Source organism: Pipra filicauda, unplaced genomic scaffold (genome assembly GCF_003945595.2).
Source record: "Pipra filicauda isolate LSUMZ 115617 unplaced genomic scaffold, ASM394559v2 scaffold147_size4022426_pilon, whole genome shotgun sequence".
NCBI classification, from domain to species: Eukaryota; Metazoa; Chordata; class Aves; order Passeriformes; family Pipridae; genus Pipra; species Pipra filicauda.
In genome coordinates, this window is record NW_024103962.1 from 233,517 (window position 1) to 521,874 (window position 288,358).

Here is a 288,358-nt window from a genome sequence, read left to right on the forward strand (position 1 = left end):
GTCCTTCATTTGTCCTGAAAATGACTTCAAATACATGTAAACTCAGTAATAGTTTCAGCACATCACCCATCTTAAAATTTAAACCATGACATTTCCTATTATTGAATAATATTTTAAAAATACTGTTGTATGCAGAAGACATGGCTTAGGTCAAATTTTTAAGAGCCTGCCATTCGTCAGTGTGTATTTTAGTCACACTGTTTTCCAAGGATCGGGGTACTGTAATACAGCCCACATTAATAACGAGTCCGTTACGAATAATCTGCTGCTTTCCTAAACCACAGAGAAACATGCTAGAATTGCTATTACGATAAATCTACAGACAATTTTGGTTAAGGCTTTACAAGGGTTTAAGAAAGTTTGTTTAGGCCTCAAAGCAAAGCCATCCATCTGCCCTAAAGACTCACTGCTGGAAGAGTTCAACTTCTAACACTACCACCATTGTGGCCAGGCCACAGCAAGAGAGCAAGTGTTAGCCCTGCTGCTTTTAAGAAGATAGATCAGCATCAGTTTTAAATTAATGATTTGGGAACTAGACTCAACATACATTTTTAACTAACAGAATTTAAATAAAAGCAACAACCAGCTGCTGTTTACTTGGAATATATCTATCCATTTGCAGGTAAAGTGACATTGGTCAAAAACTAAAATAATGGAATCCAAACCCAAGCTGGACATATTACCTTTAATATATTTCAGGTACACCAAAAAATCCAAACTTATGTGTCTCCAGGAAACACCTGACTCCATGGAACTTTCTTAAGTGGAGACTTTAGGAAAAACACTTGGAATACAGGCTGCCATGCCAACTAAAAGCAAACAGTAAAGTCAAGAGTCCTTGGTGTGTAAGACTACTTAGTATTCAGACGTTATAGCACAGTAGTACCTAAAAACTGCAGCCTCTCTAAGCTGTGCATGATCTATGTTACAGGCTCTCCACACCTCAGAGGCCTTTTTCTGATAAAGTGAGTGAATAAATAGTCAAAGGATAACACCATTAAAGTGAGGGTAGTTCTGCCATAGTGACACTGGATCCAAATTCATGAGTCTGCAGAGATCTGTTACGAGGAGAAGCTATTGCCTTTCTTCCAGACTATAACTTCTACAGACTGAGCTTTTTATTGCTGAGGCAGGAGCTGTTTCGCGTTGTGGGAATATGCAACACTTAGTAGGATGGTGTCCCGGCTCACTATCATAAATCAAATGCTAGATGTACAGGCACTTCAGATGTTATTGGCAGAAATAAAATTTAATATAGCTTGCCAGCATGTGGAAAAAATTTAAGGTCCAATTCAATGAAGTCAGTGTGATTTTGGCCTGAATCACCCATCTGCTACCTATATTAAGTAGTATAACATTCTTTATATAAATAAAATATATTCAATTTTTATCATGTTTGACATTTCTTACAGTGCTAGAATTTTTGTCATTTGTCAACCTGTATTTTTAGAGCTCTCTTGGACTGACTGCCAGGACTCCATCTGGCAAAATGAGAGGTGTTCCTGATTCAAAGCACTTCAAAGGAATTCTCCCACATCAATTAAAAAAGATCAAGTTAAAGTGATTATGGGTGATTGCAGAAAGATGGATTTTAATTTTCTTTAAAAACACAAACAGTGGAACAGTAACTTAAAACTCCTTTATGTTACTTCATCAGCTACCTACCCACCTACCAATACTTGGTACAAGGTAACTGCATTCCAAGTGATTACTGAGCCTGATGTAATATTTTAGAGGACTTAATGTAAATTCTTGTATCATTTTTTTTAAAACTAATCAATGTATTACCCACAATCTAAATGTGATTATGACCTGAAAAACACAGACCCTAAGGACAATACAGATAACTAAGGTATCTAATACATTAAATATCTTTTTTTTTCCCCTAGGTGAAGTGAATTTGAAAGAATTGGTCTCAGATGTAAGCCCCACTTCCAGGAAGATTCTGGCTTGTATTTTTTATTCCTTAAGAAAGCATACTAGCAAACTTAAGACCTTCCTTGAATAATCAAAGAGATGTCACTTTAAAGACACTTTACATGTTCAAGTTGCTGTAACATCTTTCCTAGAAATCTCGCCTGTCATGTCTCAAGATACATGTCATCACTGACAGAACAATTCCCAAACACCCCACTGTGGATTATCCATAGAAATAAAGTTCTGCATCTTGTAAAGCCAGGCCCATGTTACTTCATGGAGTAAGCACCAGCCACTGCCAGTGGTAGGGCCCTTAGCCCACCTGGGCAGCCTACAAGAGAAGCACCACACTGAGCCACACTGTGTGGTGAGCACACACCCATATTCCCTATGCAATCCCAACGCACGGGAGGACCTCAGTGACAGCAAATCAGTTAATGAAAATTGGAGTATTTTAGGCTCATCAGCTATCCTTGGGACTTGGTTGTCATTGGCAAGTCTTTGAGAGATGTCTCAGTAGGATGTAATGGTTCTTGTTAAGATTTCATGGAGTGGAAAAGAATCCCACCTCTCCTTGCTTGCTCCTAGTAGCTGGTAAAAACTTAATTATTAGTATTTATTTATTTCTCTCCTGAATTTTCTGGGGATAGAGTAATGCATAGCTTCATCAGCCTTCACCTCTCACTGGAACCAACTCCTATTCTCTTCCACTCTCCACAGCTTGGATTTTAGAGTCCACACATGAACTGACATAGATGCAGTGCACACACACACAACACACACACACACACACACACACACACACGGTGCCACGTCCATAAGTATTAAACTTATCTAAGTCCACGATTGCTGCTTGTCCAGCTACTGATTTGGAAAGGATAAAGCAGTTAGCAGGGGGGCAATGGTAAAGTCACAAAAGGCAAATACAGCAGCGATCCTGTTCACTAGCCAAGTACATGAGTTCACTTCAAGCTTTTCTAAGAGCACATTACATCACAACTCCTTATCTGCCCCATTTTTTCACTGTATTAGCCTTTAAGAACATATAAATCATAACGGAAATATAACATTAATCCCTGTCGCTTACCTCACCATTATAAAACCAGTTATTAATATAAGCAGTCAAAAGTGGCTTCCTCACACAGGATGGAAACCTGGCTTAGGAAAAAAATTTCAGTTTTGAGCTCATCAGCTCAAAAAGTCCTCTGTTCTGTAGATGCATTAGCTGGGGACCTCCCCTAAGGCCACTAAGGTCTCAAAGGCACTGTTGTGAATGACAGCTGAGGTGACAGGCACTATGCAAGCATTACACATTGCTTTGGCAAGGTCAGACTCACACTGCACTTAAGCAGGTGCAGTGGGCAGGAAAATAGTTGGAAAATAGCAACAGCAATAGCCCAGTTTATTTCTTATCCCTTTTAATTTCTTCATATTGCTAGCACTGCAAGTCTTAGCTCTTTATAATTAATGGCCTCTGAGGTGCACAGAAAAGCCTTGGATTGCTCTCATTACAAATGTTTAGAAAGAATCGGGCTCTAAATTGAGAGACAAGTTTCCAGGCAGCTAAAACTGAGTTTTCTAACTAAGAAAAAATGATACGCTTCTTAAACCATATAAAATTATTTTAGCTTTTTCTGTAGATTTCAACCTCTTATTCTGTTTCAGTCACTGGGATATGTAAGCACCAACATCACTACTCCCAGAAAAACCAAAGTGGTTTGTTGTAAGATATGAATCTTCTGTATCCCTTCAACACGAACATGTGGACAGAAGAAGCCAGGCTTTTCCTCCAGGTATTCATTACAGACCAAGTACATGATATCACACCAACCTATGAAATCTATCTTCTGTGTCTAATAAGTCAACATAACCAGCATAACCAAATGATTGCAGGAAGAGAGATTTGTCATTAAGGTACATAGCAATTATGACACACTACACATTTCCAGCTTTCAAATCCACTCCCCCTGAATTATGAGACCCCACGACTATTCGCAGATATCATTTGGCTAAACCCTTACACTGATACAACATCTGAAGTCGAACATCTTGGTTACATGGTTTACTTCAGTATTTGTAACTTCATCTCGGAACTTCTCCCGGTAGGGACACTCAGAACACAACATTTTAATTTATGCATTTGAGCCTTTTGATTGACTTAATCTAATACTGTTGACAGTAAGTCTGCATTGACTACACCTTTCTCCACAGCAGATTAACTTTGTGGGAAAAAGTTCAGCATTGAAAGGCACTTCCTACCCAATTTTATAAGCCCTGATTTTACGTACATACATCTGTCATCCACAGAAACTGTATTTTTCTTGTCGTTACTGAGAAGTAAATAACGTTCACTTACTATTGTTTTCACCTGTATTCTCTGGTATTTAATGGTAAAGTCTTTATAGTAACTGCCAGAAAGGGCAGTTTAAAATGTTTTACTGCACTATATACACAGAAATGCAACAAGGGTAGTGCACATGCTGTTGGCTTCCAAGAGCCTTTCTTCAGATTTTTCAGGATGAATAGATAAAAAATATTCCAAAATAGCCTGCCCTGAAGAGCTGGTCTTTCAGACAAACTTGAATGAAAACAATTATAGTTCTGCCACTGTTTCAAGGTGTGCATAAGCCTGCCAATGCAGCAGTAGAATAAAGGTAAGTAATGTACTCAGGAAATGTGGCCATCTCAGTCTGACCCATATATTATCAATCTCACAAGCCCTGGCTTCAGAAAAAGGGATTTTCTTCGCAACACTTTGTTTCTTGAGATGGTTTATAAGGAGAAATCAAACCCTAATCCCTTGGAAAGAAACTAAATGAAGCATAATCCATCTTATGAGTTACGGCAAAAAAACATTCTGGACAACATCAGGTTTTACTACATGTCATGGCTTTATGAAATGTATAAATGTTACTGTTCTATAAAATACATTTTTCATTCCAAAAGGCAAATTATAATTCATATTTATTCAGAACTTTCCTTTTTTAGTGTTTTAAACTTAACTTTTAGAAGAAAGACACAGGATTGCCAAATTAAAGGTTTATTATAGTGTTTTTATTAACAAACTTTCACTGGAAAGTTCTGGGCGCATTAACATAGGAGGCACATTGGCTTCAATGTTTGGCATTTGACAGTCAACAGAATTGCACTTCACTGCGATAGCCTTGCTACAACAGTGTGAACTTTCACGGCAACCCTCGTGGTGAGCCTCTCTCACTGACCTACTCAGCAGGTGCTTTTTATCATTTTGGTCGGCCTTCAAAACCTGCTCATTCTGCAAAGAATGCTGATCTACCTTGCTCTCAGCTTTCTCTTTTTTCTGTTTGGACAGAGAGGCTTTCTTGCTTTCAACCCCATTCGCTTCTGTACCACCCTTTTCATCACACTTGTCTGTCTGCTGACACAATCCCTTTTGGTTATTTGAGATGCTGTTCTCACATTCAGAGCAACGTACTATTAGAGGTCCTGCGTTTCGGCAGAGAAACTGTGAGGAGCTCATCACCTTTGGAACAGTTCTTACATTTTCCTCTGGGTTTTGATGAGCGTGTGTATCTGTCCTGTTTATTCTTTGATGTGCCTGAAACTGTTGCATGGACTGGAGGAAAAAATTTTTAGGCAGAGAGTTCTGCGTCATCGTTCTTTTGAGCCTTCCTTGAAGGCAACTGCAGTGGAGGACATGCTGGACTGGATGTACATAACCTTCAGCAGCTTGCTGTAAAGCATTTATAGGAGCTACAGAACTCTGGATCTGTACAGTTCCCGAAGAAGGAGAACACTGGTAACAGAAGGTGTCACTTAACTGCTGACATGAGTGTGGACTCCACTTCACTGTCACTTGCTTATATGCATCAGGACAGCTGCACTGCCTGTTTTGAGAGAAAACTGGGCATATGGTGTGTTGGTCAATAGAAGTCTGCAGCACAGCTGAACCAGCAACATTTTTTATGCTTTTACTCACTTCACTATTATAGGCTGGATGCATTGGCACACACATGTTTTGGGGCCTGCTGCTGAAGAGCTCTGAGCAGATATGAGTTTCTTCGTACGTCACCTTCTCTGCAGGGTTGCAGAGACCGGTTTGTGACGCCAGGGGCTCAAGCTCGTAGTGCTCATGCTCCATTTCTGGTTTTTGTCTTCTGGAGTCCAGCTGATACTTGCTAACAGGATGTGATTTATTGTGACCTCTGCCTCCTTGGCCTCCTGAAAAGGTCTGAGAGAAGGTATTACACCACAACTTTTTTGGTAGTGGGATCTGGCCACAAGTGCCCTGGGGTCCAAGGCATCGGCACATGCACTGAAAGAAGAATGTTGCAAAAGCCCAGCTAATGCACATTATAAGCATCATAAAAGTGCCAAGCTGCGTGTACGCCAACACTGTTGAGGGCATCATCATTGCTCCAGCTACAAATGTAGTCAAGGCAGCCATTGCAATAGCAGAACCCATACGGCTTAGAGAAAAAATGACTTTTCCCTCTCGGTCAGGGTCAGGGGCTAAGCGATAAGCCACTCCATAATGAACAGCAAAGTCTACTGATAAGCCAACAGCCACTGAAATTGTGACAGATTCTAACACATTTAGCTCCCATCCCAGAAGAACCAGAGAACCTACAGTGACGAAAATAGTTCCGGCTATTGAAACTATTGCATAGAGGCTTATGATTATATTCCAAGTTGTAAGAAGCATTACACTAAATGCAACAGCAACTGAAAGACCCATGGCAATCAGAGTACCATCAGAAAGACTGTCCTGAAGATCATAAAATTCAAGGTTACTCACAAACCAACCATTGCTAAGACCTTCAGGAGCAGAACTAAGCTCATTTGAAATCCATGAGTCCACCTCTTTGTAGAACTGATGCATTTTCTCATAAGCCAGGGTGAAGAGGTAGGTGCTTTGGAACTCCAACACCACGGCCCTGATGGTGTCATTAAGGTCAAAGCGAGGCCCTGGGGTTTTGCTATCTAAATGGTACCCTGTGCTTCTTTCTAGCTCCATTATAGCTCTCTTGATACATAATTCAAAAACTTCTTGTTTGTATGGAAAGCTCCAGTGGCTGCAGCAGGGGTAAAGAGATGGCTCATCACAGTCTTGATTTTCCATCCACTGCTTAAATGTTTCAATGAAGCAGCTTGTGAAGTCTTGTTCTTCAGTCTGATAAAAAAAGGTTTGGTTTCTTAACTTCTGACAGAAACGTAAAATCCAGACCTGTGAAGCTGGGCTAGCAATATTAAAACTGGTATCTAGCTGCAGCTTTCCTTTGCTTTTAGGGTTTAAAGGGTCACCATTATCCTCAGGTGTCACACCCCAGATTACTGTAATGGGCATGTGGAGCTCCTCTCCATGGTGGACACGTTCAAACATAAAAAGTTTTTTGTATTCTGCATCGTATCGCTCAAATGGGTGGGAAGACCTAAATACCTGAAACTCAGAGAGCTCCAGCGACGGCAGTTTCATCTTTGGATTTACACACACAATATATGCTCCACCAATTGTTAAGGCAAGGAACCAGAAAAGCCAAATATATCGAAATTTGATAACAATGCATGGCAAAACTTTTTCAAAAAATATCCTGGATGCTTCTGAAACCGCAAAAATAATCTTGTGGAACATTTGGCACAACACCGTCCAGCAGCTTTTGTTGTTGTATACCCTCTGCTGAGGTTTCTTAAAGCAACTGAAAATATTGAGAAGGTATCGTTCATGTAATACAACTACAGCAGGCAGCCATGTAACCATCAAAACGTAATTCACCAAAATGGCAGTGCCAGCATAAACACCAAAACACCTGATTGCTGTGATATTGCTGACGTAATTCGCATAGAAGGCAGCAGCGGTTGTAAAACTCGTGACAAACATGGAAAGAGCAGCGTGCTGCAACGTGATGCTCACTGTCTCAGAGGTTCCAGCATGAGGTTTATCAAACTTCGTGTAGTTCCAAACGTCACATAAGACAAAAGCATCATCTGCTCCAATCCCAACAAGGATAATTAATGCCGTGAGATTCATGAATGGAAAGAACTCAAAATTAAATACTACCCGATAGAGAAAATAAGAAATAATCAAGGAACTAATTATTGCAAACATAGTCATCAGCGTGATAAACATGGACTTCGTGTACACACACATAACTAACAGAACAATTACAATGGCTATGGCAGGATACACAGTATCCATCAACAGGTAATCTTGAAACAACCTATGTTTTATTCCAAACTCAATCCCTGTGACGGTTGTTACACCATCAGAAGCGTTCCAGTTCTCAAAGTTATCTAGGTAAATACTCATCATGCTTTCCCCTTTCTCAGTCGGGGAGAAGAGCATGCTGTATTTTAAAGCTGGTAAGACATAGTCAGCTGTCTTTGGGCTTAGAAAATCCTTGTCCACTAGGTAGTGAAGGATCTGGTAAACAGCATTGTACTTGGTACATTTGCGAGGTACGTTTGTACACTTGAGTTGGTCCTTCCTTTTGGCATTCATATCCCAGCAGTCCGGCCCCAGGGTTCCATTGTAGTAGTATTTGGCACATGTGCGAAGCAGCTTTAGGGTGTGAGAGACGTCCCGTTCTACAATTTTTTGACACGATGACCTGTTGTTCAGAATAGCAATATAGTTGCCCAGTGTCCAGCTGGGACAGCATGAAGCAGCAGTGGCTCTCTGGCAAAGGTCACCAAACTGGGAATGGGATCTGATCTGTATAAAGACAGGCAGGGCAAACAGTCCAGTTTAAAGTAACAGTCCAAATTATTAGAAACGTTCACTCACAAAAAACCTCCGAACAAACAAAAAACCCAACCCAATCCAACCCCTACTTCTCCCCCAAAACCCCCACAAAACCAACCGAAAATTATGAAAATGCAGTTTACGGTCCTTCTGTGTTAACATTTTAAATTCTTATTTCCACACACACTGTTTTTGATACGTATCCTCTTACATGCAGCAGACTAAACCAGCAGTAACTCATCACAGTGGCATAGAATTGACACAAGCATTAAGAGTATTGTATTTCTATTGTCTGAAGATGCGCTGAGGTATTTTGTTTCTTTCCAGACTGAGGACAGTTAATTCTCTTCTGTTATCTCATGCTATATTCCTGAAAATAACCAATCAGCCATAAATCAGTGAAGTTTCATTCTGCTTGGAATAATATCCTGAAGTTCCTAGGAGACTTACCATCCAGAAAGAAAGGATGTGACAGACGACTTCCATCACCTGACCTCTCCTCTACAACCCTGACTTTATGACTCTCTTTTAGCTCTTGTGCTGCTGACAGACACTGCCCCCGACCTGCTTGGCCTGCCACCCAGGCACTGAACGTCCCTAAGTCATGCAGGATTTCCAAAGCACAAGATAATTCCACCGTCATGAAGCACCCCAAAATAAGCCCTGATGCGCAGAGACAGCAGTCATGCCTCTGCATGCTGCACCCGTGGTGGGACAAAGTCCAAAGAGTTGACTCAGGAGTGGAGTGGAGGAAGCTGCAGCAGCAGCAGCAAGGCCAGAGAAGTCATGGGGACAAGCAGACACCAGTGGCAAGTGCAGAGAGGGGAAAGCTGGGACATGGGGGAGGACTGCTGTTGGCAACTCAAGCGACTGCCCAAAGGTCAGGAACTCCTACCAGAGCTTTACAGAGATGATAGCAATTTTAACATCTTCGTTAAGGACTCTCCTGAACTGAACGAGTGTTAATCCCTTATGGGGATATTCTTCTTCTGCTTCAAGAATATTCCAGACTTAGCTGAAGTCAGTAAAAGCATGATTTAGCTAAATCACCGTAAGGCACTTCTATGCAAAACTGAATCAATAAAACAGAAGTGAAACTCTTAAGTAACAAGGTTAGATAAGGGAAATTTTCTCAAGTTGAAAAAACTCAATCTTGGTAGGGCACAAGGAACATAAACATTAAAAAACAGAACTTGCAGCCTGTTATATGTGACAAAGTAGAATTAGTCCTTATATAGCCTAATATGTATATAGACGTATTTAAAAGTTCAGCCTTCATCAAGTTACACAGAATTAGTTACACATATTAGTACAATCATGTTAATACAGCCATGTGCTTCAGTTTACAGGATTGGGCCCTGCAACCATTATCTATGTATGCCTTAAATTTAGGTGAACTGAAGTAAACCACAGTCTCTTTTTTTTTTTCCCTTCTTTTTTCTTCTGCAAAATTGCGCAGGTTTATTATTAGCAATCCTTTATAACGCACACGAAATGCACTTGGGGATTCTCACGGCAGTTATAAAAGCTTTAATATGGACTAAATTTTGTCAACCAGTTTCTGAACAATAACAAACTGGCATTCTCAAAAAACAGGATAATTCACATTTGATTGTTTCCAGATAAAAACACTCACACATGCAAACTCAGGAAAAACTGAACAACCTACTAAATAAAAGGAAGCACTGGAATAGCATATCTGTGTTTTTCATGGCACATCTCCAGGTTAGTCCTATGAGGATATAATAGGCAAATTGGGAGGAAAGGTTTGTATTGTCTTCTCTATGTATTCAAGTTCAAGATGGGACAATGAGGTATATATACTGTTCTTCAACACTCGCTGCAGGCCATAAACATCCACTGCTGAAGTAACTGCTGCCAAAGGTAAAGTAACATGAGCTGGCAGCTGGAAATTAGAAATTAAAATACAAAATTTAGCTCCTGATAGCTCATTAAAATACTACGTAAAAATGTTAATAGGTTGTAGCACTGAGCTTTGTTGGTGATCCAAAAGAACTGAAAAGGCCGTTTTTGCTGTTGCCAGGCCTGGTCTGCCACTGGCAACATTTTAATTTATTTTGGAACAAGTAAGGAAACCAAGCAGTGCAACCTGCACACATGCTGCATCTGTGGGCAGATCTGCCCAAATGGATCTCCGCAGTAACAGACACTCACGAATACACAGTTTTGGGGAAGCAGTCTGAAGAGATAACACACAGTCTTTGAAGCTTATAAAATAACAGTTTATGGTTTATAGGGAAAACATTCTGCAATTAACAGGTGAAAAAAAGAAAGGCTCTTCTTATTCAACTAGTAAAAAGTTAGAGCACCTCCTGTAACTATTTTGTATATAGAGTTTCCATAAAGATTATAGGACTACCATATGCTGAGCAGCTGCAGGATGGAGCCCCTAAGTGTCAGTAAAACATATAGTCAAAATAGCTACAAGCAGATGGGAATACAATTAACACATGAGGATATACTGTTAGTTCCATGCTAAAGCTTGGTGCTGAAGTCCTGCTTATCATCAGAAAAATATACAAATTCTAAGGTTTGGATTTGCAGAAAATAGTGTCTGATTTTCCCTTCTTTGGGTAGAGAAAGCTCTGCCACTTATTTCAACAGAACTGTGGCGCTAGGCAAGCTTGAATTCAACAGCAAAAATAACTACAGCCACAAGAGAGTTCATAAGACCAGAAGGTCACTGGAGTCATAGATTTCTTCCGATCACTGCAGTGCAAGTCAGCATCCTCCCTAGGGACTGGTTGCTACCAGAACTCAGCATTCACAAGTGGGGCATAGCACAGCACTTTGTGAGTTCTAAGAAATGTTAAAAGTCCTTGAAAACTGTTAGAAAGTGTTTAAATAATTTAAAAATGTTATTTTTAAGCAACAAGCATTTAAAAAAGAAATTATGAAAAAAGCCTCAACCCTTTCTGAGCCCTGAATATCTAATTTTTATTATAAATTTACATACGCAGACCAACAATGATTGCAAAACCTAACCATATCACTCTGTTTGGTAAACTAACTAGCTAAAAATCAATGTTGCTATCATGAGGCACTGTTATTCTGCTCAGCTGTGGTATTCAATTACTATATTCTGAAGTAAATTACAAGTAAATTACAAATAAAGATCCACAGAGACATTATTTGCAACAATTTCCTCTATAAATATCTACACAACTGTGGATGTAGATGAAATAGCCAAAATTTAATTTTCTGAAGTGTTCTTATTTCAAAGGAAGAGCTGGTTTTATGGATATAAGATGTGTGGTGCTTTCTTTTTGAAGCAAAGTAGTTTCATCCTTCCTCAGAAAGCAAAGCAGTGTTTGAAATAACACATTATTATCAAAGTGTGCATACAGGGAGGAACAAAAGAAAAATTCCTCAAGAGTAATGCAATCATTACAGAGATTATTCTTCAGATGTAATTAACCATCTTCTGTTAAATAGAATTATTATGGTTTTTTAATTCAGACTGCGTTGCTTTGCAATGACCTATACTACCTGGGATTTACCTGCATTAGCTGCCTATGTTACTAAACTTCAACAGTTTAGTATCTCATCCCTAACTCTCAGTTTTCACCCTTGTAAATTACTCCACTGAATCTCCTGATTGATTACTCCCTAACTCAGTTCATGCAAAACTGAGCTGGGTTAGTTTAAATACTGTACTTTGCTCTCACCTGGCTCATTCTGATCAAAAGAGACACAGAACAACCACATGAGCCATCCTGTCAGTGCAATAATCTTTGATGGGGAAATAAGGAACACTTCATGAGGACATGAGGACAAAAACGACTTCCACCAAGTGAGGCCAACCAGGACAAAATGCCTGTCAGCAGAGTGCAAGGGAGATTCATTACACAGTGTTTCATTACAGCTCAAGGTTTTAACAAAGCAAACGACAGCTGTTGTAGGGAAAATATTTGGAAATTTGCTAAATTAACACAGTTGTCTAAAAGGCAATGATAAACAAATTTAATAATGAAAATATCCTCATTAAATAAATGTGGTATAATATGGATTTGTTTATGATTACTTTTGTTCTGAAGGAGGAAAAAATGGAAATAAATAGATCAATATTAACAGAAGAAAACCTTATTGCTTTATTTCCATGCAAATTCACCAATGCAAAAGTTCATGGCTACTCAGCAGTTCAAAGGAGTTCACTCCAGCAAGTGACAAGCTTATATTTTACAAATGTACTATTTGGATGCTTGTTTTATTTTAGCCTTTGTCAGTTAACTTCCTTCAGTCAAAACTGGACATTGATTTCAATCAGAGTGCTAAATTACGTTGTAACACGTGTAAAAGAAGCTGGTTGTACAATAGCCTCTGAACCTGGCTATTCCAAAGGCTATTTTGACTATGCAGGGTACCGAGTACAAGGAAAGTCAAGTAAAAATACACGGGGCCAGACAGACAATGACAAAACGTTGTCTTTCACTTCCTCAGTTCTGAAGAGAAAACTAATATTTCTCTGTACGCATCATTATCCACATCTAATTAAGTGGGCTATATTTCTAGCTGCTGTATCTATGTTCTGTTGATATCCACATGATCTCCATTTAAACTAAGAGAAAAAAAAAATTGAGTGACCCCACTGGGAGTCAGAGAAAACTGCATATGCTATGAGGATGCAGCTAGTTCACCTGAAGGTGAAAAAGCAAGCAAAATTAATTTTTTGCTGGGAAACAATAACAAAACTCCATGGAATTATATTCTATGAGGAAACACATAGCGAATGTTAACAGTCCATACTCTGCAAAAAAACTCCTGAAGCAACCCTCCTCTACCCCATTCTGGATGTTATTAGCAGCAAAACCAAAGAAATCCCCCTATGTACTCTGATTTACAAACTGAAAATTGTTTTTTAACTTTGCCTGCATGCTGACTGACTGTTTGACAGGATGGGAACAATGTGAAGTCCTCTCATATGCTGGATGGCAACGGGCAGCAAAACAAAATTTCAAATACATGCTCCATATCTGCAAGTTAAACAAATTAAATGCCATATTTACTTACCCTCAAGTTATCTACATTGCACATTGACTTAATTGCATTCAAATTCCATAAATTCTCTCCTCCTGTTGATGTAAACACCACTCGGGAATAGCGATCACCTGAAATTACAACAGGGGGGGTTTATTGATTGTTTGGGTGTGCCCCGTATCAAAGGCTGAGGTAAAACCCCACTGTTCAAATGACACAGATGAAATCTTTGTCAGGTCATGGGAATTCACCTTCTTTTCAAGATGAGCTATTTATCTCTAAGATTCGCTCCACATGAAAGTTTCTATTTCCTTAAAGTGCTTATAGTAAATATGGCATCTTCAATACTATATACCACTTAGAAGCTCTACAGACTTCTATTCAAGCAAACTATCTTCTGAAATATGACAAACAAATAAAAATCAAAAGATCTAATCAGCAAACTATGAAATTCTTGGCACAGCATAATGGCAGTACGCTGATAATAGTAATCAAAGGCTGATTTAGTAAGTCATTTGGGAATATAAATAATAATTATAAAGCTGTTTCTGCAAGAATGTTTTTGCTTTAGAAGCAAATGACTGGAGTGGAAATTGTTGCGATATCCTTGAGGCCATTTTTAAAAATTCCACAGTTTAGACACACAGAGCTTAAATTACAAATTAAATCGCATTTATCAGAAGGGAAATAATTACTTAGTGGCAGTGAGATCTGAATGCATAGCTCACGAGGGAAACAGATACAAACAGAAATATATGGCACTGCATAACACAATATGGTACTTTGGGTTAAAAAACATTATCACATTAATTAAAATATTGCAAAAGAACAAAAGGCTGAATTTTTCCCACTGCTGTGAATCGGCAGAATTTTTGCCTTCCACAAGACTGTAATGAAAAGACTTGGGGGTTGTGCTTTATGATGTCAGACTATGCTTTAGGATCAAGGGAACTGAAATCTGCAGATCCTGGAGCAGACAAAGAAAGATACCAGGAATGACAAAAATGGGTCAAGAGGAAATCAACTGTTTTCTTTACATAATGGACTGGCAAATTTTCCCATAGAAGCACAATTCCTTCATGACTGTCACAACTGAGACTACACAGAAACAGCAGTGGAAAGAATGAGACTGAGACTGTGCAGAAACAGCAGGCAGGATAAGAGGAGTTAACTCTCCTTCAAGTTGCAGTTAATGCTCAGCAGAGTTTAGAGTACATTTCCTCTTCCTTACTCATGATATGCTCAGTCTAACTCGGTTCTGCTCACACGAGCAGAAATGACGACCTTGCTCACAGCCTCTCACTTATAAATATAAGACCATACTGTAATTGAAAAAAAAAAAATAAAATCTGTTCTTCACCCCAGTTTTCACTGCTCATCCCTCTCTTAGATCAAGTAATATAAACAAATAATTTCACAATTATGTTTTTGTGCTCTGTTATCAGTCCTCACATATGGAAGTTGCTGCAAAAGAGCTCAAGTCGTTATATGAACAAAGGCAAGATCTACATCTGCTAATGCACGCTCTCTGCCAGAACAGGACTTATCAAAGTTCTGCAGTATGCCCTGTAAAAGGTCAATAGATTTCTTTGTCTTTTTTTGTCCTCTAGTTTGACTTGGTCAGCTTCATAAGCCCCCAGTGTTTTAAGGCGGGGATTTTTTATCTTTGTTTCTTTTAGGGGTCTTTTTGGTGTGCATTTTTTTTTCCCTAAACAACCCCCTAAATTCTCTACAAGTTGACCAGTGGATGTCTTTTCAGATATACAGAGGAAAAGTATTTTGATTTAGGTTTTCTAGAACTAAGCTAATGGCACAGATAAACACAACTTCTTCCCTAAAGTGAATTAAGCTCTACCTCTATAGTCACACACAAAGCACTGCTTTTACAATGATTAGCATCACCAAGAACTAATAAAATTCTTTACAGGAAATGGAAACACTTAAAGGAAGCACTTTAAGTAAATACAATTGCTTCCGAGGAAGAACCAAGAGAACATTTCAGCCCAATTTTCTCAAGAGTTCCACACACAGAAAGAAAGTGCTTATTGTGCATATATGCTAAGCAAAAAATATTTTCCTACATGGCATAGAAAGCATAGAAGAGTTCAGAAAACATTCAACTGACAGAAGTTTTTAACGTTCCTTACATCATTTCTTCACTTACTTGGAATATCACAGAAAAAGGTATCCTTGTGGAAGTTCCACTCTGCTTGCCTCTTCTCTCTTTCATAGTGATCATCTGACCATCTGTCATCTTGATGACTAAACCAGAATAAATAGTTTTACCTTAACTTAGCAAAGAAATTGTTAAAAGAAGGAGCATCCAAACACATCACACACCCTAACAGCTCTTACATATGATAAAACATATTTTTACCAATGTGCCTTTGGTATACAAAAACTGAAACATTAATTTAATTTTTCCTTTAAATTAAGAGACTTCAAAGGAAATGACATCGAGTCTAGTTCTCAAAATATCCATAACTCTAAGAGAAAACTAAAATTAAACACCTTTTAAGAAATATCTAGCCTGATTTGAAAGGCCTTGAGAACTGCAGATGATCAGACTCAATATTTATTGAAATCAGTGGAAGTACATATATTAACTTCAGAGAGTACCAGTGCAAGTGCTACGCACAAACAAAAAACCCTAGTAAAATAAAATACATTTAAAATACAAATTCCTACCTTTTAGCTTGCTCATCTGCATATTTGAAAGGATAGTTTGCAAGTGTTGCTTTGTACCCTGTGTTTTTCACCATATTGTTCCATGTGACCAACCTCTGTCCTATGGCTGTCCCTCTTGGTTCAAAACCCTAAGAGGAGAAAATCACAAAATTCCATTAATAGTTTTCATTCTTTAGCTCAAACGGGAAAGCGGAAACACGATCAAAGTGATGGATAGTTTTCATTATGAAGCATAATTACTCCAGGCATCTACTTCTAAAGGTAAAATGCTTTATGACAGGTCAGACAAAATAATGACTGACTGTATAGAGTGACGAGGGATTAAGAATTCTCGCACGTACTACTTCTCTCCCCGAGAAGAGATGATTTAGTCTACCAAATGTTCAACACTTAGTTTTCAGAGTAAGGGCATTCTACAAAGTCCTCTTCATTATCTCAATTATCACTCTTTATTGATTAAATATGATTAAAGAACTCTAAAGTATATCTGCTCTATTCCTCCAAGAGTAAGTCAAATCTTTACCTAATTTTAAAAGTGACATTGAAACAATTTTAACAACTTGACTGTTTTCAAGAAATATCCATTACATATGGATATGTACAGATATACATACTATCCTATAAATAACAATAACTTATAGGAACAGTATATTTTTATTTGAAGTTAATAATTAAATGCAATATTTTCAATAAAAAGTCCCGAAAGTTACTCCTGGGTAAGACAGTTCAGGAAAAGTAAGAAATGAGCTCAGTATTTAATAGAATCTGATAAAAATTACGTTTAGTTTTCCAATACGGATATCATTTCATCCCCAGAAGGCCACTGGAATGTCCTTTCCTTAAATACTGGCCCTCACTCTTTGAAACCTGATTTAGAACGTATGGTCTGTGTTGTACTGTGCCGTACATCGAAAACTGGGATGCATTTACATTATCAATCTACAGCAGTTCTGCTAAAGGACATATGACCTTTCAATATCAAAATGCAGAGAGAATTTAAACTAGTGGATAACACTCTCTGATGGCCACTGCTGCTTTGTATCACCATTTGCTGTTCCAATGTCAAGATTTCATACTTTTTTCTTTATTAATTAGAGGAATTGCAAGGGTCTTTAACAACTAATTTTTTTCATGGATTCATTAGACAGGAATTGCTTCTGTAAGCTCGCTACCAAGTGAGTCTCCCCGTAAATTGTTTCCCAAACAGATTCACAGTACAAGGAACTTTTTCAGGCATACTAAGACTCAGTTTTTCTCTCTGGGCAGATCTCAATTCAAGAGGAATCCACCAATCGCTGTACTTGCATTTGCTGTTTCCTGGCGTCACTGAAAAAACGGCAAACAGAAAATACTTATTGATTAATATTTACTTACGAGCAGTGGATCAGAGAAATCTGGAAGATCTGGAACTAATATTCCAACCAGGGCACACACCACAATTAACACGGTGCACATGCCCAGGACCACCACAGGCCAGTCTGCGATCAGCGCGGCATAGCTACGGGAGAGGGGCAGAGAGAGATGTTACAGAAATGAAAGTTATACACAAAATTAACCCACACTTCTCCAAAGAGCTGTGTTGAAACACTGACCTGTGTTCTTTGTTACTCTTACAGGAAATTAAGCTGGCTATCACTAATGGACAGAAGCCATTTGGAAACATTTTTTCCACACATTTGTTGGGGTTTTTATCCTTTTTCTATAAAGTAAGAACCCCCCCTCCACCTTTCTATCAAATCTCCTTAAAACTTTCTATTCTTATATAGAAAGCTTTTCACACCAGACTATTATTTTTTCCCCTCAGGATTCTGACAAAAATGCAGGCTTTATCTTAGATCTTCTTCGTCCTGCTACAAAGATGATTAACTGTGGACTAAAATAGATATTTCTGTTGTTTAGTACACGTTCAGCATTTAAAACTGCCACAGCAATAATTCACATAAAATACTTTTACACAAAAAAATGCCCCCAAAAAAATGTGAATTGAAAACTGTTGCTTAAGATTAAATACAATTTTTTTCATATAAATACTTTTTCCTTAACTTTATGTTTGGCATGCATATTATCCATGATTGGGGATCACTAAAACTAGATAGTTTGTTAAAAATTTAATGATAGAAAGACATCACTATTTCTTTTTTGAAAACTTAAGCATTTTAAAGAAAAAAAAATCAAAGAGAGAAAAAAAATCACTTTTAAAGTAGAACCCAAAAGAAAACATTTCCCCTATTTTTACAACAGTCATTAAAAAATACTCAAGCCCTACATACTAATGATCCATGAAATCTCTTGTAAATTCAAAGATGCGAGGGAGCAGCAACACAATACATAAACTAATCAGCATTAGCTATCTAGTCTTCTAGCATAACATACATCCTTCCATTTTAACACCTAGTTCATTCTAAATTTTAAGAGTGCAAGAATTTTTATATGCAAATCTAACTTTCATTAATTTTGTAAAATATTTTTATTTTTGTTAAATTCACAGAAAAGTATCAGAAATTAGGTGATACCCAGAAATCTTAATTTCTAAATAATTTTTCTTACAGTAAAGACTTGAATTCGTAGAGTTTATGTTTCAAAAACAATATTGTCTAAAGTAAAGAGAGTACAGGAAGTCCCATAAAGTTTAAAAGACATTAGAAAAATAATTATAGGCTATGAATCATTCTATACGGATGGTCTCTGTACACACTAAATATTGATCAAGAAGATCTACACTCTTACTTCCTCCTCAACTTACAAGCAGTGTAACATGAAAGTTTATAGCTTTACTTATCCTTTAGCTATTTCTACTGTCTTAAAAGATCATGGTTCTTTTTCAGTTTTAAGACCAACTTATTAGCTAATCACACTACAACTACCAGCTCTACAGAATTTTTCTGTCCTGCTGCTAAGAGGGAGGGAATGGCCATCTCTTCACTCCAGCAATGTCTTCCCAACATTCTAACTGTAAAATCCACAGCAGTGAGGAAGTTTATGGTTGACTTTCCATAGCTTGTGGAAATAGGCACATATAGGGCTCTAAGTGCAGCTTTAAGGAGAAAGGAAGTCCAAAGCACTGGGTGTATCTCAATTTCCTATTAGGCAAAAATGAAATAACTCTTCCATTCTCACACAAGAGGTTAATTAGTAAAGGCTTGAAAAGCAATCTGAAGTTAAAGTTTTTATTAAAGTGAATCACAATGGGGCAGCTTTCCAAATGAGCAATTGTACAAAGTAGAAGTGAAGGGAAGTAAATGACCTAAGAGAGTTTTCCTATTTATAGGACAAAATGTTTTCATAAACACAAAGCTAGACTGACTAGCTATTACAGACATTTGCTCTGCAGTCATAAAAGTCATACCCAAAAGATTTATTTTCCTATTCGTCACTAGTGCCAGATTTACCACTTTGACATGTTGTCTCTACACTTCTACTCTCAGCTGAGCAGCTCTTAATTTGGTTAAATTCTTTCCGTCACTAGCTGTAAAAGAAACTATGTCCTAGGTAAAGTGTTTAATGTGATAATAAGCCACAAACTGGAAACAGTAAGTGCTTGTTTACTCCTGCAAATTTGTCCTATTTCTTGTATCACAAACTGAAATTCAGATAAGCAAAGCTAACCTGAGCTGACAAAAAGGATTAGCCACACTAAATTTTACCTGTCTGAGCATTGTTTGGTGCTGCTGAGGGCTCTGGTTCCAACGAAGTTGCCTATAACCAGCTTCAACCCCAACCCGCTGTACGTGGCTGAACAGATGGCACTTATTTTTCACCCATTAAAGAGCCATAAATGAGCTTAATTACTTTTTCTTTTCTCCATGAAAAGTAAGCCACTGCCCTGGTTCTGCGTAAATGACCACTTGCCTGAAAATGCCCGAGTCCAAGAGGAAAATGCTTACATCAATTCCTCTGTCGAGGAATCACATTCAGAAAGGATATCCTTAGTGCTAAGCACATCCTTTAGCACTTTTCTAAATCAAGATAACACCTACCGCTTTTTGATGCCTAATTAAAACTATTTTTTGGTTGTGTAATGACTCAGACATGTAGCCACAGTGATACCTTATTCTCTTTTTTTTCCCCCTCCAAACTACTCAAGCACTGAATGATGAATTCTCTTAAGCCTGACACTGACTGAAAGATCATTCTTTATGCCATTTTGCCCCTTCTTTCAGTCTAGCTGTTAGAATGATACTACAACTTTTAGCTATCATACCATTAAAATGCATATAGCTTTCATTGATTTATTGTCTCCTGATGTTTTCCACACACTTAAAAAAGGTTTGGTTTGGTTTTGTTTTTTTCTTAATGTTTTAATTAACTCAAAATGCTTAGGAGATACAGTAATTCAATCTGTATTTATCTCAGCTATTTAGCACCACTAAAAGCACCACTGGTTTCAAGCAATTTGCCCCAGGGTGATCCAAGACCTCAGACAGTTTCTTCAGAAGGAGAAGGCACAGAAGATATTGTTTAGTTTTCCTTCCCATTTTAAGCTACAGTATAATGCGTGGCTAATGTTCAACTTTTCAAATCAGCACCTGTATGCAGATGTACTCAACTTAAACCACTACCCACCCTCATAAAGAGACAGAAATGTACCATATAAAGTGTCTGTATTGTAAAATGGTCACTAGAGCAACAGATATTTGTGTGACTGAATTCATAGCAACACACAGATTTATGTAACCCAAAGCAGGTACTTAACAAACAGCCCTGTTCTTTACTGAAGGCAAATCTTAAAGAGGGATTATGTTTTTAATATATTTTCACTTGAGATGGTTTCCTGTTGCCATTATTGTTGCATTGACAGCTTTAGATACGTTGCTCTGTTATTTTCTATGACCCTGCCATTCTTCAGAGCATATACAATCCAAACCTAGTGCTCCTGATTGCATGGGGCTTCTGGCTTTAGAAGAAGAAAAAACCATTATGATGAAATTTTCTGAACTTGTCTGTCAGGTTGATTTATCATTACTGATGATACAGCCAAGCCACTTCTCAGAGTAGCCCTTAATCAAAAAAGTACCGAGGCATGGAGTTTTCATGCTCGTGTACATACACACAAAGAGAATGGTACAGATTGGAATAAAAATGCCATTAAATGGATGAAAACAAGAAGCATTGAAATCTGCACAGGTTTTTAAATTCTGGCCCAGTATTAATGAAGAGACTGCTTGTCTCTCCATAAATAGAGCACCTGAGTTTGGCCACCTTCTGCATTCTATCCCCTTCCTGCTCCTCCAGAATTCACAGATGTGTTACAATTAGGGAAGTTAAAGAACTTGTCCGTCTCTTTCTTCCAGTGTTTATTTAGGGACCCATTGTAGATCAATTCTCCTAAATGTTGTTTGGCCTTGCTGATGCTATCTGCCTCCACAGTCTCCCGTGGCAGTTTCAGAAATTCACTACCCACTGCATAAAGAAGTACCTTTTTCTTTTAAAATCTGTTTTAATTTGATTGTTTATTATTTTCTTTGAATATTCCTTATTCTTGCATTGTGTGGGGAATAACATTCTGCAAACCTCACGTGTGACAGCACTGGACCTTACCTTTTTGGTAACTTGAATGGTCTGGCTGGCCTAGAAGGAGGAAAAAAGAGAGTAATTGAAAATATATGAAATATGCATGCATCTACCAATTTGTTTAATTCTTCCCATACATGGATAAGCAAATAAATGCTAAATATCAGATATTTTGGAATACGAATTATTTTGAAAGGCCCACAATCATATTCAATTGAGTCTTTGCAAACAAGTAATTCAGAGAATAATTACTGCTACAGACAGCTGGGTTTTCAAAAGTGGAATTTTATGCAGCTGATTTTTGGCATTACTATTCCAGAGGCTTTTCCAGTTTTCAACAAGAGACCAAATAAAGTAACATGGTAAAAATTTAGTACCATTGAAAATCGTGACAAAGTTTGCACATGATGGGAACAGACAACCACAACACCCTGCTCTGACTTTGCAATCCACAAACCTTCTTAATTGACCTTTGTAATTCCATTATGAAAAATTATTTTGGCCATAAATTCTGTTTTGCCATAATACAGGAAATAGAATGACAAAGAGTACCTCTCTAAAATAATTTTTATGCATGTTTTTCTTATTTCTTAAAAATCTAACATTATTTTGATGAGGAGATAGCAAACCCAAGTGAAAGTTATTCTTATCTAGCAGTTCAGTGAGGACTTCATTTTGTTAGCTACTGGATCAGTAAGTTTCACATATATTTCACTTAAAATAAAAAACTTCCATGAAGAATTTGCAAGTCCTTTCAAGAACTTCCTGTCTACGACTGCAATGTACAACCACTCCAAAGATGTAACCATACTATGCCTTCAGTTAAGTTATGGACTTGTCTCACCACCAAAGACATATTTAATATTACTTCTTTAAAAAAGTACAGAAAGTAATGAATAAAGAAACAGCTATTGCATAAAACAGATCACTTAGTAATTTTACACTGAGGTTGCCAAAAGCACAAATTTGTATGCTTTCACACCACCAGAATAACAGTTCAAACCTCAGGCTCCTCAGAGATTTTCAGAAAAGCTTAATTTAGTACACAGAAAATAAATTTGCTGTCCTTCGAAGTACAAGATTCAACACATTGGGTTGAAATCCTCATCCAAGAGAACCAAAACACTCCGGTATAACCATCTCAAGGTAGCTGCAACCATGCCCACACCAGGTGTGAGGACTGCTCAGACTCTAACTCTGAGCAACTGTAAGGTGAAGGTGAAATAATCCACAGAAATCTGAACCTGTGAAACACAATACTGTTACACAAAACAAAAAGTACAATCCAATCCAAACCAGCTCTTTATGCAGCAACAGGCCACTTCAGATACAGATTCAAAGCACTGCTAAATAACAGGATAGCAAAAGTGTGATGGAAATGCAATTGAGAACCGTTGTACGAAATAAGAATTCTATAAAAGCAAATCTCTATCAGCTGTAATTCACTGTTGTTTGGAAATGCTCCAACCCTATGCAGCTGTTAACTGGGACATGCCTGTAGGTACTGCACAGTAGTAAGAGTTGCTCCTTGCAGCCACGTGGAAGCTGGAGAAAAGCAGCAGAAAAGCAGAATAACCAATCTGCAGATGCAGTAACTCGAGGATTAGGGAAAGGTATAGACAAAGATCCTTTGTTAAATCCAGCCACAAAAGTGAAGATTAAATTCATGAAGTGTCACCAACCCTCAGACTGCCAGTCCAAGATGCTCAAATCTGACCTTCAGAGGTACTGACCATACCCAATTTCTCACCTGATGCCAAAAACTTCTGGTACCACTACAAGAACAACAGACTCAGCAGCAGCCAAAATGTACAGAAACCCAAACAAACAGAGTTCTGAAACGGCTTTGCAACAGTAAGTTGCCTGAGCCTGAAAAGATGTTGTGGCAGGTTCAAGGGACTGTTTGCCATCTGACCTACAGCCTCAACCACAAAATCAGCTTTTCTCAACTAAGGCTAGACTAGACTGTAAGAAACTAGGTACTGAAGTCAGAACTCACTAAACTTGAATCTGACGTTATCAGTAACAGGATGTTGTATGAAGAGAAAAGCTTGAACAGACAAGCCCTTTCATGCAGTAATTCAGCACCAATGCAAAGCACAAACTGAACGTGTGCCTCCACATATCCATGGAAAAGGGGGTAAAGCTACAGAGTTGGGTATAACAGATTTTTGTAACTGCAGCACAGACTCTTGGGTTTACAGATGAGAGAGAAATATGAACAGACATATTTACTGTCGTTCAAACATGAATTTCTAGATTTTATTTGTAAAGATCTGAATTTCCAAATATGTTCAGTCACTTTTGACAGTGAGTCCTGCTTTCATCTGTGTCATAATGGGCCCTGCCATGAGCAACAACACCAGACAACAGTGTGGCACATGCAACAGCCACCCAAGGACAACACCTAGTACAAGCTTTGTAATTATGCTGACTTGTATAAAGGTTTCTGTGACAACTCAAGGCTTTTCTCAGACAGCGAGGTACAGAATCTCATCTGAGGTCCCCGCAAAGCTGGCAAGACAAAGTTATTGGAAAGGACCAACATGTAACTGATAACACTCCAGGGATGATGCTGACACCTTCTCAATGTATCTTCTTGTATATTCACTCTACACAGCCCTCCCAGCCCTTTCTGTATGCAAATTCTTAGTGGATAGGCATGTTTTAAATCTCTCTTTTCAAGCTTTACCCTGTCTTTCAAATACATCTCTGTAACTGAGATCTGGCAAAACAGATTTTCTAAGCAGAATGTAAAATTTGTTTTAGACAGAACTTTCAAAAAATAACTTTACCTAATTTGGTTTACACAAAAGGAGTAAAAATACCAACACAACCACTCCTTATCCTCCCCCTTTCCCATCAAAACCAAACTACATTCCCCTCTGTTTCCTCCACCTGCAAAATATATTCAGTGTTGAACAAATGATGATGATTAAGTTCTTCAAAGTTAGGGAGGGTTAAAGGTCACACCTGCTATCAAACTGTTTTGTTTCGAAAAGCATGCATTGAAAAAACCTGTGTACACCCGGGTGAATTCCAGCAGTGTAACCAATTCCTTGCAGCTGTTGTGATGACTCTATTATATTGGTCGATAGGAAAAGTTATCCCTGAAAACTATGCCCCAAAAATTCTTTAGTTATGCTCTAAAATACAGAAATGCATGGCAAAACCAGATCTTTCCCACTTAATTAATGCTGCCGTATCTAATTTCTGAAGTATTATACTTTCATTGAGCCAGTTTAAATAACACCACTAACCTCCAAAAACAAGTGCAGACAAAAACTAATTCTCATTGGTTTTCATGAGAAAGAAATGTTGAATTCCATTATTTTGCTGGGACAAAAGCCAAGTTGATCTGTGTATTAAATTACCTCTGAACCCAGTTCTCACAAGCCTGACAGCAGAAAGTGACAATCACAGTTGTTTGTGACCAGACCAGCACAACCAAGTTATTGACATAAACTGCAGTCACTGATTAAAACCTAATACACTGTGCACCGAGGGGGGCAAAGGGAATGGGGAAGAAAGGGACAGGCTCTATTCTACCATCATTTACTGTGACTGTCAGCCCCTGCCCAACAGATGCTTTGCTTCATCCTGTTCTTTCCCAATAGCAAGTTTTGTCTGAGCATCATACAACTAAGAAATACATAAAGAAAAGATACACAGATTGGTTAAAACCCCCAGGTGTTTCTCAATATGAAATGTATTTCGGTTGACCAGCATCCTTCTGTGCAACACGGTAAAAAGGACCAGTGGTGCCTTTAAAAAGGGTTGCTGTAATATAAACAAGTTTACTGTAGGAAATAACAGAGTATCGGGGGGATGGATCAGGGCACTGGTTTGGACTGGACTGCTACAGCTCTAATATTCACCTTTTCAGACTAAATTAGCACTTAGCCTCCGTGTTTCTACCAATATTTTGAACAGTGAAGTAACAGAAAACATTTGTACCTTTGTGTACATACCAAATTGAATAGGGTCACTTCACACATATAAAAAATATCATTGCCTTACATATTTTTCATTCTGAGAAAGATGATGACTAGTGCTACAGCTTCCTAGAGGGGATCACGCTGTGCCAGAGGGCAATATCCTGATTTCAGGTTCCCAATGAAGCCAATGTCTCCTTCTGGTTACAGCACTGAATCAGTTTTCATATGGAAGTTAATAGATTGGTAAATCAGACAGGGGAGTTTGGTCTTAATTTCAAGAATCACAATGGAAAATTGTGGAAATCCTATGTATTATTAAACCTAGTTCTATAACTTTCATGTCACCTGGACATTACATACCACAGAGCAATGTTTCATGAACATGTTCCTCAACACTGGACTGTTAAAAATGAATTTAACATTATGGATGATTTACTGCATTTGCAGTGTGCTTCATTAATCTAATGCATTTCAGGGAAATACAAGACTGAACACATCAGAGGACAATAAAAGTATCTAGGCATTCCAAGACATTCTTTTGCAGTTTCTTCACAAACTTCAGTCGTGAAACAGGTATCAATTTAAGTAAGCCCTTTGCCTCACACCACAAGGAATCAATGCCTCCTGCTTCCTTAGTGGGTGCAAGAAACCCTGCAGAAGGGTTTCTATTCATTTCCGTGAACAGAAAATTAGGAAAACAGGCATACTTTGAAGAGAGTTTTCTAGCTGTTGTGGAGCAACCGTAGTTTTTAAAAAGTGTTAGCAGCTATCAATAACCTAACAGGTTGAAAGAGATATAAATATGATTTTGAAAAGGAACATTGCTGCTTACACTGATAGTACCTTTTTTTTTTTTTTAAGAGTCAGTTAAAAGGCATCAACACATTCCAAATCATATCTTCATACTAACTTATCCAAACAACACCTTCCTGAAATTCCTATTACAATTCTGGATATTGACCTGGCTAAACATTTGATTTCTGATTTACTTCATGTCACTTAGATGTAATTAATTTCTCTTTCACAGTGGGTAGATGTAGAGTGGAGAGAGAATTTTTCCTCATTTTTCCTTGGAGGAACAACAAGACACTTAGACTTTAAGCTGAAATTAATGCCTGTGGGGTTACCACCCTGACACGGGGCAGCACAAAGGCATGGCCTGGGATTGCTGTGCCCTATTTTAAGGTGTGAGGAAAGAACTAACAGCATCAGATAAATCTAAAACACTCAGTACGGGTGCTTCTCCTCTGTTTCATTCCTGGAAGACGGCAGCTAAGGGAAGCAGAAAGCTGCTCTCCATATATAAAATATATAATATATATAATGTCCAGTTGACTCTGGTGCTTTGCTGCAGCTGACTCAGCTTCCAGCCCTGGTACCACCTCCCAGCTGGAACCAGCACTAATTGCACTGCCTGCCATCAAGAAGTTTATTAGAACCCCCCAGCTGGCTGGACTAGAAGCATCTCAAAAAGATACACACCTTTGCAAGGTACAAAGTCTTTTCCCATTTAATTGCAGGAACTGGTCTCTAATGGAGAAAGTACTGACTGCTGATAAATGCCATCCCTTAGCAAATCCAGCTGAGATCCATACTCACTGTTGTTTGTATATGAACAGTGACAGCCAACCATAATTTCAGGGCTCAAACCCAGGCTCAAGGGTAGTATGGAAATGGTTCCTGACAGCAACTTGACAGATTAGGAAAAGCCAAATTTTCCAAACAGTCATTCAAAGAAAACTGGTCAGGTGGCTGGTCTCCGTTTTGGTGCTGAGCTGCACAGAAGTTTGAAAATAAATGTATACATTAAAGCTATTTATCATAAAGGCGTCAGAGGCATGTAAAGCAATCACTGACAGTACTGCAGACACACAACAGCAGCAGAAGCAATCGTGTCAACTGCTCTAGCAAAACAGGATCCAGAGTAAATGAAAATTGTAGACATTGCAGTAAATGTGCAACACCTTCAGTTTCTGGCAATTCAGACAAACACTGAGAGTCTCACATAATTCTACTTTCCCTCCTGTAGGTATTTCTAAGAGGAATGTATTATTTCTCTTGATACAAATAATATCACACCCATAAAAACACATAGCATATTTGTGAAATAGTGTACTCTTTAGGATGAAAACTATATCTATCTTCTTTCTGAATCACCTTGTATATCACAGGTGCCTAAACATACTGATACAAAAAGAAAATCGTTAAAAAGCCAACAACAGATAAACCAATTTTGCACTCTTGCTTTTCATTTAAAGATTCACTTCAGTCAAAAATGCTAAGTTGCAATAAATAGCTGTATTTACTGAAGAAAAAACAACCAAAAAGAAATATAAAGACTCTCCTGTCCAAGGATTATGAGGTGTTTAACCTCAATGCTTTACTTTGCCAGAGGGAAATTATTCCCTTTGTTGGTAGATCTGGTTACCAGAAGTGATAAAAGGCAGGGTTTTGTCATTATTACACTCATGGATAAGTTAAATCCCTACAGGATAGAACAAGATATGCATCATATTGTACATTCTCCATTAGAACATACAATACAAACTAAATCCCTGCAGAGGAAGAAAATCCGCATGTTTTCAGAATGTCATTGACCCATGAGAACAATCTGAATTGCTCTTAAATATGAAGCTAGGTTTTCTTGCTATATCAGATATAACACCTATGTGCTTTATCATTTTAACAATCACTACAGTCACTCAGACAACAAATCCAAGGGATTAAGTTGCCAAAAAAGTTTTTTACAAGACTCCCAATTAAATTTCTTGCTCTGATGCGTAGTTTTCCTTGATTCTAACCATGAACTTTATCTAGCTGTTTTTTAAACATGCAGTGTTCATTTTATTTGCCTGCACTTAGCTTTACTTGTTTAGATTTTTAAAGAAAGAATAAGACAACCCATTGCAGAAGGATGTTGTAAAGATGACAGAAAATTTATTTTTCTGAAAGGTTGCTTTTTTAAGGTTTTACTGAAAGCAGGAGAAATGTAACGAATTTTCAGGGTTTTTTTTCTCCACATAAAATAATCCAAAAGGATTTCATTTTTTTAATCTCTAGATTATCTGGGTGAAATGATCTGAAACTAACTGCTATTTCATCCCATTAAAATGGATGAAATGTCAATGTTGCAGTTTTGCTTAATGTTGTACACATTAATTATTTCTGCTAAGACTATTCTTTTGCATAAAATTAAGCAAAATGAAACTATGCAGACCAAAAATCAATATGCTATTTGGGAACTGTATTACAGATGTGAATTCACATTTTTATAGTTGAGATATCAAGCTTTATAAATGTTCTTGTCTCCTTTTCTTGTGTTCTTACCTACCTCTTCAGTTCCAACTGAGCATCTGTTCTATGTTCACAGCAAGTATGAGCAAATAACATTGCCTTTCTGCAAGGAAAGCAGCTGTAAGGAAGATGTTAAAAACAATAAAATCATTGTCTGAGTGATCCTTGCTCTATTTCTGATTTAAATTTAAGCATAAACGTGTATGCTTTCTGACCTACAGCATGCACACTGGGTAAAACCCTACAGAGTGTGGCAGACCCTACATACTTAACTAAGCCAACATTTCACTAATTTCCTCTCTGCTATGAAATCAATATTAAACTTTATTAACCCACTCTGAAAAAGTAACAGGTAGTTTTGCTATCTCCCATTCACAAACTTCTCATGCCACATTACAACAGGAAAATACGTTTCCATCAAGTCATCAGAGATGGCAAAAGGTCAATGCAATCATACTGACATCCTGTATGTGTGTATTTTCATTTGGAAGTCAAGCAACAGGGCTGGGAGTGATGTCCTATGACGAGCGGTTGAGGACTTTGGGCTTGTCTAGTTTGGAGAAAAGGAGGCTGAGCAGCGACCTCACTGCTCTCTCCAGCTTCTTGAGGATCTCTTCTCCCTAGGATCTGGGATGGGATGTGTGGGAATGGTTCAAAGATGAGCCAGGGGAGGTTTAGATTGGACATTTCTTTACCGAGAAGGTGGACAAACACTGGAACAGACTTCCCAGAGAGGCGGTCGATGTCCCAGACCTGTCAGCGCTCAAGAGGCATTTGGACAATGGCCTCAATAACATGCTTTAACTCAGTGAGACCTGACTGGGTTAGGCAGCTGGCTTAGATGATCCCTGTAGGTCTCTTCCAAATGAAATAGTCTATTCTATTCTATTCTATCCCTGCATGATTTATTACATGCTAAAATTAAAACTGCTACAAATTTATATTATACAGGTGACTTGAAATTGAAGTGCTCCTATAATCATCTCCAAAGCTCGGGGGGGTTGTTGGTTTTTTTCCCCTCTCCCTTTCCTTGCTGCTCCATATGGAAGATACAGATGCAGGAACCCAGGATTTACTTACCAAGTCTTCAGTTCGAGATTCCTTAGAAACTCATGTTTGTAATACTGACTTTTAACATATTCCCTCTTTCATCTTCAAAAACCGAGTAAATATTATCAATTACTAGGAAAGCTGGCTCTTTTCCTTAATAGCATCTATTTGATCTTGAACAGGAATTAAACCATCTTCTCTGTAGGAAAATCTGACAGCATATCAAGGAGCCAAGTAATACAGATCCTATAAACCCTTTTCTTTTATTCTTCTTTCCCTAAACTTTTCTCCAATGAGTGTAGCCACTTTTAAGCACTTCTCCAAAACTGTCAATAAGAAAATTGCCATCAAACATACTTAAGCTGGATTGTCCCAGCTTCAAATGGCATAGTTTATACACAATTTAAAGTATATACTTCTTCAAAAGGTTTAATTGAAGCTATATATATATATTCCTTTAACTTCTGAAACACTAAGGGCAGAACCACATATAGCACTGCCTGGCAAATTAAACAAAAGTTCTGAACTATTTAAGACAATTAAAAAAAGCTTAGTAAAATACCACCATGAATCATTATTTGAAAACGAGCCAACAGCTAATTTGGAGCAGACTAATATTATTTCAAGATCCTTCACAACTATAAAATCATTAGTCTTTTTTCTTTTCTTGGTAATTACAGTGAAATAAATAGATATGTTCTGGGATTTAAACGATGACTAGAGTAGTTTTCAGCATTTTTACTGGCAAAAAGTTCCTTCCTTCGAAATATTTTATTTCAAAGCTGTTTTTATGACACTTCCCAGTTGAATGGAGCAACACGAGGTCATGGTCCCATCTTGTATTTCTCTGACAGACAGGAAATTAACGTGACCCAAGAAATCACAATATACACAGAAGAAAAACTCCATCCCATGATACCAAGAAGAATGAAAGAGATGTACAAGGGTGCCTATTTTTATCACAGTACTTCTCCACAAAGGCTGAAACGAATGCTCTTATAGGCAGTAATGACTGACATTAAGCATATGTAAGTTTGACTGTGGCGTAGGGAGACTTCAGACTGTCATAAATCACACCTCAACTGGTACATGCTTTAGTCTTCCTTCCTGTGCAGATGTAAGAATTTGTGCATGTAAGTCACCATGGGGTTCATTTTTGTTCTCAGAAAACCTCTTTTGACCAGAGAGCGTGCTTGAAGATAGACTGAAAGCACTTAAAATTTCTCCAAATTATTCAACTTACTATGGGTACAAACAATAGTTTTTATCTTTCTGCATATATCTCTTGAAGCAAATGAAAACACTGTTACTTAAGCATCTTTGTTCTAAATTTAGTAAAGTATTTCACCTCAAACATATATTTCAGTGTTGAACTGCTGTTCCAACATCTGTGAATTTAGTCACTTAGAGTGTCATAACTTCTAAGTGATATAAAACAAGTGTATATTCAACTCAATTAAAAGATTTAAAAGGTTTTAGTATGCAATTACACAAAGAAGGCTCTTCAGCTTACACTGGCACTGATGAAAACCTGTACATACATAATGAGACATTATCGTCTGTATCTCCTGACATTAAATTTGTTTTGTATGCTCAGTAAGAAGCAAGCAAAAAAAGGGAATATTCACTGAACATTTAAGGTTTCCAGTATTGCAGCTGAGACAACAAAAAAGCACTGCAAGATTAAACAGGCTATAGAAGAGATTTAATGTAATCAAAACTATTCAGCAAAAAGTTAGCAAAAGTTCATCCATTTGATGGAACAAACTAAACAGCCTACAAACTGGAAGTGTAAAGCACGAATTTTGTGGAAAGGTATCCCGTTAACATGACAGAAAATATGGGAGAAGTGGGAGAAGTGATGCATGTAAGCTCTTCTAGTCCAGTACATTCATCTATTTATGATTTTATTAGAAAAAAACCAAAACACATCCTAATTTGCAAATAGAACAGCCAAGCTCTCTGAAATATCATCAGGATTTCTATCTGTAACTTCCCTCACCTGCACTGATCTGTTAGTGGTACCATTGCATTTCTATTCTGCATTGATAGTCCAGGCTTTACAGATTCCTTTATTTAGCAGATATCCTGCAAAGAAATCTCACATCAATCTTAGTGTAGCAAAATTAATGCCAAATTGCTCAGGCACTCTCTGTATTTCCCTCTTGCATTGTGTTTGGGTTTTTATTTTGTTTTTGTTTTTGCTGTTCAAGCACCACTGACTAATTAAAAGCATTCACATCAATTATTATTATTTACTAGGAGATGAAGACAACACCGACATATCAGAGAGGAAAGACAAGTGATTTTGGAAGGAGTTAGAGACAGAGACAATTATGGCAACTCATAAAGAGCTTTTCAAAGTCAATGCTTCTCATTCTGTCCCTTCCCCCATCATAATGAAGATTGAAAACTTTTAAGTAGAAATACCCAAATCTTTCAAAACCCATCTCTTTAAGTGTTGAAAATCAGGTCACTGGCCAAACATAGTTTAGACTTTTGCTCTTTGTTGTCTACTGTTGTCTTCATTCACATCTGAACCTCACTACAACCTCCAACTGAATTAAAAGTATTTGAGAACAACTAAACATGGTCAAAACATTCCAACAAACTGCCATAATTTTGGTTGTTCTGCCATGGTTGTTTTTTTTTCTAAATAAATGTATGTAAATGCTCAGTTTTAAAAGTAATCTCAAAATTTCCACCTATTAGTTCTTTTCAAGAGTGAACACAACTGATGCTGGTTTTCCAGTCAATTTAGTACAAAAGAAAGGCCTCATGCTTTTTATGGTTTCCCTCATATTATCAGCTTTACATCTTCTGAAGACGAGTTCAAAGGCCCAGCAGATTGCTGGTTATGTGCGAGGTCTTCTTTTGTTCAAGGAAAGGTGAAGGATACAAGGCACAGGAAATTCATCTTCAACCACACATGGAACCTGGAACCTGTAAATAGCAGGGCCTGCAGAGCAAAACATGGCCAGGCTGGTACTCAGCTGCACTCAGACCAGAGCAGGAACCTTCTAAGTATCTTTTTCCTATGGCAAAAATACTTGATTCAAAGCAATCTGAAGTCTAGACAAATACTAATGCCTAATTAGTAAAACTAAAAGCCTGCAAAGATCCCTTGGACAGCCCAACGAATGAGGGTTGGTTTTTTTAAGTGCACTTAATATTTTTCTAGGCATGCTATTTTTAATTTGTTCAGCCACTGAATTACAAATGGTATTTTTATTTGTATTCTGGTCTCTGTGTCAGCCCTTTGCTTTCAGCACTACAAAGTGCAGCATGTTGTTTACACAGCCAGCAATGCACACTAGTTATCATGGGAAGAGTAAATGAATTAATAAAAACAGAATAAACCCCTTAATAATGATAATGGGATAATGAAAGACTAAAATAAAAATGTGTGAAAATGAGAAAGCACAGCTCAAATGGGATGGATATGAAAAATAATTTTCAAGAAAGAAAAAGAATCAGTTCATTTGGTCACAGGGAGAGCTCTTTCTCCACATGTGCACAACAAAGAATCCCACATTTGGACTCAGATGCATGAGATGGCTTCACATTCCCTTTCCTTTTTCTCAGCTACATCAAAATCCCTAAGTAAGCCACTGGGCTGTTAATGACAGAAAAGGAAGCATCCAGTTTGTGGTTCCCATATGCCTCCAGTCTCCTCATTATGGGAGACCCTCATTTGGGTATTTCTACTTAAAAGTTTTCAATCTTCATTATGATGGGGGAAGGGACAGAATGAGAAGCATTGACTTTGAAAAGCTCTTTATGAGTTGCCATAATTGTCTCTGTCTCTAACTCCTTCCAAAATCACTTCCAAAAAACTCCTATTTTGGCATAGAATAAATGGCTTAAATGAGAATAGAGCCAGAATTAGTATTGTTTCCGTACAAATTAGCAATATACAGGAACTCCAGATCTACAGCACGAACCAAGAGATTTGCAACATCCTGAACACCGAATGAAATGATGGTAACAGCTTGTGCCTTTTACTTGCTAAAGCTTGATAAAACGTTTCAGAAATCTGATCTTCAGAAACCTGACCTAAAGGGCTTTTTTAAAGATACCTATCTTTAATTTTCCTAAAGGAAGGTAGAAAGTCTCTTTTATTAACATTTTAACACAGTATATGCATACGTATTTTGTACAAATGACATTAGTACCAATTCCATATAACAAGTGAAAACAAAAATATCTTTCAATGCATCAAATAAAGCAGAAGCTAACAACTTTCAAAATGGAAAATATTAAGATAGGATAGGTTGTTTAAAAAACTCCATATAGGAGTTGTTGTGAACAGTTAATGTTGCTGAAATGAGAATATTTGAAAATATTTTGTACACACGTATACATATAATCAGCTCTGCAAGTCATGCAGAATGTACTAGATAACAATTATCGTTTTCCTGGAATCAAGCAGGGAACTGTTTCATAACAAAGTCTTGTTATTAAGATTAGTATTTGGAAAACATTCCCTTGCTTTTTGAAAAAACAAGACATTTTTTTTCTGGTCCTAATCTTTATGTGAAATAACTAGAAGGAAAATATAAAATGGGTAAGAGGGAGTTGTAGTGTTCTACCCTCACTTCATAGCTTTTTCATTTTTATAGATCTTCTTTTTAAAGTACTAAATGAAGTGTAAGTATTCAAGTATATCTGCAGTGCTGTTTAAACAGTGTGTGGCACAGAACTCTGAGACACACCAGAACCTAGAATCCCAGAACCATCACATAAATCCACAATGCCAAAACAGTTCAAAAGAAGGTTTAAATCTAACTGAAAGAAAGCCGTACTGTAAGTCTGGAGGTATGAATGCTTTACCAGTTTCCTGACGCTGGTTTCTGCCTTCTTTAGAATATAAATTAGTCTAGCAAGCGAAAACTAAACAGCAATTTAAACTAAATAAGCTTTGGGAGCTAAACACTCCAAACTAGGCTAGTGGGGGATGAGGAGCAATTTACATCTATCCCAGTGTCTTAAATTTTAGCCAAACTAATGACTCTGTGAGGCTTTAAACAGACTTTTTTTTTCCGTGTTCTCGCTAGAGATGACTGTATGATTGTGGAGAGATCATCCCATATGTCCTTTTATCCTGTCTTTTCTACCACAGATAATTCAGATGTTTTTCCGAACAGTTCTCTTTACTTATCTGCTTTAGTCAAAAGCATTAACAGTATAGTCTTGAAATGTAAATAACAGTAGGTGATACAAAGCAGATCTGCCCTGAGCAAAAAGTACTTGTATGAATTTATCGGTTTGATGCTGCAAAAGTGCAAGCACCACACACACTGGCAGTCTGGAGCATTTTCCTTATCAGCAGCACCAGCAGTTCTTTCACAGCTTCCCGACCTCTTCTCCCCTACCTTTTGTCTCCGAGTCCACAGACCTGAGCTTTCTAAATTTTATCATCAAAGAGAGATTCTAAAAGAATATCAAGATTAGGAAGGATACAGGTAGCTTTTAACTGGCATTTTCCTATTAAAAATTTCCCATAAAAGTCTGAGAGAAGCAACCCAATTTGGTACCAGAGACAACACCACTGTTATCCCATGCCTGCCACAATCCTGAGACAACTTACTGAACAATCTCTGCACATTCTTCCTCTTCCACTCCTATTTACACGCATACACTCCTATACAAAGAATAGATTTCAGAAAATACCAGGAAAGATTGTAAGAATTTTCTGGCTTTATTTTTTTTATTGTAGTGTTTAGTTCTCCTAAAGTGTGCAACCCTTCGTTATTTATTTTATCTTTCTTTTCATCCCACTAAACATGCTGCTGGGCTGCATAGTTTTACACTTCTCTGGTGGCTCCTAACTCGGTGCTTCCAGTTGTCATGAATCAGTCTTCATGCTTTATCCACTTCTTAAGATTGACAGCCTTACTTGGTTGTTTTCCTCATTTCTGCTCCACCTTGAAGGCTGCTGATGACTACAGAAGCAGGTGGCAGCAAAGGAGGGGAAATAACTACCCACCTTCCAGTGGCTCTAAGCTTCATAGGTTTCCTGAGACACACAAACGTGTTCTGGCAAAAAGGGTTACTTCAGCATGAGTCCTCCAAAGGAGCAGGGTAGAAAAAAAAATCTTCCAACAGTACTGAAAAGCACTAATCATACAATGCTCCAAACTGGTAAGTTTAGAAATTATTTGTTAGAAAGCAAACCAAATTCCCAGACAACTGCATTCTGTTAGGGAGAGACGGTGAGAACTTCCCAGAGAGTGTTTTTGTGGTCAAGATAACATGCCCACTAAAAAGAGAGGTATGAACATGTTTTCATGAACTACTACAAAATAACACAAAAAACTTTACTCAAGATCTTCTAACCTCAGAAAAATTTATAAAAATAATCAGAATCATTACAACTTAACAGTTGACCTATTTTACTTACTTTAACAGTAGAATTTTTTGCCACAATCATGTTGCAAACCAATAAAAATATTTTCTTTCATGCTGCAAGACTTTTTCACCAATCTAAAAAGATTACCAGCTGCCCAGACTTTCAAGTTAGGGTGTATAGATGAGGTTTCCATATAATTTAGTTTCAACTTCAAAGCTGAACCCAACTACAAAATTCCAGATCCAGCCAGCTTTAAGAGGATAGGACAATTGTGGCATTTTTTCAATCTGTCTTTACACACTCCAATCTGCAATGATATACAAGAGCCACATTCCTTTAATATTAGGTCACTGACAAATGTTAAGCCTTGGGCTTCAAAACCTGACAAAACCTGTCGTGCTGAAACAATTGGTTACCTGCCTGGAACCGTAAGTGTCAGAGACACAGTTTGCAAAGAGTGTTCATCCCCCTCTATCTAATCACATCTTTCCCCCGTTCTTAAAATTATAACGATATTTGAATGCATTTTTTAAAAATACAAAGAACCAAAATTAAATCTATTATTTTATTATTATATTATTAATTAAATTTGATGACACACTGAATTTAATTAAAGTATTGTATGAGAAAGTGTATTTTAAACAACCCTGCTAAAATGCGCACATGTTACAAAGCTGGATAATTTCCAGTGAGCCTTGAAATAAAAATATGTGGAGAATAAGCTGTTGTGCAGATTATAAGCTCAAACTGTAATAAAATTGGAGTGTGGAACAAAGATTACATAAAAATATCATACATCTAAGTGTTACTCTTCTGTGTACAGAAAGTTACCTGAGCATGTAAAAAATGAATACACATTTATCACCTATTCTTTTTAGTACTCCATTACCTCAGCTAGAAGCAAGTCCAGAAATGAAACAGCAATCATTTGATAGGGATATGCAGAGTATGTTAACACATACAGCTGGTTAAATAAGTATAGGTGCCTTAAAGGTCAGACAGCATCTTGTTTTGACTGCTAACAGTAAGACAAACCATTTACAACAACTCATCATCTATAATTTACGTACATTCATGTAGAAATGTGTACTATGGCAAGGAAGTGCAAGAAGAAAAAAAACAAAACATCTCAGCTCAAGAGCCCAATCAGAGACATTCAAGTAATCTTTGTATTTGTGAAATGTTACAGAAGATGTTATTTTACTATATCCAGAAGAAATTTTTACTGTCCTTATTTATAGGCTAAGAACAAACCCCTAGATTATGGATTGCACTTTTTCCCTTCCTCAAGACTGTGGAACATAGATGAAGTTTAACAGTCCTGCTGCACAGGGAGTAAAACAGTGAAATCAGTGCATCCATTCTGACAGTTTGAAAAGTATGACTGACTGATTCTGTAATGGCTCAACCTTCTGCATACCTTTGCATACAAAATTATATGAGAGTTTTCATCTTTACTTGACATTTAAACAAGCATGGGGTGGAAAAAACATGTCTGATTGCAAGCAGTTCCGACAACTAAGATTTTTTCCATTCATAAGTGGAATAACTGGCAGAAGAAAGCTGATTTGCACTTTGTATTATCATCCTTATTTTCATCTGCTTTCACCTTAAGGAAAAAAAGGTTTATTCACTTTGACTTTTTCCACATTACATATTTTTCCCCGTCTGATATTTTCAGAAGTTTAAAATTAGTTCATATATTTCATCAAGACAGAATCATTATAACTGACTGAGAAATACCTGTAGCTCAAAGTTTCAAACAAGGATGCAGATGTTGGAGAACAGGGAGAAGGTTAGCTTTTAGTACTCCAAGAAAAATTCACCCATTTTGGCCCAATTGCAACTCAGAAAAAAATAACCTTGCTTAAAAGCTTCTAAGTGTCTTTCTTCAAGAGGGAATTCGGTTTTCACAAACTGCCCCTTGGATTGACTGATTTTGCCCAGGACCAGGAGGCTGTAAAAGATTTTCCTTGTGTTTGTTGCTCCTTGTAGTTGGGACTACTGTCACTGGAACCCCACAGTTATCAAGTATAAAGAGGCAAGTTTGTATGAAGTGTAGAATAGAAAGGGGTAAAACCTGGAACAATCCAAAATTTCTCAATCCAAGAACAACTTCAAAGTTTAGCAGGTAACATACACTAAAAAAAGGCATGGGGGCAACACACTTAACCTGCTGACCTGACAAAGAAAAAACACCCAGTACAATTATGATTAGAATTGCTGAATGTGTTTTTACATGCATCTTTTTAAGGAAATGTGTGTTTTGATTAGACTATGCAAACATACCAGTTCTTCTGGTGTATTCTTAGCTATTCCTGTATTGGTTTGTTTCACACAATATAGGTGTACACTGTGTCTTGTAAAAGAGCTAATGAGCTTTCAAACAATCCCCAAGAAAAAGAAAAAACAGCCTTTTCCCCCCCCCAGAAAGAATTAATTCACTTCAGGAATATTCACGCAGCCCTGCAACACTAGTCTCCCAACTTGATTTCTTTGGGAAAAAAAAAGTTGGTAATGCATCAAAGACTAACCTGTAAAAACCACTGGGGAAGAAATTTGGTTCATCTTCCTTTTAGATCCTCTACTTTTGTAAGAAAATTAAACAATTATGGAAAAGGTTACCCATACTGAGAACTAAAAAATGCTGCAATCTGCTTACCTTATCCTGGCTATGTGCTGCTGCACAGGGTGATGCTGAAAATGGTCAGGCCACTGATGGTGAAGGCAGAAGGACGGGGAGGGCTGAAGACAACAGGCAGGCTGATACACGGGGGTGTGTTTTTGGCAAAGAGATGCTGAATACTCAGTGTGTGGCTGCATGCAGCACGAAGTCATGGGAGATGGTGCTGAGCTGCCAACCACTGAATTACATTCTTGCTTGCTAGTATGGCTACTTAAAGAATGATGGTACGGACAAGGGTGGCAGCATTGCGACAACATCTGCTGAGTTCTTTGGTTGTCTAAAGGCAGAAAGGACGGTTTGATTGTACCATTAAGCTGCAGGCAGCCATTTGGACTTGGTTTTGTTCTTGGTGTTTCCTTGGATGGGAGTTGTTGGACCGTGGCGTCTCCGTCATTGGCTGCAACAATACCTGTGCCAGTGGCATTTGACAAGATGCTGCCATTGCTCAGAACCACAGAGTCACTGACGTTGCTCATGGCCATGCTCCGAGTCCTCGATGGATCTGTGATGTTCCTGATGAAACAAAAAAAGTCAAGTTTACAGAGCTGCAGGGTTTTCAGATGCTCAGAAATAACTTTATAATAAAGTGAGTAAAGCTCTGCTCTCATCTTCGTCTTTCACAACACAGGGAAATAGAAAGGAGTCACACCCACATTGACAGAGATGTTTTGAAGGACCTAAATTTGTCCAACAAAATGTTAAGAGTGAGGTTCTGTAAATTTCTCAGTGCTTAAACCAAACTGTAAGTCAAATGAATAGACAGTCTATGAATTTGACAGTGTCACAGCTGTGACACAGCTAACAAGTAATGGTTGAGATGCACAGGAACAAGATCATTTTGCACAAGACTAAGTTATAGCCACTATTTATAAAAAGAGATGTTGGCATGAACTGTGTAATCACCCACACCTTGCACTGCAATTTGCCTGTGTGCTTTGAAAACCTGCAGGAGACAGGACCACACAGCAGAGATTGTTTAATAATCATTTATGTGCTGGCTTCAATAACCTTCTTTCCTATCTCCAATTTCTATTGAAAATGAGGTATATTCATGTTTTCAAAGACATTCTTTTGAAATACCTTATTTAAATAAATCAAGCCACTTCAGTAGACATACCAGAATTTCTGAATACTACACTAGGCCTTTAGCAGGAGCGTTATGAATACCAAAAAGATAGGATACAACCACATGTTTTTCCCAAGTTTACAAAAAAATAATCCCAAGATTGAATTACTGCTGATGGAGAAGCTCTTGCTTCCGAAAGACATGTATTCTAAAGGCAGCAAAGAAATGTACTGTGCTGTAAATAAAGGATATTAAAAGATTTTCTTCTAAAGTTTCATCTTTTTCAAGCAAAATGTAAATAAATGAGAACTATTAACACTGGAAAAGTGACCGTGGCTCAAGATGAAAACTTGTGTGAGGTCCTCACAGCAGCCAATTTCTCCCGTCTTAACTATAATCTTATTTTAGTAAAATATTAAAATAACTTGGAGATCATTATTTTGCTAAATAACATGAAAAGTCAAACATCACACTCAGATAGGAGTTTGTTACCCAAGTTAGATTTAGATGGGCTGGGTGAGGGAGGAGGAGAAAGAGGAAGAGGAAGAAAGAACACTAATTATGTACTACTTATAAGAATAAATCAACACTTCCTTAAAAATCAGAAACAGTTGATCACAACAGCTTTTTGGCTAACTTAATGTCACCTTTTTAATACCAAATTTAGTCAACAACATTCCAAGTCCAAATTGCAAGGTTTGCATTACAGACACTGAACTTTGCGGAAAGACACAACATACAGATTAAGGCAGATAAACAAGGAAGTTTCTAACCCATTTTCTTCCCTCATACCTTTGCTGAGTGCTTAAAGCTCTAAGCCTGCCCAGCCAGCTGAGCCATTTAATTGCCTGAATGCTAATTCTGAGCAGAAAGTGCTTTGATGACAGGAATGCTACCCCTGGCAGCCCCCCGCACAGCATCTCCCGTAGACAGAGCTAAATCCTTCACTTGTGAGATGAAAATTAATCCTCTGCTATTTGTTCTAGATCATGTGCCGAGCCAGATGCCCTGGGAAATCACTTTCATTTAGATAACCACTCAGAACAGGAGAATATGCTGCTTGACAAGCATATTTTTTCCAGCCTCCAATTCCATACATTCCTGATGGGTACCCCCTCCCCTGGCCCAGGCAAGTCAAGCCCATGGACTGACTTTCTGCTGAGCACAGAGAGTAAATTCAAGTGGCTGGCTGAATTTCATTTTGGTCTGAAGAGACATATTAGTTACACGAAATACCGCTGTGTTTGAACAGTCTGTTTTTTCCTTGCGCTGTAGGCAACTTCAGACCTCAGTGGACAGAGAGAGACCTGGACATCAGGGCAGAGAAAGCTCCTCTCGAGGTGTCTGGCAGCATTTTAGGAATTTTTGGCTGCTTATTTTCACGTTCACTCACGTAAGAGATAGGCTGCACGGCAATGCTGTTACATTTCTGTTTCTAAATTAGCTTCACACATCCAAATCACCACTTGAAATGCTGTACGCCGATCAAAGTTACTGTCTACTGGAATTACTGAAAATAAAGCATGGAGATACTGCAAACATCTAGCCCTTCAAGAAGACAGACCCACCATCCTTTGGCTTTAGGCCCATAACACCTGCAGCAATTGAGATACCAACACGTAATTTTTAGTAGCTGTTTCAAATCACTTTATAAAGGAAACCACACATTTATGCACAAGGCAGACACGTTCCAAACAGAGATGCGAGCTGACTTGTGCCCACAGCAGCTGGGCAATCCCAACACGGACACACAGGCTTGGGCCCTTTGGTGTATCTGTGCCCCTTGTGAACACTGACACGGGAATTAATAACTTTTGTTCCAGACAGTCCAGTAGCTTCCATTTAATATGATCAAAGATAAAATGCTTTATTTTCAACGGATGTAATATCTACCCACATACCTTTTGTTTTAAACACTGTCTTCAGAAAGACTTTTTAGAACCAGTAAATTCAAAGAAAAGATCGCCATCAGTACCACAACATATAATTCTACCTTTGTTCTCCTTTTGAACAAGCTATTCATGAACCATTTCAAGCTATAAAAATTTTAACAGATCAAGCTGATTCTTCCTTTATTCCTAAGCCCTGAGAAACTACTGAGTTCTGTCCACTTCCATGGAGTTTCTGAGCAAAGCAACGGAAGCACCTTTTTCAATATTAAAGTAAGACAGACTACTTTGCATGCTAAGGTAGCCATCTGATTAAGTATTTCATTCAGTCATAGCTAAGAAGAACTGGGACTCAATTCTCTAGAATGTGAGCTGGGCTGTACATTTTCATTTGGTTCTGCAGCTTTTCTTTTTTTAAAGAAATGCAAGACAGTCATGTAATTTGACAAGTCTAATGTCATCTGAGTTTGGTTTCATTTGTGTTTAAGGGTATTAAAAATTCTGTAGAGTGGTACTTCATTTGTGTCACGCTCTATAGAAGTGACTGCAAATCCACTGACAGCAAAACTTCACCTGCAGCTGTCACACTAAAATAGATTCTTAGATTACATTTTTATCTCTCTGTCGTATTTTGTCTCCTCTGCCACAACTGCAGTGACTGGGAACTTCCTGAGAGATTTAACAATGACCCAAGGAAACAGTTAACCGAGAATCTTTCCTTTAGAGGATGAGCAAATAAGCCAGTTAAAATGCAACAACTAAAAGCACAGTCAGATTTTAATAAGAAGTGGGCATGGGAAATCAAAGAACATGTTCATAATGAAAAAAAACTAAAAATAAGAATCTTTGATAATGCAGTCTTTGAGAAGTCTGTATTCTTTCAATGTTTATTTTTGCTGCATTCCTCAGACTGCTTTAGGATCTGGTATTCTCCAATAAGGTGGGGTTTTCACTTATAAGAATTTATACCTGAAAGCTCTGGAGCAGTTGGGCAGGTATTCTGAATAATGAGGCTGTAGAAAACACAGCTTTTAATGCAGGTAGCCCTACTTAATAGAAGACTAAATACAATCAGAAAAAGTGTTAACCTACGTGTTTAATACATCCCACTTAGGTACCCACCTCTCTAGATGGACACAAGGTATTTTAAACATGATCATCTCTTGAGAAATTATGCCAGCTGGACTGCTAAGGGAAGAAAACTAGAATCATCTTTAATTACTCTGTGCTTGAGAAGAGTAAGTGCTCAGAAAGCACTTTAGCCACGCAGTTCAAAACAACAGCTCGGAAGAGCGTTGTATCTGGAAAGTACCATGGTCTGCAAAGGCAACATTACTTCGTGACGGTTTTATGGAGTAATCCATCTATTATTTGTGGAGCTAACAATGAACGCAGTTTACCCAGCAGACATCTGCCAACTGCATTGCAAGCCCTTGAGGAAATAAAGTAATGCTGTGCCACACTGAAACTACGTAGGACTCGCTGCTGCCCAACTAGCATGTTCTTTTTAGAGTTGGATTAAGTTCACCTGTTCCTTTGGCTGCAACTGAAAGAATTTTTCTTTGATTTAGGTTTCTTAAAAAAAAACAAAACGCCAGACTTAAAACAACATTGGTTCAACAAATCCCATCTGGACTCATAATGCCTGCAATTGGGAATGATAGAAGTGCAAATCCAAGAGGGAATGACGTAATGGAAACCTAGTATACTAGTACGGATAATTTATAGATCTTTAGAAGATGACAAACAGCCAAGTGCTGAGGGTTGCTTTAACCATATAGGAAAAAAACCAAAAACCAAAATCTGTACCTTGCACAAAACCAAAAGTAACCTGTTATAAAATTTTAAATTTTTCATTTAAGGTAGGACAAAACTCAAATTTCATTTAAAAGTTATCTAAAGCCTTTCATCTGTAGTCAGCATTGCACTACTCAGCCAGCTGGACCAGTCCAAGTTTTATGGACTTTGCAGACCTGTCAGCTACAAAGCACCGTGGTTCTGAGATGAACATGATATGTGAAGTAACAAAAACATCTTTTTATTTTAGAATTTCATCTAAACCAGCCGGATTCTAGAAGCAGTGCATTTTTGAAATAAGAAACATTTAACAATCCCAGCACTACCTGTCAGTCTGATCCTAGATGAAATATTATAGTGGTCTTGTAGTCCCTTAAGACGCTAAAGTTTTTAAATGTGGGAAATGGGTTACATGGTCTCACAATCTGTAAATTCAGTTAAATCCTCTCCAGACTTTGCTTCCTGTGCCAGCCAGTGCACAGCAACTCTCAAGGAGGGTTTTCTCCTCCTTCACATAACCAAAATTCTTTGTATCTTTGCTTTTTCTCAGTGGTCTCAGGAGTAACAGGTGGTGCCTGGTGTTTGATACTGGGCTTTATGGGAGATGTCTAGTTATCTATCATGGCAATGGTCTTTAGCAAGTCAAACAGCTTTTTAATGTTTTATGGTTGTTGATCTCCATTTTGGCTCTCAGCTAGACATTTTTCAAATTCTCCAGCTCTTACTCTAGTGCTATCATATGCGGTGCTTGGTTTCTCTCAATACCCCAATTCTTGCTTTTCCATTTCAGCTGTTAACCACCAGGTCTTCTCTGAAAAGCTTTCACTGTACAAAATACTTCCCAGAACAAGCCAAGCCTGTCTTTTCCTTCCCCCCCCCAGGTATTTTAAGTATATTAAATATATGTATTTCAGCTTCTAGAAGAGTCCTGAATTCTTGTTAGCACACAAGTTTACCTGATACATTTATTAATGCAGACACTTCACTTTGAGGATTGATACAATGTAGCTCCTATTTTTGAGAAATTCCATTATGGTCAGTTTATTTTCTGCACAGTCTATAAATACCCACTTTATCAACTAATGTTGTCCTATTAACAAGCAGATTTTCAGCAATCTAAGTACTTGTACCATAAGGTTAGAAGACAATTACGAAGCAGAAGAGGGTTGTAGAAGGGGAATTTCCCCACCTCCAAGTGTTTTGAGAGCCAGCTATCCCTGCCATCTGCCTCCACAGCCTGTGAGGCTGAGAAGCTGTCCCTTCCCGAACCTGAGACACCATGAGCTCATTTCCTCTGTCGCAGGCTGGCTTGGGAACTGCAATTCCTGTGACAGGGAGTTTCCAGATGTCACCATGCCAGGACCACAGCTCATGTACAGTTGGGCACTGGCAAACCAGCACTGCCAAGCTGGCACATGAACTGACCCACCAGCGACAGCTGTGGGGTGAGAGAGCTGGGAGAGACTGCAAAGGGTGGGAAAACCAGTATTCTTCAGTCCTTCAGAAATAGATTTTGCTTTTCTTTTAAGCTAAAGTTACTTTTCCTGGCACAGGCAGCAAAACAACAGCAGACCATTTCTAAAAATCATTTGCAGGGCTTTGACTAAAGAAATCGACTGCAGTGCTTTACCTACAAAACCTTTCCAAAATCAAAATTTACAATAAATATAATTAAACTATAGGTAGATGCAACAACAAGAAGCCCTGAATTCTTTTCCAGAATTTCTGTATGATCTTAAGGTTTTATTAAAAAAAACCCAAACAAAAAAACCAAAAAGACCCCCGAAGCACATCTATGTAGGGAAAACGGAAAAAAAAAATGTATTAAGAAAATCCAAAAAAGCTTCAAATACTCTGAGTTTTGGAATGAGATACAGCTACAAGCAGAAATTATTGGAACCATACTACTTCAAGAAAAAATGTGCATAGTTCTGGAAAACAGGTATATCTCAGCACAGTTTAGGAGCACAGGAAGCTGTTAAAATAACACTGCTTATAACTGCCACACTGTCATCGCACCAAATCTTATTTACACAATTTACTGACTTTCCATTACCATATGAAAGACATTTAAATTTTTGTAATAGCAAATATTCTGATCAAAAATAGCTCTAATCCTGCTTACACAGAGGGGGAGGGAAACCAAAATATGTCTCCTTCTGGATGTAAGAAGAGTTACTTGCATTGAACGTTCCACAGGTTCTTACTTCATCAGGCTGTGGGATTAACATTTAAATTATTACAGCTGTAAAGGGACACAAAAGCAACAAACACTCTTTAGGATACAGCCCCAGCTCTACCTACCATCACCACGACTATATTAGCATTACATAAAAGGTTAAGAAACCTCTCGACCATCTGCTTAGAATCAGATTTTTTGTTTTCTATGCAAACTTAAAAGCTATGTTTGAACATCTTTAAAGAATTGTTACTAATAATAGCACTTTTCTTCACATTTTAACAGAAATACTAACATAATTTCACAATTACTGTATATTAAAGAAAGCAGAGACTCAGTGAGAATGTCAGGGCACATCAGGCAGGTACACATCAGCAGTCACACCTATTTGATAAATACAGGGCATTCTTTGCATTTAGCGACAGAAAACACAGCAAAGCAGTTTTACATTGGCAGTCCAGCAATAATTTTCTTCGAAAGCTAAACATGAGAACTTTTTTTTGTTTCCCGCTTCATTTCCCAAGCATGAGTTGGTTTTAAGTCTCCCATTTGCTGAGCCGCGCTCCGAAGGTCAAATGATAAACCTCATATACCACTTTTATCACGGCGCATCTGTTCAAAGAGCCGGATCTGGAGTCGGGGGGGCGCTTTACTTTTCCCACCGCGCTCTTCAGCGCTGGCACGGTCCTGTGCTAAGCTCTCCGGCACTTCTACCCGGCTGCAGTCTTTCACAAGCCCTACTAAGTAGCATTGGCAGCGTAAATAAACTGAAGGCACGCACTAAGTTCAACCTGCACCCACTAAGTTCAACCTACATCCTCACGCTCTCTGAGCGCACGGCCAGGTCCGAAGCGACCGGACGGGACGCACCTCTCGACACTCACCAGCCGCTCGCCGGAGCAGATCGGCAGGAAGGAGGTGGCAGCAGCCCCCTCTCGATCCAGGTATCCCCCGGCTACGCTCCCGCTCTTCCGCAGCCGGACCCGCTCCGCCGCTCGCCCCCACAGTGGCCGCGGGCGGGGAGCGCAGCTCGGGCAGAGCCGGTCGGGGCCGTGCCGGAGCCGGGCCGGGCCGCCCCTCCCCGCGGCAGGTCACGGCGCTGGCAGCGCCCGCCGGCTCCTCCCTGCGCCGCTCCCGCTGCCGCGGGAGCCCCGGGGCCGCTCCCGCCCTCGGTCCCAGCCCCCTCGGCTCTGGTTCGGCGGAGGCTGGTCTGGGGATCTGAGCCCAGCGCTGCAGCTTCACCTGCCGGCCCCTACCGCGGCGGCGCGACCCGCGGGCTCCTCGTCAGGCCTCCGAGCACACGCCTACGTGGAAAGCACAAGTGGCATCACTTTGCCACCAATATATTTGGAAGGGGAAAGCGCTGAGGAAAGCGGGAGACCGAAAACAGCACCGAGGGTCATTTGGAGTGCTTTTCAAACTCATTCCAGCACTCACTACCTCCCGGCAGTGGCTTGTCCCCCAGCCCCAAGCTCTTCTTACATCAGGCATTTCTTACAAAACGTTGCTCTGTGGCTACAAATCTCTAACAGATCTCCAACAATAAAAAAAAAAACCACGACAGGATAAAGGTGTTTTTACTCCACCAGATTGCATGGTATTTGTACCTAATAAAGCATCTTCCACATTTGAGCACTTGAAGACCTGGTAGTTCAAAAGTAACCATCTCCACATACTTCTCAGATACATTTTTTATAAGACTTAATAAATATAAACTTAATTATTAAAGACGATGCAAAACCCTGAAAACTCCATGGTCACAATTCAAAAAGCTGACAGGCTTTTAGAAATGCTCTCCTTCCCCTCTGCTGAAAGGAGCTCTGATTTCAGCATCAAGTTAAGTGGCTGGAGCAAAAGGAATTTCTCATCTATAAGCATCTTTACTCTTTGTAAAGCAAATAAATCTAACCAAAGGAAAACACTGAGGCTCAGTTTCCCTTAGTGTGACCTTAGAATTTTGCATCCCAATTCTGGTCCACGTTTTTACACATGGCAGCTCTTCCTGGTCATTGGATCTGGTCTTTAGCAGGTCGTGAGAAACTGTGCTGCTTCCCCTCTTTTAAGGGGAAACTTTTTTTTTTTTAAACCAGTCTTCCTTGACTTTCTCATTGAGCTTCAACTGGAAAATTTCACTGGCATCAGCTGCCTTGTCTCATCTCCCCCACACTCTCGATCCTATTTAAAACATCATTTTTCTAACATTAATGGATTCTTTAACAGAAAACTTGCTTTTATTCTAAGGTAGAGCCATTCAGTGCCAATGATCCAGGTCAGCTCCTATAAAAGAAACTCAAATGTATTTACTGAGCAAACCAGCACCACCACAAAGCAGGCAACTCTTAACCATAATTCAAAACGAACATAGCACTACAATACAGTGTTCACTTTCTGAATATGTGAAATGCATAATATATCCTGGGAGCATCAGAAGAATAATCTCAAAGTTACTTTTCCAAAGTGACACAATTCCACATATTTTTGAGAAACATATCTACTAATAAAAGTATTTCTTAAATGTGTAAATATTACTGTGCATCAGTTCACTGTAGATACTGTATCCCTTGTATTTGCTAACCACCTCAAAGAAGTGACAAGAGGCATATAATATTTGCTCACTGCTTTTATATCTATAAGGAAAAGTACTATAAAAATCTAAAGGATTAGTCTACTAAAACTCTTTGATTATATGCACTGCAGAAAATAATTTCTTATTACATAAATTTACTGCAGATACTTTGTTCCAAAGAACAACAGTAAAATGAATGTATAATGTATGTTCATAGGTTATGCTTAATAAAATTATTCCTGTCCAAATGGGATTTAAATAGTGTATCATATATTTGAATTACAGACTCATGGTTGATTATTGCCTCTACAGTATCTGAAAACCAAACTCAACACCAAGAGCTAAGAAACCTTTCCCCCATGCTACACTCTAGCCTTGCAGAGATGCAGTTGTGCAGTGTCCCACCAGCAAATTCCTAGTATGGACACTTCCATCATACATCCTTTAACATCCCCTTCTGCATCAAACTTAAATGCAATATCAGACAAATGGTGACTTCTTTATTTGCAAGTGATTAGGAAATAAATTGGGCTCTGCACCATATGGAGTGCAGGTACAGGAAAACCAGGGGAAGGTGGGAAAGGATGGAAGAATTTTGACTGATTCAAGGCAGACCAGGGATGTCAAATTTGATCATGGAAGCCTGTAGAAGAGAAATAACACTCTGCTCTATTCACTGGAAATGCATCTACACAGAGAATCTGCAGGATATCTGCATTACTAATTCAGCCCTGGTTTAAGTCAATATGATGCTCCACGCATCAGGAAGTTCCACCTACCTATAGATCTACCAAGACATTTTACAAGCGACAGAATTTCTATCATAAAACAAACTCTCAAACTTTCACTACCCAAAGTTTCACTACCCAGTAAAGAGAAAATTAGCAGAATAAAATTTTACTATTATGCCATCTTTAAAACTATTAGTTTTTAGATTTTGTGGATCACTTAAAAATTTGTGATTTTAACTTCAACCCCTTGAAGAAAGACACACTGCTCTGGGTAAACAAAAGTACTTTTCATGTTCTGATCAGAGAAAAATTCTTTAAAGTTAGTTATCATAAGAGATGGTTTGTCCATTTTTCTATCATAGTGTTTGGGGGTTTTTTAACTGAGATTTTAAAATAATATTTTTCATGGTATGCTTAACAAACAAAATCAAGTAGTAGTAAAAATACCAATAGAGTTCCCAGAACTCTTTATGCAATACTTAGGAAAACAGAAAACAGTGTTATGATGATAACCATGTTGGATATTCAAATGAACTGTAGCCTGTATAATATGTAAGAAGATGAGTCCAAAAAACCCCAAAGCTTGTATTTACAGAGCAGGGCTGACACACTGTGTTCTAATGCATCAAGTTTAACCACTCTCTTCCAACAAGACCCAAAGAGCTGCAATACTTGGCCATGACCCTTTCGCAGCCTCTCCTAAACTGAAGACACCAGGCAATGCCAGTGTCAGCCACTTCTTCTCCCACCTTTGGCTGCCCAGGATCAAGAGCTGCCACCCTTGCACCGCTGTAGGTGCAGCTGTGCCCTGTACTTTCTCTTAGCTGGATGCCTTCATCTGCCCTTCTGAGCTTAATATGACATTAACCACGGCTTCTTCTCATCACAGTGTCACTCTCTTAAAGATTAAAAGAGAGATTCAGAAGAAGCTGAAAGACTTTGACAGTGTTGGATGTTAATAAGAGCTGGAGGAAGTCTGGGGTTTTCTGGGGACAAATTCATGCTGAAGGACTAAGCGAATGCTCGGGGAAGAAGCCCAGAGGCTTCTGAAATCCTTGAAGGCCAGACAGAGGGGACCAGAGGTGCTGTAGGAATTCTGCTGAATTGCTAATGAACTGGGGAGAGTAAGGGAGTATGGAATAAAAGAGCCAATTAAAGGTTAAAATGACAAAATGAGTTCTTGCACGTGGCACATATACTCTGCACATATTTTATTATAGTTACACTGAATTTTTATTACAATTCCTATCCACCTACAGAATTTCCTGGCTGGTGTTTTTTTTCTTGGACGCAATATTCTCTGTTGCCTCTTACATGCTACAGCCCAGTACTTGCAGCAGGCAATTTACCAAATGCCATTTAAAATAAACAATGTAGCAGGAGAAATATGGTAGGGACCAACCATTCATTTACTACTTTTTATACTAAAGTATATTTTTGTGCAGCACTTGAAGTATTACTAAAGATAACAGCATCTATTTTAACTATTTAGAGGCACAGAGGGCACATGCTGTGATCTTCCAGATTCTAGCAGCACATGGGATGTGCCAGCACAGTATTGAGAAAGTGATTTGGGCTGAGTCAGTTTGATACATCAGAGATTATTAGGTCTATCATCAGAGATTATTAGACTGCCATAGATTGTCACACCTGACAATTTTGCAGAGGTATTCAAAAGAGCCTACATGGGGCTCCCACATGCTCTTCCATCCAGAAATATGAGGTGAAGACACCAACTAGCTTATCTGAGACTGCAGCCACACAGATTGGAGTTGTCTTCTCCCAGACATAAACTGAGCCTGAAAAGAGAACGGTTGTGTTTGTAAGGAAACGGAGTTGGAAACTTTCGAAATTGGCATCGGGGAGCCTCTGAGTATTGGAGTTAATTCACAATCTAAGTTACCCATCCAGAGATGAAAGAGAATATTGTAAAATATAAAACCAAAAGCACCCACCAATGAAAAACTGGTACTTAGATCTGTGGGTTTATTTATTTGAGATACAGGACAAAGAAAAGGAAGTGAATTAAATACAAGATATTTGCTATAAAAACTAGCATCCTCTTACATTGGCATTCTTCTACACTCTTTTTTCTTCCCCTTGAAGTGGAGAAGACAGACCTTCTTATAAACATGGGTTGTAATATGAGCAAAACTGATTCAGTATCATCATATGCCTAAGGCAGAAGCCTTAAGTATTGAGTCCTCCATTTTCAGACTCCACAAGGATGAAATACTGTCTGATCAATAGATGACGTGAAGTGAATTGACTGTCCTTCTCCAGCTTTCACTCATCCAGACTTCATCACAAAATCTTTCATAATTGATAACCTCGAGAAAGGCTGAGAATTAAGTGACTTTACAGGCTGAAAAATCTTTAAGCCTTGCAAAGCAGTTTTTTCTCCAGCACTAGCGACAGTGGAAATGTTAAGACATGCTCACTGATCATGCTCTATTCAGGTGGGGTTTTTCATTGTTGTTTTTGTTGTTTAGTTTCTTTGGCATTTTTGGGGGTAGTTTTTTTCTTTGCTTGTTTTTTTTTCTTTTTCTTTTTTTTTTTTTTTTTTTTTGGTGGTGGGGTTTTTTGGGGTTTTTTTTAAGATAAGCAAATGACTTCTGGCTTGGATTTGGAAAATTTAAACTCTACACATGACATTAAATAAAACAGATACCAACATATTCTTTTTAATATTCTGGAAACTGGACATTTAAAGTCATATCATCTTAGATATCACTAAAAGTTGAAGCACAGAAATAAATTTCTGGGGGTAAAAGAGGGTCTTCCATTGTTCATGAGGTGCCTAGAACAATGTGCTCTCAGTCCCTAGTGTAATTAAAGAGTCAGTTCAGTATGAATCTGCAAACAAATACAGCCTGATTCTAAACTATTTCCTTTATTGATTCCTTTAAAAAGCTCTCGAAGTATGATAATGACATTTTACAGCCTTCCCCCCACCTCCCCCAACTGCAACAAGGCACTAGCAGTATTTCTCTAACTTTTTTCGCTGAGATCCTGAGATTTTAAATCAGATTATGTGAAGGTTGAGTTTTACAACATATAAGACTGTCTTGTTTTACCTACTTACAGAGCATAAATACATAAATTTAATGATTTTTTGAGTGGAGATCTAATAGACATAAACCTTTTATCTTCCATGTTTCCAAACCACATGTACTCTGCATTGAAACGCATATCTGAGGCTCCACAGTAACTCAAGTCCCACATCACACAAAAGTCTTAAAAAGCTATTAAGTTTTAAAATTCCCCACATTGGATGAAATTATTTACATTACGAAAATAAAAACCAAAGTTGTGTATTAATCATGAAAAACAGAAGAAAACATCAGATTTAATAATCTGCAAAAATGCTTTAATAAGGAAAGTTTATAAGACAGTTTTATTAGCATCTCAAATAGTCTTCAAATACTAATATCAAGAAAACTTGTTAAACATACAAATAAATTTGGAAGCAGAACTGAATATCTATACTTGATTTATCTACAGCTTACAATGTTTTGAAGAAATTTTTAATAGCTTGTCTTCAGCTATAAAAGTTTCATTCTCTAAGCAGAGTGCTCCAATAATAAGTTACATTAAAATGCAGCTGCATAAACATGTTTACACACAGTTACATTTTCTCATTCACATTCCTTTCTCACAGGTGTACCTTTTCCACTATGAAGTAACTAAATGTGAGTGTATCTTATGTAAGTGCAAACATGTATAATGTCACTTGTAAAATAGTCCAGACTGACCAGAGGGAAAAACTAACAGAATGCTTTATCTGAACATAAAATAAACAAGTGACATAAAAAGCAGTAATTCTACCACTTCTACAACACCAGTACTTAAATTACAACCACCAGCCTGATGTTAGCGAAAGCAACTACTGCAGTATAATTTTTTTCCACTACAGGAGAAATGTGCCTTACTAATATTGTTACAGTTACCACATGAAGGTTAACTTGTCTATAATCAAAGAAAGAACAAAGAGCTGCCTTTCTCTCATCATTTGGAGAAATTCATATAGCAACAGATTAGCTATATGCAGCTATATTAGCAACATATAGTCCAGATACCACAAATACCACTATTTCTATATGAGTTAGGGAAGCAAAGGAAGGAAAAGTTGCTTTTGTCAAATTCATATTCTTAGCTCAGGAAACAGTCTTGCAATGCAAGGGATTCTTTTAGAACACTAAGGTATCAATTATTTTTAAGACAGGGGCTTGTTTTGAACTTAATTTAGGGGAACTGAAAGTGTAACACCAATATTTATTACAACTGCATAAGTATTGCCATATAATGTTTATGTAATATAAACAGCTATGTGTGAAATAAACTTTTATGTTGCAGGTATCAGAAAATTATTCATTTTGTTGTTCATTTCATTCACTTACACAGCTAAGTAGAAGGTTCTTGCTATTCATTTAAGAGCAAACTAGGTGACAACTGTAGTTCTGAAACACTCCTTCTACCTATTGCAAGTTCAACATTCAACCCACCATGCTGTTCCCTTGGCTTAGTAAAACAGAAGTGGAAACCCCTACCAACTTCTTACTTACTTTCTCTTCTAAAAGATTTTCAAAATTAACTGCCTAAACCTTCAAACAATGCATGAAAGAGCTCCCTCTCCTTTTGTGCATAACCAACATTGTACCTTCACCTTTCCTCATTAGGAAAGTGAAATAAGCATCAAAGCTAATCTCTTTCTTCAGGAAAAAAAAAAAAAAGATCTAAGTGTTTGGAGTAAACAAGCATTGCTAGAGCCCACAGAGGACCTCTTATTTGATGTGAGCTTTTCTGACACACTAACGAAGGCCTGACAGACAAGGCAAGAGAAAATGCTATTTGAGCACAGACTCAATGTTTGCTCACTAGGCTGCTTGCCTGCCACAGGCTTACTCAAACACAGCCCCTGAAATGGGAAGTCAGTCTTCTCTGGCTGTCTCTTAGCAAACAGATGTGAGCCTGGGAATTCCTCATGCATTCAGATAAATCAAGAACCAGACCTTTCAGAGCACCAACCTCCACAGCTTTAGAAGGAGATGTCAGATTTCTCTGGGACCCTCCGAGTTCACTGTTTAGACTAAAATACTGGTTATCATATGCAAGTCACATAATTTCCAAAGCTGTTCACTAAGTTTGATCCATGGTTGTTTCACCTGCTACTCTAAGGCAAAAACTTTGAGACAAGTCTAAACTATGAAACACCCACGTAACATTCCCCTACTTTGTTTTTATGCTATCTCTCTTTCTTTTGTACTAAGCCTGGGGGTAGGGAGGCATGTCTTCTCAAAAAACTGCTTTGGCATTTTCTGCAGTGCACAGGTTCCTTGGAGCCACACAGTTCTTGAGTGTACAGTACAAAACTTGTGTTGTCAGTACAAAATTGCAATTGTATACCTTCCTGATCAATTCTCAAATAAAAAAATCCTCTGGAAAAGCACAGGGCACACAAAAATTGCATTACTGTTGCATTACAAACCCAGATATATTACTTCTCTGCACAAAGTCCATTTAACAAACCAGGTTTTTATGTTGAAGATGTCCAGTATTGACCAAATGTCTAAGGTGATGTTCCTGAATGCTTTTCAAACCTGATGGTACCTCTTGAGATTTACAGTCAATAAATACAGTTGGATACCTACTTAAAGATGGAATTCAAGAACAGACTTCAATTAGATTACTTTTATTACAGTCTGATGTATGCAGAAATTCAGTTGGACAATAGTGGTTTTTTCCAATTACTACAGGTTAAACATGCTCAGTTTCCACCAGAATCACTGCAATAGGATTCGGTTCTCTACTGGTTACATGAACTCTAGTATCAGATTGTAAGAATTAAGGAATCTAAAGAGGATCAGGTGCTGAAATGTATTTAGGAGTACAGTTTCTTTCTGTACCCAGGCTCTGAGGATCAGGACTCTGAAGCAGCAGGACTGATACCAGTCTGCAGAAGAAACCAGGGTATGGGAATTGCGAGAACACTAGTCACTTCTGGTCATTAGAGACTAAAACTGGAGATTTTTTTTTTATATCCTGGCAAAGAAGAGTGACTGGGTACATGCTTGCAGTACCACAGCTGTACAAAGTCAACACCAGCAAACCACCTCCATACCGGACATGGAGACAAGGGAACAGCAGCTGCCCAAGCCTTCTGGCAGCCCTGGGGCAGCAGCAGCTGCACGGCCAGTCCATGGCTGGGAGAAAAGCTTGGCCCCCTTGCAGCTACCCTGCTTTCAGCTCACTTAATTGGGCCAGTACCTGTTCCAGGGCACAGGCACTGCTGATTTTAATAAAGCTAAGAAATCAGTTTACTACCAAGCCATTGAACCTTTATAACGAGTGTTCAGATATTAAAACCTGAATATTCTTTTTATAATTTTAAATCTTATTTTACAGAACAGCCTTGTTTAGTCTAGTGCTTAACAGTCACCAGCCAGATACCATTTTAGTATGAGCAATGCATGCATAAGATACTGACCTTCCCAGCAAGAACTCCCAGCCCAATCAGCTATTGAAAAAAGAGCAGCCGCAAAAAGATTGCTCTATTTGTCAGATGATATTAATCTTTACATATGCCCTTTCAAAAACAGCATATGCATAAATCTATCAGCAAAAAAAGGCTTTCCCAAAGAGTTTGCTTTAGGGGCAAAATAAAAAAATAATCTGACCTTGAGGGAAGCATCCCAATCAGTTTTGGATGACTTGTTCTTCATGCTTGCATAACATATCCACTACATTTTTTTTTCCTCATGGCGAACAAAAAAAGCATCACACGGATCTGGTCATATTACTCAAAGGCAAAGGCACACAAAGTTATTGCTAGGCATTAGAAGAGACTGTAATATCCATCAGTGTTCTTTCTGCCTTTCCAGTACAACTGAGTGTGAGATGCCAGGCAGGACCAACAGTATCTGTGCATAGCAAGCGGGAACAGGTGACCCTGAGCTCCTTGATTACTGGCATATTATAAACCAGGGGTAAGAGCAAGCTGCACATTTCAAGGGGAAGGGGGTTGGGAAAAAGGGAGAAAAAGGAACCTGGAATGCTTGGCCTGAGGTCAGAGGACAAGGAATTTCAAAGCTAAGTGGTAATTTTAAGAGGCAAGTGCCTTTCACACGAACATGTGCTCATCACGCTCATCCACACACTTCCTCTTCAGGGATTAGTTTTAATCCCAATAAATTTTCTAAATTCAACTCGCCACATACTTGCACACGTTTGTTTGTTGGTGTAAGGATGGTGACCATAACAGGTAAGGATAACCAGCTGGAGTGGGGAGATGCACTTCTTTCAGTGGCACTGATGATTTAGGTCTGCTTAGGAGAACATACACCTATAATGTGTATACAACAGTACATTCTGTAAAAGCAATAGGCTTCATAGTTGATACTAAGGATAAAGAGAAACTTTCAAAAATTGCTAAAGGAAAAGCATGCAGTACACAGAATGTAACTAAAAGGTAGAGCTGTAAATTGCAGTGATAAGCATGGCACAATTTCTGGCTGTAGGTTTTCTGTAAAACAAGTTATTTCTGAACTAGTTTTGAATTCTCACAAAATAACAAAGCAGAAACAAAGGGCTGTGTTTGAAACGCTTACAAACTGAAATTCTAGTCCCCTACATACAGGAATTTCTTTCATTAGGACAAGATGGAAAAGAACTCAGTGATTAGCATTCTAATTCAATACTAAAACATAGTGGGGTACAACTGGTAAAGCCACTGAAGGCATTTTCCCAGGTTTCTTCTTGAATGACTGCACTTTTTCTTTGGGAGAAAACAAGTCAACAGTTCAACGACATCATTATCTTCTGTGACTTTCTTCACAAGTGCTGCATTTCTAAGCTACTTGCATGGCTACTGTAAACACTGAGCAGGAGCATCCATACTCTTCAGATTATCAGCCAGAGGATGACTGAGAACAGTCAGCCTTCATGTGCACAGAACACATCTAAAACATACCAGCCACGATGAGCCACTTTGCAGGGCTGCAGGTAAACACATGAGTGACAGCAAATAAAGTTGTATTCCATTAAAATGGCATGGGTGAAACACATGTGTCTGCTTTCAGAGGGAGGTAAATTCAAGGAAAATTGTGCTGTGCATTACTGGATTCTGCATAGTACTTCACAAAAGCCTCACGACTTCAAAAAAAAAAAAAAAAAAGAACAGCCAGGTCCTGTTAAATTTACTGTGCTCACGCCTCCTTACATTTAAAGGTGGAAAGAAATACTTCCCTCAGGGAAGCGGGGCCCAGTTCATAATTTCTGGATTAAACCCATTACACTATTAGCTGCGGAATGAAATTATTAGTGACAGGTTCACTGAATTACCTCTTTACAGAGGTCACAGGAGCTTCCTAGAAACCTAAAACTGCCACTGTAAATTTAGCTAATAGCAATTGAGTTTTTTAAACCACCTAAATTAGAGGTAAACACAATAAATAAAGAACCTGTCTTAATACCCTAATTTAATCATGCATAATACATTTTCATTGTTTTCACTTTGAAGTTATAAACTGAGGAATATACGAGTTCTGGCATGCACCACTATTACATCAACATTTTATATCCACAGATGTGGATGTACAATTTCTATTGATTTTAAATATGCTCATTTCTCTTAAAACTATAACACAAATCAAGAATAATTTTTTGGCAAGTATACAAACTGTAGCTTGATCAGCACATTTAAAGTAAGATTAGACAGAGATTTACAATAAGATCAAACAAAAGCTTTCACCGTGCAAAATTCTGTTATGAAATGAATCAGTTTTTCAATATCTGAAAAAAAAAAAAAAAAAAGAAAACAAAAAAAACCCCATATGTACAAAAATCTTACTTTCATTCTGTGTTTATTACTGCCACTTTAAAGTTTCACTCAAGGACCTTAGACAGAAATTGTTCAATCTACCACTTTATTGGCTATGCTTAGTTCTGCTTAAGCTTCCAAGACAGTTAATAAACTCTGTGTACTGTTTGCTGTAAAATACACACACAGTCCTTGAAGTACAGCCTGTGTTTCCCCCTCCCAGGGAAGTGACCTCATCACTGGATTATAAAGTCCTGTTTCTCCTACTTGCACTCTCCCTTGCTCTGGTCCTGTAAATTTTGCATTCCTAGTCGTACGAAGGATGTCCTTGATCCCAATCTAATAAACAGCTGAGTAGTTAAGAGTCCACTACTCAGTGAGAAAGCTCAGCTTGAAATCCTTCAGATGGATTTTGGCGTTAAATCCAAGTCTTCCTTTTCGCAAAGCTCTGATACAGCTGCCCGGCAACTATATCCAAACTTTGCAAGGCATTTGGAGACACTTGTGTCCTACTGTCCCAGTGCAACTTGGACACTGGGGCACTGGTAGAAGCAGCACTGGGCACAGCCTCTGCTCCCCAGCACACCAGTGTCCCTTGCTGTTGGGACCTCAAGGGACTGGAGCGTTACATTTGCTTAGACCAAGCTCTCAGCTCCTCCCATGCACAAGGAGAACCTTCTTCCCTGCTGTCCCTCCTAAGTGCTGATCTGCTTTGTCAGAGGTTACTTCAAGAACTCCTAGCAGTAATGAGATTCCATTCTAACCAAAACCATTTTGAAATCCCTATTTCTACACAGGATAAAATAAACAACTTGAATTCTGATGGTTCATAAGGAAAGATGGTGCTATAGGTGAATTACTGGGGAAGAAATGGAACACCCCATGAACGGTCACGGTAAATCTTACGCTAAAATGAGGGTCATCTGTCACAACTGAGGCATGTTCACTAGTATTGAAGAGGAACCTAATAAAGTTCTCATAGTCTCACAAGCCTTAAATAGATTTAAAACATGCTCTGTTATGATTTATTTTACCAGTTGAATGTTATTGTGCAAAGATCATAGAATCCCACTGACCCTGGTCACAAGTTCCCTGGAACTATGAGCAAAATTCCACAGTTGCCAAAGACCCTGAATCTGAAGTAGATTGACACTAATTTGCAATTAAGACACTAAACTACCATAAAGTGCAGGTTTCATGGTCTAAATTCAGTTTACTATAAATTCAGTTCCTTTTGTAATTTCTTTTTTCTGCTTAATCTTTTAAGGGGTTTTGTTTTACTAACTAATGTATCTCATGCAACAACCAGACATACCCATAACAGACAATGATGCAAAAGGCTGAAAAAGTGATTGATTAATCAGCTGTGAGATTCAGTATCACCTTTTGCCCAGGGCACATCTGATTTTGAACAAGGCAGGCAAACGTCATTTGTGCTGTACTAGTTTATGTAACTTTGTGGTAGAGAGAAAGACCTCATTGCTCAATTACCTCTTGGCACTGGGTGTCAAGGCTGAAAAAATGACCACACTCTTTAGGTTGTCTAGGTTGAACAAATGACCTTACTGAAATAACAATTTCTTTGAATTGTTCCGCTTCACAGAATTTTGCAAGCACCCTCAGTAAGATTAAGACACGAAAGGACAGGCACTTAAATACTGAAGTGTTTGTCATCCTGCAAATGAAACTCTGCATAACAAATATCCATATAAGTAAGTAACCAAAATGCTGAGAAATTTATACGGAAACTCAGACACTGAAGTCCTTGAAGTGGTCTGAACAACTCTGTCTCCAAATACTATGACACTGTATTTCAGGGATCTAGCTCCTCTTGCAGAGCAACTTCTGCCAGCCTTCAAGACACGAGGTGATCTGAAATTCAACAAACTCTATCAGGGGCTGTGTTGAATTATCTACCATCTGGAAACCGTAAAAACCAAAATTATATGAAGGGGAACAAAAAATAACATGACGGTGATGGTGAAGTTTGATGACTTTCCAACAGGACTAACTGGAAACCTGCTTTTTCTGAAGACCTACAGAACTTAGAGCAAGCTGAGTGAGAGTTAAGAGCCCTAAGATATCAGATATGGCTACCCAGCAGGGTCTCCTACCTGTGGAGATCAAACTCTATTTTCTTCTACAATGAAATGCAAAATTTTTTTTGGTTTATTTTTTTAATTGGATTAAAAGGGAAAAAAAAATCACATATCAAAACACTAAAGTTCTTTGCAAAAGTACAGCTTCCTTTTTGCAGCCAACTCTACATGGTCTCATTCTGAAAAACATAGCACTGTTCAAAATAAAGTTAAAGGATTATTTGGAGTTGTCTTGTATAAACACAAGCCAAGTATCAGCTTAAGTTACTATAATGATCTTTATGAAGGCTCATAAGTCACACAGCAAATTTTGGCAGAAACAGACTTCAATCTTTAGACACGTTTAGGAATTTGAATATAGTGCCAAAAATCTCCCAAAGATAAGTGAAATGCACCAAGAAAACTGGTTTTAATATCCGAAGAGTTATTCAAGCTGAACTGAATTTATCAAGATAAGGAATACATTTTTCTTGCTATTCCGAGGACAGATGAACCTTTCTGCTCAATATTGAACAGCTGTTGAAAACAACGGATGCTGAAAATTATCTCAGAGATTCTACAAAAAAATCTTTCATAGAGCAAAACACTTTGCAACCCAAACACCAGAGTTCCTGTAATGAAACCAATTTCTATGCCATGGTCTTAATTTCAGTCTACTTCATATATTCACTCAACCTACAGCCTCTAAGCTTTACACTCAAGAAGTTCTCATGGCAGCTGCAGTCTTCCACAAAAAGTTCTGTTCACTTAACAGTGCTGGTATTTGCTCAGTGAAATATTAGTTCCAGCAACCCGTCAGAAAGGAACTGAACAACAACATACTCTGGTCCAACAGAAAAAGCAAAAAATCCTACACAAGAACTAAAAAGGCCACCTTTTCAAAACTGGGTAGTTTATTCTACATAAAACAGTTCTGCTTTTCCCTTAATCTAAAAATGAAAACTATAAACTTTCAGCAATTTACCAAAAAGCTTTTCTTTTTTTCACCCACGGTTTAAGCCAAATGTGTCTCAGCACTGGATCCCAAACTTTAATTTTCTTCTACTTCTGCTATTGTTATGCCAGCACTTCTAAATATTTACACTTCCCAGATTCCTAAAATGGAAGAAGCCGGGGCTCTTTTGTAGTGCAGATGATTTGCACAGACCCCAAGCAGTGGAGAAATTCTCACGCTTTCATGGGAGGGAACTGGATTTAGGGGACACTTTGCTCCTGACAGGGTAAAGTAATCTTTAATAAATTTAAATTGAAGGGTCTTTCTAACACAGAGGGATTGTGTATACCTTCCTCATGCACAATGATAAACACTAAAGGTATTAATAAACATTCCTTAGAGAACTGCAGATTTACATTTTTCATAAAGCACAGATGCGATTAAACTGCACCCAATGCTGGAAACATTTAGCACTAAGCTGTAGAAAAGTTATTTTACTGTATACGCCACTTCAATTATCTTCTGAAAAATCAAACTGTCATTATAGATAAGGATTCAAGAAAAGCTTAATAAAAAATTCTAAGGCAACACAAACAAAATGCAAGCATAAACAGCATGAAAAAGAAAACTAAGTGCCATTTTTATGCCTATTGAATCTTTTGGAGTCTCTGCAGGGACATCTTAGTCATTGCTATTGAACGAGGAAGTCAGCCTGGTCTTTGCTGGCATCATGCATTCAGCATAATGATTTAAAAGATAAATACTCCATAACCTATTTATTCATTAAATCAAACCCGTAATCTATTAAGATACAGTAAATGTAAAGGAGATGTAAACATACAAGATACTATTGAGTAATCTGAGACAAAAACAGTTTTCCTTTTCTTATTTTTGTAAGCACACACTGAGTTAAATTCTGCTACTTAACAGAAATCTGTCACTAAGGACATACAGGAGACTACTTAAAACTTACTAAAGCCATTGATTGTGCAATCTTAGCTGAAGCAGTGAATAAAACTATCAAATATATTATAGTATTATTTTGAAGTTGTCAAATTATGCACTCTAACTGGAAGAAAATCCTTTCAGAAAAGTCTTTTTGAGCACTGAGTCTCTTTTGTTATCAAAGCAAACATTTCTTTGTGTGTCTATTCCATCTGATAAAGTTGGATTTTCCCCCCTTATGGATGCTGAAAACTCGGTGGATAAGAATCTAAATGAGATCATCAGTCCTATATATTAAAGAATTCCTTAAGAATCTGTACAAGTATGTAGTAATCCACAGAAGAACATAAAGAAACTTAAAACTGCTTTTCTGCACAGTGGGGAGCTACAGTTTCTCAATATCCAACTCAGAACACTACATGTGCAAATCAGGAAAGAGGGAAGAAAACAGAGGCTGTCAAACTCTGCTTTTCAGTCTAAGGCAGCAAAACAATTATGGACAAGACATAACTTTTATAAAACAAGGACAAAAATACTTCAAAGCTATGGTTGTTAGTACCAAACCCATTTCACACAGTTCTGCCAGTCTATCAATGACCATCTCTCCTTATACTCCAGGCACAGCACCATTTCTCTTATTTATTACTTTTCTTCCCTCCTTCCTTCTCATCTCCTCCTTCTATCTCCTCTTTTCCTGAATTTTCCTAATAACAAAATCATCTAAATCAGCAGAGCCAGAAACTTGGAAGACTACTTTCTAGAAGCAACAGTCTAGATAAGGCAGGGCAAATGTCTGCACCTGTCCTGTGGGCAGCCTCAGCGTGTAGAATACCTGCCTGCACAAACACTGCTTATCATGGCAAGAAGTTCAGATGTGCAGGACAGGTTCAACATATAACCAAGAAGTTGCTGTGGGATGAACAGTTAGAAGCCTGTACCTATATGCTTACTGAAGGGATAAAGACACATTATTCAACCCCATCTGCAATGGGATCTGAGATCAGTTGTGAGTACCAGAAATCAAAATGCCTGAAACACTTTAAATGCTGTATCTCCTCTGACTATCTAAACTCACCAAGTATCACAAGTCTGCTTTACAAAGCAGGGAAGCCAAGGCGTGTTGTATGTCACTAACTACAATTTGGAAATATTTGCCACATAGGTCAATATGTCTCTAACAGTATTTAAGAAACTGTTTTACAAGATTGACCTTATAGACTTTAACCAGAAAAAGTGAGAAGCAAAAAGGAGAACATGCTTAAATGCCACCAACAGCCACATATATAATACCTAACAGGGAGACAGATGTTTCTATGGCCTGGTCCTGGGATGTAAATATTTCTCAAATCAGAAATTAAGACACTTTTGCTGTCTCTGAAGAACAATGACAGATAAGCATAAAAAGAAATACGAACTCTCATTTTATCTAGTTCACGAGCAAGCTACAGAAGGTAGGTTTTCTTATCAAAACTATATGGAGGAAAAAAAGCACATTTCCAAATAGCATTACTGGATTTTGTGACTTTTCTAAGCTAATAATGGAAATAATACTAACCAGTTAAACTGAATATTATAACTTTTCAGGATTATAATGTGACTTCAGGCTTAACAGCTATCAAAAAATGGAAAATATTTCCAAAGATAAGTGTAATCACAATAAAATTATCTACTTGTTTGGTGCATTGAGCAACACATCTGCTGGCTTCAAAACCAGTAATTATAATAAAATTTTAAAAAGCTGAAAAAAAGTCTGAACTTTTCATAGTCTCCTAACTGCGGTAACCAAAGGTTAAACACTCCTGAGGACAGGACCAAACTCTTTAAAACTCTTTATTCCATCCAATTATGTGCTTTCCCACTTATGTGTTTTAAAAGGTATGCTTTCACCAAATCTGAATTAAAAGCAGAGAGATAAGGCAGCTAGCCAAACTGAAAACCTGTAACAGCCCCAAAATTATGTGGGTATACAGCAAAGAAATACGTTGCTAAGACTGACTAGCAAGGTAAGCATCCCCACCTTCAGCTGGAAAAGCAGTTTTAAAGAACGAGCTGAGGTTAATTTGCATAGTAATAAACAGTCTTAAAAAGGGGAAATATTTAAAGAGAGACATAACAGTCATGTATATATGGTAAGTAACGTCCAGACAACAGGTCACAGAACAGTTAGTGTCTGATACTCTCAGGAATGCAAGATACTCTCCAATGCAAGAATATATGATGTCAACTCCGGAAAGCAAAGGCAAAATGAAACAGAATGAGAAAAGGCACCTGGAAAGAAGTAGTCCAGTTCTAGGTGGGATGATACCACTCTGAAAGGTGCTGCATAAGGAGAATGGCAATTTAAAATAGCTCTTTGTGTTACTCTTCAATAGAAGATTTTAATGATAATGAAAACAATTCTGAAAGGGAAACTGAAAAAAAATCCCACTTCAAGCTAGGTAAAAAAGAGAACGTGTTCACAAGAAGAGATGCAAATACTTTTTGCACTTTCTTCCATCCATCAGTGCAGAACACAATCTAAATTTTAATTGATGCTCCTCACTAAAAGCTAGAAAAGATATCACTTCCTGGTTCTGGGTTAGTTACCTTGAACACAAATGAGCTGACAACTGTTAACAGCAGTCTTCCCAGTATAGAAGAATTAAAACCTCCCAGAGCCTGCACAAAGCAACCCTTTCCTTCCTTACCCAGCCGACAGTGTGACTCTTGAGGAACAGCTGACTGCACGCACAATGAAGTCTCTGCTGGAAACCAGGCTCATGTGTTACATTTGATGTACTTCAGGCAAGTGAAAGTCTTCATTAGAACATTCCAAACGGGTTTCCAGGAACAGCAGCACACTGAACCAGGGGCTAAAGGAAGAGGAGTTGTCAGCTGTAACTGCATCGGAAAGAAAAACAGGAACACACTTCCCGGGGTTTTTTAAATTACACTTCAAGAGCTATTGTTACTAATAGCTGCTCCAAGCTGTAAAAACCGCAGCCTTGGAGGGCAAAAGTCAAAGAAACCCTACTGGTTTTCCCCGGATTACTCACAGAATTAATAAGATCATTTGGGAGGCAGCCTTGAGGTTATCAGGAATCTCTTGTCACATGCCTACAGCAAACTTTTCCCAGCATTTCTGCTTACAGCTCTTTAATGAACTGCAGCACTGGGGTAGAAATCCTCTTGCCTGCTAGAAGGTTGTGCTGGAAAGTAATTTGGCTACCTATGTATTTCGTGTTTCCAATAGCCAAAAAAAATGAAATGATAGGTCTTTAGAAGTTTTCCATTAAATGGTTCTAAAATATCTTTTTTAGAATGTATTCACCCCTGAAAAATAAATGTCAAAGCTTATATACCAATATTATTACTGCCAATAAAAGCAAATTATCTTACTTATTCAGTACATAATCAAACAGCACATTGCCTTAAAGTACCATACAATGTGTTCCTTTTTGAAATATTTTTTAAAGCAACAGGCCTCAGGCAGGTAGAAACAATAAAAACAGTGAGAGTTCTGTAGCTGAATTGAGCACTGCTGTTTTGACACACAAAAAATCCTAAATATAAACGGAACTAAATGGAGAATATGCTACCAACAGATTCTTTTAGGGTTTTAGGGACAGGCATGTCTTTACTACACCCTGTTTAGGCACTTTGAGGATTTTAGCCCAACCACTGCCAGCCACCGTTTGTGCACAACTATCTCATATGCTGAGCACCTGGCTCAATGAAGTTCCACACAAAACAGATGCCAAGGTGAATATCACAGCATCAAGAACATGGCTTGACAGACAGAAGCTCAGACATCCACTGTGAATTTGTGATGGGAGGTCAGCAGGAGAACAACCAAAACTGGTATCCCCACTAACAGGACACCTTCTCAATATGGCCACAAGAATAAGATGAACCAGGCAGAGATGAGACAAATAAAAATGACAATACACATGGTAAAGTAGGACTTCAACTTGCCCTAAATGTGAAGTCAAATACCCAGTACTGCTGGAAGTCTGCATTTGAAAGTGCTACACATCTGAAAGTAAATCCTATCTTTTGGACAAACTTTCTGAGAAGAAAATGAAAGGACTAGAAGAGGGTGAATCAGTCTGGGAGCCAGAATAACATTACAGAAGAGCAAATACTGAATGTATGTCATCATCAGGTTAGAACCCAAGGATCTGCCTTAGATAAGAGTTGGGTATAATAATAAAACCCTTAAAACCTACTTCCCTCCCTAAAAGTCAAAAAGAGGCAAAAATTCCTGAAGCAGCTTGTCACAGGTAAGAAGATGACTTAAGGTTTTATCAGTTTGAGAGAAACCAGTATTTGTGGAAGGATTGTGCTGGTTCAATCAGCACACTCTTTAGAGACTTAAGATAATCAGGCATTCACTGTCACAGCTTAGAACAATGTTTTGCAATATTTGACTTCCCCTCTTACATCCCAGGCAATCTAAAATAGATTCCAAGCAAGAGGAAAAAATAAGGTTCTTTAGCCAGTTACATCTGTTTTACTTGAAAAAAGTTATAAGCAGCACAAATCCAACACATCACGAGGCAGAGGGAGCACAGACATACATGCAAAGACACATACACTTAGTTTCCAGAACAAAAAGTTAAGTCGGGATATGGAGTGAGGTTGTGTCTCAGCTGCTGTACGTGGAAGTTCACTGTCCTGAGAAGGGTTAACAGGGCAAACTTACTGACCACTTCAACACGCAAACCTATGCATGGGTTTTTTTGCACATTAGAAATAGCCTTAATGCACTGTCTGTGATATTCTAAGTCAGAAATCTTATTGTGTGCTGTTTTAAGAAACCCCATGACCCCACTGTTGTCTGCTATCTGGGCACTGCTGATTCACTATTTGCATTCACATGCTGCAAAAACTGCTGTCCCATGCAACCTTCTGCATCTGAATGCAGCATCTTGTTTGTCCTGGCATGAACTTTTGCCCACTCTGGACTGACAATGCGTTTTGCACAGTAAAAGCTTAAGATGAGGTTTAGAAATTCCTTTGTCAGGGCAGATTCTCTCTCTTCCTCATACAATCTGTGTTGGGGGACAGAAAGGAAGGAAGAGAAGACTCTTAGAACAGAAAAACATTAGTACATATAATTTTGATACATCAAATTACCAGTTAGCTAGACATTTTGTCAAAAAAAAAAAAAAGAACAAAGGGTATCTGTTGCTTCCTCAGTACTGCTACACCACCCAACTAGGAGAGGTGCATGTCCTGCCTTGGACTCACTGACTTCAGTCCAATCCCAACAGCAGCTCTTGGCCTCACTCTTCCATTTGTAACACCTTCTCTCCATCAGCAGTAACATGAACCAAATTTGTCATCTGAACAGGCTGGAAACAGCAGCTCACCTGCCTGCAGAGCTGTGCTGCCTTCAGCTACCTTCAACTTCTGGCAGCTGCTCAGTACAGACATCCTTATATCTGAAGGATGCTTTGTGAGTTTGAGCAGCACAGTGTCAGCAGGAACACCTCACAAATGGGACACACATACACTGGCTGGTGACACCCATGGCATAGGGATGAAGCAGACAAAGAATTGCTTGTAAATCTCGTAGGCTATGAAAGAAAACTGCCCTGGAGAAGTCACAGCGACAAGATGCAAAGATAATTTCCATTACTTGAAAATGACAGTCACATCAATTTCCTCATCTCTCAACCTTAAAAAAAAGACAGAAAGTTTTAAACTATGAAAAATATGTGTCTGTCTTGGAGCTACTGGGACTGGCATCACAGAAGTTTAAGTTAGAAATGGACGTTTTCCTTTCCCAAAAGCCTCATGGCTGGTAGTATCTGGAGGCATCCCTTAGCCTTCTTACACTTTTTTTTGTAGACTTGAATTGTTTTTGAGCAGTGGCTCCTGGGTGCCTAGAATTGGCACAACTTTTCTCTTAAAGGAGAGTTTAGGGTTGTAGTCATTCTCTTCCCATACTTTGCTGATTATTCACCCAAACCAGTCATACCAATGGAGTTTCAACAGGGACCTCCCATCCTCTTGCTGTTTTTGAGCCAATTAGAGTTATAGCCATAACTGCACCCTACCATTATCCAGAGAGCCCAGCAACTACTAGCCCAACTCCTAGTACAACTCCTTAAAATTCCCCTGCAAATCCCTCTATCAAATAGGTTAATATTGATTTCCCCCCTTTCACATCGCTTGACCAGCAGCCCCCTCTTTTAGTTTGTCTAATACAATTAAAATCTAACTTCTACACTTTGTGTAAGATGACTTCTTGTCAGAACTATGTTTAACTTGGCACTTTTAGACCAAGACGCAATTTTTACCTAACAAAATTATTAGGAATTATCATCGCGTTTCCATTTTCTCTGGAATGGATTTATTATTTCATCTGCAGTGTCTTTGAGCAAAAATTTTCAAGTCTGAAACAACACAGCAGAAGAGAACAACATCTACCCTCTGTATTTAAGTTTAGATATTACCAACAGAACAAGGCAATTATCAACAAGTAGCTTTTTAAATATTTATAAAACTGAGTATTAAAAACCAAGGAAATTTTAAATGGCTTCTTAACCTCAAACCAAGGCACTTGCAAAGATACCAAAACACTAAACATATGCACGCAAAATAGTTTGGAAAGTAACTATAAAGCTTAGATATTAGGAATAAGAAATGAAGATCTCCAACATGCTAGTTGATAATCAGCTTCAGGCAGTATCCAATAAAAAAAGTTATCAGGCAACTTTTTCACTGCTCATGTAAATTGAATGGATGGCTTGATTTCAGTACTAACAGTCTCAATGAGCCAAGAATTTCTAGGCACAGAGATACCTGTTTCCATTGCATTAAACCACCAAGATGACTTTTTTTTTTTTAAATAGAAAGCTCATTTCTCCCCAGCAAAAAGCTTTACTCATTAGAAAACTCGGGACTGATGAGAGGGGAGCAGACTTGCCTTCAAAAATGGCCTGAAGTTATCTCAGCATACCTCAGAGATTACCACCAGGCCAGAAGACTCCCAAGGATATTCCAATCAAGGCCTTTATGATGCAGTTTGAGCTGGGTGCAGAAAGCTACATGAATTATCAGTCCAAGAAATTGTAAGCATCATGCTGATCTTGCCTGTTACATGAATATAAAGTACCTTACTCAGTACCCAAAATGTAATCAAACCTGTATAATTCAAATAATCCAAAGGTAAATATTTTTGTGCAAATGACGGGAGATTTCTAATACTCTTAACACTTGATTTACATCAGGCATATGATCTCATGTTTCTATATTCTTTATTTGAGGTGGAAAATAAACTAGTACAAACTACTTGTACTCATTTATGAAGATCACATCTCTGCAAAGGATAATCAGGAGAGAGAGATCAGAACAAAGTTTCTCATTATCAGTATCAGAATACCATACCACTTCACATTTTCTATATAGGTTTTTTCCATGAAATCTAATTTTTCTTAAAGTTTAGAAGAGTTAAAAAGTACTTATACCTGGACAGAAAAGAAACAGAGTTTGAACTGATCATTCTCACAAGGGAATCTCAATGTAAATGTCTTAAGTGGAGTTCTGCTTGGAATTTCAACAAGGTAATTAAGTACAGACCACTTCAAAGTGGGACATGTCTATACTGATCACTGGTAGATACAGTATTGCAGAATGGGAGTCAGTATTTCCAACAACATTTGAAAAAAATATAGATTTTTTTTTAAAAAAACATTGTACTCCACAAGAAGCATAAGAATAGATTGACAGAGTACTTGAGCAGCTCTGCTTCTCATTTTTTTAGCTAACGTTATTTATGCCCATATACAAAAGTTTCTGTGGAAGCACCAGAACTTAGCTGTTGGCTCCAAATACCTTAAAGTAATTAGATGGTTTTAAACACTAGTTATGCCATGGTTTCTAACCTTTCTGTGCAGATTGCAGGGCACTACAAATCCAGCTTGTTTTCTCTCCAGCTGACCTTCAGTAGCACCACACCTGAACTTGTCCTGTTTGAACTCACAGGTATGTGTCAGAAGTCCCTCTTCCATGTCACACATGATACTACCTTTTTAAGATATGTGTGCCAATATATCAGCTTCCGTAGTCTGTCTGCTCATTTTCTGCTCTCAAACTCCAAGCTTTTGTGGCAATTAAGTGAAAACACTGTTCTGTGCCATACATACATTGCTATATATTGCCTAGATTCTGCCACACATTGTCCAAATTGCCCTGAAGGTTTATTGTTTCTAATAAACTCTTCCTTCATATTCACTGACTCCCTCATAAGATTTTCAAGCCACAATTCCTCTTCAGAAAAGCTAAGATGTCAATATATTAATCTGTCTGTCGCAGAAGTGGGACTTAGACCATTCCTTCCTTTCAGTCTGCAAGCACAAGTGAAACAAGTGTTTAATCACAGTATCAGAGAAAATAATTGGCTGCTGAGCTTCAATAACACAAGCAGTAGGGCAAGTGGCCACTATTTTGGCAAAAAAGAGTTACATGTGTTATATCAAATCCCGATTATTTTAGAAGGAAAAGGGAAAATTCAGTTGTCTTTATCCTAAAATAGAATTTATGCTTTTGAGTTTGCTGTTCTCAGGGAGTTTTTTTACAAATAAATCTGAGATTCTTCATTTATAACAACTAATATCACAATGCCCAAACAGATGTATTTGCATCGAGAATATATTTTGTGGACTGAGGTTCACAGACCAAGTGAACTGAAACTTTGCTTGAGATTATGTCAGCCAGTTGCAAATAGATTCTAGGTGCACTGTCAGAACTGGGAGTACAGGCCAAAAGCCCTGGCTCACTCTCTGAAGACTCAGACAGAAAGCAATATTTCACTTGTAGGATGGAATACACAAAGCAAAATAATATACCTGTCTTTTACAACAGAAAATAATTTTGATAGATGACCAAACAGGCTACGCCTTCAAATTACCACAACAAGATTCAGAGTGGGTTTTGGAGGTTGTTTGTTTGTTTTTAAAATATAAACATATACACTGCTTTTCAGCCATATTTTGCTCAATGAGTTTCATAAAAAAATGCCATATTCTGCAGATTTGCAAACTGAGACCATATGTGAGCATTATGCACACCACAACAAAAAGCACAGCCGCCTGCTCAGCTGAACATCTCTTCCTGCACATGTACACAGATGGAAGCAGCTGCTGCCACTAAATAACTCACAGAGCTAAAATGTGTCTGAGAAACTCTGCTCCATTCCCCAGCCAGGACGTGCTCTTGTGAACTGCTGTATGGGATAGAGAGTAAATGTAAGTAGTGAGGTGGTTTGTCATTCCCTCCCCAGGTCATGAAATAATCTATGAAAAGATACTCATCTAGCTTTGAGAAATGAAAAGAGTAATACAAATGCTATTCTCTCCTGTAATTGCTAAGCTAAGCAGAAACACAGTATGTACATGCTTCCATTTTACAGCCCAGCACAACCAAAAGCTAGAGTTTTTTGCACCAAACCATTAAAACATGCAATTTGCCCATCAGGTCAGTGTAAGAGGAGGAAAAAAAAAAAGTAGTGTCTGCAACACCGGCTTATACTGAAAAAACAAGGAGGTGGAAGGATGAGGTAATGGAAAGAGAAAAAGCAGTTTATCACTCCTCTCACTCTCTCCTCGCAGAGGACTTCGAGCACTCAGGAACAGCAGAGGACTATATTCCTACTCATGACCTTTCTTTGAAAAAGTGCAGTACAAAGTCTCAAAAAGTAGAAGCCAGGGAGGGGGCAGAAATCTGGCATTCCAGCACTCCCACTCCCAGCTTAAAACTTCAAGGCAGACTGATAGCTATTTCACAGTCTGCTGATTTGCTCTACTTTTCATGAACCAAGAATGCTTAAGAAATTCTAAAGTAATCTCTGCTTAATGTCTCAGGTTAATCATGTTAAAATTTTGCTTCTAGAATCTCTAATGTCATCAATGGCAGTAGTGGAACATTGAAAGTGAAAGTTCAGTAAGAAAAAGAAAGCTAGGATTCTTCTTCTGGATGAAAGTGAGCCAGAAGTCCCTTTTCTTGATTACTTTAGAGGCAGGTTGGTTTCATACAGTAGCAGAAACTACATGTAAATCAGTACAGAAATTACACAGTTCTCTCCAACATTTACCAAGTTATGAGAAACCATTAGCAGTGGTGCTGAAGCATATGTATTTATGCATTAGCAAAGGCATTACTGCTTTCTGCAGCTCATGAAATCATGTCTCCTGTAGAAAGTAGCTATAATGCTACACACGGCTGCCTCTATAACTGCAGGTACTTACATTTCTGTGATTGAAATAGAGGAATGATTGTGCTGAATCAATTCACAAGATAAGAATTTCTCAAGCCTCAAAACCAACAAAATACGATTCTTCAGAGAAAAGTATGACTGTCACAAGATGGACAACGCTTTCCCTGGAAGTTATTTAAGCCATAAGTTCGTAACTATGAAAGGTTTTTTTTACTCTTTGTATAATGGAGTCCATTATTTTCAGGTGAGTTTCAGATATGGCAGAGGCCCTATCTCTATAACATCAATTCTGCAAAAATATGGTCAAATTTTCTATGCTTCTTATAATCCAAGAATTGCAATTTTTGCATTTCTATAAGTTTATTTGCTTTGTAAAAGTAGTTAGTGCTGGACGCTGCTTTTTCATAACTACTTTGCAATTAAATGATTAGAACTTCCATGGCTCACAGGAAGAACACACAGTATATCTCTGATCTTTAGGTACTACTGTGTAGTTCTACTCGGAAATGTAGAAGGTAAATATTTCCAGCCTGCTATTCAGCCACTGTCCCTTTAGAGATGTTGATGGGGTAATGTGAACATGGGAACAGGAAAGCACACACACGCAAGCTTCAATTTGCAAGTTTCTCTCCATGTTCTATCACCTAAAAACCCCATACATTTTCCATTTCTAGAAAGAAACTGTGCCAGTATCTTCACCCAGACGGTTGTACTTTTTCTTTCATCAAATGGAAAAGGGTTAATTCTAAATTTCAAGTAAGTGTTCCTAGAGTCATCTCCAGACTTCACTACTTATCCAAGCAATGAAGCAAACAGGAGGAAAAAACCCAACCAAATCAGCAATTCCATGAATCACATAGAAATTGTTTTGCTTCCACTGACATGATCAACGTTTAAGTTAAGCATTGATGTAATCTTAAGGCACACCCTCCTCTACTGCAAGACCTCGCCCTCCACAGTTTGTGCCTAACTTCCATCCCACCCAAGGACAGCCATTAGGGTGCAAATATAAATATATTTGCACTATATTTTAAACCATTTAATTGTTTTACCTGCTTTGTAACAGAGTCAAATCAGATATAACAATAATTAAAAGAACAATGAAAATAATAAAAAGATTCAGTAAAAAGAATCCTCATTTACTTAATTGCCTTTTAAATCTGATAAATTCAACTTTTCTGCTTCCAGTTCTTTAGAGGTAGTAATGGCTCATTTGATCAGCTCTTATTTAGAGAGTCAATTACTTTACTAGTAAAATTTACCTTTAATGCAACTGCCATCCAAGTCCTCTTCACTGTTGTTCTTCATTGATTCCTCAGGTCCTTCTCTCAAAAGTGCTTGTCCGTGCTGCAGCATCTTTCTCTAAGTCCCCGCTTTTCTTCTTCTCTACCAGTATCCAGAAACCAATTCCCAACCACAGAATTTCCATCTAACCTCCATCTTAACTCTCTCTAGCATAATAACACACTTGTCATTCTGACTGTAACACTTTCCCAGAAGGTGAGGGAAAACCTGCCCATCTATACGAAAAGGCACTGAAGTTACACAAGGTATTCCCCTTGCAAGGAAAAGGAGTACACTATACTGAAAATTCTGTGGGGAATAACTGCACAGAGAAGTCAGCCAGAATTGGGAAATTCTGTCCTCATTGCCTCAAAGACTTAGGGAGTCACACATTCATGAGACTTGCATGTTATAGTCCCACCTCATGTTGTTTCCCCCCCAGCTGCCTCCTTCTCATGCATTTGCGTACAGCACCTTCATTTTCTTCCCTGCACCTCCTGTGCTTTGAGCAAGATTGAGCTGGAGGAAGCCACCAAGCATTTGCCATATGGAAATAACAAAGCAGGAGAAAGAGCAAAGCCTTATTACAGACAGATGTTGTTGCTCTTACTGGAGCTCCATGCTCAGGAGTCTCATTAGAAGGAATATTGTTCCCAGTTGCAGCCTAACAGTGGAGAGAAATACAACAGAAACAAAGCAAGTTCTCTGCTCCTGAACAAGAGAACATTCAATAAAAATCTAAATTTGGCATCTTGATGTCTTTGAAATCAATCAGCCTTTAGAATTCACTGCCACATGATGCTATCCGTGGAATACAGCAAGGTTTAGTGCACTGTAAATTTTTATGGACAAGAACTTCTAGCTGCTCATACTATTAATGCCAACAGAAAGACTACTGGAAGAGAGGTAAACATCCTCTGTGTAAGCTGTTAAGCTTTTCACGCCTCTGGCTCAAATCACAGCAAATAGCTTGACACTCTCTGAGGTAAGATTCCTTATGATAGGATTCCAGTCCCATCCCTGCCCCCAGACCTGATTGGTGTTCTTCAGCCCCCAAACCGAGCTCCTTCTGTTGGCAAAGATCACAGAAAACCATTCTCCCTCAGAGCCCCTCATACTGAGTTATATTCCCCCCCTTCCCAGCAAGCCAAGCTGTCTCAAAGGTGGACTTGACACAGGCCAGAGCTGGTGCAAAGACAAGGCCACTGCACTGGCTCAGCTGCAATGTGCAACTTCACCCCCAGGACTGGAAGTGATTACCTGCTTGCTGAAACATTTGTCTTAATATTCTCTTTGAAAATGACATTTGAAAGGTGTGAGTCTCTCTCTGTTTATTCTAAAGGGAGCCTGAGTGACTGCCATTGGTTAGTCCTTAACCATTTGAACTTATCCATGATAAGCTCTCTCCTAAACAATTAGACCAAGATTCCCCCAGCAAACAGATTCTTTCAACTACCTATGACAGCACTTTCTGCACGTTCTTCCTAAGCTTGCCTTTTCTCCAGCTTAATAAAGGTGCACTCTCTTTTCTTCCTGCTTACTCTGTTCCTGTTCCTCTGTGCTTGCAAAAGCATCGTTCCCCCTGTACATACCCAGCATTCTGACAGGCCTTGTACAAGTAAGGACTTGGCTTCTTTCGGCCTTCTCGCTGCTATTCAGTCCTCTGCCATCTCTATCTCACCTCTACCAGAGTATTAAAACAAAGTAGTGAATAAATTGGTACAAAAACGGGGTACTGAACAGCTCTCCCCTTACTAATAAGCTTTTCCTTGCCCTAGGCTAGATCAGATGTTTCTTTCCATGTTTGCACTAGCACCAAGTTAATATTTAGTATTCAGTATCAAGATTATGGTGCTACCACATAGTGGTAGCACCATAATCTTGATACTGAATACTAAATATTAACTAAATGCTCTCAAGAAATTTAAGTCCTAAAATTAGACAAAAATAACATTTTTTAAAATCTCTAATGTCTATTAGAATGGGAGAAAATATAAAAAAAAAATATGACTGAAGCAGTTTCAAAGCACAGTATAATTATATATGAGTTTGTAGCATTTCATGATCATGAAATGAAGTTCTTCCTTACGCTGAATTGTGATGAACTGTTTCTTCTCACAGTTGAAAAATACACAACCAGTACTACCAAAAAATCTTCAGCTGAGGCAAGGTATCTTGAGTTTAACCATAAGAGAGGGCAAAAATCTTTTTCCCTATTACAATCTTGTGGTCAGGTAACTATTACATGGCCTAGCAAAAAAAGCTTAAATAAATATGAATGTATTTCTAACGTGTAGCTAAAGGTACCAAAGCAAACATGCATCTGCATCTGTTGCATTATTTCCATTTGCAGAACGTGAAGGTATAAGTACACTATGTTTTCTTCACCTGCATGCATGTGAGAAATAAGCCATTCCTTTAATTCAGTCTCAGAATTGCAGCTATTCTCCATATGCTTTAGTACATGAGACAAATCAGCTAAAACATCCCAGTAATGAAACCACAAAAGAAATATTCCAGAGACAGAATATGGGAGAAGAGGAGAGGCAGACTGCCTTTCAAACCCTTCCCAGAAGGGCAGCTTCATTATCATATCTCAACTTTTCATGATCTGACATTTGTAAAAACCTTTAATTCAAGCATTCAAATAAAAATTTCATTGCATGCCAAACTGATGTTGTAAAACGTTATATTTCTGTTCAAAGCTTAAAGAAAGTTACGGAATCCTTATAAAGTCAGTGAAAAGGGTATATATTGTACATGAGATACCATACATTGAAATAATAGGACAGATACACAGCAACATAATACTTGCAAAAGATAAAACAATTTACTTAAGTTCAGCTTGGCTATACGCCTTCTACATAACAACATTATTCCTAAAAGGTGAATATATAAAATCAAGTATTGGGATGAAACCCTGAGAAGTTACCCAGACCTTTAGCCACTCTCAGATCACTGTTTCCTGCTTATGATAGAGGGATTTTTTTAGGAACACCTGATTTTTGTCAATTAAACTTCTAAACTAAATCACTTCACTAAGGTTACAACTGTGAAGCTGAACCCATCAAAATTCAAACTTATTCAGATAAACAGTTCAGTAATTTCATCTGAGCAGGGGTTTATTGGGTTGGTTTGTTTTTGTTGGTAGTTTTGTTGTTTTTTCTTTGGTTTTTTTTTTCTCCTAGAAGTGCTGGTTTTCCCTAGCTGAAATAACTGTGCATTTCTATAGCCTAAATGAAGTAATCTGGTCTTTTCCTAATTGCCACTTAAACCCAAATCACCCATCAGGACCAAAAAAAAAAAATAAAATACAAACACCAAGACCTAAGATTACTCTGGTAAACACCACTACTGGGACTCTGCATACCCAGGCCAAGCAACAACCACAAGAATGCAGTTTGGACACAATGAAGCTCTTGATATCCAGCCCCCCTGGCTCCCCAGCTGACCCCTGATCACCCAGAAGGTTTCAACAACTTCAGCAAGTTTTCCATGAGACATTATTGTGACTACAGCATGACTCAGAATAAGGAATCTTCCTCTTACTGCACTTTAATTATCTCCATGAATGTAGAGCTACAGATTATTTTATTTGTCAAAGACCAAGTCCACATGCTAATTTTTATCAGATTTCACTGCCATCATCTATCATGACCAACTTAAATATCTTCCCCAAAAGCATTTTTTAAACTAGATCTTGTAAGCAACATACAAGTTCTTTACTTAGAAGAGGGTCTCATTTTGTGCAAGCTTAAGATACTGAAAACTATCTAATAAGTACACTGATTCTGGGGTAGTTGATTCTTTATTCATGTAAGTATTAGAGCTCAAAATTGTGTTTCTTCCCAAATAAATGAAACAGCTCTTTAACAAAGCAGCAAATTTAATACAGCACAGATATTGTCACTGTGTCCTTTTAGCAGGTAATTTCATTTCACCAGTGCAAATTTTATTGTAACTACCTTCTACTGCTTCTCTCCTCTCAAACTTTTCTTGTTTCATAACACTCTGGCAACCCAACATCTTGCTTTGAAACAGCTTTGAAAACCTGGCTTATGGCCAACTTGCAACTGATACTACAGTTTAAATACCTTCCTAGCAAAGTTGCAAAAACTTCAAAACACTCTGGGATCAGTCATTAAAATGTTTTTGTTTCAGTTACAACACTAATGAAAACCAAATGTCTACATTTATTTTAGCTGGCTTAATGGTCTGGGGATTTCACTTAAAAGAAAGGTCTGAATCAACCCTCATTTACTTGACTGAACAGATTAGCACAACAACATTGTAGAAAGATATGGATAATATTTTTAAAAGATTTAATAAGAGTGTTTCAGCCACAGATTCAATTAAGGAGGCCCAATTAACTGCCTCAATTTTATTCTTCTTCAATTACAGTGCACCCGACACGATGCACTTTTAGCTGCAAGTTTAAAAGGCTCAATTTGCCAACAGATTTAAGACACAAAACTAATACTTTGCTACAGGATATAGTCTACTGCAAACTATGTTTCTACTATCCAAATAAGGTACAAAATAAGAGCCCCTGCCTGAAGTTTAAGCCATCCCAAAGTGTCTGCTTGTAAAAGATACCACTGTGTTCTGCAAGTGTTTCTCTCAGTTGTACACATGCCACATTCAGTGAACACGGGAGTATTCTGGTGGGAATCATAGCATGCTAAATGAAATGCTTCATACAAAGCTGTCTTTCAGCTGCAAGTTATGACATTCTGCCACTGGTTTAATCCATACCCTCTACAATCAAGTCAGCGAATTCTATGCTGGTTTTGTACAGCCTTAGCCATCTATAGTGAACTAATATTTCAGCAACATTTTATCCCTAAATTCATTTTTGAACAATACATACTCCTCCACAGCAAAGAATATCAAAGTTCTGCTAAAACAAAACCAACACAAGCTGACACAAATATCTACATTTTCAGTAACAACATTGTTGTTCATCATTTGTATCTCGAGATATACGGAGCATGCACCACCTGTTTCCAACTAGCACTCAAACTGTTCAACTGCATGTTAATGACAGCTGCTAAAAAGTCTAAAATATCAGGGAAAACAAATAAAAGTTTAACTGCAGCTCTGCAGGATTGAGGCAAGCCACAGTCTTCTGCTAAATATGAGTCAGTATAATACATACAATGCTCTAATAATGTGTATTTGCACTTCACAGACTCCCTTCAACACCATTATAACTGTAATGTTCACAGGAACGCCAGCATTTGTGGGCAACAACTGTTTCTAGGACAGGAGAGTGAGCGAGTGCTCTGTGCACTAACAGAGTTTTACAGACCTAAGAAATCCCTAGCAGAGAGTCCCCAGTACACATCCCTAACATGCACATCCATGCTATTTAGTCAGAAACATAGAGCAAAAAACCTGCCCGAGAGGTGATACCAAATGCACAAATGCCAACCCAAAAATATATTTTAAATAAATGAATCTGAAATTATTAATCTTTTATTCCCTAAAATATGTAAAAGTTTATATATAGGAAGAAATTAAAGGTTACAGATCACTGACCAGCCAATAAGTAGGCTTTATAACATCAATTTTAAGTGCATTGCCACTTTACTTGAAAGTGCAGTTTACTTATGAACGCTGACATTCTTGCCATGCCTTCAAAAGTATGTAGAGCTCTCTGTGTGTAGAAATCCTTCTTTCTAGCACAGCAAGACACTGAAAAGAGTAACTTTTTATGTGCTTAATTCAGAGTTTCACAAAAAAATCACATGCTCACAGTAATTCTATTAATTTCGCTACTTAAGAGGATCCTTTACAGACACTGGGATATAGAATTCTAGCACTAAATAGCTTATAATAGGAGAAAATAACAATACCTAAAATTAGTACACTTATGTCTCATAAAAAAACATAACACAACATAAAAGGCATCCAAGGCCTTAGGTCTCTGCCCTGGTCAGGACTTTATAGGTGATGGACATCACATCAAGAGCACCAGAAGCAAAGAATCCATTCTCAAACTTTCAGCTGAATTATCACTAAAAGTAACAGGTAGGAAGATTAAATAATTCAGCTATTTAAATGAGAATGAAAAAATATGGTAAGAATAATTTCTTATTCCTTTACTTTGCAAAGCCACACACCTGCTTGCTACTACTTTGGGAGAGAATCAAGACATACTGTTTAGACAGTCATTTCTCTTACGTGGATAAGAACAGTATGAACTCAACCACACCCTTCAAGAAACTATAAAAATACCATTTCTCAGTATGAATTTTCTCAAACCCTGGCAGCCTTACAGAACAGTCACATACACAGCTCTAGCCAGCAAAGAGGTCCCCTATAGAACTTTCAGATATACACAACAACGCCTTCATTAATTAAACTCAGCATACCTACCTATCACAATGTCTCTCAGGCATTCAGCACAGAAGATTAAAGAGCATGTGGATCAAATAAAGAATAACAAATCTCTGCAAAAATACAGTTGGAGAGAAACTCCTGCTATCAAGTACTGTTTGCACAAAGCAGCATAGAAGTGCAAATCACAAACTCTCAGGAAACTCCCACATCCCATCTGCATACAAGGGGAATTTCAAGGTTTAAACCTAACCCATGGTTTGGGACAAACTTCTCAAATGTGAATCTTTTAAACAGTAATGCAAATTTATTCCTCTCTCGAAGGAAAATAATTACATCAAAAGCAGATTACAGAGAAACAACAATAATTAAGTCTCATAAATTCGGAATATTAAGATTGATTTTTATGGCTCACAGAACAAGCTTCGATTTCTTGCATGAGATAAGGAATCTTATGTGAAAAAACTGAGGAAAAAAAACAGATAAGTATTAAGTAAACCAGAATCTAACAGATGAGCACTCTCACTTTAATGCCTCATCTAAGTGGCTATTTAGTTCCAAATGTACCTCATATCCCATGAGCTGTTCCAGAAGAGTAATACAGAGGCAAGTGTAAGAACAAGGTGGCTGCTCAGCTTCCTCCACGTCAACACACTCACAGGAGCAGTCACCCCTTTTGGAATAAGAGAACAAAATTCTGGGTATCTTATTTTTTCCCCTGACATTCTGCATCTGAGGCACTTTCTACTGTGCAATAAGTGTTAATCTGAAAACATTTAATAGAGTGCTCTGTGAATATTTAGGATCTTGATGGCTGGCAGCGTCAGCATTGGAAGCTGGCTGTTGGGTCAGGCCAGAGGATTGATGGAAAATGAAGTAATCCAATAGATGTATACAGAACTTTGGATTTTCTTCCCTGTCACTAGCCCAAGCACAGTTTCCAGGTATGGAAAATAAACACATGGGATGATTGAAAAAAACCCAAAACAACCAAACACAGGGGCTTTTTATCTAGAAATCTACTTGGAAATTAGGCTTGAACTGCCATAAAAGCACACTACCCCAAGAGCACTTGGTAACTGGTGATTATCAGCAGAAACAGATTGGTATTGTTAAGACAACACCTAATAAGCATAGACTGCAAAAGGCATTCATCCCCAAGCACTGTCATGCTGTAATATCCTGACGAATTTGTACATTTGTGGTACATGGGCTATATATTAGAGGCAGGACAGGGAGCCACACCACATCAGGCCTCAAAACTTTAAGTTAAAAATCCTTTTCTCAGAGATTCCAGTGAAAATTCTCACAACTTCATTTAGTCCTAGACATGTGATTCTAGCCTCCTGAAATCCAAGCTCACTTTCTGCCCAAAGAAGTTGAACTTGTGTCAAAGAAAACTAGACTACAGCTTGCCTCACTATTCTGCAAGATAAAGGTTCTCTCTCTGGCACACACTCCTGAACAGATGTTTGGCTACAAAGAAGGACCCAACCAAACTGTATCTCCAAAGAGGTGCAGGAAGTACAGACTCCATGTTCCTGTTTCTGAGTGGAAAATGAAGGTGTATTTAGCTTGAACAAGTCACTGAAGGTTTGCACTATACCTGTAAAAGCAATGAAAGAGCTCTTCTATTACACATGCATAGCCTATAACACAGCTGTATCTGTACCTATCACCTCACAAAGACACCTCTGGCTATTGCTATGGATACTAAACCCATAGAACATCTTGTTACCTTCATTTGGAAACTCAGCTCAGACATACTGCACTAAAATTAGCACACTGAGGGTATTTCATTTACACATTTTAAAATACACATGACGTTTCTTTGCAGAGACATTTCAGATTTTTGGAACACACAAGGTATAAGACTCTCACACTTCCATCAAAATACCTTTAATAAACTTTACGTGTGAGATGACTTTAAAAGGTTGACAGTAGAGCTCGTAAGACTGGTACAGTTCAATCCTGCCCAGGCTTCTCCCCCTGCCTTTGATGATGAAGTGGAAGGGGACAGAGTCATTGTGGCTGTGGAGTTTCACAATTAAGTTTATCACAGCACGTAAACGAGGCTCGATTTTACCAAGACAACTGCTGCTGTTTCTTTTGCCCCAGTAAAAGCAGTCACCTATCTCCAACAGAGCTGCTTCTTTAATAGGTGTTTCTTCCTTATCTTCCACTTTCCACAAGAGTACGTTCACCTTTTCATTCAGGTCCACTATGTTGCCTCTTGACTTTTGCCTTCTCTTTCGGCTTATTTGACAAAAATAAAACTACCCATGTGTCCTGCAGCAGTTGTTTATCTTGTCCTTCAGGACTGCACAGCTTACAACAAGACATGAGCAGCACTTAGTCTACTTGTACCTTCCCTATGACAAAGACAGGGTTCGTTTTCTTCAGCTTTCAAACATGCCTGCCCGTGCCTCTTCCAGTGTGACCTGGGAAAGGAACAAGTTAATGTTTGACTTCTGTTTTAACTGTATACTTTTTCTAGTGGTTACTTAATAGCAGAGTCTGGTGTGCTGAGCAGGTAGTTTGCATGGGCTTGAAAGTCAGAAGTCTGTATTTCTGAATGAGGATTTCAGAGGTTATATAAACACATTTATCTTTGTGGTCTTTATTTTGGAAGAGGAGAAAAGTAAATGAGCAGTTAGGAAGGAGCGAAGCAGAGGATTTGGAAGGCAGAGAACTGACCAGAAACATACTTTAAGTGTTGTATTATGTAAGTAGTCTCTCCTGGGCATTTGATCTACACATGCAGGAGTTTTATGGCTTAATTTCCTTGTTATGTCAGTTCTTAGCAAAAAAAAAAAAAAAAATCACCATCCCCTTTTCACCATTCATGGCAAGTCTAGGACCTTTTCTTGCCTCATGCAGGTCCACGAGATACAGCAGGTTTTACAGTGGCAATACTGCATTCCTCAGTTCTGGGCACGTGCCCTCCCTATTTAAATGCTGATTGACAGGACTCCAACACACTACACAGGGCACACAGAATCAGCAGGGTTATTTTACTGCAGAGGGAATAAAGCAACCTCAACAACTGACAAGCTAGTGCAGAGTAAAGATATACACAGGAACATCTCTGCATTAAGTAATTTCAAAGTGAATTTAATCCATTCTCAAAGCAGAGAGTAGAATTTACATTCACTGGCCAGTTAACTCCCAATGAGAACAGCATCATTTGAAAGCAGAACATTCATTTGTAAATAGTTAGCATGAACCTTCTCTACCTCACTCCTCTGTAAACAAACATTAAGAACCTGACATATCCATGGCAACTTGTGCTGTGGAAACAAGAATTGAACATAACCTTTTAAAAAATGATGCCAGTTCTTTCACAAAGAATTCACTGAACGAACTATAAACCCTGTGAGGTGACGCTAATAGTAAATTTAAATGCAAACATCTGTGGAGGCCTTAAAACAGCACCTGCAGAAAGAAGCCTGCAGGGATTTCATCCTGATGCTACCAGTTTTAACAAAGGTAAATCATTGCCCTAAAGACCCCACACACCCTCTCACTCTTCAACACTGCTGGTTTGTCCAACCAGAATGACATCATATGAGCATTGCCCTCAGCCTCACATGGAACTAAAATTAAAAAATAAATCCTTAGGCTAGCTGCATTTCTATAACAATGCTACAAGTCAAACCAGTTAATACTGATACAGCCTTCTCACTTGGAAAAGAACTGGGATTCCAATAAAATTTGAATTCTGCAAGCTTTCTGTACCCTTATAAATGAAACAAATCAACAACTAGACCATATATCTGAATTCCTTGAGAAAGGAGCTCTCTTCAATAGTAGCAGGGGAAAAAAAGCAAAGGAAGAAAAGAGGAGTTTGCATTTTCCATACACAAAGACTAGGGAAAATACCATAGTCATAGGTATTTTTCAACCTACCAAAATTTAAATTATTGTTCTTTAACCTGAAGATACTGTATCAGAATAAATCAAAGACCCTAAAGATCCATGAATGAAAACCTTGGGCTTACATTCTAAGTTTTAATGTGGAAAGACATGTTTGAGAGTTTTCATCTCTGCAGCTAGAGACAAAAAAATTAATCCTTACAGCATTACATTTTGTGTGTGGAAAAGAGGGCCAGGAATTAAACATGCCCTTCAGCAAATCGTAATTCAACAACATGTCTAAGATTAAGATGCTGACAGTTCTGTCTCCCAGGCCCAAGTTCCTGCTACCAGAGTACATTGCCTCTTATTCGTGCATTTTAATTGCCAGGTTCAGAAAAAAAGGCATGCAAGATAAAGACTGGTATCTGCTAATGAGGGAATGGTTTATATTATATCTTAATTCTAACTCAGAGTAATGAGCAAAGCAGTCTGAAATCTAAGAATCTGATATCAAACTTACCATGGGGTAAGAGTCTAATTTCTCCCTCTTCCCCAAAGCAATTTCATATATAGCTGGGGAATAAAGTTTGATTCTGGAAGTTTGTAGCCATCAGTATACACTTACTGTATCAACTGGAAGATATTTACAGACATGAAATGGAAGTGAGCCAGAAGATTTATAAAAGTATTTCCCCCTCTCCTCCAATGCAATATTACTTTTCTTTGAAGAGCAGGGAGTGGAAATGAGAGAGTACAGATGTGCAATTTTGATAGCAAGACCCATTAGCACGAAATGAGAAGGTGATTAACATGGGCCCAATGCTATTAAACACTTTGATACCTTTTTAATTCGAATGCCCCTGCTTTCTAGAAAGCCTTCTAGGATTTTCTAATTCTCTAATGGTTAGAAAGGAGCTCAATAAATCTGCTAATCCTGCCTCTCAGGACTGGGAGAGAAAAACACGGTCTAGACATAGTTAATCTGTGCCTTATGAGGCACTCTAAAAATGGAAATACCATAAGTCTTCCCAAGCAATCTATTTTCTAATGCCCATTTACACCATCTTTGTTGCAGTTTAAACACATTATCAGTGGTTCTGTTGTCAGAGTGACTACACTGAAAAACACTCTCCTTGTTTTTATCTCACCTGAAAACAATTCTTCCTTCTCTCTGTAGTCTTCTGTTCTTTAAGGGAAACAGTTCTATATCTCTGTGAATAAAACAATTACATTTTCAAGACTTTATCCTTTACTTTCCTCTATGCTCTCTCAAAGTACTGTAGCTTTTCCTGGGGCGAAATGCCTAAGCCTAGCATGGAGGACTGTCAGGTGCTGTACAGAAACTTAACCTGAATACACGTCACAGCACACCTGAGCTGTTTGCATCATCTGTGTTAACAGAATCACATCTGTCTTCTTAACAGCAATACTCCCAGACACTTTGCACCAAGCTCATTCTACTGCCCCGCAGTCTTCTGGTAGAGATAAATAAATAGAGGATCTTGAATCTTGTCCTTATCCAAAAGGCATGGGTTTTTTCCCCCCTCTCAGACTGCTTCTCTATTTCCTTCGAGTCATTCTGAACCCTAACCACGTTTTCCAATGCACTGGCAGCAATTCCTAGCTTGATACCATCTGCTGTTAATACTGCATTGCCTTAACGTTTCACTTAAGTCAAAATTACTGACAGAACCCTGCAGAGATCATTCAGTCTAGACATCCTCTGGTCTGACAGTGATCCATGAAACTAAGGTTTTTCACCAACTTTACCGTATTTAGAGAAACATCCTTGTTTATCCCACAGAAAAATCCATTAGAATAACTAATTAAACTAAGAACATACTTGTTTCTACCAAACAAGACTGGATATCATGCCATGAAATGAGACTTGAGAGGTTGTGAATTTTGGTTTGAGAAAACCCACATTTATGTTTATTTATCGCCTTTATTACTTGTTACTAAAAAAGCTTATCAAATAGTTCACGTTTGTTGCAATGTTTTAGGAAGTGGACTCCAGATCTCCAGTGCTTCTTTTCCACCTGTCCCACGCAGATACAGGTACTGGGCTTGGCTTCTCTCCCCATTTAAAGAACTTTATATGTCTACATGGAAGCTGATACCGGTTCTGCGACCAGGAACGAGGCAAACCAAACTATCCTTCATTAAAATTTCACCTGCTTTTCAAATTACCACTTTTGTAAGTGTTCTTCATCCTCTTCTTTATCTAAGAAAAGTTCCTCTGTTTCTGGGGTCAGGTATAATTACAGCTTAACCTGCAATAAAGAGATCTGAAGCAACAAGTGCACTGAACATACAGTTTTCTAAGCATCACGTTATGTTTCTTCACTCAGTAGCAGGCCAAGCCCTTATTCTTCTTCTCACCATAAACTATTCTATAAGTACACTGTCTTAATTAAAGTAAGGATAAAAGGATGTCCTTTGTATCAAATGTGCCTGAAGAGACCATAGAAGAGCTAGGCCTATAGAAAAACTTCTTTAGAGACAGGAATATACTAATGTAAACAGTTCATTGTACAGTATAATCCCTTTGTATCATGCACTTCCATTATTTTACCTTATTTACCATTTAACCCTTATTCTAAAATTGCTTAACTTTGTCTCAATGTCAGAACTTCCAACTAATACATGTTCTTAATCAATTTATGGAAAGAAATCCATATTTTAAAGTACTAATCCAGAATTTGAAGAGTAAAGCAGTACAATCATTTGGGGATACCATTCAGACCCATTATTACCAGTTTACTAAATTTTAACTTAAAACCTCTGACAGTAGGGCACTGACCACCAGAACCATCTCTCAGCTGGAAAGGGCAATGCTGCAGGTACCCAACAAGAGGGAGCTGTGTTAATTCCTGTTGGACTGCAAAAGTAAGGAGTCATCTCAGTGTCTCATAATCCCATTACTGGGGCTTCAGTTTGTGGGATTTACAGATTTAGCATCCTACATTCTAAATGCAGCAAGAAACTCTGAACAGTATATTCAAATCACCTTTGGGGGTTTAGTGGAAAAGAAAAGAAAGTGGGAAATTTAAGAAAAAACAAAATCACATTTGGCACAAGCAAAGAGATGTGATTTCTCCTGCCTAGATAGTAAAAAAAAAAACCTAGAAATTCATATATTTTTGAAAGTCAGTAATTCTTTTATTGTGTATGCAATTGGCAGAGCCACATCAAAGAGGAGTTAAAGAGTTTTGCAAAGTAAGAGAAGCTAAGAGAGGGATAAGCCTCCCCCAATCCATTCAACATCACACATCAGTGATCAAAATCTATTTAAAAAAATAATTTAAAAACCTTTCCATTTCCCCAGAAAGCAGTTTGGTTTGTAGAAATCAACCATATCCAGGGCAATAACAACCAGCCATGTGACCCTCTTATGGAAAGGCCATGGACAAAAAAAAATAAATCTGTCTGGAGTTTGTGTTGGTCAGGCAAATCAATATACTTAGTCATAACTCATTCGCACTGCTTACAAAGCAAGTAATTGTTTTCCCACTAATGCCATCTCTACCATTTTTAACAGAGAACAAGTTGCAAAAGTACTGAGCTTGCAGCAGATCAAACTGGCTTTGCTTGACAGCAAAGAAAAGCAGAGAAAATCAGTTTACTGATGCAATAGTTAAGCAGTAACACATAAAAAAAGCCAGTTACATTTCACAGTCAACCACAACACTACTTTCTTCAGTTTAATGTAGAAACATTATTACACAATGACACATTTCCAAAACCCTTAATACAAATCTTGCTTTTTCAGTTCAACAAGTTTCACTGTCAAAGAAAATACCTAAAAAGCATGTAGGATTATTCAGGATCTTTACTGCCACAGACGTAAGTTCTACACTATAATAGTGATCTTGGTTTTAATAATTATTTCAGTTTTAATTCCATTATGTTTTTATAAAGGTATCAGCACGACACGCATTTCAGATGATTTAACTTCAAAAGGTTAAGATTAAGTTACTGAATTCTTGCAATACCTGCTGTAGTTTTTTATGGTATTAAAGAAGCTATCAACAATAAGTAAGAACATATGTTTAAGACTAGGGTAAAGTTTACTCCGAGGCAAAAATTCCCTTCAGCTTTATATAATTAGTTTGAACAGCATACGTATTAAAGAAAATATTTTAGCTTACTTACATATTCAAACTATGTGGCACGGTACTCTGTGATTTTGTAAGCCCAAAACATCATAACTGCAGCAATCTTCAATTAATTATGTAGTTCTCAAAATCCCCTTCTTCCTTCCTCCCACCTAAAGATATCTCCACATCACCCAGTTTTTATGCAACTTCAAGAAGTGCTGCCCAACAAGGGTGTATCCAATAGTTTTACTATTAGAAATGGATCTTATCAGCTGTATTGCTGAGCACAGCAACTACTTGCAGCAAACAAAAGGGGAAAAAAATACCTAAGAAAGTCTTTTAAGTTCACGTCAAGTCTAAAAGCTTCTTCAGTCCCAGCCTATAAGTATCGAGTACCCTCCATATCTTGTAACAACTAATAGGAAAGTGCAAAACTCTGAAGACCACAAATGAGGCCTTGCAAAAAAAAAAAAAAAAAAAAAAAGAAAAAAAAGAAAACCAACAAAAAACAACAAACAAACTACAAGACTCTGAGCTTTAATTCCATCACTACCCTGAAGCACAAGTGTAATCTGAGCTGTACCATTCCACTCACATTCCAGGTAAAATGAATTTTGTGTTTACAAAATGTGTCTTCTCAAATCTCACTACTGATGCTCCATTGTGTCTATAAATATTTAATCCTGACAAACACTTCCTGAAAGGCAGCTCAAACACGCGTTATTGGCAAATGCATCTCCTCTAACACAAAACACAGAAAAATTCTTATGTTACAACTACAATTAAAAATGGCATTGGAAAAGATGCCTTAAAGAGAGAAGCACTGAAAGAAACAGTTCTTAAGTCGGTCACTTCACGTCTAAAATATTTTTTAAACATACTCATTGATCAGACAGTACAAGTCCCAGGAAGATGATGATGATGATGCTGCGCTTAAACTTTGAAACCTGAAACGATTCTCATTGAGGCTCTGTTCAAACACTCAGTAAACAGCAAACACTTTTGAAAAGCAAGGCACAAGCACAGTATCAGCTGTGGCAATAAACCTTACCTCCTTTGAAATTCACTCCCTGGTTCAGCGCGGACAGGCAGGTCTGATCACGTGCAAGGATGGCAATGGCACAGAGAAATACCAGGAAGTCTAAACCAAGGCTGTTTACAGCCCCTGACCAACCTTAGTTACATAAAGAGAGAAGATAAGAATTGAAGTTGTAGGAGGGGGAGATACGCTTGTCAACCCAAGAATAACAATAGTTTAATTTCTAAACACTATGGCTCTGCACAAGAAAGGACTATTACTGAGCACGCTTGCTTCGCCCAGGAACATAAGTGTTTTCAGATGAGAAGGCAAACATTTTCTCACATTAAAGTCTATCTCCCTCCCATTTTATCTGCATGTGAAGTTCATTAACAAGGAGAGACTACACAAGACTAAACCACAGTATCCATCTGCTAATAGTTATGGCTTAATTCAGTCGTTTTTATTAATTTGTGTTACATAGCACAAGAGTTATGTTGTACTATAGACAGCACAAGAATGTTTTTATCATGCTGCGTTTGTCTGTATCTACAAAAACAACAATGCTATACATTAAAATACACAGCAAGACCTTTCTTCAGAGACTTGAATGCAGAAAGCTAATATTATTCCCAGTCATATATTGACTATACCAACCCACCAGAAGGCAAGTTTTTCACATCTCCCATAGAGGATAAAGATGGGGAGAGGAATAAGAACAGGGAGGGCAGAGTGTTTCCTTCTCAGCTTCTATAAGCTGAGCACACCGTCACCAACACTCTGGGCTCTGCACTACTGAGGACATCCAGCATGGCATGCTAACATGTCCCTCTTGAGGTTACCCATACAGCTTCTCTTCTTTTGGGATGCACATCTCCAGCTGTCTCCATACCACAAGACCTCCAGTTCCCCACCTCAGAACTCAGATTCCCCTCACTGAAATGGGCTTCACATGCCCCTATTATCACTTCCAACCACATGTTCCAAGATCACACACCTTACAGTCACTAGTTCTTTTTCTGGTGCCTGTCACTCCTTTCAGGAGTATTCCTACTTAATTTTAAGTGGCACTTTCCTGCCTATATACCAAACAATTTCTCCATCTTTCCTCAGTGCCACCTTTACTGACCAGAAAACCTTATTCTTGCAAGGTCTTTGCTACCCTACATCAGCATCATCTTTAGTCTCCCATGACCCCTGGCTCTGCCCCACTCCATTGCCCCAACACCTCTTTCATTCCTTTTCTTTTCCCCACCCACCTGGCCTGATTGTTTCCACTTCCAGATCTTCTTCCCAGATCACCATCTGACACTGGTTCCCCTTCCCCACAACTCTCACAGACAGATTTATTTCTGTTAATATTGAATGCTGGAGAATCTCCCAGAATAATTTAAGCTCCTATTTATAAGCATGTTTCACTTCTATAAAATTGCTTCACATACAGGTCAGACCTTCCCAACCAAAGAATCCTCTCTGTTATTCTACCTTCCTCAAAATGTATTCTATATTTCTCAAAGTCTCTTGATTTTGAATCACAGAATCATTTAGGCTGGAAAAGACCTCTAAGATCATCGAGTCCAGCCATTAACCCAACACTGCCAAGTCCACCACTAAACCACATCCCTAAGCACCACATCTACACATTTTTGAATGTTTATAGGGATACTGACAACAGCACTTCCCTGGGCAGCCTGTTCCAAAGTTTGACCACCCTTTCAATGAAGACATTTTTCCAAATATCCAATCTAAACCTCCCCTGGAGCAACTTGAGGCTGTTTATTCCTGTCCTATCACTTGCTACCTGGGAGCAAAAGACCGACTCCCACCTGGCTACAACCTCCTTTCAGGTAGTTATAGAAAGCAATAAGGTCTCTCTGAGGCTCCTTTACTCCAGACTAAACAATCACAGTTCCCACAGCCATTCCTCATGTGACAGATAAAATTCACACTTTTTTTGACTAATGTAAGCCTCAAAAATCAGAATTCAGATGGAAATTTCCTGTGGCTATTCTATTAATGACATTCAACAACAGCATTAATGTATCACACCTCAAGAAGAAAACCCCTTAAAAGGGTATGTTACTTTAAAAGAGGTCTCATTTTTATGGTAGAGCTAAAAAGTATTTTGTTTACAACAAAACAGCAATCTGTTGATAGTTATTTGCATTAAAAACTTCGGTATCAAACAAGCAGTAGTCACAAGATTTGACTATTTTAGCATTACAGTCTTACTGAATGTGTGATTTAGAGACTACAATCTACTCTTACACCAAAGTTAAAGGAACCTGCTTTTTTTTCTTTTAATATAAGAACATTTTCACACCTTCCTGTAGTATTTAATTTTTGCTGCACTTCACACCAAAGCCCAGCAGACTTTGTAAAAACTGTTCACAGGAAATCACACTAAACTCAGAAATACCATATGGCTGCTGAACAAGAAAATAGCCATAGTTACCAAACCAAATTAATGCCATTGATCACTTTAAAGAGAGATAGTTGTAGGCTTGCTAATTATCTGAGGTGCTTATTATATATTTCAAAGTTTGAAAGTAATTCTATCCCTCTATCAAAGCTAGTAAATCAATCATCTCTGTTAAAGGCTTAGAGAAAAAGTCAAGCTTACTGCTTAAATCTACAGTCAACATATGAGAAGCATTACTATGAAAGCCATTCAAAAAGCCTCCTCATGGGAAAGGGTAACATTATGAGAACTAAGTGTTTTCACATGTTCTTTTTACCTTTGTTCTTTTATAGTCTTATTTTTCACCTCTTCTACAGCAAGACTTTTTTGGAGGCTACTAATCTGAATTCCATCTCTTTCTTCTCGAGGCCCCTTGGGACCACTTCTCCCCCAGTACTGTCTTTTGTTCCTCCTACAGTAATTCTCTGATCAGTCAAAAATAGCTTCACATGGCATTCTCCAACAGAGTCAGGAATCTGCAATTGTAGCAGATTTGGAAAGGAGGACTGAAAAAAAAAATCATTTAAAGAGAAAATCCCCATGTCCTCAGCAATGTTGAAAGCCTGTCTGCTAAGAAATAGAGAACAAGCTTCATCCTGAAGTCGTGTCCCCCATGCATTACTGAGCAAGAGAAGGGCATCACCTTAAAGCAAAGGTATTGCTCCACAGACAGGAGAGCCAAGCCACTGACACTGCCCTCTTCCAGGTGCCATGAAGGCAAAAAGACGTCGCTGTGGCCCTATTTATCATTTCACATAATTTTCCAAAAGCTTAACTTCACTACAATGAGCTCAAAAGCAGGCTACAAAAAATGGAAAACCCAACTGTTCCATTTTATTTCCTACATGAAGACTGTGCCCCCCAAAAGGGAAAAAACCCCTCCAGAGTCATGCTATAAAGTTTCAAATCCTATGACAGTCATCTCTATTTTGCACCACTATAGTGTCAGGTCCCAATTTCAACATCCATCTGCTTTTAACCAACATACACATTTAAGCTTATAATCTCAAAATAACTGTGTCCTCAAGCTAAGCTATTATATTACTACAGGATATTACTCCCTTCTCTATAAAGGACGAAATAAATCTTTCTGCAGAATTTCATTTTTCTTTCTATTTAATGACTGCCAAAATACCTTACACGACAATCATGGTATAGTTCAACCATTCTATTGCTGAACAGAATACAAATGTCAAAGGCTGTTTTGTTACTTTGTTTCACATTTAAAGATAATTATTTAAGCAAAAAAAAAACAAAACCCCACACCTGGATGTTTGTTTGCCTCTTTAATTTGTATCTCAGTTCACACATACATTCAGCAATCAGCAGAGCAGCATCCCAGTACTAGTTGTAGTTTCTGGGAGCTACTGAAACCAGTTTCTGGCAGCTACTGAAAAACTGAAGCAGCACAAGTCATTTATTTTACATACATTCATGTTTTGTTCTGAATGTAAAATAAATATAACTTGTACATGTTATATACATTATCATACAGTGTGAACGTTTATAAGAATGTTAGCGTCAACAATTTAGTGATTATAAGCTAAAGTATCTGCCACAAGAGTCTACAAATCATAGAATCACACAATATTCCAATTTGGAAGGGAACCACAAGGATCATCCACTTCAACTCCTGGCTCTGAAGAGGACAATCCCAAGAATCACACAATGTGTCTGAGAACATTGTCCCAATGCTTCTTGAACTCTGGCAGTCTTGGTGCCGTGCCAATGTTTCAAGTATATATTTTTCTAATACACATTTCTCTGCTCCAAAAATAGCTATGTCCCCCCCCTTGGCTGTTTCACACTACATCTCTTTCACTTCCATCCCTGCAGGCTGCTTGCTTCAGGCTCTTATTCCTTTGTCCAATTAAGAAATCCCTTCTTCCTTCCAGTCTCAATTCATCCCAACTGCTTCCTTGCACATTTATTTGCCTGCAGTTCCACCAGTCAACACTTATAAAGTTGAGCACATTTATAAGCCCACTGACAATTTAGATGCCTTGTCCTAAGTGTTTGGGGGAGTGGGTTGGCTCAGTTGGTTAGAGCATGGTGCTAATCATGCCAAGGTTGTGGATTCAATCCCCACATGGTCCATTCACTTAAGAGTTAGACTCGATGATCTTTGTGGGTCCCTTCCAACTCAGAATATTCTGTGAACATCTGAAACATTCTACTACTATTTCACAGGTTTGTCCAAGCCAGGTATTCTATAACAAGCTACTTGCAATTCTGATCAGACGGCTTTTTGCTCATTTAGATCACACACATGCTTTGAGTAACTACAGCTCTTCATCCCCCTCCTAAAAAGAGCTGGCTTTCATTTACTGACATACAACGTGTACCATCGACCATTCTGCCAAACTCTGTTTTTCCATCTTCTCCAGTGGCTGAGAAAAACAGATGGAGTGCCCTATTGCCACCCTCACAGAAGCATTTTCCATTAAACTTCTGATATCCTCTCCTCCTCTACTAGAAGGAAGATGGGAAGAAACCAGCAGGTGAGTTGCCCCTCACTCAGAAGGTAACTCATTCCAAAAGTGGGGTACAGTGGGAGATCATTCCAATGGCTGCAGGTGCCATCTCTGATAACTCTGGTAACCTGGTTGCTCGCACTGAATCCAGAAATTAAAGAGGCTTCCCTCTGGACAGACCTCTGCCATAATGGGCTCTCCAATACACCTCCAGCATTTCCCACCACCACTGGAAGCAATGCTTAAGCGGCTGATGACAACATCGGTCCTGCAGACAGAAGTCGGGAATCACCGTATCCTTATTTCCCAAGACAAAGGGTGCCACATGAGCTGCCTTTCAAAACCACTGCCTGTAGACCTTACGTTCTCAACGAGTCCTGGCTCCTAGCAAATAAAATAAGGCAACTACGAGCAACCTATGTCTGAACAAAGACCAGAGGCACATGAAAGGCTGATCATACCTCAGCAGGTAACAAACGGAAAAAGTTATGTGCCTGAACACCTTTAAATAAAGGGGGAAAAAAAAGAAAAAAACAAAACACCAAAAACCAAAAAGGCCCCAGCTCCCACTAAAATAAAACACAGAAATTCAGAAGTGAAGGTAAGAAAATCAGTTCATTTTTACATGACGTTTTAAGGTAAGGCTCAGGCGACACAAGGGCACCTCCGCTCCCACCAGGGCTCTCCCCGCGGAGGGGCCGCCGGTGTCCCGCGGGCGCGGCTCCGCCGGACCGGGGGTTCCTGCCCCGCTACACGAGCACGGGGCCGTCGCCGCCGCCGCCTCCTCCTCCTTCTCCTCCCCCGAGCCGCCGGCCCGACCTGATACCTCGGCGGCGGCGCGGAGAGCCCGCCCCGCGGGGCCCGCCCGCCCGGCGGGCTGCGCTCACCTCGCGACCTGGCGGCTGCCGGCGGCGGGGCCCCGGAGGCGGCGGCTGCCCGTCGTCGCGGGCCGGGCGGCGGGAGGAGGCGAGCGGCGGCCGCGGCGTCCCCACCGTGGCGCAGTTACCATGGGACGGACGCCCTCTCCCTCTCCCTCCGGAAGTCACCGCCGGCAGGGCGGGGAGGACGGGGCGGGCAGAGCCGCCATCTTGAGCGCGGCGCCCGGCCCGGCGCCCGCCATCTTGAGCGTGGCGCGGGGTTCGCCTGAGCGCTCGCCCCGCTCCCTGCCCGCCCCCCGCGGCGGTGGTTGATGCGAGCGGAGGGTGCCTGAAACTCTGCGAACAGCCGCAGTCTGACACACGCGCTTTTATTAAGTATATCTAAACTGTGGGAAAATCCAGTCTGGGGTTGAAAAGATTCCCCTTCATTGAAAGAAGGTCACAGTGGCCCCAGGAGAGTTTTATCCCAGGCCATGGCACGGATCCCTCCTCTGGCCCCTGCAGACTCCTCGCACGTGCAATGGACCACCCTTCGTCTTTAAAAACATGTCAATATTGCATATAAAACTGCACATAGAAAACAATGTTATCTACACGGGTAAATCCGGTGCTGAAATCCTAGGGAAAGCTTGCAACAGCTGTAATTGTGCCAACTTGTGCATAGGCCGTAGTTTTTAATTACACAGTTGCGTACCTTTGTATCCCAAAGGGCCTCTGTCTCATTTAGTGCACAGAATGGGCTGAGATACGATTGCGTTGTTACTCAGGGACGTGGAGTTTCCTAACCTTTGAGTGCTTCCTTTTGCGGTCGGAATAAAAGTATGTATTTGCAATTTTAAAGACCAGCATAACACATAGGATAATCTGCAGTGATCCCCTGCACATGACAAGCTGTTACACTTTCATCCCATCGTAAGGGTAATTGGCTCTCTGAAAACCACTCTGAAGCACGTGAAACACCCCGGGTCAGGCTGGCGATGGTTTGAGAGCCAGAGCTTGCAGACTGAGTCAGACTCCAATCCCCTCCCTCGCTCCTCATCCTCCCTCTGGGCTTCACTTGACATGGTTTTTATTAAAGACTCGTTATAATCTCTAGATCTGACTCAGACCTCATCCTGAACGCCAGTGGTGTGTCTCCTGCACCAGCCCAAGGGTTTGTGTTTGGTCACACCGGGGCAGAATCAGAGTGTGAAATGCTGTGGAAGTTGATGCTTTTGACACTGGAAAGTTTGGGACTAGAACCGCACTCAAGGAGCGCCATGGTGAATGGGAGAGAGAATTTGAATTTTAGAGGAGATTTTCTGTGAAGCAACATGAGCAAATGAGAGAGGAAAAGCTCCAGCACCCTCATCTGCAGAGGGACTTTGCTGTCAGCCCTGATCACTTAGTATCATATTCTGCCACTTCATTTCTAATTGTGCTGATTTCTTTTATAGGCTCAAGCAACAACTGAGTCATGCAATATAGCTTCTGTAATTCCTGTGAATCCTCTTTTTTTTTTTTTTTTCCTCCCACAAAATGGATTACAGGACGTCGTTTATGCTTCAGTGATCTTCCACTGAAGTACGCTGACATCCAGAAATATAAAATACCCAGGTTTCCACACCACAGCTCCTGTCTTTCAGTGCCATCTAGTGCCCACGCATGGAAGAGATGCTGTAACTAATGGAATTTCTCATCAGATCGATTTGCCATAATTAACACATTTTGGACATTGATAGATGGCACCGGTAGAAGATATATTTGTAAATTAATACAATATTTCTCTGTATAAATCTAGCAATATATAAATTCATATTTTTCTTTTACGGCACTAAATTCTGACACAGATCTCTTTTACGTTAATGAAATTAAAATCAATAGCACTCACAAATCAAACATACACGTATATATATTGGTTATTTACTTCTGGATATGCTGTTCTCTGTAACTAATTAGATTGCTTTGGAAAGTAATGGTCACCAAAAAAAAATAAATTGAAAGTACTGAAATAATTTATCACTTTGCTTCATTTTCAGCTCTCCTGAAAAGGAGGAGCCATCCAGATCAAAGCCCAATCAAAATTTCATTTGTAAAGTAAAACTGCAAGGCTTCGAATAACACGTCTTTCCATCTATCAACAACAAGGAACGAGTTGGTTTTTGAAACAAGAAAGAGACAGAAAAAGAAGGATTATACAGAGATCATCTGACTTGGTTGTTGTCATTTAACCCTTCATGTCTTTATTTATAGTGACTGCTAATTATTATTCTCATCCACAGTCCATGATCATGAGTAAAATAGTTCTTAACCACTGAAATGCCCTTGTCTGTCTTTTACTGCTACATACAAATTTAAGAGACGCACAAGGGACTTACATAATGTCCCCACATTACTACACAGAAAGCATTTAGTGGCCGGCACAGATAACTCCCTCTTGAAGATCTCAGATTCTAAATCAAGATACAAATCCTGAACAGCAAATACAACAAAAGGAATATGAATACAGAATTTTATACAATAGTCTTGTGCATATTCAGATTCTTATATTTAAAAAATCTTACCCTCCCTACCTGGCCATGAAAGAATCGGAAAGTCATTATTCTCTGAACTAGTCCGGCTAAAGAGGACACAAAACAAGGTGCTCAGCTGCTTTCATTCTAATGAAAATCTAATTTAATTAGAGCAATTTCAGATCACAATTCTGACAGCTGTGTTTATCATACTTTCTTCAAAGGATAGAAATTAGCATCGACTGACATAAGCATCAAAGCTTATTTATTCACCCGCCCACATCCTACCAGCCCTTCTGAGTTTGTCTGTTTATTTAGCACTTTAATAACATCACAGTAAATAAGATTTCATTTCAGAGCATGGATGTTTTTTGTCAAAGCATTTAGCACAGAATTCTTATAATGCCACTGTAGAACCTCTCTTTGCAGGTTTGATGAAAGAGCAGCTAGATGTTCCTCAGAAAAGGCATTTTAAATTATTAACAAGGACATGGACTGGGATCCAGAATTTCTTTTTTTTTTCTTTTTTGTCAACAACTAGAAAATATCTGCCTTTCCGCAGTGGCCAGAAACAACGTGTCCTCCCTTAAGCTGCAGAAGACTGCCTGAATTCAGAGGCAGATGGGTCACTGGGGCTTTGAACTTCGGGGTTTGGGGGAACCATGTGGTACTGAAGACTATGCTCTGTTTCACATCTGCTTTGCCCTTGCCAGCTCGTACAGAGGCCTGAGCCCTGCCTGTTCGCGTACAGCACACAACCTATCTATCCTCTTGTGAAATAGAAGTAGGTTCTTGCTGGTAAACACCATCTTTTATTTCATATTTGTGCAACAGCTGTTAAAACAGAGCTTGATCCCTAATTAGAGCTGCTGGAGCACAGGAATGAGGTGAATGGATCACAGCTCAGCTGCCTCTTTCCGCGATGCATATAGAACTGCCATCACATCAGATCAGACACCAGAAACATAAGCACCAGGAATTTGCTTCCCACCTGCAACTTCAGGCCCTGGGGTGACAGAGAGGCACATTTAGGAGGAGAGCCCATGAGCTGATTCTTCAGGTATCAGCAGTAGTTTGCATATTCCCTTAATTGTTCATGAAGGACAAAATACAAGAAAATTCTGCCAAAGGAAGAGGAAAAACTCCTTTCAAATTACTTTCCAAAAAGAGGTAAAGCAAACAACTCCATTTGATTTTTCAACAGGTGGAACCCAACTGAGCTGATGGAGTAGGTTCCCAGAAAGTACCCTTCACTGGGAGATTCCATCCAGATCTCACCTTTCTCCCCAGCTTGCCAATATGTACAAACTAGAGGCAGGAAAGAAACAGATTACAGATCAACTAATAGGAATAAATTCCACTGCTTCGACCACAGAATTACTTTCTCAAGTCCTGGCACTTAATACGCAACAAAATTATCATAAGACAACGGTTCTTTGTAATGGAAATAATTTAAGTTTCAATGATTCATCCAGCAGTGCAGACAGGCCTGTGGAGTGTGCTCTCTTATCTGGAACACTTATTAAGGCTGACCACTGGCTTATACAGCAGGAGCTGAAAGGTGACAAATTCAATTCTTCAGTTCTAAAATTAGGAAAAAACAGAAATGCCAAGGAAATGAGACACTCAGCAGCTGGTGAGGAAGAGATGAAAAATTCACAACTTTCAATCACTCACAGCACCAGTTACGCAGAAATAAACTGAGCTTCCCATTTTGTTTTGGAGGTTGTGTCACTTCCAATCTTTCCTGTGAAACTCAAGCATGGCTTATAGTAGTGATTTGCACGTAGATGAATGAAATATCTACTTTCAGTGGTTCTACTTCTGAGTCTTGGTTTTCTCTAGTTGAGAAAAAAAAACAGCTTTTTGAAAGGAATATTACTCTTGTAAGTATCCTCATGCTTTAAACCATTACAGTTAGAGTGATCTTTTATAAAAAAAAAAAAAAGGACAAAAAAGAGGAAAGATTAGGACATGCAGCAGAGTAGCACTGATTTGCATTTTCAGCTGAGAGCCCAGCAACTGGAGAGTTTTGTTTATTCTGTTTATCTAGGCAGAAACCACATAGGCACATGGAAAATCAAATTGTGGACGTGCTTTTTCTCAACTACCATGAAAATGTCAGGGAAAAGCATAACTTAGATGTCTCTTCAAAAGCATTGTCCAGAAAACTTGTCTTGCATTTACATAATCCACTCTTCCAGCAGCTCCCCTGACTTTCTTCATGCATACCGGTACCCAAAAAAGTGCAACAAAGAGTAGCTTAGGATAGTGTTCAGTATCTCATAGGAGATTACTGAAGCAGCATATTAACTAGGGTAAGTGTGGTCTTCTTTTATTAACTTGGCTGATCCATAAAGCAAATCTACCTTCTTTATGAATACCGACATTTTAATTTACAAAAAAATATGGAATCTGGAGAGCAAGTATTAATAAAGTCGCTATTATTTATGTTTGACCACTTGCTTTGTTGAATATAGGTAAATTTTACATGTTTTCATCCAGCTAAAGTTCTTATTTTTTTCATTCGGTTACTTTGATGAGTGAGAAAAAAAAATCTGCATCTGCCAGAACAGAGGAGGGCTCTGCAGGTTGATTTAGGTATATCAGGATATTGAATTTCATTGTAATGCCCCAAGCAGTAAGTTTTCCCTACTCAGAAGTGATCAGCTAATGACAGGGCCAAGATCCATGCATCAGAAAATAAGAGCTTCAGTTAAGTGGGAATCAGATTACAAGTTCCAACTATCTCTGTAGCTTAAATAAAGCAGTAGATGCCACAGAGGCCATGTTATTCCTCACAAAACTCCCTTTTCTCTTCCATGATTGTGTTGCTTTTTTTCTCTACTACACATTAAAATCTTACTGGCTGGACAAAGGGAGGAGATGTGTTATGCCATAGCTGATAATAATTCACTCCCTTAAGTTACTTTAATCAGAGATAAATGGGAATGGCAACAACCAGTTATTGAGACACTTTTTGGGTCACATTCTGAAACTTCATTAATACTTGCAAAAGCACTTTGTGAGAAACCCACTGTATCCTTACCTAATCTGTCTTCAACACCCTGTACCCCAAGGTGGTTTTTTCACTGCAAAAAGTCCACATCATATCTCTTAGAGCTCTCTCCCCCATCCCCATATTCCTCAAGACAAAACAGTACAATATTAATTAGATAAAAGGCAGCTAATGTAGGCATCTACTGTTAGAAGAACTGAAGAATGATAATTTTCCCAGTGCTTCTACTTACCTTGAGCACAGAGACTCCACCACATATGGTTGATTTATGGCTGTGGCTTATGCGGTGAAGTAGTAACAAGACATTTGCAGTATCAGAGCCCACAAAACATAGTTAAAGTAAGTCTTAAAAGCAACAATGTGGAACCAGAGTCCTCAAATCTGCTGCTATGGTTTAAAAATGAATCAGTTTTGCTTTAGCAGCAAAAAAGTGCAAGAAGTCAGTGTCAGAGCAGGGAGGGTGAACTGCATTCACCTCTGGTTCATGTTTCAAGCATGGTCCCAACTGCAAAGCCTCCTCTGCTACCCTTTTCCTCTGAAGTTACTCCCTCCCCTAAGCAACTGATAAATGCTGTTAAATAGTTTTATGTGTCAAAAGTTCAAATTTAAGTCTGTTAAAAAGAAATAAGAATAGAATTTGATAAGAATCAAGCTGAAATGGAAGACTTCAGAATATGATGCCAGGGCTGAGGTCATGTTTTAAAATTCAGTTATATCATGCCTAAAACTTGGAAAAATACACTATCAGTTTTAGGTATCCCTTTTCCAAAGGAGACATTTCACTTTAAAGCACAAACAGGCACAGGCTGGTTATTCAGACCTTCAGGGAAGTTGTGTTGTACTAAATCACAAGAGCCCATACGTGATTCATCTCTAAAGTTAAACTGTCAAACTAGAACCTGAAATACAGATTCAGACAGTTTCAAGTTTCAACAATTTTTGGGACTCCTTCATTTATAGGCAGTCTTCAGCAATGAAAACTGAATTTATAATTGCGAAGTCAATAATCTGCTAACCTCACATTTAAAAATATCCCATCTTTTCTGTAGAATGTTATTGCTAGAAAAACTCCACCACCATTTTCATGCATCCTTAGTTAAAAAGTTTCACTGGGTTGATCATCCACGCAGTGTTTCCTCAAGAGGCCCTGGGATATGTCTTTGATCAGGTAAACGTCCTGTACAACCACCATTGTTGCAATAACCGTCAATAACCAGTCCTGCAGCATAACAAAGCAGAGCAGGTTATTCTCTTACTGGCAGGAATTAGTAAAGGATAATTGGAGTTACATAATGTTATTCAGATGGATTGCCCAACAGCAAATACCACTAATAAAACCAGGAGTGTTGCAACAAAACAACACACGTCAGAGACTTTCAGGGAGCTGGTGACAGAAAAATGTTTTAGAATTTGGGTTTTGAGAGGGGTTTTGTATCACCTACATTCCACAAAGGCCTTTATGGTTAGACAAAGGTTTCTAGGGTGCTCCTCTATTTCTTGAGATTTTTCCTCAGGTTAAAAACCCCCCGACTTCAGCACCAAAACTTGGGCCAGTATTTATCTCCAAAGCCTAGACCAGCACTGATTTCTGATTCTGCTACCAGAACCGATATTGGAGTGAACAAGCTGACCACACATCCACATCAACTTTGACATGAACCTCCACCTCATCGGTTTGGGTTGTCCTGACTTGTTTGTTCACTTTCAAATATCATTTGCAATCAAAATCCATCTTTAGTGCAGTAACTTCAGAAGGTACAGTACAGGAGGACTGGTGTATGTAATAGCACATACAAACTAATAATCACACTCAAAGCTCTACTAAAGCTTTCAAATAGCTTGAAGTGGAACAGTGAAAAAAGTATTCCAGAAACAACTTTGGTCTGACAGTAGATTGTTAAGGCTGAAATCATCTTTTAACATCTTCTCTGGCATAAGGCATAATAGCAGAGCTAAAATAAAGCCTGATGAAGCACATCCTCTGGAGTTCCCCAAGCAATGTTCAGATCTTATTTACCTGGTTCTGTGTCCTCTTATGTTGTCCTACTGTGTAATTGTATCCAGGTACATTGAGTCCAAACAGCATGGCAAGTGTCCGTCCAAGGGATTCACAAACTGAAAACACATAAAATACAAATAATAACTGGAACATCCTCCTTCTACTAAAGGCCTTTTTGCAACAGGCATTTTACATGATAGCAGAAAATTCTATGAAGTGATCGCACATATGAACATAAAGGATCAGCAGATGAGATGACACAGCACAGTTCATGTACTTAATGAGAATATTCTCCTTGTTTGAGAAACCTCCTTCATAATCTAGCCTTTACAACTTTTCCTGAAGATGTGGCCAGCATTTCTGGGACAGCCATATCTCACTTTATTCCCTGTCCAAAAAAATTCTCCTAGGTCATGTTTCAATTGGACAAGGTCCCCTTTGTTTAATTCATTGCATGGCCTCATCGCTACCTCAGAACAATTACCACTTCCATCTCCTTACATACGTCTGCCTTACTCTGACGTTGCTCTGTGTAGGGGTTCAGAAATTGAACTGACATATTTTAATATTCTAGGCAGTTGCTGAAGAAAATGAACTCAATGCAACTGCTTTCAGGCCCCAGTTTTTTGGACCCAGCACTGCACTGCCTGTGGAAAAATGTCAGACATTTGCCTGGAGTAAACCTTGGCCAAACCTTGGCAATCCTACAGTCAGATTTCTGAAGCAGTGTTCTTGTAGCAGGTGTTGCTGTGACCATTTTCCTTCACAGCCTCAGTTCTTGCCTCTGGTCCAGTTTCTCCTGCTTCCCTGAAGAAACACCCTCACTACATTCACACCATGCTCTTCCTTTCATTATGCCAGTCCAGTTTCAGATGCTGAACTGCTTTTCACAAAACTGCAATAGATTTATCTCAAAACCAATCTGCTTGCTGTCTACTTATATATCATATTGTGGGTTACACTGATTTCAATACAGTAATAAAGGTCACTGACATTTATCAAAACCTTTCTTTTCAGTTGCTCATAATGTGTTGTTAGCACTGAAGTATTTTGTCCGATGGGGGGAAGAAAAGGACTTCCAAATATTTGAAAATATGGATAGGAATAAAATAATGGTTTTTTTCTAGTCCATGTGTAAACAATTCTTTGTTTGCTTCACTGCTTTAAATCACAGAGGAACTAGAGTGCTTCAGAGTCTAGAGACGGTCACGGGTTCAGCTTTTACTGTCTCTCTGAACATTTGCCCTGGATCCAAATATACAAGCTCAAGGGAAGATTTGTGTGTAGAAGGGGCATAGGTTAAGACTTTCTGAAATATTAAAAATGCAAAATTTCTATCAAAGTATTTTCTTCCAATTTTAGGGAACTCCCCCAGCAGAAAACAGTTCTGTACAGACAGTTCAGTATGTTCCCCATCCACACACCAGAGAAGTTTTACACCCACTCCCCAAAACAGCTTTCACTCCACAAGGGGCAAGAACTGTGCTTCTGGTAAAGTTTTCACAAGCTATGGTAAATGTAATTTAAGCAAACATTTTTATTACCTATAGTAAGTAACTTTCTGTAAGCAAAACTATCATTCCTGTTCCTTTAATCATGCATGCTATTTCCACTACAGGTTTGTTCACATTAGGTCAAACTAACACAACATTTAATTCCTGTGCACCAACCCTTAGTCCGTATCCCACAATTACATTGAATTGTTGCTTAGTTTTGACTTCTAATAGAAGCTGTGGGAAAAATACAACAAAATATAATACAGGCAAATTGAATGTTAATTCTGTATTTTCACAGCTGAAATTAATTTTATTTTTGGAGTAACAGAAGGGGAAAACAAAAAGTGGTGATGCATCAGCCCTGCCCATTTCGCAGATGAGAAAGGAGCTGTTCGAAGACAGGGCTGATTCAAGGAACAAAAGTGCTCCCAGGCTGAGGGTGGATCTGTCAGCTTTTGCACAAAGAGAGCAGAAGAAAAGGGAGAAATGGAGAGACCTTCTTTCCTTGAAATTCTTAGGCAGGCTAAGGGAAGCACCAGACATGAGATTATAACACTCAGCCCACAACCACAGGTACAGAAGGAACTTCAGCAAACTCGCACCTGTACTTAATAAGATAAATCAATGTCATTTTTATCAGACATCAATATCAATTGGGGAAAAAAAACTCCACTACTTAATTTTAAGCAAAACCTTTATTTTAGTTCAAAGGCTTGTTTGTATTAAAAACAGGTACTTCAAATTCACATAAAATTCAGCATGTAAGTAAACTGAAGTTGTCATTGGTCAAGATCCATTTCTAAAAGACAAGGGCTCCAAATGACATTTTAACAACCTCGTGCAGCAACAGATAAAACTAGGACAGCAAGACCATCTCTGAGTTTACAGACTGAGGAATTAATCTTCTCTTATCCCCTTCAGTACATTTTAAAACACCAGCTGCAAACAAGTGCTGATTGGAATAACGTGTCTAACAGTAACCAGAGGCAGAAGGGAAAAAGGAGCAGCTCTTCTCAGGTGGAATAGACAAACATTTATTTATGCCAATCTTGTATCTGCAAGTTGATATATTTTTGTGGTTATACTGAGATTACATTACTACGGCCACATTGATACCCATGGAATTGTTTCTTATTTGTATTCCTGTAATCAGGCCAGGAAGAATCAAATGTTCCATTTAAATCATGTTTTCATTCTGCTGTAGATTTTCATGCTCTTCAAGATCTGAGTTCTGGACTAACTGTAAATGAGAAAAATAAAACGGTAAGGAAAGAGAGAAGAAAGATAAAAGATCTGCTTTATTTATACCACCTCATTTGGATTGAAATCAGTCGTGGCTAAGGCAGGATTTTGCAACATGGGAGAAGCTCTTTCAGGCCAGTACTTGCAGAAGTTCCATACATACCCAGTATTAGGTTCAAAACAGCTTTTCAGTTGCATTCAAGAGTCTGTTAAATTTACCACTTTTTATTAGTGTTTATTTATTAAAAGTTTGCAAAATCAGTTGTTCCTGCACTCTGACTATGCATTATTTACCTTATGTAAATATTTACCTTATGGACATGTGAAATGCTAGGGAAGTCTTCCTCTTATAACACCATTTAAGCCTGCAGTCTCGATGCAGGTATCAATATAATCCATCGTTTTTCCTTGAAACCTGCCTGCACATGTATCCCTACCCTGTGTAGCAGGGAGGAGAGGTCTGAAGTTTACTGCCTTGGCAGTGATCTTGATGGAGAGGTAGGTCACAGAGCATGCAGGGGCTCCTGGATGCCACCCCGTCAGTAATTACAGAGATGTTCTTTTCAGTATAAAATGATGTAGGAGGTGTAAATTGTGACACCTGTTCCCATTTTAAAGCTGCGGTGCCACTCCTGGGTGCACACTGTCTGTGCTGGCAGTTGTGTGGAAAAAACTGCAGGAAAAGAAAAGCTCTGCTGCCCCTTGGTGGCTATCACTCCACTACAGTCCTATAGGATTTTTTTTATATATTCAAGAGGGCTCTTCTGGTGCTGTTACACACTGTGTTAGATGATGTTTGGGGAGAAGGTATTGACTAAGTTGTGTGGCAAAAATTGGGGAAGTGCTGTCAGCAAAGGGGGTCTGGGTATCACAGAGGAGAAGGTACAGACATTCAGATTTGACAGCAATTCACAAAGCAAATGCAGCCCTACATCCAGGGGCCATCAACATAGACATCGCAAACTGAAGGCGAGTCCTTCTTTGGGGAAGCCAGACAGAAAGATTGGGGGCACGAAGCAACATTATTAGAGACCACCACATGGTTCTGAGAGACAGATGTTTCTTGGTGACGCCAGCAGATATATGTCTGGTTCAGATAGGGAAGACTGAACACAATGTGCTAGTGAGGCTTCATCTAGAATATCATAGACAAGGAATCAAACCCCTGTTTTATGAGACAAACTTACAGATTGACAGGAACTGCCACAAAGGTACCTGGGAAACCCATTGAGAGAGGAGACCTTAGCTGGAATCCTGAGACCAGGAGCTCCTGGATGGATTAGCCTTCAAAAGCTCATCTGGAGCCCTTGACTTTGCAGGACTTCCTCTGGAGCACCTCCTCCAAGCTCCTGGTGAACAGGCTCCGCGAGGAGTGGATGGCAGCGATGGCCAAGGTCAGCCCGAAGGAGATCTGTGAGCTGAGCGAGCGTGGGCAGCACCTGCCCCTGTTGAGCAGGAGCCCTGACTGCTGGCTGGGAGCACCTGGGAAGAGGCACAGCACATCCACTGGCTCCCCCTGCCTCAGGCAAGTCTGGGCAACAGCTGTTTTCTGAACATGCTGCTGCTGTTCCCTCAGGGTCATCAGCAAGCTGCCTGTGGCCAGCCTCCTCCTCCTCCTCCCTAAGCAGCTGCTGTCCCTCCTCCAGCACTTTGGCCGCATCACAGCCACCAGCAGGATGAGCTGCAGTGACCCAGACACCTACGTGTGCCCCAGCCTGCCGAGCCCAGCCAGTGAGGACCTGCTCCTGCTGGATGCCATGCTCCAGGAGACACGGAAGGTCTGCTGTCTTGGCTTGCTAGCTGCTGCCTTCCCAGCCCATCCAAGCTGGGCTGTTCAGAGGTCTCTAAATGCCTTCTCCCTCGAGCAAATGCTGGTGGGGGTGGCAGCTGTGTTAGCTATAAGCACTATTACTAGTGATTTTACTTCTTTCTCAAGTGTGCAAGAAAATAAGGAAAGCAATAAAGCAAGGAAATACACTTTTTTTCCCACGGCGATTTTTTTAGCAAGGAAAGCCAAGGAAATCAACTTTTTTTAAGAAGTGGAGGCATGAAAAGCAGCTTGCAAGACACTAGAAAAAGCACACAGTAAGACAGGTATGTGTTTCCCATGCTGAAAAGATCCTTTTCCTTATAGAGGAAAGGAAAACGTATATCCAGTCTAGCGACTACACGGTAAAATTATGAACGCTCTCCAAACGCAATGACCTGTTTGGTTGGCTCCCTGGTTGGGTGGGTAAATCTTATGTCAGACAAAAAGACAGACGTCACTGTGATAATAGAGATTATTTTTTTTGCTCCAGAAACTGTGCTAAATCCTGAAAGGCTGAAAGGAATTAGTGTGTATTTACACTAAAAATGAACAGAGCAAGCTGTGCCTCAGAAAATGAAGAAACATTCCCCACAAATCTGCTTGCCACAGGCTGACAACTTAGAGAAGTGGCCAGCAATCTGGGGTTATTCCCAAATAACTCCTTCATGTAACATATAGAATACCCTACAATGTCATAGACCCTGGCAAGTACTGGAATTTTGTATAGCCATATGAAATCCAATCTAATTACTTTTTTTTAAAAAACAGAAGTTTGGAAATTCCATCTCCTCTCTTCCCGCCCCACAACTTGACGTGTGTCATTGTAGCTACTACTTCCATATGCACCCAAGTATATTGCTCATTTAAGTCTTCCTTTCAGCCTACTGCAAGGATTAAGTATTTTCTATAATTAATAAAGCTGTATAAAATTGGAGAAAGTAACATTCAAGACAGAGCCTTTTTCTTGCTACTGTACTTGAAATTTTAAATGATGAAACAAAACGTGATACTTTAAGATTGTTTATTTTAAATGATATTCTGAAGTTCGTGGTTATATACAAATTTTCAAACTATGAAGCTTAAGATTGCATGGTGACTGTCTTCACAAAATAAGGCTGCTTGGTCAATATTATCAAAGCTGATTCCATTGAAGTGGGATCACTCAAGAGTACAGGATGGCTTCAGGAAGGTTGTAATCCATGAAGGCATCAACACCAAAGGAGGTGGGCCTTCCTACATAAAAAGCTAATCAAAGGTCCCCTTGGTTGCCATGAGACATTGGTTGAATTTGGGAGCATCAGCAGCAGAGAAAGGTCTGAGTGAAACCAACAGTCACTGTGGAAACGCCTTTACACTGAACTCACAATCGGGAGACAGGGACACACTGCAGGGGCTTTTCCATGTCTGTCATACTCCCTGTACTTTATTCCTCACTCAACTGGGCCAGTTATAGAAAAAAACCACACACAAAAAAAGCAGCTTATGCTGCTGTGATAATTTAGTCATGAACTTTAGAGACAGATTTTTGTCTTTAGGGATAATTAATAGGCATGAACAGGATTTATGTTAATGCTGAAACTTCAGTTTAGATACTAGACAAGGGGATGGGATGAAATGTATCACCCAGCAGCCAACAGACAGAAACTTCTCATTTCTCTGAACTCCCATGGAAGATAGATGAACTACTGCCTCCTCTCGTGTTCCCTCCTCTCATGTTCTTAAGGCAGAGATATGCTTCATGAGTTTGTTTCAACATAGACAATTAAAAATACATTTTAGTAATGCTTCCCATTATAACCTTACTGATAGCACAGTACTGAGATCAGTGCAACAAAACTAAAATGCCAGGAAGGAGTATTTACAACCATATTGTATTGTACCAAAGTTGCAAGACAAGAAATTTCTAAAGTGCAAAGTTGTCTATATTCTACACAGACACAGGGATCCATTTTCCTGCTTAGAGTACAAACCACTACCGTCATTACAGACACACCACATATCCATGCTGAACATCTAAGTGACCAAACGCCATCCTTAGGCTGACAGGCAAAATTCCTCTACCAAATCCAGTGGGAGGCAGACATCAGCATCCAAGGGCCAGGCTTAGTCCCTCAGTTGTAGGTGTGTCACATGCTGGATGGAGATTAACTACTGTAAACCCAGGAACACGAAACAAGGAAGGAATGTATTTAAATACATGGAGGAAGGTATTTAAATAGAAATCTTACAAAGAGCTTAATGGTTTGTTTTATACTAGATTAAAGACAATCACTGTTCATTTTTAAAGCACAAAACAGAGGGCCCAGCACTCTGTATTTTATTCAGCTGCAGTTTTGTCCTACTTCAGACTGGGCACAAATTTTTAAAGACTATTTACACCAAAGAGATTTGCAGGTTTAGCCACAAGAGCCTCTAAAACCAGAGAGAGGCCACAGAAACAGGCTCTTGCAGCACTGGAGTATTAAAAAGTCACCATTCAAAATACCTCATTTTTAAAAATTACTAAAGGGAACTATAAGTGAAGGAACATGGCTGCTAGGTTTCCAGATTACATGAAACTTCCAGTCCATTCATCCTTATTCTTAAGCACATTGGACAGTTAATCTACATCCTATTTACAATAATTCTTCCTAGTACCCAACAAAACCAAAACAGAAAACTGCTCATTGGCTCACAGCTCTCTATGCATTGCAAACTAAACAGTCACCAGTTTCTTATTTTTTGGGCATCCAGTGTTTGCCATAGGATTTTAGCTACAAGTAAACAAAGTTTGTCTTGAAAAGCAACACATGTTAAGTGAATTAGTTTGTTCCATTAGTCTATTTTTAAACTACTACATCATATTTACTGAAACAGCTATGGCATAAGAGGTTACACAGCTAGGCTTAAGTAATGTCACCATCTGACACAATTCACTTGGTTATGCCCCAAACTATTTAAAGTGAACTTGATCCAGACAAACCACTCGGTTTGAGAAAGCGTCCAAAGGATTCCAATCCATAAAATAATCTTTCCTACCGAGTTGTTTGGGAATGATTTAGTCATGACCTGTTAATTTTAAGATACTCGTATACAGGAATACACCCATGGGTAAAAGCCTCAACAAGAAATGAGTCCCAGGACCTACACATGCATTAGCAAACATGGGCAAGTCTGTGCCATGGCATGTAGCAGATGGGAGGGAAAATGAGGGGAGGAAGGAAAAAGGAATCTAGTCTGCACAGAAAGAAAAGTAATTAAGTTGAGACATGTACGAATTAACACAAACAGGGATCAGTAACTAAAAAAAAATCATGATTATCAAACTGAGTTAACTGCATGTTGATCCTGAAAGGCGGCAGGATAAGCAAATGTACATGACTACAGATGTAATACATTTTTAGAATTAACACCTGTACAAGCAAAGTAGCCCCATGTTCCATTCTGGCAAAACCTACGCTGGTCTTTTAACAATGCAAGAAGTCAAATGAGTCACTTGATCAAGTTATGAAGAGATCTGAGTAATTCTTCATAAAACATACCCCAGGCCCCAGTGCAACACCAGAAGAAATGGATCAATTTTAGATAAATATTCTTCTTGATACTCATTATTCTCTAATCACATAGGCCCTTACAGAACAGAAACTTCTTCCAAAGAAATTCAGCTCATTTTACACTTATTTTTATGTGCAGAACTGGCAGAAAGAAAAATCCACCACAGGAAGCAATGAATTCTGCATTTGATTCACCCAGGACTGCCAGCATTAAAAAGCCTCTGCCTTTTGCAGTAACAAATTCCGTAGTTTGGTCCAGCGTCACAGGAAGAGTCTTGAGTTTCCTATTAACCTCCTCAAAAGCTTTTGTTCCACAGGCCTTCAAGGAGCTACACACCAGCCCTCTAAGCTAAGTGACTCTGAGCCCCATGAAAGACTTCAAGCAAAAGCACTGAATTAAACCACAGTGGAAGACAAATCCAAAGAGAACAAAGGGAGGAATGTGTTTACAGTGTACATAGTGATAAGTGCATATGCCATCATGTCTGTTGAAACAGTGAACGTTGTCAGGCTGTTCAGTTTCTTTCTCAGGTAAAGTGAAATGCAGCAACAGGCACCAGGGATTGCAAGGCTCTCACACCAACACATGCATCATATTCCTTTGCCCTTGCAGCAAATCAGAAAGCTATGTTTTTGCTGTCACGGGTGTTTTGCAGTGCTCAGCACTAAAGAATGCTCCACAGGAGGCAAAAATGGAAGCAGCAAGTTCTACAAAATACTTTCTTTCTCAGTCTTGATTGGGCTTGGCTTTTGGCAAGTTTTCTTCCTAAGGAGCTGATTTCAGTGCAATACTGCAAAAGCTGAGTAGTATCATTATTGACACAGGGCATAAAGGGAATCTAGAGCTTGGTTTCCCAGTTGTGCCATCAACTCTTCAGCTCATCTTTCCTCCCTGTTCTCCTGACAGCTTCTTACAGACACTACCCAGATGGAAGCACAGCAACTCAGTTACAATTCCATTACCTTACACATGACAACTCCCTGAATTCCAGTGCCAAGAGATTTTAACTGTCTGCAGCTTTCAAACTTACCAAATCTTTCAGGATTCAAAAACTTTGAATTAATGACACAGTGATGCATTACTTTTAAGCATTTTCCTATTACTTGCTGCATCACTTTCAGATACACTTGGATATTAAAGGATTTTAATTAAAGGACAGACAAGCTAAAGTACCTTAACTACAAATTCTGATACAAGAACCCTATTCTATAGAGGAAAGAACAGAGGCTAATAGTTTCAGAATACAAATTGTGCTCCAGTTATGCAGAACTTAAGGTTTTCCAAGAACTGTGAAAGTCCTCTGAAATACCACAGGGGTGTTATAAAACAAACCCAGATTTTCTTTGCTCACTACAATTATGTGAATTGCAATATGACAGGGTGCTAAGCCTGAATGACAAAACTTGAATAAATATAACTGTTCATGCAAACCTATGTTTGCAGAATTTAACATTATATAGCATATAATGTCATGGAAAAATCCTCTAGCATTACAATCATGATACTTCCTGTGCTATTTGTGGGTAAAACTAAACCCACAAAAAGAAACTTTCTAGAGGCACAATATTTAAGCCCACTCATTCTATGATATCCCACTAAAACCAAAAATAAGTCAGATATAAATAACCTCCTAGAAATCCACCACATTCTCAAGCAAGATAGACACATATTAATGAAGGTAAATTAAATTAGTCTTCTAAGTTTAAAAAGGAAAATCAAAAAAAGGGAGATCAGAACTAAAGCCCCAGAGTCCTATTAACAGAGTTTCAAAGTGAGTTCGAAACACTTATGGCACTTAAGAAATCTGGCATCCACTGTCTTTTTGAGGCTTTATATCTGGTTCCTTCAGAGGTTTTACTTCTTCATCTGGTTTTGGTTTAGCCTGCAAACAAGAAGAAAAAAAACCCAACTAAATACCACAAATACAAGCCACTGTATCTGCACAGTATTTATACATGATTAACTTTACATATTGTATCAGTCCCTTCTCTTTTCAAGGCTGAAGACTTTGAGTACACCTCAAGCAAGGGGGAAAAGCCAAATATTCTCTGTTTCAGCATCCTTAAACAAGTCCTCTTCTAAAAAAGAATCTTTCTATAGCATTCACTCCTGTCACTCCATTTCAGCATATTACACACATTAAAGGGTTTCTTCCTGTTCAAGACTTAGTTAAAAAATGTCTCTGAATTCCCAGATGCTTACAGTGTGGCAGAGGTTAATTGACTTGCCCCTGCAGAAATTTGCAGCCTTGTGTCTACATCCTGCCCTGAGCTGGGGAATATTACAGAAGAGCAACATGGTAACTCTGTAGGATACACAGAATAAAGCTAACAGGAAAGAACAGGTTATCTTACAGTGTCATCCTTTGGCCTCTTGGTGAGATCAAATGCTGCAAGTGTTTCAGGAGTCCAGTGCGCATTCAAGGCAGGAAACTCAAAAGGAACAGGCTCTACTAAGCCATAGTTTGCTTTCAGTTCTAGCTGGGGAGCCTCTGCTGGCACCTTCTGAAAATAGCTGTAAAAGAAGACAAAAATGTATTGAAAATACAATGCATCATCTCTGCAAGTCTTGTTTGCATCTCTAAAGAAAAACAATCTGGTTTTTTACAGTGGCAGTCACTGCTGCTCTCTTCCATTTCATTAAGGCACCATCTAACACGCATTCTGTCAGCAAGATTCACAAGAATAAAAGCAATTCCTTCTTGGTATCACTGTTCATCCCTAACAGTGAGGCAGATTTTCTCCTACTTGATAACCACTATTCCCAGTGCTTCAATGAGAAGAGCACCTTTTGTCCAAAAAACTCCTTCAAAATACAAATGGGGATTTAAAATACTTCCCAAGAAAGAGGAAGAGGACAGTTCTTTTCCTAAATTAGTCTTAATGTGCCGCAGTACATGATGGCAACAACACTGCAACACCCACAAAGACTTGGCTACAAGGCAAAGCCTGAATCAGGGTGTAACTCTACCCTTGGCAGATCAATGAGCTGAAAACTCACAAATACTGACACACACTAACTACCTTACTGCTGTGCTGCAGCAGAGCTCTGTGGTAGGCACATCTCCCAAAACAGTCACTGGTTCCTCTTTCAAAGGTTGGTTCTAGAGGGACATGGATTTGTTGAAATCTCCTGTATGCTGCTGCTGTAAGCTATGGCAATGGTTATTTGAACCAAAGCAGAAGAGGTGAGCATTTCTTTTTTTATTTGCAGCTCTGCTTGATGTACTTGACAATCATTTTTGTTTAGTCAATTCTCCCATTATGCAGGTCTTTAAATATAAAAAGGGAAATAACAAATCTACTATGGAATGTTAAATCATAAAAGGAGGGAAGGGGAGAAATAAATGAACAAAGGAATTCTAAAGCCAAACTAATCTTGGTATCTTAAACCACTTCCAAACCCTTTTTGGAAGGGGCAGTAACTAACAGAAAGCCCTACTCAAAATTCTAATTCTATTTAGATGGGTAAAGCTCCTACTACCCTAAGAATGTTCTTCACTGAAGGCATGACCATGTTTTGACTTCCCTGCTTGCAAAGCAGAATCACCCCCTCTGTCCTCTTTTGCCTACTAGATTCCAGCAGCCAGGAAGAGGGCATTAGAGCAACACAACAACCTCTGCAGGCCTTTCTCTTATGCTGGGGTAAACGTAACAAAGGGGCTGAGGAATGAAGGAAGAAAACTGCTTAACCTCTCCAGGTGTCAGTCCAACCTACCCTGGTGAACTGGTACAGAACACAGAGTGTGACAGCACAGACCCATAGCAAATCTGCTAAGAGAAAACTACAGAATTGCAAATTTATCTTTAAGTTACATGCCATGCCCTAAAGGAATGTAACACCTGGGGAGTAAAATTTACCATCCCATCTCGAAATAACGGCAAATGAGGTAATAACACTTTATACAGAGTATTGTACCAACCATGAATTACTTACATAAATCCGTTCTCTCTCTGGCACTTTTCTAGTGTGGTCTTAATCAAACTTCCTAATTTCCTAAAGAAGAGATGTCCAGAAGGTTTGGCAGTAGTCCCAGGCCCTTTGGTTTCTCCATATTCTTTGCACAATGCTTCAGCCTTGGAAAAAACTTTGCAAGAAAGAAACGAAATAAAAATCATTTACACAACCCTCTTAAATCACAGTTCTGCTCTACAGTGCTTCACTTTTAGAAGATACCAGAATCCATTCAGGCTTCTTAGAAACAAAAACAAACTAGTTCAAAGGCAGTACTTCCAGCCAAGATATACTGCATCCAACAAGTGACTAGGAACAGAAAAAAAAAAAAAGAAAAAAAAAGATAGCTTTTTGGGTGGGTAGACACAGGAAAGCAGTCTTATGTGTGGGGCAAAATGCAACAATAAGCCCAAGAACTGTGTCACGTGATAGGGAAAAAGAGAGGGCATGAAGATGTCCGTGCACAGTTGATGTCCAACACCAAACAACAATATGCAGTGGGAAAAGAAGCACTCTCCTCTGACCAGCAGGCACAATAAAAACCACAGTATTTGTTTTACTGCAAGTAATCCAACTCAGTTCGTTCTTAATAAATTTTTAATTTATTTTTAAAATTAATCTTTAAGTTTCCAATCTGAAGATTTGAGCATTTTTTATACACTGTGGTAAAGTTATGCAGTGCAGGCTGTTGGGATAGCAATAGTTTTGAAGACAGAAGAATGGGCAGAAGACCTTGAACTACTGCAAACTTGCCTTAATCTATCTTTCAAATGAATAGAAAGGAAATAAGTTACTGAAACCTGTTTAAAAGCAAACAAGCAGGGTCTCGATTTACTATTTAATATAAGGTAGAGCAACCCCCAAAGCAGAAATGGCTGCAGTAACCTAACATACAGACCAGAAAACATGACAACAAGATCACTGTTTTTTACAGTGTATATTGCAGGCAGTCCAAAGCCAGTCTTTAGCAGGCTGAGAAGTGAAGATGGAATTTTCTGCAGCACTGTTACCAAAAACAGTCTTTGGTAAGACAAAAAATAAAGCACTGTCTCTCTTCAAAGATGTGCTGGATTTTCAGATCAGGTGACAGATAAAATCTTAAGTTTATGGGAGACCAAATAAACACGATACAGCAAAATAGAACAGGCACACACTGTAATCCAGTCTCAACCACACTTACATTTTTCTGATTCCTGCAGAGATCTGATTGCTTCCCCACATTTATCACTCGCCAGTAATGTCTGGCCATGGTAACAGTATGCCTGATAGGAGAGAAGAAAATCATTACCAACATCACCGGGCACTTCCTGAACCAATTCCCTTGTGCTGTCCCTTACATCAGAGATGCATTTCTGTGAAGGTGCCATTCCCTGCAGACAGCTGACAATTTGGGAATGCAAGTCAAAGCAGCGTTCACCGAACAGTGCAACATAAACATCAGGAGGCAGGTATGAACCAGGCTGTCTCGAGTCTAGTCAAGAGTAACTTTGAGCTCCATGAAGCTGTTTGACCAAAAGCACTGGCAGACAGTTCCAGTTCAAGTTCCCCTCATCTCTCACAGTGAGACTGTGTCAATGTGCAGCACTAATCCTCATCACAGAAAGAGGATGAACCCCAGTTAAGTTTACAAAGCAAAGACTAAAAACTGAAACTACCAGAACACTCAAAAACAGAATCTGTGACAAACACCACTGAACCTGGAAGAGATGAGGTGTTCTGCTGGCTGAGATGTTTTGCCACAGTCTAAATAACTTTTCCACCCCAAAAAGTTTCATTCCTTCACACCCATGCTTGAAGATAGTACTGTATTCCAGTGAGAACTGAATTGCCTCTTATCTATTATCAGGAGCTGAGTTTAAATACTAAATACCACAGGTGAAGAAACAATCTCACCAACTAATGCCTACCTTGCACCCTGTCCTTTAATGTCTGTTCTCACAGTACAGATGTACCAAAATTTACCATTGCCCATATCATACAAATTAAAAAAAAGGAAAAGTACCACAACTCTGACCCTCCCTCACCTCTCAAACCTGCTAATAAGGCAAGCAAAACTTTTAGCTACAGGTTTAACCTAAGAGAAAGACAATTGTGTTAACTGCTTAGTTTGGGCCTTTTGTACAGTATGAAAAAGCCAGATGACAGGCTGTAGCAAGAAACAAACAGCAAACTGAGCAGCTGAGGATTCCAAAGGTGCCACTGCACTTGCTAAGAGATCAGTCAGGCAAACAGGGACAGCACTTGGAATGGTACCTAGTGGTGGTACTTGATTCAGTTTCATTCAGGGCTTTCAAAACGACGATCAGCTCTGAATTATGCCTAGAATTCCAGTGTGATGCAGATAATGGAAGACGAGTAATACGCTCAGCCTGAATTGGTTCACTTAGCGATACGTGATCACAATAAATTCCACACTGCAGTAATTGCACTTGGCTCAACAAAAACACTTCAAACGCCACTGACACTGCACAATCTCTCTTCAGAGCATGGAAGGAAAGCCAAGGAAATACCTAGCCTCCATTCCCTATCCAGCCCTTATACAACAAACTGTGACTGCTGTCAACCAAAATACTTACGTAGGCCATATAGAAGCAGCTCTTCAAGTTTAAGTACTTCCTCCATTTTCCTGCATAGGTTGGATCCAAACTAGATAATGTCTGATCTATGAACACACACATGAAGTTATTCTTAGGACATTTCCAAAAAGAAAAATCCCAAATACATTCAAAGACCAGAATTCTTAAACTTAGCAATAGATCTTACTATAAAGTAGCCAGAAACAAGTGACAAAAATTACTAGGCACAGAGAAACTATGAGAGAAAACCAAAAAAATATGCAGCTATCATGCAGTTTTCCCTAGAATCCCTGTAACTGCTGTCCCCTAAGTTTGGATGGCTAATTCTCAGAAGTATTTTTAGGCAGCATTTCAAAGCTTGTTCCTAGTTTAAGTAGCGACCTATAATGTGACGTGTTACAATGTTCTCCTGACTCCCATGCTTTTGCACTTTTCCCACTTGCCCAGTAAGCACAAGATCAGCTTACTCATCTGGAAGGATGTACATTATTAACTTGCTACACTCTTCATGATCTGTATCAGAATCTGCTGCCCAAGGGCAGCTGGAGCACACATCAGTTACATCAGGCCATTTGTCTGCTGCCAGCACATGTTCTCAAGACATTACTCCGTCTTCTGCCTGCCCTCACTAACATTTCCTACCATGAGCTACAGAAAGATTCCCACAAAAACAAAAGGCCTTATCAAAATATATGCTGGTAACTGAAGCCTTAAATGTGCTAAATAGAAGCTAAATATACAAAACATATCCACTGAGAAACTGTTAATATTGCAATTTATGGGTGGGCAAAGTATGTCTGCTGGCAGGAAGGCACAAACCAAGTCACCAAGGATACAAAACAAGACACTTACCAGCTTTTTGGTAGAAGTTAGCTGTTTCATAAGCAAGAGCAGCTATTAGTCCTGGATTATGTTTCAGCTCAATAGCCCGAGCAATTGTCACTGAAAAAAAGTTCCACATCACAGTATAAGTTTAATTGAAACGTCCCTTCACATCAAATCAACAGAGGAATTGGGGGTTTTAAAACCCCTGCATAAACGGAAAATGAATGTTGCGCAGTCAAGCAAACTGCAGTACAAAGACAGATTTTTTTTCTTCGATGAAACGATCCCAATTTAATAGAAAAACTGAAGGAATGTCATCCTTAAGACTAGCTAATAAACATAAGCTGCAAATATTTTAAAGTAAAGGAACTGGGAATTTACATTAGGCAAGTACGGTGGTGAAAAGGTTGCATGAAAGGAAAAAGAGAAGGGATGAATGTTACATGCAAGTCCTTCCAAAGTGGAAGATATTCCCTATTACCTTTGTAATATCAGATTGATTTTTGGGATTTTTCTTGTATAATTGTAACTTAAGTTTCTTTAAAAGCAATCTGCCCTACTAAGCCACAGTACTTCAAGAGAATAAAAAAACCATGACCTTGCTGCCAAGCAGAGTTAAAAGATATCGTGACCCACAAAGACTGTCATTTCCCACACCCAACAAACATATAATTGAAGGTACCTTCTTGAGCTTCAGCTTGGCACTGTATGATGTAAGAGTCTATAAGTCGAGCTTCTAAATCTCTTCCCTTTTCAACAGGTGTAATCAATTTTGGAATGTGACTTTCCTAAACAAAAAGCAAGTCTCAGAGTTAGTTTAGACTTAATACCACTGCTGTCAGTGCAAAACCAGTGCCTCATTCCTAAATGGATGGGGCACTGAGTGAAGGTACCTCACTGTTGAATGTGATACTGGGCAAGCAGACAAATTACTCCTCCACTGCCATTGGGAATGAGTAGCAGGGATTGAGTGGTAGCACAACATATTACTACCCTTCTTTTTCCTCTGTCATTCAGGTAGTCTGAAGTACCTGTGTATTCTGTAACATCATCAGAAAAGCAAAGGCTTTTCTAAGACAACAGATCAAGTATTTGGAGACACCTTGAAGAACAAACAGCAAAGACAGTTTTTCTACCTTCAGGTGTTTAAAAATCCCAGCTGCTATCTTCAGGCTTCTGTGAACATCCTTTGCTTCATCTTCTGTTATACTAAGAATACAGAATGAGTCAAGGAAACGTGACTTAGAAAGGGCCTCTAGGTGACATTTAGTCCCACCTCCTGCTTTGGGGCACAACTATCAACAACAGTAGATCAGGTCAGTTGTGGCTTTGTCTAGATGAATCTTAAATCCTTCAAGAATCAAGAGTCCACTAATTCTCTAAGTGACCTGTCCTGCTGCTGTGCCACCCTTATGGTAAAGAAATTTCTTACAGTGTCCAATTATTAAATAATCAAATAGAACTTGCTTGAAAAAAAGAAACATAAGACCTTGTAATGACTTTCAAGTAAAAGGCAACCTCAGTGTTAAAAGCCAAAGATTTAGAAATCTGTAGGGCTAGAAGTCAGCAGAGCTGTGATTCTGAGAATCTCAATTTAGTACTCAGACATTTAGAGCAGGACTGATGAAGGGTTTATTCACAACCGACACTTTCTCTGTATCACAGTCATGTGGTATTAGTGCACTTGGCTTACAGATGCAACGAGGGACTGAAGTGCACTTGGACATTACAGCATGTGAGTGAGTGAAGGCCAACCACCTCCTTGAACTCCTACTGTCTCAGCTGGACATGCACTACAGCAGTCAAAACCCAGAACCTGCTAAATCTTTGGTGGAATATTGCTGCAACAGAATTACTAAGAGAAGGAAAACACTTACTCTTCTTTTCCAGCAAGTCTTGATGCATATTTTGTGTACCACAGAGCTACATTAAATCCCATAGAAACCAGTTCAAACACTGCATCCTGCTGGGCACTAAAGAAAGACAGACAAAAAAAAATCCAAACAACTTAATGTCTTCAATTTTGCCCTGACAAACTGCATCTGCTGATAATTTATGCAGCATAAGTTGACATTTCTCTCCATAAAATCTATTTAATTTAAGATATCAATGATTTCCAATTCAGAACCTCCTACTTGCTGAACTGCCTAAGAGAGACTTAGATATTTTTACTTATTCCCTTTAAGAGCTCGTAATTAGAATCTCCCACATTCGGATGCCCACCCTTCCCTTTTGGGAACTTTTATTTTAAAACTGTAACTTGAGACTTGTTTAGCTTTGGGTGTGGCTGACATTTTTCCATCTCTCTTTTTTTTTTTTTTTTTAAATTGCACATTTTGTGGAAAGCCTTGCTCTGGAATGTCTACTTTAAAGTTGTACTGCTAAGTTAATAAGTCAGAACCTATTACATCTCTCTCAAACGCATGTTATTGCAACTATTTATGTAACTGCAGACAAACAGCATGTGCAAATAGCAGGAAGTTTCAGAAGCTAAAAACACGGTCTTTGAAAAGACTGAACTTGGAATCACAAGCTCAGTATGGCTACAGAACTAGCAAACCTCAAAAAAAAAAAAAAAAGGTGTGGGAGTGGGAAGAATAACGCTGGCACAAGTACAAGTGTCTGTGACCGTGAGAAAATCAGAAGAAATTCCTAATCAACAGATTTTCTTCCAAGGGGAATAAAAGCTTTGAGGAAGTCAAGCACTTCTAGCTAAAGCTTGACAAATTTGTAGGCATGGTTATACCACACAATTACCTACAATAGCAAGAGACAGCTGAATAATCCAGCAGGTTACAGATCTATATTCCTACTTAAAACAGAAGATTTGTTTGTTTGAACCAAGAGTACATGGACCAGGAGCTTCAGAGGACAAGAGCAAAGTCAGATCTTCAGCAACACTGGTACGGCAAAACATGGAGAAGTGGCTGGTCAGATAACAGTGCCAAATGAAAAGGTTTTAAATTGCAGTAAGTTTTGTTATCACACTCAATTTACCAACACCCTCAAGGTTCTTTGTGCTGCTGTAGCCAACTGCAGATTCAGTCTGTAGATCAACTAAGACTCAATGGATCCTTCCACCATTACTGTGCATTACCACACCTTTACATAAAGGCCACACGTGCTTCAGAACACCCAACACAGTACGGCAGTTATCAAAAACACACAGAAACATGTTTTTGGAAACTACTTTGTGTCCAACACTTTGCTACACTTCTCAGCTTTTCTTCAGGCCTGTGCTGGCACGTGAGCACATCTCTAACAGAGCAGCAGACAACAGCTGCATAGCCTGTATTCATAGAAGCACACGCACCTTGGGACTTGTCCTTGTAACGTGTCTGTCCACTTGAAATTCTGAATGTATCTCAACTTGCACTCTTGGGAAGAGTTATCCAGTGAAAGGATAAAACCTGTGGAATAAAAAAAGGTACCGACAGGCAATCTCAAAGCAAGAAACAGAAACAAGGAATGAAGGAGAGGGATCAATAAGAATACAGACAGAGATAAAGGAATGTTTCTTTCTGCACCAAAAATCCGTGTCACTTCCTGAGGCTTTTATTCCTCAGTATCTCGAGAGCAAAATTTAGAAAACAAAAAAACTGACTACTACAAGAAACTCCTTGCCCAGCAGGTTACCAAATCCTGTGAGTCTTGACTGCTCAAGGAAAACCTTGCAGATGTTTGTGACTAATTAGGAGTTGGACTGACCCAGGTACAGGATGGCTGAGGCTGCCTGAGGTGAGTGAGTGGCTGTCCCTGTCACCATAATGGCAATCAGGAAATTCCAGGAAAAGCTTCCTGGTCAAAAGGGAGAGGGAAAAGGGCTTGTAAGCATTGACTCACCCAGTCATTACCTCTTTTGTCTCCAGGGCTACAGGAAATTGGCTCTTTATGTCCAGCAGCCCAGAAAGCAGCAGTTAGTGGGATGAAGCTCACGCTATGAGATGTTCAAATCCTAGCATATGCAGGCCCAAGGAATTTCTCAGGGAGGCTTAAGAAACACCTTGGTCTGATCAGGTCTTACAGACTTTAAGAACTCAAGACTAGCCACAGCAGCTTTTGGGGCTACAGCTTTAGGTGCTGTCACATGTTTATAAAGATGAAAAATACTCATTCCTTTCACATGCAGAAGATTTTAGTGGCCAAGCATGATGTTTTCCCAAAGCAACTCTCCAAATCTTGACTGCAGCAACATCAACTCCTATCTCACCTTTATCTAGATGTGGCATTGGCTTACACCCTCCCAGGGACTGAGGAAACTAAACCAAAGTGAGCTGCTTCACTTTCCACAGACTGAAAGATCAGTTTCCATGACTCAGCTGACTCCTGAAAACTCGGTCCCAAGAAACTTGGCTGAAAGGAATCATTAAAATATCGGCAGAAGGGAGATTTCAAGGGAATGATCACAGCTGACCACCTACTGAAAATGTAGATACCATGCTAATGAGCACCTATATGTACACCTAAGACAAGCAGCGGAAGTGTGAACTTGCAACAAGTCTATGATCTGGTATTAGACAAACTAGAAGTTTACGCTGAAGAGCAAATCCTATCAACTGATTAACAGACTCAACTTATACTTAAGGAACAACTCACCACTACCTAAGAGACAAATAATCATTTTTTCCTCCAGCAGGAAGCAGGATAAGGTTAAAAGGAGGAGGACAGGACTGCCATCACATAGTACTGGCAGGGTCACAAAACACACCGAAACTTGGAAAAAGGGCCTGGCCAGTACCCATGACTGGTATCAAGCACAGAACCCACACAGACATTATCCTTCCTAAAAAATTGCAAAGCTTCCTTACAGAAGATCAGCACAATACACATTCTGAGAAGTGCCATTAAAACTCAGCTGATACACCTCCCGATGTATCAGTAGCATTGCCTACCTTGCAGGAGTGAAAAGTACAGGTCACTTGCATTCTTCATCATTTCTGGATTACAACTGGAGTCTGTAAACAGCTCCAAGAGTCGCGTTCGGGATAATCTCAAATCACTACGTGGAGGAGAAAAAAAAAAAAGAAAAAAATAAACCTAGGATGTTCTACTCCAAAATGTAGAAAGTACCCATCCATGTATAGCACCACCCTTTTGGCTCAGAAGGTGAAGCTAAGCATTCCATTTAGCTACCTGAAGGCCTGGAAAGAGATTTTATGAGGAAGATGCTAATAAATATAGAAAAATCTTCCTTTCTCCCTTGGATGGACACGACTGACTCTTTAGCACAATCCACTTTGGACAGACAGCAATGAATAATCAGTACTCAATCTATTGTTTTAATGCAAGCTAAAATAACTACGCCTTTACCTACCAAGAGGTTGGGTGCAGGGGGAGGGAAGTAACAAGCAGAAACATTCTTCAACATTAGAATGGGGTGAGATGAAGAGATAAGAACAGATCGGCAAAATAAGCTGAGATCTCTTTCCATTACATTCCTATCTACAATAGAACAGTCAGGCCTTATCCATTTATGGAAATTAGGAATATTTTGCACAGGAATGCACAGTCATCAGAAAGACAATGAAATGTTTCGTCTTTTGCTGCTGCATTGTTATAATTGGCCTTGCTGTGCACTCAGAGACTTGAAAACTGGAGAATTCATTCTTTGTAATCAAATGTTCAGTGTTAGCAGTGTCTTACTGTCTCGCTGCCTACACTTCCAGTCATCTTCAGCTCAAAAACTGAAGAGTAGCCATTACTTTTAAGGATGTCCTCCAAACAGAGTGAAATTAGTCAAAGTAACACTTACTTGCAAACCTTTGCTGCAGCTGGAGTGGTGGCTACCCCATAATAATTAAATGAAACAGGAGCCGTAGCCTTCAAAGGGTTGCGGTGGAACCAGTGGGTCATCTTCTCTCCGTAGTGTTGTTTACGCCAAGCCTAAAGTGTGGAAAGGAAAAAACAGCTGCAGGAACAGGTGCAACTGAGGTGCTACACATAAACACATATTCCAAATGTAAACAATTAGGCATGAAATTAATTTGAAGTTAGAATTCTTTTTTTCCCCATCTGAAACGCTGAGTTTCCATATGCCTTGTCTTCATCATCCATCATTAGTTTGAGAAATACAGATGCTTTCTGAGGCAACTATTTTAAGTTAGGCAAAAATCTATCACCTGCTTTGCTCTATGTGAGCACATACTTTCCTAGCAAAGAAATAAATCCCCTCAGTTGTTACCTCCTGCAGAAGGCTGAACATACCTGTAAATTACACGAAAAATATCTCAGAATCACAGAATCAAATAGGTTGGAAAAGACCTTTCAGATCATTGAGTCCAACCTCTGACCAAACACCACCCTGTCAACTAGACCATGGCACCAAGTGCCACGTCCAGTCTTTCCTTAAACACTTCCAGGGACAGGGACTCCACCACCTCCCTGGGCAGTCCATTTCAATGTTTAACAACCTTTTACATGAAGAAATTCCTCCTGATGTCCAATTTAAACCTCCCCTGGTAGAGCTTGAGGCCATTTCCTCCTGTCCTGTCATTATTTGCCTGGGAGAAGAGGCTGAAACCCACCTGCCTACACCCTCCTTTCACGCAGTTGTAGAGAGGGGTAAGATCAACCCTGAGCCTCCTTTTCTACTGTGTCTGGTCAATCTACAAGTCACTTTTATTGCAGAGCCATTGGTATGGATGAATCTGCAGTCACACAGTAATCCTGCCTGAAAACATGGATCTATTTGCTTACACGTGACAGACCTGGAAGTACAGATAAAACTGACCATCACTTTTCTTTCACCTCACCTTCAGTAAACGAATATAACACAAGCATTGCAATGAGCTTCACCACAGTGGTGATGAAACAGAACGGGCAGATGCTGAAACACGGGAAGGCTGTACTGGATCAAAGGAGAAACCCCTTCACCAGGAGGACAGAAGGACTGAGGAACAAGTTGTGTGGTCTCCCATTCTCAAAGTCCCCACTGGACAAAGTCCTGAGCCCTTGGGGTGACCTCAGAGCTGACCCTGCTCTGAGCAGGGCGCTGGACTCGAGACCCCCGGGACCCCCCATCACCTCACGGCTCTTTTGGAACCTTCTAAGTTCATCCTTACAAAACACTCTGCAGCTTGGCTATAATAAAAAACCCAAGGAGATCTGCCAAGCAGCAACCCTCTGGCACCGTGAAGGTCCTCCTGACCGAGCAGGGGGCTTGTTTTTCATGCCAGTACCTATCGCGACTTGTGTATGGTTTCAGTGCCTATTGCGACTCGTTCACGTCAGCACATATCGAGACTTGTTCATCATGTCAGCACCTATCACGACGTCTCCTGCCAGCACCTATCGCGACACCCCACCCACCTGCGCAGCGGTCTGTCGCACGCTCGGTCGCGCCCGTTCCGGGTCGGTCTGTCAGTCCCTCGCAGGGCTCCGAGGCCCCCGGACCCCCGCTCCGGGTCTGTCAGTCTGTCCCTCACAGCGCTCCCGTGACCCCCGTTCCGGGTCTGTCAGTCTGTCCCTCACAGCGCTCCCGTGACCCCCGTTCCGGGTCTGTCAGTCTGTCCCTCACAGCGCTCCCGTGAACCCCGTTCCGCCCCGGCCCCGCCGCTCCCGGCCCCGCGTCACGCGCCCGCCGCCGCAGGCAGCGCCAGCCGAAAGCCGATGGCGTCCCCCCGCCGCGGCCCGATCGCATCGATACCGCCGCTCGCCCCCTCCCTTCCCCTCCCCGCCCGGTGTCCCCGGGCCGCCCCCGCCGCAGCCCCGCGGCTCTGGGGGCTCCTCCCGGCACAGCGGGCGCGGAGGCACGGCCGGGGCCCGCGGCCCTCCCGCGGGAGGGACGCCTCAGCGCCACCAACACAGGCGGGAGCGGGGGGACACCGGCACCGCAGCGACAGCAGAGGCCGTCCGGGAGGGGCGAAGCACCCGCGGCGCTGCCGGGGGTCGCCGGGGCTTACCTGTGGGCGGGCCTGCGGCGGCGGCGGCACGGCCGGGAGCGGAGGGCGGAGCGGAGGGAGGGGCGCGGCCCCGTGACCGGCGCCATGGCGGTACCGAGGCGGAAGCGGCGCCGGGGCCCCTTTGCCCCGGTAGCGATGGCGGGGCGGGCGCGGCCGGCGCCACCTCCCCGCCGGGGCGGTGCGGGCGGGAGGCGCCGCCGCCGCGCTCGGGTGTCCCGGGGCCGGGCGGGGCGGTGCCGGCGCTGGCGGTGCCCCGGCGCGGGGTGAGCATGGTGCCCTAGCGCTGGGGCTATGTCGGAGGCGGCCCGCAGCCTCCTGCAGCGCTGGGGCGCCAGCTTCAGGAAGGGCACCGACTTCGACTCCTGGGGGCAGCTGGTGGAGGCCATCGACGAGTACCAGATGTGAGTGCGGCCCCGGGGAGGGAGCGGCCCCGGGCGGGGCAGGGCAGGACAGGGCAGGGGGGCCCTGCCGAGCTCAGGCCGCGGCCGCCGCACCCCTGGGGCCCCCCGGCCCTTCCCCAGGGCGCAGGGCCGGGGGTCGGGGTGTCCCTCGGCGCGGGAGCCCGGCCGTGGGCGAGGCGGGAGCCGGCCCGTCCTGCCCTCTGTGAGGGCGGCGCGGGGCTTGGAGCAGCCGGGTCTGGCGGGAGGTGCCCCTGCCCATGGCACGGGGATGGACCGGGATGGTCTTTAGGGTCCCTTCCAACCCCAGCGTGGACCGCCGGAGTGGTTGGTTGGTGGAGCCCCCGCGGCAACCCTGGGCCGGGATGCTTCCATCCCATCGCCCTGTTTGCCCCACGCTTGTGGGGAAGGGAGGGGGGACCTGGCAAATGGGCTGCAGAAGCACTAGCCTTAACCGAAAAAAAAAAATCCTAACCAACCCATCAGAGTGAAAAGGGGTTCGTCACACGCTTGTGTGCTTTGCTCCTGATGAAATCGGGGTGGGAATGTGAGGAACCTGGCACCCCAGTCAGATTTGGTGGCACTGGGTGGGACTGCACCATCCTTGAATCCTCTGGCACCAGAGGAGTATTGTCTATAGAGCACTGTTGGTATCCTTAGTAACACACCTGGTAACTTTAGTCAGATGCTCTTCTCTACTACTCCATTCATCATGAAGGTGAAGGTTATTTCTTTGTGATCTAAGTATTTCAGGCTAAGTTTCTCTTGGTGAATTTTCTGGAAGTCGTCAAGAGTGTTTGCACTTGTTCCCAAGAGTAAGTCATCTGAAAGGATGCTCCCTGAGGGATCTTGTAGCACTTGTAGATCCCTGAGGGATCTTGTAGAACTGGCTACCAGTTCAGCTGCCATTCAGAGTAATTAAGTCTCCTGGCCATGGACAGTGTGGTCGTGAGAGTCTGTAATCTCATAATTTCATTCACTTATCAGGTGGGATGGTGCAAGTTCAGTTATTTGCAGTTTTCTGATGGTCTTTTGAGTAGGGCAAGCTGTTACTATCCAAACCTTGGCACAGTGATGAAAAGAAATTCTCTTCCAGATCTGTATCTCGACAGAAAAAAAAACCATTGAAAAGTAAAAGAAGATATTTTTACTAACTGCCCTTACGTGGATATCTACAAGGAATCCAGTAGGATCCTAATGCTTTAAACTATTTTAGCAGTATCAGCAGCCAGTTTTATATAATGGTGTTTCTTCAGAATGAAAGGTCTTTGTGCTTTTCCTTCTGATCACACTTCACTGACAGGTGAGGTCACTAAACATTTGCAGACAGTCCAGTGTGAGAGCTGAAGTACAACTTCTGTTCCTTTCCTCCCTCCATCGCTTGTGTCGGACGAGAACTGAGGTGATCTCCACGCCCTGGCTCTGCTCTGACTTTGGAGCAGTGTGATATCTTTGTAAGAAAGCTCCTCTTGGGTAGTGGTGTGTTGTAAGCTGCTCTTATCAGTGAGTTTCTACTGAGTAGTCCCTCAGTAGATGAACTGTGTGGTTCCAGGACTGAGAAGAAAGGAGAGAGAAGATCAAGGGATTACAGGCGGGTAATTCCTAGGGAGGAGTAAAACCTTTTCTCCATGTATATCTGCTGTTTGTAGATTTAGCAGGTAAATTAATAACAATTTCAAGCTGTGGAGTAGAATTTGCAAACAAGCAGCAGACAAGATACCAACCTGTAGTTCTGGAGAGACATCACAATGTGGGTTTTTGTTGTTGCCCTCTCCAATGGCACCCTGAGATGGGATGAACAGGTGTGGTGCTGCTGTTGTCCAGATGCTGTGAACACCACCACAGTCTGTACTGATCAACACCGGGAGCCTGAGGACAAGCTGGTTACAGTGAGCTTTCTGATGCTGAGAAGGATTTTCCCAAATCTAAGCTAAGTCCTGATGGATGCTCACGTAAGAGTTATTTACCTCCTGTGTCCGTCCATTCAGGTCTTTGTTACTCCTGGAAGTGCAAGAAGCTTGGTGCAAAGATTGGCCTTTGTTCATTCAGGTGCTTACACAGGAGCCCTTCGAGGTGTTAGCAGTGGCTTCCCTGTTGAACGTCCCCATCTGTGGAACTTGGTCTAATCCAACTTTGAATGAGCCTCAAGTGGGATGCCAGATGCATTTATTTGGATTAGGGTGGATTATTTTTTTTTTGTATTAGTGACAAATGGAAAGAGGGTTGTGTTATTGATGCATGCAGAAGTGTTAGTGCTGTGATGCTGCCTGTTGTGGGTGGCATGTTGCTGCTATGGTGATGTTTTCTCAAATCATTACTTTTTATAAAGGGGGACAACAGCACCGCGTTGTGCAGTTACTCGTCCTGTTCAGTTGTGTTTTCGCTGGTTCCAGTTATAGAGTTTTAAAGAGTTTATTTTGAGAAAAAGCAAAGAAACTGAGTTCTGGTATTTGTTTCTACCACAGGCTTTGACAATAATCTGTTCTGCTGTGTGCATCTTGGTGTATGTATTTTAATCTCCCCGCAGAAACCAAGCCAATGCTCCCTGCAATGGTGGAGAGAAGCAGAATCCCTTTAACAGTGCAAACTTGGATGTTCCAGGTGGAAAAGTATTGCGATGTCCTGGGTACTGCTGCTGTCCCTGGGTTTCCCCTCAGCCCCTTGTCCTCCCTCCTACTCTGCTTGTAAAAAAAATTATTTACAGGGAATGGCAACAATTGCCCAGAGGTTTTGCTTGTTTAATGTTCTCTTTCCTCCCGGGACGGAAACTGTAACTCTTCCCATAGCTTCCCTCCAGCTTCCTTTCGCTTTCTCGAGCTGTTTGCTTACTGTTACTTTCTGAACCCTTGGTACTCCCGCCTCCGTGGTGACAAGGGGTGGGGTCTCTGCTCCGCCTGGGATGCTGACAGGCACAAATGTGAGCTGATCCACCCCGGCAGCCTGGGCCAAGCAGCCCTGTGCCTGCCTTCCAGCGCTGGGAGACCATGTGCCATAACCCGGGGTGCCCTCACCCTGGCAATCCTTGCCTCCTGGCAATCTGACGTGTCTCAGACTCTCCCTGTGAAATGCACGTGGGATTGTACCACAGTGAGTCTTCACAGGGGCTACAGTTTGTTAGGATAAAAGAAGATGGTGAGAGAAAAAAGGTCAGTGCTTATAAAAGGGGTTGTTGGCTAGAAGAACCTGTTCTCCCTTCATGATGCATTATATAGGTAGCCTTTCCTGCCTGATGTGGTTCCATACTTTGTCACTTTGTCCACCTTCTGGGTTTTTTTTAAGTATGGACTACCAGGGCTATAGAAAACTTTGTTTTAAAAAAACTCCAAAAACACAACAACCAAAAAAAACTTATAAAACTATTTGAAGCAGCAGTCTGTGGACCTTTTGTCTGACACATTTTGTGGAGCCAGGGGAAGGGGGTGTGTTTATGTTGTGTTCCCACTCTACAGTTTTCTTTTCCCCCATCCAGATTAGCAAGGCACCTACAAAAAGAGGCGCAGTCTCAGCACAACAACTCGGAATTCACAGAAGATCAAAAGGTGAGCATTTGCTGTTTGCTCAGTCAAGGAGCTTGACTCAGAGATGTTGATGTGTGTTATGTTTTTTGATCTTGCTGGCCAGAGCCTTGTGAGACCTTTTTTCCTCCCTCAATATATGCAAACAGGAACAGAGCCCAGCATGGCTGAAACAGTTGCTGTCATGAGATGTGACTGATGCTCTGTTGTGTAGCACTAAATGTCATGCGTGCTGGCCAGAGTCCTTCGTAACCTGGGTGTTTCTTTTTTGGGTGATGTTTGATAACTTGCTTATTCAATGTTAGTACAATTTATGTTGTGAGTTCTAAATACGAAATGTCGTGAACTGCAGACATGGAGGGTGTGTGAGGGGGATGTTAGCTTAACATGTAACACCTGACAGGGAAGGGTCCTGGCAGAATACTCCCTAGTAGCCTCTTAGAACATAATTTGTTTATAATCTTTCAAAATATTGGAATTACTTTACTCCTCCCTCCCTCCCCTCAGTTGAAAAGGCTGTTTCTTGTCTCAGTAACATACTACTGCAGTTCTGTGGTGGAATTAAGTGGACAGTGCTAACTGGGGTCTCATATGCTCAAGCATTTACTGCAAAATAAAATCTTCTGAGATATGAGGCCCTCTTAAATTTTCTTGTCTCCTATAAAGACATGCTTTTCTTAGGAATACCAAACTAGAGACTTGTATTTCCAGATTTCTTGGTCATAAGAACACTTTTTTGAGCAAAGCCGTTACCAGGAAATTGCCATTCGCTAGCTCAGAGTCTCATGATAATAGAGTGCTGGAGTAATAGGATCTGTGCTTGGAAATGTTAGTCCTGAAAACAGGTCCTGGCTACAAAAATTCGAGATGAACTTGATATGTTTAAAGAAACTCATACGAAGAAATGCACCTTTGTAGAATCTGACAGAGGTTTGTAACTGTTTCCTTAACCTGTACCAATAAGAAAAGCAAAGAGTTGGTCTTGCATGTTCTGTTTACCTTCTGCAAAGAAGGTGATAAAACTCATGGTTGCCTTAAAGCAAGTTTTAATCTTGGAGAAGGATTTGGTCCACTTTTCCTGAACTGTAAGCCTTGAGAGCCTTGTTAATGTTGGACAGCTGTTTACTCTTTGATTGCTTCTGCTCTCTATCCCTTGCTGGTAGCTTTCTCCATCATTCTCAGCTACAGTTATCTCTGCAGCGTGTTTCCCTTCTGTGGAGACTTTTGAAAATGTAGTTACTCCACGAAGGCGAAGTTGTTAATCTCACTTCTGGAGACATCATCTCCTGTGAGTATGGGAACCAGAACCGCACAGGGCTTTGCTTCCAGATGTTCCCTGAGTCTTATGAAAAGGACCTTGGACCAGATTGTGGAAGTGAATGAGGTCAGCCATGAGGGAAGGCCTGGGGGGCTCAGGAAGTGGAGATAACTGACCTCAGATGTGAGATGCACAACTGTAATCGTGTCTTAAGGCAACAGTCTTCTGAAAAAAGTAAAGAGTGGTGGTTTTAAATCCTTGCAGAGTGATACCTGTTTCTGAGGCTGATAAAATTTGCAGAAGAGGTTTGCATTTATATCACTTGCTATTTTTTGCAGATCAGCAAGTGGCTGATGCAGTGAAACTTTGAGTCTGGTTATCAAATGGCAGTAACTGTTTGATTAGCCACATGCACAGCCCAATTCCCCAACGTTTTGTTGGAAGGACACTCTCCCACCTCTACCATGAGGAATGCTAGTCACAGCAAAACTAAGAGTCTTCCTACTGCTTTGAAAGAAGCACTTAAAATCCTTTACAGCAAAACCTTTTAGTGTTATGTAAAGGTCTTTGCTGTTCTGGTCTTCCCTGTTTCTGCAGGAGCTCAGCCAGTATATCATTTAGTGATCATGACCAATTACTGTCATTGCTAATATCATTCACTTTGCAAGCAGTTTGGTTAAACAGAAGTGTATCTTCTTTCTTACCACCCTTTAAAAAATCAGCTACCAAAACAGCTACAACTGTGTTCCTGCCAGTGCATCCGCCAACATGATATTTCCTTGTGGTTCCAAAAAGCCTCTTCTCTATTATCTCGACTTTCTAAGGTTCTGCATGTTGTATAAGAGCCACCTTTTCATTTTTTTTGAATGTAGAAGTGTGTAAACTTCAGGGTTTGCTTATCTGGTATCACTGGCCAAGGCTGCACACAGAATTTCACAGATTGAAAGGCCATGAAGCTCATTATGATTTCCAGTTGCTTGATCTACCCCCATTCCATTTTTTTATAGATTTCCAGTTATATGTTTTCCAAAGGACCTTCCATACTGCTGAGAATTACTGTGAGGATGTCATTGTTTCTTGCTTGTGTACTCTGTAGGGACGGTGGATTTCAGCAGTACCAAGGGAAAGCTACTCACTTTACAGCTACAGGGAAAGGATAAGACAAAGTTCAAATCCTCAGCCCTATCTGCCTGTATAAACTTTTACCACGTTTGGGTTTATTTCATGTATCACAGGTGGTGTTACGGTGCAGACATGGCAACACCATAATTGATGGTGTGTTACTTGCTAATCTAATCATACAATCTGTTAATCTAAAAACACTTGATAGATATTACCAGTTTCTTTCCTAGGCATACTGTGAGCCAGTTATCATTTATCTTATAATAAATGTCTTGTTTGTGTAAGAATTCAGACTTCTAAGTAGTCATATCTTGCCGTTTTGCTCTTGATCTGAAGAGTCTGTTTTGAACCACTGTATGCTGCTTGCCTTGATAGAGCAGACTGGTCTCCAGATTTTGCTGTTCATTCCTGTATTTTCAACTTCTGAGGGGTTGTCATCTTATAACTATTGCTGGACATAATTCTGTAGTTTCAGTCCTTAGGGAAGGCTCTGTCTTCACTTGGATAATTGACAGTGTTGGAATCTTCATTAGTGATTGTGAATTTTATTGAAGAATTTCTCTGCACATACCATAAACAGAAAATCGTCGTGTTTAAATCTAGCCACCCTTCAACAGCTGTAAGGAGGCCGGGCAACAGTTTCATCACCTAGAAGCTGCATGTATGGAACATTAGCAGATACAGTTACTGGTGAATTTACCTTAGTCTTAACATGTTTAATCCTCCTGTTCATTATTTTACCTTCATTCTCTAAAAAATCCTGTCTTCATTCATGATCAGCCGCTGTGTTTTGCGATATGAATTGTTCCAGTTAGGTTTGGCCGTGGTTGTCAGCTTGCCTCCAGCTACAATTACTCTCACCCAGTTCTCTGTGCAATAAATGTGACCTTTAAAGCCCTCTCCCAACCGCAGTTGTTGCTTCTCGTGTAACTGTTTTTGTGCTCGGCTGAGTTCTCTTCAGCATTAGAAAATCGTGCTTTTTGTGCAATGATAACTTGTTGAAATAAGAGCACTGTTGAACGGTTTTAGCATGATTCATTAAACTACTGGTCTTCTAACAGCCTAAACCTTTCGTTAAAGCCAAACTCCGCTCTGGCTCTGTATTTATGCAAACATCTTTGACTGCATTACAGTTAGCACAGTCATTACTCACACAACTGCACTGAAGAAACCTTGACTACAAGATCAACTGATTTTTTTTCCCGTTCTAATCACAAGTTTACATAAAACTCAATCTTAACTATTTTAAACTAGCAAAGTTAATTACGGCTTCAGTCTTTCTAATGAGATGCAGAATGTTTTCCCTGCTGCAAAAAGGAGCCTTTGCATGGGATAGTTGCAGCTGAAAATGATAGCAGTGTTTAGCTGCATTTTTAACTTTTGGGTTGGGTGTGGTCCCTTAAAAAAATAGTTATGAATAATGCCTGCTGGGAGCTTGCCATATTTCAATAGATTCCATATAAAACCTATTCTTTACTATTTTAAGACTCCCAAACTCTCTTAAATTAATCTGTTTCTAGAGCCATTTATTGCCCTTCAGCCCCCAGGAGCCGGAGGACACACATTTTTGTGCTGCTCTTTGTTCTGTTAGGAGGTTCCTAGTTCAGGCAGTTATGAATCTGCAGCATAGAGAATAGTGGTGTTGCTGAACTTATTGGTGAATTGACAACAGACGTAGGACTTGAGTGGTGTTTCTGAGACCTCCCTTATGGTGTGGGCTTAATGCTCTGCATGAGGGACCAGGAGGAGAAGAGCCACATGAAAGTCTGTTCTGTGACGGGGCATGGAGACTGTGTGCTGGCACCCTGCAAACTTGTAGCCCTCTTTCTGTTGTGTAGTTGGAGGGGGTTTGATCTAACACAGGATGGGCATGTTTTTTTTTTTTGCTCGGCAGTCAACACCCAAACCATTGAAACAGCTGGGTTTTTGCAAATGTTAGAGCTGCAGTCAAACCTCAGAGATTCCCCTCCCTTCCCTAGGGAACCTCTGGATTCCTTTCTTTTACCCATTACTTCACACCTTCCTCTTTGAGAATCTACCTTTGCAAATGAATCTTTCCAGATGTTCTCAAATATGAAAAAGAATTCCTTTTGTTACACTGCAGCTCATTAGGTGGATGTAGTGTTTTATAATTATAGGAACTGAGAATCTGCTTCTGTAGTGCTACCTGGTGTCCTCCCATCCAGCCTGAAAGTACATGGAGATAAATCCACAACACCCATGTGTGCAGTGCGAGTCTGGAAATCTCAACATGAATCCAGGACTGTATGTGCTCCTTTGTTTTTGAAAATATCTGTGTTTTTACAAGCTGTGCTGGAGATCCAGTCATGGGTCTCTGTTATGTAGTAGCAGAATTTATTTTGGGGAGGTGGGAATTTGTTGACTGAACCTAGGCTGCAGAATGAGCCTCCACAGAAATGGAACTGTTAATATTTTTCTCTGCCATGTTGCATGCATGCATATGGTCATGTTACTCCATGCTGAAATTCCCAAACAGTGCTGCTGCATGTGCTGCACGTGCTGCATCCTTGGCAGAGGAGAAAACTGTGTGTCCTGTGTTAATACCCAGCACTCACTGCTTTCCTGGAAGGTGCTCAGAAGAACTAAATTTTTTTGAAAGATCTCCATACAATGGACAGTAGTAAAAACTGTGAGAAATTAAAGTCTGGCCCGATGCCATGTTGTAACAGAATGTTTAAGGCGAGAGGAGATGTCAGCTGGGGAGAAATGGCTTCAAAAGCTTTGATGAGCCTGTGGTGGCAGATGAAAATCAGGTGTCTGAGGCTTTTGCACAATTCAGCTGTTGGCTCTGCCCTGGAGGTGTTGGTGTGTGATCTGCTTATGATTCAGCTCCTGAACTCTTTCACCTTTCAGTGTGCCCTAAGGTGAACTGAAACTGGAGTCCCTTAGCTTTTAGCCCAGCCTAATGAAACTAGTGGTGGCCCAGGAGCTGATTGAGGAGGAGTTGTGACATCTCTCAGGGCAGATGACGGAGGAAGGCGCCTTGGTTTTTATCTGCTGCTACCAACCTCTTGGAGCCCTAAAAATGTAACCCTCCATTTTGGCTTTTGACTGACACTGCATAACTTGCCAGGTGCCCATACTCTTGAAGTTCTTTGATGCTAGAGTTGTGCTCTAGGAAATTTTATCCTCCCCTTACATCCAGCTTGTGGGGGAGCTGTTTTAATACTGCCTGATTTAAAAGGAGAGAATGAGTTACAGGAGCATATTTCAACTTTAATCTTCCTTCTGGGGGAAAACTTACTTTGAAAATAAACTGCTTTTCTTTGTAGCTTCATTCTTGATGGTTTTCTTGCCTTATAAGTGTTCCACAGAGCATTTTGAATTTATATCTGGCCCTTATCTCTGCAGATAGTCTGAGTTTTAATTCACCAAAAGCTTTTAGTTAATGAACAAACTTGTGATGGCAAGGTAAAGTAAAACACATTGGGCAGTTGTGTCCACTTGATAAGAGATATGGAAGTCCTAACTCCTCCTTTCAGCTGGTAGTGACAGAAACAAACATGACTGTTTTGTGAGACATAAAAGCTTAACACTGTCTTCAAAGTAAGACTGCTTGCAATGGGTTTTGAAACCCTTCCCTCTGTTCTGCATTTTTAAATGAAAATTAGAAATTCAGTTATGGTCAGACATATTTTAGATTGCTGAGAAGTTTGAATCGAAGAATATATTCCATGATTCACTTGGTGTTTAAATCTCTTAAAATGACAAAAATAGAAAGTTAGAAAAATAATCCACCTTTATACTTCCACTGAAACTTGCAGAAGCGAACTGTGTTTTTTCAGTGCTGCTGTAACATCTGAGGAGAGTGGACTTGGTTTGCTGAGACTGTGAGCCTGATAGAGGAGCTGTAGGCATGGCTCCTAAAAGAGCAAATAAGAACAAGGCTCTCAAGTTCTCAGAAGTTAATACACTGGTTAGTTTGGTTTTATTTTTCTTCAGTCCCCTATCACCTGAGAGCAGTTGAGTTTATAAACAGTTTATGATGTGAGAGGCATTATTACAGTTTCTGCTGAGTGAATGACCCCCATCTGTGTTGCTGGGCTGTGGGAGGGGAGTTAAGTGGCAGATGTCTGTTTCATCAATTGTGCTTTCAGAAAATCTTGTGTATAAAAAAGGCTTTTGATGCTGAATGATCTGGTACTGAATAATAGATCTGAAATCTTTGCAAGAAAAAGCAATTGCTTGTATTTACATTCTTTAAAAATGTGAATCTGGAAGAATGCCGTTTCAGTACTAAATTATATTTTTTTTCCCTTTCAGAAAACCATAGCTAAAATTGCAACATGCTTGGAACTGAGAAGTGCAGCTTTACAGGTATCACTCTTTTTCCTGTGTGACTTCATCCTTTAGCAATAGGTAACTAGAGCTTTTTAAAGCTCAGTGTCTTCAGAAATAGCTAAAACTTCTGAAAACAGGGTGAACAAACCCTTGAACACTTGGAATTTCCAGATTGTCAACATGATGCCCCAGGTGACTGCCTTAAAAAGGACTTAAAGTGTGTATATGAGCATCTGCAAAGGTTTTTACAGGAATTTAACTGCACATTTTGTGTCTTTGGTTCTCTGCCTCATTTTCCTCCTTCAGAACTGTTTAGTTTGTCTTCCTAACTTGTGTGCAAGGGTAAAAAAATCCCGAGTGACCCTTGCACTAATTCAGCTGCTTCACAAGTCATAATAGACCATGAGGAAGAGTGTGTGTGTAGAATAAAAATGACTTTTTAGCAGTCACGAAAACTGGCAGTGCTGTAGAAAAATGTGGGAAAACAATGGTTTATAAACTACTCTTTGGGCTTTTTTCTAGACTGAAAGTAGATGTCATGGGAGTGAATATCTTTTTCTCTCAGCACAATCTTACCCCTAAAACAAAAGGCAAGTGAGAGAAGTTTCCGAAAGACTGTGGATAGGGAAGGGATGAATCAATGGAAGTGAAGTTCGGGTTACTGGATTATCTCTTTACCAACCAAGAGTGGTGAAAGGCAAATTTTGCATCAAGTTACTCACAGCAGCACTCCAGAGTACTTCGTGTGGCTCTAGAAGGTGCAGCAGCTCCACTGTGCTGCCTTCAATTGCCTGAGAGGCTGGGATACAGCTGCTGGAGCTGGACTAATGAGGTGAGGCTGTCCAGTCTCCAGGCCATGCAGTGTTTGAGGAATTCCTTGGTTAGCTCTACCTGTTGTTCTATTTTGGTCTAACCTGGGGTGTTTGAGGAGTGTTGCATTTGCTCTGGGTCACCAGGACTGTGATGAGGGCAGGCGTGTTCCACTGTGGGACACATCTCGGGGCAACAGCAGAAGGTGCAGCCACGTCATAACCTGCCAAGCTGAGGAGATGATGTCGTGCAAAAACAGCCTTCCTTGCTGTTGATTCCTCAGCAGTAACTCAAAGATTTTCTAACCTCATGTGAGGCTACTGGAACTTCTCATCCACTTCGCTTTGAGGAGGGGTTTGTTTTCCTGCAGTTTGGTTATGGTTTCTTAGGAGAGGTTAAAGCAGTGAGTGTGGTCATCTTTTCCCACGCTCCTAACAGGAAGGATATAGCTGCTTTGCTGTCCTTACATAGTCTTGCAGAAGGGTCCCTAGCCACTCTTGGACAAAATCAAGAAAAAACCTCACTGGGCCTTAAATGTTGGAAACAATGGGTAATCTTAAGAGATGCCAAGGGTGCAGTCACATAGTAGGTAAGACCTGACCCTCCACCTAAAAGAGGACGTCCAATGTCAATCCTCTTATTTGCACCACTTGTTGTCTCAGAACAAGCTAGTTCAGCTTACCAAACTGCTGGTGAGCTACCTCAGAACAAAAAATTAAGAGTTTTTCTGTTGGGTTAGTAAGTCAAATAGGCTTACTGAGAACCAGACACGTATATGCTACAGACAGATGAGGAAACTGCATCATGGATAAAGGCGAGGTGGTAATTCCTCTTCCATTTGCAGTGAGCTCTTAGTTGAATTTTGTCAAGCTCATTCTGTATGCTGTAATTTCTGCCCATGTTTCAGTGTTGAACTGTGAATGTTCCTGTGTGTATTAAGTAAAAATTTGGAACTAGTTGCTTTAAAAATATTTATTTTGCGTTAGAGCTTGGAACATGGGTTAAGTTTGTTCTCAATAAATGAGAAGTAACATCCTTCCTGCCTCACCTGTGAAACCTACCCTTTGTTGGGGAAATTTTATTTGGGTTCTTTAGCTTGTAGCTTTGAAGTAACCTAGTACACTTGAACAAAGGAGGCACCCTGCATGGTTATTCTAAGATGTGGTAGCTCTGTCTGAGAGGAGGGTGCATCCTAACATTTAACTCTTTCTTTGTGATGTCCTAGTCCACCCAATCACAGGATGAGTTTAAGCTTGAGGATCTGAAGAAGTTGGAACCAAGTAAGTAGCATCTTTGTGTTTTAAGTGAATGACATTTATCATGACAGTGGAAAACATGACAGCATCACAAATACTGACTGACCACAATGTGGTTTTAGGTGGTTCTTCCAAATGTCTGCTACCGTGTAGACAGAAACTGATGTGTATTAAGGAATGTAATGTGGGTAACTTCAAAGTATAGTATTCTGAATGTTTCAGATAATATATTCGTCTTTATTTTTAAATAAGTAATTTGAGTGTTGCTAATTTTTGCACAAAATAGTATTTTAAGGTATCCAGTAGTATATAATATCATTTACCTGCACTTTTCTTGCTTGAACTGAATTTCAACACTTTGTGGTCTTCCTCCTTGCAGCATGAAATTTATTTTTTCTTCTGAAAATATTTAACTTGTGCTCATGGTAGCCAATCACTTGTCACCTCCCACCGTAAAGCTACCAGACTAATTAAGTTAAGAGTCAAAATGAGGATGTGAGTCAGTCTTTGAAGGGTTTTGTGTGATGTTGTTTTTCCCAACTGATCCTGGGTCAGGTCTTGGTGTGTCAATCCAGAAATAACTTTTTCATGTAGGAAGTATCTATTTATCAGCTTCATTTTCCTTCCTGTAACACTGGCTGCAGTGCTCTCAAAGCATCCTTATGATTAGAGCTTCCACATCTAACCAATATTATCCTGAATGCCAGTGTTTCTGCAGTTCTTGGGGAACAGCAGATGTGGAAGAGCTTTTTTCATGCTGACAGAAGTTGGTTACATTTTGCTTATGACACAGTTGTATCATTAAGGGTGATCCTGGGGATAAATATGATGGGCAGGGAAGTGTTTCCCCTTCATGATTAGGCTGAGCTTCTCTGCACAGGATCCTACAGGAAAAGCTTGTCAAGAAGTGGGGCATTGAGCTGAGCTTCCTAATATCTCTACCAAAACATAGACTCCAAATGCTTTTAAACTGTTCCCTGAAAATGGTAAGTGAAGGTATGTTACAAGACCACCAGATCTGTGAAGATCATAACTCAGGAAGGGGTTTAACTGTGTGTTGGAATATTTGGTCTTTCTCAGACTACATCTTGCATATCTGACCTCTGAATCCTCTGATTTGGGCTTGTTTTGTATAGATACTGCCCTTTCTGTTTACAAAGTATTTAAAATGTTGTAATCATTTAATGACTGTGGGTTTTAGACTCCGTTTTGCAAATGCCCTGTGAGTGACTGAATGATGGGAGAGGGAGGGGAATCCTGTCCAAAATTTCGATTACTGTGCAACAGTCCTGTTGCTTATCTTGCCCTCCATCAGAAAAGGGATTTTTAGCTGTCAAAAAAAACTGTTCAGCAGTGTGAAGTGCATTCAGCCTATGCCTCATACAACAAGCAACTATATTAAAACTGAGGAAGAGTGTGTGGCCATCGGTTTTCAAATACACAGAGTTATTTTCCTTGGAGGAGAACGGGTGCCTCTAGGACAACAATTGAACATTGATGTTCTTAATGCTGCTGTCTAACTTGGATCGTTCTGGCCTCTTTCTCTCTGAATTGTGCCTTTGTTTTGTGGTTTTTAAGTGTATCTTGAATAGAGTAAATCTTAATCAGGCCAACACCAGCCATCTCATAAAATAGTGTTTTAATTTGTGTGTTGTCAGTTTTGTTTTGTGTTGCACTAGAAAAAGCTAAAAAAATCTGGGCTGGCAACGCAAATAAGTGATTCCTTTGTTAGGTCAAACCATTCCATTAGGGTGGAACGAAAACAGCTATTCACACAAAACAGCTATTCACACAATTTGGCTTGTTTTAATTACTTTCGTGCCTGAAGCTGTCAAAATGGCTGAGAAACTTGGTTTGGGTGTTGTTAGATTTACTTTCCGCCCCCCCAACCTTTGTTGTCAAGTTCTAACTTTTCCTACTTGAGCTTACATTTCATGCAGCTTAGAAAGTGAAGCAGTTGGCTACTTTTGTTTGTTTATGGGATTTGTCACTGAATCGTTTGTGCTACAATAATGCTACAGGAGGGTCCATACATACAAATAGTTCTTTTGAGACTGCGCTGTGTGAAGTCATTGTTAACACACTGGATCTCACAAATCCTTTTCTTTGTGGGAGCTTATAGCAGTGTTAGAATACACAGTGCAAATGGATGGGCTGGGGCATCCCTTGTGCCTGTGCTCCTGGGTGATAATTCTAGCCACTTAGCAACTAGGGTCAAACTCAGTGTATGTGTATTACAAGACAGGTAGATACTGGGTTGTACTGGGGAGCCTGGTTTCTGAATTATTTTACGTTGCCTATTTAAAAAAAAATCACTACAGGTATCACAAAAAATCGCTGTCACAGTTAATGTGTCCTGGTCTTATGGCTCATGTTGACAATTTCTTTTGAAATCTTTCAAGGAAGTGCCAACTGGTGACAAATCAATGTGGTATTGTCCAACATCACAAAAGAAAAGAGAGCTTCTACAGGAGATCCTGCAGAACAATATTTTTAAAAGCTTTCTCTTGGAAAACAACATAGGTGGAGGCCATGATACTGGGATCTTCCCATTAGTCTGCCTCACACGTGGAGAACTTACTGTGAATCATGTTCCCAAGTAGCAACCCTTACAAAGGGAAAGGTCTCTTTTCTCCCAGGGGTGATTCATATTTTTGAAAATGAAACAGAGACCAAAAAAAGCCCAAACCAAACTTTTAAAACTTTGATGTCTTACTTGGTATTACAAGGGAGATTCCTGTTTGTTGTAACCTAATTTTTTTTCCTATGATCTGGTTATTTTTATTTGAACCAACTGAAAGTCACACTTGTGGTAGATGCAAAGAGGATTTTCCTTTTCCTCAAAGTTTTACTGATTAGCTTCTTTTTTTTTTAGTGACTGAATAAGTATTTCACCAGGTGAGTGTGGTAGTTTTGCTGCTTATCCTTACGATGTTTAAACCAGCACTTCAGTAATTGCTGTGTTACAACTTTGAAAAATTATTTGCTAGTGGTGATGAGACAAAGTTGAAACCTTTTTAAAAACTTGAACCGTTGCTTTCTGCAGCAAAAGGCAAGAGATTCTGCTTCTGAGCTGAACATTCAGCATCACCTTTGTTCCCAACTCCGCCAGCGTGTCTGAAGGCAGCTCCTGTGGGCAGGTCTGGTGCCCACCCAGTGCCCCTGTGCAGGAGGGTGGGCTCTGTGGCAGGAGGGTGTGCGCAGCAGCAGGATTTTAGGCGCTGTAAAACTGTTGCCTCTTGCCTGTGCTCGTGTCAGTGGAACGTTTTGTGCCCTCTAGTGATGTCCGAAATGTATTACTAGGAGGGTTTTTTCAGGGGCTGTTCGTTCACGTAGTGAGAATAACTGGTTACTAGGAAGAGAGGAATCTAGTACTTACCAACTGTTGGAAGATGGGAGGATAGCTACTTTTGTCTCTTCTGTATAATGTCCCTATGATCTGTAAGAGATCTCACTTTACTGGGGTTTTTCTGCCTGGGACAGTTTCACTTTCTGTCTCTGATGTGGTGTAGCTCTCCCAGAGCTGGGGAATTCTGAGACTGGTAAAAATCCCCTTCCTTTCCTGAACCTCAGCTGCACTGGAAGATGACTGTCTGCTATTGATCAGCTTCTTTTCTGTTGGGAAGTGTCTGTCATTCTTAAGATTCATGTTGAGATCTGCATTACTGATCTTTTAGAGCAGAAGCCTTTGGAGAGAGAGACATGGCATCAGTTTGGTTTGCTAGCTCTCAATGAAGGCAGCTTAAACCTTCCTCTGTATTTATGTATTGTGTCTGGCTGGAATCAGGCAGTACTTAACCTCCCATATAGTGGTACAGAAATCAGAAAAAAAAAAAAAATCAGTGTGAGTAAAGACTGGAAAGACTTTTTAGGTTCTTTATAGTTTCCCTGAGGGATACTTCATTCTTAGAGCATTCAGATGGTGTCTGGTAAGCTAATGCTGGAGCCCATGCTGGCTGATGTGAGTGTGAAGACAGAAAGGGAAGCTCTCCTCCACTGGCTGAGTTGTAGCACAGGCAGAGGGGCCTGGCAGTGGTTCCTTAAACATAACTGGTATTTAAGTACTTCTTGGTATTTGTGTAATCATACCAATCATTTGTTTGAAAAGAGTTTTGTTCTCATTCAGTAGTTGTAAGGGGAGATTTCCTGTGCTCTGAGAGGGCTTATTGCAAAGTGAGGTTCTGTGAGAGGAATCACTTTTTTTTTTTTCTCTCCCCCTACCCAGTCTGGGATATTCATTGTCTGGTAGGAGAGTGCCTCTCCCAGCAGGTGTTTTCTTCTAAATTTTTAGGCCCTTGAGTCATGAGATGCTTATTTCATTCATGTGCTTCTGGAAGTTTTGCTTTTACTGGTAAATGTATCTGGAAATAATAGCTAAAGTTGTGATTACTAAAACTTGAGTCAAGCTTCCAATAAAAATGGCAAAGCTGTTCTCCACAGAATGCTGGAGATACAGTTGGTGTCTATGGGGCTTGGTGCTCAGGTATTACACTCTCTTCTGAATTTTGCCAACCTTCCCAGACATCCGAGGACAGATAAAAAGAAAAAAGAAACAAAGCCGCCACCACCACCAAACAAAACCACAAAGCATGTGAAATGAAGAAGTAGGAAATCTCACCAAAGCTTTGTGTTACCAGCACACTTGGTCTCCCGTGGTGGCTGCCTGAATGTGCAGCCTCCATATGTGCTGAAGTGTGTCAGTTCTGGAGACTTCAGTCTGTTTGGAGCTGATGCCAGTAACACCACCCCCTCCTTTCAATGGCCACCAAAGATTGTTACCGTCACCCTGGGGTCTGTAGCTTTTTCTCATGATGCTTTTGGTTATTGCCACATTTACTTACCTGTCTGTGTGAGTGTGGTGGTGATTTCATGCTGGAGTTGCAGCTCACCTGTCTAAATGTTAAAGTGATATATCTTGGATCACAGCTGTGCTGTGTGTAAAATATGAGAGAACAGGGGTGCCTTTTGTGTGATCTGATTATTTTTTAAATACTATTATTATTATTTGTGTGTGAAGATGCTGTTAGAATGTAGATAGCTTTGCAAAGTAGTAGAATTAGTGCTGATTTATGAGTATGGATTCTTATTTTTTCCCCTCTCTGCAGTCCTAAAGAATATCCTCACTTACAACAAGGAGTTCCCCTTTGATGTTCAGCCTGTCCCACTCAGGTAAGCGAGAACTGGTTCACTTCATGTATGGATACATATCTGAAAGGGAGCATAGCCTGGGGCCTGGTTAGAATTTCTAGAGCCACCAACTTGCTGTACTGCTTTGTGTAAACTGGTTAATAAAAGAACTTTTGTGTTCTGTTTGTCTAGCTACCACTAAAAATCAAGGCCATACTTTTGGTAAAATCAGGACTTGGTACATCCCTACATCTCAAACTGCCAGTATTGTGTCTTGTTTTTAGACTGTGCTTTCTATTGGCCTGAGCTCCTGCAATCTCTGTCAGAGTCCATAGGTACAGGCAGAAGTTAAGAAGAAGTATGAAATGACATTAAAGCATGTCGTCCCTGCTCTGTACCCAGATGCTGGCTTGTGAGTTGAATGCCAGATGATGAGTGATTGTTGGTCTCATTCTTCTTTTTTGTGTTTTACAGGAAGATTTTAGCACCTGGAGAAGAGGAACACTTGGAGTTTGAGGAGGATGACGAGGAAGGAGGAGCTGGAGCAGGGTCTCCAAATTCTTTTCCTGCTAGAGTTCCAGGTAGGGGCACTAGCCTTGCCATACCAGCCTATGTAGCATCTCTAAATTCTGTCTCTGAGAAGCTCCCTTCTCCCCCGTGATTTGAAAAGTTTGGGTGAGGAGCAACAAGCTAATGTAAACTCTTATGCTGTATTGGAGAACCACAAAGGTGGCCAGGGAATTTTTTTCTCAGCTAACAATGTCTCGTTGTGAAAAAGTTGTATGAATAACCTGTGAGGGTGGTACCATCTACCTCAAATAATTAGCCTTTATTCCTTATTCAAGATCAGTATTTTTATCCCGTGCACTTTCTTAACTATACTGTGTGCAGTGTTTCAAATGCATTAAAATGTAAATTGTGGCAGTGTTTCTCCTACAAGGAGCATCACATCCTGCTAAAGATGTGATAAATTGCTGCTGGTGATTTTTGTGTTGCATTGTCTGGTGAGACAGTGGCTTAGAGTGAAGCTAAGCTCTTGAGAGGATAAAGAGGGGATGTTGGTTTTGATAGCTTAAGTCCTTGTCCACTTGAAAGCACTTGTAGAACTGGATATACCTGTAGCTTCAGGTTTTGACAATTTAGATGTTCCAGCAGAGGTTCTTCAGGTTCCTGGTGTAATTTCTTTGCAGGAGAAACAGAGCTGGTTGACAAACTTTGTATTTCAGAAATGAGATAAGAAGTAAGGAAACTAGTACTGGAATTACGGTTGAAAGAGCTGGGGTGCTGCATTACTTGTGCCTGGAGAAAACACGTCTGTGTCCTTAGATGTGAGCCAGGGCACGGTACTGAATGTGGTCCCTGCAGGCTGGACTGATGTAGATGTGCACAGTCTACACTTGTTTGTGCCAAGCTCACAAATAGGCTGTAATGTGTTGTGAATTTTGGTTGCTGACACTTGCTGTCTCGATCCTTGTTATTCACCATGATAAATCCATTTATGGAGATGCATTCTGTCTGTCCAAAGTACAGCAGAGAGACCTTGAGTGGCTCTTGGTGTGGGGGTGAATCAATAAGGTTGTGACCATTGCCACAGTGCCAACAGGTACCTCTGCAACCCATCAGAGCTGTAGGTATGTAGTGGACATAAAAGCTGTGTATGGACTTAAGAAACAATATAAGGTAATGATAAACAGACTGACTTTACAGTTAAATCATTTTCAAAGAAGGAGGGTAGCAAAGTCTGAAAGAAGAGATGTTTGGGGCATATACTTCTTACAGAATTATTTCTCAGTAAGATCATGCTTTTAAGAGGAGGTGAGAGCAACTCGTGAACTTACTTGCTCTTTTACATTGTCATCTATTTAATAGACTGCATATCTGACTTTTCTGAATTACTTTTTTTGCATTGAGGTAAACTTCCCCAGAGCTACAATAATCTAAACTCCTGAGGTGGTTTTGCAGTACTTTAACACAGATTTTGTTTTCCCCACTGAATGCAAATTACTGTGAGGTTTCTTACCTGACTGGAGGTTGGTCTGTTGCTCTTCCTCTGGGTGATGAGGCTTAAACAAAAGCAGTTTGCAGCCTTCTGGGTTGAGCCTTATAAATGAAGTGAACTTCTCATATTGAATTAACAGAACCATGTTGCACTCCTTGCTTCGTTATGCCTTTAATCCATAGTGTGTGACTGTATTGTCTAACTGATCGTGGTCTTGTCTTCTACATGCATGGCTTCATGGTTATCACATTGCCCCATCCATCTAACCCAGGAGCCAATGAAGGTATGAGAACCTTTTAGTATGTACAGTTATTTCTTTGGTCATGTTCACATAGCTGTGATGTTCTTCATTCAGCTCTCAGTTCCAGTCCTCAAAATACAGTTGTTGGTAACAATTGCAGTGCTGGGCACCTCTGTACCGATCTTTCTTTGCCTTCAGTACCAGGAAAAGTGAAGCTTGTATCTGTTGACACACCTTACATAGCTCTCTAGAAGTCCTGCTGTGCCAATGAAGGCATTCTAAGTTGTGTAGCCAAGGGTAGGTGTAGCTGGATTTTATTTACTGGAATATACATTTCTGGGAAATCTTATACACAGAGTACTTAGACTTCTGTGCTATAGGGAGCTGAACTGACCAATGGCTTGCTGCCTCTAACAGCAAAGGTTTCCTGCCTTTCTCCTGGTTATATATGACCTTATTCCAGTGCTGTGCTTGCAGTGGGTTCTTCTGTGAACCATCTTCATTTGTGAACCCAGCAGACTTGTCAGTTTTTTCTCCACCTCTGAATTGGGGTTTGGGAAGGGAGAGACTGAGCCACCTGTGTCTTGGTGGCAGAAAGCTGTAGGGCTGGATCATTGTCATGGCTCTGAAACACGCTTTGTAGGAGGACACTTAAATCATTTGTAGATGCTCCTTCCCACTCTGGCAAAGATGCCCTGTGGTTGTGTCTGGAATGGCTGGCAGTTTTCTCCTGAAAGGCCCCAGTGTGAGCCTGCTGCAGGCCCATGGGGGCAGAGAGCAGTGTGATGGTGCCCAGCCTCGGTGAAGTTGTACCGTGGGGAGGCCACTGTCAGCTGATGGCTCCTGTCTGAGGTGGCTACAGAGGCTTCAGCACCAGGCCTGACTGGGGGGCTGTGACTCACGTGGGACAGGTTGCAGTCAGCTGCTCTAGTCCACTGTTCCTCTCACTGAGGCAGAAAGGAAACTGTTCCTTGGAGACTTTCTGTCCTACTGTTCTCTTATCTCCTGGAAGTGGCCTTGACTGTTCTGTTCATTGCAACTCTGCAATTTCACATATTCTGGAAAGCATTTTGCAAAAGCAGAATAATTTTTCTTAGGCCACTATTTTTACAATAAATGCCAGTCTGATGCATCTTTCTGGTGATTTCTCTATCAAGTATCACATCACCTGAAAAAAACCTGAAGGTTGAGTTGTTCCTGGCTCTTGGAAAAACTGAAGGTTGAGTTGTTCCTGGCTCTTGGGGGCCATGCTGCTTTTAGGAGGCAACTGAGAAATGGCAGAGCAAAGTTTTGTGCCAAAGAGAAGGGGGGCTTGCTTCTACCTTCATTTAGATTGAAATAAGGACTCTGTCTTTGAACATCTGTTCAAGAGAGACAGCAAGGTTAACTAGAGCATGTGCTGCTTTGCAGAAATGAGGGCTCTCTTCTGAGTTTACTTTTAACATTTCTCACCCAATATCAGAAGTCTTTGCTTTAGAAAAGTGGGTCAAGTTCTGCTGTGGTGTGTTGTGAAGTGGCTGCAGACATGTTACTTTGGAGGCCATGAGCCTGCCAGCTACCAGGACAGGGAATACAGAAACATACAGCATCATGGATGTGAATTCAGGTCTTGCTAATGATCCTGAGAGGGAGACTGGGTTCAGGAATGCTGATGAAATCTTGCTGAAGCTGTGGCTCTAGTTCTAAGGGCAGAATACATGGTCCCCTCTTGCGAAATCATTCTCTCTCACAGGACAACAAGTCCTTGGTTCTCCAGCTCCTCAAGAGGAAAAAAAGTATCAAGGAAAAACTCGGACTTGTCAAAGGAAGTTATTACTTTCTTTAGATCTTAAGCCTGGGGATAACTTTTTTTTTCATTAGAAAACCAAAACTTTAAATCAAACTTGCTCTTGAGTCTGAGCTTTTTCTGTTCTGGTGCTAATTCATCTAATACTGGAGAGAGGCTTGAAGTGTGTCGGTTTTTGCTAAATTCAGCATGAAATAACCTCCTCCATTGTTGATGACAGAATATTGTGGCTCTTAGTAAGTTTGAACAGTTTGGATTTCTTGCCAGCTGCACAGTCTTCCTTAGCGCTGTGAGGATTCATTTATGTTGACCACCATGTTTTGATACAAACTGTTCTTCATGCAGAGCTGGAAACTCCTTCCTCAAGGCAGGAGCCAACTTGGGGGATGCAGATACTATTTTTTCTCTCTTTAAGTAGAGGCCAGTAGAACTGAGATAATTGAGAATCAATCCTCTAGTTCCCTTATGTGCTGTGGGATTTGCACCAAGGCCATTTTCCTCCTTAATCTCCCAGTGTAAATGTTCAGCATGAAGCCAAGTCATGCTCAATGGGGTGGGACTCCTGATTAAGTGTCTGAAGCTCCTTCAACTGCAGATTGAAGCCAGCCTCCCAAATTTAATCCTCCAAAATGATATAAAGCGAGTTCCATGAATGAGTTATTCTGCGTGACAGCAAGAAATAACACTTTGAACAAAGCTCCTCTCTGTTGTTATGGCATTAGTTTTTCATGAATTGATTTGACTTGAGACAGTCCTCGCTTTTTCGTGTGGGCTTTGAAATCTGTCAAATGATGTTGTGTGTCTCTGCACACAGACATTCCCATAGTGCTGTGTACTACTGGGATATGAATCCTGGAGCTCTGAACCCCTTAAGGAGAACATCATCTTCCATGAGAGAAGATGGGACAAGCAAGGCCTCTGCTGTAAGATGACACAAAGGGTTAATAATGTGCTTTACTCTTTCCAGGTACTTTGTTACCCAGATTGCCATCTGAACCCGGGATGACGTTACTCACTATCAACATAGAGAAAATTGGTCTGAAAGATGCTGGGCAGTGCATTGATCCTTACATCACTGTCAGTGTAAAGGGTAATGATTTCTGTTCCTGGCTCCTCACTGCTAGTTTGGACAGAGTGCATTTTCTGAAAGCTGCATTGATTTTTCAGCCTGCTGGGAAAAATGTTTGTTGTTACTTGCATTTTATATTGTGGACTTAAGGCTTCTGCTTTAATCAAGGGTGGAAAAATTCTGTGTTTGAGAGATACTGGGAAGGGAATCTGTGCAGGATACACACTTCTCTGCGCACTCCAGGGTGCCTTCCCCGTGCTGGGAGCTGAGTGAGTGTCAGTGACTTGGCAGGCAGTGCTTCTCCATTCCAGCTTGTTCAGCTGGCTCTAAGATCTGTTTGGAGTGCTTGTACTCCCCAACACATACTGGTCTCTGGGCTTTCTGGAGATGGTGAACCACAGCCTGCTGACTCCATTCTTGCCCTCTTAATAAACTAATTTTGTAATAAAGCAAATATAATCTTTCCAAGCCCTAATGTTTAGAGGAATGGGTATAAAGCTGGGAAGCAAAGCTTGCAAGTGAAATAAAATATAAAATATATGTTAGCCTTGGCAGTGAAATGTTTTGGCCAAAGCATGGTAGGCAAATGGCCTCCCCCTCTGAGAGCTTCCATGAATCTGGAAGAACCTCTTTCTCTGTCATTCCAGGATAGGTAGTATTAGGATTTCTCTGTTTTAAATAGCAGCATGGTTGATGTCTTCTGCTTGACACTGAGATTTTTGGTATTCACACTCCTTCTAGTGGGAGTGTCTGTTCCCCGTTTTGCATTTCTTAGCAGGAAGCCCCTGTAGTCAAAGTCGTTTACCCTTAACCTGCCCTACTTGACTTCTGCTTCTCTTTACAATCTTTGGAGGTATTTTTTTTTGTTTATTGTATAAAAATTTGTAGCTGAGCCAGCAGCCTCTGGTTATCAGTTGTGATAACAACCTTGTATGTGTCCTCTTTAGATGTGCCATTGGATACCAAAAGTAGGGACTTGTTAGATGTGCAGTCAGTGCTTCCTCCACCAGAGATGTTTGCTGGCAGAAGGAAGGGTCACAGTATCAAGTGTCACTTGAGTCCATATCTGAACTTGTAAAGCAAACATTCCTTGTTCCTTGCCACCAAAGTGTTTGTTTTATTACATAGTGGTAAAACTGCTGCTTGCCTTCAGAGCTAGCTCTCATTTCCTTTCTGGAACTAAGGGAGACTGTGTATTGCTAGGCTTGCTTTCCCAACAAGTCTGCCTGTTAACATGTGGCTTTCTATTTCCTAACTCACTTACCTGTAAATGGTGACTGCCAAGGAATGATGTAGAAAATAGGATCAAAAAGTGGAGGGGGGCAGGCTATCACCTAGTCTGCTAATGGTGCCTTTTGATACTTTATTTCTCAAGATTTTTAGTCAAGAAAAGTAACTCTGAAAAGTCTTTTTCTCACTATTAGGAGTCTGAAGACACTGAGCAGGTGTTTTCCTTGGTTCTATACCAAGCTGCTCTTCTGCAGGTTTGGAAAGAGGTTAATTCCTGATGTGACATTGGCAAATCCCAGCCCATGCCCTGGATGAAGGGCATCAGTGGTGCTCCAGGGCCCTGACCTCAGCCTGTGCCCCAAGCACAACGTGTCCATACTTGTAATCTTGGCCATGTCTTAGCAACTTCCTCTACCAGAGGGAAAGGGATCAGTAATGAGAGGGGAGGGAGTATGAGGACACATGTACTCCTGAAAACAGCAGAGGCTTAGTGAGAATCTGTGGTGGCTGTGCCTGAGCAGCACAACCAGTGGCTGGTGCTGGGAGCTGGAGTCTAGCCTGTGGCCCCACAATGCCTCTATCCTTGGAAAAACCAAGAGAAATAATGGACATTGGGTCTAGGCACAAGACGGGGCATATCCAGGTTGTGGAAGCTATGCCAGCTGTGCCCTGCAGACCCTGTGTGGAGGGCAGCCTTTGGTACATATCCCACTCGGGCTGAAGCTCTGCTGGAGTCCTGTGTGCAGAGGGAATGGAATCTTTTGCTGAGAGTGGAAAGAAATGAACTCTTAAAAATAAAAAGAGGGAGAATTCCAACTTTTCATCTGAAATACTGTCAGAACTTTAGCTGCTTTCATGTTGCAATCAAGAAGAAAATGAACTGACTGTGAAGAGGCATGATTGCCCCTTTTTTAAGTTTAAGGGGAAAATCCAGGTGTGCATTAACTTTTTGTGGCAGGATTAGGAGTGACTCGTGAATCTTTTAAAGCAGGACCTTAAGTCTGAGAAGCTTCTGCCATTCTCATGCTGTTCTTTCCTGCAGATTTAAATGGGATAGATCTGACTCCTGTGCAAGATACTCCCGTGGCTTTGAGAAAGGAGGACACATATGTTCATTTTAATGTGGACATCGAGATTCAGAAACACATTGAAAGACTAACAAAAGGTATGTGGTACCAGGGACCTGAAACAGGGCCCGGGAGCTTTGGAAGCACAGGCACTGGTCTGCTCCTGCTCTAATAAACAGGCTGTGCCTGAGCTGGTGCTGCAGGGCTTGAGATCCAGACAAGGATAAAAATAGACCTTTGCATCCTGTCGCTTTCAAATTGGTCCTTGCAATGACTTGCAGACAAGGGAGAAATGAAAAGAGATAAAAATGCAGCAGTCTGCTCTACTACACGGGTATTGAGCTGCTTTATCACCTGCTCAGTCATTGTTACCTGGTATGAGCAATTGAGTGAAGAGGACAAGCTGTTGTGAGAGTGATGAGCATTTTAAGAACACAGAGTAGCTTTTGAGTAAGTAACAGAAGCATTATTGGAGATAATTCCCTCCAATGTACAGGCAGCAATAAGTTTTCTTGGCAGATAACTATTAGCCATAATTGCTAACTTCTCTGTTAAACCATTTTTCACTCTAGGTGCAGCTATTTTCTTTGAATTCAAACACTACAAGCCTAAGAAAAGGTTTACTAGCACCAAGTGCTTTGCTTTCATGGAGATGGATGAAATTAAACCTGGGGCAATTGTTATAGAACTGTAAGTGACTCACAATTATGGATGACAATGAGTGAAGAAATGAACTAGACTTCAGTTACAATGTGTGACTTGTTGGATCAAGGAAAGTTTCTTGGACTCATTAGATTGACTTCCATAAAGAATATTCTATTTTTAATAAAGAAGGGAAGATAAACTGTTTTTAGGCAAGTAAGATGCTTAGAGACCCTTCTCAGAAATTAGAGCATTTCCAAATAAAATGCTGGTGTTCGTAACCTAATTTTGTATGAAGTTAAAAAAGTCTGTATGGGAGATTTTAATTTGGAGTTTAGCTTGACTTTCAGATCAGCTATATTTAAAAAAAATGATCAACTCACAATCTTTTGGTACAGAACTTCTGTAAAGGAAAGCTGATTTGAGAAATGAGGTACCAATTTGCAAATTTTATGGACATTTCAAAGCATTATTGGGTGGTTGTGTTTTTTTCTCCCCTTGCCCTAATAAGGAGACAAATAGATCAGCCAGTTATGCCGCAGTGGTTTTGGTGTGCATCCTACCCTTGCTGCATGGCTGAAGGTCTGAGTGAGGGTTTTGGGGGTTGGTTTTTTTAAGAAGAAGATGAACCTTGCAATTCTGGGCACCTCTAGGAAAAGCACTTAGTCTGCGATAGCTGGAGTACTTCTGAAGTACTGAGTAACTGATACCGGGTCTCCTACAGTCCAGAGCATTATGTTGGGAATCTCCTTACAAAAATATTATGCTCATTTACATATTGAAATCTTTGTTCTGTTAAAAAAATAAGCCAGAGAAAATACTGGTTTGAGTTTCTTCCTGTAAATCTTCTCATTATTGTTGCTTCCAATAAGCCTTGTCAGATGTATTTAAAAGATTAGGGTAAAAAGATCTGTACAGGACGAGCTTTCTAGTTTGCCATCATCTTCCTGCGCAGCCCTTAGCACTTGGATTAACTCACTTTCTTGTGGTTACAGGTACAAAAAACCCACTGACTTTAAAAGGAAGAAATTGCAACTGTTGACCAAGAAACCACTTTACCTTCACCTCCATCAAACACTGCACAAGGAATGACCCTAGTTGTGAGACTTCTGTGAACTGAACCACACGTCCTGGTAGCTGTGTGTAGTAGCCTTAGCCTCCGAGGGGCGGAAAGATCCGACTGTATTCATGCCAGTAGGTCAGACGGGACCATCACACACTGCACAGCACTACTTCAGGGTCAGGGGCAAGCCCACCATGCAAGTGCAAGGTTTTTTTCAGTAACTTCCAGATACAGGTTTTTCTGAGAGCCCTGAAATATGTTGATTGCTTTTCCTAAGTTTGCTGTTCATCACTTTTTATCTTAACCGTTACTATCCTTTTGCCTCAACTTCCACCCAGGGATGGAGACTGCCCCTCTGCCAAACCTGCAGCAATAAAGACGTGGCAGGCCTACTAACTGTTTACACTTGCTGTGCTATTGTAGTTCCTCTCATCTGCATTTCAGAGTCCTCTGTAGTGGACAGGGTGGCAGAAGACTGGGAGAGAAGGATGAGGTGGGGTGGGAAGGAGCTTGAGGTACTGCAGGTGCTTTGAAGTGAGAGAGGAGGTGGGCAGGTCAGGTGGGTGGCCACAGCACAGCTCCTCCAACAGCTGCTTGGCCGTGGTCAGGTCAGGAGCAGGACAACTGCAGATGAGAACACTGAACTATGATTTTAACAGCCTTGCCTGATCCACTTGTACTGATTTTTGGATACATGTTACAATCCTTTAAATCACTGTTACTCCCTAATAGAGCTATTTTTTTTCTGTATCTTGTCAGAGAGTGGTTTGCAAAGGTGGGTGGGGGATAGAGAGGCTGCTCCAGGGCTCTGTCCTGGTGGCAGTGGGTGTTTCACCATTGCAGTGACAGCAGGACAGGCCCCTTGGTGTTGAAATGTTGATTTTCCAGAGCTTTGTGTAAAGCAGATCTGGCTAGCAGGCCGACCCACCTTTTACATGAAACTGCTGTTCTTATGGAAACTGATTGTATGCAGTTTTCTGCATATTTTGTGCAAGTCTGGAAACTTACTCTAAAAATTACCTTTTTATGTAAGTAGATAGGATTATCATTTATTTTCTATATTTTTGATTTGGTGTGTAATAAGCTGCAGGACATTGGCTTATTATGACACACTTGCATTCATCTTTTGACCTAATAAAGGGACAGAAGTAGAACCCAGTCAAATTTTTCATATATTTGCGTGGATATTTAATACGATACTTTAAGGTTTGATAAACTTCTTGCATATCTAACCTAGTGCCTGAATACTCTGCTATGCTAACTGAGGACCCAGCTCCCACAATAATGTCAATTATTTTAAACAGCCTGGATGCAGGTGTATCATCCATTCGTCTTCTCTGTCATATAACCCCAAGATGTTACATTATGAGATGTTACTTTTCCTCCTGCTACTTGTCTGTCTCCAGGCAGGTGTTCAGCATTTTTGGCTTTACCTTACTGATTAGGATAAAAAGCTGGTTTTGAATGTCCTAATCTTCTTGCCTTTCTTCTGTTCTGGTATATCTAGAGATGACATTATTTAGGTGTTATGACAGAAGTCAGCAACACTTTCTCAAATTCCACTGCTGGTTGGAGGGGGAAAAAAAAAAGGCCAAATGAATTGTCCTTTTTATGGTTCTTTACAATACCCCAATGGTATTACAGGTGATAGGGTAACTATCAAGGCTTGAAAAGTTATCCCTACAAGTCATGGAAGTACCTCTGAATGCAACATTCTGGAGACCAGACAAAATGAAGATACACACATTCCTAAAAACCAACCAAACATCATCCTTTGAACTCTGCAAAAGGACGGAGCAAAGTGTTTGTTAGTCTATGGCTGCAAATAACTGAGCTTGGGCAGTAGGTGTGTTACCTGTCAGTGGTCCCTGGCTGGCTCAGGACTTGCTCTGACTGAAGGATGTGTGACACTGAGTGTCCCTGGAAGGCCTCTCTCACTCAGCAAGGGAGGGTTCTGGGGCTCTGTCCGGCTCTGCTCCTGTTCCTTGCAGCCCGCTGTAAGCACTGCCCTCACTTGTGTGTGTCCAAGGTGCCTCCTCCTGGGGCAGCCAGAGGGCCATTCCATCCAGCTTTTAAGTTTTTCACACTAGCTGGGATGGGCAAGGGAGGAGACACTAAACATCACAAAGCCTTGTATGAAGAAGGAAAGAGCCTGAACTTGGAGAACCCGACTTTCAAACATGTATGTCATCAACGTGTGTGTCGATGGCCACCATGCCAATTGAAATACTATCCCCTGAACCACAAACCCGTCGTTTCTGCTGCTTACCTTGACCCTTCCCCAGCTTGTAGCTGTCTGTATTAATGCCAGTTATAAGAAATGTCAACTTTGAAATATTTTTGTTAAATACACAAGTAGAGCTTTGTATTTAACTAATTGTGAATTAATGTCTGTTGAGTGTGAAATACCATTTTTAAAGTTGCTTCTATCCCCTGCAATTTTCTGTGAACTGTCTCTCACTGAAAGGACTGCTGCTGCCCACACCACAAGCTTTGGTATTGTTTTATGCTTCATTGATGTTCTAGCTTGTCTTTCATCTTGAATCTAAAGCTTTACACTTGTACTGTAAGAATATAACACCTAGATGGCAAGTTTAATGGCTGCTTGTACTCTGGCAGTAAAGCTGTAATGGCCTCCCCAGCAGGGTTTTTTATTATTCCTAGTTGTCTTCCTTTTTTCCTAAGGATTACTTTTGTGCAGTGCACTTTTGAGAAACGTTACTCACTGAGACAGTAAGGGGCCTGGTATTCCAAATACCTGCACTAATACTCAGCTACAAGTGTAGGGCATGTTTTTAAAGTTATTCAGTGTTCTGTGTCTGCAGTACAGGTTAACGTGGTTTACATACACCCACTGTGCTTTACAGAAAGCTACTTTTCTTAAACTAAGTCAAAGAGGCTTTCAAAATACAGACTTCAAAATACAGGAAGCTGAATTGGGTTAGGGTCTTAAACACTGAGTAATTGGTCTTAAATTGGCCTTAAACATTGAGTAAGATGAAAACTCGGCTCACACCTTGCTTAATGCTGCAAGCTGGTCTTGAAAGCAGAAAGCAATTAGGAAATTTCTAAGTCCATCTAGTGGAGAGTTCACCTGTGTTTCCCTCGTAACTACACAACTTCATAAAGGTTTCCAGCTCTGGAAGCTGTATCCTCCGTGGTCCTCATTACGTGAAACAAGTCCATAACATGCCAGACTAATCCAGCATAAGGGTAACAGCGTCATTAACCCTGCGGCAGCAGCAGCAATTTGGCCTTGATTCAGTTCTTGAACTCAGAAGTGTAGCATTTTCTGGTCACATTACTGAACCAGTGTCTTTTCCGAACAAAGAGTGGCACTGAAACAAAGCCTTTGGGGTTTAGCAAAAGGAATTTTGCTTTTTATTATAACTTTCCTTTGAATACAGTGTCATTTGTGCTTCTGATCTCCGACCAGACATCTTTTTTAAAAACCCCCAGAACTTCAGAGTCCTCATGAAAACCCCTGGCCTACAGTAACTGCAGCTCAATGATGAGATGGAGAAGGCAGGTTGGATAGCATTTTACTTATAAAATTATTTCCACAGGAAATGATTTGATTTACATTTTTAACGAAATTAGTTCATTCGCCAACTGGTTACAAAGGCTACATAGAATTAAAACTATCCACACAGGTATTTCCTTCTATTGCACTTTTAGAGTAGGTTCAAGTCCACCACAAAAAGGTTCTTGCAGCCCAAGTGGATGGATGAGTTTGTGATCATAAATGCACATAAGATGTCTGTAGCAACTGGATAAAAATTAATCCTGCAAAAGCTGAGATATACTGAAATGAGACCAATGTCTTCAAACCAAGAGCCGTTTCCTACGATCCCAACGGCGGGCCGTGCACCGGAGCCAGCTGTGTGGAGCTGCTGTCCCATCAGGGCCCTGTGCTGGGGCTGTGCGTAGTCCTTGGAGCCCGGCAGCCACGTTAGTCTCTGGGTGCCGAGGGAGGCAAGTCTCTGTTGGGAGGAGGTGTATAGTCTCTGGAAGCTTGTGGGGGTAGCCGTGGGCCTGGAGGATAATCCCTGGGGCCAGGAGGGCCTAGGGGTCGAAAAGGAGGGTGCCCACGTGCATAGCCTCTGGGATCTGGGGGAGGCGGGAGTGGGCCAGGAGGCAAATCTCTTATTCCTAAACGTGGACCAGGTAAGAAATCTCTTGCAGCCGGAGGTGGCAAGGGAGCACCACAAACTGGAAGGAAAAGAAATCATGCAGTTAAATGAAATCTTGCTTTAACCTAGATAGTGAAGCTCCTGACTTGTTCCTCACTTCCTTAATTTTCTAGGGCAGCTCTGGGGTCCATCACATGCAAACTTCACAGCCCATGAATTATATTCTAGGGACTTTAGATGCTGATTCCTTTTCAGACTAAACAAGGAAAAATACCTTCTTAATACCTTGGCATTAAGAAAGCTTGAAAAAACCCACCCAGTCCAAGCTTATTGAGCAAGACAGCTAGAGCCCACGGAGCACTGGGAAGCGGTGCATTAAGGAAAAGCACATCTAGGTTCTGCAGTCATGCCCAGAAGGGACGTTTGAGCGCAGGGCGGTGCAGCCGTACCTTGGGGCGCAGGGTGAGGTCGAGGCCCGAAGTGCCCACGGAGAGGAGGTGGCGGTGGTCCGTAGCGAACAGGCGGTGGAGGAGGAGGTCCCATCACTGGGGAGGGCATGATGGGTGTCCCAGGGAAAGGAGACGGGCCTTTGGCACTGGCATTACCCTGTGTGAGATGAGGTCATACTTCAGTGCCTTACTGCATCGGAGAAGCAATGACACTGCTGAACATCATGACCACTCACCCAGAGGCAAAGAGGTGCAAAACCAACATACCCCAAAACATTAACCTACTAGAAAACAGGGAGTTACTGCACCACCATCTTCCCTTTACCCAGGACACTGCGGGCACTACCCAGGAGTGAGTGGTTAGTGTAACTCTCTGAGAAGATGAGTTTTCTTTAGCTGAAGTTCGATCCCTTTCGAAGTGTCCTCGGTGGACACCCCCTTTGGTAAAGGGCCTGGAACTTTGAATTCCATATGGAATTGTGCTTAAACACCACAGGTAAGTCAACTGCTTAGGATTATTGCTGTAGTCACTCCAGAGTGTTTGCCCACAGTCCTTAACAAGAAACATCTCATTTCCTCAATTCCACAAAAACCAGACAGCAACTTCATCATGAGAGAAGCCCTTTGAGGCAGAGGTAGGAGCCCCTGGTTAGTTCTGCAGAGCATTTGTTACTAAGCAGTTCAGAACACCAAGCCTGTTACTCCTCTCCAGCACAGCAGCGTAACACCATGTTCAGCCTCTGGATACTCACTGCAGCTGGTTCACTGGATGAAGGTGAATCAGTAGCTACACTGGGGGCTTCAGACTCTTTGGGAGAGGGTTGCTTTTGGGGTTTTTTTTGACAGCAAATAAGGATAGTGACAGGATACAGACAAGACAGAACATGATACAGTTAAAGAAGCAGCAGAAGTACAGTGCATCATGTAGCAGAAACGCTTCCTGAGGGTTGGGGTTTTCTCAGCTTACCACTCCATCCATTGCTGTGGAAGGGGAGGAGGTTCTTGGCTCACTGCTGATCAGGGATGCTACAGCAGGCCCAATATCTGTAAAGAGAGCCACAAATGCCTGTCTTACTGTGCATAGGGTAAGGAAGGTGGGTTTAAAATTGCCTTTTTGAAGTGAAAGGGTAACTGAGTAAGATGCAGTTGGTTGCAGAAAACATAACTTACCAGGAACAGACATCCTTCCAGGTAACTCTGGTGGCCTTCGTAGAGCAGGGGGGCCATCCACCACTGTACATCAAGGGAAACAAGAACCCCAGAGATTCTGATCAACATGGCCTTGAGCTATTTCTATTAACCTCCCCTCCAACCCCTCGTTTATGTATTAATAAAGTAGGTATCAATAGTTAACACTACCCCTAGAATCAAGATCTGACCTTAGTGTTCCTGTGTTTGTAGCATAAGAGTTGTCACACAAGGGAAGCTTCAGTGCTTACCAAATTCACCCCTTGCACCTTCCCTTCGAGGAGCAGAAAGGGGCCGAGCAGGAACTTCTATCATCTGCGTGGGGGATGGATTTCCTCCACTCACAGGTGATGGGCCAGAAGAGCCATCTCTGCTTAAGGGACCTATGCCAAAGAATTAAAACCACGTGATTTACTTTTCTGTAATTTAAAAGAGCCTTATTTTTTTATGATGTACTGACTCCAAGACCAAAGTTTTGGGAGAACCAGCAGGACTTACCTCGTCGTGGCGGGACTTGGCGATCGGGTCTGCCTGGAGTTGGCTTTACAATTACTGGTCTTTGAAGCATGACGATTTTTTGGTTTACTTCTATTAATCTAATTTTGAAAAATAAAGGTTTCTTATTACTATTCAAACAATACCTGTGAGTTATATTTATTATAATGCAACAAAGCAAACTCCATTGTAAAACTTTACCACTTTCACCAAGAGATCTTATTTTAACCACCAAAACAGTTTAATAGTGGTTAAAATTAGCCTCTCAAATACGCACTACACATTCTGAGCAAGCTAAATGAGCACCTGGCACTGCTAGAGCTTCTTCTCTCCCAAGCAACACACAGCACATTCAAAGAGGAATAAAGAGGGTCTGGTTCCATACTCACTTTTGTCTCAGGTTGGCTGCTTCTCTTTTTTCCTCGGCCAGAGCTCTCTCAGCTGAGCGGGCAATGAGCTGGTAGATAAAATTTTGTCAACTGAATTAATGGCACCAATGTGAAGTCAAATACAAAGTGTTTGCATAAGAAAAGGAAGAACATTCTTACCCAATTGTCGTGTGCCTTTTTCTCATGAGCAGCGATCTGAGAAGAAAAGAAGTATTGGTTTTTGTCCAACTACCAGAGCACTGGAATGATGCAGTAAAAGATGACACAATAACCAGCAAGCAAGTTTACCTGGTTCTTGTAAGATCTCTCTGTTTTCTGCAGTTCTTCTTCCATATCTTGGATCCTTTGCCTGTACAGAAGGAAAAAGAGGGAAAGGGGAGAGGTTTGAATGAATTTTCCTCAATGGATGAAACAAAAGGAAAGCAATAATCTTCAGAAACTCAAGTTACTTATAAACTTTCACTTCCTCGATGGCCAGCACGGCTTTTTCATCTGCAGCAGACAGTTTCTGTTCCTTCTCCTGACGCTCATACTCTTCCTGGGTTAGTTTTCTGCATAAGGGAAAAAAAATATATATAGTCCACCATTCTGCATCTACTACAAATAAAAATCAATGTACTCCCCTGCTAACAGCAGCAACATCAGAATCTGTAACAATGTGTGAGAACACAGAGAAAAAAAGATTTTTTTTTTAAGAAACAGAAATACTGTCTTTTGAAATCAACAGACAAACCCTTTGTGTATAAAACCCTAAAATTAAGCACACAGAGAAAGTTCTGTCAGCATCCGAAGATCTGTCAGGATCTATCGACTGCAGACAGTTCATCTCTTCAGATCCTGTAGTTTTCTTAGCAGTTCTACAGATCGTAATCCAGATTTACAAAGGTACAAACACGGAAATACACTGAACTGACATTAACCAAGGGAAATGAAGAAATGGAATGTGTAGTGAAAAGGGGAGAATTTGGGGCCCAGGTGATAAACACATCCAATAGTCATTAACTGTGGGGAAAGAAGATTTTTCTAAGTATTCAACATACCAATTTACTACATGAGCAATTATCACAGTCTTTTTCTAACCTCTTACTCTCACAGTTCACTATTTTTTTTTTTATTTTTGACATTTTTCTGAAAGTATTTAAAAGGTCCATAATGTGTTCCTAATTTAGAAGAGCTATCCCACAAAACTGGAACCATTAAACTAGCAGCAACTTAGCTGTTGCTAACAGCCAGCTCAACATAATCCATTTCCTTGGCTACATGTCAAAGCATTTTTCCAGGAAAAAAAAAAAGTGCAAGAAGTTCTTTATTCTAATAAAGAAGTAGTAACAGGCAGTGTAACCTCATGTAAGTTTTGGAAAGAACAGACATTCTTTACAGAGGTCAAGAGGAAGTTTTCTTGAAAGGTGGGCTACCCTTCACTTCTCCATTGTGTGTTTGCTACATGTGGATCCTGAAGTTGCAAGGTCAGGCATGTGGATCCTGAAGTTGCAAGGTCAGGCACTAGTGAGGTCCTGTATAGCCTCACTTCCTTGGCTTGTTCCAACCCTTTGCTTCCCCCAACCTACACACTCAAACCTTAGAAATTTCAATTGCTTCTCCATCACAATTTCAGCTTTCTGTAGAATTTAGCAGAAAATGTCCCTGAATTCTATTCTCAAATTTTCCCCAGCTGAGATGGTATTACAGACATTTCAGTAAGTAAATAAATGAATAAATAAATGAGGAATGAACATAGATACACAATGGATCCTCACTGCTCACAGTTCATTCACCTCAGTTGCCATCAGCAACTCAGCCTTAATTCAGCCCTTTGAGAATGCAAGAAGCTTACTGGGCTAAAATACCAAGTACTAGCTTCAACTGCACTGAAAGGGCAGTCATCATCTTTCATTCCAACTATAACTTCAAGTTATTTGATCCTTCTGAGCAAAGAGCATTTGGATAGTGGCAATGATATAATATCCTGTGTCGTGGCAGAGTACGGAAAGGCTTACTTCTGGAGTGCCATCTCCTTCTGCTGGTAGAGTTCACCAAGTATCTCCACTTTCTGCTGAAGAGTTTTGCATTCATTTTCCAGTTGAGTTTTGGCTGACTGGAGCGAAGAGGAGTCATGTTCCAACGTTTTTATTTTCTCTGTTGGAGAAGCGAAGATAAGTGAGGAAGCTGCAGTTGCAATGAGAACCATTATGCCACTTACACACTCTGTTTCTTTTTAAACCACAAACAATTCTTTTGCTAAACCTACCTTCCAGCTCATGTCTTGCTGCTACTTCATCATTCAGTTTGGACTGCAGAAGATTTCTGTCTTCTTCAACTATGGACAACATAGTTTTTACCTGAAAAGAGGAGCTGAGTGTTTCTGATCACAGGCATAGCAGTAATGTGACTGCATTTATTAGAAACGTTGTAAACATACCCTGGAGACATCCATCATTTGCTTAATCTGAGTCTTCATCTTCTCACTCTCAGTATCTAAAAGAGAAAAATATTTTTTTACTCTGTTTCTTAACCCCAAGTCCTTACACTCTACAGCTGTAAAAAATAATATTTCCTACACTTTAGTCTAGGATAGGTCTTGTTACACGGTTTAAAAAAACAAACAAAAAAACCAAACCCAAGAGTGTGAGGTGAGGAACAAAGCACAATAGCAAATCCACGACCAACACAACAGAACTATTAGATTTATTCAAAAAGGTGTTCAGAAGAGTGCTTCTTGTCACTTCTGGACACCACACTAATATTAATGTGAATGCAGCATCTATTACTGTGCTGAGTATCTGAAAATCAAACAGTGGAAATTTCCAGCCCACATATACCATAGATAGAAAAAAGTAAAAAAAGGGAAAAAAGAGGATTTCAAAACCAGAGATGTAGCAAACACACGTGCAACATCATTAATGTCAAACTGCCTGAATAATTTTGAAAACATCTATTTTGGTCTTTCAGATTTAAAAAATGTGATTACCTAAATTAGTTATCTTGCTGGAGCCAAGCAGAATGTTCATTAAAAATTCATATTAAAAATAAATGTACCATAACAACAAAGCTGAGATTCTCAGCTTTCAGAGTGCCCTTAATTGCCAGCCTCTATACGCAATCTTCACAACTGTGTCATTACACTCATGATTTACCTAAAAGGGCATCTAAAAGCAATTACTGGCCTATTTGACAGCTCTTCCCTTCAGCTAGGGGCTATCATGTGTTGGAGGATTAAAGCTGTCAGCCTGTTAACCCACAGGCAGCTCTATGCATGGATTGTCCCTGTTCCCTCGGTGACATGCTACGAACACACCACCACACGTGCTTCAGCCGCAGGGCAGGATTACTGTACCTGGCAACTCTCCGTTGGCCAGGTCATCTCCTGAGCTCCACTCACACCCCTTCTCGTCCTTCTTGGCCTCTGGATCCATGTCCAGCTGCTTCAGCTGCATAATGCAGTTAGTTAAAACCTAGTAATGAAATCAAAGGTTCGCTGAGGAAGAATTGCTCTGCATTTTGCAAAGTATGACAAAGTATTTTATGATGCATAATATTTGAGGCAATCTGAGGTTATAAAGAACCTACTTCAATTTCATTTTCTTTGTAGGCAAGTGTTTCTTCTATGTCCTTCTGAGATTTCTGATACATTTGGATCTGCTCACGGAGCTCAGAATGCCTCTCACTCCAACCTTCAGCTTCTTTTAGCAGCTGTATGAAGCACCAAGGCAAGATGATTACTTGCTTTATTTTTAGTCCAGGGTGTATGTAATTAAAGTCTATTTTACTGCCAGCTCTGCTGATAACTGATCACCACAGGTCACAGATAAAGGGTAAACTTCATAGTTATCAGGCACATTACTGTTCCATTGGCAGAACTGGATGCTGGGAATATTTCTGCAGTTTATTATTAGGTGACTTTACAAATCTGACATTTTCTCAGCTAATATCCCATCAGAATCAAACTGCTCATACACTTTGAAATACAAGGAATTAACTGCAGCCCAGAGGTAAGCAAAACTCATCCCTTAAAGGCCACCTACTTCATATATGGAGAAAGAAAACAAATATTTACAATTATTTGTAAAAAAACTGTCACAACATTTCAGGGTTAAAGGTCCTCCCCACTTAGCTTCACTTCAGAATTGCTTTTTGGCAATTCTTTACCATTACTTCCTTGGGTCCTGATCCCAAGTGGCAATCAGTGACTACCACATCAGCACAGACTTCCTGTGAAATTGCTGACCAAAACTGAACCACTGGAACTGGCAAAGCCCTCGTACCAGAGACATGTACAAAGCTCACCTGCACAAAAAGTCTGTGCAGGCAGGCACAAAGCATTTAAATTTTATCGTGATAATAGGAAACATGGAATTCTGCCATGCTAAGAAAATGGACACATGTTGAAGTAATATGCAAAAAAAAAAACAGGAATAAAGCCCTGATATTTCCTTCTAAATACAAGGTTGCCTGGCCTGAGCATAACTTACCTGCTCCTTGCTCTTTTTCAGCCTAGCATTCTCTTCCTGCACATGAAGCAGCTCAGATTTCACCTTTTCTTCACTTAGTTTAGCTTCATTAAGGGCTAACTGCACCTACATGTGAAACAAAAAAGGAGCAAAAAGAATAAGTCAAACTACAATAGAGCTACATATAACCTGGTAAAATGGAAAGGAAAAAGGCACATATGCACACACAAACTGGAGCCTGCCAAGATAGCATTTTCTATTACATAGATATGAATTTTCCTAGTACAAGAACTTGTGACTGTTGAGAGGGTGTTTTACCTCTGAAAGCTCTGCAGAATGCACATTGATAGCCTCCTGCAGTTTCTCCACGGACTTCTGGGTTTCAGAGAGCTATGTAAGAAAAAGATGAGCGGTGACAAAGTATTAGCCAGGTACATGCCTCAGCCCAAGCGATTATTTTCCCTGTATAATCTGGAAGTATGAAAGAAAAGTCAAAACACCAAAGAACTTCCATTTAAAGCAGCCATTAGACTGGCAGCAACACAGCGCTGCCTTATCAATAAGGTAAGGAATAGAAACATTCAGCACATTGGAATCAGCTGCCACCTATGACTCCTCCTGTTTGTGGCAAGGAAGTTCCCCGTACACCTGTGCAGCCTACTATGAAAGGAACACAGGCTGCTGTCATTAGCAGCAACCTTTGATCAAAAACAAGAGCAAAGAACTTGTTGATACAGAAAAATCAGGCCTTAAAAAAAAAAGAAAACAAGAACAAGAGGCAGCTTAGAGATCCTCACATTTACTGTAGACCTAGATGCTTCTCTAAGCACAAGGAAACATCTCTCACAAATCTGAAACCTTCTGTTCTGCTTATACTGTCAAGAAGCTTTCTGGCTCCAGCTAGGAGTATTAGACTAGGCCATGACCTGAATACATTTGTTTGTTTGTGAAAGCACATAACTGCACAAATCCATCAAGTTATTACAAAAAAAAAAAAAAAGCAAACCATCCAAAACCAAAACAAATAACAAAACCAAAACCCCAAATAAAAAACCAAACAAAACCCCAAACCAAACCAAGCAAACAAATTCTCCCGCTAGAGCCTGGGATGAACATGAAATTTCATTTCAGTTCTTTTTGAGCTTGCTCACCTTGCTTGTTCTAATACTATCTAACTCATCAGGTTGTGACCAGCTTTTAGGGCACACCAAGTTAAGAATAATATAAAACACGAGTGTCATAGCTCTAACCTTGTTCTGTTTCTTCTCATTCTTTTTTCTCTCTGTTTCAAGCATTGTGTGCAGATTTTTCACTTTGTCATCCAGCTGATGTTTTGCTTCTTCCAGTTCTTTGACAGTGTCCTTAAAAGAAAAAAAAAAAGGGGTAAAAGACCAACCTAAAGCAAACTATTTTAACTGATACTTCTGCTGTCAGTACAGAGTTAACTAACTGTCTCTTACCTTAAGCCCTGCAGTTTCATCGGAGAGAATGTCTTTTTGTTCTTGGGCCACTTTCATGGATTCCTTTGCTTCCTTTATCTAAGCACAGAAACAACCACACAGAACTGAGGAAATTGCCAGCATAATAGAAGATACATTAGCTCTTGAATTGACTGTGTCACTAAAGCAATAACAGAAGCAAAGGACAAGAACTGAGAAAAATACCTTTTGATCATATTCTGACAACTTTTCTAAGATTTCTGTTTTTTCTTGCAGAAGGTTTTTAATCTTTTCAGCAAGTTGCTTTTCAGTCACTAGGAAGAAAAAGAAAGCTTACAATAACTGTACTTCATATACTAGCAGAAAAAAAAATCAGCTATCATTACTACCACTTTAGGGAATGTCTTCAGGTAATGACTTAAAAGCATAAATCAGGATAGTGCCAATTCCTTGGCAGTCAGCCCTTTCTGCACCTCCAGCTTTCATTTAGAGTTAGATTGAAAACAAGATAGTAAAGCATTGAACACTGACACAAAGCACAAAGCTCTTGCATTCACTTCACAGGAGCTGGTCACGGAATCCAGAGCAGAGTAAGGTGCTGGCTGTGCACAGATGAGGTATGTTCATGGGAAGAACTGGCAAGCAAGGGTCTCAGAGCAGTCTCAGAATGCTGCTCGGACACTCTGGGAGGTGCAACACCTCCCCCACCAACCACCCTTCTGCTACATTGAAGCTGAATGTTTGGTCAGCAAAGGTAAGAGGATGAAAGCTCTGTTCTGTTCCTACTGGGAACAAAAAGGAGACTGTTGGCTAGGAGACAGCATCAATAAATCTCAAGGAACTGGAATGCTTAGAGCTCAAAAATGCTGTGACCAAGCAAGAGCCTTTAGGCATGCATTTGCTTCTCACCTAGAACAAGTCACCAACCAATCCTCAGGATTCACCAAAAATCATTAACATACTTAAATTATGTTATTGCAAATTAATAAAAAAACCACCCAATTGTAGTTATTTTTCAAGTCCTAAGCCACCTCTGTCTGTATCTGAACGCTGCAAGCGCCATTTGCCTCACAGCAAATCCTGCAGAACAAGAAGCACTGGATGTTCCAACTGCATCCCACAGAGTGCGATGGTAAGTGCTCCTCCTCCTTCCCTCCCCTCCCCCACGAGGGCTCCTGGGACATCCCCAGCCTTTCCCACTCTGGGGACAGGACAGTCAGCAAGTGACTGCCAAGGTACGAGACAGCTCTGAGCCATTTAAGGGGGACAGGAATCCTTTCATTAGCTTGGTCTCACAATTTCACTACTGTCATTAAGAGAGAACAATAGATTTTTTTCTTTATGACTCTAAATGTAATCTATCTTTATTTTTGTCACTGTTAATATTCTATTATTTAGGGTAAAGATTATAATAACATGAGTTTTATCACAATTAAGGAACATCTATTTGTTCCTAGCTTCACCAGTTTCTGTACAGCATCATATAGGAGAATACTGGGGGGAGTGGAATTAGATCTGTGTTCCTCACTGGTTTAGGGTGGGCTGCGCTGCTAAGTAATTTCTACACCACCAATACCAATGTTTTTCCTGCTCTACAGAAATCACCTTACAAATCTAAGATGGACTTTTTTCAGCTCATCAATTCTGCATTAACTGTACAGAAGAAAATTGCAGCATAACCACAATGAAACTAGAGAGGAATGAGTGGTAAATAGTATGGTTTGTGAGGAAGAGGCAGAGAGTTCCTGTGAAGGCAATTCTTCCATATTTTCAATTTGTATTCAATTATGAATTTCAGCAATCACCCTACTTTTAACCCAATTTTTTTCCCACTCAGTACACTTCAGTTTTAGAAACCTGAAGCTGGAGAAACACTCTTGTCAGAAAACCAAAACAAACTGCCCCATGACCACCACATCAGTAAACCCATGGTTCATTTATTTTGAACAAGGTGGAGCTGTTCCTTGCCCTTTATTTTGCAGGTGTGATCAAAGCATTATCACAGGCAAAATTTAAATCTTCAGATTTAACTAATCTACTGGCCAAACTTACACTGTAACCTTGGACTTAGCATTCTCTTTGAAAAGGAGTGATGATGAATAATTGGTCCCCTGAAACAATCTAACAATCTTCAAAACTTTTACATGCCCAAGCATCAACTACACTGAAAAGCAGAGAGAAACTTACCTTGATATATTCTACTCTTTACCTACAGAAGAGAGAGAACACCAAAAAAAAAAGAAAAAAAGAAAAAAGATTAGTCATAAAAAGTGGTAAGTGAAAAACTTTATTAATTTTCCCTATAGAAAAAAGCCACCACTTACATGCAGATTAAAGCAGCATATGGAAGACACATCTATCACTGCCAACAAGTGTTGAGTAACACTACAAACGAGCTTAGGTTGTTTTCTAATAAAAGCTTCTAGGCTAAACCCCTGTCCCAGAGCCTTAGAAAACGTCTGTTTACTCACTCACTAAAAGGATAGTGGTAACTGCCTATATCCAATTTGAAAGAAAATGAAGCCATTTTGCACTAAACCACAGTCATGAACAAACACAAAACCCCAGTTCTGATCCCCTTTAAAGCAATGTGTGTTTACGTGACAGGTGCTTGTTTCAAAATTAACACGGAAAAAGAAGAATTTCAGAAGCTTTTTTATGCTCTTCTATTTACACTGCTTTGTGTTTGAAACGGACCCCGTGTATTCAATACCTAAACCAAGCAAGGAAAAAAACTACCAATATTGTTTACAGATAATATTTAGTTTTAATTCATTTTTGTCAGGCAAATATAAAGTATTCCACAGATTTCTAGAGCATATCATGACTGCACCTGACAGCTGTAAAAGAAATTGGCCTGTTTGATTCTCATCTCAGCTCCCAAGGAGATGCACTGCTATACTTGAGAGCTGGTGATGGTGTTTTTGTTGCACAGAAAATTATCCATGTAAGAAAAGGGACAAACGTAGAGTGAGGAGAACAGTAGGGAAGGAGGTCTCCAGTGAGAATTAATATCAGGGTTTTAGGTTTCTAAATGCAGTGCCTACAAGCAGCTGGACAACATGAAGGGGGGAGGATTAACTGCTTGTTTTGGAGGTAGTCAGCAACAGGCTCAAGCACATGGAAGGCTTCTCATTTCAAAGATATGCTGATCCTTTCCTAAAGCTTTATTTACATCATACGCCTCTATTTTACTTTAAAATCACCTTGTGCTAAGAGATCTTCAATTAACAGCTTAAAGAAAATGCTTCTTAGCTCAAAGAAAATTGCAACTTACTTTAGCTATTCAGCCCAATGTTTAGTTCACATTAATGCTCTAAACAGAAAAAGTAAACCCATGAAAGACTACATACTGCTTTGAGCCCAGTAATGCTGAAACAGTTTAACCATACAAAGGACCGCTCAGTAAGTGAAACATCAGCAGGCAAGCATGAAGTATACTCACTGAAAGGCAGGTTCTCCAGAAAAAAATAGCAAGCGTGACAATTCCCACTAAGGCAGTCATAATAACAGGCTCCCATGGAAGTCCATGGAAATCAGGCCCAGGACGCATTTCCTCAGGCAGGGTGGCAACCAACTGAAAACCAACAGCATTGACAGCTATAAGCATGTTTTCATTAAATACTCGGGCAAAAGAAACGGTCTGCGAGGTGCTTTTATCTCTCTCATAAAACCAGAGAACCATCTAGAGCTTTCTCGCAGTTTTTGCGCAAACCGAAAACCGAAAATTAAGAAAACCACAGAGCAGCTCGCTGCCTGCATTTCAGTGCAAAACTCCAAGTATCAGGAGGGCACCTGGCAGTGACAGTCTGCTGGTGATCACATTTTGTGTTACACAGCACTTGTAGCTATCTGAGTTGCTTCCAAATAAAGCTATAAGGATGGAAAAAAATATAGAAAAAAAAAATCCAAACAGTTTTACACCTGGACGTCTGTCACAATCCAGCGAAAATGGCTCAGATCTCTCCCCAGCTGTCTCCCCGGCCACACGGTCATACGCCAGGTGCCTCCTCCTCTACCTGGAGGCCAGAGAGCACCTGGTGGGGGTGTGAGTGCCTGGTACGCGCTGCAGGGCTGATAGTGACATGACATGGCGCTCAGGGAACAGATCGTGCGACCCACACGGGAACCGCTGCCTTCTCCCTCCCTACCCTCGCTGCAGCCGACAGCGACGAGGGACCAGAAGGAGGGCGCACATCTGCCCCTGCAGAGCCCGGCCCAGGGGCGAGCTCTCCCCGCCACCCCGGGAGGCCCGGCAGGGATCCCGGGCGCCAGCGGCCGCCTCCGCTCCCTCGGGATCGCCCCACACTGCGGGGCAGGGGCGCGAGACGCCAGGCCCCCTCACGGAGGGGCGCGGCGGGGTGACCCCCTCAGGGACGCGCCTCGCTCGGGGGACGGTGTCACCGCCCGGGCCGGGCCTGGCCGGCGGGGCCCCTCCGCCGCTCCTCACCGCCCGCCCGCCGCGACCCTCACCTGCAGCAGCCGCCGCCCCGGCGGGAGCTCCGCCGGCCACCCGCAGCCTCCCGCGGGATCCATGGCGGCCCCGGAGCGCCAGGCACACGTCAGCCCTTCCCTCCTCCCCTTCCCTCCCCGCTCGCGCACCGGCCGCCCCGCCCCGCCCCCTCGCGGCCGCCCCGCCCCCCCGCCCGCGTCACCGCGCGCGCGCCGCCGCCACTCACCCGCCGCAGCAGCTCCCGCGCCGCGCCCAGCGCCGCCCGCCAGGGGGCGCCCGCGGCCCGGCCGGCACCTGCGGGGGGAGGAGAGGGAGGGGCGGCGTCACCTCAGGGAAGGGGCAGCGCCGGGGAGGCCCCGCAGCGGCCCCGGGGTCAGGTCGCGGCCCCCGGGGCTCCGGGGCACCGAGGAAAAAGGCGGAAAGTCCTCGGGAAATAACGCTGATAAGTCCGCAAGCGGCGTTACACGGCGGGACGCCGCTGTGCAGCGTCACTTTGCCGAGCTCTGCCTCTGACAGAGCACTCGCAGCTCCGCCAGCTGCGAGTCGGCAACAGAGCAGCACACATTCTTTATTTCCTATCCTTACGATTAGTTTCCAGCGCTGTCCACAGAATCACAGAATATCCTGAGCTGGAAGGGACCCTCAAGGCTCACGGAGTCCAACCCTTAGCCCTGACAGGGCATCCCCAAGCGTCACTCCATGTGCCTGAGAGCACTGTCCAAACGCTCCCTGAACTCTTGTCGGTACCCTATTGCTGTGGCATAAGCTTTAAACAATCTTCACACCTCTACCCTGACCTGAATCCTGCCACGAGTCCAGGCCAGCAGATTCCACAGCCACCTGGCTGTTGTTACACCGTGGAACAGCTGCCGTGACCAGCAGCTCAACAGTGTCTGCCCTGTTACTGCACAGCACTTCTACCAGTCCTCGCAGGAAATCCTGGCAAACATTTAACCACCCTTAGGAAGGAATGGAAGGTGGTCTGAAACACAGCTGAACATCCGACTGCTTAACCACGTAAGTTATCCACCAGCCATTTAAAATTCATTAGGTGTCTTTGCATTCAACATAGAGCTTCCCGCACATCTTAGAAGCTGCTCAAAAATACTTCGCTATGGGGATGGTACAGCACCTCAGGAGCGTACAACAGCTAGGCAAGATGTGCCTGAATTCTTTTTCTAAATGCTCAGTGGAGACAGATTTATTAAGCATAATCAGAGGTGAATGCAGAACAGCAAAGCCGAGCTTAGCACCGAGAATAGAGTCAAAGATAGTTTCATGCCAAAACAGAGCTAGGGAAGATGACAGTAATAGGATCTCTTCTTGGCACAATGACGAGTCAGCACAGATCAGCACTCTAGCTCCAGAGGGATAAGGCCTCATCCAAAGAGAGTCAAACATTGCTCCTACTCCAACACACAGAGACATTACTGAACTGCCTGAGGGGGAAGGTACACACCATCTTTCCTGGAAAGTAATACAGCCTAGAGACACAGGCTAAAAAGAGTGAGAAGAGAGGGCACATGATTCTATGGGCAGTCCCGTCTATAGCACAATGACATAGGGCTGTCAGTCCCTGCAAGGAAGAAACCTGGGCTAATGGTATGCTTCCCATGATTCCTGCTCTTTATCCACTACCGTCCTGAGACACAGTCCACAAGCCCAAGCACAGAGCTCTAACTATGATACTCACAGGAGCACTTTTCTTATTCCTACATTGAGAAATGACAGAAAAACTGCTGTGCTGAGATAACTTCATGACACAGTACTGCCACTAGAGGGACTGCCATGGATCAGGGAAAGCCATTAGTATTACAACGGACAGTAAAAATATTAGTGAAAACCCCTGGTATTTGCCTAAAAATACATTCAACCATGCACCTCTTCAAGAGCAAAAGAACAAAATAACCCAATTCCAAATGGTTACCTGCAGCAATATCTTCCCTGGCACTTTGTTCTGAATCAACCAACCCAAAGGAAGTATCTTCCAGGAGCGATCCTCTTTCACTGTCATAACCTTCTTCAGCTTCCCCATTATTTGAGAAGTTGGCCTCTTCATGCTCAGGAACATTAACAGCCCTCTCTTCCTCCTCAGTAGGCTGCTCTGGCCTCTTATCATCAAGCTGCTGAAATTCCTGATTGCCCTCATCGATGGCATTCGGGTTTCTGATGGTAACTCTGCCGTATTCAGCCTCTTTTGCACCATCTGTGACAAACAAGGAGACCGGAATTAAGCACTGAGCTAATGTATCTTTCTTACCCACAGCTGTCTTTCTTGACACTTTTAAAATATTTCTGCTTGTGTATTGCTTTCAATATATTCTCAATCAACTTTCAGTAACGTCTAATTAAATGTTTCTATGAAATTTATGCAAGATATCAAGCACTGACCTTGCAGTGAAACACTTGCAAGGTGAAATATTTTCATCACTCATGACCTTGTCACAAATGACATACTTAACATGTACTACTGTAAAAGGAGCCTTGCTAAGAGTGTATCTTAACATCTTACACAGTAATTAGAAAAACCAGCAAGTTTGCAGCAGACTGTGTCTCTGGTTCTTCCCCCGTGAAAAGATCTCTTTGTTCAGTATTTCTACCTACATGCTGCTCTTTTACGAATGTGGGAAAAAAATATAATAGAGACACCAGAGATTTTAGGTGCAGGGATTTAGTACCTCAACTTTGCATTAATCACTGGATCTCTCATAATTAGGTGCTAACTAATTCAGGAAAAAAAGACTGTTCTAAACCCTCCAGAAAATTCAGCACATTAGTATATATGAATCTCTGTTTCTTAAGGAGGTACAGACATGTCCTGACTAGCTACTTCTAGCCATATCCATGCATGGATCCCCCTTATCTTACAGAGAACTTGGCCCATAAGAACAGGCATGCTGAGCTCAACATTTCCTCTCAGGATTTGTCCCTGAGCCACTCATCACAACACTGAAAACACGCATGAAAAATAAGCAAAATCCCAGAAGATTTCACAAGGCCTCTTTCAATTCTACTCCCTCACACTCTTCTTAAGGCTTCTCTGGGTTACATAGTGTTGCTTGGGATAGGGTTTTACTTCCGTTTCATCTATTTATTAACTGGTTTGACATCCTACCTTGAAAGTGCAGCTGGTCATCTTCCTGTTCTGGAGCAAATGCAAGTGGGACACTCTCACTGACAGACGAATATTTACTCCTTAAAGAATATATTAATTCTTGAATGTCATCCATCAGTGCACTCTCCTCATCATACAAATCCATCTCTTTCACCACCTCCTCTTTATTTTCTGCCACTCTGGAGTCCAGAACTTTTCCTACAACATCCATAATGTTCGACTCCGAAAACTCAAGTATCTGGTCCAAGGCTTTTTCTACATCTCCGTTATTATGGCTTGCCTTACGAGCAAGCTCCATCTCCACCTTCATGTCATGGAACATGGCTTCTATCCTGACCACGTGTTGGAACCCAAGGTACTTTTGCAGACGCATCACACGCTTCTCATCCAGAAAATCTCTTATTATTGTGAGCCGCTTCACAGACTCACTGAAGTCTGTTACGGTGTCATTCGTGGCTGCTGAGCTGTCAGCAGGGCTGGGGAAATGCGCAGATTGCTGCTGGTCATTTCTTGTATGCTCTAAATTTTGCACCTCTTTTGAGTCTTTTTGTGAAATGCCCTCTGGGAGATGGTCTTTCTTTTGGTCAAAGTCATCGCTGTTTTCTGTGTCAGGAGATTGGAAATTATCTTCTTCCACAGCTGATGGCTCCTCAGTTTCAGAAGACTCATCATCATCTTCCGTGACATGTTCCATCTCATCCAATTTAGCATCTTTTCTCATTGGTACATCAACATCTTTGTTCCCAGTCTCGCTTGCATTTTGCATGCTGATTGTTCTTTTATCCTCCTTAGAAACTGAGTTTGTGTCCTCTCCTGTTTTGTAAGTAGGATTTGGGGTTCCTGAAACAGCTTCACTAAGTCCTTCCAATTCAGGATTTGTATTTTCAACATTTAGTGTATCACCCTGTACATTTGCAGCCCTTACTTGTGACAGCTTTGCGCTTGCTGCATTCTCATCTTCCAGCAGCTCATCCTCTTCTTGTTTCAGGTCAGGGTCATCTTCAGCATGTGGCTCTTCAGATTGCAATTCTGGTCTTAGAGTTCTTTCTTTAGCTAAATCTGTGCCAAGATTTCTGTCTGAATCTGCATCCTCAGTACGAGCAGTTCCTTGCTGAGTAAGATTCTCTGTATCAGTATTCTGTGTAGTGCTTTTTGATTTTTCTTCTGGGGAACTTTTCTCAATGCTTTCTTCAAATACTGGCATCTTGCCAGGATTTCTTGAAAGTTCTTCATTCACATCTGCCTCTAAATACTCAGTCTCATTTTCCCATAGCCTATGTTGCTCAACAGCTCCACTATGGCTTGGGTCTCCCTCCCCTGCAGGAGTTTCTTTCATGTTTCCATTTTTTATTGCCGGTTCTTTGTTAGGAGAGGCAGGTTTTTTATTTTCGTGATCGGTCTCCCCTCTTTGATTTAAATCTTCTTCATGTCCAAGAAGTTCTTTCTCCACTGCAGGCATTCTATGCTCCACTTTCACTCTCAAGGGGTCAGTATCTCCTAAGTCACTTTGAGATGCATTTTTTACCTCTTCCACTGGTTTGGCTGGAACATCATCAGAAGGCTTGTTCTCAGCTCTTTCTTTCTCATTTGTTTTGTCCCACGACCTTTTGTGCTTTAAATCACTCTCCAAGACCTCCTCTGAGGTATCACCCTCAAGCTTTTTCTCACTTTTCTCTGTTTGAGCAAGCGGCATTCTTTCGGGACTTTTGTTGATACCATCAGCAGATGGTTGTAAAGCATCTTGCTTGTTTTTAACAAATGATTTGGACTCCAGATTATCTTCTGGACTAGGCAAAGCGGGAGAATCAGGCACAGCTGTACTCTTTAGCACTCCAGGATGTGACTCTCCTCCATCAGTGAGCTGCTCTTCAAACTGTTCAGTTTTGTTTGTTTGTTCTTTTGAACTCAGATCACCAGAACCTACAGGTTCCTTTCTAAGGAGTTCTTTGGAGAGATCCTCAGGCTGAGTTTTTGCTGGTGCTTCTCTTTTACTAATTAGCACCACGTCATCCTGTTTCTCTTTTGTCTGTTTAGATTCGGACCTGTCCACACTTCCACTGTCACCTGACCTCTTGCTCCTACTGAAGGCATCCTCAAGAATTAATGCATCTGAATTGGGTTTCTCCTCATTGTCTCTTTGGTTATTTAGCTTTGTAGCACCCATTGCATCTTCATCAGGTTCATGGTTTTGTGACTCAACGTCATCGTTTCCATCGTCTTCTAAATCCTCTGGGGATGTAATTTCATCCTCTGCCGTAAAAGACAGCAAAGGGATTTCTGCAGACTGATCTTCAAAGTCTGGCTCCTCCTCTGCATCAGCAGGATTAATGCTCAAATCATCATTTAAATCATCTTCCAGTGACGTAACAAGGCGAGTCACTTCATCATCTGATACAACAGCATCAGCAGTTGAGCCAAATTTTGTTTTCAAGTTCACAGAGAGCTCTCTGTTTAAAAGTGTGTAGGCATTGACTTCTTCATTCTCTTGGTCGAGTTGACTTGTTTCACCCTGAGGAATACTAGTGTTTTTGGTATTTTCACTTTCTAGCCCTTTTAATTTCCCATGTAGCATGCCTTTCAAGTGCTCATGTGCAATTTGATCTCCCTGAGAGTTTTCTTTGTGACTATTGGCACTGGAGTCTCCCCCAGTATTTTCAGTTCCTTCTGTAAGAGAACTATCTACTTCGTGTGTCAAGACAAGGTTTTCCTTGTCTTCTTCAGCGCTTCGCTCGCCTGTCTCCAAAGCACCAGGGGGCATTACTCTACCAGCCTCTTCAGTCTCCTTATCCCTCTCTGTTCCTTCAGCTGGTTTTGTCCCTGGATCACTCGATTCAGCTTCCCCTTCATTTGCTATCATCTCTTGCAATGACTTTAAAAGCTCATCCACATTATAATTATCAAAGTCATCCCTTCCGCCATCAAAGCAAACAAAGTCTGTTTCCTGAAATGAAAAACAGTATGTAGTCAAAATTATTATTTTCTTTATTACAGTGATGACACCAAATCCATTTTCCTAGTTAGAGAGAGATGCAGCAGCAAAGTAACTTATGTTAATCGTGCAGAATTAACCTCTTGCGTCCTTAACCAAAGTTCTGAAATCGGTGGAGGTTTCACCCAAGGACTCATAAAAGCCTAAACAAAAAGTGTTTGGCTTTGCCCTTCCAGAGACCTCCTAGCAAGGAACAAAGTAGAAGTCAGCAACAGAGTTGACAGTATTACACTTTACTCGTCATCATATATCCTGAATCAAAAACGAGTCTATTGGTGAATGCCAGTGAAAAGAAGAAAACAAATGTTGCTAAGCTTGTTTGTCACAATCTCTTTTAGCTGATGTCTCCTTAAATTACCAAGTCCTCCAAGTTGAAGCTCCCTGTCACACAATTTCTGAAAAATAAATAGAAGCAGTGCAAGACACTGAACATGATTGCATAGAATGGTTTGGATTGGAAGGGACCTTAAAGATAATTTAGTTCCAATTCTCCTACGATGGGCAGGGACAACTTCCACTAGACCAGGTTGCTCAGAGTCCCATCCAACCTGGCCTTGAACACTTTCAGGGATGGGGCATCCATGACTTCTCTGGGCAACCTGTGCCACTGCCTCACCACCCTCACAGTAAAGAATTTCTTCCTAATATCTAATCTAAACCTACTCTCAGTTTGAAGCCATTCCCTCTTCTCCTGTCATTACATGCTCTTATGAATGGTCTGTCTCCAACTTTCTTGTGGGCTCCCTTCAGATACTGGAAGGCCAAAGTTAGGTCACCCCAAAGCCTTCTTTTTTCCAGGCCGAACAAACCCAGTTCTCTCAGCCTTTCCTCATAGCAGAGGTGCTCCATCTCTCTAATGATCTTAGTGGCCTCCTCTGGACTCACTTCAATAGGTCAGTGTCCTTCCTGTGCTGGGGACCCCAGAGCTGGATGCAGGTGTGGTCTCACCAGAGTGGAGCAGAGGGGCAGAATCACCTCCCTTGACCTGCTGGCCAAACCGCTTTGGATTCAGCCCAGGATATGACCGGCTTTCTGTCTAACGCTGCAGCCTCAGAGGCCTTACTCACACAACTGTGGAGTTATCAGCTATTAGTGCATGAAACCTATTCATGCGTGAAAAGGCTGAAGGACCAAATCTAGAATCAAAGGGCTAAGTGTATCAGGTTCTCTTTGTTTCTGACAGTACTTTAAACTTCAAAAGTTTGGGAAAAGAAACCGTTCTGAACACATACCAAAGAGCCTATGCTCAAGCCAGCTAGTGGCACTTCTAGAGTTCAATCCAAGCAGATTCCATTAGAAGAAAACCATAACATTCAAGGAAAGAAAGATCAACGCCCACATTTTGGGCTGATCCTTTCACACTCATCCACATACATAGCTGCACAAACATCCACCCCCAATATATATGTGCACCCTTGCACATTGTGGCTGCTTACTAACAAAAAGTTACTAAAAATCACGATATTCCCATTCTCCTCCTCAGGGATTTTACTGAATGCTGAGGTTAGGAAACAGTAAGAAGCCCAACTGAAAAAAAAAAAAAGAATACTTACATCTGTTGGCAATTCTAGCTCCTCATTGGAATAATTATGATTTATTTCAAGTAAATCCTTTGGAAAATATCCAAAATCACTTCCAACCTGTCACAAAACAAAAACATAAGCAAACAAAAATCCATAGAGAAGCTTTAGAAATCATGCAACTATGTCAAAAATCCTAATTGCAGACACCAGCAACAAATATGGCAAACTGACTGTCAAGTATTCTAAATGACGTTTAACACAGTGAATGAAAGACCAGTGACACCTTATTTATAGTTTTCATTGAGGTTTTATACTACATTTCACAACAGCCTTGTGAAGTTGGTAGGTTCTAACTGTTCATGTTTTGAAGCCTGACATATAACAAATTATTAGGAGAGCTGGGAACGAAGCCCACGCATTCTGGCTCATGTACTTTAGCTGCTATTGTGTGCTCTCAGGGGCACCACACATGCCTCGAGGATTTTCTCAAGCAGCAAGCAGAAGAGGATCTTCGACTAATAAGATTTACATCCATGCACAATATTATAGCCCAGAGTATGCTCACTTTGTAACTTACAAGAAAAAAATAAATTCTTAAAGCGGATTGTAGGAAAATGCAAAATTGTACCTGAAGTACTAATCATTTTAAAAGCTGTGTGGAAAATATACCCTCCTCTGCAAATGCACTGTTGCTCTTCTTTGCCTAACACAAGCAAAAATCAGTCACAAATGGCTATTTTCAAGCAAGTCAACATGTTAAGCCAAGGCAAACAGTGGAAGACAAGAATCTCTCTTATCAATCACCAGATAATATCTACACAGTAACACTGTCACTTGAGAGTTCTGACAACAGCTGTCAAGAAGCTGATATTAATAGCATGCTATCACTACACAGATTAGATAATTCAGGTAATTAGACACACCTAAAAAGGTACAGAGTTCCTAGACGACCAAAATATCTGGGGGGAAAAATAATGTTGGTCATTTCCTCAATCATTTATTATATGAGGAAAATGACAATTGCCCATTTTCTTGAAGAGTTTTTTTGGGAAGAGCAGTCAGCTAAAGATCAAATTAAAGAAGAAATCAGTTGTGTCAAAACAATTAGGGATACAGAGATATATGTATTGTTACACTAATTGCACTGAAACAGGTTAACCTGAGTTGAAGTTTTCTGGATTTACAACAGCATGGAAAAAAAGAAAGGGAATTAGTATCTAGTAAATAATAGGTACTAATAATTTTGGTGGTGTTTGTTTCAATATGCAAAGTAAGCCCCAATGACTTCCTTTTTTTACTGTTTCTCATTCAAATCTTGCCTTCCATAGCTGATATCTCTGAAGTTAGTTACAAATATATTTAAAAAGCCAAACTGTTCGCTCCCCACCTTTTGCAAACACATATACTCTCTTACAGAAAATAGATAATGAATACAGGTTTATTATTGGGAATTACCAGGAATGAGAAATTAATTTTGCCAAATCAAATCAAAAGCTCATCCTTGCATGGTATGCTACAGTTTTACTCTAAATAGGGTTGTTTTTCTCTCCAAACTTCTACTCTAGTTTTAAACAATCCTTCTGAAAACAAAAGCTGAAGCTTCAAAGTAGTCTTCTTACTAATCTCTGTGACTCCAATTATAATCAGGCATCACAACTTGAAACTCATTTATTATAATCCAAGCTGCTGACCATACAAGTCCTCTGCAGTGACCCAGTTTGCCACTTCTGTGGTTTATGAGCCATATGGGATCTGCTTGCCCAAAATTTCATCTCCTTCTGTCCCTACAAGTCCTCTCTTGTAAAGGAAAAAAATGCCTCATTGTGCAAATAAAGGAAACATTCTTCATTCTCTACAGACATGAGAGAGGAAAGGCATTGTGAATGCCAAGTAAATAAGGGAGAAAAAAGTGCATCTTTCATTTCCACTCTCTTTCCAGCTGAAGTGTTGTGCATGGACAAAGCACGTAGCTGTGTGTGCAGCATCTGTCCCCACCAGTGCCCACGTGTGACAGGCAGCTGCAGCAGATCCACTGACCAAGAAGCCAGACCCTCACACCACCTACCAGAAAATAGACAGCTGGGAAAAAAAGAGGTTCACATGTTTTCAGTCTTAAAGCCCACATCCCTAAAGCACAGGCACCTAAAACTGCAGAACATTATTGGGCAAAGATGAGCTCGTTTGTTCCGCCCTTGCTGAATGCTGGCATTGTTAAGAAAACACAGAATTTCCCTGGTCCTCTGGGTCTTCCAAACATACTCTGTCTTCCTCTCTTACCTTAAATGTACCCCTCCTGTCTTTCTTTTTACTAACTTATGTACAAGATTTGAAAACAAACAAACAAGCAAAAGAAAAAAACAACCCAAAAAGCAACCACCCAAAAAGCCACAGTCTGCAGACAAGTCCATTTCTTGTAATGTTAGGCCAGAAATAGTTTTCTCAACCTTGAATCATAGGCATAAAGTTCATCTCTTTGCCATAAGATAAAACAACAATCTTAAAGTGTATTTGACAAAAAGGTTTTCTTAAAAAGCAGCAGTTTTTACTTGGAATTACCTGAATCACTTTGGGAGTTCTGGACCCTGCTAAAGTGAGGGCAGAGTGCAGGGGAAATGCATAGGAGGAGAGTCTACATAACAACTTGATGGAGTAAGCAACACAAGGTTGATGCTGAAGAGGAAACTTGATGTATTCATGAAATTCACAGCGTAAAATGACCATTAAATAGTGGTCATAGAATATTTTCCAAGCTTTTGGGTTTGCTTTATTACTGAGGTTTAGATAGCTCTGCTAAAAACTGCATGCTATATAATGTATAGAATATACAACTGGGTTGCAGAATTTTTTCACATGCAAAATACCCAATGAGCATAGTGTGTGCTCTGTAAGCAATAAAGTATACAAGACTGGGGTCATAAAATAAGGGACCTATTTTATCAAAATACAACATGTCTGCTGGCACAGGGCAATAAAAAAAATAATCAACAATGGTTTGAAAAGGGTGGAGTGAATTAGGAAAGCAAAGGCAAATAAAGCCCAGACCTAACTGCTATAGATTTTTCAGACTTGGTGAAAGGCTCCTTTTCTTATCAGATCATCTCTCTTCAGGTCAGAAATACTGTTGTATTTCTCATGGCTCCTCCAAATCGATTTCAGGATCAGAATCTGTATTTACAACTTGTTTCAAATAAGGTTGCATTAGTTGAAGCTTCTCATACACACATTCTCCTAACCTCTGCCCACACCTGAAGATCAGAATCCCAGTTATCCCTTGATTTCAAAGTTTCTATTAGCCCCTAACAAATCCTTTCCCCCTAAAACTTTGGGGAATGGAAAAAGGCGGTAGGGCAGATGTGTGGGATCAAATGATGCCCACAAAGCCCACATGAAGTGATGCAATGTGGGCAAAATGTAAAGGGCTGTGGCAGAAGGTAACATGCCTTCCACTGGAATTCGTTCGATGGCAGATCTCACTGGGTAGCCTGTTTTTAATTAGCAAGGAGCAGCTTCCCCCTAGCTCCAAGACTGCACACAGCAGGCACGGCTGGTCTGCATAAATCAAGCTGCTCAGCCAAATCTGGCATGGGAAGTCACACTGCAGGAGAGAGACCCCAGTGCTATCTGTGAGTCAGGGACAGGAGCAGACTCAACATGCAAGGGCAGGCACCTCTGACCCTGCTGCAGCACCTCCACGCCGAGTGTTGCAGTGGTACAATTAATGCAGCAGCCGTCAGTCAAACTGGGTGAAAAAGAAATAATGGTTACAGCCACCAAGCAAAAGAAATCAGTCTGTCAGCACAGCTGTAAAAGGAACATTGAAAATAGTGTAACACAATTGAAAAATGACAAAAAATAAAATGGAGCTTTGAAATTCTTTCAGACCTGCCAACTTCAGCTTTTACTTGTTAAACTCAAAGCAAACATCCTTTTAACTTGGAGACACACCTAACTGTTGCATGAGCTTCCTATCAGCGAATAATGCAACTGAATATTAACTCAGCAATTACCTTAACCTGCTGTCTGATCTTGCAGCCCGCATTACACCTCGTAAGAAGATGCAAAATTGGCCCCACGCTGCTACTCCGTGTCTCAAGACCCAGTAGCCCTGGAAACCTGTACCATCTAATTAACCAGATTATTTATGGTACAGTACCCGTCAGGAGGGAATTACCAGCACGATACAATTATAAACTCGTCTTTAACCACGTGCTACAGTTTTTCTACTCTCTTCTGTATCGTTCTAATTGGATTCAGCTCTTACTGAGAGCTTGGCTGTCCACGCCCAGCCTGAAGTGGTTACAGAAAGTGATACATCCTGAGTTTCACTAAACCACTAGTCCCACAGTCAACACGCAGGTGTGATTTCAAGCACCTTGGACCACTGGCCCAATTTTCTATCCCTTGGGAAGACCAGAGTAAGAAAGGAGGTTGAAGTAAACAATCTGGACACAAAAAAGGTTATAGGGTAAACACGGGGAGAAAGCAACAGGGACTAGGTTTAAGGAACCTCCAGATTGCCAGCATTTTCAAGGGAAGCCCACAAAAACTGCTCTTCCTCTGGGGTATCTCAGTTCTGTTTCTGTCAGGCAAATAAGGTGCTTATGAAAGTCAAGAGGAGTTTTCTATGAAAAAACTGCAAGTATGGGGATGTTCTTTTTCCATTAGCAGAAGCTTCTCAGATTGCCCAAAGACGCTGACTCAGGCAAGGCCACTACTCTCTAAGCTGCTACAGCGCGGCTGAGAGAGAGAGAGAGACCTTTTAAAAAAATCAAATTTACCTTAATCCTTTTCAGTTTTACTACTTTTTTCCCTCCAACTGCAGACGACTATTAGGAAGAGAAAAGCAATTAAAAGATGTACATGGAGCGATCTTTAGCAGGATTACAAAGAGCAGGATGAGACCACGTTCTGGGAAAACACAACCACAGGCTTAAGCCACCCAAAGTGGGAAAGGTGGCTCAGCTTCCAGACAGGCCCAGGGTCACGACTTACAGTGCTGCAATGGGAGGTTTCCAACACAAAGGCAGTTTTCTAACAGTTTTTAGCACACATTAGGGTTGCCCATTTTTCACAACACTTAGGTTTGATCAAACCTCATCCCATTTCCCACTGGTCTCAAGAAAAAATGGCATTTGTTATGTTATTTAGTCATATTCAAAACTGTAAGCATTCTCTTAAAAAGCAAAAGGAAGAAAAATAGATTGCCAATAGAAAGCACCAAGAAGAGCAAGAAGAAGAAATGCTTTACAGTACTTACACTTCCAGCCCAAAGCTCTGTTGATTTTCCTACTAGTTTGTAATACACGTACACCGCTTCTCCCTTCTTAAAATTTACGAAGCGACAATCTGGACCTTTAAAATCCCGCATTGCCTTCCCTCGGCACATTAACACTGTCCAAAGAAAACAAAGAGAAGAGTACTACTTAAAAAAAATAACAATAGTAATAATACACCCGTTTCGTTAAGAGGGACTTTGCCAACTGGCAGTAAACAAGACCTCTCCGCAAGCACCGCTTTCCTATTTTTCCAGGCTGAGTCAAGAGATAACTTAAGTGAAAGTATAGCTAAAATAAGAGATTAGGTTAGTTATAGAAAATATAACTAAATAGTTCTATTTAATTATAAAAAAAACCCCAAATATTCTGATCAAGACAAGCGTTTGACAAAGCATTGGAGAATTACATTTCTGAGGTGCACTATGAAGCTAATTATTAATGTTAAATTAGAAAGATGACATCCACGTCCAAGCGAATCAAGTCCTGAAATTATCCCACGCACAGAGAACACCCAGAAAGCGGGTTTACCACGACAGGGCTTTGCAAGAGACAAAAAAAAAACCCAAAAAAAAACAACCACGGAGCTGCGGGGACCTGAAAACTTGGCCAAGGGGAGCGGAACGGCGCGCGTGGGCGCCGCGTTCCCGTTTTCCCGATTCTCCCCAGTTTCCGTTCCAAAGCCAGGAGGGAGCGGGGGGAAGGGGGCTTTGGGAAGCGCCTCCGGGAGGCATCGTTGCCCACCACCACCACCTTCCCCCGCCGCCCCCACTCACTGCTGCACTCGGGGTCGGCGCAGCGCTTGCGCTCGGCGAAGCGGCGGCCCAGGTCGGGCGCGGCGGCGGCGGCGGAGCAGCGCAGGGGCGGCGGGGGCAGCAGCAGCAGCAGGGCGAGCAGCAGCCGGGGGTCCGGCGGCGGGGCTGCGGCCATGTCGGCAGGCGCCGGCAGGGAAGGAGGGACGGAGGAGGGAGGGAGGGAGCAGACACGTCAGCAGCGCCGGCGGGAGGGCGATGTGGCGGGGGAGGGACAAGCGCGGCCCCGCCGCCGCCGCGGCGGAGGGAGGGAGGGAGGGCAGCGCACGGACCCTCCCTCTCTGCCGGCGGCATCCCGACCCCCGCTCTGATCCCCATCCCGATCCCTGCCGCCGCGCCGGGCAGGGATCTTTTTCAGATCGCCGGCTCTTTTTCAGGCTCGCCCCGCAGGGGAGAGAAGAGGGAATGTTCTACCTCTTATTTGTGCTTACTAATAGAGGGTCTCGCTAGTAGAGGATCGCTGGAGTAGCGAGCGGCGCAGCGGCCTGGCCGCGTTGCAGGAAGGATGTACTCGGCCCCTGTAAGGATATGACAGACCCGAACATCCCTCTGGCTGCTCTCCCTGCTGCCCTGCCGAGCAGTTCTCATCTCCGCTGGGGAGGAGCAGCCGTCGCCTCCCTCAGTGGCTTCCGAGAGCCTGAGGTTACACCTGCAGTGAAAGCGGGTTTTGAACTCACTCACCCGTGGTCCCACTGGGGAAAGTGCAGGGTTTCACACCAGGCAGCCGAAAATACAGGATTCCCCACCAGGCCTATCCTTGCCCTTCTGTAGCTGCAGCTTCCACTTGCTGATATATTTTAGGTATTGAATGTTTGCAAACAGAAAGATGTGCTTGCACACATCTGTGTCTGCCCTTGCAGAATCCTGAGTTGGAAGGGACCCACAAGGATCATTGAGTCCAATTCCTGGCCTGGCACAGGAAGGTCCCAAAATCCCACCATGTGCCAAAGTTTTGAGAGCAGAAGAATTGGGCTTATTACATACACAGTAACACCAAAACAGTGAGTAGTTAATGAGAAATAAATACGCTGATGTTCCAAAGTCCTCTCATCAAAATTACCTATACACATTTCACATTCCTGGAATTATGCTGCAATGGTAAAAGAAAGAAAGGAAGATTTTTAGAACCATAATCACCAACAACGTGAATTCAATTGGTTACACAGGCTTGAACTTACTGTTCTCTGGCCTTTACAATCTTCTGTTTTGAATGGAAGTTGCTGTGTCAGAAGCAGTTCTGGTGAAGGAAAGCTGCACAGCTCCGTGGGGAGAGAGCAGAAGAGAATCATGAAATCACAGAATTCCAGAATAGTTTGGGTTAGCATTCCCTTTTCTTCACATCTATCACTTTCATGTTGCTTTAGAGATCTAAAATAGCAGGATGACAGCAAGAAGTGACAATGCTAATGTACAGCTGAAAACCAAAACTTTTTATCCCTCCTTCTTTTCAGTCTCATGTTAATTAGCAGAGCCTCTGAGCGGACGAAGAAAATAAATGACACAGCCAATGGACAGGTAACATAAGACAGTCCTCTTGCTGGTTAATTTTAATCTTTTTTCACTTTCCAAAGGGCAGAGTCTGAAGCAGCTCCCAAAATGAACAGGCACTCAGCGGAACTCATAGTAAGGTGAATGTTTCTGCTTTTTTTTTGTGAATGTCAAAGGACAACTCTGAGCAGCTGAGGTTTTTTTTTAAGAGCCCTTTTAAATGCTACATCTCAAGAGTTAGCCATCACCACTTCTAATTGCATGTGTTCTTATCCCATCCTCATGGCTACTGATTTTTTTGCTCAACAGACTCTCATTTCTCCATCATACAGGGCCTGAGATCCAAGTTTAGTTACTGCTATGTAATCTCTGAAAAATATGTAAACATTTAATTTTCAGCCTCCGTCTCGAGCAGTTTAATGTTTTAATCACACTACAAAAAAGTATCAAGGTAGAGACAGGTATCTACCTTAGTGCTGCAATGAAGTGTCGGTACCTCTTTGCCCACCTTGGACATCCTGCCTGTCAATCCTGAGGATCCACATGGTACAGGAATGCAATGATTCATTCATCCAGTGCCTATGTTCTCCAGACCCAGTGCAATATCGTGGCTGTAGCCCCCCTGTAATTTTCTTGACATTTTTGTGTTTCACTTCCTATAGAATGAGGTGATACGTATTTGCCATTGCTGATATTGGCTAATAAAAAGCTCTAGGAAAGCCTAACTCAGAAAACCTAGAAGTGAATTTTGTCACAATTTACAATATAGAAGTAAATGAATTCAAGTCACATTTTATGATGACTGTACAAATGAAAGACAAGCATTTTCCCCTCAACACTAATATTTCTTGTGTTCTAGTGCCCACACCTTTAGGTCCAATCTCTTGTGAAGAAAGAGCTGTTTAGTAATTTTCCATCAGTACAAAGTTATCAAGCTTATCTTTATTAAAAGACCAAGACAAAAGGTAACGGTATCTGTTGGTCATAAAGACAAGGGCAAGAAAGGGAGATGTGAAGAAAAACAAGATCACATAGTTCTTGCATAAGTCATTGCCTTTATTGTGCAATAGTGAGCAGCCAATAGGTATACACAGGATTACCACTGCAACTGTCCAGCATTCCCTAAAATTTCAAGTATTTCAGAGTAAAAGCATACCCACTTATTAACATACCCAGCTTTCCCCAATGTGTGACACAAACCAGAAATATTTTACTTAGTTCAATTTAGATATTTTAGGCAAAATTTCCTTCAGTCTTCAACCCCAATGTTGGAAACAGATGTATTCAACTATGAGAGTAGCCCCACTGCACATGGGAAATCTAACATTTTGTGTGTATCTACAGTTACAAATCAGCTCTCCTATCTATTCTGCAGTAAAATACCTACTAAAATAACTAATACCCACTAACAAGATCAGTTGGCTAAGTTTATCTAAGAATCTGCAAAAACTCTGGATACTGAAATTAGGGAATTGATCTAACAAAAGATCAGAAGTGTTGTAGGAAGTGCCATCACGCTTGGGGAACACCAAAGATCAATGAGACACTCACAGAGGGTGTCAATTATAAAGGACAGTAAAAGAAGATGACACTCTTAGAGAGGTGGTGCTATATGACAGTTTATCATCACTAGTCCAGTAAGTTAATTGTCAATTAATAATACAAAATATTTATGAACTGAAATGCTGGTTGTATACTGGAAGAACACAGGATTAAAAATAGAGAAAAAGTAAAGGGAGACTTCTGTTGTCCCTACACACTTATTAAATGTCGTATTAAGGTATGGTACTGAGGTTCAGTGTTCATATACTGCAAACAACTGTTCTGCCTTGTACTATTCTCTTGACACACGTTATTGATCACAGCTGAACCAGGATACTGCATTACATGAACCTTCAATCTGAGCCAGTTGATTGTTTACACACTCTCCCATTTTAGAGCTGTTCTGAAAAAACTCTGTAAAATTGTACACAGAAAACTGGACTTTACCCACATCAAAATAGTCCACGAAAAACTCAGTTTCCACAAGTGGTTTAAAGAAACAAGTCCCAGCACAAACTTGTACAAATCAGAATCTGTGGTTGAGGCAGAGTCCCAGAACCCAGGTATTCTGCGGTAGCATAGGCAACATTGTTGCTCTACAAGGCACAGGATTTTGACTGGGAATCCTTTACTTCTGTAGAACATGATGAATTACAAACTTACAGAAAAGCAGCAACACAGCTAATGGAAAGAGTGACAAAGGACCTCGCTAAGTCACTTTGAGAGTAACCTGGGCATTAGCCAGGGCTCTAGTGACGCTTTGTTTGTGATACGTGTAGAATTAAACACCGCCCTACCACACCACTACACACTCCCGGCTATCGTCCTGTGCCGCTCCCCATCCCTCCTGCTTCACCCTTGGCCGACATTCCTCATTTTCCCACTTCCATAGGCAGAGGGAAGCGAGGAAAAGCGCACACCGCCGCCACGAGGACACGGAGCGCCCGCTTCCATCATGGCGGCGGCGGTGCCCCGCTCTCCCGCCGCGCATGCGCACGGCAGTTTCCCGCCCCCCTCACCGGTCATGGCGGCAAAGCCGCTCCATGTTCCTCAGGGCGCGGGTGCCCGCCGGGATCGCCCCGCCCATGCCGCACGCGCCTGCCGGGAATCGCCGGCGTGAGGAGGAGGTCCCGTAGCTGCCCGCCCAGTCCGAGCTGACCCTCCGGATTCGGCTTGGCCGGCGGATCTTGCCTCACGAGGTGGGAGGTGCCTACTGCCCGCTGCGGATGAGCTGAGGAGGTGCTGGTCTGCCCGCGGCGCCATGGACAGCTTCCTGGAGGAGGAGGAAGATGAGGAGGCCGCGGTGGGGAGAAAGAGGAGCCCCGCCGCCCCGGCAGGGAGCACCTTGCAGCCGCCCCTGCACCTGCCCTTCCTGCCGGTGCTCCTCCACCAGCCGGGTAAGGGCGGCGCTGGCTGCGTGAGTTCTTGTTGTGAGCTCCTTCCTGCTGCCTTGGGAAGGATGGCACCAAATTTCAGCTCCCGTTCTCCAAATCGTCTGTTAGCGGGGAGAAAGAGATTCGAAAATAGCCTTAGTTGTTTTATGAGGCGGCAGCGTGCTCTTGCGGCCAGGTGATGTCCTGGGGTGCATTAGGAAGTGCAGGGAGGTGATCCTGCCCCTCCACTCGGCCCTGGCGAGGCACAGCTGCAGTGCTGTGTCCAGTTCGGGGCTCCTCAGTACAGGAAAGACAAGGAGCTACCGGAGAGGGTCCAGCAGAGGGCCACAAACGTGATAAGGGGTCTGGAGCATCTCTTATGAGGGGAGACTGAAGGAGCTGGGCCTGTTTAGTCTGGAGAAGACTGAGAGGGAATTACATTATTGCATATAAAGATGTCAAAGGCGGATGCCAAGAGGACAGTGTCAGACTCTTTTCAGTGCTGCCCAGCGACAGGATGAGAAGCAGTGACCATAAACTAAAACACAAGAAGTTTCACCTCAACATGAGGAAGAACTTCTTTACATTGAGGGTGGCAGAGCGCTGGAACAGGCTGCCCAGGGAGACCATGGAGTCACCTTCTCTGGAGACATTCAGAACCCACCTGGGCGAGTTCCTGTGTCACCTGCGAGAGGTGGCCCTGCCTTGGTAAGGGGGGTTGGACTGGATGATCTCCAGAGGTCCCTTCCAATCCTAACAGTTCTGTGATTTTGTGATAACTCAAATGCTGGCTAAGTTAGGTAATTCCTTTGCCTCCTCCAGGTAGGAGGTGCCTTGGTGAACACTTCATGTACCTTGCAGAAGGCTTTTATGGATGAGCACTGTTGTAGGGCCATGGCATGCAGCCGTGATTTTTAAACAGATCTGGGCACGAAGTGCTGGTTTCAACGTAAGTTGACCCACTATTCATGTAAAAAGGCTAAATGGCCTCTTTTGTACTCAAAAGAGAATAATTATCTACATTTATCTTTGTGGGAATTGCTTAGCTTTGGCACTGGAATAGCCTGTTTGTATACATGTATGCAAATCTTCAGCAGAGTGGGGTCACACACTTAGACAATGATTAATAAGTGAAGAGAGTTGCCCCTAAAATATCACAAAATGTGCTGTGAAGCTATCTAAGCACTATGGGCTTCTAATTCTGGTAGGGCAGGAGTGTGAAATAATTGGCTCATCACTGTTTTAAGTGTCTGCAGCTGTGTGCTGTTTGTAGAAAATGCCATTTCATATTATATTTTTGGCTTTTCCCATAGTTTTTTTTTACTGTGGACTTGTAGGTGTGTTTATCTTCAAAACCACAGAGTTTAAGATCACTTTCTGTAGTGTCCAAGAAAGATACTGAAATGGGGGGCACATTGTCATCTGAATAGGTGACAGTTGTGGGCTCGGTTGACCTTTTTGTTGCTTGTTTGTTTGTTTAGCATCTTCCCATGAAAACAAAGTGAACTTCAAGAAGAGCAAGGAAGCGTGTCTAAGTTACATTCAGGATGCCATGCTACAAAAGCAGTGGAAAAGGGCTGCAGAGTTTCTGACCTTCTATGTTGAGTCACTGGAGAAGGACTATTCCAGAGAACCCATCAGTCCATCAGAGGTAAGTCCATGTCTGTTATCTGGGTTCTTTTGCAGTTGAAAAAATACTTGCAAGCAGCGTCTATGACACTTCAGGACCAACATTTGTCTTAATTAATTAATCACAGGTTTGATTTTTTTTTTAATTTAAAAAAAAAAAGAATCGCAGGTAAGACCTGAAAAATTACTCAACTTTCATAAATTAGACTAGAAAATAAAGACGTTGAAGCTTCTAAAAGCAAATGAGCAACTATTCAGATGTTGGTGTAGAAACTCTTGAGTGGCAGGCTGCAGGAAGTACACCAGACCTCCTCACTGTAAGTGCTCAAGGCAAATGCTGTCCAATTACTCACCAAAAGCCTGCCCCTGCACAGACATGTCTCTGCTGAGGGTTTAACCCATCTTGCTAGAGCTTGATTCTGCTGAGGTCTCACTTTCAGGGGTGCTGAGAACCTGCAGTGTTTTTCCTGACAGGGTGCTCAGCAGTCCTGAAAAGTTCTTTGGGCTTGCAGGCTGGTTTTGTGGGGTTGTGTTGGGTTTAGTGTGGGGGGTTTTGTTTTTTTGTTTTTTTTTTTTTTTTTTTTTTTTTTTTTTTTTTTTTTTTGTTTTTTTTTTTGTGTTGGTTGTTTTTTTTTTTAACACAGATTCTCAGCACAAGAGATGAAAACTTGGCTTGGTATAAATTAATTCCAGCAGGAGTGTATCTATGAAAAGTCAGCTTAAAGTAGTCTTCTAAAATGGAAAAGCAGTGAGTGTGTTTGCCTCTGGCACAGGCGTCAGTCAGAATCTGTTTGAAAGTTAGTGGCTTATTTAGGTCGTTACTGGCTCTTCCAGTACTTGCAAAACTCCTCACAGGTACTGAGATGGAAGCAAGTGGAAGGAAAGGGATCAGAGCTCTTAAAGAAATGGAGTACTTGAATATTGCTAACTTGCAGACCTTTAAAACAGGTGCATGTAGATGGGAAGCTACATCTAATTGGAAATAATTTTTATTACTATGTTCAAAGAACTGTGTATACCTTCTGTCTCAGTGGGATCATATCAAAGGAGAACATAATTTTTCAGTGATAGGAGGGAGGAACCTTCTGACAATGCAGTTTCCATAAGCTTTGCTGGAGTGCTGCATTTATAATGAGTAATTATGTAGCATGCACTGAATGACTGTAAAAGTCTTACAAGATGAATATGTAAGTTACTATAGCAGTAGATAATACTTAGTGTTATTTTTTTATTCACGATTCAACTGTACATTTTTTTATGTGCTACAGTAACTAAGTTTGATAAGACTGTATATATGGTGACTGTTGCCATTTTTGTATTAAGGTTGTATTTGAATCTCTTGCTCCCCATCCATAGATGATTTGGAGAATAGGAACTGAAATTTTGTGCCATCATTCCCATAGCAGCATGAAAGAGTTCAACTGTTTCGTGGAACAGATGAAAACTTTAGGAGTAAAAAGGTATTTGAAGGTGAGTATACTTAAAGCAGTCTTGATGATTTTCTACATTTACCTGAACACTTATTGAATATTAGCTTCTGAGTCTCTCTTTTGAAATATATTACTGACATCAGCGTCAAAAGAAGAAGAGGATAATACATTTGAGTTACCAATTGCATGATATTTTAATGTTATTTTATACCTAACCTTATCTCTTTTGGCCTATATATTTGGTCACAAATGCATATTCTCAGTTCTTAGAAGTGCCTAAACCCTTTAATTAAGCTTTTTATTTGAATTTGAAACAGTTAAATTAGTTCTCATGCATGCCTCAATGACATCTAATTACAGGTTAACACCTGCCAAGTTTTGTTTCCAGTCCTTAATTTGACCACTGTGCTCCTGACTTAAATGTTGCTATCGTTATCTCACTTTTTGAGTAGCACACTGTGCACTCAAAATCTGACTATGAAACAGCACACTGTGCACATCTGTGTCACTCAGCTGCAGGGTTTTTTCCTGGGGTGGCTCATTCAAACCTATACTGTTTTGGTTTCCTTGGCTGTTTCTTACTTGGGATGGTGCTTCTGTCTTTCATTCTGTTGTTGAAAGTCTTCAAAGGAAGTTGTGTACAAGAGTTTGCTAGAGTTAAGTGGAGGTTTAGGCTTTGATCCAGTGCCTAATCAACATGATAGGGTGGTAGGACATCCCTCTTTCAGGTGCTCTGCAGTTGGGTAGACAAATGAAAAATCAGCAAATGCAACCCAACTGGGTTTCCTCATGTCATTTCTAGATCTAAAACAGGTACAGCACTTGTTAAAGATCAGCAGGTTTTTGAGACAACTGCTTTCTGCTGCCTTGATAAGTAGCACTGAGTGTCTGCCACCTGATGGGTGGCTTTCTGCCCCACAGATTTCAAGTGCTTCAGCCCTTTTCCTGAGAAGGTATCTCTGGGAAGTGAAAAGACTGAAGCTTTTGAAACCTGTGGGGTAGAAAGTATCTTTTTATGTCAGATATGCTTTCAATTACTAATGTTTCTCCAGCATCTTCAGACAGAAAGAAATATATAGGTTCTTGGCTTATCTCCCTCCCCAGAGTGACACTTGTAATCTCCCATTCTTTCCTTTTTCTCCAAAATTCTTTGTAAAGATACTTTTTGGATAAAAAGGAATATTTTAATTTCTAATTAAAATACTGTATTAACTGTGTTGGCAGTATTTTTTTGTGCATGTCAGGAAGTCTCTTTTGCTACACACGTGTGTAGAACTTTGCTGTATTGCTGAAAATCTCTCCGTTGGAGGTGTGAAGTGCTGTGCTTTGGACTGTTTGAATTGCAGGTCTGCTTGGAGCATGTCTTTCATCTCCTTTGTAATGGGCAAATTGATGAAGCTTACCAAAACCTGTCCCTGGCAGAAAGCTGGAGGTTTGGAGAACAAACAGCCCTTCAGGATAAAGAAATGAAACTGATTCAGGCTTACAGGGGACTGTTGGACTACTATAGCTGGTCTAAGCAGAAGAACGTCTTGTTGGAGCGTGGTAAGTGTTTTTTGGATTGAAGTGTAAACTTTAACTAGCTGGCTTGTGCAGACACCACAGTTTGCAATGATGTCTTTTCCTTTACTGAACTTTTCAACATTTGGTGGTATGGCTGATACGTGATTCTGTATCAGCAGTGATGGTGGTGCCAGAATAGCACACTGACCCCCACCTTTCTGAAGTGCCCTGTATGGCTGTTCTGAAACTTTTTTGTCTCCCTGAATCACATTTCTTATATCCAGCCAGTGTGAAATAGAACCACATAATGTCAGAGGAATGTATTCACTTAAAGCAGTGGGTTAATAGGTGTGCAACTGCTTGATTGCTGCTCAAATTTTGAGTGATAGCAAAGCCCTGAAAACTTGTGTTTGAACTTCTGTTTATTTAAAGATACCTAAGTTGCTACAAGTGTGTCACATCTAATTCTGCATATACCTATGTTATCAGTTAGATTAAGATCTAATCTAACTGATAACAGTTTCTGTGAAACTTGTTTCTGTGAAAACTAAGTGTTGGATTTGGTTAATGGACCTTGTGCTGGTAGCATCTTCGAGTCTTGGAGTACTGCTTATTGGGCTCCATAAGCTGAAATTGCAGGATAATAAATTTGATTGAAGAGCAGTGAAAATTTCTTGTTTCGTTCCTGAGAAAACTGAGGCATCTTTTCTTAGAAGCTCTTTGCCTGGAGTACCTGTTTAGCAAAATGTGTTTGTCTCAGGTGCACCGCCTCTTCAAGGTCTTCATTTGCTTGACAGAGCTAACTGTGTTATTCTTTGGTGTTTTGGTAGGTCTGGATGGATTTGCAGACTTGTCTGTTGAACAGGAAATGCACAGTTGCTTTCGGAAGGCAGCGGTGAACTTAAAGGAGATTATTAAAATACCTGGAGTCTGGGATCTCTTTGTGAAATGCTATGTGGACGTAAGGGCATGTTTCACACATGTATTTCTTTTGTCTAATTTTCATTAGGATGCCTGTCTGCAGCTTTTTTATGTGTGTGTGGGTGAAAACAAAATATTTTAAAAGCTCTGCGTTTGTACATGTATGTCACTGGCTTTGATATAGAGCACAGTTTACTCTTGGTAGAACTGCAGAGCCTGCACAGAGTACAAAAAGGACTTTATCTGTGCATTGTCAAGAGAAAGAAATAGACAAACAGCTTGCATATTTTTTTTTTCATGGTGCTACAGAAACTGGAACATAGTTGCTTTTGTTTGAATTCTTGAAAACAAGTTCTCTGTCTTTTGGTAGGGCAGTGTTTTTTCTGGATACATTAAATGTTAGAGGTGCCAAAAATGCAGCCCCTCTATGTTTTGTTTTGGGTTTTTTAAATATCTGCTTAGAATTTGTAATTAAGAAATAAAGTTAACCTTGAAATCTCTTTGGAATTATTTACTCTGATAAGCTGATAAGCTCTGACTTCTCTAAGCACATCTTAGGGAATTTTCCTTGGTGCTGGCATCCACCAAGTTCTCTCTTTAAAGACGTGACAGGCTCTTTTTCCAAGGAGCAAGTGCTGATAATTCTTTGACAATGAAGTGTTAAGGAATTTTCTCATATAGTAGCTTCTATGTATGAACTTTTGTCTCTCTGTCATGAGAGTAGCCAGTAAAATGAAAATACACTGTTCTTAGTCTTACCTAATATGCTGCACTCTTAGCTACAGATCGTGCTATTGGATAGTTTTGTGGTAGTCCAAAGTTAGTTGTAGGAGTTTGATTACATGTATCTGGCAAACTAATGACTTCACTTCTTCTAGCTGTTGGAATTCTATGGAGACCATAATGAAGCCCGCCAAGTATTGAATGAATATGCCTACAACTCAAAGTTTCCTGCCAATCCCAATGCTCACGTCTACCTCTACCAATTCCTGAAGAGACAGGGTGAATCAAAGAAATCAGTCATCTCTGCACTGAAGGTATGTGTTCCATGGGAGATACAGTCTGTGTCATTCATGTTGAGTGGTGGTCCGACACTTTGGTTCCCTTGAACTCTGTGACATTATTTACCCTGTTGTATTCTTTGTGGGAAGCAGAGGGTTGGAGGGAAGTTACAGGAGGGAGCAGTATCCTTTACTGTCTTTGAATTCCAGTTCTTGCTTTGCCTTTAACTGATACATCGTATCAGTTTTTAAAGTCAGTGTGCAAGCTCAGAGAACATATTTACATGGTCCTACAAGTCTGTATCAGCAGTCTTGTACATAACAAGCATTGATTTCTGTTTAAGTTTGACCTTCACAATATTGTAGAAATTATTAGATGCTTGCTCTTTCACATATTGGTCCTATCTAGCAGTTAGTTTCTCTGCTTGTTTTTAATGAGCTGTGCATTAAAGCTAAAATAAAAGTTAATGTCTGCTGGTTGTTGGCAGGCAAGACCTTGCTTGACTAAGCTTTTGTACAGTTGCTCTTAATTGTCTGCTTTCCTTACCCTCACTCCTTGATCTTCGTACTGCTTGCAAACAATGTTTTGCAGCCTGTGTTGCCACTTGATGGCACTAATGTGCTTTCGTTAGTGCAGGTGGTGTTTAAAAACAGCTTTATAAAGTTTAGGCTTTTAAACTGCAGGGTATATGTATACAATTCCACCTTCTCAGGGCTTTTTAGCAGTGGCTTTAGACACTAGCCTCTTAAAAAGTAGTGACATATCAAAGAACTGGTTTGATAGGTCCAGAAACTGATCCAATGCACAGAGCAGTGGACAGGGCAGCTAGGACTGGCCTGGGAAGAAAATGACATTGCCTTCTGGATTTGGGCTTCAATCTATATTGTATTTGCCTCATGTAGTGTTTTTTTAGCAGCTATCAAAGTATTTCATTGATTGTGTCTCAGAGTAGTGTCACAGATGTGCAAAATGGACCTAGACACTCATTCTTTACACCAAGGCAGTAAAGTACTAGATTGCTTAATTTTCTGAATTAGTCCCCTAAAATTCTGAAGCCTGTGCTTCTCTTGATCAGGTAGAAGTGTTCAAAAGTTTTCACATGAAAATAATGTGTCTGGGTTTTGCCTTTTAATTTTCAGATCTTGCATGATATTGTTCCGTCTCATGAACTTATGATAGATTTTAATACCATGCTTCAAAAATCAAGTAAGTCTACCTTTTCTCTTTTCTGCTTTTTAAAGTAGTTTTGTTTGTTAAGAAAAAAAACCAAAAAACAACCCAAATCCCGGCTTTCCAATCACAGAAACCTTTAAGTTGAATGTGTGAGTAGGCATTTACAAACTTCTGTAAACAAATACCTTTCTCATTTTAAAGGCTGATCAAAGCAAACTGTTGTAAGGCACAGCCAGAATCTCAAAAATAATTTAAATTTTTTTTTAGGTACTCTACTCTGAATTCCAGGGTCTCTGTTCCCTTTTGAGGATCTCTGATTTATTTATTTATTCTTTTTCTTCTGGAGGAATTGAGATGGATCTGTTATTTAGTTCATTGTTATTGATTAATCAAGAGAGCTTTATCTTGGAGTTGGTAGAAAAGTCTTCCAATTTGGAAACTTTTTTCCATGCAGATCAATTGTATTCCAAGTTGTCTGTCTTACTGTGATCTGGTATGTCCCAGCAGGTCAACAGGTTCGTGAAATGCCCCTGAATGAAGATTGTTCTCCTTTCTAATATGATAGGGCTTAATGGCTTTAAACTGACAGAGGGTATGTTTAGAAGAGATTTGAGGAAGAAATTTTTGGCTGTGAGGGTGGTGAGGCACTGGAACAGGTTGCACAGATTAGCTGTGGATGCCCCAGCCCTGGAAGTGTTCAAAGCCAGGTTGGATGGGGCTTTGAGCAACCTGGTCTAGTGGAAGGCGTCCCTGCCCAAGGCAGGGGGTTTGGAACTAGATGATCTTTACAGTCTCTTCCAACCCAAACTATTCTGTGATTCTTCATTGGAAGGAGGTAAAAAAAAGACTGTTTGGCTGGAACCTCCCTTTTTCTGTTCATTTGTGATACATTTGCTAACTTTTCGTAGCTAATTAATACAACCTGATTTTTTGAAGACATTTATACAGGTAAACGTAACTTTTTCCTCATTTACCTGCTGTCATAGGTCAAGTGTTGTTTTAAGAACTCTGGTGACACCTAACAAATGATGTGAAATGTCCACTTTAGTCATTTTGGTATCAGGTTTGATTTTTTTGGTGGCATCTTGGGATTTGAAGTATTCCAGAGCCATTGTGTTCCCTTCCTATGGGAAGAATGTATTGAGCAGAGGTGCCAGTTGGAGGCACTGATTAGCGAGCTTTGGAAATAGCAACTCTCTTTGGAAAAAGCATGTGATAAGTGAGTGTTGTATGTGTTCCTCTTGAATCAGCAGTGTTTGAGCAGGATGGGAGTAGGCACAGAGTGTCTCTGGTGTGAGTTGTTTTCTAGAGACAGGAAGTATTCCTTAACTTCAGCTCTTGGAAGCAGCAGAAGGCAATAGGGGGCACCCTCAGTAATGGGGACAGTAGCAGCATTTGGGGAGGCAGGATAGAGATCTGTATTTCAGTTGTTGCTTACTAATGAGTTCATCTTGGTCTAAGTAAGTCATTAATCAGCTTAACCTTTTTTCAGAGAAAAGAAAAAAGCGTCGACTGGGGCTAGAAGTTATTTTTGCGGCCCTGGATTATGCTGGCTGGAAAGAAAATGTAAAAGCATGGAGTTGCTTGGCAAGACAGGTGAAACAAATTGTAATGTAAGTATCTCTGATGCAATGTGCTAAAAACAAATGTATCAAGTCTCTGCCTTTGGCAATTGGCAAAGTGTCCCTGTGTAGCCTTTCTCTTCCTGCTGGTGAAGGGAAGAGTTGCCTGGCCTACTCTGAGTTCTGTGGCACTGCTTGGCTGCAGTGTGCTCTTGTTAGGAGGGAAGAAGAAAGTATTGAGAAGAATTCAAAATTTCCAGTACTGCATTTCCTGAAAAAAGCTGTGGTGTTTGTTTTGTTTTGTTTTTTTAACAAGTTACATCTTTATGCACAAAGAGTTATTCAGACGTTGGGGTAGCATTTGCTGCCCGTCACTGATCGCCCTCTTTCGGGGCAGGAAGGTTGTTGGTTGTTCAGTTCTGTTACGTGTGCATTGTTGGAAGCTGTTTTGAGAACTGCTGGGCTGCACCAGGGCTGGTACCGTGCAGATTGGTGGGTTGTGTGATGGTGGTAACTGTTACAGGGTGCAGCTGGTGGGTGTATTGTTAAAATCTGAGCCAATGTGCCTGGAGATTGATGTCCTTGCCAACTCTGACAGACATGGCCTCTGATTTCAGAAGAAGCCATCTCTGACAATCTGCACCCAGAAGGCCTCCAATGTCTAGGCTTTATTTTACCCAACAAACAGGCTGTTGTGTGTTTCAAGCCCTAAATATTTCCGGTTAATTAATTTGGCACTGAATTTGACCCATTCTACTGCTTTATTGCCACCTCTACCTACACAGCATCTGCTGTTAAGACCAGAAGCTAGTGGATTAGAGCTAGGAGTGTTGTTGCCTAAATTACTAAAAGTAGTATGATACTCTAACTTTGCCTTCATTTTTGTTTTTGAATACACAACTTCAGAGTATCTTGAAATATACTGGGCATCTTGGTCATTTTATGGGAATGTTGCTTCCTGTTGCAGATGGTTTTGTAGAATCCTAGAATAGTTTGGGAAGGGACCTTGAAGACCATCTAGTTCCAGCCCCCCTGCCATGGACAGGGACACCTTCCACTAGACCAGGTTGCTCAAGCCCCGTCCAACCTGGCCTTGAACACTTCCAGGGATGGGGCATCCACAGCTGCTCTGTGCAACCTGTTCCAGTGCCTCACCATCCTCAGAGTGAAGAATTTCTCCTAATATCTGATCTAAACCTGTCCTCTCTCAGTTTGAAGCTATTCCTTCTTGTCCTGTCACTACAGGCCCTTGCAAAAACCTCTCCAGCTTCCTTGTAGGCTCCCTTGAGGGACTGGAAAGAGCTTTTGTTTCTGAAATGCTCAGTTTAGAGTTGGACTTGATGATCCTCGTGGGTCCCTTCCAACTCAGCATATTTTATGATTCTTTTTAAGGGTGTTATGCAATAACAGTAATAACTATTTGGGATAAGTTAGTCTTTGAGTATGCCTAGAGTAACACAAACCTTTCCTAAAAACAAACCAGCCCCTTCATACTACCAATTTGTTGACAAACTTGAAGAAACTTCCATATTACTGTTGACAAACTGGCACAAAAGTCAAAAGGCTTGCTTCATTTCACACCATAATTTGTGTTATTGCCAAATCTAAATAAGACTGCTAAAGTCTTATTTAGACTGCCTCCTGCCTCAACGAGTGTTGCCAGTGATTTAAAAAAATAGCTTATTTCTGTTTAGATTAGTGTTTCAGTCTGAGTATAAAGTCGGTATGTCTATGTTAGCAATTTAGGAGACTTGTAGCAAGCCTGTTATAAGTGTCAGTGTCTCCTAATAATCTTTTCATCACAATTTAAACTTTTATGTAACTTGTTTAACCTTTTTCCAGCTCTGAGAAGCATCTTGACTGGATCAAGCAAGAGTGGAACTCCAGGAAGGACTGGTGGCCAGCCTTCCATTTTAGCCGGTACTTGGCAAAAAGGAACTGGCAGGAAAATAAAAACCTTTCATATGAAAAAGCTCTGGTGGCTGGAATTTTACTGGGAAAGGGTAATGCTACATGTTTTTTCCTTTTCACTACATAGAACAGAAATGCTGTCTAGTTCTAGCCCTAATAAGATGGGATGCAGCTGTTCTGCTCCTTGGAAGAAATGCAATTTCTTCCTTCTAGGAAATATCCTTGTCTTTGGAGCTACACATGAAAAATGTTTAAATTGGTTTGATATTTAGCAATGAGGCATATTTTGCATAACTTGTCTTATCCTGGTTTAGAATTCTGTTTTATCTGGCCCTGTTTGAGCAGTCACAATACTGTTTATCTTGTTTAACCTTCAAACCACAATTTCACAAAGGCACAACACACTCCTGAGGGAATGTTGTGAGGACAGCGGAGAGTTTGCTTGCTGGCTGCCAGCCTAGGCAGTGTCTCAGCAAATGCTGGGGAGCAGCTGGACATTAAGGACCATGGGGGTGTTGTAGTGCAGGAAAGAGGAGGACAGAGAGTCTTGAGTGAAAACCATCAGCAGTTTGATACGAAGATGAAGATCTTTACCTCTTCAGTAGCATTGTTTGGAATGCTGCCAAAACCAAGTGGAGGATCAGGCCAAGAATCAGCTGCTAAGTTGAGAATGGGAATATGTCATGGAGGCCATGGCTCATACACTGGTGTGGACTTCTGGTTGTCAACTTGTTTGTTGTCTATAACTTTGTTTCTATAACTTTATCTTCTGGACTTAATAAAACAATTTCTTATAATGAAAGTTGGGCTTTTTGGTTGTTAGTACGTTATCAAATGTCTTGCAGCTTTTATTTCCAGCTGGCTAAAAAGGTTGTTCCAGTTCTGATTTTCTTGAATGAAGTTTTAGTGCTTATTGGTGTCTTACTGGTGTCAATGTGAGCCTCTATTTTCCTTATCCAGCATAATAAGTTAATGTATGATATCAATGCTGCTTTACACCCTTGAAATTTTGCTTTGTGATCTATTTGCAGAGCAAAAATTTAAGAAAGAAAAAAATATTTTGCAAGACAGCATAATTTATATTAATGTAATGTTTTGTGGGTTAAGTGAGGATAGAGTATTTATCACTACAGTTATATCTCTAATGTGCATGTCTTGGATTTTAATACCTTCAAGTTCTGAAAAGTTTCTTAGATGTTTGCACATGATTTAAACAATGAGAGCATTTTGTATTTACTTATATCATGGTATAACTTACAGTTTGTTTGTTTGTTTTTTCCCTAGATGGCAAGTACTTTAAATATGTATCACACCAAGGCTGCAAAGCTCAGGTGAAAAGGTTCCGGATTCTGAAGAAATTTGTGAACAGGCGCAATCCTGTCTACCTGAGAATATCTGGTCTTTCTGATTCTTCTGTACAACCTTGATTAGAAGGCATCCTTAAGGTTCTTGTACTTTTTCCTCTCTGTAAAACTGACATCTGGGTTGGTGCTACTCTAAAACTTCTGGGCAGACCCTGTCGACTCAGTACTAGACTTTTTTATATACTTCTGTAAAACCTCTTTGGTTTGTATTTATTTTATAATAAAACAAATATAAATCAAGTGATGAGGTTGAAGAATTTCTTTAATGTTAGTCCCATATTTCTGTGTGAAATGCAAACAGCATTGATTTCAAATACAGCTTGAAAATTACTTAGTCACTATGGTTTGGAATCTCTATTTCACTAGTATTGCAAGGTTGAGCCTCCTCATGTCTAGATGCATAGATGGTAGAAAGCAGTTCAAACTCCATTCAGGACTAGCAGTGGCATTCATAACAGGTGACATGTCTTAACCCAAGAACAGTACTTGACACACTGTCAAAACGTGTTTTCAACCTGTACAGGTTACCTGGCTTCTGCTTATAACTGATCATTTCCTGAAATAGGGAAAATGGAGAGCCATCAGTCACTTTTTATAGCACTGTATATTGAGAAGAATTATTGATTGTGAAGATCTACTGTGGCTTGTTCAAACAGATGATGCAGTTTTTCCATATGTCATACTTAGGGGCTGTCCAGTTCAGGGATTGTTTTCACACTGGTGGTAGGAAGGAGTGAAAGGTTGCTGTAGCTGCATGGCCACACTGCTTTGAAAGAGCAGAGGCACAGAAATACTGAAAACTCTACTTGGTGGAAGAGACTTTCTGGAATTTTTTTTTGCAGTCTTGCCTATGAGTTGAAATGTGCAGTGTTGCTGTGCTTGGAAAGCACACCTTCATGTGCTGTTACAAACTAGCATTCCAGCTTCCTTGAAAACAACAGCAAAATGCTTTCCAAGTACTACTTCTGTTTTAATGAGAGATCTGTAGAATTCTGGAGGATGAACTGCTGGAACCCACCTCTGGGAATGAAACAAAGATGTCTTTAGTAGCAGAGTAGATTATGGGTAAGTACACCTGTGCTTTTAAAAACTGGAATTTTGGCCTGGATTAATATGGGTTGTGTGAGATGTGCCTTAAGACAGTGTTTCTAGTGTTGAGAGCTACTTGCTGTATGTTCTGTTAAAAAAAGGCAATTACTCATCATTCCCAACCTGTGTGCTCGTTTAGTTCTGACTCCCAAGAAATGCTGTTGCCTGGCTTTGTAATAGTCAGGGGGTTTTGTTGGAGATCTTCAGCTGGGTTTTGACTATTTTAATTTAGATTGTGAAGTTTCAAAATGTTCTTCCCCAACATCTCATAAAGTGCCCTGCACCCCTGGGAAGCAACGCCCCCATTAGCTGAGAGAGGTGGTCCAGATTGTTGCTCCCAGTGACTTATCTTGATGGGTTTCATGCCTGGGCAGTGGGACTAAACCTGTCCTGGGAGAGCCCTGGGAGGCAACCAGGCAGAGTGTCCCTTCCCTTGAGTCCCTAATTTGGCTTCCTACCTACCATTGTGCTCCTCTGCTCCTCTGGACTTGCAAAGACAGGCCTTTGATGGGCTGGTGACTCTCCTGTGATGCTCCTGGGAGCATCGCAACAGGGTGTTATTTGGGCTTCCCCCTTCCACTGTCTGTGCTCCTTTGGGGGCATGTGGAGGAGCTTTTGTTGAGGAAGAAATATGAAACAAAGCATCAGATATTGGGGTGAAGGTAAGGACAGCGAGAGGACAAAGAGGAGCTTGATGTCTTTGAAAAATCTGTTAATCCACTGAGCTTCCAGCTTTCTCCTGTGATCTCCAGAAGCAGGACTGCTGCTCGGGATCATGTCCTCTCCTGGTGGTAGAACTACCATCCTTGCAGTCTACCTTGTAGTCAGCAAGTAGAAGAGCAGCACAGGCATAGATTTTGTGTAATTATCTTGAGCATTGCTCTTGTCCTGCAAAAAACTTGCTATTTCTTGACACTGTAGTACTTCCATGTGAGACAAATCTACAGATCGCAAGTCCTCAGTGGAATTTCTGTGCAAGTTATTCAGTGCATACTGTGTTTTTAGGCCTGTGTGTTGTACTTTGAAGGTGGTAAATCCTAGGGGATTGGAATGGTCTGCTTTGGCTCTGAATTCTGTGCTCTAAGTTTGATTTTCCTATCAATTGCCTTCCCCATCCTGTGTGCAAAGCTTTTGTGAGGATTTTTTTTCTTTCCATGAAAGCAATATCGCATCTTTTCTTTGCTGTTCTCCTTTGTGCTGAGTCAAGGAACTTTTTCAGGGAATCCACTTTTTCTGCACAGACCAGTGTCTGTTGTCTCTCTGTTATTCCACCTCTTGCTCTGGTATTTTTCATATTAAAACCTAACATAACGATAACACAAAATTACACATCAGCTCTGCCTCTTCTGCCTTCCCTGTTGTTCCATCCATTGTTTTGATGCTCCTGCTTGCATTTTCCTATTAAGTCTTTACTAAAGTTTAAGACAAGCCAGGTAATGAAATGTCAGCTGCTTTTTAAAGCATGTTGATTGTATGTATTCTTACTGCCTTTCTTTTCCCAAGCAGGTTCTCTGTATTCTGAGCAGCTGTCCCATTCTGGACACCAAAGTAATGCCTTAATTTCAATGATTGTCTGCAATGTACGAGAGCAATAACCAAGATAAGCTGATACTTCAGCAGATATAAATAGTTGGATTTAAAAAGCTTTATCTCCTGACAGTGCTGAAATCTTGTGATTGGCACATTTCCAGTTCACTGAAGTCTAAGCACAGACAGGATTATTGTGAGGCTGCTGGACAGTCAAGGTACCACAGCAAAGTAGGTGAAGGTTAAACCCCCAGAAATTTAAAATAACTGTTTCCCAGTAAAGACTTAAAGGAGGCTCACAGTCACAGAGTATTCTCAGGTGTCACATTACACTGGTGATTGTATTGAGAAGCCAGGACTGGGAGCATTGACTTCTCCATGAGCTAGATCCTGGGAGTGAATGGTGATGTGTGGGGAGACGGGGAAGTTTTGAATGAGTGGAGGTGTCCCCGTATGTGAGATTCTCCCTGCAGCTTCCCTTTCCACTTGGTTGTGATCAAAGTTGCCTTGTTCTGCTTATGGATGAGCAAAGTTAGGGAAGTGTCATACTCAAACACAGGCTGAGTACAGTGTGTACAAACAGGGTGCACCTGCATGCACAGCTGATGGGAAGGGCTTGCTCGTGCATTCTTCACCAGAGGGGAAAGTGGGCAAAAGTCTTGTGTAGCTTTAAATCAGTTTAATATCAACTGGGATCAAACCCTTAAAAATTCATTAGCTTAAGCACAGTACAGGGTTAACACAGAATATCACAGTTGAGTTCAGGTTGTGCTGGTGCTTTAAATAAATCTTTTCTCCTTCACTTTCTGAATTTCTTCTCATTTTAACCCTGAATATATACCTGGATTTGTGGGTAACATCAATATCCCTGTAAAACTTTCGGTCCTGAAATTACTTGTTCCTATGGTTAACTGCTGCTGCCTTAATTTGGTTGTATTTTATGACCCCTGTTCAGTCCTTATGAAACCAGACCCAAGTTTGGTGCATTTTAAAAGCTGAACAAAATGGTAGTTAGCAATTGAAAATTGTTCACTTGTGTCTTGTAAAGGGGGAGAGATTATCAAGTCCCGTGTATACATATCATATCTTGTATTTTTATTATCCATATTTCTGGGCGAAGGATTTCTTGGCCAATTTAAAATAAAATGTAGGGATTAGATTTGTGAGTGCCCAGAAATGCCCAGAGGGGAGGGTTCAGCTATGTGACGTGTGAAATACCAAAGAGGCAGCCCTGAGGGTTTCTCTCCTGCCAAGTAGTAAACTTCAGAGGGAAAAAGGGAGAGGGAATGTAAGCAAACCTCAGTGCCTGCTCCATGGCTGGCAGTTAATAAAGTGGAGAAGATGAATGAACCATACTATGAAGAAGTCCAGGATTTCTATACATCTGACCTCAGGACACCCACACCGAAGCAAGTGAATATTTGGCCACAGGCTGAAAGGAGCAGCAGCAGCTCTGGAGTTTCCTTTTCTTGCCCACATGTCTGTCTTTGCCTCCTCTTGTTGTGCCTGATAGGCTGTGTGCTGGGACATCCTCAGTGTCTAGATTATGGGCCACCTTTCCAGCCCCCTTTTCACTTGGAGTTCTGCTCTGCCTATGAAAAATTTGGCTGCTGTGACCAGGAGAGAGACAACAGCATTGCAGCAAAATACTGGGATATCATGGATTACATTGATCCCCGGGGGCATAAGCTGTGTGGAACATACATCAAAGATATCCTGTGTCAGGTAGGGCAGAAAAATAATATATGTATCCTATGCTTTGGGCTGGTTTGGGGGTCAGTTGAGATTCGGATAGCTCCTTATGGCTGGTCGTGTTGCTATGAAGGGAGGTGTGGGAGCAGGGAAAAGGTGGACTGACAGGGTAATGGCACCTAATCCTCAGCGTGCATTTTGCAAAATGCTTTGTGTAAGGTGCATCACTCTGGAATCTGGCAATATATAGTGACATTTGCTAGCAATAATGGTTTATGAAAGCATTGCCCAGTGCAGATGATGATGGGAATCCTGCTGCTCAGTTCATTTTTTCATAATGAAGGAGAGAATTACAGATCAATATTTATCTTCTGCTTGCAGCTACCAGGTGCTGGATTACAAATTCTACACAATCAAATGATGTGGGAATTATGGGCGAAGTGTTTGGATCTCTGCACTGCATGAAGGATGTGTTTTGACTGTGTTCCTGCTGAGGATGCTCCAAATGGTGTGGTTGTTAAAGTAGAACAAAATTTAGTAGGCAGTGGTTTCAAACAGCTGCTGCAAGGTCCCGAGGCTGCAGTCACAGCATTTTCATCAGTGCTGTCTCCACATTGCCCACCTGGCTCATGGAAACGGGCACTGTGCAGGGAGGAAAGACCACAGGCACTGTTCTGGCTGAGCTCCTCTGCATCCCCGTAATTAGAGAGCAGAACCCTCCTGCCTTTTTAACAACTGGTAGTCACACAAAGCTGGACTCACCGCATGCCAAAATTCAAAGCAGCCAAAAGACACACTTAATCTTTCTAAGAATGTGTAAAACTCTTGCAGTTAATATTTCCTTAGCTTTAAAGTATTATCTGTGTATCAAAATGTTTCCACTCTTTTTGGATGCTGGCAAGATTGTGGCATCTCCTTGGTGTAAGGGACACATGCTTTCAGCACCAGGGCTGGAAAAAAGTAGCATCAGGGTGGTTAGTGACTTTAAAGTTGGTAAACCAGAAAAAGATGTGTTGCAGGTCCTAGCAGAACCACCGGTGTTGATGTTATGAAGATTTTTCTACGTGTTTCAGGTAGAAAAAGAACACTATAAAAATTTACCATTGCTTCTTTGATTGCTCATTCTGCAGGGCATAATGTAATTTTGTTCTAAGTGTATTTTGTAAACAAGTGAGCCAAACCAAAACTAAAAAAAACAATCCCCACACCCTTATTTTCTTATAGATTTTCAAAGTTATAAGCTATTACTATTTTTTCTATCTTTTAGAGTAAGATTGCTGTTGAATCTTTGAGCTTGTGATTGTGTTGTGTGTTGCTCTTCCTGGTCAAGTTGGTGACAACCATGGAAATGATGTTGGGTTCTCTAGCAAATATTATTTGGCTGTTGAATTAGTGAAAGAGTGAAGATCTACCAAATGGTTTTGCTCTAGGAAGTCACTTTGCTGGAAATTGTTGCTGATCTCATGTGGAAGGTATGTGAAATGATAACATCTCCATTCTACCACCTCCACAGTCTCCTGACAGTTTGTAGTCACTACCTGTGAAATGTTCATGTGTACTTATTGCCACATTAAATATGAAAATACAGATGCATTTATGTGATCAGCATGTAATTGTGCCAAGTGCTTATTTCTGCAGTGTATGGCAGGACTTCAGATAAACCGCTGCTGTTGGTAAGGAGTGCTTTTATTGATATTCTCCATATGGAACTTAGGACACAAAGATTAGTCTCAGAAGCAGCGGTAGACAAAATAATATTGTTAGCTTTTGCCTTTTGAACAAAACATTGCAGGAAAGTGGTGTAGGTGCTTACTGATAAACCTGAATAGTAGCTGCTCTAATTTAGCAAAGGTAGCATTATTTCACATTTTTGGGGAAGATCAGAGCAGTAGCTGTGTGTTGCAACAAAGCAGCTCATTCAGTTAGATGTCCCTTCAGTGCCAAACCCAGCAGACAGTAAAAACCAGACAACCTTCCTGGTGTGGCAATGAGGGGAGTGCTAAGCATTGCACAGAGGAAGCTGGTTTTGGCAACAGCAGCAGTCTCGTTGGTCCCACAGAGCCCAAGAAGGATGCCATGGAGCACACCTTACCTTGGCAGCAGGGCTGTGTGTTACTTAACAGACAGTGATTATACAGGGATGTGTTCTGGATCATGGATTTCCTGCTGTCACTCTAAACCAGATTCATTTCTCTTAAAAACTGACAGGCTAGAAGAGGCATCTAAAGCAATCTGGCTCTGCTGGCAGAGCTGTTTCAGTTTGCATCTGGCAAGATCTGGGTCTATTTTAGTTAGCTACACTTGTTTTAGGAACTTAGAGTTTTAGAGGCTGACACCCAGCTGAGGTGTTCTAGGATTTAGCTTAAAAACTGAATATAGAGTTTTAGAGGCTGACACCCAGCTGAGGTGTTCTAGGATTTAGCTTAAAAACTGAATATGAAACTCTGAAAACTGCCTGTAATGTTCTTAAAGAGGTGTTGTACCAGTTGCGTGGCTAGAAAATTTCCCTGGATGCAAACCTTGCTATGTGTGCTAGAACACCTGTTTGGCTGATGGCTGGGAGGATGCTTCTCTGTTCAGAAAACTGCTACAGGAGAGGCTTAAAAAACCAAAAAAGGTCAATTAAGCCTTGTTCAAGATGATTGAAAGCTGTGATATTAGCATGCGATGGGAGCTGATGCAGGGAAAGCAACATACTTTCTAAGCCAGTTTTAATCAGAGGCTTGACTTGATTTCTGAATGCATACTCTTCAGAGAAGCTATTACAAAACAGCAGAGAAGCATCAATGTGATCTTAGGAGTTTCTTTGGTTTTATAAAGTGGTGAGATTAATTTTCCTGCATGCTTGAGTGAAATGAAAGCAGACAACCAACAGTGACTGCAAGGCCACCTAATCCTGGGAGTTTACACAGACCCTGAGAAACAGCCTCCATCTCATGTGTCTTGCTGGGTCTATGTGCTGCAGGCATTGTTTTGTCAGGCAAACACTGGGGGGGAAGCCCAGTGTCTGGGAAAACATGGCAGCTGCTCAGGGGCTACACTTATTCAGGAGCATGAACTGTAGGAGACCTTTATGCTGCAGCCTGTTGGCAGAACAGAGTTGAGGAAGCTCAGAGGTGGTGAGAATATGCCTTGTTTCAGAAGCAGCTGTTTTTTTAATGTTCTCAGGTTGCTGGTCTGGGAGCTGGACTCTGCTCCCACTTATTTGAGAGAAATTAAAAATGTTTTCAAGGGTGTTAATAAAGTAATCACTTCAGAACAGAGCTGAGAGGAGCTTTGGTTTTCCAATGACTTGTGCACAACGGAGCAGCGAGCCAGCTGCAGCCACATGCTAGTGGGAATGGGGCAGATTCCCAGGACTAGAAATGCAGGTTAGGCTCCGTCTGCTCTCCTACACCTTTCCTTGGAGACACCTTGTCAGGCTGTCACCTCTCCTTGCCTCCTAGTCACTTGAAATCAGCACCACATTTTGTGCAAATATGGTGCTAATATAAATATAACTAAAACCTCAGCCCATTTGGGGGTGCATACATGAGTGTGTAGTGGTGAAAGCAGACAGGGTGAGCAATGGCTAATGGACTCAGGGCAGGAAAGCATCAGGGCAGGAAATAAGCATCAGGGCAGGAAATGCCAGCCAAGTGTTGTTAAATGCCTGCACCAAAGCTGCTCTCCTTCAAGAAGGTGAGAACAGGCAGACAAGGACATTTACCTGAAGCTTTGACTTTTGCAGATGGTGCTCAGGGTCTGGTGGTGCCCTTCCTTGCTATGGAAAGAAATTAAACATGGGCAAAATGGTGTGATTCTGCCAACTAGGGCTGGAGTCAGGCTGCAAGGGCAGGCCTAGGAGATTTGGCCTTCCTTTGCAAGGCTGGAGACTTCCGATTTGGGAAGTGGGAGAGGTTCCTTACAGATGTGATGCAGGAGCAACAGAAACAAGTTCATTCTATGCAGCTTAGTAACCAAATGGCAGCAATGAAAAGTGAGAAACTTGCTACACCATCCAAGAACTGACCTTTACTGCTTACAAATCATATCTGTTCTTATTATGGCCAGAAGCCCTCGGGTACTTCTGTGAGCACAGGAAACAGCTTGCTGTGTGAAGTTTGGAATCAAGGACTGTAGTCTTCACATTAAATACCCTAGAAAGGCTGCTTCTTGCACAAAAAAAAAAAAAAAAAAAAAAAAAAAAAAAAAAAAAAAAAAAAAAAAAAAAAAAAAGCCATTGCTTGTATAGCTGCCCAGATTTTTTAAATTAATTTTGTTTAATGAAGCAAACTTGTTTAATGAGGCAGAAAAATTGCTAATGCAGTAGTTCTTCGTTCGTCGACTTCCTACATACTTACCTTCCTACATGTGTGCCCAAAAAAGACCTGGATAGATTGTTTTGAACTGCTGGCATTGAAACGAATATAATAATATTTCTGCAGAGTTTATTCTCTTCTGTTTTAACTTCTGCAACTTTTTGCTGATTAAAATAGAGGTGGGATTTTAATGGAAATGTTTTATGGAAGTTCTGGCCCAGAATTTAGGTACAAATTCAAACGCAATGCCTGATTTTCAGAATTTAACCTATAATTTGCACAGCTAAAACTTAGTAATCTTTGAAGGAACGTAATTTAAATACTTGAGAAGTTGAATAAGACTTGAGAATGTTGCCTGCAGTGTTTTTTTTCCTGATGATCACATATAGAGTCAATGATATCTACATGAATTGCATAAGATGATATTTACTTACCTGAATCAGTTTTAAATCTCAACTACATCTGCTTTGGTAATACTGTGCATGCAGGAACACGACTGGAGTAGTACAGCATCAGACCAAAGATTAATTTAGCCTGTGTATTTAATTGATATACATCTTTAACATATGTACATCAATTTACATCTGGCAGAGTTTCCCCTTCTTTTTTTAACCTGGCTCCTATTACCTTTATCTGATGCTCCCTCATTTTTCTTCTGGGGGTAAGTGTAAATATCACAAGTGACTTTTCCGTGTCACTTGTGATGTTTACAGATCTCTGTTAAGCTGTAACCCTGCTCTGATTACCCCTCTGCAAGACTGTTGAGTCCCATCTGAGTGAGTGGAAAATCCCCATCCTCCACAGTTGTAGTTCCGCTGGGAAGAATTTTGCTCTTTGATGAAGGAAACTACTACTGATCTCTAAATCCATTTTGGCCATATCCTGAGTGACTTTCTACTACTCCACATCAAAGGTGACTCTTTATGTTCTCTGCATTACTAATTTTTCATTTTATTAACCAGTTTGCTTTCATGAAGACATCTTGGCTGCTCCCAGATGTGTGTACACAGTCACATACTTAGTTTCTTTTACTTTCTAGGAATGTTCTCCGTATGCTGCACACCTCTATGATGCAGAAAACCCTCGGACACCTCTAAGAAGCCTCCCAGGGCTCTGCTTTGACTACTGCTCCGAGTTTCATTCCAACTGCCGCTCTGCCATCCGCCTGCTGACGCGCGACAAGCACATCCAAGAATGCTGCGAGACAAACAGAACACGCTTCTGCAACCTCCTCCAACTGCACGACGAGGACTACTGCTTCCCCAATGTGCTGAGGAACACGGCCCTCAGCTACAACCTGGGCTCCGTGGTGGAGGACCAGGGAGGCTGTATCCAGCTCTGCCTGAGGGAGGTTGCCAACGGCCTGCGGAACCCGGTGCTCATGGTGCATCCCAACGACCGCTCCCACCGCCTGTTCGTGGCCGAGCAGGTGGGCGTCGTCTGGGTCTACCTGCCCGATGGCAGCCGGCTGGAGGAGCCCTTTCTGGATATTAAAAGTATAGTGCTGGCTACGCCATGGCTAGGGGATGAGAGGGGTTTTCTGGGGATGGCTTTTCACCCCAAGTACAAGTACAATGGGAAGTTTTATATCTATTACTCATACATGGATAAGAACCGAGTGGAAAAGATCAGGATCAGCGAATTGAAGGTTTTGGCGTCTGATGCCAACAAAGCTGATCCACGCTCTGAAAGGTAAAGTTCAAGATGAATGCTACTGTAGGCCACAATGAGAAATCATTTTTCTCTGTCTCTGTCAGAGAGACCTATAACCCCAGGTATCAGTACACACTAGGGATGAATGGACTGAGAACAGCCCTGCTGAGAAGGACTTGGGGATGCTGGTGGATGAGAGGCTGGACATGACCCAGCAACGTGCACTTGAAGCCCAGAAAGCCAGCCGTGTTCTGGGCTGCATCAAAGCAGCGTCGCCAGCAGGTTGAGGGAAGTGGTTCTGCCCTTCTATTCCACTCTCATGAGACCCCACGTGGAGTGCTGCATCCAGCTCTGGGATCCCCAGTGCAGGAAGGATAGGGACCTGTTGGAGTGAGACCAAGGGAGGGCTACCAAGATGCCTAGAGGGGTGGAGCACCTCTCCTATGGGGAAAGGCTGAGAGAATGGGGATTGTTCACCTTGGAGAAGAGAAGGCTCTTGGGTAACCTAATAACAGCCTTCCAGTACCTAAGGGAGCCTATAAGAAAGATGGAGAGAGACTGTTTACAAGAGCATGTAGTGACAGGACCAGGGGGAATGGCTTCAAATTCTACCTACTGAGAGTAGGTTTAGATTAGATATTAGGAAGAAATTCTTTACTGTGAGGGTGGTGAGGCACTGGCACAGGTTTCCCAGAGAAGTTGTGGATGTCCCATCCCCAGAAGTGTTCAAGGCCAGACTGAGCAACCTGGTCTGGTCCAAGGTGTCCCTGCCCACAGCAAAGGGGTTGGAACTAGATGATCTTCAAGGTCCCTTCCAACCAAACCATTCTATGATTCTTTCCACTTGCAGAACCTGCACATTCCCAGTCACCCTGGTTCAGGTGTGTGACTACCAGAGACAGGTTGGCTCAAGGTCACACAGTAAATCAAAATTGAATTGAAAAGAGGACCGGGATCTAGACTTCTGGGTCATCTTCTCTCTCCATCTTGTACTCTTGTCTTCTAAAGAGAAATAACAGCCTTAAGCCTGTTATGGAATTCACATCTGCCCTAAGTGTTTTGCACTGTAAGAGAAGGGGGATGCTTTGCTACAGTACTATACACTCTTTTTATCTGCTATGTGTGCACCTACCCTGTTCCCTGCTAAGAAAAAAGCTAATTCTCAATTATGGAGGAGAATTTGTTAAAAACGGTCTTCTTTTCTCTAGAATTTCACAATAACCCTATGATGCTTCTGAAGCCCTCAAATTCACCAATTGCTTCTCATATAAGAAAGCAGAACCCACCTGCCACAACCAAAGTTGAAAGGGCAACAGGTATTCCCTGCAGAGGAATGCATTGTGTATTTGCAGTTGTGTTTTCAGAAGAGCTGTGGTACTCCTGTTCCTGTGGTGGTAGGTGAGCTCTGTAGCACAGGAGGTGCTAATGCAGTGCAGGCCAAAGCAGGAATGCTGCTTGGTTCATGGGAAAAGTGTTTCCTCGAGGGGTGCCACACTGAAAGGAGCTCTGCTGCACGGCAGGAAGGTGGCCTGATGCTGCAGGCTCACAGGAAATCAGATGCCACCCAGCAATGTGTTTGACAAAGCTGGCACATCTGTACAGCTGGGACATCCTGCTTTCTTCTGTAGGAGTGGTGATGTGATATTTCTGCAGCCTCCCAAATGTTCAGTCCTTCCCAGTACCCACATCTGGACTTATTTGTCCTTCTTTTTTTTCCCCAGGAATCTTTTGGAGCTTGAGGAACCAGCTGCAAATCATAACGGTGGGCAACTGCTCTTTGGTGTGGATGGCTATATGTATCTATTCACAGGGGACGGAGGGAAAGCTGGAGACCCTTTTGGAAAATTTGGAAATGCTCAGAACAAGTAAGTAGGAAGAGAGGTGAAAGCTTTGAGCTTGTTCACTAAGATACAAGGTTTGGAAGTGAGACAGTGTGGAAGAATAAAGTAAGAGTGCTTCCTGAAAGTGCTTGTGCACCTGCAGGTCTATCCAATGCAGTATTTAAAAAAAATTCTTTTGCATTTTGAAAGCCAAGTTGTTTAGGGAAGAGAGAGTCTTCTAATTTGAGAAGGTTGCAAGGCATACTAGCTGTTGGGTAATTAATTTTGGACAGATAACTTTCCTTTGAAAAGGGGGAAGAGAAAGATAATTTTTGTGTTTTAAGTTGGCTCTCATGCTGGGGTTTCTTTTTCTGTTGTTCTCCTTAGGAGTACTTTGTTGGGGAAAGTTTTGAGGATCGATGTGGATGGAAAAAGTCCTGATGGAAAGCCTTACCGCATCCCTCCTGATAACCCGTTTGTGTCTGATCCCGAGGCCCGCCCTGAGGTTTATGCTTATGGGGTCAGGAACATGTGGCGCTGTGCAGTTGACAGAGGGGACCCTGTCACAAAAAAGGGAAGAGGGAGGATATTCTGTGGGGATGTCGGGCAGAACCGGTTTGAAGAAATTGACCTCATTGTTAAAGGGGGGAACTACGGCTGGAGAGCAAAGGAGGGATTTGAATGCTACGACACAAAGCTTTGCCACAATTCCTCTTTGGGTAAGGAAGAAGTTTTCTTATAGAAGATTACTTTATCACATGTGTATATTTAGTGGGCTATAGCACTGTTTTTCCAGTGAAGCTGAATAATCCCATGTTGTGTGTTAAATAGAGATTGTTTACTTAAGAGCAGAAATCCCTTCTCCCCAGCCCTGCAGTATTGGTATGAAATTACACTCTGCTTATTCAGGGAATTCCCTGCCACACACTGCACCTGACAAGGTGTTCAAGTTCAAAGCCTGTGCATTTTGTAGACAGCGTTTTCCCAGTGAAGCCAGGAAAGCAATGGATTTGGTTTATGTAGAAAAGAGATTCTCTTCAGAGGCTCTGAGCCATGACTGTGGCTAAGGAGAGTGGACCAGGCTGATCCCGAGACCCTGAAACAACTCCTGTGGCAGAGGCAGCGTGTCCTAGCAAGCAGGGTGTTGCAGTAGAACGCCCCAAAGCTGTTCTCTGGGTCTGAATGTGGGTGTGATGGACAAACTCAATTCATGCCTCAAAGAAAGAGTAGAAATTGGTGGTCTTTGTAAAGGTCTTCGCAAAGCATGGTAGAAGAACTGGATATTATTATAATGCTCCTTAAGCTGAGACCTGAAGACACCTGGTCTCAAGCTTGTGTAGGTGTTTCTGAAACATTTGCATGAGCAGGCAAGTGCAGAGTGTGCATTACTGCACAAGTGCAATGCAAGTGCGTTGTGCATTTCTCCTCTGCTGTGCCAGTACCCACACAGCTCTCAAGTGTTTTGTTTGATTGCTTTCCTAATGGCCCAGTCCTCCATTGAAAACAAAACTGACTTGGATTTTGCTGGTTAATCTATGGTTTTTAATGAATTGCATTTGTGATCTTTATCCTCATCGTTAAAGACAAGCTACTTGATCCTGGGGAAAAAAGTGAGGACAGGACTAAAATTTTGTGGGATCTAATAATTCAATACGAGAAAGGGCTGAATTAAATTTTAGCATTGCCAAAGTCTTTATTTTATTAAAGTCTCATGACATGGAACAGAGGTAGCACACTTAGTCATGTTCTGTTCTGAGAATGTTAGTGAACCCATGAAGATGTTGAGTTAAATTGCAAGTGCTTGATCTTACTCCCTTCTCTAAAAATACTGACATCAGTAAAGATGATCCCTGCTGAAATGACTGGTGCAGCCACAAACCTGCAAGATAACACTTCCTGCAGGCTGATACCTTTCTGCATTGCTTGCTTGATGCAAAGAATCTTGGTTCTATGTGTTATGGAAGCTCATTGTGACTAAGCCTTGATAAGCAAGTACACAAAGAGCTCCTTAAAGCCCCTGGGCCTGTTCTGTCCTAGAGTAAAGTCCTGAGTTCCTACTGAAATTTCACTGTGTGCTTTGTTCAACTGTATTGGTCCTTCTTTTAATTGTATCTGTCAGTGTCATTGAGCAGTTGCTTTTTGATGCTCTCTGGAAGTAAATTTTCTGACTTTTTATTTCTCTGAGTTTAACAGATGACGTTCTCCCAATATTCGCATACGGCCGCAGTGTGGGGAAGTCAGTTACTGGAGGTTATGTCTACAGAGGATGTGAATCGCCCAACTTGAATGGCCTTTATATTTTTGGTGATTTCATGAACGGGTGAGACTAATTGTTTTCTCTGCAGCTCCCATTTGGTACCCTCATCTGGGCAAATAAGTGTATTGGAGCATCCCAAACCCTTTTGAGCTGGAGTAAATAAGAATGTCGGATGTCTGTGTACTAGATTAAATGCTCTGTTTGATTATTATAACAACTTTTTTTGTTGGAATCTAAACTTACTCCAATTGAGAATCCTTAGGATACGTTTGCTTTTGTTCAGGCCTATTTTTCCAAAAATCAGCCAACAGTCAGGGTCCTCACTGACTTTTTTTCAGTAATGCATGATTTTGACAGGAACTGATTTTGATAATGGAAACATAAAACACAGGGTTTTATTTTTCATCTAGTCGACTTATGGCTTTACAGGAAGATGAGAAGACAAATAAGTGGAAGAAGCAGGATATCTGCATTGGCAGCACAACAGCTTGTGCTTTCCCTGGAATGATCAGTTCTTACAGCAAATTCATCATTTCATTTGCTGAGGATGAAGCAGGTGGGTATCGTGCTAGCCATACCTTCACTGGAAACTGTACTGTCAGATCTCTGTTGTAGGGAGAATGTGCAAAATTATGTGGCTCCTCACATGTTCCTACAGAGTAGGCATTGCAAACAGGTTTGTGGCTGTCTCAGCATGGCAGGGAGGGTTGGTCTGTGGTTCAGAGAGGTCTCCTGCCCTGTGTGGCTATTGCAGGTTGGCTTGACGGAGAGCTCAGGAGACAGATCCTCATGTGAAATATGCCAGGTTCTCTTGAGGAGGCTGAGCTCCTGTTTGTTGCAGCCTTTCCTTGTCCTCTTGTTGATGTTTGTTTGTACTGTTTCATTAATCCAAAGGCTATATCAATGCAATTCATCTTTTCATTGTAACAGCTCATCCTCGCTTGAGTTCTTAGAGCTTATCTGAATTTTCCCTGCTTCCCTAGTATAAGTTTCTCAGTCTTATTCAAAACATCAGCACTTTACACTATGGATTATAGACCAAGGCTTTATTTGGGTATCAGGAAAGCCACTCATTTTAAAATTTAGTGTAAAGGTCTGAGCACATGAGATATTATTAAGGTCACAATGACCAGATCTCTCACCAAGGTGGAAGTACCAATGCATATTTTGTGCACTTTTCTACAGCCTCCTGACATAGCTATGTAACACAAAATGCAGCTGTGAGTTTTTGGAGAACACAGGTGTGGTTTAGTGAGCTCTGATGCTTCACCATTCAGCAGAAAAGAGATTTGCTTGCAATGAAAAGATCCTAGATGGTCTGGTTAGCATATTCTGTCAAAGCTTCATGGAGATGCAGGCTTTGTTGTATAATGTATACAATTTTTAACTGTTCTAACAACATGTGGAGTGAGTGGATATTCAATGTCTCTTCTGGTGGTGCTTTTAGAAAACAACTTTGTGTCTTTCACAACTACCATAGAGAAGTAAGAAACTTCTGTCTTTCATGGATTAGCCAATTTAGTTCTTTTTGGATTTCTTCTTTTTTTTTTGGTAGTACTATGAGATGGCTAAACATTTCTTGTGTGGTCTTCCCCTCTATTTGTAGTTTCTGGCTGCTTCTTCGGTACAAACATGTTTTAAAAAATACATATTTATACAGAGGAAATGAACCTTTTGGAGAGCCACTGACATGAGGTAATGAAGGTCCTGCTCAGGCATTCTGCCTGATTGAGAGCTGCTGGTTCTGTGTGGACCCTGCTGTGGCCAAGAGACGATTTGGTGTCTGTGGGAGCCCACCCGCACAGATCAGGGTGAGGCCAAAGCCTGCTTCTTGGACATAAGGCATGACTGAGGGGGTAACTGAAGGGGTTTTCTTTTCTGACCACATGAATTAGTGAAGAGCCAGGCAAGAGAGGAAAATGGAGAACTGGGATTCAGCTTGGGCACTTGAATCTAAGACCAGTTTTCTTTTTTCACTTCCATTTAGGTGAGCTGTATTTTATGTCTACTTCTTATCCCAGTGCCTATGCACCACATGGATCGCTCTACAAGCTTATTGATCCTGCAAGGTTTGTAGTTAAAGATGTTTTTCCAGGCCAAATTCTTCTATAATCACCATATGCTCTCCAGGTACCACAGTAAAAGAATGCTAAGTACTACCGATAGATAATCTCACTGACATCTACATTCAGTCCTTGGTTTTTGTTCACCCACTCTACATCTGGTGCAACTTTAATCAGTTTTAATGAATTTATTCCTCACTCGTCATATCTGTGCACACAGAAATCGGAAATAGAGTGAAAATACCTTGGAAGATCTGGGAGAGTTAAGGATTAGAAGAATATCTCCTTGGTTACTTATCTGAAATATAGCACAGTGATATTTTAAAAACTACAGCCCATATCCTTCAGGGTCATTACATCAAATATCTACCATGCACTTTAATATAAATAAGTGAATTGTACTCCACAGTGTAGTTTTCTTCATGAAGATGAGTGAAATTTGGTGGTTCATGCAGTGTCCAAATAATAACTGGAGTCTGAATTTGAGTTTTTCCAAGCAAAATATTTTTCCCCATTAAGCATTATCCTTGCTAAAGTCTGTTTTTACAATAATAAGCACACTTACATAATTTTTTCCTCTCCCAATATTTTGGATCTTGCTAAAAAGCATTAAATGGATTTCAAATCACCCTGTAAAGCTGGTACAGTGCAAATGTGTCTGTGCTGTTGCAGAGACCTCAGGCACTAACAAAATGAAGACATCAAGTTATGTTTTCTTGTGAAGTTAAATCCAAACCTAGATGGTAAACTCAAGCTCTGTACCAAGGTGATGGGAATAGGAACTTTTGAGTCTTTTACTTGCTGTAATTGCTTGAGGAGACTCCTGCCTTTAACACATCATTTGCCAGGAAGTTTTTGAACTGCTTTAACTGTGGCTGACCAAAATACAATATTTTCAACTAAAAAAAATCTATATTTGTGAGCTTGCATAAACATCGAGAGCTTGTGCCTGCTGTATTTCACCAAAGAAAAAAAGTTCTATAGTCTCTATGCCAGTCCCTAATGTGCCATGAAGCCCCTGTGCTTTTGAAGCTTCATGTTCCTCACTTCTAGAGCAGGACCAGGCACTTATTTCCTTGGCTCCCTGGAATTTATTCTTGTATTTTCTGCTTCACCTTGTTTACCTTAGCCCAGATGCTGCTCTGTCAGCCTTGCCCTTGTCTGTTTGTTTAAGCATGTTGCAGGCTTGTCCAGGGTTGTGCTCCTCTGGAGCCTGAGCATGCTTGGCCCTGGAGCAGAGTGTCCTAACACCTCCCACTCCTGGGCTGTACTCTGGCCTCCTCCTGACTGTACCATGAGTGGAGATTTCTCCTTTATCCTTTGCATTTTAATGCTGTTTATAGGGCTCTTCCTTTACTGTCTTGCTGGGATAACTGGCTCCCCTGATGGGAGCAGTCCCAGTCTGCTCAGCCAGGCACTCCCTGCCTCCTGCCCACACATCAGCCAGCACGCTGGCAAGGGCAGCAAGCCACACAAATACCTGCTTTCAGAACATTGTCAGGGCCACTGCCATACACCTGATGGCAACTCAAACTTCCCTAGGAACCTGCCAGGAAAACTGGTGACAGCAGTGCCATTTGTCCCCATTTCAGCTGGTCTTTCCAGCACTACTCTTGGAGACAGCAGAGTGGTGCCTGGATTCGCACCAAATTCCTTCAGCCATAAGCAGAGGGAAAATGAGTTAGGAAGTGATTTAAAAATTAGAGAGGAGAAAGAGGGGAGGATCGCCCCCCCCATCCCTGCAAGCAATGCCAACAACTCTGTTTTAGTAACCTTTTTTTAAAAATTGAAATGGTGTGGAGGAAGCACTTGGCTCTTGTCACTGTCTGAAAGAGAATGCTAATCATAAGAAAATGTGATGCCTTAGGTTATGCTTTGCTTTGCTCTGTGCTGTCAAGCATGCCAAATTGGAAGAACCTGTTCTTATTTGTCCTACAACGTTTTCCCTTGGTGGGTAAGGGAAAACACAGGTGTGTTGTGTTTCTTTGTACCCCCTTCCCATCATTTAATATGTGACAGCTTTACCTTGGGGAAAACGTAGGTTTGGTTTTTTGGTGTGCTTTTGTACTGTGGGAAATTGTCAGGGAACAGCAGGAGAAGAACATGGACACATTTTCTTTGCAGTTGTTCCTCCCTCACTCCTTGCCTGTTTCTTTCCTGTCTCACCCATCCCACTGCAGCACCACCTTGTGTCTGAAGCAGCTCCCTTTGAAGGTCACACTAATGTGGAGCTGTTTGGGAACATTCTGCTGTGTGTGCAGAGATCCTTGTGCTGCACTGTGAGGGAGGGCAGAGAACTGTCACTGACAAGCCCTGTGTGCATGAGTGAGACTCCCCTGCTCCAAGGCAGGATGCACGAGCCAGTATTAGTGAGGACAACCCGAAGTGATGGATTGTCTGGAATTGAATGCCCTTGAATTCAATGGTGGGCAGCGAGTTCACACAGGCAGGCCAGTATCCCACACACAAACCAACCAACCAACTGGTTATGGATGCTGGATAAAGACAGCCCAGGCTGCCTGATGACAGAAACTTGACAAGAAGAGTGGTAGAAGAAAAGCTGTAGCCTTCCAGCTGCTATTGGGACAGGGATTTTGTGGCTTGCAGCCTTGTGTAGGCTCTTGAATTCCACCTGTGTTTCACTCCGGGTGCCTAAAGTGCTTTTGTGCCTGTTCCACCAGAGGCAAATGACAACAGGTGATTGATGTGTGCCTTTGAAATAAATAAAGTTCCCTGACAATCTCTGACATCTGCATATGGGTTTCTGTTTTCCAAGGAGAGCTCCACCTGGGAAGTGTAAATACAAGCCTGTTCCAGTGAAAACAAAGAGTAAGCAGATACCGTTTGTTCCACGTGCAAGTAAGTTGTCAGGCTTCTCATTTTACTGAGAAGCAAAACATATAGCCATCTTTCCAGGATGTGATTGGAATCTTTAGCAGTCTTAAAAACTAAAGCACTGAGCAGGACCAATCTTGAAGTTTGGCTATCACATTTAACCTGTGCTTCTGCCATCTACAAGATGCCATGCTTTTTCTTAATCTCAGTCTCTGTTTTCTTTTTTCCCGAGTGTTGCCAAATAGTAGTGTACATGGGCACTGATGGCTTTGAGTCAGGCATTGGATTAGGTCTGGGAAGTTCTGAGTGCTTATGCCTGACTCGGTGACAACCTTCTTGAATCAAATAATCCCCTCTCTGTACCTCTAGGGGAGTCAATCTTCCTTCCTTCTGGCCATCATCTGTCTTAAAGTCTCATGCAACTAGGGCAGGAGTTCCATCTTGAGTAGAAATGGTGTTTAGCAAGTTGAGGTTATCTCGTCTGGGATTTCCAGATATTAGTGTAATATGAAAAATTTGTATCGTTAAATCTGCCAAAAAAGGGTGCAAGGTTTCATCATACTCGCCTGGAAGTAACTTTCCTTAAATATACATTCATAATTTCTAAAATTAAACATTTTATTTCCAAGAAAAGCAAGGGTCTTTTGGTGGAAGAAGAGAGCTTTATAGTGTGCATTTCTTCTTTCAGAATGTCAGCTATTTTTCTTAACTGTAGCTCTACTAAGGATTTCTATCAGTTGTATCTCTGAATTAGCCTTTTGCCTTAAAGCAGGGATGCTGAACCATGTTAATTATTTTCCTCAGAGACTGTCCTTGAGCTGCTTCATGAGCCTTCAACAGCCAAGCCTCCAAAAAAATCTCCTACCCTTCCTGCAGCCATCCCAACTGTTTCTTCTAAGAAAGCAAATAAACCCCCATCCACCAAAATAAAAGCATCAACAATACAAACAGCTCCATCTGGTAAAGAGAGAAAGAGAATCAAAGCTGAGGCTAAACCTCACAAGCCAAGGCAGGGAGAAAAGGTTGCACACAGCTCCAGAACTACACCAGCACCACCTTTGCCTAAAAGGAAGAGCTCCCACCTAGCCAGACCCAAGAAGGTTCTTCCGAAGAACGCAGCACTAGCTAAGGAAAAACTGGAGAAGAGGAGGAAGAAGCAGCTTTTGAAGCTTAGTGACGTACCAGAATAAGCAAGTCACTTGTAAGATGGTGAAACAAATAGTTTGAATAGTGACCAAATAAAAGAGAATTTGACTGACTTATTGCACCAGTGCTCCCGGGTGTGCCTCTGTTACTGGCAGCGCTAGCAGTCTCTATATGTGTTTTATTAATCCTAAAGTGTACCAGCCTCCTAATATTAACTTTCTTTGCAAATCCTCCTATGATGTCCTTTTCTGACATAAGTGATTATGAGAGTCTCTGATGGACATTCACTGGTAAGATTTATCTGTGCGTGACTGTCTAATAAATCTGAGTGCCTCTAAATTCTGGGACTTTCATCTTTGATCAAAGAATATGGAAGAGATATGTCAACGACCTCACCTTCCTCTTTTTTTTTTTTTTTTTTGTTTGAGATGCAGTGAAAAGTATATTTCAAGAGCAGTTGTCTTTCAGACAATGAAATTAGATTTTTTTTTCCTTTTTAAAGGGGGGCCCACCAAGATGCTCAGAGGGTTGGAGCACCTCCTATGAATACACAGAATGAGATAATTGGGATTGTTCAGGCTGGAGCAGAAAAGGTTCCAGGGAGACCTTATAGCAGGCTTTTAGTCCGTAAAGGAGGCCCAGAAGAAAGATGAGGAGGGAGTTTTTACAAGGTCATATAGTGCCAGGACGAGGGGGAACAGCTTTAAACTGAGACAGGGGAGGAGCCAAGGAAGCACCCTCAAACGCCCAAGTTACATCTGAGCAGTGAGGTGGAACCATCCTCCGGTTTGAGACCACCCACGGGGACGCGAGGCTGTCACAACCCTCAAAAGTTCAGTTCCAGACAAGTGTGTTTATCCGGGAAGCGCAGCCGGGGCCGGACCTGCGCTCCCGCCCTGGGCCTCGGAGGCCGCCGGGCCCATGACGTCATTTTGCAGTCCCAGCGTTACGTTCGTCTCAGACCGCCACCCCCTGGAAACACCGGGTCGGGAATGCAAAAGGCACCTCCCCGCTGCCGCGGCGGTGGCTCCCCTCCGGCGGGGAGCGACCCCAAGCCCCCAGTTCGGTCAGCGGGAAGATAATGATAAAAAAGAGGAGGAAAAGGTTTGAAGGCCCCAGCGAGGATCGAACTCGCGACCCCTGGTTTACAAGACCAGTGCTCTAACCACTGAGCTATGGAGCCACCTATCACTTCCAGCCCTGCCGACGGCTCCTGGCCCTCTCCCGCGCCGTTTCCCCGCGCTCCTCCTGGATTCCGGGGGTGCCTCCAGCCGCAGGGGCCGGGTGGGCACCGTCCGCTCGCCGCCCCCCGAGCCCTGCCCTGCGCGGGGTGTCTGCTCGCCGGAGCGCCAGGGAGGCGGAGCGGCGGCAGTCCCGCCGCGGGGGCTTCCGAGGCTCCCGGCCCCTTGGAGCTGTTTGGGGGCGTCTCATCTCAACACCCCCGGCACTGAGCCGGACCCCTGGAGCCGCCCCGCACCTGCGTTTTCCATTGGAAAAGCTGCCCGTGGCGGGGGTGTGAATCCCGCTCCCAGCCCACCTCCACGGCATTGCCCGAGGGTGGCCGGCGCCCTTCCCCCCTTCATCAGTGGGCGGTCGCACCTGCCGCAAATTCCGGGAGAAGTTGCCGTGCTGGTGGGGGTGTTTCGGTGGTACCCTGAGGCTTACGAGAGGATTGCTCCCGGCATTGATTCCGCGTCCCCCCAGTGCTGTGAAGGAGGGAGCAGCCCCTCCCTGACGGAAGGTTTTGGGAGGTAAGGCTGCACAGCACGTGGTTTTGTGCAGAGTGGGGAGAAAGAGTCAGCTTAAGTAGATTATAATCAACTCGCTGTTGTAAAACCTATTAGGTTTTGTGAAATAACCGCTGCAGGAAAACTGGTTTAACTCTCTTGCAAATAAACCACAAGTCTGGTTTGACTGGGGGATGAACCCAACAGCAGGATAGGCGTTGTGCAGCCTTCCATTCCTCTCTTGGTTTTTACTGAGCAAGGAAGTTTGAGGCCATTTGAGGATTTTCTCCTTTTCTTTGCATAAAGGAGCCAGTCTGTCACGTGCAGACCCGCTCCATGAAAGCTTAGGTGACGGTGAAAAGATAAGCTGTGGAGAGGAAATTGAGAGACACCACTACAGGGTAATAAATCTGAGCAGTTTAGCTGCACACTGGAGTAATGTTCTAGAAAAGCGGACATGATTTGCTGGGTGCGAGCTTCGAACTGCGTGTGACCAAAAGTAAAGCTCCTTGAAATGAGAATAGACAGAAAAAGCTGAATTAAGGAGTTAAAGGCCTTTCATCCATCCCACACTCCACAAATTATGAACTAGGTCAACTTCCTCTTTTTATTTTTTTTCTGTAGTTTTTATTTCACCTTTTCTTTAAATGGATATGATCTCTGTGGACAAGCTAGACCAGTTCTGGTGAACTCTGTCTTGTTGTTTATGTAAGCCACTAAAAGTACTTTAAAGTATCTGCTTTTGACCTCCAGTGTGGCAGCTGATAAATTAATGAAGTTTCACATTTCTTTGGTCACCTTTTTGCCCTTTCCTTTGAAGATAGTGACTCTTTAGGGCTGGTAAAGCTCTTCTAAAGAGGACTAAAATGCCTGTGGTGAGTGTTCTGCTAATGCCTCAGGGAAATGAAATATAAGCATAGCTTGTTTTATAACCTTAAAGCAGGCAGGAGCAAAACTGTCTTACACTTCTCATGCTATAAGACAATTCTGCCTTCATCAGTCTAACACATCTGAGCAGCAGGATAAGATGTATTCTGAGAACAGAACAGTGTTGAAATAAGTCTTCTGTGATAGTATGGCTGCCTGCCACCACTGGGCTTTTTAACTTAAGTGCAAATGTGTAACTGTTGTGATTTCCCTGCTTCCATATTTTGCTGCCCACTTAGAGCTCACTGCACCGGCGGGCTACACCTCAAATACTGTGTCATAAGATAGTCTTTCTTAGTCAAACACCCTGGATGGGATTCAGAGGGTGTGGTGGTAGTACCACGCTATCAGTAAGCCCCCTAACTTCTCTTTGTAATGGAAATTAGACCCTTCTGGGATGTAATTCATCTCACCTGGAGGTAAACCTCTACAATAAGTCATCTAAGTCATGGTGCCTGTTTCCATGGCAGTCAACTGACTGTGATGGGGGTCGATGCAGACAATGTCAGCGGTTCAGAGACATCTCGCTGGGTGTGACAGGTTTGTACCCCTGAGCTGTGTTAAGGGAGCAGGTATCCTGCTGAGACCCGGCTGGGACACGGCAGCTGCTTTGTCTAACAGGCACAGCAGCACTGCAGAGCTCCTGTCTGCAAGCTGCTAATGCTCTTGGCCAGTCCACATGCTCAGTCTCGTTAGCACAGGAATAACCTTTGGTTTAATTTAATACCCGTTCGATTTAGATGTTTAAACTGGAATAACTGTAGTTGGAAGATTTCACTCAGAGGACCAAGAGAATTTTCAGGGAGATGGCAAGATAAATCATACGTCTAGAGAAGACTCTATGATTCTTTCGGCAGCTAGACGCACAGATGTGAAAATGAAGCATTCAGGCGATAAATGCCTATCTAGTCTGCTGTTCATGGCTGTTGAAAGCCACTAGGTGGAACCTAAGGACTGCGTCAAGAGATGAGGAAAATCCTTTTAACAGACTTCAAATGCCGAAAAGTGAGTTTTTACCACACAGGTTTTTTAAGAAAGATCTGTAGGATGACTTACCTTTAAATGTGTGCCAAACGTGTAAAGATGCACGTTTATACGTGCTCTGTAAAATTTCTGCTGATTTGCAATAGGATTAAACTTGTGTTGTGTGTCCCCTTGCTTAAACCAGGACTTTCCCAAGCACGGGTTCTTTTCATCTGGTTCAGTGAATTAATACTGAAAGCAGTGGAGGGCTAATAGGAGCCGTTTGGTAAAAGCCCTGTGAAAGAAGTACACAGGCCCTCTGCAAACTGCCTGGCTGGTACCACACGTTTGGCTTTTGCTTTCCTGTCGGAGAGTTTTGTAAGAGACGCTCCCATGGTAGGGAGGAATGCTGGATGTTATTGGGAGCAACACACAGAAAAGTTTCTTCTTCCTGAGAAAAGCTGTAAAGAAGGAGCAGGGTTTGAAAGATATATCCTAGACCTTCTCTACACTGAGACGAAGCATCAAGCTAGAAAATAGGGTGGCTAATGTAAGAATAGGTATGGTCTTGCTCAGTCTGGACTAAGGTGTTATTAAAGAATGACTTATTTGTTGCTGATTAGCTCTGTGGCTGTCCTTAACAGCCCCACTGAACAAATATGTGTTTAACTGCTTGTAAAGCTGGTGTCAGTCCACAGATGTCAACCGTGTTGCTGTGAGTTTATGTCCATCTCGTTAAGCACAGTGAGGTAATCTCATACATATTCCATATGATCTTATTGCCATACCTTGCATTCAAATGCTAACAGGAGAAGTGAACGAAGGGAATGGCTCTTCAGACAGCTGGTTCATGAATTATCCCTGGAAATTCTCTTATACTACCGTATTCTCTTTTCTAAACTCCTTTACCCAGCTTGCCACCCAATTCCCTGCTGAATTCAGTTTCACTGGTGTTTCACAGGGTTTGGTTCTTTGTTGCACAAACCAGCGACCCATTTTGGGCTGCAATAGTATGAAATAAATAGCAGGAAATATTTTCTCTGCAGACATGGTGTGTCTCCTAACAGGCTGTCATGGCTTGCCTACCTTTGTCCTCATCGCACCTGATTTTCTGTGTCCTGAGGGAAGCCTAGTGCACCTGGGACTACCTCATCAGACGTACAGAGCTGCAAAACTGGCATGCTTGCCTTTCCTTGTTAAGTTTTGTGAAAAAGGAATTGCAGCACAGCTTCAGTCTTCTTGTGAAATAAGGTGTTCTGTGGGTTTTAGTGGTTTGACAGATTCAGCACTGTTGGGCTTTGTTTCTTAAAGAAACTGTAGTAACCAGAAGGTATTTGAGTTTAATGTATCCATTTTAATTGGCAAGTGCCAATGGATTACTTTGTCTTGTGCAAATGCACGGGTTTTTTTTGAGTAATATGTTATTAAAATCAAGGGAACATTTCCTGCTGAGTTTGGGTGGCTTTTGGAGGTGGTCCTTGGGATATTTTAGGCACGGAAGGATCTAAACATATGGTGGAGGCTCGCCTTCTCTTCTTCCTGTGAAGCTTTAAGTCCTGTTTGATTGAGATGTGCCTGAGGAAACTCCCTGTGATTCTGTGGTTATGAGCCAATAAATTCTTTTAAAAATCATTGTTCTTCGGATTACACAGGAATGATCCACTTGTCTTTGAAACATTGGCTACAAAACGTGAGCTAGAACTAGATTAGAAAAATCAGGAAAAATTATCTGCTGTGATTTTTCCATTAACAATTACCATTTAAAACAGAAACTGGGTAAGGTGCTATGAAGTCTCTTTTCAAGTTTAAGGTTGTGCACTGCTTGCATCCCTATTCCAAAGTAGTGCGAGAGATCCTGATGTGCAGCCTTCCTCTTCCCTGACACTCTGCTTTCCATGGGAAAGAAGTTCAAGACCACAACAGATATGATGCCCTTTCAAAATTACTTTGGTAATTTACTTTGGTAATACTCTTCTTTTGGACAAACAGCCATTATCACATGCAAAAAAAAAATAATCTTGTCTTTTTAACAGCAGTTTTGTGCAGCTTTGAAGAGGAGGCAGGGATTGATGTGTCTGTGAAAATTCAGTTCTTTGTGTTCTTCAGAAAGGTGACAGAGCACACAAGGAATGTGTAAAGACAGAATCCATGCATCTCTCTTTGCTCTTAGGCCAGCCCGTGTAATGGGTGTTGTGGTGTTCATTGCTCATGTTTGAGCATCAGTACTTCTCTTTGGAGAAACATCACTTTTCCTAAGTCATACTGTAGGGGAACAGTGCTGTCCCTGCCTCATTATTCTCTCCTGTTGTGTTTTTAATTAATGTGAGGGATGCAAGCAGAAGAAATGTTGTCTTCAAATACTTTATGATTTCATCTCCCTGAAACAAGAAAGGAGTAATCTAATTTTATTGCTTCATGGTTACTTCTCTGATCCAGATCAGATTTGAAGCTATTTATTATAATAAAGTGTTTCTTGTTGTGATAGCAAAGTAGCTGGTGATCCTTAAGTTCTTTAAAAAAAAAAAATCAAGATATTACCTGCTTCAAGATATTACACAGCTACAAGTGAAAGATGTTTTCATGACAGTTATGTAGTCTGGGAAAGAGATAGAATATTTCTCCTTTCCTGCCCTGGTTTCAGAAGAAGTTGTGTCCATCCATGCTGCTATAAAAAAGATCATCTCTTTCTGGAAAACATTTAGAAGGCCTGGGTCTTAGCCAAAGGACATAGTAGCGCTCTTCAGAGTGCAGAAGGGGACTAAACCAAGCCTGGCCTTTGCCTTGAAGACAGAGACACTCCTGGAGCCCAGCAGGGGAGGACAAAGCACGGTCACCCAGCGCTTCACCCCTCTGGGGCAGCACGAGGGCTTCCTCTCCTGGAGCCACCACGAGGGACTGGCTGGTTTTGGGTGGGCGGGGGAAGAAAGTGCAGCAGCACCCACACGTCTTCTGTGCTCTGAGCAGTGAAGCTGCGTGCACTGTCCTCTGTGCTTTCCCCCCGCCCTGATCCGTGTTGAACCCACCCCAAGCTCCCTGCAGATGAAGTGTTGGCTGCACGGTGCCCCTCAGCCCTGGCCCGTGTGTCAGCCATGCCAGCTGCCCGAAAGGGTCAGCACATTGAAAGCTGTGTGCTGCCATCACCCAGCTTCTTGTCCTCGCATGTCCCCTGCAGAAGCCCACGAGGTGGGAAATAGCTGACCCAGAGCTGTGCGTGTGCTGGTCAGTTTGCCCCTAAACACGCATGTTCATGTCTTGGTATGTATATACATGTATATGCATGTCTGTGCTGCTGAGCAGAGGGTGGAATAGCTGCATTCTCCCTCTCTAGAGACACTGACCTGAAGGTCTCTGCTCAGTTGCTGGTTTCCAAAAAGTGCAGGAATGTGAGGACCATCTTTGAGGCTGTTAATCCTCTCAAATTTGTCTAAAATCAGTTAGCAGATTTGAAGGTTACTTGGAAGAGGGGTTGGCAACCACTGTGGTTACATAAACCCTTTTCCAAATAAAACCAAGCTAAAAACATACTGATCACATTTTCCCATCAAGATTTTAAAGTTCTTTGGAAAACAGACAATTCGGAAATGAGTGTGAGGCAGAGGAACCAAGAAATCCAGAGTCCCCGTCCTTACTCCAGTAAGGAAAAGTATGAAGAAACCTCCCATCCAACACTCTTTTCTACTCAGTTTGTTCTGTGGTCTATGTTGGTCCAGTCTAATAAGTAGGAAGATGAATGTGTTTTCCTGGGAGAGAAGAGCAGAGCTGCTGAGCAACACATTTCATCCAGAGAACAACTGAGAGGCCTGTATGTAGACAGGACCATCCAAATCCATCCAGCTTAACTTTCCCATTTGTGAATTTTCATGTCCTCTGCAATCCAGTCCCTTGGTTTCTGTTGCAGGTGGAGGTGTTGAATGTGGATTGTGCAGGTGGCTGCAGTTCTGTGTACTCTGGTGTTGTTGTCTTCAGCTGCCAATCTGCTGAGGGTGCTGTGTACACTGACCAAGTCGGGAGTATCTGCAGCTGATGAGGTGCACAAAAATAGCAGCTAGTCCATAGATATGCTGCAGCCTCACTGCATAAAATCTAACAATGGCTTTGTTTTAGGATAGCAAACCGGGTGAGTATCCTATGCTCAGATCTGGTTTATGTTAGAAATGAGCCAGAAAACAATCTGAGAAGTGTCCTGAATGCTGGGAAGCTGTGATTCTGCTCCCAGCCGTGTGTTAGTAATTGGTAGAAGCTCCTCCTCACAAAGTTGCTGCTGCGTAGCATTTTTGAATCACATTTTGGAAAGGTTTTGAAGGCCATCTTTTGAGCGATCAGCACCTCTTCTGACACTGTTTCTGTAAGCCTGCCCACTCAGCATGGAAAATCTCACCTCCTTGAGTTTCAGGAAGGTGCTACTGTTTCAGAGTAGGCTTTGACTGACAAAGAATTGTCAGGTTTTCGGTGATAAATGGGTGTTTCCAAGTCCCTCCTTTGCTTCTGAAGGACCAAACTGTCTGCAGACCCTTGAACATCCTTTTTTCTGAGTAAGCTTGGACCCACAGTTCAGCTTTGTGATTGGGTTTGTGCCTCCTTTGCCATTTTTCCTGGTTTGATTGGTTTGGAAATGCTGAGACTATAACTGTCCTGAGGGTACTATCTGTTTTCTTTGGCTTTCCCAAACATAACACATCATGTGGAGCTGAAAATGAATGGGACGAGAATGAATGAAAATGTTTTGAATCTTGAGGATTTGGATTAAGCTGTATGTAAAGCTGTTGGTTTGAGGCTTGTCTCTGTTAAATTAGCTCTCTATATAGTAGGGCAGATATATCTACCACTGAGGTCCCATCTAGCCAGTGAAGACTAATGCAGGTGATACTACATCCTTCAGACGCTGGCATCCAGTCTGCACTCTAATGGCTTTGACAAATCCCCTCAAGCAGAATTGTCAAGCTGACTCCGTGATCAAATGTGTCCAGAAGTGTTAAAAGCACCACTGAGAATGTCAAATGGAACTGATGAGGTTAGATCACATCTGCATGAGGGGATAAATTGTTCTGGAGTGTAATTTTCAAATCAGAACATTAGACCATGATAATCAGACTCCCAAGTGAGCCTCTCTGTAGGGCATAAATATCAGCAGCTGCTCTTCATACATGACAGATCTCTTTCAAAGCTTATACATGCCTAATAATGCTTCTCCTGACTGAAATTTAATTGAAGGATGCCTCAACCTGCCATAGGGTAGAGAAGGTACATTAAGCATCTTAATTCACTTAGGTAACTGATGCATTAATTCTTCTAGTGTGTTGGGAAAGGCTTGTCCTGATTTACTTTGCTATTATGTGAGTGAATTTAGAAGTGATTAATTTGTAACCTCCAGCCAGGACTAGTTGAAAGGCAGTGGATTTACCAAGTCCATGGTTTCTGCAATGGGGAATGGAACTGATTCAACCCCTGTGGAAAGACTGGGTCGGTATTTCTGTGTATTCAAAAGCAGGAAGTGATCAAGGTCAGGAGGCAGAGGTACTTCTGCCAAATAAATTGTAATCGAATCAGTCTACTACTTATATTGGTAAATACAAGACTTAAAAGTCCAGTGGGAGTGAAAGGAGGAGATGAGCAATCTGATTTAATCGAGGATGTCCTTGTTCATTGTAGGGGGGTTGGACTAGATGACCCTTCCGATCCAGCTTATTCTATGATCCCGTGAGGAGTTTCTGTATATGAATCCGAACGTGTTTCGATCTTAGATCAGCAAAATATTTAAGTAGTATCACTTTCAGTGGTATTCAGAAGTATGCAGAAATGCCTGGCTTGTACCAGTCCATAGCCTTTTTCTGTGCCTTCTAGTACATCTTCATTTGAGAGATGCAATGTCTTGCTGGAAGCCTCATCTGTTGTTGTACTGATTAACCTCCACAGTCATTCCCAGTGAGAATGAGGAACAGGGAATCACTCCATGCGCTGCAGCACAGGCTTTGAAACAAGGGATGGATCATCCACTGTGACCCAGAGCATGACATCCAGTGTATAAAGACCACGTTCCTTATCAGCAGAGCAATTAAAGTATAGATTACATGGAATATCCTTTGCCTGGTATTTCTTAGCTCTTAGAGTGGCTTTATACTTTCTGGGCTATCAAATGCATCTTACCTTACAAAGTGGGGAATAATTTAGCAGCTTATCTATGAAATGTTCTTAGTCTTCTAGTTCAGACATTATGAATTATAGGATTGTGTTGTGGGTGTGTTTATGAGGCATTTTTGTTTTCCTGCTAGCATTTGTTCAGCACAGTGGAAAAGCTCTCTGTTGGTGTTCCAGAAAAAAATGCAAAAAGAGAGGATGTCTTACCTACAGAGGACCCAGCTCGGGTGACCTTTCTACTGGTACAATCCTGGGCAAAAACTTACTGAAAATTACACTTACCTTTTGCTTAATTGTGGCTGTTCTTTTGGTGAAAGCAATTCTAACACTGTGATAAATCAGACCAATGGTGAATTGTCGTGGTTCTGTAAAAAATATTAATTAACTTTTCATTTAGTTTTTACAGTTAAAGCAGAGTTGCTTCAAGGTTGAAGGTTCTTGTGTCCATTAATATGCAACAAGAGATTATGACTGAGAAATTTCTTTTTCAAACAGTTCTGGAAAAAAGAAGTGTTCACATCTTCAAGTAAACAAAAATTGATCCATTCCTATTTATGTTAAATAAGAGCATATGAAGGATAAACACTAAAAAAAGACATGCTTTTAAAGACTGACTCAGCTATTATGATTTTATAGAACAAGTGAATGAAACTTGTTTGGATTCTTCCCAGAATAAATACATACACTTCTAAAGTCCTTTGGAGAATAGAAAAAGAAGCAGCTGTAATGCAGAAGCACTAGTTTAATCTCCAATCCACCAGATACTTTGTGCTGGTGTGGAGTGCACGTGGTCAATCTTAAACCATTCTTATGCCTCACATAAACGTCTAACATTTAGAGTCCTTGGACTTGTCTACAAAACAAGAGTAGAGAAACCCACATTATTTTTAGTGCACAAAGCTGAGAAGGACAGTCAAAGAAGCGTGGGTTTGCTTGTACCTGGCCCCTTAAATGTGTCCTTGGACTGAGAATTCTCTGTAAGGATAATTCTTGGTATATATGATGTCTGGAAAATAGATAGTAATAAATACATCATTTTATATAGGAGATGGATAATTCAGTGCCTAAGAATGTGAACTGGAGAATAAATCAATGCAAAGAGACTTTCTGTTCTTTGGTGTTCATTTCTGCTTTTCTTTCCCTAGTGAATGTTCCTCAGCAATCCCAGCAAAGGGATGTTTTTACAAATATCTTGCTGAAAATCTCAGATCTTGCTGTATTTCCTCGTGAGAATTGAGAATTGCAGACTGGAAGGTGGATCATGTTTAAAGCAGCAAGTAGCAAGTCAAGGTAATTTCAAGAATAAGTTGTTGTTTCTAGCAGAACCGATGGTCACTTCTCCTAAATCACTTCTGACGTGCTTAGTGAGAAGTAATAGCACGATGCTCTCTCCCCTGAACTCCTGAATTTATGGTGATAATTGTATGACATGAATCTTGGTTTAAGCTAATCTCCAGTTACCTCTTCCATTTTCATTTTATGCTTGCTTGCTCTGCAATGACCCCCTTTAGACTGCTGATTCTATAAATCTTTGTCACAAAGGGTCGCTGGGTTTGAGGGAAAGGAGAAAAAACAGTGAACAAAAAGAAAGCTAATATGCTTTCTTCAGTAGATACTGTGCCAGAGGTAGGTATGCTTGTTCCAGTCTGATTTAGCTAGTGCAGGTGCCACTGCTAAATGCACAAACTAAATACGGTCTAGTAGGGGTTTGTAATTAGTTTGTTTACAGAAGCACTTACAGAAACAATTTGGTTCAGCAAGAGCTGATCAATCAAACTTCAGCTGAAGAAGCCCCAGAGAGTGACCCTTTCTTTCCACCTGACCTGCTGGGGGACAGATTAGGAAATATTGATAAAACCAGCAGCTATTGGCTGCTGCAGTGTGCATTTAGTGTCCTTTGTGTATGTTTGGGGGGAAGTAGGGAGGGACTGCTTTTTCCAGCTTAGTTGAAATACTGCTTCTTTTACAAATGCACCTTTGGCAAGAGAAAAAACAATGGAAAACTCATCAATCTAATAAACTTGAATAATATGTAGATGAAACTCCCAAAGCCCTTGGGCCTGGATCACAGTATTGTTTAGATGAATTGGCAGAGCCTGAAAGCCTTTATCTCATAACCTAGGGTTATTCCCTTAAATGCCTTCTCCAAGCACATTCTCCCATTCCCATTTTAGCATGTTTCTTGTGGTGCAACTGAAGGAAGCTTGAAGCTTGTGTTCTCTTTGAGCATTGCTTTGTAGAGGAGCATCAGTGAGACTGAGACTCGTTCTGTGGATCAGTGTGTTGTGGCCCAGCCAGGCTGGAATGACGTGTAGATGTTGTTTCTGGTACATGGTACCCAAATACAGCCTCAGAGGTGGGAACAGTGTTTTCAAGAGCGTATGTTCCCTGTCCACCTGTTTTGGGTGCTCTGTCATCAGTTTTACTTGTGCTGATGGGCACTGCCAGTTGCCAGGAGTCCCAGATTCATGGTATCAGGCCTCACCAGTGGAGAGTGAAATGCATTGTCCTTGAGGAAGCTTCTTCCTTAAGTGCTCCTTACGCTTGGATGTAGCTGTCTGACTTTAGATGATCATCTTGTCTGACAGTGGCTGCCTTGCAGGTCCCTGTGGGTGCACCCTAGATTCTGGGTGCTCCTGTGACAGGCACAGGTGAAGGTACTTTCGTACTCCTGGCAGCAGGAGTTATACTACGCTGTAAATGTGGACTCTCTTACTCAGTTAACATGACAAAGCTCTTCTGGCTGATCATGAATTCAACTAGTCCCTGTATTAAAGACAGAGCTATGGTACATCCAGTTGATGTACTTTGTGGAGGGTGAGCGATTTACGTAAGTTGCTGGCAGGTCGTAGTACAAGTGAAGGACATAGAGCTGATTACTTCTGGGAGCAAATTGGAGCAAGTTGTTTATCCGTGTTTCCATTGTGAAGCTCAGATCCTGCCTTATACTGTGCTGTTCTGATCAATGCTAGATGACAACCTGAGCCTCTGACAATCTAAGCTGATGATTTTAAATCATGATTTGAGCCATGTAATTGAGGAACTGGACATTCTTTTGAGATGCTTACATTTCAAACTATACTGCTTGTGCTTAATATCCTTTTTATATGTCATAGCTACTTCTGGATAGAAAAATAATTTGGTTTGTGGGATGCTATTTCACGAAAATAATTATTTGCCCGAATTTATAAGCTGTGATCAGTACCAATAGAGAAAACTGCAGGTGATCCCATCAGCAAAATCTTCATCAAGTGCTCCCCTCTGGCTTTCATTTTCACCTCAGAAGCAGGGGGAAGAAAGTGAGACCTTTTCAGAGCTCTAATCTGCAATTGTCCAATGACATTATGAGATTTGAATTACACACTGAGGTTGAAATTGTCCTTGTTCTGCAGGAAAGGACGTTGTCTGAAACTGTCAGATTTGGTATCTGTAAAACCACACAAATGATAATTTGTCCAAAGTTTTTATCAAAACAAAATAAGGAAGATGTCTTTGTCAGCCAAAATATCACACACAGATTTAGAGCAGGGTGAAGTGATTTTTCAACTCCCGTACTACCCCATACATACAGAGGCCAAGGAAGTCTTTCCCCTGTGTAATCCCACCTGCCTTTCTCTGCCAGGGCCAGGCAGCTGATGATGTGTAGTGTCACTAAACCCACTGGGTCACATACAGTTTGAAGCTCATCATTTTGCAAGTTGCCATCTGTCTCTGAAAGACAGACCATGGCACAATGCATGAAGACTTTATTTTCCTTTTACTTTTTATCTGTCATCTGACTTTCATCAGTAGTTCTGCTAAATAATAGAAAACATCATGGAAGTGTACCAGGAGACCCAATCTCAGCATTACCAGTAACGTTACCTAATAGATAACATCCTTCTGGTAATACAGACCATTTATCAAAGCATTTGTAGACAAGAATTTGTTTGAAGCAACTGCCTAGGGAAGGTGTTTTTTATGAACTTGGGAAGCGAGGGAATATAGCAGGTTGAGAGTGAAGCTGAGCTGTGCATAGGGGTTTTTGGCAGACATTACCTGCAGGGTGAGATATTGACATGTGGAGCACAGCGAGCTTATGAGCAATGTGTGAGACAGGTCATGTGAGATGATTACAAGTAAGTATTGGTTGAAATTAGAGAATGTATCTCAAGGGCTGCCAAGCTGTGTGCAACTGCTTATAAACACTAAAGATAGTTCCAGTCTCTATTGAACTCATTTACAAATAATCTGCATGAAAACTATGAATTTCACACTGCATGACACAGCTCTAAAGGATGGAAACACTTGCTCGTATGTAAGGTTGTAGCAGGTCACTTCTCACCCCCTTAAACCTGTCAGTCTTCTTCTGGGAAGAGTGACGCTTCAAACTGGTATGGCTCCTGCACTCCTTGTGTCTGTTGCTGCATCTGCCAACTTGAGCAAAGTGTTATGGGGAATTTGTGCTGCAGGAAGTGGAAGGGAGCTAATCCTATATCCAGTCTGGAGGAGACAGCTTGTAACTTGTTTTGAGCAGGAGGGGTTTCCAGCTAGTGGCCGATACGTGTGGGCTCGTGTGCTACATAATGCAAGGAGGGGTGCAGTCCCCCCATAATTGCTCCTGTTATATCCTTATGCACTTGTCTGGCATTCATCAGCAAGCCTAACATCCCAAACACTGAAGTTGTGTTGTATCCTTCCAGCATTCTGAGAGAGATATAAACCAAGATATTTAAGGCAGGAATGCATGTGGTGTTTTTAGTTTTGATCTGCCATAAACCCCAGGTTTTAAAGGCTGTAAGGTGCTGTGGAGTAGCATTTACAGGCTTGGAGATCCTATTTTGTTAAATATATACTTACTGACTGAGTTCTGATCTTCCAGGGTACTAGGTAGATGGGGTTTTCCATCCTGAAATGCCTTTTATGTCCTGTTTGCTCTTTGTACTCTAACATCTGATTCCCCACTCTGTTTTTACAGGCACAATCTCCATTTATTATACATAATCAAATATATAGTAAGAGGTTTTCTCTTGCTTTTTGGTATGCTGTCAAGTGTAGTGTATGCCATTTAAAAAGGAATAGCTACATGAGGTATCTTGCACAATGGAAAAGGATATTCCCTGTGTGCATAGATATATAACAGATCAATACCTGAAGCAGAAAAGAAACATATGAAAACAAACACCCAGGAGCTGGTGGAGCCGGGAACTGAAGCTAATCTATAAGGCCTTTATTTGTTCATCTGAGCATGGGCAACAAATACAGTTCTCAATACAATTCTCAGCTGTGCAGTGACATGTTTTCCCTTCTGGTTGTTGAGCCGTAGTAAGAGTGGGACTTGTGTGGCTGCACAACAGCCTCCATCATGAGCTGCAGGGTCCAAAGGAAATGTTATGGGCTGGGCTGGGAAACTCAGCCTGGAGAGGAGAGGGCTTGGCAGGTGACCCTGCCTTGGCAGGGAGCTTGGACTAGATGATCTCCAAAGGTCCCTTCTAACACTAATGATTCTGTGACTTACACCACCCACTACAGCCACTGTGGTGTTGTGGTCATCTCCCTGCAGCCCTTTAACAGATCACAAAGCACACCTGCAAGCAGGAGATCTTGAATTCACCCATGGTACTAGTTTTTACCTTTGTGCTGCAGCAGCTCAACCTCTCCTTCATTTATTTCCTTTCCTCTACCAGTCTGTGAGTGTATGTTTAGGCAGGAAGTCTCTCCCTTCAGTCTACAGTAGGCAAAATAAATATATATGTGAGAGGTGTCATATGTGGGATGTTTGCTACCAGGTATTCCTGTTCCTGGTAAGGGGATACTTGTGTTGGTGAGATGACTGACAAAGGGTAGTTAGGACCATGTATTGGTGTGATTCTGTTCACAGTCACTCTCCACTCGGCTCTGCTGTTCTGAAGTGGGAAGTGTGGGCTTGTCCCCTTCACTGGGAGTCCCGTGTCTCTCCTGGTGTCAAAGGCAAGCTGTCTTCCTGAGCTTGCCAAAATGTTAGGGGTTTGAGAGCTGCTTCCTTAGGCTGATGGTGGTGCACATGGAAAACAAAGAAAAGGAGAAGAGGGTGAGTAAAGAGGAAAAGGCAGGTGGGTCTAGTATGTGCTGTTCTCCCACGATTTCCTTGATGGGGACAAGCTGTGGAGAAATGTGTGTCAGTTTTCTTATCTGTGCAGGTATAATTGAGGAGTGTAGAGAGGATTAATGTTTCCTTTGCTTGGATGAGTAGCATTACGCACATAAAATGTTTGCTGTTAAAAAACAGATCCTATTTCGTGACGTTTCTCAAGTGTTGGTCACAGAATCATTTAGGTCGGAAAAGACATCTAAGATCATTGAGTTCACCCTTTGACCGATCATCACCTTGTCAACTAGATCATGGCACCAAGTGCCATGTCCAGTTGTTTCTTGAACAGCTCCTGGGATGACGTCTCCACCACCTCCCAGGGCAGTCCATTCCAATGCTTAACAACCCCTTCAGTGAAGAAGTTCTTCCTGAGATGATGTTCTGCTCCTTTGTTGTCTTACCCATTACAGGGGTGAGAGGGTATTAGGAAGGGATTCTGTTTGCTTCCCTTAATGGCTGATCTCCTTGCTGTTGGCTAAGAAATCATTAACCTTGTTCAAAAGGAAACTGTGTGGGTTTGTTTCTAAAAGCTTTACAGAAATCTGTGGACAAATTATCTGAGCCCAGGGCATTTCCAGATTGCATATCCTTAATTGTATTAAACACTTCAGAGCCATCTGATGGATTGTCTCACAGTTCAACCATCTGGTCTGGAAATTTAGGCAAGCTTTACTTTATGGAAAAACTCTGAGTCACTCACACTGCAGTGTGACACTGCAGTGTCATTAGATGGCCCCTGGGCTGCTCTTTGATGGAGAAAGGCTACTATAGTGTCACTGCTGATAGTTTGTTGATTGAGAGAAACATAAGGTTTTAGGGGCTCATTAGTTTTGATTAATTGGGCTAAAATACAGTTTTCTTGCCTTTCTTGTCTTTGCAAAATGGCTAGTTACCCCTCCAATCCAAATCATAAAAATTGGCATTTTTAGTTATTTTTGTTGTTTTGTATTTTATTCACGTTATTTTATTTGCTTTGTATTTGTTATAAATATGCAAAAGCCCACTCTACTTTCAAAACAAATTCTTGTGTTTTAAGGTAAAGACTTGTTTACTTGACTACCACAGCACTTTGAAGATTTGTTGCACTTCCTCTTGCAACACCCATATGAGATAGAGCGTTTGGTTACCCTCATAGTAGCAACAGGAGGATCTATGGAGGAATAAGGTCATGTAGGAGAAGATGTCTTTTACTGAGGGCACCACCAGCTGCATGAAGTGCTGGTTTCACACCTGCTGGTTCCTATGTGCTCACTCTCTCCCCCTGAGGCAGAGGAAACCTGGTAAATAACTTGCTAAGAGATTCCTGAGAGGAGATCGGGTGCCATGAGGGCCCCTTGTCCCCAGGCCAAGTGTGCACACAAAGTGTGTGGCGGGCCCGGGAAAACTCCTCTTTCCATGAGGAGCTTATTAATGCCTTCTCATCATGTGGTTGGTGTGCCACGTGCTGGCTATCTCAGTGAGTTTGGGAATGCTGGATTTCCATATATGAAAGCTCAGCATTAGGTTTTCATTCGCTTTTGTAATGATTTCTCTATTCAGTGCTGGCAAGGAGAGGCAGGGTGACCAATACTGAAAGGTACCAGAGGTGGCTAGAGAAATGCTTTCAGTTGCATGCTGCAGCTGCTGTAGACTCAGTTTTTGAGATCATTTTGGTCAATAAACCCAGCATTTCTATTTAAAATTATTTGGAGACTAGGGATCTATTTGTGCACTTGAATCTGTCAGTAATTAGGCCCAAGAATACACGATATTTCCCAGAAATGCTGTGGATCACAGAAGGCTCTAGAAACCTGTGTCTCTCTTTTAAATTTACAGGAGAAACCTAACTCTGATTTAGTTTGAAGTAAAATCCTGAACATTCCATGACCTTGAACCTGGATTGTATCTGGAGACATATCTGGAGGCTATTCCATTCCTCTCAATTCCAAAATTGAGTGAGTCCAAATGAGAAATTAACTTTGCTAAGCTAGAACTTGTGCCCCACCATCAGATGTGCAGCAGTCAGCAGTGGCATAAAAGAAAGCATTTCTCCCCTCTGGGTTTGCCAAAGCCTTTCACTAGCAGGGCTGAATGTCCAGGAGATTGTCTTAAAGCTCGTGTGGGTCAGGAGAGACTTTCCAGCTTCCTGCTTTAGCTTCTGTGTGTTCACTGTGTTGTGGGATAAATGCTTTTTCTTCCTCCTTGCTCCTCTCTTCCCCTGTTCCCAACTCTCCCCGTTGAGAGCATGTATATTAGGAAAGAGTAGTTTCATTTAGCAGCCAATCTAATCCATCAGAAATATGCAGTCTGCTATCAGTGCACTGTGCTTGAGTGAGATTCTTTACTTGTAAGACACAGCAAAGTTCTTTGCTTGTTACCTGTTTAACCCTCTTCCTCTGATTAGGAAAAGTCCCAAAGTGATTGCTTTGAGAATCTGGGATTCTCAAATCAAAACTCAAATTTTGATCAGTTCTGTGTGCAAAGAGGGGCTGACTGCTCCTAGTTTCCAGTGGGTTCCAAAGCAATGCTGTGGAAGTGAAATGACATTATTTCTACTGCTGCTGGAATAAACATGATTAGAAGCTGAGACATTTCCTTCTTCCTCTTAGCTGACACATCAAGCAATGCTAACTTGCAGCAGGGCTGCAGTTTTGGGGTGTTGTTGGTGTCTGGGTAAAAGAGACTGTTTGGTAATGAGACTTTGTTCTGCCCAGCTTCATTCCTGGCCCTCTTACAATCTGCTGTTATTTTCTGCTGTGCTTCAGAAGGTGCAGTTTCAGGAAGAGAGTACAACAGTGGCTTGAGGCCATCTCTGCTTCTGTTCCTCAGCTTCTGAGCTGCTCAGAGGCCAGTTTAAATTAGAGCAGCCCCTGTGGGTGCTCTTGCAGATGCTGTACCCAGCTGCTTCTGTTTCTGGAGCACAGAATGCCTCGGTCACACCTCTATCCCTGACTTTGCCCCTGTGCCAAGGACAAAGATGGTGGCACTGTACAAATATATGCAGGCTCTGTGATGCTCTGTAGCTGCTACTGTATTGCAGGAGCAGTGTCTGAAGGCCAGAATCTGTCTCTGTTCAGTAAAATGTTTATATTACTTCCTTAAGAGGTTGCAAGGGTTGGAGTCTATGAACTTTGGTGTTACAGAACCTAGATTTTCATATACTGGGGGTGAGTTTAGCTGTCTGTCCCACAGTGGCAAAAAGTAGGGTGGAGGCATTCCAGCTATACTTGAATTCCTATGAGCCCAGCATATAACTAAGACCTTGCTGTGTCTCCCCATGTAGCAATACTAGTGGTGGGAAGCTGGAGATAGAAAGCAATGGATAGATTGCTGAGCTTCCCACCCATTCCTCAAGTGAATGAGCTGGAGAACACATCAGGTTCTTCAAAGGTTTTTAAGAAAGTCAGCCAAAGATTGTGTTTATATGGACCAATGCCTTAAAAAATTAGCATTTGGGTTGGCTAAGAAAATAATTTGGCATTCAATAATTTTATGAGGCATTTTGACAAAAAATAGGCATTGCTTTTAAAAAAAAAGAAGTCTGAGTTTCAAAGAAAAGACAAAAAGAGGCCATTTTTTCATTAAAGAACTGCATATGAAGCATTCCTTCCAGGTCTCAAGATTGTTTCATTTTTTGGGTGAATTATTTATAACTGGGCTTTCCTTCACTCAAGCCCGTATAATTCTGTGCAATAAAAGGAATTTTCCATTACAGAGGCATGTAATGGGGTTTTAAATTTAATATTCATGCAGTGTGATGTGGGTCTCTGAGTAAAACATCCTGTCTGAACATGAAGTATCAGCACTAACCTGATTAAGTGGAACATTGAACCCCTCTCACTTTGTAGGCCTGGTTGTCTGCTGTGTGTCACAGACTTGAGGGAGTGAAAACTGATCTGCTGCAGTCCCACAGCTGAGGGGTATCATGGAAAGGCTCCTCAAGGTTGCTCTAGGTTTTCTGGTGGAGTACAAGAGCAGTTGCAAGGTGAGCTGATGCTCCAGACAACTTTTTTAGTAGCCTCATTGCTTCAGTGAGGCATGTGTTGGCCATAACTAAACAGTGATTTCCCCTTCCCAAAGAAGATGAAGATAGATGTGGCTCCCTTTGCCCCACATAATTAGCATGGATCTTCCTCAGCAAGTCTTTCCTATGGCATATTGTTTATGCCTTCTCCTCAGTGAAGCTGCTTTTCCAAGGTGTAAACACTATAGGAAAAGGTAAGCACTGCTTGGAACAGTTTTCCAGCAGGGACTGTGCTACTCTGATAGCCTTTCCATTTTCTTTTTATAATTTTGTTTTTATAAATACAGTAAGCAGATAGATATATTGCTTGCCTCTTGACAGTCCTTGTCACATAGAACACCATTCCAGTGGATGTGAAGGATCTCAGTGAACAGAGATAAGTGTCTGCTCTGTGTCGTGAGATATGTGATTGCTTTGGCCTCCTGACTCTTTGTTTATGCCTCTTTTACCCTTAGTCTAGTGTAGGTAGGAGTCAAGAGGAGGACATATCTCTGAAAAGCAAGTTTTTCCTCTTTTGTGCTGTGGAGTGTGTCCTCCCAGTGTCTTAATATGGATGCTAATGGGCTACTGATGTGATTTTGTTTAAAAACTATTCATTTATTATGCAAATAAGATGTGAAAATAATGTGCTTGGGATTTTTGATATGCTTTTTTAGTCATTAAAACACAGAGCATATGGTCATCTTAGTGCCAACAGGGAGAGGGAAATGGTATGAGACATTCTTGCTGAATGTGTTTTTATCATCCATGCTTATAGTTACTTTGCTCTCTGAGGTACTTACTCTTTCATGGAAGCTATTAAGGGGTAGCAGAAGAAGAGAGATGTTAAGATGCATTATTCTAGACAGCAGCAGAGAGGTTTTCAGCTCTGGATCTCAGTGCAGTGGTCATTTAGGTGACTACAGGATTTGACAGCCTTCTCTGCAACAGCTGCATTCTTCCTCCTTTCTCCTTATATGGAGAGAAAGTGCATCTCTGGGAAAATAGTAATGGGTGAAAAGAAGACTCCTGAGCCATGTTGCTGTTATGACAAGATTCTGTTAACCTTGCATATATGGGTTTAGCTGGGGTCAGAACTCAGGTGGAAAGCCACGGGACTGCCATGCAAGCCCACGCGCAGTGCCAGGGAGCAGCAGGGGCAGGGAAGGTCCAGCCACAAAGCTGGTGGATGCAAGAATCCTTACCAGCAAAGTCAGACATCTTTTACTTAGCTCCCCAGAAAACTAATATGGGCAGGCAGTAGTAGCAAGGCTAAAGGAAAGCTTTCGCTTCCTTACACAGCTCCTGAAAATAGTTGTGTTTGAGTACTGAGTCTTATATTAGAAATGCAAAATCTCATGCCAACTTAGTGTTAAGACTGTGTTTAAAATAGCTAAAGGTCCAGAAGTACAAAACTGAGGTTCCAGTTGCAGTTCTGACTCACAGTCCTGTTGCACATTGCAGAGTGTAGTATTTTCCCTTCCTGTGCAAGTGTATAAATGGATGGTACAGCATATACCTATTTCAGGATTTCTTCATCCAGTTCCCAGAAGAAGCCACTTCTATTCCCAGAAGTGGAATAGAAGTTAGAAATAATTTTATTAAAATTAGAATGAATAGTGTTGTTTTCTTCTATGTCTAAACTTTGGAGTCCAAGTCTGCAGCTGAGTTTGTCTGTGACTCAACATGAATGAACATGAACATCTTTTACATTACATTTTTTTACCATTTACTCCTTATCATTAAAACCCACTCAAATAAAAACAGAGTTTGAGTTGCTATTTGGATCAATGTCTGATAAGCTGTCAAGAAAAAAAGAAAATTATGACATTACTCCAGTGAAAACATTTGGTTTAGTTTGTTCCGACTTTTTACATGGCTTTTTCATCACCAACAGTTGAGCTATTGTTTATCTTTTTCATTGATGTTTTCAGGGGGCGTATATTATATATGTATAATAGACCTGTGTATATACTATATGTATTATGTATAGAGAAAATAGCTATATTCCCTTTTTTGTCCTATCACAGTAAGTAGCTTATGTGAAAGTAAAACACAACAAGCATTGCAATACATTCAGTCTATAAATTGTATGTATTTGTGAATGTCCATTTTTTTGTTTTAGGGACAAACTTGCTTTTAAACTCAAACCTTCAAGTCAGAATTTCATATGAGGGCACTTTTCTTAGTGTATGAGGGTAAAAGTCCACTAGAGATGCAGCTGTAGATGCTAGGTTTTATTCTAGATGGAAGGAGTGAATTTCTTTAAAGGATGCCTTTGTTTTTGTCAAAAACTAATTTTGTCACACACTTGCAAAGTACAACATGTTGGAATGTCAGAACACGCGTCAGAAAACAGAGTAGAAAGAAAAATACTCAACCTGTTGGACAGCATGATTTTTTTCTAAACTGTTTACCTGGCAGGTGGAGTTACCTTATTAGATGCCACAATTACTGCTACTCTTTCTGAAGTACTTCGCACTACATAAAAATAACACTTAGAAAAGCAACATTTTTGGTCAGAGAGGTGTTCTTTGTGAGGTTCTTTAGCTGTTACTTCAAAGAGTTTGAACTCTACTCCCATTTACAGTGAAATATCAATGGAAATCTTGCAAATTTACTACAGAGGAGGACTGAAAATTTCTGCAACCTAAACTGTTCAGAGAGGAGATGTTTGATAGAGAAATGGTATAAACTCTTTTGTAGTTTGATAGGGGACTTTAAAGGCAAAAGTCTACGTCTCAGTTTTTAGCATGTCCGAGTGGTCAGGTCCTCCTTTGTACACTTTCAGAATAGCTTCCCATAAAATTGGATATTGTAGCTTAAAAAACCCCCACCAACAGTATTTTTCTTACAGAATGATTTAAACCTGAAAACGAGAGAAAATGGAAAAAACAAACTAATGAGATTTGCATATGAAGAATAGATTTAAAAAAAAGTTTAAATGTTTACATATATTAAAAAACAAGAAAAATGGTTTTATTCTATGGAATTCACTAGTGTATAAAAGCTTATATAATTTGCCCAATCAGCTAGTCATAGCAACTTCAGATTTGATTGCACATATTTCTGTTGTTCACTGAATAAAAAGAAGAGTATCTCCGTGGAAGAGATGTTAGCTGGTATAGACAATCATTCATGTGGGCTGAACATCCACAGCTTTTCCATTCCTCGGGATCCCTTTTCAGCAGCCATTAAGGGGAGAGTCACAGAGGAATAGAAGCGACTGTACGTGGTAATTTACCAGGCCAGTAAAGCAAAATACAGCTGTTGGGAGAAGCGTAGCATAGGGCAAATAGTTACCAGCAGGTTCACAGCCAATTTTGGTGCTGTCTTTTGTATTGTAGATGTATCTGGCATTTCACCAGCACTGAGAGTCCTCTGAAAGACCCTGGGTAAAGAGGGAGAAAAGGTTTGATGTACAAGAGCAGCAAGAACTTTTTTGGTTTCAAGATGCACATACATTTTGTCTGTTTCCTACAGAGGGAGAACTTTGCAACACTGGAAAGTGTTTATCATGTTAAGTTACCTTGTTTGGTTTGTCTCAAGATAAACATGGAATTTAGGGCCTGTGTTTTTGGCTTGGGGCCCATCACAGGCAACAAACAAGGCATTGGTGGATTAGAGGACAACATGACCTTGCCCTTGCAGACCCTTGTGCCTACCTGCGCATCTGCTTATTGGACCTTTTGGAGAGCTGCCTGTTGTGTAGACGTGCTGCCGGGCTCCTGGGATTTCTGCCTGCCTTTGCTCGACTGCAGCCCTTTCCCTGGTGCAGCTCAGTCACTGACTGACTGCCAGGAGCAGACCATGAAACATTCCTGTCCACTGTGAAGGGCAGCTCCAAATCATGGCATTTCTCAAAAGGATGACTATGATCTTTAGATGGAGCTTGACCAGATTTACAAGTGCAGAGGTGGCCCTGTGTAGCACTGGGATGCACTCCAGTCAAGTGCTGTTCCCTGTCCTTTTTCAGCTTAGCGCTACATCAGAGCATTGGGGCTTTTGCTGCAATTATTGACCCAATTTATTAAAATGTTAATGAGAGCTGCCGACTCTGTGGAAGAGTCAGGCAGTATCTGGAAAACATCTCACAAAGAGCCATTACAGTTCCCAGTGCGTGCATAGGGTATTAGCAAGCACTTAACTGCACTCAGCCAGGCACACGGCTGCACCATTGGAGCTGTCCTCTGCTCAGCAGAGTAGGTGGATTTGCCTGCTCTAGCATTTGGTCATTCATGTATCATCAGGAATTGTCCCAGTTCTCCACAGGAAGGACAGTGCTCAGAGCGAACCCTGCTAGCCTGTGAGTGTGGAAGAGTGTGTGTTTTGTAACTCACTCCTCGTGTCTGGCCCTGCCCTGGATTTCAGAGGTCTACCCTAACTGTCCATCTGATGATGACCCTTATCTTTTGCATAATTCTTAGAGACCAACTTGCTCCCTACTCCAGCATGCATTTCCTTGACTCATACATATCCATGGCAAGGGACACATTAAAAGAAACAAGACCACTAGCCCTACCAACACATAGCTGCCTCCTGTATTATGGTTCTTTGTGGGAAAGGATGGAAGGACAAACCACAGGAGGGAGAATTCACTAGGATTTTTCTAGGACTTGGAAGAATGTACTCTCCTTTCATAACAAAGTTCTCAGAAGGCAGAATAATTTACACTGTCTGAGGAGTGACAACCTGGGAATTCTCTTTCTGCTTTTCCTTAACGGAGTTTTCTCTACCCTAGTTCCATCTAGCTCTACTGGGAGATGACATCATTGGTAATAGCAATGGAAGCTAAAATGGCCAAAGTACAACATTAACAGTAGAAAAGAACCATGTGATTAATTACGAACTGCAAATATGATGTTTAGAAGGCACAGGAGGGGAGTGCAGAACTCCTCGTAGAAGGACGTTTTGAGGGTGGTGTTTAGGAGTAATGGAATGAGACAAAGGAAGCGAGAATTTTGACTGAGCAAGTGGGCAATGTACATAGCTGTGAGATTGATTACACCAACAGTTTCTTTCCCAGGATGTGAGGTACAAGAATACATGTATTGAGTAATCGGGAACTGACGGGTGGATAAGCCCAGGGGAATGACCCTTCTTGTTAGACTTGGAGATGGCTTGGACTTTCCCATCTCTCATTGCAAGGACTGTACATTTGAGTGAAGAGAGTAACAGGACTCCCTTTCTCTGTGTCAGAAAGTCTTGGCTGTCTTTTGTGGTTCTCACACCCACGGAATACCAGGCTCTTGCTTGTGAGGGTACCTTGGTGTCTGCTTTAACTTTTTCCTAAGTATTTTAAAAAACTTTAGGAAATTATAAATCATCTGTGTGGGAGTGCCTACATGGAATAGTTAAAGTAAGTTTAGAAGTTGCTCTGAGCACTCTAGGTACTAGAGATGATAAGATTTTTCATGCATAGAGAGACATTTTACCTCACATGGCTGTTTGATGGTGCATGGTTTAGGATTTTGAGCGGCTTTTCTTGTGTGAGCTATGACATGTTTTTTACAGGGCAGAAAGAGGGAACGTTTTTATATTTGCAAATCTGTTGAATCTGAGGTAGTAACAAGGGAGTCTGGTCTCAGTTTCTGTCTCAGATGGTGCCTTACGGTTGTAATCAGGCAGAACATGGTGGTTTCTGATGATTTTCGGAGCAGGATGTGTGTGCATGTGCAGAGAAAGAAGTTTTTAGCATCAGTCTGTGACTGGTGATTTCAGATCAGACCCTTTGAGGTGTCCCAAGCAGTATACAGAGTCTTTACTGTAGATGATTAGGAAATATAGAAAAGAAACTTTAGAAGAGAAAATGGAGATGGTGAGAACACAAAAGTATCAAATGTGTACTTGCTTCTGTGAAAATTCCCCTGTATGTTCCCTATACTTCTCATTTTTCATGCTAAAGGCTAGAATTGCAAATCTGGGGTCTAGAGCAAATCCTGTTTCTCCTGTGATTTCTGATCCAGGATAACAGTTCAGGCAATGTGAGAAGCAAGGAAGAATAGAGGGATTTCCATCAAGCTTGACTTCTATATTTAGTACTCAAACAGAAAATTAGTAGTCCCTAAAGTACTGTGTAAGGGGTGCAGGGAACATGGCCCGGTATTGCAGGAGAGAAGTGTTATTTGAGTCCATGAATACTCCTTGACATTCCCATGTGATGGCCATGAATGATGCTGAAGACAAATTGAAAAAACAAACAGAAATCCAACAAGTTGATCTTTGTTTTTTGAAACAAAGTATTCACGTACACACTTCATCTGATGTACTTTGTGCACTTTTACCTACCTAAATTTGTCATGCATGACTGTAGCTCTTCCTGACAAGAGGCAACATTTCATGCTTGTATTTAGGTACCATTAGCTTGAGCTCTCCACATCTGGGCGGCTGAGTACAAGTGGAGTCGTTTTAAGTGTAGCTGCAGAATGGGGAGAGCTGCTATAAACTTGAGCTGTCTGGCTTTTGCTGCAGATCAAGCCTGGAGCCGGAACTGCTCAGACATGGCAGTTATATTTCAGTGGAGATGTATTATTTATGAATTCCCTGTTGTCACCATATTTAAAAACATGTGAAATCTGTTGGTGTGCAGAAAATACGTCTGGGAGAGGTCAGCCAAGATAGCAAAGTGTGCGAAAATCATGGCAGACGTCCACTTAACTGCTGTAAATCAAGCACTTTCCCTGGGTTTCAGACAGATACTTGATTCTGCTGGATTTGTCATATGATGGTCTCTTAATCTAATAGGAATTTGAGGCCATCCTATTTATCTCAGCCTTATCAGAAACACATGTGCTGAATTATTATTATTATTGTTGTTGTTGCTGTTACTTATCATTATTAGGGGAAACAAACATTTCTTATGGGGGTGGTGAGGCACTGGAGCAAGTTGCCCAGAGAAGTTGTGGATACCCCCTCCCAGGAAGTGTTCAAGGCCAGGTTGAACAGAGCTTTGAGCAACCTGGTCTAATGGAAAGTGTCTCTACCCATGGCAAGGGGGTTGTAATTAGATGATCTTTAAGGTTCCTTCCAACCCAAACCATTCTATGATTCTTTTAATTGCTGAGGCAATTTGAATTGCTGTGTGCAGTGTAGGAATCTTGGATCTGTGTAAATGAGTGAAGGTTAAAAGTTCATTCTGTTGAACAAACAGGCAAATTTGTCTGAGGCTATTAAATTTAAATCACAGTTTATTACATTTCTTCATGTAATAAACTGATCATGCTGTGAACTTCTTGTATGTGGTCATGTACTCACTGGAGGGTAACAATCATTTGGCCAAATACAGTCTGAGATAAAACTAGTCCCAGAGTTCAGAGGTGTTTAGAGGAAAGGGATTGATTTGGCTCACCATATTAGCAGAGAAACAGTTGTGTAGTTGTCTGTAGTTTTGGTGAAGGAATCTGGCTCCCAGCTAAATGTAATATTTTGCATGTGCTTATTTTTAACACACTCTGAGGAGTTCTGATGCAACTTTGAAAGTATTTCAGTAAATATTAGTTTTTAATATGGAACATCTGTGTGTGATTATGAAAAGGAATGTGACAGACTTTATCTCGCTCAGTTCTCCTTCACCCCATGCAAAAATGTTGTCCCAGCTGAACAGTACAGTTCTCTTTCAGTCTGTTGTATGTACAAGAGAGAAAAACTGAGGGAGACCTGGATTCATCCTGTCTGATTTTCAGCAGTAAATGGACATCAGGTTTTCAGGAGTGCCTTAACCAGGGAGGAAGCCAGCGCAGCTACTGAAAGAAAAGAAACAGCTGTTTCCCTCCCTACCGTTCCTTCCCATACAGCACCTTGCCTTGTGGCAGTGCAAATGTGACAATCAGGTTTGTTTTAACCCAGTTCTCCCCTCTGGTTCCCCACATGCAGGCACAGCCTTGTCTGGCAGCACAAGGGAAGGGACAGCACAGGAGCGAGGATGGGTCACCAGGGCAAGGGGGCACAGAGCTGTAAATATTGCCTGCTTAAAGCTGGGAGATTACTTTAGGGCTTTCCCTATAGCCAACAAACTGTCTCATGCCTAGTATCTTATGTTATTTTTAAATTAGAATTGGTCCTCAGAAGTTGAGAAACCAACAAGGGCTCACTAAGTACTGGCTAAGCTGAATTGTCTTTCACGTGGGTAAGACCATGGGGAAAAGTCTAAGGTAAATATGCTCAAAACCAGCACTATTGATCCAGCGCCTTCCAATAGTAATGAACTTCACTGAAAATTACATGCAAACACGAACCTACCTTAAAACATTACAGCTTTTAGCTAGTATATTATCCTTCAAAGTGTTAGCAGCCTGAACTTAAAATTGCCAAGAAATTTAAAGTGGGCCTATGTCTCAGTGTGAAGGCCATATATTACTTTAACAGATCAGGCATTTATTTATGATTCTTTTTGTTACATTAGGGTTTCTGAGCTGGAATTCATTAATAAACTGTCACATTAATGTTTCCACTTAGCCCATTGCTGGCAACACCTGCCTTTCTACAGCATTATAATGTTAACATCATAATGACATTGAACAGGCAGACAAAAAAATACTGTGTGTAAATTAGGCTTTTTATAACTTTCTGTTTATGTAGGAGCGACTGGAAGTGAGTGAGTTATATCAAGGCAGAAATTTTAAACCTTTTTCTTTCTCTGAACCGAGTCACATAAAATTAAAGCTCTTTAGAAGATGGAATTTTGAATGTCCCAAGGGAAAATTTCTATCAGTATGACATATGCTAGGAATAAAGCCTAGAAAAAATGGTCTTTTATATGAAGAATATACTGAAGTGAGGGAATAAATAAAAGGAACTGGAAATTTTGATATGTGATAAACAGTATGACTTACCTTTTTGGAGAACTATATGTGAATTGGGGTAAAAGGGAATATCACTTGCTCAGAGAAGTGAGATGTAAATAAAGAAGTAGGTTTTTCCCCTTTTATTAGTAGTAGGTATACTTGCTTTGAAATCCCAAAATATGAGTTAGATTCATGGGTGTGGAAAGGGAGAAGAATATAGAAAACTTCATGATTAAGACCTTTTCCAGCTTAGCCCACCAGGAAGATCAAATAGATGATGATTTGTGGGGCTTTTTGAAAAATGAGAAGAATTCGCTGAAGCACAAGGTTGGTGGTAAGGGAATTTGAGGGAATCAAAGCTATCCAGACTTCTGTTGAGCAAGTGGCGAAGGGAGAGTATGAGCCATCCATGTAGTGAGGAAAAAATGATACTCTTAAAAGAAGAAGGGAAAAAAAATCTCTTCTCTAAATGAGTGGGCCTAATTTGCAACAAGAAGGATTTGGGACAGGTACTAGATAATCAAGAAAATGGAGCAAACTAAATACCGCATAAGGAGGCAGTGGGGACCACTGAAAGACAATAAAGACTTCCTAGACTTTGTCAGGAAGGACAGCTGATTCTTTCATGGGGCAGAATATGGATTATATAGTTTCTTGGGGTTGTTATCCACTGCATTTTTTTGTCATTCTGTTACTGTTACCTGCTATAAAATAAATGCATATTAGCCTGCATCAGCTAATTTGCAAGCAATACTCTTTCCTTCCTACACCTCGGTCCTTTTCCCTAGGAAGTGAAGGAAGAAAAAACCAGCATGTGATAATAACCAATACACCTGCACTCAGTGTGTTACTTTACGGTACCTGGACATTAGATATGTGAGTGTGGTATAAGAACCTGAAAATGACAGAATTGCATACTGTTAGCACCAAAATAGTCAAGGCATCATCCTTTTGGAATAGCATGCTTTGGAACAGTAAAAGAAACTAAATAAGATGACTAAATTCAAGCAGTGAATCCATATCTGAACCTGCATACAGATATTTTGGGTCCATCTGCCATGAAAAAAAAGAGAAGAGTCTTTACATTTACTGAAATTAAATGTTGATGCATAAATGTAGATAGCTTCAAGGCTCTCATGCCTCCGTGAGATCCTTTCATAAGATGTATTTTGAAATTTCTTCACTATGGCCATACTCTGAAGAAAATAGAAAGCTTATTTCCCCTGTAGGGTATTAGATAAGAAGATAAAAACAGGTCTGTAGAAAACCTACTATTCACTACTTGAGCAGTGAGTAGACTCAGATGAGAAAATTATTTTGAGCAGCGTCCTGTTTGTCCACTTCAAGCAAGTTCTTGTGTGTAACCATGAGAGCAGTCAGTCTACCCATTTAGAACAAATTTATTTCATAGCAGTTTGCCTGACCAGTGTAAGTTTTTTACCTCGCTGTTGTTAGACAAGCAGTTCTTTTCTGCTGAGCACCAGGTCGTTTCTTGTATGTTTTACAATATGTAATATATATATGTGGAAAAAAATCCTGAATGTTAAGTGTTTGGAAGCATTTAGTGATTCAGGATTCCAAACTCAGTAAGAAATTTAAAAATATAGAAATTCTGAGTAAGTAAATAATTCTTACTGAGTTTGAAATTGTGAAAATATTAGTTAAACTTCACTTTTAAAATATTATGAGCCTATGTGGCTAAGGACCATGTCTGAGTGAAAAGTTTATAGCTATCACTCCAGTGAAAGCTGAGGGATTGTACAACCTTGGAAGGACAGCGTTCTGGGTACCTGGTGTTGCAATGTGTTGAAAATATGTGTGTTGACAAAGTTCTTTGTTGATTCCAGCTGGTGATTAGCATATGCCTTTTCCCATAACTGAGCGCTGCTCTTTCATAACTACCTAATTGTTGGGTTTCTTTAACTCTGGGTTATCTTAAGACTATTTTTGTAGGTGTGTTTTTAGGAGTGGCACGAGTTGATTTGCTTTAAAACTCCATTTTTTGTAAAACAAGGGGAATGAGGAAAAACTCATAAATCTCACCAGAAAGTAATTTATATTGCTATGTGTTGTGGGGAGTAGCCTGATACAGTGAAATTACATACTCTGTAATCAGTCAGTCATATGCACCGATAGAAACCATTTATAAAACAATATCAAATAAAATGGTCCACATAATGCCAAATAAAACCACAAAATTCCCTGTAATAGCCTTCACATCAGTTATGGGATTGATTCGAACTTCATTTTTCGTTTATTCGCTTCGCTGAGTGCGTTTCTCTTTCTCTGAGAATGTGTTTGTGTCTGGGTTTGGATGCCCAGGTGCTTTTGAGGTGTTCAGAATCAAACTGCAGTGCAGAGGTTGGTCTGGACTCTCAGAATGCTGGTGATGCAGGACAGACACAGCCTGCTATCACTGCAGGGATTCCCTGCTGGAGAATGGCCTTTGGCTTGTGGTGGCAGCTGAGGGACCATCTTCTCTCTGCTGCTGGCTGGGAACATAGCCAGAGAAAAGGTGACTAGGTCCAGATTCTTAATCCACTGATCTTTTTTCCATGGGAATGATGCTGTGGTCAAAGCTGGTAACTTTTAAGAGCAGTCTTCAGACTGTTACACATAATGTTGGTACATGGTCTGGAGTGCACTGGTGAATCATAAATGAAAGAAAAATGTTTCAAACCTTGTTTGTTTCTGGGTGTGTTCTTTTTGGCTGTGTGGGACTGCTCTTTCTTGGACACATCTACATCTACTCTAAACATTTCTGTTGTTCTTTATTTACAAGATAGTGTTTAAGTGGGTAATTCTTCTGCCACACATCCTGCATTTCTGGGTCTCATAGTTGTCTGCTCTCTCTCCTTGTTTCTCTTTTATATGTGTATGTAGCCAAAAAGTAATATATTCCATAAATAATGACTTTTCTGCTTTCACAGACTTACCTCTGCACTCATTATCTTCTGTCTAAACTGCAGTTTTGGTCATCATGTCAGGGATACAAGTCATCACTAGCTCAGGCTGATCCTTATTTATGTGGAGCTTTTAATCTTTCCATGCAAGCTCTTCAGTGTGTGTCCTGCTTTGGGTTTGTTCCCTGTGCCAGGGCACTGCCCTTCTACTTGTGAGCAAGATTTGTAAGCAGAGTGACTTTTTCTCAGCCTGGGTGTGACCAAAGAAGACAGGTCTAGATCTAGACCTGGATTCTGTCCCTTTGGCTACGTCACTTCTCTCTTTGTGTTTCTCCGTGCGCTGGCCATTTGGTTAAACATTACATTTCTAACCTTCCCTTTGATGGCCTATCCAAGCCTACTACCACTCATCTTTCCTCTCTCATTCATTATTGGGGTGTCATAATTGCTGTCCATTTAGGCTGGACTTAGTTTCCTATGACCATGTTGGTGTTTGGACTCATGCTAGCTGTGATGTTTGGGAGGAGCTCTCCACAGACATTTGTTACCCCTAACAAAACCTTCCTTAAAGCTTTCCTTGTGCACTGGTGTCTACAGTGGTCAAGCCAGGCTTGGGACAGCCTGACAATAGAGACAGCATGTTCTCCTTGCTTTCCTCTGTTTAATTCATACTCCTTTGGTGTGTCAGTTTAATTCTTTTTTTGAGATTGGAACTATTTCTTCTGTCCTTGGGTAGGGTTTAGCACAGTGGGGTTTATCTGTGGCTGAGGTTCATAGGCACGGTGGTAGCAGCAGTGTTAAGAGAATAGTTTTGGTTGTTACCCTGCGAATTCTCTGACTTTTCAGGAGCAAATCCTTTTACTCCTTTGCTCAACCTTTCAGTGATGAAAATCCAATACATACCAGTAAGACTGTCTGGGTAAGGACTGAATAGCAATTTCAGTTTCTTCCCTCGAGTCTATTTGTTTTATTGTCATTTGTCTGCACTCTGTGGAGTGCTAAGCAACCTCAGTTCCTGTATTTAGCATTTTACAAGATTCTTTCCCCTTCTTCCAGCTTGACCTTATGATCATTCAGAAGAAGGGAAAATGGCACCAGAATAAAATAGGAAATGCAAAGTATTTGTATTATAATGGAATAACATATAGTACTGTTTATTTTAGCAAAGCTAAGAACCAGTGGAGTTCTTAAGACGATTATTTGTCATTTCTCCTGTTAGATATTTAGAGTGCTGAAATACTATATTAGTGCTGGGCACTGATGATAACTCTTTCTGGTTCCTTGGGACCTGGGAAATCATTTGGAGGCTAATTGATAAGTGGGTATAGTGATGGTACAATCTGCTAATCCAAAAAGCCACTGCCGGCTCTGCATTTGCATATGCAAAATGAGAATGCAGATTTTTCTTTTTTTCCAGAGAGAGAGTGATTAGCAATGCAGTTTTCTCTTTTACTCCCATCACTAATCCAGAATTATTGTCCTGTAGGAAAGAAGGTTCCTTCCATTTCACCTCCTTCCCTTTTCTTCTTTTTCACCAGCAAAAGTTTGTCCTCCAAGCAACTGGACTACATGGACTCCTTAACTTGAGTGACTCACAAACGCCTTGAAGGCCATGTGACTTTTTGCTCAATAGGAGCAAAGTATTGGATGACATTTTGAGCAAAATGTTGGATGGCAACAGAGCCATCTGTTGGATAGCAAATGAGCAAAACATTGAATGGCAAGTACATGTTTTGAGGGAAGGGGTTTCTCTATTCCTTTCCTTCTCAGACTGTTCTAAAGCCTATTTACTATGCTCATAGGAAGATACTGTCTTGGACAGTCTTTCAGTCTGGCAGTCTGCATTGCACTACCATTCTCAGGGCCTGATCCTACAAGCTGTGGTCCTCATCTCTTTTACTGACTGTTCCCAGATGATTGAAGCTTGCAGGGATGCTCAGCACCTTGCATGATAGGACTCCTAATGAACAGTAGCTTCTTGTTTGTGGGGAATCTACACTTAAAATTTGAACCCATGAGTTCAAAGTGAAAGAAACTTCACGGACCAATATAGTTAAACTGTGACATCTGTTGTATTTTTATAGTTGTCTCAGAAAGTCTGTTGGATATAATTAGCTGTGATATTTAAAAGACCTGTAAAACACTTAGTATGACTTCTTATATATAACATTCTCCCAGCATCCCCACACTAACCATCAATGCTTGTTTGGTTACAGCAGGCATCCTAATGCTCGTCTGTATCTTTCCAGTGTTCAGATTCATTCAGTCAGAGCTGAAGAAAAATTCTATGGCATCCCAAAAGTACATAAGGAAATAGGCATGTGTGCTTACTTCCATTGCTGCTTTTCTCATCAGCAAGTGGATTATGAAAGCCTCATCTTTACCAAAGAGAGGGTTTCTTCTATGGATAAGGGAAAGGCTGTAGAGGGAGAGGGCGGAATAAAAGATGTGGCAGGAACAGACACAGATGTGGTGAGAGATGAAGAATTGCAAGATCCATTCATTTTTTTCCAGAACTGTGCCTCCTTATTGCTGGAGAGGCTGTCAAGAAGCACCTGCATGTTGTAGCACAGGATTTTGGAGTATCTTCTTTCTGGATGGTGTGAAACTGGAAGCCTTTTCACAGCAGAAACCAGTGGATGTGTTGTGTGACATCAGCTCTGGAAGTAAAGGCTGATAAAGTGCCTGCAGAAGCTAGAAATGGACACAACAGCAGGAACTGCTAGGGATTTAGGTTTGATTATTAAAGAAATTGAATTCACATGCTGCTTGTATATCATTGAAGATCTGTGTGGATTTTGTTTCCTTGGGAGGTAGTTACAGAGCCAGGCCTCGTAACTGAGATGTCTGTAAGCAGTACATAAATCCATCAGATTTATCTAGAGAACTGCAGGTTGAGTATCCCTGTAGCCTATATCTTGTTCTCTGCTTTTCTTTTTGATTATCTGAATAACTTCAACCTGTGATTCATTTCATGCAGGAATTCCTCACCTCCTACTGATTTGGGGTATTTTGTCCCAACTCCAGACAAGATGTCAGCGAATGCTGATATTTTTGTTTTCAACCCAAAATGATGATGAAACTGAGAACAGGGCTGTCAGCTGAGGACATTTGTACCTCCAGCAGCTGTGGTCAATGAGCCAAGCTTCTGCAAACCCAGTGTTTAATCAGTTCTGGGGAATCTGCACATCTTGTTTGCCTGAGTCAGCTACCTAAAGGATTTGCTGATAGCTAAAAGTTTGCCTGAATCATTGGGCTGCTGGGTGCAGTAAGCATCTGTTCACATCCTGCCTGCTGTAATTAAAGAGACAGGGATGTGCCACTTAAAAAAAGAGGAGACAGCAGTGCATGGCTGGGCTGAGGATAACTCTTTTTTCAGTGTTGTTAGTATTGTCTCTTCTTTATCTGAGTGTCAAGGCAATTAGCTGTGACTGTCCATGATGTATATAGCTGTGTTTCGGGAATTTTTAGCTCTCAACACTACTTTTTCTGTTCTTAGTGAACAGAGGGCTACTAACATGATGGATAATAATTCTGTCAGCAGTGTAGGAACAGGGCCACCCAAAGTGAACTGTGGAGGGTAACAGCCATCGCCCAAGAGGGACTGTTCTGCACTGAGGACCATCAGCTTGGGGCACAGGTGAATGAAGTTCAGATTACAGTAGTTCTAAAGACTTCAGGTGTCTTTAGGTTGATCAGTCATCTCTTGCTACCTAAATGCCTTACCTACAAACTAGGAATGATGGTATATCCCTAGTCTCAAGGGGATGAGTTATATTGTGAGATGTCTGAACTGCTTGGGTATTGCAGTACTGGAACCATCGCTCGACAGATGGAAGCTGCAGGGTAAAGCGGCCTCTTCTCTGGGTGTATGTACAACATGCAGTTAGTTATCTGTACGTTAATGAAAGTTTCTGCCACTGATAAACTCAACAGATTGACTCTCTTAATGTGTTGGGGGAAAAACAGTTAAACCAGATACATTATCTATTGTCTTATTTGAAAACTATAAAAATACACTTAAATTTAGTACTGAGGAATAGCTTTGAGTTCCCATGGAAAGCAAATACCTTTCCTGAAGTATAAATAGCATGGTAAGTCTTCCAGAGTGTGGTTCCATCTGTTTTTGTCTCCTTTCTCACAGGAAACACATTCATGAAATCACATTCTCAGTGTTGGTAAGATACTAAGTTATTAAGAAGATAGTGTTCTTGTAGCTTTGATAGCCTGAGGATATGAGACAGATAAACTTTTATTAGGTCCACTGATCTAGCTAGAACAAAATAGATCCTGTAGAAGGCCTAGAGCTTTTCTGAATTTTCCTGACTGTCATTTGGTCTTACGTAAAGCATTAAATCTCCCTACTCTGAGCTATTAAGAATAACCATTGTCAGCTTTGAATAAAGGGTTTAACCAGCTTCAAAACTTTTTAAAATCCACTTGAGAATATTCCTATGATACTTTTAATTGCTTCTTCCCTACTGAGATATGAAAAAAACATAATGAATTGGGGCTTGTGGTTTTGTGCTGCCTTGCCAATACTTTGGTGTGGCTGCACATGGAGCAGACAAACGCCCAAGCGCTATGACAGCCCACGGCTGGGGCCTGATTCAGTCGTTCTCAGTAGAGAAATCCATCCATGGACTGCAGTGCATCTTGGTGAAGGCAATTTGCTTTCTTTTGAACTGACTCCAGAGCACGTGTGGGGAGTTAACTGAGACTGGAGGATGACACATTACCTAATCCGGTTACCATGCTGGTCTCCTGGGAGCGATGGCTCTTATGTGGAAATGATCTGCAGATTTCAGTTTGTCTCAACATGGCTATAACGTATCTGTCTGTGTCTTAGGTGAAGAAATAGCTGGAACTGTGAGCACACACAGCTGGCAGATCATTATGTATGTGAATGTCTGAAGCTGAACTTTTGAACTCTGAAGCAGAAGCCGTGCTGCTTGCTAGCTGCTGTTGGTATGGGTCAGTTGTAAATTTTGATAGCACGTGGACTAAAAAGTATTGGCATGTCCCAAGTCCTCCAAGTAATGATCCAAATCCTAAACAGGCCTGAGAAAGAACCAGCAATGATGAGACTGTGTCCTGGTTTAGACTGGGAGAAACAGAGGCTTGGGTGCTGGACAGAAGAGGAAGCCAAAAAGGTGACTTCCCAAAAAGAAGTGATCTTGAAAAGAAAGGGACCTGGAAAGAAAGAGGGGAAGAAACTGGTTGGAGTACCAATCCTGGAAATGGGTGTAGATCCTGGAAATCAGTGAACTGCATGGAGACAAATGCTTGGAGATGTGCAGGGACCCTGACCAGTCGTGCCTGAGGCTGGTGGCTGCACACAACTGCACAGCAAGATCTAAAAGAACTTTCTGCTTAACTTTCTCAGGCTAACAATGATCTTCCTCTGGGGAGAGCAGTCAAAACTGAGTGTATAAAGCTTGGAGGAGAGCAGGTGAATTCATGTGAGGTAATCAGGCTGGGTAAAATCTCTCACATCTTTGGTTCTTAAATAAATCCCAGTTCTACCACTTGTTCCTGTTTACTCTGTTTTGCCAAGGACAGTCTGCTATATTTCATGTGTAGTGGGGAAGAAGTGGTCCTCTCCCATGGAATGAGAAGGACAGGCACCATCCAGGCTTGACATCTATTTTTGTCATTGTGATGTTTTTAAGAAATAAATGAATGCAGTTAATTTTAATGTCTGGGCAACACGATTGACCCAAGGGGAACAGCCTCCATTTTCCAAATAGTTACCATTGTAATCACATCTCCAGGAAAGGCTAGAAAAAGTTTGTGGAGTTTCCCTTCTGCTAGGAGTGTTAACAAGCTGTTAACTGGCGCAAACACTGTTCCTTGCAATGGAAATCTTTATTCACAGAATGAGACAAGGCACAAGACCCTCAGCATTTTTGGAGAGCCATTCAGTATTGGTCATCTGGGAGGAATTTAAAGTGGGATGCTGGAGAAGAGGCAAAGCAAAAGAATGTGTTGAGGTAGCTTCTTCAAACTCTTTCAGTTTTTGTGGCAGGACTCTGATTGGTAAAACACTGAGGATCTTTGGAAATGGTAGCTTGTACCCTAATGTATGGGGGGGGCGAAAAAACCCAGCTTTTCCTGTACATAGGCAGTTATCAGAGCAACCTAGAATTCTTTTGAATCACTCCACAGCAACTGCAAAGCACAACCCACTGTGCCTGCTGTGTAGAAGTAAACTTACATACCACTTATCTGTATCTAAGCATGCCAGAAGGCTGAGGCCAGGGCCCACCTGAGCTGTATTAGAACCGATCAAAGACCAGGATGCATTAAGTTACTGTACACGGGATCAGTGGCACCACTGGGAACCAGGGAGTAACATTGGCAGTTTACTGCTCTCTTGGCTTAGCTTCAGCCAGGTTTGACCTGTCCTTGCCTCTGTGATACAATGGAATGTTTCTCACAGGTGGCAGGTTTTGCTGGAATCTCCTTTTCCAAGCAATTCTTCATCTATAGCTGTGTATTTTGGACAGTGATACAGGAAAGTATTAAGGGCTGATGTTTAATGTTGGAATAAAGTTATCAAACACAGCTTTGAGAGCTGCTAATTAGAGTTTAGATGCAGATGAAAACCCTTCTTGGATCCCGTGCAGGGTTGAATACCAGAACATAACTCACTGCTGGCACCCATCCCTCGGGTTTTGGCCTTTGCTGAAGGTCACAGAGAAATAGATTGCTGTTGCAGAAGATTGATGTTGCTTAGAAATGGCTTGCAGCACATTCATCAGAAGATTTCAAAATCTTCACAGAAGTGGATTTGCCACATGCTTTCTACAGTTCTCCCTCCACTAAAAATGGAAGCAGAGAGATGTAGTTCACTGGATTGCCCACGTTTCTGCAGTCAGCCAGTGGCAAAACCAGCAAGGCAATCCAAGAGTGTTGGATTTTAATAGGTCATTTGTTTCACATATAATTAAAGTAAGCCCTTTTAATAGATTATTTTTCAACATGTCCCTTTTGATGGGACCTTCTTCAAATGTCTCTCTTAGACCTCTTGCCTTCTTTAATTACTGCTTATCTCTGAGAACCTGCAACAGCTCAGTTACGTCTGTGCTTGAATCTCCGTGCTGTAATTCTGTCATGGATACAGCTACCTCTCTGCCCATATCTTGCCTGGGATACTCCCAGTTTTCTGCCCACGCACAGCGTGGGTGACTTGGACAAGCATTCTCAGTGGTGTCCTGACTTGCCAGCTCTCACTGGTCCTGCTTGGAGCTCTGTGTTCATGTTTGCTGTCCATGCAGCAGGGGGGTTTGCTCTCTAGACCTAACTCATGACAGCTTCCAGGAGGCATTGTAGACATCTGCTTCTGTTTCTTTCCTGTTAACCCGATCTTGGACTTTCTAGACAAAAGAGTTAAAGGAACATCAGTCCGTCTGGTTTTGAAGGGAACATTTGATTTGATGCCTCCCTACAAACTGATAGAGATCGGGGAACATGGAAGGGGAAATAGAAAAACCTCTGAAATGGGCAAGCACTTGGATGAAGAACTTGCCATGAAGTGTGGCACTTTAAAGAGAACCATAAGTCTAGCTGAGCTTTATTGGGGGAGTTCATCAATGATTCGTTTATTTCTGATCTTGTTTATCATTTTAATTAGCAACCTTGGCATAAAAATTAGACTGTGTTAATGAAATTTCCTGATGACACTCCACTGGGAGACAAGTCAGAAATCCAGCCTATCTTAGTGGTGTCATTTAAAACCCACCTGTCCTTTCTGAACATGTATTTTTATCTATGCTTTTTAAAATTTTTAAAACCCCCATTGCTTGTGCACCTCCCTTTTTTCTTTCACTGGACATATTAAAGGTTTAGTTTGGCCCAACTACTTGAAAAATTTATAATTTTTTAAGGTGTCTGTCAAGTTGGTATTCATTAATTTCTCCTGCCAAAACCCAAATGAATAATGTAACTTGATGCAAAAGCTCCAAATGAGGGTTACAGATAATTATTCATTCTCAAGACTTTGACTATGAATCATTTCTACTGTGCAGTCTAACTGGTTATGTAGTACCACCAGTTTCATATTTCTTTGTTTCTGATGTAAATAATTTTCTGTGATATAAAATGTGAGAGGGAACATGTTTGCATGGAACACTGGTAAGTATGACTAAAAGAAATGAAAACCTTTAAAACAAGAGTTATAGGGGCATCTAAGTGGCAATTAGAATCCTTTAAAAATTCATTCAGATTTAGTGAAATGTTGCTGGCGGTCATTCATAAAAGTAATTGCCCTGTGCACATGAAAAATTTAAATGTGGTAATTTAGTAATGAATCTGAGCTGTCAAAAGGCATTTTATGGGTAATCAGACATTCCTAAAGGCACAGCAGTGACTGAAGAAAATTGAAAAATAACTTTGTGGAGGCAAGATTATCTGAAATAAATGTTTTTTCTGGAAGCAAACAAAGACCCCTATGAATTTTTGAAATGTAGTACACTGTAAGTCGATAAGGGCAACCGCTGGAAGCAAATAAAGAATCAGTTGTGTCCTTATTATTGATTCAGATTAGTCATTTCAAGTCATAGTCTTTGAGAAGTGAGTACTTCTAGATTCCCAGATACTCGGTGTGCAGATTCATTATTCAGCCCCCAGGAAGGGGAAGCAGGAACTCTACATTACAGCTTGCAAATCACTTTGTCAATTTTGAAAGAGAAAGCTCAGTTCCCCTTTCATTTTACTTGGATGAAACTGCTGACTGTATTGGATTTAAATTTTGTTTCCTCTAGAATAAGAGAGGGTATAGCTGCCTGTGTGTTGTTGCAGAGCACATTAGGGACATTTTGGAAGTTTAGTTGGAGCTGCTGATGCGTAAGGAAAGTCAGTGCAAAGCATTGCCTAAGATGATGCAGCCCTTCACTCCCACTCTGCAGGTGTTAATGACCTGAAATTGGACAAGAGCACTTTTAAATCTCTTATACCCCGTGTCTGTAAATCACTCTGGGGAAAAGATCTCATTATGTTTGTTTCAGTTGTGTTATTGCTGTCGCTTTTGCTCTTGTCCAGGTATTTCTGGGGGATTTTAAGGCTGTAAGACTGTTTGGGAAGAATACTTGTCCAAAGATCAGATCCAATTGTGATTGCTGCTCTGTTCAAATACCCTTTTGGTGGAACTGATTTGCCAACTGGTCTAGTTTTAAAGGTTAGTTTTGGGGTTTTTTTACCTTCTTCAGTGTTAGAATGCTATAAGGAGACACTCCTGTATTCCAATTTATAGAGTGATTGTTTAAAAATGCTGATCTTGGATGCTCTTCTGAGTATTGAAATAAATGCCATTAGATGTCATTTTACTTCTTGTTGTTTATGCAGCTGGTATTCCTTTTCCTGATTTCTGTTGTACACTGAGTTTATTGAATGCTAAAAGGGGTCAGCTCAGCTTGTATTTCTGGTCTGCTTTAATTTATGGTGTAATGGAAGGATGTTTTCAAAAGAAAACAAGGAGAACTCAAAATAAAACACATTTCTGTTGATGTGTGGATTTTTTCATCACAACTGCTTGTGCCTTCTTTGTTAAAAAGCTTAAGTATGGGCTTGGATCAACATGACAGGTTCTCTTTAGTGCTGTGAGAATGAATGTAAAATCTTTTGGAAAATTTCTACCATAAAAAGTCATTAGATGTAATTAGCAAAATAATATCTCTCATGAGAAACGATAAGATGAAATATATAATCTGGCAAGAAGTACCTCACTCCAGTGTTAAAGTTTTTCAATATTGTCTCTTTTTCCCATAGATCATTTAGAAGATAGATCACCACTTGGAATGAGCCACGATATCCAGTCTGTGTTCTTATTCTGCACTTTGGAACAGGGCCCTGCTCTTTTGTCTCAGCTATCTGGTAAGTCTCCCCACCCCAGGCAAGAAAATGAGAGAAAGCACCTTATGAAGATAATTCCCTTTCATCTATAGCTGTAGTGTTTGGCCCTTTTAAGGTCTGCAGAACTATAAGGCATTTGATTATCCCCAAGGGTGGGGGAGGAGCTGAAGGACATCTCTTGATTTTGGTGAAGCATTGATGAGAAAGAACAGTGAAACAGAAAGATTATTTATAGAGGATACCTGCCAAATCAAACCCCAAACTTTAATTACATCTGTGTTTAATAAAGATTTAAATGTAGTATCATCTTCTTATTTGACTTGTTAGCATTTTGCCTTTTGTCTGCAAAACCTGGCACATGCTGATGTGATTGACTATGAGTAAGACCATGGATTGAGCCTAAAAATCACTCAAGGACATGATCTCATTTAACACACCCTTTCTAAATCTGTTGTGGTTTGGTCTGCTTGTGAAGCGTTCACTGATGCTCACAGATTGTTTGGTGTCCTAAGACTGCCATGGTCAGATAGGAAGACTCAGTATGTAAAGGGACTAGGGAGTAGACAGAAACTTGTATGGGAATTGAAGGGTTGCTCTTGGTGTATTTGTGTGTTTGGGGTTTGATTTCTGTCCATTTAGGCAGAATGATCAACACTAGCACTTTACAAATCCAATGGAACCTCATAAGTAGTCTTGTCACTTCAACAGAGATTGCAAGGAAGTCCCGCTGGGCTTGAATTCCTCTTTCTTTTAGATACTCTTTATCTGGGTCAGGGTTGAAGTTCTAGCTTAGAGCACTGCACTTCCCTGTCATTGCTGTTGGATTGACATAGATTTTCCAGTTTCTAGCCCTCAAATGCTGCAAAACAGTGGTGTCCTTTAGGATTTCTCTAAGGTCTGGCAGAAGCCTCTGTGTCTGCTTTCAGTCCACGTACAGGGAGTTTAATAGGCAGTTTCTTGCTACAGAATTAGGCCTTTCATTTTTTCCTCTCTTGTCCATCAGTGTTACATTACTTCAGCAGGTTGGTTCCTCTTTGACCTCCCATCTCACCTCCATCTCCACTATTCATTTTGGTCATTTGAAATCTAGTCCCAACTATTGATGCAATGCTGTGCTAAAAATGACTTGTGGCTCCCTGGATGGCAGCACTCACATCTGTGCTTATGGCACAAGTAGCTGGATGCAGGTGTTCAGGTAAGAAGGATGGGAGGAGGGCCATGCATTGCTGTCCTCCCTTGGACACTGGTCGCTAAAGGGGGTTGGGGGGAATCACAGAGCTCTGAAATCATAGAACTCCCTTCCCGTCAGAGACTTCAGTCAAGGTTTGAACTTGCATGGTCTGCAAATTCCCTTTCTTTTCTATGCTGGCTGATAGCAGGGTGTTCTTTTACAGTAGAAGGATGCACTTTCTGTCCTGTGGCTATTTGCTCTTCAGTCACTATTAACTGTAAAATTGGCAGGACCTTGACAAGGTAGCTGGCTTTCCTAAAGCTCATCCAGGTATATGCTCTGATTTTTGTGAGCAAATAGTCAATGCAGTTTTCAAACTCAGTTTATTCTTGAATAAGGGCCAAATGAAATGCTGTTCAAAATTGGAGCTGGTTTGTGTTGCTTTCCTCAGAGGAATGTATCTGTTCTGGATTGGTTTTTTTTTCTGCCGTTGGCACATTTGTTTGTGTTGCAGAGGGAACTGGGTATGTTATGAAGCTAAATCTTTCCTACCAAGCAGCAGCTCTGGCTCAGCTTTGGTAGTTATTTAAAATCTCAGAAGAGAATCATCAGCTGCTCCACTTGTACATTCAAACACACAAGGTGATATGCTAATTGGGCTTTCATTAGTGCCTGACTGACGTCACCAACAGTAGAAAGGGGGCTAAGCAGATGAAGTACTTTTCCACTGTTGAGCTCGTACTGACGCAGCTATGTAATATAGCTTTTTTTTTTTTTTAATTTGGAGCAGTTCTAATTTTCTGTGTGACTGCATCTGTGCACTGTAGCATTCAAATATTGCCCTGGTGTATTACACTCAGAGCCGAGCTTTTTATGAAAAAGGGAACAGAGGCTGTGAAATTCCCCCCCCCCCCCCCCCTTTTTTTTTCCCCTTTAGTGTTATTACTGTCTGGGATAGATTCAATTAGATTAGATGAGTAAAATTTCATGATGTGACTCATCAGTGCTGCTCACATATGAGTACATAGCTGCATATTCAGGCAGTCTGTCTCCTCTGAGAAACATAGATACCATGGATAATAAACAGCTGCATGTCATTTAATGAGCCAGTGAGAGGCACAGCCCCGCTTTTCCAGGAGGGTGTCTGCCGTGTGAGCTCAAGCAGAAAATGTAGCTGAATTGAAACAGAACCTGTTCTTTTTTCAGAGCTGCCAGAAGATACCTTTGCAAACTGAGAAGCTTTTACATAGCAAACAGCTTTAGCAATAGAGTATGTGAAGGATCTATATCACATCGTGGGATATGGTACTGCATCAAAATCCATGGAGCTGCACTCAGTTCCTATTTTGACCTCCAGAGGGGAAACACTTCATCTCTGTGCCTCACCAGCCCCATCACCTATACAATAAGGACAATATCTTCCTTTATAAGATGTTTTGCTATGACAAGTCTAAGATGAGCTAGGTCTGCATCTTCAGGAATTAAAAAAATAGATTTTGGTCATGATAATTACTAAATATAGCTTAAGAAGGAGTAGATTTGCTTGATAGGAAACCATTTTTACTCAGCTCTAAATTAAAAAAGTTGATACTTATTAAATACAATTAAATACAGCTGCTATTGCAAATGGAGGGTTGTGAGTGGGAGAAATATTTTTGTCATGTAATAAATTAACTCAAATGTAATAAAAAGGATAAAGACAGAAGGGAACTCTGACGTTGAAAAGGCCATAGCAATACCATAAGGATTGTTTCTTTTTTAAAACAGAAATCGAGACTGCAGAACTATTTATTGCTTTAACTTCAAAAAATAGTGACAGCAGGGACCTTGTTAAACTGGGACACATATTTCAGTGACTAGAAACCTATTGTAATCACAATTACAGAGATATGATCTAGGGCTTTGGTCCATATGTCTGTCTTAAAGGGGGTTATTAATGCTGTTGGTTTTCATCCAGCTTGCAGACAAAGATACTTAACTAAATATTTTCTTTTTGCTTCTGTCATTAGCCTGAGTGCATAGACAAAATGGCTGAGACTATCTTGTTCCTTAGTTCAATTATTAGACCCCTATTGTTTCTCAAGTATAAAAAAATCTGACAACAGAGAAGGAAAAATTATTCCAGGGCCTGTCAATGGGATGAACAAATGAAATCCATCATGAATTTAAATGCAGCCATGTATTATAATGTCCTGCCTTTCACTGGACCTTTTTCCTATGCAATGTTTATATTTTTTTGAAACATATGGACAAGGACAAGTTCAAGGAGTTACTGAATTTTTTGTCATGAGTTCCTATTGTAGTTCATTTACTTCTCATCCATCTTGTTAGGGAAGATCTAGGTAAGGTCTTTATTGAGGAAACATGCACAGTGGGGGTGCAGTTTACAACTCCTTCCACTCTTCCAAGCAGAATCAAATCCCTGGGGAATGACTGAAGGAATCGAGCCCAGTGACTGTGCTGTGGCTATGCACAGTAGTAGCAGCAAACAGTCCACTTGCAGGTGTTCTGTTTACTCCATTTCTGCCTAGGAACTGTTCATGAATTGCCTGATGATTGCTTTCACCAGAGTACTTTGAGTCCTAGGAGACATGACTGTTTTTTGGGACTGTAGTTTCAATTGTCTGGGATTTGTGAAGGTAAACGCAGGTCTTTAACAGAAATATGTAGAAATAGAAAGAGACGTGCAGGAAATGATCCCAGCCAGCAGGGATGTATTTTACTCTTTATAAATGGAGTTCTTCCCAGGAGAAGCAAAAATTGCTGTTAATGAAGACGATCTTCCTTTATAATCTCTTTTTCTCATAAAACAGTGACTATTAAAAGGGAATGGCTGTTTGTGGCCCAGAAAGCAGCTTGTTTGCCCACCAGATGGAGCTAAAAAAAAAAAAAAAATCTATCCAGGCTGGCTGGGAGCTAGTGAGTACTCCATGATTTCCTAACCTGGGGTCTTGCAGTGTACTTAATGCAAGGGTTTATTGCCCAGTCCGTGACCGTCACTGCAGCTCCCTGCTCGGGGGCAAGGGCAGCCAGGCTGTGCTGCAGGGCCACGGAGGCTCTAGGTGCCTGTGTTTGCCCTGCTATGCTTTAGAACATCAGTGTTTCCATGTCAGTTTATGCTCTTTCTTTCCTGTAACACTGTTATTAGTGGTAAAATTTGCTGAGGGGAATAGGCATGGGAGGTCCTTAGGACAGCAGAGGAAAGGTGCTGTGTCAAGGATGCTGGTGGTATTGAGGGCCCTTTGAAAGGTGCCTTTGAAACTACATTTGAAAAGGTAGTTTACAGAGACTTTGGTGGTCTTTTGAGTTGTGCTGTGTCTCCCTGTGTCACCTCTGAGGAGACAGCAAACCTCACTGGTTGTCTTGTTTAGGGGACACCATGGGAGCTCAGGGCCATCCATGCCCCCCCTGTCCCTGTTCCTTTTTCTTTTTAAAAGGAACCTGCTACTAATGGTTTATACCCAAGGCTTAGTAACTGTGGCAGTCCTTGTGTGCTCTTCTGGGTGAGTGCTCCTAAAAGCTGACAGCCAGGTATGAACCCACATAAGGAGGAGTTTATTTAAAATAAGATTAAATAGTGTGGGAAAGGAGGGCAAAGATAATTACACCAAGCAGCCAGGTATTTAACTTCTTTAGCTCTTTTTTGGCTGTTTATCTAGTTTGTCTCAAGAATTTTATTTTTGTTTTTGATTAGTGGTGTCATGATTGTTGGTTACATCAGATGCTTATAACAAATTGGCTTTTAAAGGTTTTTTTCAAGGTTAAAATGGAGTGGAGAGAAAGGTTTAGTTGAAAAAAAGATTGCTTTTGTAATTAAAATTACTTGTCAAAGTAATTTTGACAAATCTGCTTAGCAGTGAAGAAAATAATATAAATGGCTTAAACACTACAGATAAGGAAACATAACAAGGAAGAAAGCAGCTTGTGCACTGTTTTATAGGAGATTTCATTGAGAATAATCAGGAGTGGAGTAATAGGAGGACTTAATTCACCTATGCTTGAGGTGAATTAAAACAGGTAAATTAGGGTCTGTCTCTTAAAAATCCTACTCTAGACTCCTGGAGTAGAAGTCTTGTTTAGATATTTTGTTCTAGAAGCAGTTTTTCTTTTTCTCTCAAAAAAGATACTTGCCTCTAGCAGAAGGACCTGAGCATTTTTATGTGCAATCAAAAAGATGGCTTAATTAGCCATATCGGAGATCGAGTGGGATAAATCACATGGCTGAATGATGCTGGGAAAGGAAACAGCATGCAGGTGGAGGAGGTGAGGGAGGAGGAGGCAGGTTAGGGAGGCTGTGGGGTTGTTCATGGAGCTACAGTGTGTTGGGAGCTGGGCCAGCAGGAAGTTTCAGGGTAAAGAAGAAAGGTCATGTTGTATTCCCTAGAGCTGGCCGGCAAATCAGGATAAAGCTTTTGTCTGAACAACAAGCTGATGTCAGGGAGAACCATTTAATATTTTTGAGGGATTTTTTTTCCCCCCTTGGATTTAATTTTTAAAAAATTCTTAGCAATGATCAGGCAGGTCCTACAGCTAACCTTGGTGAGAATGGATAACAGCTCAGGTTAAAATAGGGAAATAAGTTGGGGCAGTTGAAGTGTTGAAAGGGAAATGGCTGACTCAGTTAAAATCCATCAGGAATTGCTTCTCAGAACTAGGGAAGAAGGATGGGTGAGGTTTCAGAGTGGGGCAACATTTGAAATAGCTTTGTAAATGGAAGCAGTGGGCTGAGGGGAAAAGCAGAGAACTTCAGTTTTAGAAGAACACTGGAATGAAAAGTTTAAAAGAAACCATCTTGAATACAATGAGGTGTTAATACCACCAAATGTATTAAACCATGACAACAATCTTAATTTCTTTACACATTCGGATAGCAGACCGTGTCAGTAAGGAAGTGACAACTTGTATCTTCACTGCAAGAGAGCTTCTTGATAGTATTTTTAATGACATTGTTGTAAACTAAAGCCACACAAAATGAGAGTATTATTGTGGGGAGAGTCTTGAAAAGCCTGTGAGTTTGTGTTCAAATGGGGCCATGTATGGGATTCCTTAGGAGGGTGTGGTAAGTCTAGTTCCTGTCAGTTCAAAGAGCAGTGATTTGTGCGAGGAACTAGAAAATATAGGTAGTGCATTTCTAGGCCATGCTCAGTTGGAAAGGCTGCAAGCATTTGGATGAAAGGATTAACATTCAAAAGAATCTTGACAATTAGAAGAACTCATTTGAATTAAGTGGGATTCAGTTCAAGGACAGGCACAGAGTCCTATGACGAGGTATAAATTATGTGTGAGATTAAAAGATAATGAACGGTTTGCTGGCAGTCTCTCAAGGAAGGATGTGGGGTTATGGCGAATAACAAACTGAACAGCAGTTGAGGCTCTCATAGTGGTGCAAGGTAACATAAACAAGACCATAGCTGTGAGAGTTCATAAGATAAAATAAAATGGCTACCTGAGAGAAGGAGGTATGCTCCGTGTGTGTGGTGCAGATTGCACAACAAATGGTGGGCTTAAACTCCCTTGGAGGAAAACTATTAGAAAGTGGGAAAAGCTTTCTAACAGCAGGGCTGCATAAACAACTTGCATACAGGTTTTTAAGAAGAGGATAAATAAGTTTCTGAGAAAAAGGTTATGGGTGCTATTGCTATTGGAATGGGTCAGAGAATGTGTAACACTGCCCTTGATGCTCTTTCTAAACTTGTTTTCTGTAGGTGTCCTACAAAAGAACCACAGGCATCTCTCTGGGCACCATAGGGACATGAGAACACCCAGTTTTGTGTTTTGTTTTGGTCAAAAAAAAAAAGCAGTTGTGACCAGAAAAGGGGAAGCACCTGCTGTTCCTAAACTGGTGGGAGACATTCAACCCTACTGCAGAACTTATTGTAGTAAAGGCGTGGTGAGGCAAAGAAGAGAATGAGACTTTCTCCTGCTGATAGCTGGTCTGTGCAAGAGCCAGGTGCTTCTGCCAGTGTCTTTGGTTCTGTGTAGTCATGGTTGATTTTTAATTAATTAATTAATTTATTTGGAATCTTAAATCTGGGTGCTGCTTTGCAGGATCAGCTCCAAAGTTCTGCCGGGCACTGTGCATGGCATGTGACAAAGCAAGCTAAAAGCAAGCCAGTGTGTATTATGTGAAACTTCAGGTCAAAACATGCCTCTCTGCTGGATTTCTAAATCCTGGAAAGGTAGGATGTTCTGCTTGAAATCACAGAAAATCCCAAATGGACCAAAATTCAGTATTATTTTTGAAAATACAAAGTGTTCTTTAGTTATGCAATAAATATCACCTTGATTGTGATTACATGAATCAACATTAGGCCCTAATCAAATAGTTCCTTATAATCCTTGTAGGCAAGATGCTAACAGTTACAAAGCTCTGATAAAAGTAAACACTAATCTAACTGATTATAATGACATATTCCAGTGTGACTATAGCTATTTTACAGATGATCTGTTGTACTCTGTCGCTGTGTTGAGAGAATTTAATCAACTCTGAGTAGCTGAAAGTGCCAGCCTTATGTATTGCTGGACTCTACCAGTAGCTTGTTATTCTGTGTACTTTGGATAGTAATTTGTCTTTATTTTTTTTTTTTGAAAATGAGGTACAGACAATAGAAGAGGTATATTTATAAGAGGAGGTTGACTATATTTGATAATTGGAATAGTCTGAGAATCTTGGATTAAAAATGCTGTGAAAGATATGGAAATCAGTTTTCTTCCTCCTGGTTTGGAGGTACCATCATTCTGCCTCACTTTTTCTGTATCCTGTGTTTAAAGGGGAAGAAAAATGATAGCGATTGTCTCAGGTAGATTGTCTGGTAAATGGAAAATTATTTTCATTTAAAACAAATGACTCACCAAGCCTCTTTAGCTGGGGCCATCATCCTGGATTGATCTTTTGTATTTCATACTGGCTTGCTAGGAGAAAACAACCCTTGTGTAGCGTGAAGCAAAGAAATTCAGGATGGGCTTTTTTTTTTGTTTGTTTTAATCTATAGTATTAGTTTATGAAAAAAACATTACTGCAGTGCTAAAAATATTGCCAATAGTCCTTTTACATGTAATCAAAAAACTCTTCTTCTGATAGTAATCCATCAGTCTAAATAATTACATTGTTTTTGATGATGGTGAAAAAAGGAGTATGGAAACAAAGGACTGTTTTGTTTTGAAGGATGACTGTGATTACAGAGTGAAACTGGAAGTGTATGAAAATCAGGGAGGTGGAGAGATTTCATGTTTGGTTCCCACTAGAACAAATTTGGTAGATTGATAGTATTTCTCTGGTCAAGGAGGATATACTGTAAAAGAAGGTTTTCTTACAGTATTTCAGGAAATTGGCTTCTGGCATGGTTAAGTCAATGGAAGTTGTACCACTGACTTTATCAGAGTGCTAGTTATGGCCAGGATATGAAAGGCATAGAAGTTATGGGGAAAAGAGCAGCATGAAGATATGAAAAAACTCCACCACATTTTATGAACCCCCAAATTGTGTTTTTTAGTTTGCTCTCAGTTATGCCTCTATGCACCCACAATTTTCCGTGCTGTTTTGTATATCCATATGACACAAATAGCACTGTGTCAGGAGATGTCTTTATTATACACTATGTGCAGGAACTACTGTGTCTCAAACAAATGAGTGAGTGAGAAGCAGAACTATCTTTCTACATGCTTTTATGAGTCTTTCTTTGTATTTAAAATGCAGCCTATGCTATCACGGTGAGATAAGAGACTTGTTAATTGCATATGTGTTCAACTGTGCTTGGAAATGCTAAGTAAACTGGACTATTTCAAACGAAATGCAGCAAAAGATTTAAAATTTAAATTGCACCGTGGAAAAAAATGTGGTGGGGTCTATTTCAAAAGGAATGGCTTAAATGAGGAAGTGGTTAGAAGCTGGGATTGGAGCTCTGCAGAGCTGCGTTTGGGTCCTGGCTCTGCTGCACACTGGATTTGTGGCAAATTTCTTCCTCACTTGCTCATGCATCTCACCCTTCATTTTGACTTTATGCTCCTTGGTGTAGGCACCAAGTCCCAGTGTGAGGATTTTGGTGTGGAGCACAGTGGGGGCTCTTCTCATCTGAGGCCTCTTCTCTGATTGCAGAGATAGTTTGAGGATAAATGATAATAATCAGAGTGTCTGAAATTCATTCAAGAACTCATCCAACTGATTGAGTGTTTTGGGTTATCTGGAAAGATGTCATGGAAAAGAATTTTCCAGTGAATGAGACTTGTGTTTACCCTGTACCATCCAACTAAGCAGCAAGAAGTTAGGGCTATCTGAAAGTGAACTTGAACTGATTGACAGTAGCAACTAGAGAGTAAATGGCACTGCCCATCCCTGTCTGCTTTCTGCACTGCAGCTGAAAATGATTCTCTCAGTCTGTTATTCTGAAGTTAGCACATAAACCTGGTTGAATAAAAGCAACAAATAGTGTTTTCTACCTTTGAAACTGGTTAGGGAAGGAAGGATAATACAAACTGTTTTGATAGGGTACAACTAAAAAGTGAATAACTGAGAGGGAAAGCTATGAGGACATTCTTGGCCAAAACCTTGTTATGTGCTAAGGTAATACAAACGCAGTCTATAATGGCAACTTAAAATCTACAATCACTTAAATGTCATTGCTTCAAATAGGCCTAAATGGGTCATTCCCACTCCAGAACGCTGAGAAGCTTTGGAAGATGGTATTAAATATGCATCCAATTTCAGTGCTTAGATATTTCTGTTTCCTGGCCCTACCCAAGATCCCAAATGCGAATGTTCATCAGATGCAGTCATTTTAATATAAGTATTCTGGCTTGATGGTGTATATAATCTCGATTTACCTTCATGCAACAACATGGATGATGAAGGATCCATGCTCTAACTAGACCTCTGTAGAACATTTCATGGTTGTAAGTGATTTTTGTAAATCTCAGCTGATAATGTTTTTTTCCATTCTCTGTGGAATACAAGTAGGTGGGAGGATAAACAGAACTGTTGTGCTGCAAGTCATCCAGTTACTGAAACAGGGATGGTGCAAATGTCTCCTGACACATATGGATGGAAATATTTCTTTCCTGAATCTTGTGACTAGAAAATATTTTTGAGTTATATACTGCACATTCAGTACTTAGATTGGTGCATAGTACGCTGATGTTTCACAATACTGACACGTGCAGAACACTTCCTCTTCTGTACCACGACTTTTCAGGCGTATTTGATTTGCAGAGATCTAGTTCTCTCTCACACCTTATCTAAGATGGCCTGTTCACACTGTCACTACTCGTGTTGGATTAAGTAATAAGGCCAAGACTAAGACCAAGCTTTCTCAGTACCAGAGATTAAAGATAACAGTGAAGAGATTGCTGTAGTTTTAACTACAGGAGGTAGAGACATGATTGTGTTCTCTGCCCAGCAAGATACTTTCTTGATTAGAAATATCAGGTAGTCTAAGAAAGAAGAAGATTTCTAATTATAAGCTGGTAGTAGCTTAGTCTCTGTCCATAAATCATCTGTACTCAAATAATTATTCTCTTTTTCAAATAAGGAGTTAATATCAGTCTAGAAGTAATACATCTTTCTTTATGGATTATTAAATTCTTTATGTGTTACTCTGAGACTCTAGCTTTGTTAACTTGAGGAAGATTTATCAAGGAGAGGCATTGGATAAATCTGATGATATTATCTAGATATGTACCTGATCCAGTCCAACACAGCTAGGTAATAATTGATAACATTTTTTTTTTCAATGTCCTGTGTTTGTTTGGATTCAGTGTTATGACTTGGTATTACCCAGTCTAATTTCTAGATAAAGTTAATGAAGTTATTTAAATGAGAGCCTGGAGGATTAGCTAATGTAGAGGGACTCTGCTCACTATTCTCCTGTTTGAAGAAAAAAAGCCCTTGATAAAATATGTATTTTTAACAGGCTCAGCCTCTGATGCTGTTTGAAATGGTGATGACCCTGTTGATCCTACATTAATGAAGAATTATGGTAGCCTACTCTTGGATGGATAATTGAAATTTAAAAAGAGGCTACAGCGAGGCTTTTGCATCCTTGAGACATAGCAGTTTGCTACTTCACAGAGAGATTAGCGAAGGCACAAGCTGCAGCTAAAATGCCCCAGAAAGACTGAGGCTTTGTAGCAAATCTGTGCCTTGTGAGGTTTTCTACCTCCCCAATTTCTGTTATTGTAGGGTCAAACAAAAAAGAATGCTGTGATCACAGTCTCTTTCTTTTGCTGCCACTTAGGCCAGAGTTTTGTAGTCTTCTAAACACGGATGAATTTACAGCATGTCCATACTTGTGTCTTCCAGGTTGATTGGTGAGGTTTGTATAGATTTATGAATAGAAACAGAGCTATTTGAAATTCCTCGCTGTCGATATGTGGTTACATTTATTTGACTGATTCTGTAATTAAATGGATTTACATGAATTACAGACAAATTACTTCAAGAAGCTACAAGGAGATGGTTGGTTAGAGCTGAATTTTATATTGCATGCTTAGTGGTATTTTATGAGCTCTTCTGTGGAATCTAGCCACATGTTAAGATTTAAAAAGGGGCATTGACAACAATTGGGTTCTTCTAGCAGTGGTACTACCCAGTGGTAGTTGTGTACACATTTATGAAAATAAATGGCGAAAATTTATGAAAATTAGGAAAGGTTAATTTTAAAAGAAAAAGAGTTGAGCTTGTTGTTAAAAAATGCTCAAAACAATAGGTAAAAAAGGAACTGCCAAGTAAACCGAGAGTGACTAGTACTTTTAAGAAGGCTCTAGGTTTTAAATCTACATTTCTTAAAACTATAATGAATAGCAATTCTTGCAAGTTTTAACTGCATGTTCGATTTTTTTTTTTTTGGTGATATAATTTGTGTACTGTTGATTAAATGAATTTAATCCTAGCTAGGGATGAAGCGACTAGTCCAGTGAAAACCTATTTTATTTTTATCGTCTATGTGGTGAATCAGTTCAGAGCATATTTTTCCTCCCTGTCCCTGGAGAGCTGTCTATTTAAGCATACATGTTTTTTCTCCCAAGTATGCTCTGAAATATGTTTTTTTTCAGTATGGGCACTTTTTTCACAGTATTGTTTTGATCTCTTGATAAGATCAATTTCGTTGGTTAATCAGGTTGGGAAAAATCATGAGGTAGAGAAATGCAGCGATAGAAAATGGATCTGCAGTAAGATTAAGGGCTTGGGAAGTACTGCTGCTTGCTGTACTGATAAACAAAAATCTTTTAATTCCCAAATTTAGACAAGATACATGTTATAACCACATCTGCCTTAGAAGATATTTTTTCCAGCATGTGACCCAAAACCACAGTTTTGTAGGGCTGAAAACTAAAGTATTCTTATTATCAAGAATAAGGTTTCATTATTGAATATTTATACTTTGACCCAACTTGCTATCTTATCAGAACAGCTGAAGGGCTAGTGCAAGGCAACAGCACAGTTTAATCTGAAAGTGTGTCTTAAGATATTTTTTACTGTATTAACTGGTTACCAGAAAATCAGCCTGGTCACTGGTGTACTCGGGAGTGTCAGAAAAGCTCAGTTTGGACGTGGCTGTGGGTGAGGGAGGTGCTGCTACCCATGGTGCTTTCAGCTGTTCACACAGCTTGTACAGTCTGTTCACCTCAAGCCTTGCCTTTGACTACTGCTGAGTGGACAGTTAGCTTAAATGGGAATTGCAAACACATGGCATGTATTATATTTTGTTCACGGTGAAATCTGGGAAAACATTTCATAGTGTGACCTACCTCTTCGGTGTCTTCATTTTTCATCACCAACTTGATGCATCTCAGTTCTGTGAGCTTCTGAGAGCATGGACCAAGATTTAATGCATGTTCTTCATGGTCCTCCAAGCTGTGTTCTTCTGTTTTAATTAAACACTTCATCTATAAGATGGAAAAATAATTATATCAGAAGAAAATAGCTTCCCTAGGGATTCTTTCTGCTGCTGCCAAATGCTTTGTAAGACATCACTAGGATAGCAGTGCCAGGATGATGTATGGAGCTAATAGATCAGCATGATGAGATGGAGCTGGAAAAGAGAGGGTTGGATTTTTAAGAATATCTGTCTTCCTTCATTTGGATTTCTAAGTTAATTTCTTTGTAAAGACCTGGCCAGTGTGGTCAGATTTATACAGGGCAATTAGAAGAACAAAATATTTCAAGTGGTTGAGTTCATTAGCATGATAGGTTCTTGTGTAATTTTTTCCACAGCTATTGACATGGCTTAGGATCCTTTAGCTCCATTCCCAACAGCAGTAAAGGAACTGAGTTTTATGGACTTACATCAGTGCACATCATTTTAAGCTCATAATACTTTGACTTCTGAAAATGGTACATAACACTCCTAAGTGCTTATGAAAATGTGGTGATAATTCTCACTAAAAATCAGCAGGATTTAGAATTACAAAAGGCAAAGTAACTTCTGAAAATTATACATTACTACTTCACATATTCAGGAAGCTATAGCTTATCTGTCAACCTTGTTTCACTCTAAGAACATCAGAAGTTTTTCTTTTTTTTCTTGGAGGACTAGTCATACTACCCCTCATCTGTTACTAGGTTTCTCACATGAGGATGAAATGTGAACATGCAGTCAAAATTTGCTTTTCATTTTCAGTGAAGTCTTATTTTAGTCAAAGTAAGAAAGTCCAGTTTGGCCATGTATTTTCTCAGATCGCATTTTTTTGCAGATCAGCAGGCCTTTGTCCATCATCAGAAATTTCCCAAGAGCCACAGCACTCTTTTATCATTACTGTTGTACTCAAACATAACCCATAATTATTGATGATCTAGAAGAGGGGATTGAGTGTACTGTGAGATAATTTGCAGATGGCGCCATGTTGGGTGGGAGTATTGATCCGCTAGGAGGGTAGGAAGACTCTGCAAAGGGATCTGGATTGATGGGCCAAGGCCAACGGGATGAGGTTCGACAAGGCCAAGTGCCAGGTCCTGCACTTGGGTCACAACAACCCCATGCAGCGCTACAGGCTGGGGGCAGAGTGGCCTGGGGATGCTGGTCAACAGTGGCTGAACATGAGCCAGCAGTGTGCCCAAGTGGGCAAGAAGGCCAATGGCATCCTGGCTTGTATGAGAAATAGTGTGGCCAGCAGGACCAGGGAAGTGATTGTCCCTCTGTACTTGGCATTGTTGAGGCTGCACCTCGAATCCTGTGTCCAGTTCTGGGCCTCTCATTTCAGAGAGGACACTGAGGTGCTGGAGCATGTCCAGAGAAGGGCAATGGAAGTGGTTAAGGGTCTGGAGCATAAGTCCTATGAGAAGCGACTGAGAAAGCTGTGTGTTTAACTTGGACAGAAGGAGGCTCAGGGATGAGCTCATCACTCTCTACAACTCCCTGAAAGGAGGCTGTAGCCAGGTGGGGGTTGGCCTCTTCTCCCAGGTAACAAGTGACAGGACAAGAGGAAATGGCCTTAATCTGCACCATAGGAGGTTCAGGTTGGCCATCAGGAAGAATTCCTTCACAGAAATGGCTGTTAAGCATTGGAATGGGCTGGCCAGGGAGGTGATGGAGTCTGGAGGTGGAAACAACTGGACATGGCACTTTGTGCCATGGTCTAGTTGACAATGTGGTAGTGAGTCAAAGGCTGGACTTGATGATCTCAGAGGTCTATTTCAACCTAAATGATTTGGTGATTATGGTTTTAGGGACCAGCTGCAGACCACTTCTCATTACATCCTGCAAGTCCTGTCTCTATTGCTTGGTTGACATGTTGTCACTTTTTGTTAAAGACAAACTTGCTTTGTGCCTTCATACACCAGAGAGTGCCAAATGAAAGGCACAGATTACAGGAGAGCCTTTAAGTGCATACACATGGACAGCATCTTCTGAGCAAATGTTACTGAGGCTGACTCTCGAAACTCATGGGCAGAGGGCTTCCAATAAGCAAATAATATAAAATACTTCTTGTCATTTATAGTGAGATTAATCAGTTAAGAGGCTTTTCAAATTGAGGATGCCCTTTTCATGAGCTTTGAACCCAAATCCTGGAGCCTTAACAAATCTCACTGCAGGCAATAACAGCTTTGGAGCACAAACATGTCTACACAGTAGATAAGATTAACTGATTAATTTAAGCTCATAAAACAAAGGTCCTGTTACCGTAAAAACTTGTCATGGTTGATTTTGAAGGTCACTTTCTGCTATGGCAACAGAGAAACTATGCTTGTGAAAGGAAGAATCATAACTGAACCAACTGGGAGAACACACAGAGGCATAAAAACCTGCACTGGCATTTACTGAAGGTACCAGCAACCCCTTTAGAGAACACACAAGATGGGCCCTTCATCCCCATCTGATCTGACTGGTTTATGTCTCTGATTATGTTTACACTTGGCTGTTTTCTGCTGAAGTTGTGCTATTGCTCAAGATAAACATGAAATTACTGATTAGCCCGGAGTAGTTGAAGTATTTCTGAAGCATTTACTCTTCTTGGTGAAATACATGGACAATCAGAAACCACAGTGCTTTGTTGTATCAGGTTGGGATGTGTTGCACAGAAGGGAGAGAGCTGTCCACTGATGCACCAGGACTGCTGTTGGTACTTCTTTGTATGTGTGCATGGGACTTCTATATGGGGGTTTTCTTCACATATTTTGCTCAGACTTCTCTTTGCATAAGAGGAATACAATCCTAACTTGAAAGATACGAAAAAAAGGAGAAGGCACCAGATCTGACGGCCTCATCTGGATCAGATCCCAGACAGAAACCATCAAGAGTTGGGATACAGAGGTAGAGAAAACCATATTGGGGTTCTCTGTTGCTGAATAATGTCTCTATGATGATCACATTCATGCCCAGAACAGGTTAAAAGCTGAAGGGCTACAGCAAAATGGTTACTATATGTAATTTTAAAACAGGGAAAATAACACATTTTCCTTATATTTGCCATCTGATCTGACTGCTCAGTTAAGGCTGCCACACTTGCATTTGTTAAGAGCAATTTCCTATGTGAAAGCCCACAGCTGGTACATAACCTAAACCCCATGTTGAAGTTCACTGCTAAAAGCATTATTCCTCTTACAATTTACAGCATGTGATGCCTTCACAAGGTAGTGGCTCTATTTACAGTGTGTTACTCTGTATTACGTGCTGCCAGCCATCTGTAAAGTGCACTGCAGCTTGTTATCACCTGCTTATGGGCATTAAAAAGACTGATGGACCAGATTCTCCTTTACAGAAAAGCCCCTTTATGTCACTGTGTCTGGTTTAAAGAGACTCTGAGCTGCAATTAATATGATCTATTCCTGCCTTATGGTCCATCTGTGCTTCTGCCTTGTGTAAGGGACCCCAGCATAAATGAAAATGAGGTAATTGGGAATCTGGTCATGTTCAGCTGCTAGGTGGACAAAGGATCTCTGAAGAATATTAATAGTAATGCACTGGTCTTTCCACTGCTGTGAACATCAGCCCTTAAATTTGTAATCTGTCTGTGATGCACCTTGCCTGCCTTGCAGATGAGGAGCACAGCACACAGAGGGAATAGGTGATGTGCCTGCAGTGTGGATGAGAGCCTGGGTCCTGTCAGCAGAACCAAGTGGAAAGATGTAACATCACTGAGGACTAAGGTCCATGTGCAGAAGGCAGGATTTTCTGAGCAGAAAGCAGTTTTTTTTTCTCCTGAACTTCCTTCAGAGTAAATCTGATCAAAGTGTGCCAAGGGACCATCAGAGGACAGAGCTGTGGAAGGCTATAGGACAATCCATTTGCCTGCCTCTTGCTGATTCCTGGCACTGCAGCCTCTGCTGTCCCTGGAATGGGGGACAGTCTGCATAGCTGTTTGCTCTGGAAATGTTAGGGTCCCAAAACCTGATCTCCCAAACAGCAGGGAGTGTAGAGGCTGTCAGAAATTTGCTAGCAAACTAGGTTTTTGAAGGGAAGTTGCCTGTCAGCTATGGCTGCTTTGGCAAAACAGGTCAATTTCTGCAAAAGATTAATTAACCTGCTGAAATCTGACAAAATGAGAAGTTTCTCAAATTATCCTGTTGGTGCTGCTCTCAGCACTCACTTCCTGGACTTAATCACCCAAGAGTGCTTCTGTGTGTCTGTCTCTCTTGCTTTTGGCTCCTACATGCACTAAGGGGAAATGCTTCAGCAGAAAACTGATTTTTTTCTTTCCTGTTAGATGCTTCTTTATCTCCTTTATTAGGTTGTCTCTTCATTGCCAAATTTTGGCACGCACTGATCATTACTCTATCATATCCCTCAGCTGCAGGGAACAAAATCCACACTGTACTGAGACAAGAAGGTTGTAAATGAAGGTTGTAAATGAAATGCATTGGTTTGTCTGGAAATTGTCACATACCTCGATGACTGTGACTCTTGGGGATGACAGGAGTGTAAGTGGTGTAAAAACATTTGCAGTTAACTGTGCACCCACATGGATGTTCCCTGTGATGCTGCTGATAGATTGTAGTGTGCTCTGCAGTGCTTCACACGAGAGAGCACAGTCAGGGAACTGGGGAATAGTAGTGTGAGCATTTTTGGTTTCTGTTTTTCCAGAAGTTCAAAACCAGGTCTGAAGCATCATGGGCCAGAGCCAGCTCACCCTGGGCTGGGGAGTGCCTCCATGACCATGCTGCCTGTGTGCCACAATTCTGCTCTGCCCTGCCTGGGGCGCAAGTGTCCTCTGTCCAGCTCTGCTGTCCAAAGTAAGGGACTGGGGGTATGGGCACAGAGAAGGGAGAAGGACAGGGCAAACAACAGGAATGCACAGAATGAAGCCCTACTGCACCTCATTTTCTTGCTTTCACTTTTGTTAGTGGTGCAAGTTAAAGCTGCCTATTCACACCACTCCCGTGTCCTCAAAAGTTTTAACTTATGCCAGGGCTGAAGAGCAGAAGGTGGTCTGGTATTTTTCCTTGTTGCACTTGGAATGCTCCAATTAGTATGTTTATTATTACTGTATACTCAAAAACCAAAGAGAGCTTGAAGAATATCTGTCTGGAAATGTCTTTTTTAAAATAAAAACATTCTTCTGCAGTTGCCCGTGGGTGAACTCTATTAAGTGTGGAAAAGAATAAAAGTTTTCATGACACTCTTTTGGGGATACCTATATCTCAGCAGCAGTTGAAAAGGCAAATCAAATGTTTGCAGTGATTGGGAAAGGAATAGAGAGCAGAATTGAAAATGTCACTGTGCCACTGTATAGATCTATGATTCACACACACTTTGATTACAGTGTGCTGTTCCCCTCATTTCTAAAGGGTATATTAAAGCTGGAAAACGTTCAGAAAAGGGCAGCAAGTATGAAAGTGTTACCATAGATATGGAATAGCTTCTGTGTGAGGAGTGACTCAGAAGACTCTGTCTTTTGAGCGTGGAAGAGAGAAGAGATAGGTACATAATGTCTGGAAATTGGGTAAGTTGCCTGGGTCCTGCTGGTGATACATGAAGCCAGAATCTGCCAGACCTGGATGAAGTAGGGAACTTGACCAGTTACTTTCTTCTCTGTATCGAGGTGCCATAGGAAACCCTGAAGTACTGCTTAGGTGCTGTAGCAGTTGGAATACAGTTCATGTTTTTGCATAATTCCTGCAAAAGTACATGACCTCCTACTGTTAGAACTTGTTCTTTGGCTGCTCAGATAGGGAGATTATGAATATGAATTGTAGGCATGTCTGGAGACTTCACGAACATTTGCTTTTTTCCCAGCCGGTTCTTTTCCTTTTTTGTTTTGAACTGTGCTGATAAGTCCCTGCAAGCAATTACACCTGTATGTGGCTAGTGTAAACAAAATGGAGGGTCAGTGAGGAGGAACACAAGGTCAATGGAGACAGGTGTTTTTTCTGCATCTTATAGATATTATTACCTCTGGTTCACAAGGGAGATTTGTTGATGCTGTAATCAACAGTGAGCTCCTCACTGCGTTCTATTACCAGTCCTTCATAGCAATGATTTTCTTGCTTATTTGTCTTTTTATTATTACTATGCATTTTTCAGCTTATGATTTGGGATGTTGGAATCTTCAAAGGTTCATGACTGCTTTCACAGCATGGCCTGCCTCTCAGAAGTGCTGAGATTTAGCAGCTGCTCTTGAGTCCAGTGGGAGGTTTTGTTGCCCATCATTTCTGAAATTATGTTACTTCACAGAAGTTGTGATGCCTTCTGCCACTGCAGCATGCTCTGTTTCTAAATTTTCCCACAGAGAATGTGTGTGGCAGTTACCCATAAACCTGCATCTCACAGTGTAGCACCTTCAGTGGTCTGGTTGTGAGGTGCTGGTCCCACATCTACTCAGGCCCTTGTTACAAACCTAGGAAGTGTCTTAGTTTTCCCTCAGTTTGAAAGATACATCTGTATTTTGGAGAAAGTGAGGGCAAATGGCTCTGTAAAAGTAAATGGCATGGGAAAGAATGCATTCTCTCCCTGTAGTAACAGTTTTCTGTGGAGTGATGCACAACATGTGCAGGTGGGGTAAATCCAGCTCTCTTACCCCACACCCTGTGGGACAGTTGTAGCAAAGATACTGTCATGGTCAAGGACCCATTATGGGGTTAATGCTATGCTCAGATCCTGCTCTACCCTGCCATGGCCAAATAACAAGGGAAGCATCTTAGAGAGCAGAGAGTCCAAGAAGATTGAAAGGCAGCTGGTCCCAGTGCTACCCAGTTGATCCCTGTTGGTGTGAGTGGGAGCACAGCTTGGGGACACAACACACCTGCCATCAGGCAGAAACAGCAACCTGCAGTGTCCTGAGTGTCCCTTATTTTGCTTTTGACAGAGCAGCTGACTCTCCTCCTGTCTGAAATAAATAGCTCTTTCCCTGATTAATAAACATCCAGTGGAGCCACCTGAACATTTAGGGGGGAAATTCTGTTTGCACTTCCACTCCCCCACCTTCATCCCTGCTGCTTAAGAGCATCACTGAGCTGTGTCCTATCCTTCCCCTTCCCCATGCGTCTGAAACAGCTCTCCCTGGGTAGCTGCAAACTCCTCTCTCTTCTCATAGGATGAATAAAACATTACTGCCTTACGTCACGATAAGACCTGCCTGGCTGTGCTTTTTTAATCTTCTGCTTATTTATTTACTTATCTGCAGCATGCGTCACTAATATAATTTAAATGTGATATTAAAGACTGAGGTTATGAAGTTAAAAATGTGTTTGGTTTTTTTCCCCTTTATTGACTGGCTTCAGAATACCGCTGGGAAATATTGCAGCGTGTTTTTTGTTGTTCAAAGGATGCTGATGTGGAAATTTCCTGATTGTGAATGCTCAAGGAATTTCTTGCCTGCAGCCAGTGTGATAAACTTTAAAGAGTTACAATGTATCCGATTAGACAAATGCGTTATTATAAACCAGTGATGTTTTTTGGTCAATACCTTAACTCTGGTCTCTATCAGAGTGGGTGAGTCTGGGCTTTTAGGCTTTGAAATGCTGAACATTATGATTGGAAAGGAGAGTGTTTTCCTGAAAGAAATATCAAGTGTGTTTGTGATGCAGAAGTGTCTTCCTCCTCTTCCCACTTAGGCTAATAGGAGATTTTTACATACAGTCCGATGTGAAAGGAAAGGGTAGGATGAAGGATGACTAGACAGACTTTTGCATCCACTTACTTTTATATCCATGTAAGACTCTTAAGTTGCTGAGGGGAAATATCTCATTTTTATCTCTGTTGAAACCATTTCATCTCAGATGTGATGAATGAATCGGTGGGTTTCTCAGGATGTGCTTGTTCTTGTCAACAAAAGGAAACCATGCTTTGTCATGGAAAAAAGGTAGTCTGACCCAAAAGCCTTAGCCCATATTTGAGAGCAGGTTCGTGAATCTGGTAGGTAGTTGACATATATTTTAACAAGAGAGTATGGCTAGTGTAAGGTGAAATCTCCACTGATTCCTGAATGCAGGAATTATATATGCTGTTAATGGTTTGGGTTAGAGTATTTTGATTTTTGGCTGAAAAATTGTAATATTTTTTGTGGAAATTTTCTCTCTTCTGTTGTCCAAATTTTACCACCAGGTCCACAACTTCTCTTCACATGTCTCTAACTCATGACATAATTCAGAGAATGAGCTTCTGAACTCATGGAAATCAATGAAAAAATCCTGTTGCTTGCAAGGATACAGATGTTTCACTGATGCGTGTCTCTGTATCTTACACCAAGTAATCACATGTTTTGTTCAACTACTGCCTGTCGTTTTCTTGTCCCTGGATCTTTTCCTGGTTCTTTGTCATTCTTCCCCTTTGGTCTGTCTTAAAAGTAGGTTTATGTATTTTATAGCATGTCTGGCATCTTTTCAGGGACTTTCTAGTCCAGCTTTGTCCCAGATAGCATAAAATTTAGGTAGGAGATCCAGTTTCAAAAGCAACCTCAATTAGTAAAGGTCCAGGTTACTCATGCTCCAACATGTAGGGAGGACAAATCCTACAGACACATTTATAGGGCTGGAGAAAAAGTGATGGCGCTGTCCAGGTTTGGGTCTGACCTCTTAAGGCCTTCAAAAACATAGTTTATGCTGCTTTTGATACTGTAAAAAATATATACGTGTTTGTGTGTGCGTGTGTATATGCACGTGTGTATACATATATGCATATGTGTGTATATATGGCAAAAGGCAGGTTTTGGCCCTGAATCTGTAAAGGTCATTTACCAAAATGATGATGTAACTTCTTTTGGAAATGCATGCATCAGCCAACACATGAGGGACAAAGCAGAGAGACTGGTGGCCAGGCTGAAGGGTCTTGCCTTGCTTCTGAAGTATATTCGGGTGTAGTAGTTCTGCAGGAAGATTCCCAGATGCCTATGCCAAAGTTACAGCAGAGGCAACTGGAGTACAGCCCTTTTTGCTGGGTGCCAGACCTGGCTCTTTGTGTACATATCAAGTTGTGGGTTTTATTAATGTTAGACTTTGAAAGCACTTGGACTGGTAATACGTTTTTGTAAGCTGTAGGGGTGTTTAAATTGAGGCCAAGCAAACAAGCAAAGTGCCATGATAGGTTTGTGGGACTAGGTCCAATTTGATAAGAAGAATGAGATGACTAAGCATGTGCTAAGCTTTAATGCTACTCAGTGCATCATCATTTCACTTGTGTCAATGTTTCCATTATAAATACCTCTTCTCAGGGGAACTCAACTGCACATCTTATTTGGGGCTGGAAAATTCCATTTAGAGAATGCTATTAATTATTTAAAAATACACATTTGCTTTTTAGGTCAAGAGTTTTGAAGTAGTGATGTGGAATACTCGGCATGAGACAATTCGGAGAGGCCTGATTTTCAGGTGGTCACTGGAGATAGGCAACTAATCAGAAAAATAATTCTCCCTCTCTGCCCATCCCATTTCCAGATGCACCTGCTCTAGTTAAGTTTCTGGAATATTCATAAATCTGTTCTATTTTTTTTAATTCCTCTCTTACCTTTTGATAACGACCAGAAGCTCAAGATGGGTGGTTTGATTTATTTTTCGTGAAGAACTAAAAGGCCTAAGAACAGAATGTGGCCTGGAGTAGTATTTGAACTTCTTGTGTAAACAAAAAGAGATGGAGGTCACTCTTGTGTCCCTTCTGCTGCTATTCGATACGTCTGGCTGACTATCCTAAGGCAGTGCTCTCATGAGTTCTACCAAAGATCAGGGTCTTAAGCCACATGCAAGTTGGACAAGGCTTGTGTTATTCTTCCAGAACTGTGAGTACGTCTGCGTGCTCCCTCACAAACGGGTGACTGAGAGGCTTTGTACCTTCTCACCCATTTGTGTTCCAGACCAAAAGGAGAAGCCCAAGAAGGGAGGTGAATTGCAAGAGCACTTGCTTCTGGCAGCACAGCAGGTAGCCATGCAGTTGGCAGGCATTGCTAAATACCAGTGTCTGGTCAAACCATTACAGCTGGTTAGGTTACCACGCCGTATGTAACTGGAGAACTGTTTCACTGGCTGTTGGTGAGCAGGAAACCCCCTGGCAGACTGTGGCACTGTGGGATAAACTACAAAGAACTCAGTGTAACTGATTTTATGACACGCATTGCATATTTTTCCTGAGCAGCAGAGAAAGGCTGTAACCTCAAACCATCAGAAACAGCGTATGCAGTGCTTCTTTCTCTGAGGCAGAAGCAGATTAGCAGATGGCATTTTCTGTCCTTAATCTACAAAGCATATTGAATTTTCAGAAACAGGTCTTACATGCCTTTACAAAAACAGTATTGTGCCTGGTAAAAGTGTCTATCTCTGCCCAAATTCAGTAGCATTTGCTTAAAAGGTGATAGAAGAAGCCATTAGCCAGTCTTTTTAGGAGCAGGCCCATCCAAAAGTTCAATATACTAGCATGAGAAAAAGTTCTTCAGGGTAGCTGTAAAGGAAATATTTGCAGTTTGACAGATAACTCTGTAGGATATTGTTCTGCAGTGAGCTTTGAGACCAGAGTAGCAGTATGCCTGCTTGTATATTCCATACTGTGAACTTAATGCCCAAGCACGGACACACAGCTGTCTCTCTGGTTCTTTATGGTTTTAACAGGCTATTATAAAACTAGCGGTGAGATTTTATCAATTCTCATAATAAAAATAACACATGGGGTTTTGCAGTGTGCTTTTCTAGTCTCCAGTGTGCGTTCTGGAAATCTATCTGTAGCAGTATCCTTTGAGAGTTGTGGTCAAGAGAGCGTTTTGAGCCTACTGAAAGTAAAAGAAGATGGGTACTGCATGATTTTTTTTTCTTGGGCAGTAGCTGAATTAGATTGATATCTCTTCCAAATCTATAGATTTACTGTATTTCAAGATAATATCTAACAGCAAATGCAACATATTGCTCATCATGGGCAGTACAGTGCGTTTTCTTAAGCACTGTGTAAGGGAAGTGCAGTTTATCACTCTTTGGAATGGTAAAGAACTGGTAGGCACAACCTGTCTCAGCTTAAGAGCCAGGAGGAAGCTTGAGTCAAGATAGCTGAGGGCCACCCCATGCATGAGGGAAGAGGTTTGAAGTCTGCTCCGAGGAGATAGGAAAGGATGCTCTCTGTTGTACACTGGGAACAGGTCAGTGTGCCAAGAAGCCCTGAGATCAAGACCCCTTTCTTCTGTTCTTGGTACTTACAATTCTCAACCATGCAAAATGGTGAAGAACACTGTGTAAAACACTGTCGCATTTTATAAGGATGTTACTATATAGACTAGAATAATTGTTAGAGTTTGTCTCAAACAGCAAAAAAAACATTTGAAGCAGAATCATGAAGCTAACACTATCTAAACTCTTAATGGGTCTCATGAGCTTGTCTCCCCTAAATTTGAAATAGCATTTCTCATTTTGACTTGCAGTCCATGCAGGACATTTCTTCAGTCATTCCTGAGAATAATTATCTATATTTAGGAGGCAACTCTGTGATTTTCCTCCGAAATAGGAACTGGTTTTGGAATTGGAATGGCGAGTCTCTGACATTTTGCTTCAAGGACATTCCAGTCTCAGTTTTTCCAGATGTAATCTAATGCACTTACAGTTGAAGAAAATTATTTTTATCTTTAGTGCCAGAGGTTTAGCTAGTTAATGCTAAAATTGCTTTACTCATACAAATGTTCAGCAGGACTTGATTGCTTGAACTCTCTTCATTTTGATTTTGGTGAGTTGTTTGTTTCTTTTACTCAGCAAAATAATACAAATGGTCAGCTACTTGATGATTTTTCTTCTGATGACCAACTTGGGATTAGTCCCATAAGATGATGTTAAGAAGAGAGTATTTTTATGCTATAAAGATGTCTTGGTGGAGCTAGGCCCACGTTTGTGGTGAAAATTGTGATTGAAGACTGAAACATGGTTCATGTGGTTTGAGGATGCATTTATTTAGATGATGCAGGTAGATGTAACTCCTGACAGAGACCTTTGCCTAAGTGAGGCAAAAGGAGAAGCAATCACTCGATCTAAGTCCTGAGCTGGCCATACAAACCAAGATGAAACGTGAAGTCTTTTTGATTTGCTTCGTCGTAAAATGTGTAGAAGTCATACTGTGTGGGATCAATGCCTGAGGCAGTGGAGGGAAATGAAAAGGCAAATGCAGGGTCCTGCACCTGGGGAAGAATAACCCCATGCACCAGCACAGTCTCGGGGCCAACTGTTGGAAAGCAGCTCCATGGAAAAGGACCTGAGGGTCCTGGTGGACAACAAGTTGTCCATGAGCCAGCAGTGTGTCTTTGTGTCCAAGAAGAGCAATGGTATCCTAGGGTGCACTAGGAAGAGCATTGCCAGCAGGTCGAGGGAGATGATCCTGCCCCTCTACTCAACCTTGGTGAGGCACATCTGGAGTTCTGTGTCCAGTTCTGGGCTCCTCAATACAAGAGAGACATTGAACTCCTGGAGAGGGTCCAGAGTAAGGTGACAAATATGTTTAAGGGACTGGGGTATCTCTTTTATGAGGAAAGGCTGAGAGAACTGGGCCTGTTCAATCTTGAGAAGGCTGAACTGAGAGGGGACCTCCTTGATGTCTGTAAGTATCTGAAGGGAGGGTGCCAAGAGGATGGATCCAGGCTCTTCTTGGTGGTGCCAAGCAATAGGACAAGAGGCAATGGGCAGAAAGTGATGCACAGGAAGTTCCACCTGAGTATGGAGAAAAACTTCTTTACTGAGTGGGTGACTGAGCACTGGAACAGATTGACCAGAGAGGCTGTGGAGTCTCCCTCACTGGGGATATTCAAGAACTATCTAGATGCTATCAGTGATGGATGAATGGGACCGCACACACACGATCCGGTTTTCGGGATTTCTCTACAGATCTCCCTCTGTGTTTCCCTTTTTTTAGCATTATTTGGTAAACAGCACCTGGTGCTGCCATGCAGTTAACCAGAATTCCCAAGATTTTTGCTGACCTAATGTTTTGACTTCACACAATCACACTATTATTCTGTGACTGTATTTAGTCATGGTAAACCATGAACACAGCACTGTCTTTGTCCAAACATGGCCAGGGCCGAAACACTCCTTTTTGATTCTAATTAACTGAACCACAGGTGCAGCTGGCTAGGCTTGTTCCCATAGATGCAATTCTGGATGGCCCTGCTTGAGCAGGGAGATTGTACCAGGTGACCCACTGTGGTCCCTTCCAACCTTACCCACCCTGAACAAAACAAGACTGTGTGCATACAAGGTAGTGTTTCTGTGGTTTTAGCTGATGAAGAGGATAGATATCTTCTTCAGAGAGCAGGGAGCTCTGGGATTGCCACTGATGGTCTTGCAATTCTGGAGGAGTTTCAAGGAGAGAAAAGGGACCTTAAATAAGTGACCCTACAGAGTAAGGTGATCAGACTATCCCAAAAAGGCTAAACCAACCACATATGCTCAAGTCTAAGCAAAACTTAC

At 41.0% G+C, this 288,358-nt stretch overlaps 6 protein-coding genes, 1 long non-coding RNA gene and 1 other non-coding gene across 12 annotated transcripts; 4 read left to right on the forward strand and 4 right to left on the reverse strand.

The window, feature by feature from the left end:
• Positions 1–4,949: 4,949 nt before the first annotated feature.
• Positions 4,950–94,949, reverse strand: DISP1 (dispatched RND transporter family member 1). Of its 3 annotated transcripts, XM_027721275.2 has the most exons (9): positions 94,808–94,949; positions 39,132–39,668; positions 29,105–29,185; positions 21,863–21,892; positions 17,699–17,822; positions 16,325–16,452; positions 15,801–15,898; positions 13,670–13,767; positions 4,950–8,608 (listed from the first exon to the last, which is right to left on the reverse strand). In XM_027721275.2, the coding sequence occupies exons 1-9, from the start codon at positions 94,927–94,929 to the stop codon at positions 4,961–4,963; spliced, it is 4,866 nt and encodes a 1,621-aa protein (XP_027577076.2). In that variant the 5' UTR covers positions 94,930–94,949; the 3' UTR covers positions 4,950–4,960. The 3 variants fall into 3 exon arrangements, with proteins under 3 accessions (XP_027577076.2, XP_027577078.2, XP_027577077.2); XM_027721277.2 differs by lacking the exon at positions 29,105–29,185; XM_027721276.2 differs by lacking the exons at positions 29,105–29,185; positions 94,808–94,949 and adding an exon at positions 46,971–47,025.
• Positions 94,950–95,032: 83 nt separating this feature from the next.
• Positions 95,033–97,097, forward strand: LOC120322727. Its single transcript, XR_005562595.1, has 2 exons — positions 95,033–95,173; positions 96,817–97,097. It is a non-coding gene; the product is annotated as an uncharacterized LOC120322727 (long non-coding RNA).
• A 10,763-nt stretch (positions 97,098–107,860) lies between these two features.
• BROX (BRO1 domain and CAAX motif containing) lies at positions 107,861–125,677 on the reverse strand. 2 transcript variants are annotated; one of them, XM_027721292.2, is made up of 13 exons: positions 125,647–125,677; positions 123,498–123,628; positions 122,638–122,744; positions 121,059–121,155; positions 119,623–119,718; positions 118,882–118,954; positions 118,428–118,533; positions 117,773–117,862; positions 116,921–117,006; positions 115,525–115,606; positions 114,327–114,477; positions 112,745–112,904; positions 107,861–112,272 (listed from the first exon to the last, which is right to left on the reverse strand). In XM_027721292.2, exons 2-13 carry the CDS (start codon positions 123,596–123,598, stop codon positions 112,186–112,188), a joined length of 1,236 nt encoding a protein of 411 aa, XP_027577093.1. In that variant the 5' UTR covers positions 123,599–123,628; positions 125,647–125,677; the 3' UTR covers positions 107,861–112,185. The 2 variants fall into 2 exon arrangements, with proteins under 2 accessions (XP_027577093.1, XP_027577092.1); XM_027721291.2 differs by lacking the exon at positions 125,647–125,677 and adding an exon at positions 125,054–125,322.
• A 155-nt stretch (positions 125,678–125,832) lies between these two features.
• Positions 125,833–155,188, forward strand: AIDA (axin interactor, dorsalization associated). Its single transcript, XM_027721294.2, has 10 exons — positions 125,833–126,047; positions 129,514–129,583; positions 136,224–136,277; positions 138,277–138,331; positions 143,413–143,476; positions 143,909–144,015; positions 148,428–148,550; positions 150,802–150,924; positions 151,399–151,516; positions 152,464–155,188. Exons 1-10 carry the CDS (start codon positions 125,938–125,940, stop codon positions 152,558–152,560), a joined length of 921 nt encoding a protein of 306 aa, XP_027577095.1. The 5' UTR covers positions 125,833–125,937; the 3' UTR covers positions 152,561–155,188.
• Positions 155,189–155,306: 118 nt separating this feature from the next.
• MIA3 (MIA SH3 domain ER export factor 3) lies at positions 155,307–183,355 on the reverse strand. Of its 2 annotated transcripts, XM_027721286.2 has the most exons (29): positions 183,202–183,355; positions 182,410–182,543; positions 177,183–177,269; positions 172,641–175,581; positions 171,453–171,731; positions 169,752–169,819; positions 168,518–168,649; positions 167,260–167,281; positions 165,298–165,386; positions 165,094–165,171; positions 164,884–164,994; positions 163,952–164,023; positions 163,655–163,759; positions 162,753–162,875; positions 162,520–162,637; positions 161,605–161,660; positions 161,434–161,524; positions 161,183–161,321; positions 159,635–159,736; positions 159,474–159,534; positions 159,345–159,380; positions 159,186–159,253; positions 158,800–158,897; positions 158,553–158,684; positions 158,284–158,346; positions 158,081–158,157; positions 157,866–157,937; positions 157,114–157,270; positions 155,307–156,743 (listed from the first exon to the last, which is right to left on the reverse strand). In XM_027721286.2, the coding sequence occupies exons 1-29, from the start codon at positions 183,353–183,355 to the stop codon at positions 156,484–156,486; spliced, it is 5,925 nt and encodes a 1,974-aa protein (XP_027577087.1). In that variant the 3' UTR covers positions 155,307–156,483. The 2 variants fall into 2 exon arrangements, with proteins under 2 accessions (XP_027577087.1, XP_027577088.1); XM_027721287.2 differs by lacking the exon at positions 157,866–157,937.
• A 3,962-nt stretch (positions 183,356–187,317) lies between these two features.
• On the forward strand, positions 187,318–200,379 carry TAF1A (TATA-box binding protein associated factor, RNA polymerase I subunit A). Its single transcript, XM_027721290.2, has 10 exons — positions 187,318–187,664; positions 189,122–189,291; positions 190,626–190,739; positions 192,046–192,244; positions 193,033–193,163; positions 194,002–194,160; positions 195,265–195,331; positions 196,791–196,911; positions 198,703–198,863; positions 200,056–200,379. The coding sequence occupies exons 1-10, from the start codon at positions 187,529–187,531 to the stop codon at positions 200,196–200,198; spliced, it is 1,401 nt and encodes a 466-aa protein (XP_027577091.2). The 5' UTR covers positions 187,318–187,528; the 3' UTR covers positions 200,199–200,379.
• Positions 200,380–203,993: 3,614 nt separating this feature from the next.
• On the forward strand, positions 203,994–220,630 carry HHIPL2 (HHIP like 2). Its single transcript, XM_027721288.2, has 9 exons — positions 203,994–204,476; positions 209,784–210,436; positions 212,119–212,262; positions 212,605–212,936; positions 214,411–214,537; positions 214,885–215,030; positions 216,462–216,543; positions 219,314–219,396; positions 220,177–220,630. The coding sequence occupies exons 1-9, from the start codon at positions 204,093–204,095 to the stop codon at positions 220,560–220,562; spliced, it is 2,337 nt and encodes a 778-aa protein (XP_027577089.2). The 5' UTR covers positions 203,994–204,092; the 3' UTR covers positions 220,563–220,630.
• Positions 220,631–221,628: 998 nt separating this feature from the next.
• TRNAT-UGU lies at positions 221,629–221,701 on the reverse strand. The gene has a single exon. It is a non-coding gene; the product is annotated as a tRNA-Thr (tRNA).
• Positions 221,702–288,358: the final 66,657 nt, after the last annotated feature.

Excerpts from the sequence above, each read along its gene's own strand:
- DISP1 (XM_027721275.2), bottom strand. The coding sequence starts at position 94,929 with ATGGTAACTGCGCCACGGTGGGGACGCCGCGGCCGCCGCTCGCCTCCT. Across the intron at positions 21,893-29,104 it reads GCTCAGTTGGAACTGAAGAG|GCCAGCCAGACCATTCAAGT; the intron begins GTAGGTAAGAAC and ends TCCTCCTTCTAG. Across the intron at positions 15,899-16,324 it reads GCAGATGAGCAAGCTAAAAG|TCATCAAGATGACAGATGGT; the intron begins GTAGGAATTTGT and ends ATTCTGGTTTAG.
- BROX (XM_027721292.2), bottom strand. The coding sequence starts at position 123,598 with ATGACCCACTGGTTCCACCGCAACCCTTTGAAGGCTACGGCTCCTGTT. Across the intron at positions 119,719-121,058 it reads TTACAAGGACAAGTCCCAAG|TGCCCAGCAGGATGCAGTGT; the intron begins GTGCGTGTGCTT and ends GTCTTTCTTTAG. Across the intron at positions 114,478-115,524 it reads TCTGCAGGAATCAGAAAAAT|TTTTTTCCAAGGCTGAAGCA; the intron begins GTAAGTGTGGTT and ends TTTCTTGCAAAG.
- AIDA (XM_027721294.2), top strand. The coding sequence starts at position 125,938 with ATGTCGGAGGCGGCCCGCAGCCTCCTGCAGCGCTGGGGCGCCAGCTTC. Across the intron at positions 136,278-138,276 it reads TGAGAAGTGCAGCTTTACAG|TCCACCCAATCACAGGATGA; the intron begins GTATCACTCTTT and ends GTGATGTCCTAG. Across the intron at positions 144,016-148,427 it reads TTTTCCTGCTAGAGTTCCAG|GTACTTTGTTACCCAGATTG; the intron begins GTAGGGGCACTA and ends TACTCTTTCCAG.
- MIA3 (XM_027721286.2), bottom strand. The coding sequence starts at position 183,355 with ATGGCCGCAGCCCCGCCGCCGGACCCCCGGCTGCTGCTCGCCCTGCTG. Across the intron at positions 161,525-161,604 it reads AAATGATGGATGTCTCCAGG|GTAAAAACTATGTTGTCCAT; the intron begins GTATGTTTACAA and ends TCCTCTTTTCAG. Across the intron at positions 159,381-159,473 it reads AGAGATCTTACAAGAACCAG|ATCGCTGCTCATGAGAAAAA; the intron begins GTAAACTTGCTT and ends TTTTCTTCTCAG.
- TAF1A (XM_027721290.2), top strand. The coding sequence starts at position 187,529 with ATGGACAGCTTCCTGGAGGAGGAGGAAGATGAGGAGGCCGCGGTGGGG. Across the intron at positions 192,245-193,032 it reads GAACGTCTTGTTGGAGCGTG|GTCTGGATGGATTTGCAGAC; the intron begins GTAAGTGTTTTT and ends GTGTTTTGGTAG. Across the intron at positions 195,332-196,790 it reads TACCATGCTTCAAAAATCAA|AGAAAAGAAAAAAGCGTCGA; the intron begins GTAAGTCTACCT and ends ACCTTTTTTCAG.
- HHIPL2 (XM_027721288.2), top strand. The coding sequence starts at position 204,093 with ATGAATGAACCATACTATGAAGAAGTCCAGGATTTCTATACATCTGAC. Across the intron at positions 210,437-212,118 it reads GCTGATCCACGCTCTGAAAG|GAATCTTTTGGAGCTTGAGG; the intron begins GTAAAGTTCAAG and ends TTTTTTCCCCAG. Across the intron at positions 214,538-214,884 it reads TTTGGTGATTTCATGAACGG|TCGACTTATGGCTTTACAGG; the intron begins GTGAGACTAATT and ends TTTTTCATCTAG.